This window comes from Agelaius tricolor, unplaced genomic scaffold (assembly GCF_023055355.1).
Source record: "Agelaius tricolor isolate 1412-34295 unplaced genomic scaffold, bAgeTri1.0.p SCAF_59, whole genome shotgun sequence".
In the NCBI taxonomy this organism is placed as follows: domain Eukaryota; kingdom Metazoa; phylum Chordata; class Aves; order Passeriformes; family Icteridae; genus Agelaius; species Agelaius tricolor.
The window spans coordinates 1,789,390-2,054,452 of record NW_027269319.1 but is presented as its reverse complement, the minus strand read 5'-3'; the positions used below and the strand labels follow the sequence as shown (position 1 = coordinate 2,054,452).

The 265,063-nt window shown below is 46.0% G+C and overlaps 3 protein-coding genes and 1 pseudogene across 3 annotated transcripts; 2 read left to right on the top strand and 2 right to left on the bottom strand.

Annotated features, from left to right (window-relative positions):
- Positions 1–21,875: 21,875 nt before the first annotated feature.
- LOC139605103 (TOG array regulator of axonemal microtubules protein 2-like) lies at positions 21,876–36,093 on the top strand. The gene is made up of 12 exons (XM_071456485.1): positions 21,876–22,063; positions 23,757–23,862; positions 24,584–24,819; positions 26,338–26,490; positions 27,599–27,716; positions 28,612–28,715; positions 30,093–30,297; positions 31,485–31,701; positions 32,769–32,855; positions 35,035–35,266; positions 35,408–35,484; positions 35,942–36,093. The coding sequence occupies exons 1-12, from the start codon at positions 21,876–21,878 to the stop codon at positions 36,091–36,093; spliced, it is 1,875 nt and encodes a 624-aa protein (XP_071312586.1).
- A 3,377-nt stretch (positions 36,094–39,470) lies between these two features.
- On the bottom strand, positions 39,471–242,353 carry LOC139605102 (coiled-coil domain-containing protein 171-like; annotated as a pseudogene).
- LOC139605078 (serine/threonine-protein kinase PAK 3-like) lies at positions 86,753–103,956 on the bottom strand. The gene is made up of 11 exons (XM_071456461.1): positions 103,810–103,956; positions 101,211–101,336; positions 99,442–99,579; positions 96,609–96,743; positions 96,009–96,335; positions 91,843–91,955; positions 91,072–91,189; positions 90,288–90,387; positions 89,690–89,886; positions 88,194–88,331; positions 86,753–86,839 (listed from the first exon to the last, which is right to left on the bottom strand). The coding sequence occupies exons 1-11, from the start codon at positions 103,954–103,956 to the stop codon at positions 86,753–86,755; spliced, it is 1,626 nt and encodes a 541-aa protein (XP_071312562.1).
- Positions 126,225–136,031, top strand: LOC139605105 (serine/threonine-protein kinase RIO2-like). Its single transcript, XM_071456487.1, has 9 exons — positions 126,225–126,382; positions 127,060–127,176; positions 128,003–128,178; positions 129,719–129,807; positions 130,941–131,132; positions 131,528–131,621; positions 132,579–133,111; positions 134,026–134,122; positions 135,718–136,031. The coding sequence occupies exons 1-9, from the start codon at positions 126,250–126,252 to the stop codon at positions 135,877–135,879; spliced, it is 1,593 nt and encodes a 530-aa protein (XP_071312588.1). The 5' UTR covers positions 126,225–126,249; the 3' UTR covers positions 135,880–136,031.
- Positions 242,354–265,063: the final 22,710 nt, after the last annotated feature.

Sequence of the window (265,063 nt, the reverse complement as noted above, 5' to 3'; positions counted from 1 at the left end):
GAATTAAGTGAAATTTTTTAAGGAATGGGTTTTAACCAAGCTTTCCAAATGTCACCTCTGAGTCAAGAATACAATATTCATTCCAGGAAAGACATGCCCTCTACCTACCTGCATCTTCAGAATTCTCTTGGCTTCTGCTGCTGGGTCTTGGCCTTGAGAAAATGGAGGACAAAAGAACATGTGAGGAGGTAGAAAGAGAAGGGCGGGAATGGCCATACCATGAAAGGAGGCATGACTTTTTAGCATGGTCACTGTGATGAAGGAGGAAATGTAACACATAAACCCAACAAGATGAAAAGCTGATTAATTGTCCTTAAGCTTTCTGGTGCAGGAGTCACACAGAGCTGGCCAAGCTCTGGCTGAAACACAGCAGTCATTCTTCAGTTTGCATCATAACTCCCAATTCTGCTGCCTCTCCTTTTTGGAGCCAAGTGGCTCCTACAGCCTCTCTGGAGCAGCAAGAGCTGCTGAGCCGAGACAGGAGTCTGTAAGGAGGGCAGCTACTTCTGTGCTGCTGCCGAAGCTTGACTTTGCCTGCTCGTGCCTTACCCTGGTGACAGCCTTGTGCTACACGTGGTCAGAGCACTGCTGTCTCCTGAGAACGATATGGCTCTTTCCAGAACAAAATGGCTTTTTCTGACTCAGCTGCCAGGGAAGGATATTCACATGGCACTTTAAAAGCCCTACCAAAAATTTTCAATTGGAGTGATACTTCTGGGACTCCTGCTTTATTATTATCACTTGGATAAGCTTGATAGCCACATTTTCTCATGCATCTCCAAGCCAATATCTTTCCTCAGATACAGTCCTAGAACTCTTCTCTAGCACCATGCCCTCTTTGATCTTAAGCCCAGATCAAAATATTAAACATCAATCGGGTTATACATGTATACTCCAAAATTTTTCTGGCATCTCATTTCATCATGGAGGCCGTGGCACAGTGAAGTTACACCTGCTGATTACAGAAGCAGCTCCTGAACTTGCAGACACTTCTCCTGTAGCCAATATTTGCCCATGCATATTCTCATGGCAGCAGAAGTTGACAGTCAAGGATAAGAGCATTCAAAGACCTGCAGGACCCTATCCCATGCAGTACAGTTCCCAAATGACACAACAACAATTACAGAGGGAATCAATAGCCAAGTCCAGCAAGGGACCCATCTTAAAGGTGCTTTGCATCCCTGCCTCCTCTTCCCCACCACCACCTTGGCTCTTGGGTTATATGATGCTGGGTTTGACATTGTGCTGGATCACGATGGATGGGTAAAATGGTGAATACACACAGGTTTGCCTAAATACAGGGGACAGTTCACTGTGCAAAATCACCTCAGGGGACGGGAAGAGTGAGGTGAGCAGCACACTGGAGCAGCAGACACTTTGGCTTACCTCATCTCCCGGGACTCCTGGAAATCCAGATGGGGAGAGCTTGGCAGGGACCCTGCAGCACTGCCCACAGGGGGACTGCCTGCCTTGCGTATTGGGGGGATCAGAGGCAGTCCCAGTGACCTCTTCTTCATTTCCCCACCAGTGGAATACAGCAAGGCAGCCTGGAAAGAGTAGAACACAGTGCTCAGATCAAGCATCCAGCCTTGCCCCCATTCCTGCCTCAAGACATTTAGACATGTGTTTGACTGGAACCTGACAGGAAAAGTCAAACTTACAGAGCAGATTGGCCTAGGACAGGGAAAGTTGACCTAGAAAAGGGAATTTGTGAGGGAGAGACCATGTCACATCTTTGACACTTCTCCCCTCACGCTCACTTCTCTGCAAGTGTGGCTGCATTCCCGGCTGGTATCCACATGTTTGATATCAAGATGTTCTGGGGTGCCACTGCCTCCACTGGCACTTTTGGATGGCTTGGGAGTGGGTTTACATCACTGTTCTCTTGCTCTGCCTTAGGCACCCAACAGCCACTGCTGATCTCCGGCCATGGCCCCACAAAGCCATTCTGCCGGATGCCAAAACCTGCTTTTCCCAAGGCCCTCCTTTCTTCTGCTGCTGCCCTTCCCTCCTACAGTTCCCCAGCAGCCTTTGAGCCCAGATGCTGCTGAGCTCTCGGCATGCTCGCTGCTCTCCAGCTCCCACACATCCATCATCTCAGGCTCCCTGGCATTTGGGAAGCTCAGCAGAGCTCCCTGCCCTGCTGCTCTCTGCAAGCTCTCTGCCTGCCCAAGTCCCTCCAGGGCCCCCATGCCACGGCCATGAATGGGGCTGGAGGCACTGGGGGTAGATGCACACCCACCCTTAGTATCCCATCATTTCTGGCCCAGCTAAAGAGTCAAATCAGGACCTGTCTCAACTTCACTGTGAAAGGGTCAGTTCCTTTCAGGGAAAAGGTCTCCCAGCTCTGCCTAAATCACATAATGTGAAAGTTTGGCACACAGGACTTAGTGTGGTCTCCTTACCTTATGGCCTTCTCCCTCGGAACTCACCTCCTGTATTTTTACCCTGTACTCATCAGAGCTGGTGCCATTTTTCCCAATCTCCTGCTCTCCGCTGCGTATCTGACTTGGTGGGGTGCAAGGAGAGCTCTTCTGGATGGGAAGCAATGGTTTGGAGGGAAGGAGCATAGAAGGATTTTCCAGGGAAAACCTCTTGGCAAGTGGGTAGGCAGTCAGGCCTGCAAAGTGGAAACACAGAATGTATCACAGCCTGCAATGCAAACCTAAAGCATCTGAAGTTCTGTATTTTGTGGGACAGATTTCCTGGCAACTTCTAAACAGCTGCACATGGAAACATGCTCCTGCTGGCAGGAACTTGAGGCAAGCCAGGCAAAAACCCTGACCCATTTCCCACGACCTACCACAAGAACAGCCCGGCCTCTGGGCTGCCCTGGGACAGCAGGGAGCCCAGAGCCCTGTGCTCTCCAGGAAAGGCTCAGCTGCACATGCAGCCTCCTGCTCCTCTCCCTGCCCCACAGCTCAGCAGCCCTGCAGCTCCACGGGGCACTGGCAGCAGCACAGCTCCTTGCAGGGGGCACGTGCAGGGCACAGCTGTTCCCTGGCAATGCGCACAGCCTCTCTGGGCTGCCACAAGACCCTTCCTCCCACCAGAGAGCGGCCCAGCTCCCACCTCACCTCTGTGGGAGGCTGAGCCATGCTCACAAGGGAAGAATTGAGTTACGTGAACTCCCACATTTATCATCAACACCTCTAATAAGTGTGTCAGTTGAGGGTAGCAATTTTTATTTATTGGGAAAATTTCTCTGGTTTTATTTTTCATGGAAGTAGCATGTTTTTAGTTCCTCTCAACAATATTGAGTTAGCATGTCTGAAGAGAAAGGTGGAAGTCTCCATTGGTAAGAGGGGAAAAAAATATTCCTTCTTGAAACTGGCCTACTGGGAATCCCCAGGAAAGACCCACACAGCTGTGACTGCTAGTTCTGCAAACCACAAAGGCCTCTCAGAGAGCAGGCAGGCCTTTCTGGGGTTTCTATAGCACCATAATACCATCTTCAGGGTTGGACCCTATCAGCAAGCAGAGGAGGAAGGGGAAATTTATCTGTAGTGAAACCCAACATTAATGGCAGAGAAAGCAACAGGATTTGCATCTCATGACCATGTCCGACTTGGGGTCAGCTGTGGCCACAGTCCCTGTCCTGGTTGACAGTATGAGTGATTTGGCTACTGTCAAAAAGGAGAAAGCAGCGTAAATAACTGAGACATGTTGTGATGCTATGGGTGTCCTTGCATGATCATCTGTAGCTGCCAGCCACCTACTCTGACACAGAGCCAGCACTGACCACCATGGACCAGTTTTCCCTGAAATCTGGGGGGATTGTTTTTCCATTCGACTTCAGCCTTTCAGCTCCTTTTTATCCTCACCTTTTCCTTCCTGGGTCTTTCCTTTTCTAGTAAAATCCATCTTCGAAGCCGTGCTTCTGCCTGGCAGAAGTATCAGGGTTTGAATCTGGGAACACGCTCAGTGTAGACAGCGACGGGAGCTTGGTCCCAGCCTTAGAACAAGGCCGGGCGACTCCAAGCGCCAGCGCTCGGCACAGAGAGGCAGAGCCAGATGCGTCTGCTGCCGCTGGGGCCGTGTCAAGCACAACCTGCACCAGCCCAGCCTGGGGCTGCCCCTTTGTGACACGCTCCCCATGGTTCTCTCGTTTCCATGGCTGCAAAACCCCACCCCAACTCCATCCCCTTCCAATCCCTTCCCAAGGGCAGCCAGCCCTAAGCCCAGCCAGGCCGGGCCTGAGGGTTTTACACTCTCTGAGAAGTAGACCATCTCTAAGGCTGCTTTTCAAGGCCTTTATTTCTGTAATTCCCACTCAGTTCTGTGTTGCAACTTGTTGATGTGGGATTTGCTTTCTTTCTCTTCCCATCAAAGAAAGTTCTTGAACACAAACAATGGCACCAGGCAGTAGAAGAAAAAGCAACTTTGCACTCTCTAGTAGATGACTCCTAAATTCAGCTGGCTGAGAGCTGTAGGGAACAAATTCAACATCCAAACATTCTACTTTTGCTCTGCTTCATTGTTCCAGGCGTTTGTTTCCTGCTTTCTTTATTGCAGAGACAGACAAACCCAACATAAACATGATCCGCCTCAAAACATTTCTGATCCTGGCAGTTCCTGACAATTTCAAATTTTCTAAATGGAAATAGCACAGGGCAGGTCATTCTAAAATACCCCCCAACAGAGGAGATAAAACTAATCCTGCTTGATTTGGCAGAACTAAGCCTGAGCCACGGGACACGTGGGTCTGATCCCTTTTTCTGCATCTGCAAAATTATTTGTTCTAGTTGGAGCTCTCCTATCTATTCAAAGAACCTTTACACTCTGCATCAGATGCCCCCAGTGTTCAGTGGGCCAACATAATCAGTGTATCTGTAGGGTGCAAACTGGCCATGCAAAGTTCTCCTTCCTTGTGGCAGGGGTTTGTTCCTGCTTTCTTTCCTGCAGACACACCCAAACCAACATTACAGTACCTGCCTCAAAACAATTCTCATTTTGACTGTCCCTGAGAATTCAAACCTATACTCAGAGCATTTCCCTGTGCCCAGGGACAGGCTCCAAGGCTGGACTCTCACCTGCACAGAATGAAGAAGAGCTGCTGCACCTGCCAGCGGCTCCGGGGTCTCGCAATCAGGGCTTTGAATGCAGCTTTTGTACACACTCTGCCCCCTGAGCCCAGCAGCATTCCTGGGCATCGGCACTGCTGCTGCAGGCCAACGTGCTCCAGGCACAGCTGCAGGAAGGAGACTGCAACGCGTCCTGGCCGAAGGCGTCTCCAGGCTGCTGCGGCCCTTCACCAGTGGTGGAATCATCTTGTGCTGTCCTGGGGGGAGTCAACGCCAGATGAGCCATGGAACTTTCACCTTCTGCTGGAACTACTCCATGATAGCTCCTGCTCTTCCTGAGGGAGAACCCAGCCCCTGTCTTGGAATGCGTGTCCTGGGGGGATTTTCCTCTGGCCTTTTGGGTCTTTGTTCCAGTGGGGGGATGGTGAGGTCTGACAGTTTGATATCTAGAAATCACTGGCCTTTTTTCTTCCTTTTCAGGCATTCTGCTTGTTAATAAACTGTTGGGTTTTTTCCATTGTTGTCTATTAGTATTCATTTCCTATTGCGGGAAATGGATTGTTGGTACACATTAAAGGAGACAACTTATTGCAGAGTGTCCTGTTTTAAGTTGTCTCAAACTGTGTGGGACAGATGGCTTCACACAGGAGCATCCCCGAGGCTGCTGAGGGGAAGGCACAGAGGGAGACAAAGCCAGTATTTCTGAGGGAAATTCCTTGACACCAAACCAACCTGAGTCATCAAACAGCTGACCTGTTTCGAGACATGGGCCAAAGGGGAAACCTTTCAGTGTGTTTGGTCCAGGCTGGTCTATGCTCAAGGCAAATGTGTGTCAGTGCACTTGGCTCCTTCTCTCCTCATTGTGTCCGGCATGCACAGGAGCCCATAGCTCCTGCAGAAACCATCACAGCACTCAGTGGGAGCAACTTGTGTCCTGTGCTCACATAGAGCTGTGGTGTCCAGCACAGCACCTCACTGGAAAGAGGAACTGTTCTAGCCCTCTTGGAAGGAGCTAAGGAGCTTTGGCCTTCAGATCAGCTCCTTCCCAGCTCTTGATTTGCTGCCCTGGGTGAGCTGCTGTTTGTGGCAACACTTGTTTCACAGCTGAAAGCCCCGCACTACTGGCCAGCAGCCATTGCAGGAGCTTGTGCTAGTGCCATTGAACCTTTCAGATCTTCCTAAGGAAAGCTCAGGGCAGAACTTGTCAAAAGAGCATTGCATGGGCAATGCTTTTAACATTAAATCTTTCCTCTGTGCTCTGTGCCACACACATTAAATCTTTGAGGAAACAAGTTTGCTGCTCCAGAAATTCCTCAAATCAGTCCATTAAACTGTAACAGAACACAATTTGGGATGTGTAATCTCACTTTAATCCATTGGGCAGAAAGCTACAGGAGCACTGCTTGTGAGCTCTGTGTCTAACCTAAGTGACCTTGCCACCAAGAACTTAGAAAAGAGAGGAGAGATGGAATCAGTAGCACAAGGATCTGCATTGTGATTCTCCCTGAGGACATGGCCCACTTCCACTGGGCCATGGCTTTTTACCCTACATCAAAACTTTGTTCTTCAGATTGTGGTGGTGAATGCCCCCGGCCTTGTCCGGCCACACGGTGATCTGGGAAATGCTTGTCAGGCCTTGGCCTTGCTGAACAGCCCCTGGGCTCAGCTCCTGCTGAGCTTATCAGAGACACAGAGTGCTCCCAGGAACTTGCCTTGTCTAAGGAGCTCCTGGGGTGTCCTGTGAACAGCCTTGGAAACCACTTTTGTTGCCTGAATGGCATGGCATCCTTCCTCTCCCACTTTCAAAGACAGGCTGCTGACCCACAGTCCAGCCATGATGAAGCATTTTATGGCTGAGGCCCACTCTCTTGTGACCCATAAAGAGCGCTCCAAAAGGAGGCCCTTGAAGCTCTCCTGGACCACAGTGGCTGCCAGCAGCAACCTCCCTCTGAGTGGGGCCTCTCTGAGGCAGTGAGCTCTCAAATTTGCTGCACTGGTGGGATGACTGATCAACAATGGATCCTGGGCCAATAGCCCCACTCCTGGAGATTCCAGTTTAACCACTGTTAAGCTTGAGTGCTGTTAAGCTTTTAGGTGGCATTCCTTTTGATTCACGTCTTTTCTGTCCCTTCCCGCCCCTTCTCTCCTTCCTCTAGTAGGAAGTCTCTGCAGAGAGATCTGGACAGGCTGGATCATGGGCTGAGGCCACTTGCATGAGGTTCAACAAGGTGAAGTGCCCCGTCCTGCCCTTGGGCCACAGCCACCCCATGCAAGGCTACAGGCTGGGGGCAGAGTGGGTGGAAAGCCACCCAGCAGAAGAGGACCTAGGTTGGCAATGGCTGAACATGAGCCAGGTGTGCCCAGGTGGCCAAGAAGGCCAATAGCATCCTGTCCTGGGATATGCTTTAGTGGTGGCCTTGGCAGTGTCAGGGGTCTCAGGTTATTGGGGGGGTCTCTAGAAAGGTCTTTTTCAATGGAAACAATTCTGCAATTTTAAACTTCCATTCCTGTTTTGAAGGATGCAATTTCAAATAGATCTACATTTGCGGTTTAAGGAATTTAGCATTGACCTCTCCTTGAAAGTAATAGGAATCAGGCTTTAAATGTTCTCAAAACACATTCATTCCTTGATCTTCAGCTGTGTGATAGAATTGAGGTGGTTTTGTGCAGGAAGGTTGGGTCATGGGCTAAATGCAAGCAATTTAGCTGCAAGGGCACTTGTTTCATCCACTTTTCTGGTTTCTTTCCCCAATAGTGGCAGATTTGGGAGTATTAGTCTTGTGCTTTGACTTCTGGCTCAGACTTGCTTATGAATGTGTCATAAAATCTTATCTGCTGAAAATCTTTCTAGTGAAAAATGCTTGCAGACTGGTGGGAATTGCTAGAGACAAGGCTTACAAACCAGTCCCCAGTATGATTAGCCCAGTGTCCCTGCTTAAATCCAGATACGCTTGTATTAAAAAGGAACTAACTATTCCAACTCCCCTGCCCCCTACCCTCCACCTTTTTTTCTTTATTTTGTAGCTCTTGGGTCAAGAGCTGTGTGCCATTCCAACTCTTTGTTATCAAATGTGTGAAGTGCTGTGGCTGCTGTAGCAGCAGGCTGGGTTCAGTGGGAACAAGCCCAAAGCACTGGGTCCCACAGCAGTGGCACGGTGGGAGACTTGCCTCTGCTGCCATGGCCATCCAGCCATCGGGAGAGCAGCTGCTGGGGCTTCCCCCATTGTACCAACAGCAGTCTGCCTCCAACATGTGGACTGCATGGCCACGATTCTGCCAGAATGTGGACAACACATCGTTTGAATGTATCTTGATGTTGTTTCACATCACCTGACTGGAGCAGTTTGGTGGGCAGGACACCCTATAGGCAGGGCCATGGCAGGGATGGGCAGCTGGCACTGGCAGTGTTATTTTCCCAGGCAGGCTCCTGATCCAGCTGTGGGGGAAGGCACCAACAGCTGTATCAGCCCAGCGAGCAGCAGCACATGGAGAACACCCTCAAATGCAAAGAGCCCGTCACCCCTATTGCTCCCCCCATGGCAGCAAGGGCAGATTCCACCACTGCTGAAGGGCCGCAGCAGCCTGGAGACGCCTTCGGCCAGGACGCGTTGCAGTCTCCTTCCTGCAGCTGTGCCTGGAGCACGTTGGCCTGCAGCAGCAGTGCCGATGCCCAGGAATGCTGCTGGGCTCAGGGGGCAGAGTGTGTACAAAAGCTGCATTCAAAGCCCTGATTGCGAGACCCCGGAGCCGCTGGCAGGTGCAGCAGCTCTTCTTCATTCTGTGCAGGTGAGAGTCCAGCCTTGGAGCCTGTCCCTGGGCACAGGGAAATGCTCTGAGTATAGGTTTGAATTCTCAGGGACAGTCAAAATGAGAATTGTTTTGAGGCAGGTACTGTAATGTTGGTTTGGGTGTGTCTGCAGGAAAGAAAGCAGGAACAAACCCCTGCCACAAGGAAGGAGAACTTTGCATGGCCAGTTTGCACCCTACAGATACACTGATTATGTTGGCCCACTGAACACTGGGGGCATCTGATGCAGAGTGTAAAGGTTCTTTGAATAGATAGGAGAGCTCCAACTAGAACAAATAATTTTGCAGATGCAGAAAAAGGGATCAGACCCACGTGTCCCGTGGCTCAGGCTTAGTTCTGCCAAATCAAGCAGGATTAGTTTTATCTCCTCTGTTGGGGGGTATTTTAGAATGACCTGCCCTGTGCTATTTCCATTTAGAAAATTTGAAATTGTCAGGAACTGCCAGGATCAGAAATGTTTTGAGGCGGATCATGTTTATGTTGGGTTTGTCTGTCTCTGCAATAAAGAAAGCAGGAAACAAACGCCTGGAACAATGAAGCAGAGCAAAAGTAGAATGTTTGGATGTTGAATTTGTTCCCTACAGCTCTCAGCCAGCTGAATTTAGGAGTCATCTACTAGAGAGTGCAAAGTTGCTTTTTCTTCTACTGCCTGGTGCCATTGTTTGTGTTCAAGAACTTTCTTTGATGGGAAGAGAAAGAAAGCAAATCCCACATCAACAAGTTGCAACACAGAACTGAGTGGGAATTACAGAAATAAAGGCCTTGAAAAGCAGCCTTAGAGATGGTCTACTTCTCAGAGAGTGTAAAACCCTCAGGCCCGGCCTGGCTGGGCTTAGGGCTGGCTGCCCTTGGGAAGGGATTGGAAGGGGATGGAGTTGGGGTGGGGTTTTGCAGCCATGGAAACGAGAGAACCATGGGGAGCGTGTCACAAAGGGGCAGCCCCAGGCTGGGCTGGTGCAGGTTGTGCTTGACACGGCCCCAGCGGCAGCAGACGCATCTGGCTCTGCCTCTCTGTGCCGAGCGCTGGCGCTTGGAGTCGCCCGGCCTTGTTCTAAGGCTGGGACCAAGCTCCCGTCGCTGTCTACACTGAGCGTGTTCCCAGATTCAAACCCTGATACTTCTGCCAGGCAGAAGCACGGCTTCGAAGATGGATTTTACTAGAAAAGGAAAGACCCAGGAAGGAAAAGGTGAGGATAAAAAGGAGCTGAAAGGCTGAAGTCGAATGGAAAAACAATCCCCCCAGATTTCAGGGAAAACTGGTCCATGGTGGTCAGTGCTGGCTCTGTGTCAGAGTAGGTGGCTGGCAGCTACAGATGATCATGCAAGGACACCCATAGCATCACAACATGTCTCAGTTATTTACGCTGCTTTCTCCTTTTTGACAGTAGCCAAATCACTCATACTGTCAACCAGGACAGGGACTGTGGCCACAGCTGACCCCAAGTCGGACATGGTCATGAGATGCAAATCCTGTTGCTTTCTCTGCCATTAATGTTGGGTTTCACTACAGATAAATTTCCCCTTCCTCCTCTGCTTGCTGATAGGGTCCAACCCTGAAGATGGTATTATGGTGCTATAGAAACCCCAGAAAGGCCTGCCTGCTCTCTGAGAGGCCTTTGTGGTTTGCAGAACTAGCAGTCACAGCTGTGTGGGTCTTTCCTGGGGATTCCCAGTAGGCCAGTTTCAAGAAGGAATATTTTTTTCCCCTCTTACCAATGGAGACTTCCACCTTTCTCTTCAGACATGCTAACTCAATATTGTTGAGAGGAACTAAAAACATGCTACTTCCATGAAAAATAAAACCAGAGAAATTTTCCCAATAAATAAAAATTGCTACCCTCAACTGACACACTTATTAGAGGTGTTGATGATAAATGTGGGAGTTCACGTAACTCAATTCTTCCCTTGTGAGCATGGCTCAGCCTCCCACAGAGGTGAGGTGGGAGCTGGGCCGCTCTCTGGTGGGAGGAAGGGTCTTGTGGCAGCCCAGAGAGGCTGTGCGCATTGCCAGGGAACAGCTGTGCCCTGCACGTGCCCCCTGCAAGGAGCTGTGCTGCTGCCAGTGCCCCGTGGAGCTGCAGGGCTGCTGAGCTGTGGGGCAGGGAGAGGAGCAGGAGGCTGCATGTGCAGCTGAGCCTTTCCTGGAGAGCACAGGGCTCTGGGCTCCCTGCTGTCCCAGGGCAGCCCAGAGGCCGGGCTGTTCTTGTGGTAGGTCGTGGGAAATGGGTCAGGGTTTTTGCCTGGCTTGCCTCAAGTTCCTGCCAGCAGGAGCATGTTTCCATGTGCAGCTGTTTAGAAGTTGCCAGGAAATCTGTCCCACAAAATACAGAACTTCAGATGCTTTAGGTTTGCATTGCAGGCTGTGATACATTCTGTGTTTCCACTTTGCAGGCCTGACTGCCTACCCACTTGCCAAGAGGTTTTCCCTGGAAAATCCTTCTATGCTCCTTCCCTCCAAACCATTGCTTCCCATCCAGAAGAGCTCTCCTTGCACCCCACCAAGTCAGATACGCAGCGGAGAGCAGGAGATTGGGAAAAATGGCACCAGCTCTGATGAGTACAGGGTAAAAATACAGGAGGTGAGTTCCGAGGGAGAAGGCCATAAGGTAAGGAGACCACACTAAGTCCTGTGTGCCAAACTTTCACATTATGTGATTTAGGCAGAGCTGGGAGACCTTTTCCCTGAAAGGAACTGACCCTTTCACAGTGAAGTTGAGACAGGTCCTGATTTGACTCTTTAGCTGGGCCAGAAATGATGGGATACTAAGGGTGGGTGTGCATCTACCCCCAGTGCCTCCAGCCCCATTCATGGCCGTGGCATGGGGGCCCTGGAGGGACTTGGGCAGGCAGAGAGCTTGCAGAGAGCAGCAGGGCAGGGAGCTCTGCTGAGCTTCCCAAATGCCAGGGAGCCTGAGATGATGGATGTGTGGGAGCTGGAGAGCAGCGAGCATGCCGAGAGCTCAGCAGCATCTGGGCTCAAAGGCTGCTGGGGAACTGTAGGAGGGAAGGGCAGCAGCAGAAGAAAGGAGGGCCTTGGGAAAAGCAGGTTTTGGCATCCGGCAGAATGGCTTTGTGGGGCCATGGCCGGAGATCAGCAGTGGCTGTTGGGTGCCTAAGGCAGAGCAAGAGAACAGTGATGTAAACCCACTCCCAAGCCATCCAAAAGTGCCAGTGGAGGCAGTGGCACCCCAGAACATCTTGATATCAAACATGTGGATACCAGCCGGGAATGCAGCCACACTTGCAGAGAAGTGAGCGTGAGGGGAGAAGTGTCAAAGATGTGACATGGTCTCTCCCTCACAAATTCCCTTTTCTAGGTCAACTTTCCCTGTCCTAGGCCAATCTGCTCTGTAAGTTTGACTTTTCCTGTCAGGTTCCAGTCAAACACATGTCTAAATGTCTTGAGGCAGGAATGGGGGCAAGGCTGGATGCTTGATCTGAGCACTGTGTTCTACTCTTTCCAGGCTGCCTTGCTGTATTCCACTGGTGGGGAAATGAAGAAGAGGTCACTGGGACTGCCTCTGATCCCCCCAATACGCAAGGCAGGCAGTCCCCCTGTGGGCAGTGCTGCAGGGTCCCTGCCAAGCTCTCCCCATCTGGATTTCCAGGAGTCCCGGGAGATGAGGTAAGCCAAAGTGTCTGCTGCTCCAGTGTGCTGCTCACCTCACTCTTCCCGTCCCCTGAGGTGATTTTGCACAGTGAACTGTCCCCTGTATTTAGGCAAACCTGTGTGTATTCACCATTTTACCCATCCATCGTGATCCAGCACAATGTCAAACCCAGCATCATATAACCCAAGAGCCAAGGTGGTGGTGGGGAAGAGGAGGCAGGGATGCAAAGCACCTTTAAGATGGGTCCCTTGCTGGACTTGGCTATTGATTCCCTCTGTAATTGTTGTTGTGTCATTTGGGAACTGTACTGCATGGGATAGGGTCCTGCAGGTCTTTGAATGCTCTTATCCTTGACTGTCAACTTCTGCTGCCATGAGAATATGCATGGGCAAATATTGGCTACAGGAGAAGTGTCTGCAAGTTCAGGAGCTGCTTCTGTAATCAGCAGGTGTAACTTCACTGTGCCACGGCCTCCATGATGAAATGAGATGCCAGAAAAATTTTGGAGTATACATGTATAACCCGATTGATGTTTAATATTTTGATCTGGGCTTAAGATCAAAGAGGGCATGGTGCTAGAGAAGAGTTCTAGGACTGTATCTGAGGAAAGATATTGGCTTGGAGATGCATGAGAAAATGTGGCTATCAAGCTTATCCAAGTGATAATAATAAAGCAGGAGTCCCAGAAGTATCACTCCAATTGAAAATTTTTGGTAGGGCTTTTAAAGTGCCATGTGAATATCCTTCCCTGGCAGCTGAGTCAGAAAAAGCCATTTTGTTCTGGAAAGAGCCATATCGTTCTCAGGAGACAGCAGTGCTCTGACCACGTGTAGCACAAGGCTGTCACCAGGGTAAGGCACGAGCAGGCAAAGTCAAGCTTCGGCAGCAGCACAGAAGTAGCTGCCCTCCTTACAGACTCCTGTCTCGGCTCAGCAGCTCTTGCTGCTCCAGAGAGGCTGTAGGAGCCACTTGGCTCCAAAAAGGAGAGGCAGCAGAATTGGGAGTTATGATGCAAACTGAAGAATGACTGCTGTGTTTCAGCCAGAGCTTGGCCAGCTCTGTGTGACTCCTGCACCAGAAAGCTTAAGGACAATTAATCAGCTTTTCATCTTGTTGGGTTTATGTGTTACATTTCCTCCTTCATCACAGTGACCATGCTAAAAAGTCATGCCTCCTTTCATGGTATGGCCATTCCCGCCCTTCTCTTTCTACCTCCTCACATGTTCTTTTGTCCTCCATTTTCTCAAGGCCAAGACCCAGCAGCAGAAGCCAAGAGAATTCTGAAGATGCAGGTAGGTAGAGGGCATGTCTTTCCTGGAATGAATATTGTATTCTTGACTCAGAGGTGACATTTGGAAAGCTTGGTTAAAACCCATTCCTTAAAAAATTTCACTTAATTCTTTTTAATTCCTTGATGTGCTCAGTGGACTCTCCGAGAGCAGTAGAAGTGGTGCAGTGAAATTCCTCCCGTGTGAAGTGTTGAGTAGCAAGAGCTGGAGTGGTACCTCGGGGCCCTGGAAATGCAGCAGAGGAAAAGGAAACCTTCCTCTTTACCCTGCACATGCCTTTTATCTCCCTGCAATCATTGTGGTGTCACAACTAGTAGGGAAAAAGAAGGCATTTAGCATGAAATGCAAAATGTTCCCACTCCTTCCTCCTGCTTTTGAAGGAGAAAACCTTTTCCTGGGGCTGTTTCTCAGCTGAACCCTTTGAGATATGCTGGAGATTCATGGATATTGCCTGGTTTTGCATTGGCAGAAATTAGGAAAACCTCCTATGATAGAAAGTCCTTTTGATTTTTTCCAGTGAAGGAGAGGGAGACTTCCAAATGGTGCAGCCTAGGCAGGGTGTGAGTTTGTCATCCTCTGACAGCACAAGCCCAAAGCCACCTGTGGCAGGTTCACAGTGACAAATCTCTTCCCTGGCTCTCTGCCTGTGTCAGTGTTGCAGGCTGAGGCTGAGGCTGGGGCAGGAGATGCCTTCTGCCTTGTCCCTGTCCCTGCCTTGCCTGATCCCTGACAAGTGGAATTGTGCCAGACAAAATGCTGTGTCTGGTGCATCTGGGTCAGACAGTGCTTTCAAGTTGAAAGCCTCATTGACACTGTTGTTGTTCCTTTGGCATCTCTGGGTGTGTAATGATAGGAGAGATGAGACTTGAAGAAATAATGCTGCTGATGCAGCAAAAGGGATCAGATCTCCTGGTCCCTTTAGGGATCAGGGTTATTTCTGCCAAATGCTGGGTATGGCCCCTTTGGAATGACTCCTTCATTGCTGATATGCATCTGAATGCTTAATGAAGCTAGGGACTAGTACTGCTCAGTAAATAAGGTGATATTTTTTCTGCATTAATTCTGGACTAGAAATGACTTATCTCTTTAACGCTTTCCTGTTTCACTCCTATTACTGACCCGAGCATTCTACATGGTGAAAGAATCCAGTCTTAAGACACTCATCCTGCTTGGCTGCCATATGATTTTATTCTCTGTGTATCCACGTAAAGAATTAGTTCTCCTAGTTTAACAGCTCTCTTGGGGAGTATTTCAGAATGACCGGCCATCAGCTATTTTCCATTAAGGACATTTTGAATTGTCACTATTAGCCAAGATCAGAACTGTTTTGAGATAGGTTGTGTTTATGTTGCGTTTGGGTGTCTCTGCTGAAAAGAAAGCAGAGAATAAACCCCTGGAACAAGTAAGTAGAGCAAAAGTAGAACTTTGGGATGAACACTTTGTTCCCTACAAATACAGGCTCGCAGAATACTGGGCACATCTAATAGAGAAAGCAAAGCTGCTTTTGCGTCAAACACATGGTGCCATAGTTTGTGTCCCAGAACTTCCTTTGTTGTAAAGAGTAATATAAAAAATCCCCAAAACTGCAAAACCCAACCCAGAACTGAGTGGGAGTTACAGAGACAAAGACCTTGAAAACCACTTTTGAAAACGATTACTTCCTAGACACTGTCAGATTCTAGAGAGCACTGTGAATTCCCAACTCTTTGTAAGGAAAGCAATCCTGTAGTAGTGGGGAGGCAACGGGCACCACATGAAGTAGTAGAGCTCTTCTCTCTTGGCTTGCCAGCTCCATATTGTTCAGAGAAATTAAACTGATGCTAGTTTCATGAAAAATAAAAAAACAAGCAATCATTTCAGTAACTAAAATACGCTTTGAATTCCTCACCCATTAGATGGGTTGATGGTAAAGGCATGAGTTCAATTAACTCACTTCTTCTCTTGTACCTGGTTGACAGCTTCTTCTGAATCTACAACAAAAACCCAGAGGAAGAAGGGAAAGAGCACTTGGTGCAAGATAGGACCTGGGATGCCTCTGTTCCCAAGGAAACTGGCTGACCTGTTTGGCTTGGAGGCTCATGTGCCAGACCCCGGCCTTGGGAATGGAGGTCTGGGCTCCCGGTCGGCTCAGGGGGCCTTGGCCCAGGAGCCCCAGGAGCATGAATCAGCCTCACACAGAGGTGAGGTGGGAGCTGGGCCGCTCTCTGGTGGGAGGCAGGGTCTTGTGGCAGCCCAGAGAGGCTGTGTGCATTGCCAGGGAACAGCTGTGCCCTGCACGTGCCCCCTGCAAGGAGCTGTGCTGCTGCCAGTGCCCCGTGGAGCTGCAGGGCTGCTGAGCTGTGGGGCAGGGAGAGGAGCAGGAGGCTGCATGTGCAGCTGAGCCTTTCCTGGAGAGCACAGGGCAGCCCAGAGGCCAGGCTGTTCCTGCTGTAGCTCTGGGGAAGTGGGGCAGGGTTTTCCCCCGGCCAGCTTCCAGTGTCTGCCAGCAGGAGCATGTTTCCCTGGGCAGCTGTTTAGAAGCTTACAGGAAATGTGTCCCATGCAATACAGAGCTTCAGATGCTTTAGATTGCATCATGGCCTCTGTTACATTTTGTGTGTCCATTTTGCAGGCCTGACTGACTGCCATGGTCCCAAGGAGGTTACCCTGGGATCTGTGCTTTCCCTGCCAACTTCCCAAACGCTTTTACCTTCCAAGGCCTTGCCTTCCATCTGGAATTGCCCTCCTTCCTCAAAGCCCATATCTAACTCTCTTTTTTTATTATTAAGCTGACCATTCTGCAGGGGTAAAAAAATCCTGATTTAAGACATTGGTATTTTCTACTCCGCTGCTACTTGATTGCGTCATCTCTGAAGCTGTTGTATAGAATGATTAGTTCTCAGAATTTTAAGAGCTCTGTTGGAGAGTATTTCAGAATAAGCCCCAATGTTCTACCTGCAATTAGAAAACCAGCCTGTAGTCAGCCTGGCCCAAAACCCACCCAATCTCACATAGTTTAGAAGGAAAATACTTGGGGAAAATGAATTATCTAGTATCAGGAACACAGTTCACATTTGGGTATCACTTCAGCAATGCAGTGATTTTCTTTGAATTTCCTCTAAAATATTCCAACAAAGAGAAGAAAACATTGATCTAAATGCTTACAGGTATTGGAACCTGGGACTTCTTTTAAGAACCAGAAAGAAGATGTTTACTAAAATCAGCATGAATAAGGGCAGATAAGAATCTCTGTCAAGAGCAGTCTCCATCTCTGCCCTTCTCTATCAGACACAGAGGCTCTCCAGCATGCAGGGCCTGAGGCCTTTGTCATGCAGCAGGTTTCAGGCTGTTGGCCAACAGAGTAATGTCATGTCTGCTGCCACTGGCCCATCCCTTGGGAGAGGGCCTAGGCACTGTACCTTGCTGCTCTCAATCCCAATCTCTGTGTTTTAGGAGAGCTCTACAATCTGGAACATGTCTTGCCTTTTGGCCAGCATGGCGTTTTTGGGGGCTTGAAGTCTGCCAGAGCTTTACAGGAACCTTTGCTTCCTTTCCCAGGCATCCCACTGAGCCAGGCCAAGGAGACGGATCACCCCAGCAGTGATGGTCTTACAAGGGACAAAGAGCTGAGGGACAGATTTGGAAAGGTAAGGGATAAGGACAGGGATGAGCAGACTTCCTTTCCAGTGGCTGTTTAGTGCTTGGCCCAAAATGTCACTGAAAATCATAATCTTCTCCTCCTGGAGGATAAGGAGGGGGATTCTCTTGGGAATATATTTCACAGCTACAGGGCAATTGCTTGGCTATTTCCAGTGGTGCCAAGGTCACTGGTTTGGAGATGGTGCTAAGGTGACGCCAGAAGCGTTCTTTAGGTGCGAAGGCTGTTTTAGAGAAGTTCTGAATGGCAGAGCAAGCTACACATCGGCGAACGTGGGCAAAGTGCATTCCTTGGAAGCAGAGAAGCAAAGATTCTAACGTTGAGTGTAAGCAAGGCTGCAAAATCAAATGGGAGAGTTTGATTTTTCCTGGTTACCTTTGTGGCTGTATCTCACAGCCCCCCTCATTATCAATTTTTCTGCTCATTAACATCAGTGTTTCTGCAACTTGTTTTCACCAAAAGGAGTCCTCCTTTTGGTCTGCTGGTCTCAGAGACCAAGTGCTTGAGAGCTGAGTCCTTCAGAAGCCAGGAAGTGAGAAACAGCTGCAATTGCTGGCCATGAGGGTTAAGCTACAGCTCATTAGCCCTCCTTGCTGGGTATTGCACATGGTTTTCATTCTCCTACCACGGCCTGTAGGAACTGAACTGCCTGCTCACTGTCATGGGAGCTCTTCATCTGTCTTGGAGCACTCCTATGAGTTTCATGCTCCAAGCAGGGCTTCCTGACATAGGTTGCAGTTACAGCAGTGGAAGGTTGTGGCACTACAGTGTTCCACCTCACTGTGTGTAACTGTAATCCAGGTGAGGACTGGAGACATTCCTCTGAAACTATTGGAATGTGTATGGAGCTGCATTGAAGCCTATGGCACTCTGTGCTCCTGATGAGATGCTGTGTCTGGTTTGTGTGTCTCTGCTTACAGTCTACTGTATTTCCATTGCACCTAGATCCGTGCTGCATTGTGGAAGTTGGCTCAAAAGAACTTAGAGCCAAAGGACATAGAGCATATTGTGGAAGAGATGAAGGAAAGAAGACAAAAGAAAAGATTCTTGCAACTTCCTCCAGAGATAGTTGAGCCTGGGGACGCAGCTGAAGCAAGTAAGTGGTGGCTACACTTGTGGTGATCCTTTTTGACCACTTGCTTGCCCTTTGTACCATGTTGCAATCAGACTGGGGGGGGGCTGTTCCACTTGCATCTGAGTGGAAGCTTGCGTTAGGATTTAATTCTGTTTCCCAAAGAAAAATACAGAGGCATGAAGTGTCTTGCCCATGGCCTCACTGAGTCAGTAACAGAATTGCAGCTTCCCACCTTCACCTCTAAAGTCTTTCAGAGTAGAAAACTCTATCTTGCAAAGTACACTGGGGCTTCAGACTCTCTCCTGGAGAGCAGCCTCCAGGAAGGTGAGTCCAAAAGAATGCTTTTCAACCAGGCTGCAACCTGAAAGAAACAAATTCAATTCCTTCTGATGAAAACACCAGCGATCCTTCTCCTGCCACTCCCTGCTGAGGAGCTGGCGCTGTAGAGCTGCGCTGAAGCCCCAGCCAGGGCTTCTGTTGTAGCCCCAGGAGCAAGCAGTGCTCCCGACTGAATCCCGGCTGAGGGGCTCTGCCTGCAGGGCTGTGAGCGCTGCCCCAGGGCGGCAGCGGGGCCCTGAGGAGGCAGCACTCAGCCCGAGGGCATCACGCAGGGCTATCTGCACTTTCTTTGGCAACTTGCCCTGCCTGCCTCTGGAACAGAACAAAAGCAAAGCAATACTGGCTTTTCCTGGTTTCCTGGGGGAAGAATTACCACAGTTTGCTTTCAAGCTAGAAGAGGGTAGATTTAGATTAGATATTAGGGAGAATTTTTTGTATAATGAAGGGGATGAAAAGATGGCAGGATTTGCCCAGAGAAGCTGTTGTTGGTCCCTCCTTGAAGGTGTTCAAGGCCAGTTTACATGGGGCTCTGAGGAACCTGATCTCGATGAAGATGTCCCTGCTCACAGGGGTTGGACTAGATGGTGGTTAAAGGTGCCTTCCAACCCAAATTCTTCTAGGATTCTGTGATCAATGTCCCATGTTAGCGTTATACTTGGTATAAAGTGGTATACCATTGTTATACTTGGAGTTGTTTGCAATAACAAAGAGACGTTGCCCAGCTCCAGCAAATTTTCTGGCCCTTTATATCATCACCCTGTCCAGCTGCCTCCACTTACAAGCTCCTCTTTGCTCCCTGCAGCCTTTAGCCTACCACCTATCAATGGCACAGCTCCTAGTGTGCAGATGAAACACCCTGGTAGTGCCTTGAAGAAGAAGGTCTTGAGAAAGCAGGACAACGTGCACTTACTGCCCAATAAGCACGTCATCCATGGGGATGGCAGCTTCCCAAGCAGCTCCTCAGGTAAGCTTGCTCCGTGGCAGCTTTTTCCCACTCGGGATTTTTCCGGTACAAGGAGCACAAGGAGCACAAACTGCTTCCTGCCTCAGCCATCACAGCTGGGAGCTTGAGCCCATAGCCTGTCCTTGGAATGAACAGCAAATCTACTTTTGAGTTACTCCAGTTTGGTAGTAGCAGAGGTTTGGTTCTCAGCGATCCATCAGAAAGTGGAGCTGAATAAAGTCATGGTAAAGGCCTAAGCTCTGGCTTTTGCCCATCCTGGCAGTCCAGACTACAGCACTGGTGCCTGGAGGCAGCTGTGACTGCAGGGATGAGCTGCGGGGCAGTCTGCCAGGGTGTGCTCCCTGTGCACCTACGAGTGCCACCACCATCAGCTGTCCACTCACCATCTGGGCCCTCCGCCTGTGCTGCTGTCCTGCTCTGCAGCCAGCTGTTCTGCTATCCCAGCAAGGGCCGTCTCTGCACGGCCGTCAGCGGCGTGGTGCAGCCGTGCCTCTGCTCCCAGAAGTGCCCGATGGCTCCTCGCTGCCGCCATCCCACGGCCTGCAATGCCAAGAGGGAACAAGCAGCGCCTCCTGTGTCACCCACCCAATACAGAGGCCGTGTGTAGCAGATGGCAGCCAGGAGGGGCTGCCTGCTGCTCCCAGGCTGTTTGCTGCCTGCAGCAAATACCCAGCAGATAGCCCTAGTGGCTCTTGTCTCTCCTTTGTGGCTACACAGCCAGCGATCACAGCCTGTGCTGTGATCCCAAGGAGGCTGAGGTTATAGGAAGGGAGCTAGGAATGATGCTTGGAATGCTCTTTCCAAGTGATGCTACTTCCATGTTCAGAATTGACCAGAACTAGCCTGACGTGGCTCTCCATTCACAGTGAATCTAGATGTGTGCGTCTACATACTTCTGCAGTGCCATCACTGGTGTCAGTGACTGGGGTACATCATTGACACCCAGATTAGCTCCTGTCTGAATATTTTTGATGTTATGGTTCCTCCATACTTTCTGAGAGCATGCAAGGTAGCACAAAACCCTCCAGAGTCTAGAAGAGTTCATCTAGGTTCTGTGCAATATTTATACTCCCTCATTTTAGACAGCTCAAATGCTGCCATCTACACATTAGAAAATGAGCTTTTGAGTACATGATGTGAAATTTTCGATTGACAGTGCTTTTCATGACAAATGGGTTTCATAAGAAATGCATTTATCATCTGATTTTTTTCATGCCTTGTAATTTTTTTTCTTTACCAAGAAATTCGTTTAAGGCAAATCCAGGTCAATTGATTAACAAGAGAGTCTGTCTGCAACAATGTGCATCTGTATTTGCCTATTTTTATCCTCCAAGTACATCTGGAAGGCTTTTTTTTTATCAACTGTCCCGTCTGGAAATTGCTTTTTCCACAAGAGAGCTTAGAAACTGCTGAGTTTGCAAACACATCCATTAGATGACAAATCAATTTCACCTTAGCATCTTTGAAATACAGCCAGTGTGGACCTCTAAAAGAGGAAAAATTCATGATGTTTGGAAAGAACAAAATGCATGAAAGACTCCCTTTTACTGGGAAGGGTAATTCCATGTTACCCTTCCCAATAGTAGGCTAACATGTATGTGCACTCAGCTGCCTCTGTCTAGAATATTTGAGGTCAATGGAAACAGAGGTCAGATGTGAAGGGTCAGGTATGGCTGTTTCCTGGTCGTTGCTCCGTGGGCATTGAGCCGGGCCCCGCAGGGCTGGGTTGTTCAGGCTTGGCTTGGCGCTGTCACAAGGCAGCTGCAGGTCTTTCCTCAGGGAGTTGCAGAGTGTCCCTGTCCTCAGGGTTGGGGGAAATGAGGACACCGAAAAAAGAGAGGCCCCTGAGGGGTTCCCTCCTGGGCTGGCCAGTGCTGCTGTGGGCGCTGTCTTGCAGGGAGCGGGAGCTCTGCAGCCTCAGGAAGCTGCGGCTGGCTGTGGCACCTGTGGCACTTGGGAGCTGGCGCTGTGGGGGCAATTGTCAGGTTCAGCCTGGAGCTGTGCCCAGCTGGGGGAGGCTGGGAGCAAGCAAGGAGCCCCAGGATCCAGGCAGCAGGGAAGCCTCTGACCCAGCGGCAGTGTGTGTCACACAGAGCCCTGGCTGGGAGATGGGGCTGCAGGCCGCGCCATGGCGGGTGCCTTGCCCGGGGCTGCAGCGCCCATGGCCGACCCTCTCCTTACAGTGACCCCGCAGACGGCCACTGGTGCCAAGCGCCGAGAGGAGCCGCTCCGTGGGCACGGGCAGAAGGACAGAGCCTCTTCAGACCCACAGCAGTCCTTGCAGGAGGCACTCTCCATGCTGGGCAGCGATGACTGGTAAGAAAGGCCCCGTTCCCTCTGTGTCCCTCTGAGCGTTAAGGTCGGTCAGAAGCGTGTCTTGCTCGTGCCTCGGAGCCCCGAGAGCCCCGAGGGCCAAAGGGCACAGGTGAAACCCCTGCAGAGCAGGGAGAGCATAAAGATTGGAGAGCAGCCTTTTCTTGGCCTTGCTCTGCAGCAGTGCTCCAGCTGCAGCAGGCCCGTGCTGTTTCCTTGCTTTGCCTGCTGCTCCATGGAGCTGCAAAGGAAATATTGAGGGAAGAGAGAAAGCTGTGGCATGAGACGATTTGCTGGCTGAAGGCAAGAAGCAGGATGGCAGCAGCTTTGAGTGTAGAGATTTGGGTGCCTTGGGCCACTGGCCCAGTGGACTGAGTAAGATTCCTCTGTGCTCCCACTGCTGACAGCAATGGCAGGGACTCCTGCATGTGAGTCCCAGAAGCAGCTCCAGGGAGTTCCTCTTTCTGAGAAATGGACTGAGTTGTGCTTTCAAGTCCATCAGCATGTCATTAGTGGTGAAGCGCTCATGGCAGAAGAGAAGGAAAAAGAAATAAAATCCTCTAGGAATCTTGCACTTTTGGAAGTCAACTATTTCCTTCTCACTGCTTCATCTGTTTTGTCAATACTGAGATGTTTTGTCAATACTCCCAATGTGTCCCAAAATTATACACAGGCCAGAAGGTGGCCCAGAGGTGATAACCCTACAAATATGAGATGATAATGGTTTTCTTTTTGATGGCTTTTTGATCACTCCCTGGTGGATGCTTCATTCACACAGGGGTAAGGCCTGCATTCACACTGGGATAAGCATGAAAAACTGGCCACAATGCATCTCCTTGTGCAGATCCCTTTGCTTTGCCCTTTCTCTTCTGCTTTCTCGTCCCCATTTCTCTTTGGTGCCCTGTGAGGTACAGAGAGCTTCTGCAGGTGTGGGGGGTCCTGATGACACTCAGGGGTGCCCATGGGATCGGTCAGCAGCCCTGTGCTGCAGCCCTGATGCCTCACATACCTTCCTGTGGCTGAGGGCCTGCACAAAGCAAGTGCTGAGAGATGGAGTTGTTTGCACCTTTTAAATAACATGTTGCTGTTGTGGGGGTTGTTTTAGGGAGGAGTGTTGTGGGAAAGCCAGAGTTTCAACAGTTCTTGTCCAGGGATGGAATCTTAATCTTCTGGGACATCCTGCTGCTTTTCTGGGGAATGTGTGAGGTGGAGTGGAGTGGGTGACAGACAGGCCTAGATTGTGGAGTGGGAACTCAGCTCCAGAGTGGCAGTGCTGACTCTCAGTGCTGAACTGCCTGCTGGGGCTGACAAAGAAGGAAAATGTCCCAGTAGCAGCCTGCTGGGACTGTGTCTCAGGGACAGGTACAGGGAGGTGACAAGAAACAGCAGCATGGCCCAGCCTCACAGCTTCTAGGAAGTCGTGAGAGAGGCACTTCACGTGCCAGAGCTTCCAGAAAGGCTGTCTTCTCAAACGGCCACAAATGAAGACTCTGAAAGCCCTCTCTTTGCCTCTTGGATTTGTGTACGCTTTTGACAGCCACAACATCCAGTGGCAGTGTGTTCCATAATTTCATTAAGTGCTCCTTGAAAAGCACTTCCCATTGTTTGACTGAGCTGCCAGCCTGGTCACTTCAGGGGGTGCTGCCTAGTTCTTGGGTAGAGAGGAATATCAATCTTTTTGTTACTTGCCTTTCAGGGAACTGAAGAAGAAGGGACTCTTCAACATCACACGCCTGGCTGAGTCCCATGCAGCAGTCCTGCTTTGTCGACTTCGTGAGATTTGCTTGGCAGTTACCAGCGAGGTGAGAACATTGTTTTGAATTCTTCCCCATACTTCATACACGGCTTGTAGAGTAGATATGTGCTTGTTCATCTCCATGTGTGCTCAGGGACTGCCTTCATTTCTGATTTTAGACCTTCTACTTCTAATGTCTGTAGGATCTGTGTGTACGTGCAGCTGTATTTACTGGCAGCTTGGGTATGTGGCACTTGTCAGTGAGGTGCCATTTGAATGCAATGTGCAAATGCAGAAACTGAGACACTAATGATGTTATTTGCCAGAGTCCTAATCTCTGCCCAAGCTGTAATTCAACACTGCAAATGAGTCTGTAGACCTGAGCCTGTGTTTTCTGTTTCCTGTCTGAGTGCTTCAACTGCTGGTGTTGCTTTCTGGAACAGGAGCATCTGACACTTTTATCTTTATGACTTGTGCCTTTATGATTTGAAAGCAGCCCTTGTTTTAATTTTCTAGTGAAAGAGCCTAAAATCAATGTAGTGCCCATTGTAGAAAGGTTAAATTTCACACGTAGCTGAAATTTTTTTTAGGCCTGCAGTAAGCAGGCGTGAGGTCAGAAATTGGTGCCAGAGTAAGTGCCTTTCTGTGCTTGTGCTCTCCTGCTCTTAATGTACTTTTACGATCCTCTGGACACAGTGGGAGGTGTTGTCATTTCCTGGGACTTGTGTTGAAGGCAAGTGGTTTTCTATTCAAGGTGATAATTATATTTCCCCTCACGATTTCCCCAGGTGACCAACCTCCGGTCCAAGGTGTCCTACTCTGCAATCGTCACACTGGGAGAGCTCTTTGCAATCTTGAAGAAGGACATGGATTCCCAGGTGGATGAGGTTGCTCCAGTCCTTCTCCAGATGGTCTGGAACTCACCAGAGTTTGTTCAGAAGGCAGCCTCTCAGAGCCTGGGGATCATGGTGGAGAACGTGACTCCTGCACGAGCAATGACTGCTCTCATGGACAAGGGAGTCAAGTAGGTTCTTCTTCATTTAGTGCTATTCTTCACCTTCTAGTGTGTGGGTGAGGGGAGGGATGAGGGAAAGAATGGGAATGCTGGGAGGGAAGGGTCCGGCATCCTGCATCTTCTCTGGACTCAGGTACTCGATTCTCCCAGCAACCTCATTTCTTTCCTCTTGCCACCTATTTCTGCCCTCCTGCAGCCCATTGGGTCACAGAATCACAGAACTATACAATATGGGGAGTTGGAAGCAGCCCTTCAGGATCATCAATTCCAGCTTCTGGCCTTGCACAGAACAGCCCAAGGGTCACCCTGTGTGCCTGAGATTGTTGTCCAAATGCTTCTTCAACTCTGTCAGCTTGGTGCTGTGACCAGTGCCCTGGGGAGCCTGTTGCAGGGCCCAAGCACCCTCTGGGTGAAAAACTTTTTCCTGATAGCCAAACTAAAGCTCCTCTGAGTCAGTTTCCTGCTGCTTCCTGGAGTTGTCCCAGTCTGTCAGAGTTTCCTAGATATGGTGAACAGTGGGGAAATGCAAGTGCTGCAAAGGCTAAGGATAGAGCCTTGTGCTTTTGTGGGAACAGGGACAATTGCAATTGCAGCTGTGAGCGCTCTTTGATATTTCACAGCACTAACCACAGAGGCCCTGGGGAAAACCACATTTTCCTCATGATGCCATTAACCTGAGAAATAAGGAGGGTCCTTGCTGGGGTGTGGAGCACATGGGGGAGAATGTGCTGGGTGGGGCACAGCCTGCACAGCAGGTGCAGCTCGTGCCAAAAGGAGCCTTGTGTGACTGTGCTGGCCTTAGAGCTCTGCTTTCTATTCAACATGAAGTTTCATGTTAGCCTTGAGATGATGAATCACTTCACAGGCCCCTTCACAGGCTGAGTGCCATGGGACAGCTGAAGCAAATGCTGCCCTAAGTGTTGGTGCCTGATAGTTCCCAAGAGACAATCTCTAGATCAGGACAACCTGGCTAAACTGACTGCCCCCCTTTCCTTAGCTTTGCAATAGCGTAAAGCACTCAGATGGATCTGTTGCCAAGCCTCACAGAAGAAAGAGGCTGTATTGCTGGATATTCCGCAACTTCACGCCCCGCAGCGTGTTTTCCCTGCATTTGTTTTATCCCAGAGGTCTGCAGATGTGGGAAGAAATGGGTGGAAAGAGCCTCATCCTGCTGCAGCTCTGTGTAGTGGGTGCCCTCTGATGGGTCTGCATGAATTTTCCTTAATTTCTAAATACTTCATATGTCATCTATTACTTTAATCTTTCTTTGAGTAAATTTTGGGAAAGAAATGGAATATCAGATAGTGCAGGGAGACGGAATTCCTCCCTCTTCCATGCAGGCAGTCCTTCTGTACAATGCTAACTTTGTGTTTATCTGAGGACAGAACCTTCTGCAGGTGCCTGAAGCTGCAGGGAGAGCCCAGGCTCCTTCCCCCAGCAAGGACAGGGAGCACGCTCTGGCCAAGGCCTGTGCTGCTGCTGCTGCTCCTTGTCCCTGTGCCCCAGGGTTTGTTCTCTCCTTCCCAGGAGCCGCTACGTCCAGGTGCGGAAGTGTGCGGCCAATCTCCTCCTGTCCTTGATGGAGAAAATGGGAGTCACCAAGCTCGCAGGCACCCCCAGGGCTGAGAGGCTGGCACACGTGGCAGGGACACTGGCTCAGGACCGTCACAAGGACACAAGGTAATGGTCTTCCTTTCACCTCCAAAACCAGGAAAGCTGTTTTGTCTTTGGCTTTAAAGGTAAAACTACAAAAGAGTGGAAACTCAGGGAAATAATACGTGACCTCACTGTGTGGATGAGGGTCACAGAATCGTGGAATATGCTGCGTTGGATTGGACTTATCGGGGTCATCCAGTCCAGCTCCTGGCCATGCGCAGGGCACTCCAAGGGTCACTCCATGTGCCTGAGAGCATTGTCCAAACGCTTCTTGAGCTCTGTCAGGCTTGGTGCTGTGACCGCTGCTCTGGGTTGCCTGGGGAAATGACTGTAGTGTGAAACCTGAGGTTGGCCAGCAAGAAGGAGCATTGCCAACTTCCTGTGACTTGAAGTATTCTTTACTGACTTCAAAAGAGCTCATATTAGCCAGTACAAGAGTTTATTATGGCCTTAGGTATACAACACAAAGCCAAAGTGTTTGCTAATGTTTATCACTGAAGGATCCCAAACCTCTGTTCCTGCAGATTTCTACAATGCTGTTACGTGGGGCACACTGTCCTCCAAATTTCTTCTTGAAGAAAACTGTGGTTTCCTAGTGGCAAAATCAACCCAAACCACCAAAATCCCCTTACTTTGACGATGAAGTTCCCATTAATAGTTGCCAAGAACACCAGAACAACTAGCTGACCCTGTGCATACATATAGTATAGAATAATCAACAGGATGCAGGAGGTGTTTTGTCCTGGCTTCTCTGCCAGTTAAAGAAAGGCAAATTATTGTGCAATGGCAGCAGGACACTGCTAATAGGCTCTGTCAACAAAGCAGATGTGTTTTGCTCGATCCCTGGGAACACCCACAGTTTCAGAGTGAATGGTGTTTTCCTGTGGCCCCACGTTCTCCTCTTGCTTCTTGTGTTCAGCTGACAACACTGTGCAGTGTCAAGTGGAGGTAAATCTCCCTCTTTGCTGAGTAGGTTGTGCCTTCTCATGCAAGGATTGCACCTGATGAGTTGAAGGTACCAGGCCCTTCTGTTAACACTCTTCCTTGGTTCACTGTTCTTTTGTTTCCTTCCTGCCTCCCTCTCTCCCTTCCTCCCTTCCTTTCTCCCATCCTTCCTTCCATCCTTCCTCAGGCATTATGGCCAGGAGATGGTGAAGATGTTGCTGAGTCATCAAAAATTTAAAATGCTCCTGGAACAATCTCTTTCCACGCATGACCTGGAAGATATCCTGACAAGAATTAAGAAGAAAGTAAGTGCTTGGCAGAAGAAATGCCTCCTTTGTCCAAGTATTACCACTGCTAATAGGAGACCAAACATACCAAATCTGTCTTTATCTCATTCCTCTTCTGCTGAATCACTTTGCTCCTGGGAATGAGCTGTTAATCCTCAGCCTGTTCATCTGCAGGCCACAAAGGAACTGCTATTATTAGGGGAAAAGTGGGGTTTTGAAGATTTTGAATATCAGTCACAAAGAGGAAAGGGAAAGAGGAGAACATGGGTTTACATTTAAGCGTAAGCCCCCACCACGCTCTCCCTACTGACTCTGCCCCCAGTCAAGCAATTAAGTGAGAACAGAAGATAACAAAGTCTGAAGATAACAGAGTCTTTGCAAAAGTGACTGCAAGTAACAGTGCCAAGAAAATTTCCAAATATACAAAAGATGTCCAAGTCAGTCCTAGTTACTACAATTTCTGTCTGTCTTTTGGGAATATTGCCCTGCTGTCAAGCCCTGTGGAGCTGGAAGAAGCTTGGGGAGTGTGCCTTTGTGCAGGAGCAGGGAGAGTGAGCATTGAACCAAATCAACTTCCAACACAATGGGCCAACCCCCAGAGTCCAGTTTTTTCTGCTGCTTCCTTTAAGACCACTCATTGCCTATCAGTTTGCATTATTCTCATTTATGCTCAAGACTAGTGAATTTGGGAATTTAGACGGCTGCTCGGTGTGCTAGCGCCCATAACCTGCCTTGGGCTATTGAAAACAGAGAGTTGGCACCAATGAATCTCTGGTCTGTTTATTTCTGTAAGTTAGGAAGTGTTTCCCTAAGCCTTGGTACTACATTGATCCAGGTTCTAACTTGTGTTTTAAAGAGGGAATTTCCTATTTTATATTCTGAAGATTCATAGGGTTTCTCTATGTCTTTGTAGGGGATGGAAAAGCAGAAGGGTGAACGCCCATCTGTCAAGGAGCCGGTGGAGAAGAGGAACGATGGCTCGAAGGAGCCCCAGGCCACAGTGCCTTCTAGCAAACGGTACTCAGCACTTTTGTCAGATGTGACAAAGCACATGACAAGCTCTGCACGCCTCTTCCACAGAAAAATCTTTCTGCTGGAGATGACCAGTGCAAGAGATTGTTTCCTTTTCCTACAAATGCTCTAGGATAAAAAACATCTCCTTCTGCATTGTGTTGAACACAACTTCTCTGGAGGGCTTTCCACAAAAATTGGGTGACAAAAAGACACCCATTGGTTGCAGCTCAGCCGATCCAGTGCAGTGGCAAGGGCAGTGCTGTGCAGGCTAGGAGAGGGCAGAGTTTCTGCTGCCTGCCTTGAGACAAGTAAATTCAACCAGGTTTTTTTTTTCATCCAAGTGGAATGATAAATAAAACACCCTTTTTAGATGGGTGTTTTAATGAGAAGTCCCAGTCTAGAAGCAACATGCCATTCCCCAAACAAGCAGTTCCCATCCATGTGGTTTGGCCTGGCTGAATCATGGCTTTCTTACCCTCAAACAGTGCCAAGTTTGAGTAGTAAGGAGCAAGGCAATTCCTGAGCCATTCTGGTCAACAGGTGTCTCAATGTGGACTTTTGTCTTGGTATTCCTTTCCTTCATAGAGTTTGCTTGATGGACAGCATGTTTGGTTTATTTCCCCCTGTGCTGCAATCAGCATTGAAGACAGGAATTTGGTCCTTGCTGTCTCTTCATGCCACTGGCAGAGCTACTTGCTCTTCTGATAAGAGAGGGAATTTCTTGAGCTCTGTCCTGCTCAGCGGTGGCAGGAAAGTGACCACATGCCTCAGTAGCATGGCTAGCATCTGCCCGTGCTCATGGAAGAGACAGGTTGACCCAAGGGGATTATTCCCAGAGAATTTGTTAAGTTGTGCATCTAGTCTCTAGGGAAGAAAAGGAAATGTGAGCGTAATTCTTGGAGGTCTGGCTTCTGTTTCTATCTCTGTTACTGATTTTCTGGATCCTTCAGATATGCCCCTGTTCACCTGTTCAGATGCATCTGAGCTACTTTTCCAGATTCTCATGCCTGGTTGTAGAGACACTTCTCCAGAGTGACGGGTTTCCTTACTATAAGACACACACGTGCCATATGAGGAGGCATTTAAACTTGGAAGTAGTGTCTCCCTTTCCCCACAAAGCAATGTGACCTGTGTGCCTTGGAAGGCATCTGAAGATAGATCAGGTGCATCTCATCCTTGGTTTTCCTGAGGGAGCAGTGATGAGAATGCCACTTGCAGATTGTCTCCCGTAATGATTGTCACGAGGTCCGCGTTGTTCTTCAGAGCTTCATGATTTTCTAGCTTGAAATCACATTGTTAGGAAAACTTGTCAGGATGTTTGGCTCACAATTAACTGAAGGTATTATCAGCAACAGGTCCTAATTTGGTTTTGTTTTCCAGGGTGAAATCTACCTCTGATGGACACCTCCTACACCGTGCAAAAGCCCGGGTCACATTACCAGCAGCTGTGGAAGGAAGGGAGTCACTCCAGAAGCTTTACCATCTCCTGGAAGCCAAGGGGTTTCAGACACGGATGGAAGGAGTGGCACTCCTCCTAGACCTGTCCAAAACCAGCCCCCAGCTCATCTCCACTAACATTGTCCAAGTATGTAGGGCATCTTCATTGCTCTTTTCCTTTTGCTCCTTTCCCAAGCCCGGAGAAGTAAACTTAATTCAGTGTGTCTTGGCACTACACCCTGGTTGTTTGGGACAGGCTGGTTCCCTCTTACCCAGACAAATTTAATTCTGGTCCAGGTTTCAGGACAAGTTATTTCAGTCTAGTTGTATAGGTCTGGCAGGTGCCTATTGCTGCTGTTCATCAGAGATGATGGCAGAATTTTCTGCTGGTGTAACTGCTGCTGTCTCCTACTGCTAGCTGGGTGAAGTGAAGGGAAAACCAGCCCTTGAAAGCATGGCAATTATTCTCCAGACCAAAGATGGGTTTTCCTGGGGAAGAGAAGTATCAGGCTGGGCTGGTTTAAACCCAGTTATTTTTAAAAGGATACTTCCGTACACTCCATTTTGTCTTGCACGAGCACAACTCTGGCTACTCATTTCCATCCTCATCCCTATTCCTCTTGGTAAAGATGGTGCTCACCCTTCTTGGGGAGACCTTTTTTCTCTTTGGAAAAGGAGGAAAACAGCTAAGAAGGGATCTCTGCCTTCTCCTCCCAGCAGCTGCTTTTTCCCTTTTTCCAGAAAATGGTGCCTGATGATGTGGCTGTCAAGGGACTGAACCTGCTCTAATGAGAGCTGTAGAGCACATTCCATTTCAGAAGTCCACCTGTTAGTTTGAGAAATGGTCTGGATTCTGGAAGAGTTGATCCGAGTCCTGCACTTCACCAGACACAGGTTCTGAGACAGACAAAATAAAACTTAGATCTCCTCCAGCCACAGTCTTGATAAAATCATAACTGCCCTCAGTACTTGAGGCAACTGTATAGAAAAATGGGCATGGTAAATATCTGCTTCCATACTTGTAAAACAAAGGTAGCCTTTTACAGTAATAAATGGAATCGATTTAATGATTTATAGATGGAGAGAAATACCATAGGAACTTTTCTGGCCCCAGCCAAACCCCTTAAAAACAGATGAAAATCTCTCCAGCAGCATCAGGTTGTGCAACCATTCCAGTGAGCGGCCCACAGGAAAACAGTGAAATTGTGCAAGCAAGGGCTGACCTGACAGAAAGGACCACTTTCATCTTTTATATTGCTGAGTGCTCATTTCTACATCCCCTCTTCAAACAAGGTCATTTTAATCCAGCTTTCATGTTGTTTGTTCTCTCCACAGATTTTTGATTATTTTGTCCTGAGAATAAATGACACCCACAAGAGAGTGAAGGAAAAGGCGCTGGACGTGCTGGCAGAAATCATTGGACTCCTGAAAGATGCCCTGAAGCCGGTGATGACCCCTTTGGTTGAAGGGATAACAAAGAACCTGAACTCAAAGGATCCTGGGGTTCATGCCGCAGCTGTGAAGGCACTGGACAAATCCGTTGCTCATTTAGGTAAGGCTGAGCCCTGGCATGGACTCTCCTCAGCCGTGTCTCTGTCTGTCCCACACGAGAGAGCGCTGAGTGCCTTGGGAGCTGTTGTTGTCTGTGGAACGCTCCAGCTGACACCCACCAGGAGCTGTGCAGGTGCAGTCCTTATGCACCATCCCCAACAGGCTGGAATGTGCAGCAGCATTTCCCAACAGTCCCAGGCTCCCTTGGCTCTGTGCTGCTTGTCTGAAGAGCAAGTCCTGGACTCCAGCTTTGCTACAATTCAGAGGCAAAGGAGTTTTGGAGTTTGCTTGGGCCCTGTCTGACTTCCCAAATGACCAGCTTTGCTGCTGGCATGAAGGGACACCGGCCCATCAGAGCTTCTGCAGAGCAGCCACCTGGAAGGCTCTACATTAGAGGCATTAGCTGCCTATTTCCCACCTTTCTTCTTTGTCTTCTTTTTCCAAAGAGGAACTGATGATTCACCAAGTTCATTTCTTTAGAACAAACAGGTCTAAATCCAGCTGTCAATGATGCCTTGTTCCACATGTTGTTTTGCATGGGGCAAGATGGCAACAGCATATACCTGCCTAGGCAAGGGCTGCTGTAAATTCCTTTGCCACAGAGATTTATGTCAGCTCTGAAAATGCCTGAAAAATGGAGTGTTGAAGAGGCAGGTCTTCAAGGGGAGTTTCCACTTTCTCCACTTCAGCTGTTCTGTGAACTCACAAACTGCCTGAATCAGTGCCTTTCTGTGTCCCAATATGGGCTTCTTCCCTTTTGCTCTGGGATGCAAAACTTTTTCACTGCTTCCATGTGACTGAACTGTTGAAGTCCCTGAGGTGAAATGTTTTAACATGGCTCCTGGTGCAGCAGACAACTTTGGATTCACAAATGTGAAAGGAGAGCTTTTCTTTTGGAATTTAAAACTCTGCCAAGTAGGCTGGAAGGAAAGACAAAAAGGAATCAAAAATCAGCAGAAGTTGATTTTATTGTATAAAATGGGGTTGCCCCTGCTCTTTCCCTCCTCCTCACTCTCCTTTCTGCTATGACCTCACACAAGTGAGCAGAAACGTGTGTTTCACTTGTAGATGAAGTGTCACTGATGAAAGAGCTCAGCAACCAATGGAGCAAACTGAGTGGCCAAGCCCTGCTGGATGTCGCAGAGCGTATCACAGGTATGGCCTCCCCTTCTAAGCCAACAAGTCTCTGGGGGAGTATTTATAGGGAATGCCTGGGAACAGACAGCAGAGTAGCTCCTCCAAATCAGGAGGTGCTGAGCTCGTCCCTCCTGCCCAATAGCCAAGGCAGGTGTAGTTGGCAGGCATTCCCTGGCTGCTGCAGAGCTGTGCAGCATCTGAGATGGGGGCAGAGCTCGGCCTGGGGGCTGAGCTCTCACTGGGGCATCTCAGAACCCACCTGCAGGAGAAGGAGGGCCTAAAAAATACCCCAGCTGGCTCCTCTCTTGGAAGCCCAGGGACATCTGTGATCCTTAAGGGAAAAGGGTGACAAAACCTGTTTCAGGGAATCTGTTTTGTTCTCACAGAATCCTTGTTTTTCTCCTGGAAAGTTTTGAGGCTGAACCGTGCAGAGCCTAGGGGTCACAGCTTAGGTCAAAACTCAACACAGCTCTTAGAGGCACAGATTTAGTGCAAGGCAGGCTTTGGGGGCACAGGGGCAGAAGCAGAGTGCTGGGGGCTCCCTGCCTCTGCTGTCCAAGTGGCACTGGACTGAGCAGTTCAGCGTGTGCAAACAGTGTCTTCCTGTGTCTGCACTGTCCAAAATGCTACAAATGCAGCTGATAATTGATTCCTCAGAGGAGCTTGCTATGTCAGCAGTAGCCAAGGGATGGAAAAATGATAATCTCAATAGATAGTACAGAAGACAACTGATAGCCTTGCCTGAACTGGGGCTAAATCCACTGCTAATTATGCCAACATCTTTAAATGCAAGGTGTAATACACTTGGTGTCTTCATTGGGAATCTCAAAAGGGCATGTTCAGTGATTAGGATGTCAAAGGCCCTTTAAAGAGCATTTAATAAAGTAGATCTCCAGCAATAGGGAATTTAGTTTTGCTGTCATTTTGATCTCTTTTTCAAAGAAAGGAATGAAGCATAAATTAGGACTACTTTAGAAAGAGCTGATGTTCTCTCTGAGATTTAGTAGGAACAGACAGCTGCTCCTCATGTTCAGTAGTCACCAATGTCTTTAATGACATTTCAACTCAAATGAGCTCCCAATATAAAATGGGTACCATAACCCTTTTTCTGCTTGGCAGAATTGGTTTTGGGTACTTTCAGGAGATGTTTCAGTGTTGAATTGTCGCATTAAGGTGCTGGTGGATTAACAGCATAGAGAAAATGAAGTCTCTTCCACCACAGAATAATAAATGGCTACTGCATAACATTTTGCATGATCAGAAAATAAGAATGGACTCCAGAGCGTATTTCAGCTTTTGATCTCTCAGCCAAATTTGCCATGCAAGAAGCCTGTTGGTAGTCATTTTTTGTCTGTGTTTGATATAGTTCAGAAAATGAGCAGAGAGCAGATTTCAGAGACAATGATGTTAGGAAGCAATTGTGTTTTGGTTAAATTTCAGTCCCCTGTGTATTATTCTTCTCTCTCTATTACCCCTATTTCAGTGGACATTATAAGGAAAAATGCTATTAACATTGAGAGGGGAAATGCCATACAAATGTGGAGATGCTCAAATGCCGGGGCAATGGGGTCTGGGTAATTCTCTAAGGCACCCTGAGGTTTGCAACAGCTCTTTGCTGGAAGCCACAAAAGCATTCTGCCAAAGACACCAGCTAGCCACTGATGTTTCTCATCCAGCTGTCAAGCAGCAGCCATCTCTGGTGGGCTGGAGTTTTGAAGTGTGTTCTAATACTGCCCTTTGCTGCGTGCCACAGAGCAAAGGGAAGAGCCAGATGAGACTTTTGGCCCTTGACATCAAAGTTACAAAGATGGAATCATCCCTTTTATTAGAAATCTCTCCATTGCCTCTCTAGGGTGCATTTCCAAATCTTCCGTGTGGGTTTCGACAACTTCTTAATGGAAAAAAAAAAGGAAGTTTGACATTTCAGTCATTGTTCATGCAGAAACAGATTGTGAAATGATTTAGTAAAGGTACAAAGTCTGCCACAGGTACAAAGCTCTGGCTGGAGAAATTGCTCCTGAGGGGTTGGTGGTTCTGTTTCAAGGATGATCAGCTGCAATGCCCATTTCTGGGCCATGGGGCTCTGTGTGCTATTTCACTGATCTTGGCCAGAGAGGCTTCCAAGAAGCAAACCCAGAGGTAGATCCTTGTTTGCATTGAGGCTGGTGGGTAAGGAGCTGTGTCTCTGTCCCGGCAGTGCTGGTGCAATGGGTCCATGCCAGGAGCCCTGAAGTGGTGCAGCGCTACGCCCTGCCCGTGCTCTGGTGCTGCCTGGAGAACAAGGCGCTGCCTGTGCGAAGCGCCAACGTCTGCGCCGTGGTCACCAAGCTCGCCTGTGCCCTCTGCCAGGTGATGGGCACCCAGATGATTAAGTGTGCTGAGAGCAAGCCTCCACACATGCAGGAAAACCTCTCCAGCCTTTTGGGCTGGTGAAGGTTTGATGTTCTCCAGAAAGCTGACCAAGTGCTGAGTTGGACACCTCCGGATGGGACTTTTTAGCTGTGCCAAAAATAACAAAACACTAAGGAAGGGCGTGCATCTGCCCCCGCTCTCTCCATCGCCCTTCCTAGTCATGGCATGGGGGGCCTGAAGCAACTCCAGGCTGAGGACAAAGTGAAGACCAAGCATGGATCAGCCTCACAAAGAGGTAAGGTGGGAGCTGGGCCGCTCTCTGGTGGGAGGCAGGGTCTTGTGGCAGCCCAGAGAGGCTGTGCACATTGCCAGGGAACAGCTGTGCCCTGCATGTGCCCCCTGCAAGGAGCTGTGCTGCTGCCAGTGCCCCGTGGAGCTGCAGGGCTGCTGAGCTGTGGGGCAGGGAGAGGAGCAGGAGGCTGCATGTGCAGCTGAGCCTTTCCTGGAGAGCACAGGGCTCTGGGCTCCCTGCTGTCCCAGGGCAGCCCAGAGGACGGGCTGTTCCTGTGCTAGCTCTGGGGAAGTGGGGCAGGGTATCGCCCTGGCCTGCCTCAAGTGTCTGCCAGCAGGGGCATGTTTCCCTGTTCAACTATTGAAAAGTTTCCAGGAAATGTATCCCATGAAACATGTACCTTTAGCTGCTTTAGGTTTGCATTGCAGCCTCTGTTACACTCTGCGTTTCCACTTTGCAGGCCTGACTGGCTACACTCTTACCAAGAAGTTTTCTCTGCACACTTCCCATTGTCTCTCCACCACGAAGTCCTTGCCTCCTGTCCAGAAGAGCCCTCATTCCTCCAAGCACAGGAAGAAGTTGGCACCTGCTAGAAGACTGTTGGAAGATTAGGATTTATATGTTAGGCTTTATAGTTGCAGATGTTACATATGTTCAGATCTTTAGATGTAGTTTTGAATAACTGTCTTTTCATTCTATCTTGAAATTTTGATTACTTATTTTTAATTGTATATATTTTTTTCGGATGATTTTAAAAAGTTAAATAAATGTGGCATTCACATTCTCTGAACGGAGAGAGAATTCTCTCTCAGAGGATTTTTCCTGGAGAAGTACAGAGAGAAGAAGAGGAAACATTTTTTAACTCTGCTTGCTGCTCTTGTTGTTTTGCACATGAGGAATGTGTTAGGAAGATTGTTTACTTGAAGGGACTTCCTAATTGGATTCTGGTTGTTCATATTAATTGGCCTGTTGGGTCAATGCTGTATCCTGGCTGTCACAAGACAGCCACAGGTTTTGCTTTAGTATTCTTTAGTATTCTTTAATATAGTATAGTATAATGGAATATAAAATACTTTTAATAAATTGTTCAGCCTTCTGAATCAATGGAGTCAGATGCCAATCATTCCCTGCTCAGGGACACCCTGCTTTTCAATAAATAAATAAATGAAATTGAAATGAACCAAAAGGAGAATGTGAGACCAGGACCTGCCAGCCTAGAGCTTCTGGGAGTGCAGCTCACTCGATGTGCCAGTGTCTCCCCACATGCTTTCCTCATTGGGCCGCTCCGCTTCCTCTTTTGCCATGGCTTCTCGGTGTCATTTGTGCTGCTCTTTGTTACGTGGTATTACAACGGGACCACCTGTTCACAAGTTTGGGGGACAATGGACCCAAAAGATCCTGTCTAGTCAAAAGTTTTCCATGTAGATGTATTCTCTGCTCACCAAAGGCCTGAGCAAAGAAACCTGGAGGAGTGTGCCCAAATGGCAAAACTTTGCTCCTTTGCAATCTCGCACTGGAAAAAGGCACATCTCTGCAAGTGTCAGTGTCTTCTGTCTGCCATCAATTGTTTTGCTGCAACTAGCACAACAGGCATCAGGCTGGAGAGAGGCTCAGCTGATGTTAGGAACAGGAGCTGCCCCACGGTGAAAAAAAGCAATGAACTTTTATCTCCCAAACCCATCACCCCAGAGGCTCAAGCAGGATTCCTCTGCTTCCCAGAAATACAAAGAAATAGGGCTGAGAAGACCCTCTGCAGCTATGTGTTCATGCCCAAGACTTTGCTGATGCCATTTGGGTTTTGCCTTTTTTTCTTTTCTATCTTTCCTGTATTGCTTGCACATCTATTTAGAGCTCTGTAGACTACTCTATTTGTGACTACTTTTCCCAGTCCTTTGCCACGGCCTTTGCCTAAGCAGAAAGACAAACTTGCAGAGCTCCAAGCGCCAGGGGGGGTAGAAGGCCCCAGTGTTATCTTGGTTCTTCCTGGGACAGACCCCTGCAGGGAGCTGGTGGACTCACCATCCCTGCAAGCCTTTAAAAGAAGACTGGATGTGGCACTCGGTGCCGTGCTTTAGTAGAGGTGTTAGGGCATGGGTTGGACTCGATCATTTTTGAAAGTGGCTGTCTTCCAAGGCAGTGATTCTGCGATTCTGTCACTGAGGGAGCTTTTCCGCCAGCCCTGGAAAGGGCTGCGGGGACCCTTGGCCGAGGACGGCCATCAGGGCTCATGGAAAAGAAGCAAAGGGCTCAAGGCGAAGGCCGAGAGGGCAGAGCTGCCCCAGCGCGGCCCAGAGCGAGCCTCACGTCCTCCTCCTCAAGCTGAGCCCTCTGCGCTGCCTTTGCAGCACCGGCGGCTCCTCTCGCTGCGGGGCTCCAGGGCATGCTGGGGGCCGGGCCCCTCGTCTTCGGCAAGCGCCGGAGCCTCGGAGGCGAGCGGCTGCTGCTGTGGCCGGCAGGGGAGAGCTGCGGCTGCGGCGCTGGGCACGGCCAGCTGCCGCTATGGCCGGCTCCTGCCGCGGCTCCTGCCTCTGCTCCGGCCCTGTGCGCACAGACACGGCCGAGGGCTGCCCGGCAGCTCCCTGCCGCTCCGCAGCGGGCCCGGCCGGGCTGCTGCTCTCTGCGGCCTCTGCCCGCCGCTGCCGGCCCCGCCGCGCTCCCGCCCGCCTCTGCCGCAGCCGGGCCCACACGGGAGGCAGCACATTGCGGCCGGCTCGGAAAAGCCCTGCCCGCAAACTGCCCGCCACGGCCTCGGCCTCAGGGCACGGGCTGCCGGCGTCCTCGCAGCTGCGAGCGGCCCGGGCCGCCTGCCGGCCTCGGCCACAGCTCCCGCCTGTGTCTCCATGGCCGCGGCTGCTCGGCCCAGCGGGCTGAGCACAGCGAGCGCCAGCAGCAGCAGCTCCTGACGGGCCCAGCCTCCGCGCGCTCCGAGCCCGCCCTCCCCCGAATTCCAGCCCTGAGGGCCTTGGCGTCCCAATGCATCCCCTGCGGGCAGCAGAGTCAGCCCATGGTGACACCACCAAGTGACCAATGGAAAATTCACCAAATCCTCAGCAGAGACAAGACAAAACTCCCATGCTGTCTGACAGCCTGAAGCAACTGCCAATTCCACATCATTTCATCCACATGGGAAAAGAGACTTTTGTATTAAAGCAGAAAAGAGTTACCTAAAAGGAGGCCAGGAACAAACAACAAAGTTCTTTGGACTCATGTTTCTTGTGGCTGTTCAAAAGACCAAGAAAATGCAATCTTTGCTCTTCTGACACAGCTCTCTCTTCATCATGTGGGACAGTGAGTGCTGATGTGCAGGAGAGTTCCAGCTGATGGAAGGCACAGGGATGAGAATGCAGCAGGCACAGAGCCAAGCTTACACAGGGATGATCTCTGGCAGTGGCACTGAAGGAGAGGAGTTTCCAGGCAGGACAGAAAATGGCTCTTGCTTTCACCTCTTCTTTCAGTGCTGCTAAGAATGTAGCCTGCAGCAAGCTGCAACACCAGAGCATGGAGCCCTTTCCAGGCAGGGCTGCGTCTGCTGCAGGGGCAGAGGGAGCCCAGCAGGGATCAGACACAAAGCAGCAGGAGACTGAGGAGCCCCTGCGGTGGCAGTGAGCAGCCTCGGGCTCTGCTCACTGCTGGTGCCATTTTCCATTGAACCATCTCCCAGGACTTCTGTTGAGCTCTGTATTTCTTAGTGTTTTCCCTCCTGAGATTTTTTGCTTGTGTCCTGCACCTTTCTTTCTCTACGTTTTCCTACTCTGTCAACAGCAGCCTTTGTCCAGAACTGGCTCTAAAAATATGAGCAAAGCAGCTGGCAACAGCAGTGTGTGGAATCCTGTGGCTCAGGAATTCTTAAGCCAGAGCCTGCCTGCGCCTTATGCTTGTCAGTACCTCCTCTTCTGTGCAAAAACTAGTCATCAGTGGAGTTTTTTTGCCTAAGAGCTCCTGAGATGTCGGGTTCGGCTGTCTGTCTCTTCCCCGACACGGGTAGAGTGGTTCTTGGGTGGCACGCGATTCAAAGGACGAGTCTGGACTCTTCAGCTTTTCGGTCTTCGGATTGTTTATTATTTCTTACCTACAAAATTTTCTGTCTGCCCAACAGAGGTCTGATCTGCAAGCAGTCACAGGCACTCTCTGACCACCCACGGGGCGGTCATGTCTTTTTATACTAAAATCTACATACACAATATTTACCTTTATTTCCCAATGCTTTTCACCCATGTTAGCAAGTGCACCTTCACCAGAAACCAATCCCCAAGTGCCAACATCATCACAGGAGATGGAGGACAAGAAGAAGAAAGAAGAAGGACGAGACACGCCCTGATCCCTCCATCTTGTCTCCATAACCCCCCTGTACCAAAAACCTTAAAGTTTATATTTCACCCTCTAAATGTGTCTCTTTTACACCTTTTACTCTAAAGTGATTCTCTTGTCCTCAAACTCTTGTTACTTCTGTGGATGGATCAAAGTCAAGCCACCAAACACTCTTGGCAACATTCCAGGATTTTCGAGACCCCCAAGGGTTCTCCTGGCATCTCTGGACATCGGGAACGATGTGCTGAGATCCCACATCTCCCCCTTCTGTTTGCACCAAGAAGACTTCTTTGGCAACTTGACTCATGACACGTCTCACACACAAAAAGATGCATGGGACGATGAGCATGAGGACTAAGAGTATTATTAAAATATAAAATCCCATTTTTAAAAACCCTCTCCATAAGGGAGAAAGATCAAAAAATCCCGCCACATCATCAATCCATGACCCAGTGATTTCGCCTAGTTTCTTTATACTGTCTTTTATATTTTGAATGCTTTCATGAATTGATTTTGAATGATCTGAGAGATTCATGCAGCACATTCCCTCAAACTCTTCACATCCATGTGCATGAGCAAGCAATAGATAATCGATTGCTGCCCTATTTTGAAGAGTTGCCTCTCTCACACTGCTTATATCTTTCAACATGTCACTCAAAGCGAGAGAGACTGATTGAGCATGCTTGCTCAACCAACAACCCATATGGTCCAGTTGAGTCAAGGCCACCCCCGACGCTGTCTGAGGTGAGAAAATTGCTGCCGCAATTCTCCTTGCCTTGTCCCAGGTGTATACTTCATCATCACAATCTGCACTGTAATGTTGCAAGGACTTTTTTTCTTTGTGTTTTTGCTCTCTCAATACTTTCAAATCTGGTGACAACATTGAAATCCTTCCAATGCTGCATGGACCTCCCTTGGCATTTGCAGGAATGCCGTGCCAAATTCTGTCCCCACAAATTAAAAACAACCCACGTGGCAATTGCACTGGGACCTGGACTGATCCTTTGGCTGTCGTCACAGTGTGATTGCACCAAGCTGATGCGTTTCTATAATATTTGTGATTTGGTGTGACATCAGTGCTTTTGTTCGTCCTTGACACATTCGAATTTTCAAATTTCATGCATAGCTCCATTGTTGTGGACCCAAAAATCTCCAATTCCTGCGGTTCGGTAGAAGCCACAGGTAAAAGATGTGTCCAGGCACACCATTCATTCACAGGATCTTTGATGACCTGCGAAATCTCCATTGAAGGATGCCCTGGAATTGGCCATTCGCCCACTGGCAACCCAACCATGCATGCCGTGAATGGTTTCCCTGGTTTCGAATGTGTCAGGCAGATACTTTCTAAATTTGCTGCCTGGGCTAACGTTTCCCAAACATTTTGTTTTGGCTGACTGACAGGTAGATTTGCTCCATTGCTTAAAGCAACAGATGAAAGCATGAGCATTATGAAACTCATGACTTCACCCTTATAAAAAACCATTTTCATGCTCCCACTCAAAGCCACAAAGAAAAAAAAACCCCAAAGTTTTTACTCTTTTTGTTCTCTATCTGAGTTGTTGTTCACAACTTGAGTTTCTTCCTCTGTCTGTGTGCTCGTTTCTCAGCTTCCGGGATCTGTGCTCTCCTGCTCTCTTGTCCGAAATGGCTTCACGTGCCGCGCTGACACCCACTTCAGACCTCGCTCTGTGGAAACACAAGCGAAACCCTTGCCCCAAGTGATTAGTTTGAAAGGACCCTCTATTTGTCCTGTCTCTGGGTTTCTGATCAAAACCAAAGGATTCTCCCTTAGTTTTGCCTGAGAGCTGTTTGAAAAATGCCTCACGATTGGTGGATTGGGTTCAGAAGATGAACTGTTAAGAAAATTCAACACATACAATGCTTTGTTTAACTTCATATGTGGTGTCGCCTCTGGCTCCCCCCTTTTCTGCCTGTCCAAAAGGGATTTCAGGGTGTGATGTGTTCTTTCAATGATTGCCTGACCTGTGGGTGAATGTGGAATGCCAAATGTGTGTCTGACACCCCATCTTTTCAGGAATCTGTCAAGCACCCTGCCTGTATATGTTGGACCATTATCTGTTTTTATTTCTTGAGGCACACCTAATGATGCAAATGCTTGTAAAAAATGTCGACAAGCATGTTCTGCTGTTTCCCCTGCATGTGCTGAAGCAAAGACTGCCCCTGAAAATGTATCTACGGATACATGAACATTTTTTAGTCTCCCAAATGATGGATATTTTGTGACATCTGTTTGCCACAACTGAAGACTTTGCAGTCCTCGTGGATTGACTGCTCCTGTCGAAGCAGGTGGTTGCACGAGCTGACAATCTGGACAAGCACTAATGATTTCCCTCGCCTGAGTTTTTGTGAGACGAAAGGATTCCATCAGCGCCTGTGCATTCTGATGAAAAAATGCATGACTCAGTCATGCTTGCTCAAAAATGTCCGGAAGTGTTTGTGAAATGGGCATTGTCAACCTGTCTGCCTGAGCATTTCCTTCCGCTAGAAATCCTGGTAGTGTTGTGTGCGCTCTGATGTGAGTGATGAAGTATTCTTCTTCCCTGCTTTCTAGCACTGCTTTCATGTTCACTAGATAGGAATATAAAACTTCGTTGCTGACTTCTTTCAAGAGCGAACCTTCCAATCGTTTGACCACCCCTGCAACATATGCAGAGTCCGTGACCAAATTGAGCGGTTGTTGGAACAACTGAAATGCTCGGACAACAGCTGCCAACTCCACAATTTGTGGAGAGCCTTGAACCGTCTTCACGTTTGATTCCCATTCCCCTGTCGTTGAGTTCATCCACGTGATCACTGACTTGTGTGTCTTTCCTGATCCATCAGTGAACACTGTGATCCCGTCCAGAGGTTCTTCACTTATTCTTGGCTTTGCTCTGTAGCATATTTGTGACTGCAACATTCTATGTTGTGGAAAATTGATTGTGCAAGCTCCTGGAAAAGCTAACAATGCAATTAACAAATCTTTTGATTTCTGCATCGCCCAATCAAAATAATCTTTCTTCAAAGGCAGATATATCTTTGAAAATTCTCGTCCCGCCATTGTCAGCAATCTTGTTCTCCCCTTTATGATGATCTGTGCTGCCATCTCCAAATCTGTCAGAATTGTCTTTGAAGGCCTATACGGTAAGAAAATCCACTCTATGATTATTAAAGGATCTCTCTGAGATGCGTCCCATTGAAAGATTAAAGCATGGAATTGTGCTTTCTTTCCCAACACTGCTAACTGGAAAGGCAACGATTCAACGAATCGATGTGCCTGTCTCTTCTGAATGGAATCTGTAACTTTTTCCAACTCCTTCTTTGCTTCTTTTGTGAGCGTCCTGGGAGATCGAATGTCTGCATCTCCTCTCAAGAGATCAAGCAACGCTGGAATGTCACTGTTTGTGATTCCCAAAATCGACCTCATCCAGTTGATTTCTCCTAGAAGTTGTTGTAAATCATGTAGATTGTTGATTCTTGTGCTGATTTCCATCTTTTGAGGCCTTATTGTTTTCTCTGAGATCTTCCACCCTAGATATTTCCAAGGTGCGACCTCCTGAATCTTTGAAACACTGATTTCCAGACCTGCCTTTTGCACTTCTGCAATCACACAGTCACAAGCCTTTTGCAGCTCTTGTTGTGTTGATGCCGCAATGAGCAAATCATCCATATAATGAATGATTCTCACCTTCGGGAATTTCTTCCGCGCTGGTGACAAAGCTCGTGCCACGTACCATTGGCAGATTGTCGGCGAGTTTTTCAGGCCCTGAGGAAGAACGACCCAATGGTACCGCTGCAGAGGTGTTTCCTTGTTGATACTTGGAACTGAAAAGGCAAGCCTCGGAGCATCATCCGGATGAAGTGGAATGCTGAAGAAACAGTCCTTGAGGTCAATGACCACAAGCGGCCAATCTCTGGGAATCATCGAAACAGATGGAAGACCCAGCTGAAGCGGTCCCATGTCTTCGAGGACTTCATTGATCTTCCTGAGATCGTGCAACAACCTCCATTTGCCTGACAGCTTCTTTTTGAAGACAAACACTGGAGAATTCCAAGGGCTGTTTGTTGGCTTGATGTGTCCCTTCTGCAACTGTTCTTGGACCAGGGTTTTCAATGCACTCAATTTTTTTCGCTCCAGGGGCCACTGATCCACCCAGACTGGATCATCCATTCTCCAAGTCAACTTCAATGTGGAGAGTGCCGCAGTGACCCCTACTAAAAATCCACCTCGATCTTCGTACCCCATTGTGCCAAGAGATCTCGTCCTCAAACTGTGATTGGCTTCTGCACAACGAAAGGACGAATGATCGCCGTCTTGTTTCCTGGTCCCGTGACAACGATGGCATTCTCACTCTGCAGACACAGAGAAACTCCCCCTATGCCTGAGAGAGATCCCAAGGGCGCAATCAAGCTCCAGTTGCGAGGCCAAAAGATGTAGGATATTACTGTGACATCTGCCCTTGTATCGAGCATGCCTCTGACTTCTATTGTTCTGTCTCCACAAGTTAATTGGCATGTGAGCGTGGGTCGATCTCGACCTATGTGCTTTACCCATGTGGTATGTATTTCGACATGTTCCCTCAAAGGAAGCCCTTCTTCATCGAAGATTGACATGACTTCAATGGCGTGTGGTGGCAGAGCAAAAGCTCTCACGATCTGAGTGTTTTCCGCCACGGTCAATGGTGGACGAAGTGCTTTTGCCAGAACTGTCAGTTCCGTACTTTTGTCTGCGGAAACAACTGATGGATAAACAATAAGTCCTAGGATTCTGCTCCTATCCTGTCCTATTATTAAGAAATCTTGTTTTTTGTGTGAATCTCCGCAGATTCCTGTTGGAACCTCCGCATGACTTTCATCCAGAAAGCAAATTAATTTGGAAGTTGCCAGTGTGCACTGTGCCCCTGGTGGAAGGAGGTCTGGGTCGCTTGAGAATCGGCTGAGGAGTTTGCTGAGGGTGTCTGCTTGACGATCCCCGATGATTGTCCTGTTGGTTGTTGTGTCACCGCCATCACTTGTGTCGACGCGCGCTGACGGTTTGTGGGCACGCTCCTTCTCCCGTTTCCCGGAAGTGGTAAAGGATTCCCTTCCACGTCTGTCTGGGAAAAACATTCTTTCACAGAGTGTCTTCCTCTTCCACACCGCACACAAAGTGGCTTTGCAGGCTTTTGTGTCTGCACTTGTGCGTGTGCATGTGGACAATTCTTTTTCAAGTGTCCAAACGCTCCACATTTGTAGCATTGTCCTCCTGATGGATTGCTCTTCTTCTGGATGGTCACAAGAACTTTATTTATGTTTTCACTCTGTTGTTGGAGTACCTTTTCCAGCATCTTTTCAACTTTGTCCTGATCTTCTGACTGCCTCTCTGGGTTTCTTCTTATCTGCTCTCCCCATTCTCCTCTCAGCTCATCCCTCACGATTGACGCAACGTGCTGAGGTGTTCCCACTCTGCCGCATGCCTCCACCATCTCTGCCAAGGATGGCCGTCCTGGCATTGCGCTGATGACCCGTTGACAATCCGGGTTGGCATTGCCGAAAGCTAAACTTTCCATGAGAGGTTGCTTCGCCTCGTCAATCGTCACCTGTCGATCCACAGCTTGCGAGAGCCGATCTATGAAAGATGAGAATGGTTCTGTGGGACCTTGCCTGACGCATGAGAATGGGACGTCCGGAACTCCCGCCGGAGCAATCTGCAAGATTGCTTTGCGTGCTGCTTCTTTGATGTCATTCAACACCCGTCGTGGAAGCCGTGCTGCTTGCTCCACTGGATTGTCATCTGGAGGATCTCCTGCTAACTGTGCTTCTGTGAGGTTTGCGTTTGGCCCACCTTGATAGCTGACTCTCAACTCTGTGAGATATCTTCTCCATCTTCTGTCCCAGATAAGACTTTGTGTGTCAGTGAGAATCATCGACACAAGACATCGAATGTCGAATGGCGTGAAATCATATGTATTGAATGTCCCCTTCAGGAGCTGTTTGAAGTACTGCGAATTCAGACCATTGTTTTGAATGGCCTTTGATAAGTCCTTGATCACCTCGTGACCCAGCCTTTCCCACCTTGGATTTTGGCCTTGTGCATCATATGTCACTGGCATTATTATGTCTCCTGATCCTCTGATCAAACCCTTTTCTTTTGATAATTCATTTCTAATTTCCTTCCAGTCTATTGGTTCTATTGGTTGTTCTTCTTCATCCTCTTCTGGAAACTCCATTGGCCATTGCCTGCACAATGGAATCGTGGAGGCTCTTGGTGATCCTTCGCTCCATGTCCTTTGACTTGAGGTCCTCAGTCTCGCTCCTAAATCCGGAAAAGAAACTTGAGGCTCTCTTGAACGTGTTCTTTTTGCTGCATCAAAAGACTGCAGAAGATTCCTTGCTGCTTCCGCTGCTGAAAGCATCCATGCTGGAATTCCCTCTCTTGCTGTAATGTGTATCATCTCTTCTTCTTGAGACTGTGCTTCATCTGAACTGTCTTCAACTTCATATGATCCTGAAGTTGATGGAATATTATCCTTTTGTTGTGTTGCTGTTGTTGGTTTTATCTTCTTTAATGTGGCTTTCTTTTTATAAATTGTTGGAAAAAATTGCTGCATTGTTGCAGTTTGGCCAGCAGGTGATGTGGTGGCGCTGTCGAGCAGGTCCGACGTGTCCTGCAATGTGGTCACCCCTCCACGAGGTGGCGCTGTCGCCTGCCTGGACAACCTTGATGACGACACGAACTCCATCGGTCCTCGCTCAGCAGACTGCAACGCTCGCAACCTTGTTTGAGACCGAGTTTGCATGGCTGTTGACTGAGCTGGCATTGAGGGCTGAGTACTTGAGCGTTTCTTTTGAGTGGAAAGGGTTTGAACCATAGGGTTTGAGGCTAAAGGCATCGGGCTCAGAGAGGGTGTGGAGCCCCGGGATGTCGAACCCCGAGCGTGGCTCCTCCTTTTCGCCCCAGACATCACAGAGGATCGGACCCGCCCCCGACCTCGCTCCGCCGGCACTTCCCGCGCATGCATGCCTTCGGGGACGCCCTCTGCCTCCCCTGTACTGACATCACTGTCTCCGTCCCGCTCCACCTCCGAAGTCTCCTCCCTATTGTCTGTTCCTGCCCCTCTCTCCTCCTCCTCTGACGCTGTATCCACACCCCCCGCCGAAGCGCGCAGCCCCCCCTCTGCGGGTGTCCCCTTTCTCGCTGCGATTCGAGCCGATCTCCGCGTCCAGACTTCCGGGTCTGACGTCACCACCGCGCATCTCCTGCGTCCCCCCATGGCAGCTCGCCGGAGCTCTGCAGCTGCTCCGCTCTTGCCGCCCGTGTCTGACGCTGCCGCGCCGGTTTGAGAGTTCTCCCCGGCCATTCCCTGAGCTTTGCTCGACCCACGCGCTTTTGGCACCGCTCCAGAGGTGGCTGTCACTGCTCTCGGCGTTGCGCTCGCAAAAGCCACACCAAAACCCGTGTCTCCCATCACCTCCACGCCCCCCCCGCCGGCCGCCGCCGCTTCCGCGCCGCTGCGCCTGCCGCGAGAGAGCGCATCCCCCCTCCCTGCTTGTTCCCTTTGAACCCCCCTCCCCGACTCCGCCACGTTTTCCACCTCCTCCCCCCCTGATTCCTGCGAATCGGGACGGTACACTCCTGAAGGGTGACCTGTCTCTTCGATGTCGCTAGGAGAAAACTTTATTTCATCAGGGAGTGGAATAGTATCATCAGTGTCTGAGTCGGAGTCTGAAGCCCCTGCACTCTCTGGAGTCTCAGGGTGCTTTAGGGTTCCCTTGGGTTTTCGGGATGGTGGGATTGAAGGCAATGACATTTCTCCTTGTACCCTTTTCTCGGGCACCTTTTCCCCCGGGCCAATTGAGATCAGAGCCAATTTCTGCTTGGAACCTTGCTCTGCTCCCTCTGCCCTTGTGGGACTCGCAACAACTTGTTGCCTGGCTGACCCCCTAAATTGAGTCGAGGTTGCCTCTAACATAATTCTTGCTGAGGACAGCAATTTTAAGGCTGTCTTATCCTCATTGATGGCTAGAAAATATAGATGTCTGTTAACTTCTTGCCAAAAGCCTACTTCAAATAACAACCTTGTTTCGGAGTACGGGTAATTACACGCACCCACAGCAATAATTCTCTGAGCTTTTTCTTTGGGATCCCCTTAGTGTGTGTGTCTGCCACGCCTTGTAGGTCGGTGTGGTAGGCCAGGGACAGGTGTTCGGAAGATTTCGGGCTGTAACGGAAAATTACAGGAATCCTTCTACCCCCCTCCCCATAGATAAGGATCACCCTTGGAATGTAGCCAGACGTGTAGCCCCCCTAACCTATGCATGCCAGTAACTTTCCACTCCATACTAACCCTAGAAAGTATAGCCAAACCCCTGTCTGACGTAGAGAGACCCCTTAGTCCATAAATACCCTTAAGACCCCTCAATAAAGGCCTTTAACCGTCCACCACATTGGTGTCAGCGTCCGTTATTGGGCACAAGGGATCCCACGAAGGAGATCGAAGTGCCGGACTCTGAAACCAGGTCATCGCAGCCTTCACAAGAAGGCAACATAGTGGTGCCAAAACCCGGGATCGGGACGAGTCCGGGCGACGGGAGTACTCCTGGCCAGGGGACAGCACTCAACGCCGGAACGGCCATAGCGAAGAAGGAGGACGCCCCAGGACCCGCGATTCGTATGGAAGCGATAGCGAAGGTCGTAAGTTTGATACATATGCAATGGGGAATCAAATGTGAACTCAGGAATTTTAATCTCGCATTGACGAGACTCCTAGAGATTGGGGTAATTTCTCGACCCATAGATATATTGCACTCTGAGGTGTGGCAGAAATGTACTGTCGCGCTAGCAGAGGACACGAAAGCCACAGGCAGCAGCAAAAGCCTGAAAGCGTGGGGGAAGGCAGAAGCTGCCCTACGCAAAGCATTAGAAGAACAGGAGACGTGGAATGCGGCGCGCTCCTGTTTGTTAATCGCGCCACAGCTGGGGGAGGGGGCGATAACACGAAACCCCCCTGGTAGCGACCCGATTGAAAGTGGGGAGACGGGGGGGCTGGGCGCGTCCCATCCCTCCTCCAGCCCAAAGCCCCCGGAGCCCTCGGAGCCCCCGGGGGACCCCCTGACCCCTTCAGGGGACCCGCCGGGGCCCAGACCACCTCCGGAGCCCCCCGGGGTGCCCGCGGACCCCTCGCCCAACCCTTCCCCACCGATAGCCGACTTAGCGCAAGAAGTGGAGGGACTCGCACGGTCCTTTTGGGAGGGGCTGGCGGCAGAAGCCCGAAATATCGAGAGGGCTGGCGCGCGGGCGAGCGGCGGAGGGGATCCGCCCCCCTACCCGTTTGAACACGGCGCGGGTGGCCGGGAAGAGGGGTGGAGCCCGCCGGCTCGCGGCGGGAAGAACCCAGAACCGCGGCCAGCCGCGAACACACATGCGCGGGAAACCAGGGCTGAGCCCATGCCCGGCCGAGAGCCGCGGATCCCAGCAGACGCGCATGCGCGGGGGTGCGACAGAGGGCGGGCACTCGCTCGGGAGCCACGCCCACTGATGCCACCATATATGGGAGAGATCGCTCCCTGCGGGAGGCAGGGCGAGCCCAGGGGGCGGCACCGCCAGCGGCATCAGCACCGCCCCCGAGGGGAGGAGCGGGGCCATAGCCGGACAAAACGGCAGCAGAGACCGGAAGTATATTGGCAGTCGACTTCCGACTCTGAAGGGAGCCACAGCTCCCCAGATCGCTCTGCGGAGCCCACCGAGTCCAGCAGCGACTCGGAAGCAGAGAAAACAGAATCAATGCGGTTTCGGACGAAACCAATTAAAACTTTTAACACAACCGGGAACCAGCCCCAATACGGACTCACCGACTGGGGTAAAATCAAAATCGAATGCGCGGAATGGGCATCCGCAGCATCGGTGCATGCCTTCCCGGTGAGAATTACGGGACCCCAGGGGAACCAGCAAAGAACGTATACTCCCGTTAATTCCAAAGACGTTCAAACAATAGTAAAAGCCATTTCAGAAAAAGGAATTAACTCAGGGGTGGTTTCCATTCTCGTGGATGGTCTTTTTAGCAATGATTATTTACTCCCTTTCGATATAGTGCAAATAAGCCGTATGCTTTTTGATGGGGCGGGCTTGATAATATTTAAACAGGAATGGACGGACCAATGTGCAACCATGCTCGCTCAGACAGCGGGGGAAGGGCAGCCACTCCACGGGTCAAGTTTATCTAGGTTGTTGGGGAAACATGACGAAGTAGCCACACCCCAGCAACAAGCTGCCCAGCTCCGGATCGAGGAAGTCAGGGCGACTTCCCAGGCGGCCAGAGAAGCTATACGTGCCACATCCAGGGTAGTGGCCAGACCGACACCATGGTCGACCATCAAACAGGGGGAGAGTGAAGGCTTTACACAATTTGTTGACCGCCTTCAGGCTGCGGTGGACTCTTCTAATTTACCCGCTGTCGCAAAAGGCCCGGTGGTAACTGACTGCCTTCGACAACAATGTAACACCGTAACCAAAGATATATTGCGTTCCCTACCAGCCGGGGCCAGCCTGGCTGACATGATTAAGCATGTTGTGAGGGAAGAGCAGCTGGCCCCACTTCAGGCAACCGTGCACACCCTAACCAGTGTGATGGCCTGCTTCAAATGTGGTCAATCAGGTCATGTTGCGGCTAACTGCCCCCAGCTGGCACAGCGTCCCCAGGCAACACCCTCGCCCCAACAGCGCCCCAGAGGGATCTGCTGGAGCTGTGGGAAGAGAGGTCACCTCGCTAGGGACTCTAGATCCCGGCCCCGGGGAAACGGGAGAGGGGGGGGGGGCGTGCGGGCCATATTCAGCCCCCTCCCGCTATGGATGCGAGACGGCCCATCTATGCCAACCCACAGTGGGGCAGGGGACCTTCATACCCTATGCTCCCACAGGAGGCAGTCAGGATCGCACCCTCGCCAGCGATACAATGGCAGAGCTATGCAGTACCACCAACCGCACCCTCACACCCCCCATCATCACAAGCCACGCAAGCGCTACAGGACCATCAGGGGACGCCCCAAACCGGGACCCCTGGGTGGCCCTGGCCATGAGAATAGGGAAGGAACCCCCGAGGGTGAGGGGGACATGCCGCCTCTATGGCAGTCAGGACCCCCACATTGTAGGACTTCAGTTTTGGGTAGACACGGGATCAGACTGCACGATTCTCCCTCAGCGGCATTGGCCCAGACATTGGCGGTTTAAGGAAGTCCCCCCAGTGAACGGGGTGGGGGGACAAACCCGGGCGTGGAAAAGCACCCAGCTGGTGGCTATCACACTTCACACAAACAAGGGACCAGAGCAGACAGTAGCAATTTACCCCTACATTTTGCAAAACTCTCCACCACTAATAGGAAGGGACGTCCTTGCTAGGCTAAAAGTCAAGATTACAAATTTATCATAAGGGCTACTGCTGTACACCCTCAGCTGCCGATCAAATCGACTTGGAAATCATCAGATCCTATTTGGAGGGAGCAGTGGCCTTTGTCAGAGCCTCGAGTGGCAGCTTTGCTGGAACTGGTTAACCGTGAACTGCAAAAGGGTCACATAGAACCCTCCACCAGTCCATGGAACACCCCTGTGTTTGTAATCCCCAAAAGGTCCGGAGAGGGTTATCGTCTCGCCCACGACCTGAGAGAAGTGAACAAGACGATTCGACCCATGGATCCAGTCCAGGCACTGCTATGAGAATTGTGAGTTTCTATTTACAGGACATGCTTATTGGCCGTCCCCGGGATGCGTACGTTCCCCTCCCGGAGGAAAGTGACAGTCCACCGAGCCACCGGACAGCACCTGAGAGACCCACACAGGCGGGACCCAAGCAAACACGGTGTTTCTGCGTGATTATGCTATTGGGGCTTGTCGCCGGAGGACAAGCCAGCCCAGACTACTACCCTCATCAGCCATTCAGGTGGGTCATGCAACATGTTGCTGGTGACAAGGTGCTCAGAGTCATCACTACGCCGAATGCCCCATCCTTCGTGCTTCACATCACCGACCTGTTTCCAGAACAACAAAAGGTAGACCCCTACTCTTCACACGCCACGCACATGTACCTATCTTACTGGTGCCCAGCCTCAAACCCAGGAAAAAGTTATTGCAATCACCCAGGGTGGGGATACTGTGGACACTGGGGCTGCAAAACAATAGTTACAGACGCCAGGCCGTCAGGACCTGGGTGGGACCCACAAGAGCCCGACAGATTCCTACAGTTCACCTGGGCACCCACAGGTTGCAAAACACCCGTCTTCCTCCAGGGAAGTTTCTATCGAAACCAACATAAAGTCCCCAAATTCCGGAAATGCACTCACTATAACATGACAGTTTTACAGCCGAATCACCCTAGCTGGGCCGTGGGCAAAGCATGGACAGTAGTCCTTCAAGGGTCAGGAAAGTGGGTGAATGTGCGAATTACCAGACTCCCACCGTCAGCACCCAGAGCAGTTGGGCCCAACAAAGTGATCAAAAGCACACAGAAAGGGAGAAACATGACCTACCCCAAACCCTTACCCACAAGGGTCACCGACGTCCCGACTGGCGATGAGGAAGCCTTCCAGATAGGCCAATCAGCCAGGTCAGGCTCGAACCCAATCCTTCGCATGTTAGAAGCTACCTTTCTATCCCTGAATGAATCTAACCCTAACTTAACCGATTCCTGCTGGCTTTGTTACGATGTTAAACCCCCCTTTTACGAAGGAGTCGCTTTAGATACCCCCTTCAGCTATTCCACAGCCGATGCCCCTCGCCAGTGCAGATGGGACACACCCCGCAAAGGAATTACCCTGAGTCAAGTCACAGGTCAGGGCAGATGCTTCGGCAATGCAACCCTAGCTAAGCGGAAAGGCGACATCTGCACCGAAGTAGTTGAGCCCGACAGGAAAAATAATAAGTGGGTAGTCCCATCCACATCTGGGATGTGGGTTTGCCAGAGATCTGGAGTGAGTCCCTGTGTGTCTCTTGCCAAATTCGATAACTCTAACGACTTTTGTGTTCAAGTTCTGATCATCCCTAGGATCCTGTACCACTCAGACGAAGAGGTGTACCACCTTCTCGAAAATAACAACCGGCTCCACAAGAGAGAAATATTAACAGGTATAACTATCGCAATGCTGCTCGGCCTAGGAGCAGCTGGAACGGCAACAGGTGTCTCAGCCCTAGCAACTCAACACCAAGGACTGTCCCAGCTGCAGATGACCATCGATGAGGACCTGCAGAGGATCGAGAAATCCATTTCCTTTCTAGAAAAGTCAGTCTCTTCGCTCTCAGAAGTAGTCCTGCAGAACAGGCGAGGACTGGATCTCCTGTTCATGCAGCAAGGGGGCCTGTGTGCTGCCTTGAAAGAGGAATGCTGTTTCTACGCTGACCACACGGGAGTCGTCAGAGACTCCATGGCAGAACTCCGAAACAGACTGGCTCAGAGACAGAAAGACAGGGAAGCCCAACAGAACTGGTTTGAATCCTGGTTCAACCAATCACCATGGCTAACTACCTTAATTTCTACCCTAATAGGTCCATTGGCAATGCTGCTTTTAGCTATTACCTTCGGGCCATGCCTGCTGAACAAGCTAGTCTCATTTGTTCAGGCCCGCCTAGAACGGGCTAACATCCTGTTCATGGGACAGCCACAATTCCTGTGAATTCAACAGGGAACGCTGCCAGTCACGAGAGACTTGCTTGGCAGAAACTTACTCAGGTTTCCCAAGACCCTTTTCCCTAGTCAAATCTCAACTTCCAACCTCATTTTGGTGCCTATGTATAAGACTACCTCGTTCATTTGTGAAAGGGGGGGGGGGAAGTGTGGTAGGCCAGGGACAGGCGTTCGGAAGATTTCGGGCTGTAACGGAAAATTACAGGAATCCTTCTACCCCCCTCCCCATAGATAAGGATCACCCTTGGAATGTAGCCAGACGTGTAGCCCCCCTAACCTATGCATGCCAGTAACTTTCCACTCCATACTAACCCTAGAAAGTATAGCCAAACCCCTGTCTGACGTAGAGAGACCCCTTAGTCCATAAATACCCTTAAGACCCCTCAATAAAGGCCTTTAACCGTCCACCACATTGGTGTCAGCGTCCGTTATTGGCCACAAGGGATCCCACGAAGGAGATCGAAGTGCCGGACTCTGAAACCAGGTCATCGCGGCCTTCACAAGAAGGCAACAGGTCGGACAGAATTTCTATTTGTTCCTGGGAAAGTGTTTCCCCCATGTTCTTAATTCTTGACCTTCTCACCGAATTCCTGTCGTCAGAGCAGTCCGAAAGCTCCTGGTCTCTGGCCTGCAGGTCACAGGAGATGGATCCGGAGGCGCCTTTCCGATTCCGATCCGGGCTGTTCTGCTACGAACTTTCTTCGGCTGAGGTGGAGTGCGATGTTTTCTGTGGCTGCTGCGTCTTCAGATTCTCCTGGCTGCTTTCTGGCTGTTTTCCCAAGGAGTTATCAGTGCTCTCCTGGGAATGAGTCCAACTCGGGAGCTGCCCACTCGGTGCTTCAAGGCTGACCCTGTGCAAGAGGTGCACAGCAGAGCTCACCGTGGCTCAGTGAAGGCTGCCGGATGTTGCTGGATCGCTGGTCGCTGCCGAGCTGCTCCTCAGGTCGCCCGCCGAGTGCCCACCGGGTGCCCACCCAGGGACGCCAAATGTCGGGTTCGGCTGTCTGTCTCTGCCCCGACACGGGTAGAGTGGTTCTTGGGTGGCACGCGATTCAAAGGACGAGTCTGGACTCTTCAGCTTTTCGGTCTTCGGATTGTTTATTATTTCTTACCTACAAAATTTTCTGTCTGCCCAACAGAGGTCTGATCTGCAAGCAGTCACAGGCACTCTCTGACCACCCACGGGGCGGTCATGTCTTTTTATACTAAAATCTACATACACAATATTTACCTTTATTTCCAATGCTTTTCACCCATGTTAGCAAGTGCACCTTCACCAGAAACCAATCCCCAAGTGCCAACATCATCACAGGAGATGGAGGACAAGAAGAAGAAAGAAGAAGGACGAGACACGCCCTGATCCCTCCATCTTGTCTCCATAACCCCCCTGTACCAAAAACCTTAAAGTTTATATTTCACCCTCTAAATGTGTCTCTTTTACACCTTTTACTCTAAAGTGATTCTCTTGTCCTCAAACTCTTGTTACTTCTGTGGATGGATCAAAATCAAGCCACCAAACACTCTTGGAAACATTCCAGGATTTTCGAGACCCCCAAGGGTTCTCCTGGCATCTCTGGACATCGGGAACAATGTGCTGAGATCCCACACTGAGAAGCCAATGTTGTGCTACAATTCTCATGAGTGTATCCGTTAGGTTCATTGCTGGGAAACAGAAAGTAAGGCCAGGGTAGCAGAGCAGCTGGGAGCTGGTCACTCCCTGCAAAGGGCTGCTCTGTGATGTGGGAACACCACACATGCCAGGATGGGCAAAAAGGGTAAATGTGCTCAAGGTGCAGCAGGTGAGGTTTGGGTGCACCTAGAGGGCAGGTAGGGGTGGTGAGCACTGCAAGATCCAGCTGCAGTCCCCATCCATGTCCCTTTCAGTGCTGCCTTTAGGGTGTCTGCAGCCTGGATCCAGAGCGCCCTGGGGGGCTCCTGTGGCTGCCTTTGCACTCAGGGTGAGGATGCCCAGGAGCCCCCGAGGCCGGCAGTGGGGACCAGGGCTGGGGCTTGTGGCCTGGCAGGTGCGGCTCTGGGGGCTGTGGCATGCCAGGGCATGGGTGACTGTCACTGGCCTCCGGAGCCCTGGCTAGCTCTGTGATGTTCCAGAGGCAATGGCAAGAGTGAGGAACTGGCTAGGTTAGGGTTTTGCCTGAGCCAGAATCTCTAGGCCAATTGCCTAACAGTACAGAGCCCTGGAGGATCGACGAGGACCGACTGAAGGAGGCAGAAGAGGCTCTTCTGCAGTGTAAAATACAGCAAATTTATCAGGAGAGGTGGGGGAAAGATAGAAGTGAACAGCCCAAAACCAAGCAGAAGTAAAAAGCGCTCCCTGTGCATGGGTTTTTAAAATCTTTCAAAGTGGAGGGTGGACACCATATAGTAACCAAGAAGCGACTCTCAGGGTGTGGTTTTGAGGGTTACAACAAATCAGAACAAGGGGAGGAGAGAGGGTTGGGATAGGGATTGGATCTTAGGGTGAGGGACAGGGAACTTTCTGGAACAAAGGGTAGGGTTTGGGCTGATGGATGGGGCAAAGGGGCCGGGTTGTCTTGACAGACAGGGAAAAATCTGGTGAGGAGGGAGGGGATTCCTTGAGGGACGCCTGGGTAGGAGGGCATAACACAGGGGAGAAACTAACTGTAGGAACTCGGGGAGCACTTGAACGTACCACAAGATAACAGAAGATTTGACTCAGAAACTAACACACTGCAACACAGACATTCAGGCTTTCAGCAGCCGAGAGGTGGCACTAGTAGAACCCGCAGCAGCTGGTGAAAGCCATCTCTCCCCTTCAGGTTCTTGCTGTGTGGGAAGGGGCTGCGAGTTGGGGTGGCTGCACTCCCCCTTTGCTGGGAGGGTGATCTGTACCAGGGGAGAGCAGAAAGCTGCCATGGTGAGCAGAAGATGCTCAGAGCATTACAGTTGAGAGAATGGCACTGCCCCTGAAGTGCAAAAAGCTTGAAAGCATATAGTTCTGTGCAGAATCACTGTACAAATTTTCTCTTTTAGAACGTGCCCATTTTTGTATTCTGTAGATGAATACTCTGGTTTTTATAGAATAAATGGGGTTTTTTTCTAAAGCTTTTTGGGAGAACTCTCAAGTTTATTTTTATTTGCGTTTTACATCCAGCAAGTGTGCAGATTTTTTTTTTTCTTTTGTAAATACTTAGGGAAAAAATACCCAAGCATTTTAAATCCTTTGGGATAGCGTGATTAATATTTTTTGAAAGAAAACCTTGTTGAACAAGTGTGAAAACAGAGAGAGAGGGAAAATATTTTAAAAGTCTTCTAGAACAGGGCATGTAATAAGGACTGCAGAACTGAGTAATTCCTCCAAGGGCAGAATGAGCAAGATATATTACCAAGAATACCTGCCAAGATACTTCCTTAAATCAAGGGAAATGTGACCTGCAGCCATATGAAGTACTGCCAAAGCAAATGAAAACCTTTGGAAAAGAGGGAATTTTGCCAGTGACATCAGTCTGTCTGGATAACTGAGGGATGCCCATCAACCTTGCACTGCAAGCATTCCTCAACATTTGCAATGTCTTTTCTCCCAGTTTCTGTGAAGTGAATAAGCTGCAGTTGTTTACCATTAACTTAAGCTCTTAGGGGAATTACCCAGCACCATGTATGGTTTTTTGTAGCTGAGCAGGACTTGAGTTTCTCAAATCTTCTACAAGGTAGAAGTGAACCACACAGTTACTTGTGCTAATGTTAATGAAGGGTTTCATGAAAGCAGGTGAATGAGAGCATTGCATTGTAAAACTTCCACATTCAAGAAAACAGGAGTCCACTTAGAATAAAACATATGAGGCTAGCATAACATCAGAACAGGATAAAATGAAATTGCTGACAGGAAGTGATGCATCAGAAATTAAGTGTATAATTTCTCATACATCTGCATGCATTTGCAAGCTAAAACAGAAAAAGAAGGGCAGAGATAGAAAGGAATAAAGATTTTAAAATTGCACTGTGCAGAAGAGACACATAAGCCACCAGGATAAAAACAGCTGAGAGATTCAGCTTGGAGATGTACTTGAGTGGAATCCATTCCCTGAAGGTTTCTGGTGCACACGAGTGCAAAGACTGAGGAAAAAAGGAGAAAAGTTTAATTTCTGAAAGCCATTTAGAGTCCTGGAAGCATTGCCTAGAGATCCAAAAAGCTAAAGCCTCAGAGAAGCTGAACCTAAAACATCCCCAAATGGATTGATAAGGTTTGATGTGCACATCTCTGCTGTTTTCAGAGTCAGTGAAACTGACAATGAGTGTCTGGAAATTAGGAATGCCAACCCAGATTTTATCTCCATTACATGAAGAACACCTTAATAAGGCACTTTAGGAAGGGAACATGAACATTCTCACCCTGCTCTATTTACTTTAGTGACTATTTATTTAGTCTATTTACTGCTCTATTTACTTTACATTTGAATACAGGCTGATAGAAGGAGAGATCTGGCTTTAATTTCTCCCCAAGTTACCTGTTGCACTTTCAGGTAAGGAGTAGATGTAAAGTTCAGCTAATCACTCTCTCTATCCATGAATAATCCACTAGTAAACTGACATGTAGAAACATCCTTTTCTCTTGGTATCTTCCTAAGTGGTACCCAATGAACAGGAGACTTGCATAAATCCCACAGAAAATCACCTAAATTGCTGAAATTAACACTCAATTCCGTGATAAAAGCTTCTGAGAAAAGGCTTGACAGGATCACTGAACAAAGTGAAACTTAGGAGAGAAACATGCATTTTAGCACTGATCAAGGGGAAAGGAAAAGAAATGCTGTAAAAATTCCAAGTGGAAGATAAGGAGAAAGACAGGCAGCACAGGAAGAACAAGGCCCTGTCAGATGACCTGTGGAAGGTAACTTTGTGCCCCAGCACTGTTAGAGGACATTCCCCGTCATTGGTGCAAGCAGCTGGAGACATAAATAGTGATTGATTTGGGGGCCGCCATCTTGGTAAGTGCAGAGGTGGTTCAATAACATGACATGAGGGAGTTCCCTCAGAGCAACTGGGATGCCTGAAGGAAGTGAACAGCTCACCACGGCCTGGTCCACTCGGCTGCTTTTCCTTCTGACCCCCCTGGGGAGGCTCTGAGATTTCCTCTTCCCTGATGGAAGTGCAGCTGCTGCCAAGGGAAACGTCCCCAGACTGACTCAGTGTTCCCTTCGCTTGCCAGATGTCCCATCTGCTGTCGCTGTCCAGGAGAGCTGCTCTGCACGGGAGGAGGAGACCGAGGGAGAGCCTGGGAACATCAGCAGCTGCAATCCCTCCTGATCTAGTGCTGTTTATGGATGTGTAGAGTTAGACTTGGACAGTTACAAGTATAGGGATATTTACATACACTGACTGATATTTGTATAGGGATATTATGAATGCGTATCTAGTTACATTTTTGGATGTATGTGTACATATATATATGTGTGTAAATATATATAAAAACATAGATACGTATGCAGTTATTTATATGTGTACCTTGTATCTAGTTATATTTATATGTCTGTGTCCACTTTACATCCCTGCTTTCTTATATTCACCATATGTGTACAGTTGTACAGCTGTTTAGTTCTACTATTAAAGTTAAATGGATTTTTATATTGGTACAATGATATTTGTATTTATAGATAGGATTCTTATGTGTATTCTTATATATGTCTGTTATATGTAATATGTAACGTAACACTTAATACATATTTATACTGTACGTTGTTGTGGTTGTGTGTTTACTTCTATTATATTGAAATGTGTATGGATTTGTATAGTTCTGAAATTGTATTCCTTTAATTCTAGGCCTGTGGTTATTTAGAGAGGGATATTGATATTTCTGTGTTTGTATATGGGCTGTACAGTTGTAGTAGTATGTAACAAATCGGTTAAACTTCAATTGAGATTTGCTTATAGTGAGTGTTTGTAGATGGTTTCAGTACATTAGTTTTTTACCTGCATTTGATATTTGTAAATATTTACATTGCATGGTAGTAACAATAAATTTCTTTTGTAACCTTAAATTGATATTTGTATGTTGGCAGCGCAGGTGTAGCAATTTATAAAAAATTTCATTTTTTAAACTTCCGTTGATTTTTGTGTATTTGTTCACTGTTGCAGCATTGCAGGGTGGTAGAAATGCTGCAGCCTTCTTTGAGGCATTTCCTTCAGGAGCTGTTAAGAGGAAGGCCACAAGAACAGCCATTTCCAGTCCATGTGTGCATGGACTCATGGACTCACAGATAGCTCAGCAGAGGAAAGACAGGAAGGGTTTTTGCATGAGATATTCCAGCGAGGGTTTTATTGCATCCCTCATGCCAGAGGGACAAGACAAAAGGGCAAACCACGTCCTCTGCACAGCTTAAGTGTGGGGTCAGTGACCAATGACCTGAGGGCACAGGGGCGGGCAAAGGGCAGGGCCAAGGGCAACAACAACCTGTAGGGGGGATGAGGGATAAATAATTGGGGTGGGCAGTGTCAACTGGCCAGTGGGGGAGGCAATCTGATGTAGATTGGCAGTAGTGCTGCAGAGCGTCATGGGTTAAGTCTTCTCCATCAGCCTAGGTGGGGAAAACTCTATGATACAGAGTTTGAGGGGGGGGGGAGTCAGAGGATTCCACAACTCCCCTGTTTTTCCTTACTATGAAGACTTCCCCAGTGGACCTCTGCAGACACTTAACTAAACAGGGAAACAGGAGTAAAAACAATGATTACAACCCAAAGTGTTCCTCTATGAAACAATGAAACCTATACTGTCAACCGCCATTGTCCAAAAAGTTCATTGATGTCATCTGAGTTCTTCTCAACTTTTAAGTTCTTTACTTGCTCCTTCAGCTCTGGATGTTTACATGGATAGATGTTGAGTGCGAAGAAAAGTTGAAGCAGAACATCCTTTGAAAGTTGTGGCAGCTGTGTCCACGGGCAAGCAGTGAAAAATCTATTGCTGCTGGTTTTATAGTGTTACATGCTTGGTGCTATTAGCATTTGTTAGCAGCTCACTCGGTGCTTATGACCAATGATAGCATTGGTTTGCTTACTGAGCTAGCACTTTCAATTCTCTTAGCATTTTTTTTTTTAAGTTTTTTGCAGCAGTAACCCCAGGGACCAATACTGAGGCTGCTATTTTCTTTTTCTACCTCAAAAATCAATTTTGTTTCTGCAGCCAGACTTAAACTGATGAACAAATCTGTTGAGCTTAATGTTTTTGGTCATGAATTATGGTAATGTTAGGTGCTAGCAGAGCAGGCTTCCCCAAGTCACGTGGGTTACTTCAGCCATGGGACCATTTATTTGCTGGTGGGGAGTAAGGTTTCCAAGAGGCTGCATGGGCGAGCAGGGCTCCCTCGGAGATAATTTCTCGGAAAACAACCTGTAAATAGAATACATCTGCAAGAAAAAATTAAATTGTAATAGGCTGCAAGATTTAATAAAGACTGAGTATTTGCAAATTTCAGTTCATGGATTTTTTGCATCTAGAATACATAGAGAGACAAAATTCTATTTAGTTACACATCCTTTTCGTAAGGCTGTTAGAGGGTTTTAGCTCTCTGCTTCTCAATGGCTTTAAAGACTCCTTATTCTTAAGACAAATTCACTTGGATCTTCTAACTACCATTATAAAAAGGAGACAGTTGTGCAGTTAGAATATAACAGAATTTTGGAAACAGAAAGCATTCTTAAAAGCTCACAAGAAATAGCTATAAAAGAAGCTATGCCTTTTTTAAATTTTTTTTTTTTATTTTATCAGATGACTTGCATGTGTTTGAGCAATTGAACATTGGTATATGACTTTGCAGGACATTCACACATATGGAACAAAGAGTTTTCAACACTTCTGAAGTTGCTGCAAATGAGGTTTGGGTGCACCTAGAGGGTGGACAGGGGTGGTGAGCACTGCAAGATCCAGCTGCAGTCCCCATCCATGTTCCTTTCAGTGGTGGCTTTATGGTGTCTGCAGCCTGGATCCACAGAACCCTGGGGGTCTCCTGTGGCTCTCAGGGTGAGGATGCCCAGGAGCTGCAGTGGGGTCAGCAGTGGGGACCAGGGCTGGGGCTTGTGGCCTGGCAGGTGTGGCTCTAGGGGCTGTGACATGCCAGGGCACGGGTCACAGTGGGAGCTGTGAGCAGGGGTGTTGAGAGTTTTTGCAGGACAATGGACATATGCAACATATGCACAATCCAGCCTTCATAGAAACTGGGTAACGTCACAATGCCCTTGAAAGGCATGAAAGGGGAAGAACACACTCAGGAGCAGACAGTTCGGGATGCAAAGGCAGACAAGAAAACCGCAGCGAGACGCACGAAGAAGAAAGAGTAACCAAAATTACCTGAAATATTAAAATGCATGCGTAAAAAGGATTTAACCAATCATGTATTAGCTTGAGGTGTGAACAACAGAGAACAGTATAAATATAGTTTGCTTTTTGTAATAAATCAGCTTCAACTGATCATATTGATCATGGCATGATGTCCTGTTACTGATCCTCCGCACAGGGGCATGACCAGCTTGGCAGCTGAGTGACATGGTTCTGCTGGCTGTGACATCACAGAGGACAGGTCACGCTGGCACCTGTGTCCAGGGGCAGCACCGGGCAGTTGCATTCTGGCAGCCAGTGAATGCACACACAGGGGGACAGCTGAGCTGGATGGGGGCTGGGAAAGGTGCCCTGGGGGTTTAAAGCCAGAGGGAGAGTGGGGACCCTCAGGGCAGGCCACTGTCCCCAGGGCTGGGAGAAGTGGGGCTTGAGGCTCTCAGCATGGCAGGTGCCCAGAGAGGCTCTGGGGATATTCCAGGTGTCACCAGCCCCCTGCTCCCTCCCAGCCAGACGTGCAGAGCTCCCTTTCTCCCACCAGGCCATGTCTCCAACACTGGCCTTCATCCTGGCCCTGTTATGCACCCCCAGTGGGTTGAAAGCGGACATGAAAATTGATAAGGATGTGGTCAGGCGGATGCAGGAGCGGGAGGAATTTCTGCATCAGGAGATGACTCGGCTCCTGCAGGAGGTGGATGACAACAACTCCATCATGGAAAGCCTGTTCCTTTCTGCAAGGCAGCTGCTGTGGCTGCCTTGGGTCACCAACGCTGGGCAAAAGGTGCATCCAGAAACTGAAAAGAGTGAAGCTGAACGGATGCAGGAGCGCGAGGAGTATCTGCTTCAGGAAATGAGTCGGCTCCTGCAGGAGATTGATGGCAACAATTCCATCATGGAAAGCCTGTTCCTTTCTGCACAGCAGCTGCTGTGGCTGCCTTTGCTCACCGAGGCTGTTTTGCTCTCTCTGGCCTTCTGGCTGGTCAGGAGATGGAAGCGCAGCTCTGCTAGACACAGCGCGCAGGAGGGATCCAGCAGCAAGTGGAATATTGTCAGGGGGAAGTTCAGCGGCAAGGAGAAGGTCAGTGAGCATGAGAAGATCAAAGGTGCAGACTGGGGTGGCAGCACTTTGGCTGTGCCCAGCCCATCACCAATGGGCACATCCAGGATAGGGCTGGAGCGGGCTGTCAGCAACCTGATCTCGTTGGGAATGTCCCTGCTCATTGCTGTGGGGTTACACTGGATGGTCCATAAAGGTCACCCCTGAGCCCAGCTGTTCTGTGATTCTGCAGCAGCGCCTGCCCAGCACGAAGGTGCTGCAGGAGCTGGTGGACGAGCTCCTCGGTGTCTGCCGAGTGCTCTCCCGGAGGAGCTTCATGCTGGAGCTGCACCCAGCTGCTGGGACGGACACCAGCCCTGCAGCCTGCAGTGTCCAGGAGAACAGCAGCACCTACCGCCCGCTGGTCATCCTGCGGCCACCCCCCGGCCACTCCTTCAGCCTGGAGAGCACGAAGTGGCCGCCAGCCAGGCGCATCCGTGTGGCGCTGGAGTGCCTGTGCTCCGGGGAGCAGCTGCTGGGGCACACGTGCTTCCTGCACGCCTCTGGTGGCCAGCTGCCCAGGGATCAGGAGTGGTACCTGATGGACACCCTCTGCACGGGCTCCTACTTGGATGCCAAGAAAGTCACCCGCTGGGTGCAAACGTTGGTGCTGTCGGCCTGGCTGCTCCTGCCGCAGTCGCGCCACTGCCAGCTCACGGCGCTGCCCTGCGGCAAGTCCTGCAGCTTCCGGCTGAGCGGCGCCTCTGGCCTGCACTGCAGCATCGAGATGGCTCTGGCCATGCAGCGAGGCAGCTCAGGTGCCTGCCTGAGTCTGGAGTAGGCAGCAGCCAGCTCTGCCAGCAGCACCGTGTGCGCCAGAGAGCTGCCACCTCTCAGACTCACTGCCACGATGGCACTGCTGCTGAGGTGACAGCATTGCCACCGAAAATGACTTGAGGAAGGTGAAGAGAACCATTCCTCATGGGACATTTTTTGTTTTCTCTTAGGATTCTTTAGTTCCTTATTAGGAAGTCTGAAAAATGTAGCCAGACCGTAATAATTGTAAAACCTCCCAAGGCAGAGCTGGGAAGGTTAACATGATTTCAAATACATAGAAGTTTATGTTGAGAAAAATTACACATCCATAGGAGTTTTCCTACACCACTTTTTTTTCATTAAAAAAATAAAATGAAGTTCTTTTAACTCATATTTGGTCTCCCAACATGCCACTTGTGATGAGAATACAGTCATAAATTAGTAAATTGTCAATAGAAGCAACTATGGTGGCAATTCAAAATTTCATTGGCTCAGCCACAGCTCCATCTCAACTCTAGGAAGGTTTCTTTAAAAAAGAAAAGAGAAAATTTGGCCCACTACATACCCATTATTAAAAGGAAGGAAAAGCCCCTTGTATCTATGCCAAAGATGACAGGGCCTAAGTGAAAAATGATCATCACATTTCAATTTAAAACTGCTGGCAGCTGCCCTGCACCCAGACTGGGTCTTCTGATCTTTAGCAGGGAGCTGGGGCCGTTCCTAGGAAAAGAAAACAATACAAACTTCCTGGGCAAAACCAAGCTGTGTAACTGCATCAACTTGGGATCATTTGGGCTGGGTTCTAACTTGTATTGCATGAAGTGCTCACTGCACTGCTCTTGTTGCTTCCCCCAACTTAATAACTACTATGACACTACTTGCAAGCATAACTTAGCACCAACACCAAACCTCCTCTTTGTCTTCCTTCTGGATTAGAACAAAATAAATTTGAAGAGTAATAGTGCCTAAAAATTTGTTCCTCTACAGCTCCAAGTTGATCCATAACATTTCTAACTATGAGACAGCAAGAGACTATCAACTCTTCCAGAAGCTCTTGCGTGGTCATGGCTGAGGGAGCTTTTCCTGCAATGGCTGGAAATGGCTCCAGGGGCCCTTGGCCAAGGACGGGGATCAGGGCTCAGGGAAAAGAACCAATGGGCTCAAGGCAATGGCTGAGAGGGCAGAGCTGCCACAGTGTGGCACAGAAAGAGCCTCATCATTTTTTTCCTTTTATTTTTTGATGTGAGGGAATGAAACCAAAGAAATTGGTCTCAGCATGCCTTCTGGGACTGCAGAGATCCCCACACATCAAACCCCAGGTGAACCTTTACCCTTACTAATTAGACCAATCTTACATTTCTCCCTCACTTACAAACTGTATGCAAACTCTGAGGCAAAGGCTTAGGGATGCCAGATGTGAGTAACGGCCTCCTTCTAGTGACTGCATCTCTGTGCACTTTGCAAACTTGTGGAATTTTTCTCAATAAGAGAACTTAAAGAATGAAACAGATTTTGTCTCTCCTATCTGCTCCCGCAAAATCCCTGGTGTTTCTGGTCATTCAATGTCTTTTCTTTATGGTAAGTATTGCTGGCCAAGGGTCTATATACAAATCACAAACAGGATGGGACCTGCTGTGGAACATGCCTTGAGCTGTTTTGTTTTTTAGCATCAGTCTCATTACATGGTTATGACAGTGGGCAGATGCCATCAGCTCACATCCCAGGCAGCAGACCAAGAACTTAATGTTATAACTTACTTTATAAGTTTTTTGACCAATCACACAAAGCAAAAGTACTTTGACAGTAGTTCTATCCAACCACTACAAGCACATGTACCTTTGGTGAAAACAATGCTTGCTTATTCCGAATACAATACCTGCTTGTAAGCCTTAAAACACAATGCACAGAGCTACAGTATAAAGCTTCAAACTTCCTAATGTCTTGCTAGATAACTTTTCTGTAGCTTAGGGAGTAATTCTAGACAAGCATTAATATACAGACCATTGTTCTATTTGTCCTTACCTTTTTACTTGTTAAATAACTTTCCTGCTGACCTATGTCATGGCTGCTGCTTAGCTCTAATCACAGTTCTGCTGTCTCTGAGGCCTGCCTTTTGCAGCTTTCCCAAAACCATCTGATTTTGTGGATTCCCACAATTTCCCCTCTCGGTTCATCTAAAAAGAAACCTTCATAACTGTGTCGTTTATTACTACCTTGCGTTCCATAGCCTTACTATAATATTTCTGCTTATTACCTACCTAAAGCATCTTGTTGCTTGCCCTAAGCATTGCTATATCACAATACAGCAATTTAATGCTGTGAAAGTCCAGTCAGTTCAAAGGGCATAAATCATGCTAGACAATAATTACAAGTCATTGTTCGAAAAAGTCTTGCATGTTCCAAGGTCTTAATTCAAAACCTTCCTCTATGTCTATACCATCATCCACCATCTCTGTGAGATTTTGAGAACTCTGCGTGAATCCATTTCCTACCTCTCTCTCTTGTATGATAAAAACTTTAATAGTTTTGCCCATCATTTGTCACACACACCAACGTATGCAAGGTATTACTACTAGTATCACTACCAAAACACCCAACATACAGAGACCTATTCTACAAAGTTCCCTTAGCCAAGGTGCAAAGCTCCATCCTTGGAACAAATCATCTAACCAGGACCCACCATCTTCTTTAATTGGAGCTGTCAAACCTTTCAGCTTTTGTATGCTTTTGTGGATGGATTCAGAATGATCAGACAGGTTCATGCAGCACAATCCTTCAAATTCCTCACAATCATGTCCTTGTGCCAGTAAAACAAAATCAATTGCTGCTCTGTTTTGAAGGGTAGCATGTCTAACACTATTAACATTGGTCAACATCTCACTGATTGCGGTGGATGTGGCATTAGTTTGTTTACTCAGCCAACACCCAACCCAATCTAATTGTTTCAATGCCATTGCTGAAGCCAGTTGGGGTAAAAACAAACCTGCTGAAACGCTTTGGGCAGCATTCCAAGGCATGAAATCACTCTTACAGTTTTCATCATAGTGATGAGCAGATCTTGTTCCCCTTTGTTTCTTCTTAATGACTGCTTTAGCAGTAGGTGCTACCACAGTGAGCATCCCAATGCTACATGGGCCACCTTCAAGGCGTGATGGGATGCCCTGCCAAGCCCTATCTCCACAAATGAACCAACATCCTTTTGGCAATTGTTGCGGACATTGGTCAGCCTTAGAAAGCACATCCCAACTGTTTGAATAAGTACACCAAAAACTTAAATTTCTGTATTCAAAATAATGGGAAGAAACATTGTACTTTGGAGAATCACCTTCTCACCAATCACTACTGTAAATTTAAGGCAGAAATTCATTGTTAAAGAAGCAAGGATTTCTAATTCTTGGGGTTCAGATACTGCTCTGGGAAGTTCTTTGGCCCAAATGTTCCAATTTAATACCAGATTGCTCTCATTGTCAATTTCACCAGGCTCACCATTAGATTGTTTTTTGACCAAAGGCAAATCCTATACTGGTACACCGACCAGACAGGTTGAGAAAGGCTTTTCTGGTTCTGAATTAGACAAAAATATGGTATCTGACCCTGCTGCCAGGACTAAGGTCACCGAAACATTTGGTTTTGGTTGTTCCACAGGCAAATCTGCACTACAAGAAGCAATTAAAACCCACCAACAAACACCAGCGTATTAATGTCTGATGTGCCCTCTCAATAATTGCTTGGCTTGTGGGAGAGTGAGGAATACCAAAGATGTGATGAACACCCTATGCTTTTAAAAATGTGGCCAATTTTTGAGATATATATGCGGGACCATTGTGAGTTTTTACTTCTTGGGGCACACCCAATGAAGCAAAAGCCTGCAAAAAACGATGACAGGCATGATTACCTGTTTCACCTGTGTGAAGAGAAGCAAAAATTGCACCAGAGAACGCGTCCACTGAAAAATGAGTATTTTTGAATTTACCAAAGGAAGGGTATTTAGTGATATCCATTTGCCATAGCTGCAGGCTTTGCAAACCTCGTGGGTTGACTGCTCCTGTAGAAACAGGAGGCTGCACAAGCTGACAGTCAGGGCCAGTCCTGATGATAGCCTTAGCTTGACTTTTAGAAATTTGAAACATTCCCACAAGTGCTTGCGCGTTTTGGTGAAAAAAGGCATGACTCAGTTTTGCTTGTTCCAAAATGTTTGGCAAAGTGTTTGAAATAACCATTGTCAGTTTGTCCACTCTTGTGTTTCCTACCACTAAAAATCAAGGAAGCAAAGAATTGAGCCCTAATGTGAGAAACAAAATATGGATTAGTTCTATATTGCCAAGTTGCATGAAAGCCAACATATAAAGACATGAAAGCCAACAATATAAAGTGTCATTACTAACATCCTTTAAAATTGATCCTTCTTATATTTTAACTACATTAGCAACATAAGCAGAATCTGTAATTAAATTAAAAGGTTGTGGAAAGAGCTGGAAAGCCAGAACTACAACAGCAAGTGCAGCAATCTGAGGAGATCCTTCTACTATTTGAATATCTGACTCCCAAGCATTAGTGTTTTGGTTCAACCAAGTTACGACTGATTTGTGACTTTGCCAGAGCCATCAGTGAAGAGAGTTATTGCATTTAAAGGTTCTTCACTTAGGTTTCTCCCTAAAGCTCAATTTGGCTTGCAATAATTTTTGAGCTGGGTAATGAACAGAACAAACACCTAGGAAATTCAGCAATGCATACTGCAAATCATCAGAATTTTGCATTGCCCAATTAAGATAATATTTTTTGAATGGTAAATAGATAACTGCAAATTCTTGACCTGCTAAACTTAACAATCTGGTCCTGGCCTTAATTACAATTTGTGCTATCATCCCTAAAACTGTAAAAATAGTCTTTGGAAACCAGTAGGGAAGAAAAATCCATGCTATTATCAACAAAGGATCTCTCTCAGAAGGGTCCCACTGAAAAATGAGACCACAAAGTTGCATTATTTCTCCTGAAATTGCAAAAAAGAAAGGCTTTTCTGGAATACAGCCATGAGCTTGTCATCTTTGGAGAGCCTCCATGACCTTGTCACAGACTGCACGAGCTTCAGGTATTAGAGTTCTAGGAGAGTTGATGTTGCAGCTTCCTCTCAGTCAATTGAAAAATGGGCCCAGTTCATTGTTGGCAATTCCCAGAACAGGTCTGACCCAATTGATTTCTCCTAGAAGCTGCTGTGAATCTTGCAGGGTGTTGACACTGGTCTGGAGCTGTATCTTCTGCGGTGTTACTGTTTTTTCAGTCATCTTCCATCCCACATACTTCCAGGGTGGAACTTCTTGAATTTTTGATGTAGAAATTTCAAGTCCAGCATTTTGACTTTCAGTAACAACACTAGCACGAGTTTGCTCCATCTCTGGCTGTGTTGGAGCTGCGATGAGCAAGTCATCCATGGAGTATAGAATCATGGATCTTGGATACTTCTGTTGAACTGGAGACAAAACTTGGGCAACAAAATACTGACAAATTATAGGCGAATTCTTCATTCTTTGGGGCAATGATTTCCAGTGCTATCTCTGCATGGGCTCTCTTTGATTGATGACTGGAACTGAAAAGGCAAATCTTGGAGCATCATCGGGATGAAGTGGGATGTGGAAAAAACAATCCTTTAAATCAATGACAACGAGAGGCCGGTGTTTTGGGGTCATTGATAAAGAAGGAAGTCCAGGTTGAAGAGGTCCCATGTCTTCAATCACTTCATTGATCTTCTTCAGGTCATGAAACAATCTCCAGGATTTCGATGTCTTCTTGTGGATGATGAATACTGGTGAATTCCAGGGACTATTTGTGGGTGTGATGTGACCTTGCTGTAATTGTTCCTTTACCAATCTTTCAAGGCTATTTAATTGTTGCAGTGCGATTTCCTATTTTACCTATCCCAATCTCCTCAGGTGTGCCAACCTTTCCCCCTCCCCCTTTTGCCCTCCTGCCTAAGAGCTGCCCATCAATCTTAACATTCCAGCAAGGGCATCGTGTGGTTGGCAGAATTTCAAAAGATGCCCCCAGGTCCGGGCTTATTGGCCTCTCCAAGCGTCTGTATCCCTTGAGCCTTCCCCTGCTCACACCTGGTTGGCCCTCACCTGTCCCTCCCCTCGCCCTGTCCCCACGGCTTAAAAGGACACGATACCATGTGGCCAGAGTGTCTATCTGGGAGCTGTTACCACATTCAGAGGTCTACCATGCTGAAATAAAACTCCAGATTAAAGACTCTATGACAGAACCTGCTCCTTTTCTCTTCACTGCTGCTTGAATCTTTTCCACCAAAGGTAAACTGAGTTCCTACTTTGCCTGGATTTGTTCTGAGTGCCCAGCTGCAGCATCCAGCTGGCCAAAGGTATCTCTGCGGTGAAAACACCACAGCTGCAGCCTTTGGTCCAGCAGTGAGGCCAGACGAAGCCAGGCACGACACACCCGAAACATTCGGGGTCGAATATTTAATATTTAATTTTTTCTCTGTTAAAGGCCATGGATCAATCCATATAGGATGATCAGTTTTCCAGTTCAGCTTTCAAGTGGCAGGTTTCGACGTGGTTCCTATCACAGGCCCACTTCCAACCTCCAGTTTTGCTCCCCATTGGGACAGGACACCTCTCCCCCGGATGGTGAGAGGCTTCTGAAGAACAAAAGGATGCACCGTTGCTGTCTTTCCTTCAGGACCTGTAATGGTAATCATGGATGCTCTTTGCAAACATAGAGTAGCACCTCCAACCCCTGTGAGGGAACCTGCAGGAGCTACCAAATCCCAATCGCTGGGCCAAAACATGTGAGAAATTACAGTGACATCTGCACCAGTATCCGGCATGCCTGTAACATAAATTGTTTTACCACAGTGAATCAGGCTACAAGTCAGTTGCGGTCAGTCACGGTTCAAACATTGCACTCAAAAGACTTCTGGACCTGAGGTACTAGATAGCACAGAAACAATTGAATTCTTTGGAAAGTTGTTTTGCTTGGGGTGTATTCATGGGTAACAGAAATGCAATAGCAATAGGTGTTTTTGGTGGAATTACTATAGGAACATCAAGTGCAAGAGCTAAAATCACTAGCTCTTCATTAGAATTTACTGAAACAACAGAAGGAAGGATTGAGAGCCCAAGAATTTTGTTGTTGGCTTTGCTTAGAATCAAAAAATCATGTTTTTGTTGAAAAAGATTGACAATTTCAGTAAGAATGCTCACACAACACAAATTATTTAATAGATGAATCAGTTTTGAGGAGGCTAATTTGAATCTTGATACTTGAGGGTACTGAGCTGGAACCATTTGAGGATTGGTTGATTGAGGGATAAATGCTGAGGTACCAACACCACTTGACTGGGTAATTGGTTGCCAGGGGGTACCACTACTTGTGTCTGAGCACGGTGGTAATCCGCGCTGCTTTTTAAGTTTAACAACAAAGGTCTGCCATTGATGTCAAACTGAGAGTGACAGTACTTAGCAAGACGCTTCCCTTTTCAACATCGAGGGCAAATAGAAAGTTGTTTTGGTTGGAATGTTTTCATATGACAATCCTTTTTAACGTGACTTGGTTTACAAGCAAAGCAACAAGTCTTTTTATCAGAGTCTAACTGTACAGTGCTAACAGAGTTTCCCCACATTTTTTCTTGTTTTTTTTAGGAGCTTTTAAAATTCATCTATTCATTATGTCAGATTATCTTCCAATGTTTTTCCTAAAGCACTGACCTGTATATTAGCAAGATGTGGAGCAGTAAGCTTACTGCAAACTGTCAGCATCTGTTTAACAGTTGGAGGCTGATCAGGCAAAGTTAAAATAATTTTTCTACATTCCTCATTAGCATTTACAAAAGCAAGGTTTTGAACAATACAGGAGTGAGCTTGTTCATCTGGACATTGTTTTTCAACTGCCTGGGTTAATCTATCTAAAAAAGAACCATAGGATTCTGTTTTGTTTGTCTGATAGTAGTAAAAGCATTTACATGGGTACTAGCTGGCTCAACTGAAAACAAAGCTTTTCTAGCAGCATCTTTAATATCTGTTAATACAGGCCGAGGCAATTCTACTGCTTGATTTTCCGGTCTGTGGTAAGGTGGGTCACTTGCTAATTGGCTAACATCTATATCTTCATAAGCAGTATTTGCATATCTTTCAACCAATTTATTAAGAAGGTTTTTCTATTGTAATTCTCATAAAAGATATTGTGAATTGGTTAAAATCAGGGAAGCTACACTTTGACAATCAGCAGGGACTAAGTCATAAGAATTAAAAATACTTTTCAATATATTATTAAAATAAGGAGAACTCACTTTCTTTTAAAGCCTGACACAGTTCTTTTATATCATGGTGAGAAAGACTTTCAAATCGTGGATTTACATCATTACAACCATCTCTTACAGGTAATGTAAGGAGCTGTTTCTTTGAATCTAAATCTTTTTTAAAATTTTGATTCTATTATATATAAAATTTTGATTATAATCGCAATGGAGGGTCAACCTCTAATTTAGATTGGTTTTTATCTTTCTCACTGCTCTTTTGTCTGATCAGGGGAGCAGGTAGCATGGTCACTGACATCAGCTGTTCTGGGAACTCTGCTAAGCTCGAAGTTCTTGGCAGGGGTGTTGCCACAGCAACAAACTTTTCTGGGAGCGTTGCCTGTATGGGCGGGGGAAGAGAACTCTGAAACCTTGGCAACAGTGCCACCTGAACAACACGCTTCTTTGGGATGGCTGCTAGGAAGGGCAGAGGAGGAGACTTTCATGTTCTCAGCAAACTTCATAATGGAGTTATCGGCTAAGGACTGGTTGTATTAGTGCCAGGAAAAAAGCCAGAGCTTGGTTTTTGCTCTTGAACTGCAGATGCTGAATTAGTATTTGTGACACTTTCTAATGCACTGTTACAGGTTCTACACCGCAGCTCTGCCTGCCGGGAATCAGCTGGAAAATTGCCAGCATCAAGCTGCAACCTTAACACGCTATTTTTCCCCTCAGCAGCGAATGAAACAGATTTCAAGGCTTCTAAGCGATCTGTGTTTCTACAGAAACTTTTCTGAGTTCTCTTGCTTCTGCCCCAGGCATCTCTCTGGGCAGAGCTATCTTGTTCTGGCTCGGCCTCTGGCTGCTGCCTGCTGCTTCTGTCTTCTTTCCTGCCCGGCCTTCTGAAGGCAAAGCTAAATCTAAAGCTCCCTTACTGCCTGTAGCTGGAGGCTGGGGAACTAAAGAAAACTCTGGGAGAGACTTGGGGGAGGAATTTACACAAAAAGAATTCTCAGAATTGCAAAGCAATCTGCCTGCTTGAACCAGATCTGAGGGGGTGTCTTCTCGAGAAGGGGAAGCAGTGGCAGGAGTGACTCTCACAGCCTTTCGGCTAGGCAGAGCAGACTCAGAGCCCTCCCCGGCAGTCTCTGCCTGCACAATTTCAGAACAAGCAGCTACTGTATTGCAAAGCCTCTTCAAATTCTCGTCTCTTGGGTCTGCGTGACTTCTACCTGCTCTTGAACACAATCTCTGAACTCCTACATTCCTGGAACACAACAAAAATCCTGAATGCTTTTCTGGGCATGGCAGGAGTGGCTGCTTTTGCGGAAGGATGGGAGGACGGCTCGTCGCAGCAGCAGGGATGCAGGGAATCTTGGAAGGAACGGAGGGCACGACTGAAGCTGAAAGCTGATCCGATTCCTATTTCCTGGGGATCGGGGTGCTGCCCACACTGCCTGGAGAAATCCCGGACACGCCAGAAGGGAAGGAACTCTGAACAGAACTAGAAATCTTCACAGAAGAGGATGACGGCTCAGCATCACTTGGAATTAAAGTCTCAGAACGAGATGTTCTGTTTTGGCGTTCGAGAAAGTCTCTGTTATGATCATTTTGTTTAAAGCTCTCTATTAAAGCTCAGGAGACAGGCATTAGTCTACTTACAGTCTCTTCCTTTTTGAGAGAGAATAGATGATAAATTTTCTAGTTTATCTGATCTCAAAAATCAAAGGTAAAAGCAGACTGCAAGTCTATATATTGAGTATACGCATTTCCCCAGATTAATAAATCTTTCAGTTCATTTTTTGAGATATCTGAACGTCTTTTATCTTGTAAAATTTTCTCAAGCTGGTAAAAAATGTCCCATTCTGTTTTAGATAAATGATTTCCCATGGCATAGCTCAAGAGCCCCTTAATAAAGTTACTTACACGGACATCAGGTGCAGTTGGTGAAGGGGATGGTTTATTCCTCCTTTTTAACAACTTGGGCTTCTGGCGACTGAATTTGCTACGATTTTCTGTATCCTAGTCTAATGTAACTCCTCACAGAGGAAGCACCATTTGACGCTGGCCAGGGGCTATTTACAGACACAAACGAGACGGGGCTGCTGCTGAAAGCGCCTCGAGCTGTTTTATTTTTCAGCATCAGTCTCACTACATGATTATGACAATGGGAAGATGCTAGCAGCTCACATTCCAGGCAGCAGGCCTGAAAACTTAATGTTACAACTTACTTTATAAGCTTCTTGACCAATCACACAAAGCAAAAGCATATTGAATGTAGTTCTATCCAATCACCATAAGCACACGTACCTTTGGTTAAAACAATGCTTCCTTATTTGGAATACAATACCTACTTGTAAGCCTTAAAACACAACGCACAGAGCTCCATTATTAAGCTTTAACCTTCCTAATATCTTGCTAGATAAACTTTCTGCAGCTTAGAGAGCTATTCAGACAAGCGTTAATACACAAGCCATTGTTGTATTTGCCCTTGCTTTTCTACAGTTTAAATAATTTTTCTGCTGACCTAACTCATGACTGCTGCATAGCTCTATTCACAGTTCTGCTGTATCTGAAGCCTGCATCTTGCAGCTTTCCCAAAACCCTCTGATTTTGTAAATCCCCACAGGAAGAGGGCAACATGCAGCCAGAAGTTTAGGATAAAAGGAGGCTACATCCTCCAAAACTTCAAGAGAGACCCCATGGGGTAATGTCTAGTGAACTCTCTCCCTTTACTTGAAAAAAGTTGCAGGACTGCTCTCTCTTTCATGGACACTGGCTTTTCAGAGTGTGGTCTTCCACACACTTTCAACACAGGAAAGAGCTTCCGACTGCTCCTCGTTGTAGAGTGGCAAGAGCTAACTGCTATTTTACTTGAATGAAGTGGTCTGGTTGTTCCCTTGATGATACAGGGTGTGTGGAGGCAGTACAAGTTGCTTTAAGTCCTGCAAAAAAGCAGAATTTTGACCCTTGTGATAAGCAGATGTTGCATCCCAGGACACAGAGGGAGATGTGAAGGCAGGGATGCCTTGGAAGGAGACACCCCTTTAGGTCAGAGTGAGACCAAAAGATGCTCTCTCACAGTTCACTGCCATTATATGTTGATGACCCAAGTCACATCATCTCTCTTCTCCTCCCCAGTTCTAGAATGTTCCACGCTCCTGCTTTTCCTATTGGTCCCCATTCCTTACAGCTCCTCCCCTGAATTCCAGTTTGTTGTCCCTTTGCAAGCCCACCTTTGTACCGCCTCTCTTCCCTCTACCCATTGGCCCACAGATCTGACGCTCTGCCTCCCTTGTCCCATATAAAACCCTAAACCCTCCTTTGTTCTTGGTTCTTTTGTCCCTGAACCTCTTCAGAGTGTTGGCCAATAAACCACCACTGGAACTCCAAAGAAAGAGCCCCTCCCACCTGTTTCTTAGCCATTGACCTTCAAGATACAACATGTAGTGCGAGTGTCTGGTGTCTATCCCTTTCCTAGAGGAGATGCTCTTGGCAAGGCGGTGGTCTTGGCAGCTTCTGCCGCACGGCCACAAGCAGATCTTTAAAAAGCCAGAGAACACCAGCTGTGTGGGGTTGAAAAAGTCCTTCAGAGCTTTGTACTTGGAAGAAGCTGCATATGGTAATAATAAGGCTCACACGACCTTCTCCACAGTTGGCAGTCGCTGGTTTTAGACACAGAGCATGGCTGTAATACCAATAGTCACAGAATATTCAATACAACTTGTAAGAACAGCTTTGCTGAGAGTGCTTCATTTCCAGAAGTACATTTGCCAACATGGCTCACCCCCATCAAAGCTTCAGGTCTGCCTGTCTTAGATGCTCCACAAAGGTAGAGGTGGAGCATTTGCCTTGCAATTTTTGCATATCAGACATTCCTTCTTCCTGTGGATCTTCTTTGTGATGCCCACTGGCAAATAAAGGGTAGCCCCTGCTTCATTCTTTTTTAGAGGTGTCCATACTTTTGCTTTGGCTATTGGCACCAGTAGGCTTAGAGTTCTTGTCCCATTGTATAAAAAAATACCATTATGTAGAACATAACTGTGTAAACAGAAATGGTCGGTTTGATTTTGAGAGCATGGAGGAGATCTCCCTGATCAAGGAATGCCCCAAGGAGGGCAATATTCACCCAGTAGGGCTAATAGAGGGATGCTGAGTGATGAGGGCACATAAGCACCAATTTGCGACACAGTACAGATTTTGGGAGGATCTGAATTATCCTCGCTCTTTTCTCAGAAACCAGTGGCTCCCTACCTAAGACAACAAATGCTTAAATCAATTTGGTGTCCAACCTGTTCTGGGCAGATCTGTTGTTATCTCAACCCCTAGTGCTGCATACTGGGTGTCAATTAAGACTGTGGAGTTTACAAATGGTGCTCTCCAATTCAGTACTCCCACTAAAAACACCGCCACGTCACCTCCACATCCCCTGCCCCCTCCAGCTGAATGCACAAAAGGTAAAGATCACAGGTCAAGATAAGGAGAGTTTATAAGGAAGCAGCAATGAGGTAAGAAAATTACCAGTTGTGACTGTGGTCACAAGGGTTTTCAGGATGAAGAAGAGACGAGAATGTTGACTCCATGATCAGAAGGCTTGATTTATTATTTTATGATATATGTTACATTAGACTATACTCAAAAGAAATAGAAAGGAAAGGTTTCTTCAGAAGCTAGCTAAGCTAAGAATAGACAAGAATGAATAACAAAGATCTGTGTCTCAGACAGAGCAAGAGCCAGCTCTGCCATGAGTGGTCAAGAAATCCAAACACCCACAGGAGACCAATCACGGGTCTACCTGTTGCATTCCACAGCAGCAGATAACCATTGTTTACTTTGGTTGCTGAAACTGCAGCTTCTCACAAGGAAAAATCCTAAGAAAGGATTTTTCATGAAAGATGTCTGCGACAACCAGTAATAGCACTGATATTATAATAAAAAGTATAAGAAAAGAACTTAATTACATAGGCATGCCCTGACAATAAACACATGCCAGACTGCTCTGTGCACCACATTTTCTCAACCAGAAGGGACTCCCTTCCCCCAGAAGAGAGAGAGTCATGTCCCCCACCTCTGGCAAAGACATGAGGTGGTCCTGAAAGTGAGGTGTTACTGACTAACATCTGAGATCCAAGCAAGCCCCCTCCTGGATGCTGCAAAAATTAACCCTCTCCTGGCTGAAACCAGGACCTGTCCTTCAGCCACACAAGTGTCTTCAATAACATCCTCTAGAGTGCCTCTGTCCACATTTTGCATCACCAGACAGAGATCTTCATCAACAAGAGAGGTGAAAGAAGAAAAGAGTGGCCTAGAGAAGAATGTGCACAGCTGAATTACCTTATGGAAAAAACTACAGTTGAATTTTGCTTCCAGGTCACTTGCAATTGAAGACAATATAACGGAGAGACATTCCTTTTCAGCTAAATACTACTTGGAATCTGCATGGTTGTTGTGGTTTGTGTTGTGTCTGTTGTGTTCCCTCATTGTTCATGTTAAAGGTCCTGCCCTGTTCCCAGTTATCTGTCAATCCCTAAACCCCTCCCCAGTTACTATGGTTGTCGAATGTATCATTTTTGTTCTCAACCCCTGGCTGCCTGCCTGTCACTCGGTACCCCTGCCTCCTTTTCCAGAAGCTTCTGGCCAAGGTGTCGGGTGATTGGCTCAGGGGCCGGGGCCCCTCCCTCAGTTGTACAAGATTGGTTCTGTTGCTGTGTCAATCCCCAATGTATCCTTTCCTTCCCTCTTCTGATTTGTCATCCTTCACCCCTCCCATCCCCTTTAAAACCCGGGGTTTTTCGCCACCTCGGGGCTCTCAGCTCTCTTCTCCTTCGCTCCCAGTTCCCCCTGATCCAATAAACCCTTTTACCCTGAAGAAACTGAGAGACGCCTCTTCAATCCTGCGGCTCGGAGTATCATAGCGGCCAACGTCCGTAAGGCTGATTAAAGCCTTAGGCACATTACTCGATTTCGTGTTGGGGAAGTGCCCCCTTGGCTGGAGACGGGCTGGTCATTCCTAGCCTGGGCGTATCTTTCCACCGGCCACATCGCTCCACATGGTCTAAGTGAGAAAGGAGATTAACATGATCTCTCCATAATTAGGTCACTTACAAGCAGGGCAAACAACCAGGGCTGCAAAATTTGTCACAGTGACTCAAAGTGAAGTAGAAAAAGACCCTCCAAAACTCTCAGTTGGGGCACTGCTATTGTTCAGGTCTGTAGCTCACAAAGAAGCCCCTCAGCACTTGCCCAAGTTCATTAGCTCATACGCTATTTTAAGTTATTCTACCATGGTCTGCATAGCTGTATCATGAAAAAGTATATCATGAAAGTAGTGATGTGGAACACACTCTAGTGCTGCCTGTTCCATGTGCAGCTGCAGTGCCAAAGAATAAAGACTTTCTTTTTCTTTCAGAGACCTGAAGCAAAACCCTCCGGAGATCTGTCAGACCTGGCAGCACATTCTTCCAGCAAGTGGCTAACAACCCCATATCAGTTGGAAGAATGATGAAAATCAGATTATTGGACAGCCAGAGGAAAGGTGAGAGTTCAGAAGTCTGTTTGCACTGACATATACAACTTTTATCACACCCCAAACCCACCTTTTAAGTGTCTTCACTTTTTCTATGGAATTCCAGCTTTCAGCCTTCATTTGGTTACCTTCTTGCTAAGGACAGATTTCAGCATTAAATGCCAGCTTTGCATTTAATGGGAAATGAGTATTTATTTATTTATTTATAAATACTCATTTAAGGGAAATGAGTATTTGCCTTTGAATCAGCTCCAACCAAGCTCCACAAGTCAAATGGGCAGGTACATTTCACAAAAAAAAATCTCAAAAAAGCAATGGCAATCCACTTTTCTTCATCTAGATTAGGATATACATCAGATATGAATGTTAAATTCTTAAGAGGAATTCAGCTACCAGACAGGAACTTAATCAACACTGCCACCACCACCAAAAATAACTTCATTCAGAAGGAAAATGTTGGTTTAGAAGCACACACTGCAAAGGCAGAACATCATACATTCACATTCCTATGCATTTCACACTCAGTATTACAGTGTTGGCTTCTTGGCTTTAACCTTGTGAAAAATGCTAATCACTTGTTTTTAAAATGTTAAAAGTTTAATAGTAATAAAATGGTTATAAAAATAGCAATAAAATTAGAGTAATAAAAATTTGGACAATTAGGATTAGGGCAATATGAGACAATAAAAACAAAGGGTTATGGACAACCTGGGCACCTTTTTCTGGGCAAAATAAGCTTGAAAAAGGACACACATTAACAGAGGATTAATTCTTAAAAGTAATAGTTTGCTGTATATTCATATATTTTATATATGAAGCATAACTTTTATTTAAACAAAGGATTCTGTCTGGTTAGTGTTAACTTCTTAATCTTGATGGTGTCTCAGGGCTGAGTGAGGTAGGAAGAAGTTAGTTTCTTTTGATAAGGGAGTAATAATTTTTTTTCTCTGAACGATTTAGGTGTCTTGTGGCTGCTATCTCAGTGTGAGTACTTCATTCCTCTCTTTAAAAAACTATCTTACATAGCATAGTCTCTATTTTAACATTACATTATAACATAAAACTATATTTAACACACTACTTAAGAAAATTAATACAGCATAACTTTCTAACGTAACACATATAATATTAATTTTAATATTTGTGAAAAGCCAATCATAAAATACACATTTTTCACAACCTGTAATCCCATGAATGACTATATACCTTAGAAGAGGCAGAAATACAATGTTCAAATATATATATGAACTGAGAACTGCAATGGTTTTCTTCTTGTTCCTGACTTTACTGACATTCGGGCAAAATATTCAGGGTTTACAGCGACAATGCAGATCCTACTGCACAAGGGGCAGTGAGATGGAAAAGGAATTGCTTACAGCCAGACTGGTTAGAGGCTGCTTCTTAAAAACTTTGTTTCAAGTGCCACAGAACCAAGTTTTGACTTGGAACAGAAAGTGAAACACTGCAAAGATTTTGAGCCAAATCCCCATCTCCCTCAACCTTAATGTAGGACCTTGTCCATGGGGATATTTTAATGTGACACAGGGAAAAGTGCTACAAAATGCCAGTAATTAAATGACCAATGAATCTGAGGCAGATGTTGATCCAGCAAGCTCACACCACACTGATGGTCTGTACAGGATGCCTGTGATTCACCAGCAGAACACCATTTACCCACTTCCCAAAAAACTATTGTCCATAGATCTTGTCAAAGTACAGACTACAAATGTCTTGTTTAGGAGCACCTCTTGAAAGAGATGTCAAATTCATTTTTCACAGGATTCAGCTGTAAGCCAGCACTATATTATACCGGGATTGTTAGGAGATGGCACTTGCACAGAATCACATCAACTATTGAAGAATGGGACTTAGAACAGCAAACAATGCAGCTCTTTGTGTCAGAGACTGCCCTTAAACATTTTCACACCACCATTCACAACACCAATTCAATCCTGATGGCAGTGACTCAGATCTGCTACAGCCTAAAACACAAAGATCACTGCATACAGATTTTACTCAAATGCTGAGATTCAACAACAGTAATAGCACTGTTACAATAAAAAAGAAACCCCAAATTGGAAACAGTAATCATTGGAAGCAAGCAATGGAGATCCTTGATGCACCAGCACCAGGACACAGAAAATCTTTTTAAGAATAGTTTGCCTGTACACCTACAAGATTTCATTCTTAATGCTTTAGTTATTGAATATTTATACACAGAAGTGATCAACTATATCACTAAATACATTTTTACACTACTACAAGAAAAACTCCAGCTTCCATTATTTCCTGGAATCTTTCCTATTTTGAAGTACCACAATGGGAGCCTCCTATTCAAAACTATGCTAGCTATTCATAAACCATTGGGAAAGAAAAGTCCCAAAACAAAACAAAATGAAATCCCAAAGCATAGAATTGATCAACCCAAACAACACTTTGGAAAGCCACTACTACCTGGCAACAAAAAACGCTCGACATCTCAGTGTTATAGATACGTAATGTGATGGATTTACTTTCATAATTAAGGGATGAAAATTGTATATATGTTAAAATAAGTTTATTGATGTGTAGTTATGTTATCGTAATCTTGTTTAGACATCCTTTGTTCTACCCATAGTCCCCTTCCCCCCTTGCTATTGTCACCACCAGACAGCCGTGGCTGCGAAAGACTTGTGAAGGTGATGTACACACCGTATCCTCCGCACACCAGCAGGGCCTTGTCTGTCTCCGCAGGAGGCAAGCTGAGATGAGCAGAGCTCCTCCGGGAAAATCCCGGGGCGCGCCTTGGAGGTCCGTCTTTCCCCTCTGCCCCTGCGGGGACAGAGACGGTCCCATCTGGGTCTCCAAAATGTTTTGCGGAGATACTCAAAACTCCACAACTTTTGTGAAAGTTGTAAAGCCGGTATGTTTATTACAGCACTGGACGCATGTGGGAATCGCTCCCCTCAAACTGACATGCATACTTCTGGGAACTTCAGGTCCTTTTCTATCCCCCTGTCAGATACATATCTCAGATACATATGCATACAATTTCACAATAGGTTCATTTCATATTCATTTTTCATTAAAATCATTCATTCATTAAAAATGAATATTCACATATTCATTTTTAAGAATTTCGCATGACATTTGCCGCTAGCTTTTCTTTATCAGGAAGAATTCCTAGGTCAGGTTGACCGGCTCTCACAGCAGTCTCTCTGTCTCTCGCTATCACGCTCTGTCTCCCCCTCCACCCCTTATCTCTGTCCTTCATTGAAGCAGTTTCTCTGAGCCTAGGTTTTGCAGTCAGGCTAAATAGCAATAGCTATGTTTTCTAACCACAGACTCAACTCAAAAATGTACATTTCACCTAAATCAAAATGGATTTCTACCCTGGAAAATTTCTACTTTGCTTCAAAGGGAGGATGAGTACACTGCGCCCCTTGCAGGAGATGGGAAAAGCTTGTTGCTAGCAGGCGCGGCTGTGACACCACCTGACCTCCAATCAAGGCGCAAGAAAGTAGCCTCCACCAATGGATGGTAAAAAAGAGTTGACAGAGCGACTTTGGGAAGGGCCAGGGTTAGTGATGTAACCACAGGGGTAGAAAAGGCGGAGCAGCCACTGTGTAAACAAGCACATGGCACTTTGATTCCATACTTTCACTGGTGCAATTTTTCTTTATTCAGTCTTGTTGTATTTTATAATAAACCTCTGAAATTTTAAAAGTGAGCATCCTTTTTTGTGAGGTAGTGTTTTCTTCTAGTTACTCAAAATTATTCATATTCAGTAACTACTCCAGCAGCAAATAAACCCACAAGCTCCTCCAAGACAAATCAAAATAGGACAGAACCTCCATGGAAAATATACCCGTTTTCTAGGAACTGCACAGAAAAATGTCTCCATGTTCACTTAAAAGCCTGGGTAAATCCAGGCTCATAATCATGATACCCAAGAATTTACCGCCAGAGTGAACACATCAAACTCCAACACACAGGGACTCAAGGACACAAACTGCACACACATCCCTCACACCCATGCTTGGAATCATCTTCCTGCTGTAATATATGTTAGAAATAATTGATGCTATAAAAGGATGTATTTTATAAAGATTGCAAAATCCAAACGAGTCTCAGACCACAAGCAGCCAGAGAGGCGGACGTCTATTCAAATTCTGAAGTTCCTGAAGGTGGCAGGAGAACAATCGGCAGTTAGCTCATGAATAGACGCACCCAGCGTGATGATCACTGTTATCCCGAGCCATCGGAAGACGCCTAAGAGCGATCATCGATCATTGCCCTGTTGATAACATCGATCAAGATAGCCAAAGTCGCCAGAAAGATGCATGTGAATACGCAACTTCTTGGATTTGATCAACGCTGGCTGTCGACCAGGAAACGGTGATTGTCCAGCTCTGCACAGTGAAAGAACCAACTATGAAAAGTTACAAAAGAAACTTGGACTCCTTTGCCTCAGGCATAATAAACTGTATAAAATATCCCCGCAAGAAGTGGCTCTCATGAACGAGGGGGGTCCGATGCGATAGAGGTCAGATCCAGGTTCACCGAGCGCCGATCCGAGGCTTGATGCTGTCTCTTTGGCTGTGGTGGTTTTGAGGATCATATTTTGGTGACAGAAAAAGATAAATCTTTTTGCATTTTTGATAATTTGGCTTTCGATTGATCATTTATAACACTGCTGAGCTGAGGACAAGAAGCGACCAGAATAGCCCGGGCACTCCAGCTTCACTGCAAGGCATCCAGCAGCCTTGAAGGTACAAAGCGAGCACAGGTCGGAGCTCCTTGTGTCCGGAGCGAGGCCGGAGGAGCCCCCACCGCGGAGCTGACACGGCCCCGGCCCGGCCCCGCTGCGCTCCGAGCGCGGCCCCGGAGCGGCCCGGCCGAGGCGGTGAGGGACGGGCGGTGAGGGGCCGGGGGATGGGGCACTCCGGGAATGGGCGGAGATCCCGGCAGAGGGGAGAGAGACCTGGCAGAGGGAGGAGTGAGCGGGAGAGCAGAGAGATGCTGGGAGGAGGGGGAAAATCCCAAGAGAGGGGGATGAGCCTGGGAGTAGGGGAGATCACAGGAGAGGGGGGATGAGATCCCTGGGAAAGGGTGGGTTGCCTTCCAAGAGGGTAGAGCCGGAGAAAGAGGAGAGAGCCTTGGGAGAAGGGGTAGATCCTGGAAGAGGGAGGAGTAATTGGGAGAAGGGCAGATCCAGGGAGACGAATAAAACACTGGCTACAGCCTGGGAGAGGGAGGAGCTTGGGACAAGGGGTAGCTCGGGACTGGGGAAAACCCGAGAGAGGAGGGAGAAACCAGGAGACGGGGGAGAACCTGAGAACAGGGGGGAGATCTGGAGTAGAGTGGAGAGGGACAGGGAAAGGGGGGAAAGATGTGGGAGAAGAGAGCCCAGCGGCGGGAGTTCAGGAGAGGAGGCTCCTGCAGGCAGACCGGGAAGCCGGAGAGCCCGGAATCAGGGAGTCCTGCAGCCGGGCCGAGAATGGGCGCGGGTCAGTGCGGTTCAGGAGAGCGCGGCTGCGGGGCTGGCTCCGGAGCCGCAGGCGCGTGGAAAGCGCTGCTCGGCAGCCCCGGCGGCGCTGAGAGCACAGCCCTGCCCGGGGAGGCAGCGCCACGGGCGCCGCTCGGCTTCCCAGCGAGGCCTCGGCACCTCTCGCCTTCGCCGCCGTATCCGCGGCAGCTCGGAGCATCGGTCCCTGCCCGGGCCCGAGGCTCACCTGCGCCAGGTGCACCAGAGCATCGCCTCTGCCTTGACAAGCCACAAGGAGCAGTGCCGGGCAGGGACTGCAGATCCCCATTGGTGGCAGAGAAAAAAGAGCAAGGAATCTTCTGTGGGAGAATATAGGCAATAGGATGAGGTGTCACTGTCAAATGTGTTCAGGTACACTCACAAGGATACTATTGCTCTTGGCTCAGAACATGGAAAAGAAGTGGGCAGACACAAATCACAAGCTGGTTGCAATATCCAGGGATCAGTTATCAGAATAAAATGCTATGCAACTGCTGGAATGCTTAATGGATGACTAATTACCCCTTGCTAAGTCATCTGGGCTTGTTAGGGGCAGCATACTTATCTCTCAAAAATTACTCTAGAGCTATGATTAAGAAAATTTTGAAGAAAGGCTCATAGACCCACATTTTAATGCAGTTGCTGTGGGTTTGATAAATGAAATCTGCTTTAATGTCTTGATTTTCCTAAAGGTTTGTGGGGTTTTTTTCACACACGCATGCATGCTAAATTTGAGAATCTAAGGTAAGGTCTTTTCATAGGGGATATGGAAGAGACAGGTCTTCAGTCAGCAATATGTCAGTGAGAGACAGCTGAGCGATGATTACTGAGAAGAAGAACAGCCCTGCAATAGAGGTGTGAGCCCTGGCTGATACTCAGTAGAACCACCTTAGGCAGGATCAGTAACAAGCTTTTGAAGAGTGAAGGGCCTAATCCTTTGGTGTGGTACTGTATGGACTTTGGGATCACTACACCATTGCAAATAGGTTCCCTTTCCAGCAGAAGAGACTTCCATCTGCTGCCTCTGCCGAGACACTGGCAGGGACAGAGTGAGCAAGGCTCAGTCAGCTCGCAGGGTTATTTGCACAGAGGGGCTGCAACAACACGAGAAGCCAAAAGCAAACAAACTCATAGCCTGATTCCAGAACTGCTCAAGTATCTGTGTCCTTGCTGGCAAGGCAAGAAGGTGCTTCAGACCTTAAAGGCAGCTTCATCCTTTGCAGGACCAGCCCAAAATGTCAAGATCTACAATAGAAAGATGGGGGGAGGGGGGTTTGGGTTTTTTTTTGCTCACTGGGTGGGAAATGCTTCAGTTGCGGTTTTGAAGGGCTTGCCTGGGTTGTCATACTAAAATGCAGGAGAAAAAAAAAAAAGCTGTGCTTTTGCTTAATGAAGCCACATTGTATCTGTCTTTCAGAAAGGAATAAAGAAAACACAGATCGCCTACTGAAATTATTCTCCTCCCTTCCAAATCAGTTCACTCCTCAAACACAAGCCTGAGGCACATCCCCGACTGCCTCTCTCCCAGCAGCTCAGAGCTGCATTGCACAGCGCTTGCTGTGTGCCAGAGAGCACAAAGCAGGCTGGCCTGGTGGGCCTGAATATTTCTGCCAAACACTCTGCATCTCACACCTTTGCTCTGGCTGAGTGCAGAGCTGCAGGATTGCAGGTGCTTCCTGCCAGAGCTGTGTGAGGCGCTGGCTCCTGCAGACGTGCCCTGCCAAGCTGTCCCTGCCTCACGCTGGCCTCGCTTCCCCTGGCAGAAGTGCCGGGCCTGAAGGAGGCTGCCCTGTGCTCCAGCCTGCCGAGCAGCCTGGCTCCCTGCCCGGGTGCCCAAAGTGCTGCACACACTGCTGACCTTGGCCAGGAGTTGCAGGGCAGCCGGCGGAAGAGGAGGAATCCTGAGCCAGCCCAGCGGCCCTCGGCTGCCCTTGGCCTTTCTCTGCTCCTGGGCACACTCCAGACGGCCAATGCCTCCAGGCCGGGCTGTGCCCAGCACGGCTGCGCTTCCCCTCGGCAGCAGCCAGCTGCCACCTGGGCTCTGAGAGCGCAGGATTCGCCCGCTCCCAGGAACAGGCACCCAGGGCCCGGCTGCTGCCTCTTGCAGCTCCAAGGGCCTCCTTCCAGCCTGCCTCTGCCGGGGCTCAGCCTGCTCCAGCCTCTGCCGGGGCTCTGCTGGGGCTCCAGCCCAGGCAAGGCCGGGCCCGCTCTCACCTCACAGGCGCTCACAGCTCTGCACCTCAGGAGACCTTGCTGAGCACCCTCTCTGATCTTTCTGCTTTCTCACTTGAGCAAGGCTCTCCTCCAGACAAAGACATTGCACCTAGGGATCCAAATCCAAGTGGCAGGAGCCCAAATGCTCTCCAGTCACTGCTGAACGCCTGCATCTGCACAAGATGTTTGGCCTGCCTCATTCCTCCTTTGCTTTTGCCTTCAAATGCCATTGCCCTTTCTGCCTCAAATAGAAGTACCAAAGCTGGCCAAAAACAGACCAGCGCGCCATATTCCAAAGGCAGTGTGGTCTGGAGAGGATGAATGGAGAAGATCCTTCCCCACTCTCACACCATGCCAAAGACACTGTGTCACTTTCCACCTTTAAGAAACAACAGACAATTCAGATGGAATTCTCGAGTTTATTTGCAGAGTGAGAAGGAAGGGAATCTTCAAGGCACGTTGTGGTTTCAGAAACTTTATTAATTTCCAATCCTACTCTGCAGTCCTATTACACAATCCTACTCTAACCCTAACCTTAATCCTAATCCTAATCCTAATCCCAGTCCTAGTCCTAATCCTAATCCTAATCCTAATCCTAATCCTAATCCTATTCCTAACCTACAGTCCTACTCTAAGAAGGTTGAGGAATAAATGATCCTGATGTGATTGTCACATTCTTGTCTCCTTCCTCTTCTTCACTGAAACAATCAGTGGCACCAGGCTGGACGCAGGCTCAGCAAATCTTACAAATGGATGCTGCCCAAAGGGAAAGAAACCAAATCAACAAAAACCAAGGAACCATGACTTTCCAAGCTCAGTGCTTCACAGGATTCCTCTGGCTTCTAGAAGGATGCGGGAAGAGGACCAATGGGACCATCTACAGCTCCATCTTTATGTGCAGGACTTTGCCATCACAGGCAAACCTGGCCCAGAATCCCACTCATCCATTTATCCAGGTGTCTTCATCTTGCTGAGATTTTTGCCCTGCCAGTGCTGTAGAAATGGTGCTTTCTGTCCTTGGAGTTTCTTCTTTTCAGGAAACTCCAATGACTCATATAGGTCCCTGTCTTTGCAAGACAGGCACTGTGCTGATTCCCACAGGGAGACAGAGCAGTGTCTGCCTTTCCATGCCCTGCCCCTTGTGTGCTGGATGGCACCCTCCTTCCCAGCAGGGCCAGCCCAGTGGCACTGGGCCCTGCAGTTCCCTCTCTGCCACACAACCTGGCAGTAACCCTGGCACAGTTCCCATCTGCTTGAGCGTGCCAGGCAGCAGATGGGGCTGGGACAAGTCCCTCCCAGCTGTCCCTGTTTGTGTGCCAGAAACCTCTAAGGGTGGGCTGGGGGGTACAAACCAGGGCCCCTCCGAGGCTCCCAGTGAGCCCCCCAAAGCCCCTCCTGCCCACAGCCAAATCTCTGACTGCTCAGCTGGGACTGGCTTCGTTGGGTTCCTCCACCACCATTTCATGTCTCTGTACCCTGCATTGCTCTACTTCAATTCTTTTGCTGTTAGATAAAATTGAACACCCCACCAAATTACAAAAGAGGGCGACAGAAACAGAAAACAGAGCAGCTCTCCTCTCAGGAAATGAGGAGAGAGGTGGAGTTATTCAGTTTTGTCAAGAACAGGCCCGAAGGAGATTTTACTGTTGCTTTTCAAGACTTCAGAGTGGTTTTGAAGAAAGTGGGGGACATCTTTTTTAACAGGGCCAGTTACAATAGGATGTGGGTGAATATTTTTAAAGAAAATGGGGATCAAGTCAGAGTAGGTCTAAGAACTTGTTTACTCGGAGCATGGTGCAACCCTGGCACAGCTTGCCCCAAGAGCTTGTAGGTGCCCCATCCCTGGAGCCATTCCAGGTCAAGTGGCAAAGGGCTCTGAGCAACCTGATTTCTTTAAAGATGTCCCTGCTCATTGCAGCACACTTGCACCACAGGACCTTTTACAGGGCCCTGCCAGCCCAGCCCAGTCTAGGATTCCTCACCATTTTCATTTGAAGAGCACCAAGAGTGGAGGTGAGGAGGAAGGGGGCTCATCTGATGCCTTGAACTTGAGTGGAGGAGGAGCCCATCCCTCAGAGCCTGTTTCACCTGCAGCCCCTTCACATTTTACCTGCAGGAGCTCCTTGGCAGACCAGCGCCGCTCCTCATCTGTCTGCAGGCAGCAGCTCAGGAAGTCACGCAGCAAAGCTGAGAGGAGCTTGGGCTGCCGCAGTTTTGGGGTCCCTACTGTGGCTATCAGGCGTCGAGCCTGGAGAAAAAAAAAAACCACGAGGCTCCACCTGCTGCTTTCACATCTCTGAGGCTCTCCCAGATCCCTTTGTTTAACCTCTGTTCTTCAGTGGCAGTTTCTGCCCTTGCAAAGACCCAGAGATGACTTTCCTTTACCAACCAAAAACCCAAACCCCGATGCAGCCACAGCTTTTCCACCATCCCGCAGATCTTGCCTTGGCTGCTGATTTGATTGACTGACCTAGTTAGTGGGAACTACATCAACAAATGCACATTTGCTTCTCTGAGGATTCACACCAGCTTGAGAGGCTTTTTGGAAGCTGTGCTATACAAACTAATTTCAAGGGTTAGTACATGAAAGGCATCTCTGCAGTGCTTGTTGGTCCTTTAAGCACAGATGCCATAGAACAAAACTCATCAAGCTTTTTGTGCTGTTCTTGAAAACAATGGGAATTGGAAGGAAAGAAAGGAAATCCATCAGTTAATCCCCAGAGAAGGAAACAAACATTTACAATCTCATCTTCAACACAGACACATTAAGATGCCTGCACAAATGTATTGGGATGAAAATGCCTGCTTGGCCACACAGGAGCCACCTGCAGCTCTGTCTCTCAGCAGTCTGAAAATTTCAGCTTCCCTCCCATTTTGCAGCAAAAGAAAAACTGTCAGGGTCAGAGGAGGAGAGGTGCCATCCCTGTGGTCACCCTCTGCTCATTTGGCTACTCAAGTCAATACATTAATGGTAGGCCCATCCCAGAAAGTGCCAGGAAACAAACAGGAGCTTTTGGCTGGCTCTCCACATCACCAGGCTCTGGCTTGGTGATGCAGAGAACGGGCCTTGGGCTAGGAGAGAAACACGGTCACTAAATGCAGTGCAGCAGCACTGCACAAGAAGCAGAAGAGACTCTGTGGCCTTTACACCCTCATGCCCAGGTTTCAGGCATGTTTCCCAGTGAGAAGAAACTGCAGAGGGGGTTAGGTTCCTCTCTAAAGACCACAGTTTTAGAAACTTTGTTGGGTTTGGGTTTCCTTCCTTCATTTATGGAAAGATAACAGCAGTTCTAAGGTGCTTGTTTCCTGTTACTGGGGCCATCTCCACAGACAAAAGAACTGGAACCACTTATAACCCAAGGGAAAGTGTTTCCTGAGAATGGAGTTTGTTTGCATATGGTAAGGCTTGAGTTCGACCACTGATGTATCCAAATCTACAGCAGATGCTGATGTGTTGCAGGGACATTTTTAGGAGGGAAAGTAGTGGAATAGAGGGAAACTTGATGGAAATAGTTCCAGCAGATGGCGATGGGATTTTGTCCAATGGCACACAGGACATGGGACAGGCGAGAAAGACAGTGGGATGAGTGAGTATTTGCTCCTTACCGAGGCATGACTTTGGTCCCAGTAAGGAGGTTCTTTTTCTAACATTTCAATCCCCACAATTCCAAAAGACCATATGTCCACTTTGGGGCCATATGGTTGACCTGTCACCACTTCAGGTGCCATCCACCAAGGAGTCCCGGCTACCAAGCACGGTCTGCTCTGCTCAGGGGTGAGCTGAGTAGAGAGGCCAAAATCAGCTGAGGAGAAAGCAAAATACTGGTTTTATTTCAATTCTGTGCAATTAGGAAAACGTACAAAAGAATTCCCCAGTAGAAGTTTGAAAATGTGCTGTTGAATCTCCTGGCATTGGCGACTTAAAAAATTCCCCCATTTTTTACACTGCCTCCAGCAGTGGCTTTTGTTCTTTGGAAACTTTAGACTTGTAGCTCCCTCCCTCTGCAAGGGACACACAAAGAACAAGGCCACTCTTGACTGCTTGTTCCTTGTCCTACCTCTGTGCACGTTGCAACTGTGCCCTCAGCTCACAGCGGGTGTCCCTGCGCTGCCACCAGCACCATTTTTGGGGAGCTGGCAGTCACTCAAAGCAGCCCCACACCCACATCCCTGGAATGCTGCACATAACCAAGAATATACTGACTCAGCTTGACAGAACCGTCAGTTCTGAGAAGGATGTTGTCGCTCTTCACATCTCGATGGATCACATCGTTTGAATGAAGAAAATCCAGTCCTTGCAGGCACTGAGAGAGAATACAGAAAGAGAAGGGAAAAATGAGTGATGGGATTTCCTCACACAAGAAAGGAAACAAAGAATCTAAAAGATTCCCTCTCCAGGGGAATGGGGAGTAATGGCAGAACAGTAATGGCCACTGAGAGGAAGAGCTTGCTGCTCCAACACTTGCAGAGCAGGTCCTTTCTGAGGAAAGGCACGTCAGCTTTTGAAAGAGCAACAGCACCTGCTGTTGTAGGCTGTCCCCTGCAAACCAGCCAGAATGACTGCTGCTGCAGTGCATGTGCTCAGAAGCAAAGAGCATTTGGGCTGCACTCCTATCCTTTTTAGCTGAGGACTGAGAGAAATGAGTCTCTCTTTTTCCTTTGCTGTTTGTTTCAAATCCTGCCACCAGCACCTTTGCTTTTACAGGCAAGGAATGCAGTGAAGACAGGCAAAAGTTTAGCGAGGCAAGATGGAGAACAGCAAATACAAGAGACAGAGCGAGAGTACAACAGCAGGAGATAAGAGTACTGGCACTGAGTACAGGGAGTGCAGGGGCACTGGCAGGCCTTTCACTTGAGGTGCTTTTACTTGCCCATAGCATACCAGCCACACAGAAACAAAGCTTGGAACAGGAAATCACTCCTGTTCTGAGCCCCTGTTCCCAGACAATCCTGCCCAAGCCCTCAGAAGCACAGATGGGATTGCTGACCTCCCGACTGATGGCTGCAATGTGGTCTTCAGACAGGCAGGTCTTGTGGATGACATCACTGAGGGCGCCTCCATCCATGTACTCCATAACCAGCCAGAGTTCCTCACCCAGAAGGTAGCTGAAAGAAGGAAACAAGGGCATGGAGATAAACAAGCATGGCTAGCTTGACTTTTTGCCTCCAGGTTTCTTGTTTCCAGGTGCCTTTGTGACTAAGACAGAATCAAAGGAATAGACAATCTGCAGTCTGTGCAGTTCTGGAGGAGAAAGACACAGCTGTGAAAAAGAAATCTTAGATGGCCAGCAAGTGAAAAATACAGTTTAGTAACAGCCCAGGTAAAAACCTGTCAGGCATGGTGTTTCTGGAAATAAGCACCTCGTCTTCCTGGCATGCACAGCAATGGCACAGCAATGGCAAAGAGGGGCAACAATCTAAGGGAAATCCACTTTAGGATGGTCCATCAGCATTTAAGAAACTTGAAAAAATCAATCCTGAAAAAATGTGGAGGCAGTGTACTTTGAGGCTATTGACTTAGGAAGATACAGTTGATCCAGGTTTTGAATAAGTTTGGAATAATTTTCAAACGATGAGTGGCAGGGAAGACTCATGCAGACAAGATGCACTCTCTTCTCATCCATTGGAGATGAGTAGAGAAATATGAATAAATAAAAATTAACAGCTCTACTTTCTGCCACTAATCAAAGTGGGGTTTTAACCTCTCATGTTTGCTGTATGTAAATGCCCATTGATGGGATAAGACCATGACCTCTCACCTGTCTAAATAATTCACAACACTGGAACTCCTATACCTCTTCATGATCATGATTTCATTAACAGTTAGTTCCTTCCTCCCCAGTCCTTGGAGATTTATTTTCTTTATGGCCACCTAAAATGACATTGAAAATCAGTAACTCGAGAAGTTGGTGGCACGAGACCACAATGCACATGGAGCAAGTGATTTTGCAATGACACAGCTGAGCTGTGCCAAACTGCCTTGTGATGAGGCACTGCAGTCATGAGGAACTGACATTCCAACAGCCCATTTCTCTGCTCCCTTGGGGGCCAGTTACAGCACACGTGGGGCCACTGACATTTTGCCTTGACCACTTGGTAACAGTGGTGTCTCAGCTATCACCGGCAAACCTCTGACCACACTCTCTGCTGCTTTGGATGGGATTCAGAAGAAGTAATCCATGCCTTAATAATCTGTGGATACATCTTGGCCTATGGGCAGGGCTTTTAGGGCACCTTACAGATCTCTCCCTATGTGCAGTTCCCAAGTGCTGCACTGCAGGTGGCTAAGGAACTACCAGGAACTTTCAGATGTATTTGCTGGCAGCCAGAAATGAGAATTCAGGACTCTGAAGCTGTAGCCCCAAAGAGCAGTGAGGTGCTTGAAGGCACCACCTTTGTTTTAGCAATGGAGAGCGAGTGAGCGCGTCCTTCTCTGAAAGGAACCGCTGCCCTCTGTGCCTTCCTTCCGAGGAAGGCTGAGGAGGACAAAGTCCCAAATGTATTTTGCAGGCTGGCAGCAGTCTGTGCTTCTTGTGCCTTTTCAGCACAGCTCTACCCAAAGCTCCAGCCACAGCTCACACCAGAGGGGAAGCCCCTCAAGAGCAGCAGAGTTTGCAGGGCCTGTTGACATTTACCTCTCCTCCTGTGGCATTGTTGAGTGCTCTGACCACATGTCCAAAACCCCTAGAAACAAAACAGAAGCAGAGAAAGGAGAAGCTGTTTAGCTCCTAGAGTGAAAGCCAGCCCACACAGGAGATCTCTGCTGGAAGTGTCAAAACCTGCAGAGGATGCAGGAGGCTCTGCCAGAAGGCAGATGATGCATTTTCCTCTCAAGTGCATGGGCACTGAGCCTGTTCCTGAAGCACTGGGGTTCAACTTCTAAAGGGAGTTTAGTCTTTCCTCTTGGGTTTCACTTTCTAAACTGTGTGGTTCCTATCCTGACCACAGAGACTTTCCTTCTGCAAACCAGGGGAAAGAAATGTTCCTGGCAACTGTTATCTTAAAGCTTTGATGGGGGTAGGTTGCTCTTTCAGGCAAGCAAGTTTCTTCTTTTATCATTAGTGTGCCAGTATGATTTTGAGACATCCAAAAATGCTAAAGAAATTAACACAGAGCATTCCCACACTTGAGAGACAAGGAGATCTTCCAGGTCCTGTTCCTTGATGCAGGCAAGACCTTGGCAACATGGAGATGTCGCTAACAATGCCTTCTGAGCACACTCACAAATTCTGAGCAGCACTGAGAGATGGGACAATCTATCCCCAGTGTGTGAACATCTTTGCAGCTTGCCTGACTTCACGCTGGATAGACATTCCACCAGAAAAACACCTGGCCCATGGTTGTGCAGGAGTAACTGCGGTTGGACTCACCCGCTGCCAATATGTTCCAGTTCAGTGTATTTCATCATGGGATTTTCCTGGTTCACCATTCTCCCTGAGGGAAATAAAATGCAGGATGCTAACTTGAAAGCAGAGATCGCAGCTTTCAGGAGATATAAAAGGCAGCCCCACTCTCTGGGGCTCTGAGCCCTTTGTGCTCAGCTGGGTAACAACAACCACAACAGCAACAGCAACAGGATAGGCAGCCCTGCAGTACAGATGGCTGGCGCAGAGACTGGTTTTGTACAGTCCTTTGAAGAGTTCTCTTGACAGGAAAGAAAGCACAGGGAGATGCATTTCCAGGAGAGAAGGAAATCTTCTCCACCTTTCAGCAATTTGCCAAAAGAATTCCTTCCCATTTGTAAACCAGAGCAGCTCATGCTATAATCAATTCCGACAGGACTTTCAGCATCAGGACCCTCACCTCTTTATGAGCAGGCTGAGCTCAAAGATGCCCCTCTCCCAGCTAAGGAAGGCTCCAGCCTCTGCAGTCCCTCCAGCCCTCAGGGACAGGGTAGCTAGCACAACAAGGCTGGCAAAGCCCAAGCATGAGCACTGACAGGCACTGATGGGAAGAAGCCAGAGTGAGCCTGAGCCCCTTACAAGCTGTTGCCCCCATTCAGGACACAACAGGATGGGCTTTGAGATCAGCCCCACCGAGGCACAGATCAGTGCCCTTTTGGTCCCAACAGGTGATGGTAGACACAGAATCCACCGGGCTCTGGTCTCAGCCCCACCAGGTCTTATCTGAGAGCACAGCACTGGCAGCTGTTCCGGGCAAGAAGCAGATTCATTGGGTTGTGCTGCAGAATCACAAAGGACTTGATATGTTTTCCTAGGGACTGATCTGAGTAGGGCTTGGGCCAATGGCTAGGATTCTAACAGTCATGGGAAAGAGTGGGAATCAGGTATGGAAAAATACCCATGGATCTAAAGAATATACCATGGCTGGGCTGGAGGCTCTCTCTTGAGAAATGCCTGCAGTACAGTTTTATCTGATCATGCCACTTGGATGTGTCTCTTGGACACATCTTGATAAGCGTAAAACTAGAAGATTAAATAAAAGTTGTTCTAAAAGTATTGCTTTTTTCTTTGGGGGCACATGGAAAACACCTCGTGCTCTCTATTTGTCCTGTAACCTGATGTTCTTTCAAAGTAGTTCTCTTTGACAAAAAGATAGCATTCTCATGAAAATATAATGCAGATGCAGTAGTGGTAACAGTAACAGTCATAACAGTCATAAAAATGCCATCAGTAAGATGTGGGGCAGAAGGGCTCTTTCAGGATGGAGAAAAACCAACTCCACCAAAAAAACCCCACAAACCATCAACCAAAAAAACCCAAAACAAAACAAAAAACCCCACAGAAACAAAAAACCAAAAGGCCCCTACAAAAAATAAACACAAAAACACCCCCCCCCCCCCCAAAAAAAAAAAATCCCCAACCAAAAAGACAAAACTCCAAAAGCAGTCCATTTCTGTGAAGTTTTTTTGCTCTGATGACTGGTTGGAAGTCAGGAGTCTAAGGAGAATTTAGGAAGCTAAAAATTCTGTTCAGTGTGGCCACTAGCACACAGGATTTGCCTAGATCATTTGCTAGGTCACAGCCTTCTGCTGATCCAAGAACAATCCTTGCTTCAGCCTTTAGCGAAGAGGGAAGCTCAGGCAAACCCAAGCCAGTCCAAGGTGCCCTCAGAGGCAGCAGGAACACCCAGAGCGCTCTCTCGCTGCCTCGGAGCACAGCACTTCCTCTGGGGAGTCCTAAATGGCCCTGTGACACCAAACTCAGGAGGAGCATTTGGTACAGCTCGGCTGACACCTGCACACAACACACTGACCCTCAGACAAGAAATCCCCCAGACATACCCAGCATCTCCAGGTACTTCTCCTCAGTCTCCTGTTCCAGGGAGATGAAGGAACTGCCCCAGCTTGAGCTTCCAGGTTTGACAGAAAGGCTTCCTCGAGATGATGCTGCTGCGGCAGCAGGTTCAGAGCCCAGGATGTGCTGCACTTGGAGCATTTCTGGTGGGCACTGTTCCTGTGCCTCACTCCAAACTTGGGGCTCTTCATTGCCAGACATTCGCTGGAAGTCTTCGCAGGCTGCCCGGTGAGACGTCAACACTTGCACCTCAAGTCAAACACAACAAAGCAGTCAGACACTACAGCTTGTCCCTGTCAGCCAGGAGTCATCAACTGTGAGGAAAGGCAAAGAACAGACTGACAAGGGATATAGACAGCTTGTTCCAATCCTCCAGCTGGGTCACCACATTCCACTGTAAAAACACCTCAAGAAACAAGGAGAGCAGGAACAGGCCAGCAGGAATCAACTTGGATGACTGCTGGCCAAAAGGCCAAAGGACAAGTTTCACTGTCCAGGGCAGCAGTTGAGATTCAGCACACCAGGAAATGTCCTTCAGAGTGACTGTGATACACACTACAGCAGGATCAGAGGCATCACCCCACTCCCTGCTGCTCTGAGTGGAAAGGCAAGAAGGGCAGAAACCACCAGCTTGGTGACTGCAGTGACTGCATCCCTCTTTCACTCACTTCTAGAGCCTGAGGGAGGCAATTAAGTTTCTCTCTGATGATTTTCATTTCTTCCTCCAGCCTCTTCTCCCTTACCTTGTTGCTAGCCTCAGAGTCCTGCAGCTCTGCCTGCACGTGTCCCTTGATAGACTGTAAAGGAGAAGGGAGAGGATATTTCATGAGTGGAGTGCCTGCCACTCTTTCACTCACCTGGTTTTGTTGATCGCTCCTCTGCTGATGGAGATTATCCTCTTGAATTCTACTCATGTCTTCCTTGTTCCTCCTCTTCACTGCCATGATGGCACTCTGAGCTTCGGGCAGCTCTGCTTGTGGCTCTGCTTTGATGTTCTGTACACACAAATGCAGAGCAAGTGACTGGGAGCTGCCATCAGACTCAGCTTTTTTCGTCTTGCAGCCTCAAAATCACATTTATTCAGCCCCTTCTTTCTGCTTCCCTCCCCTGCTTCCATTGCAAACCTCCTGTCCCAGGGCTGATCTCTGCAGATTCCAAGGCTCTGTGCTTCCAGTGCCTGTGGGACTCCTGGCCTCCTCAGTCCCAAGAGCTCTGGTTTATGCCCCTCTTCCTGCCCTTCCCTCTGTCCCCTGGCCAGTCAGGCTTACCTGGCCATTCTCCTGTGGCTCTTCCACCTGCTGCCTGAGCTGCTCTTCCTGCTCTCGCGCTGGGAACAGCTCTCCCTGAGTCTGCCATGGCATCTCTGATGAAGCAATCTGCTCCTGCTCTTTCTCTAGAAGGACCTGCACAGAAAGCAAGAGAAGATGGGTTTCAACTTCCCACACGACCTTTGTGGGCCAAGACTCAAAGACTGCTGGGCTCACACGTTCCCAAAGCACTGTGCTGCTGCTCTGCTGGGTCATTCTCTGTTCGAGGGGAGGCACAGATTCCAAAGTGACCCTGGCCCTACAATCAGGGGCCATTTGGGACTGAAGCTCCAACAGCCTCTCAGGCAGCTGACAGGGAAGATGTGGCATTTCTCAAGGGTCTGCTGAGGGCCTCCCTCTGCTTCTGCCATGTCCTGTTTGTCTTTCAGTAGTGACTGACACCCCACCCTCTCCCACAGCTCCATCCTGGCTCTGCAGGTGGCTTCCTGGGTGAGCTCAGCCCTTGTGAGAGACACTTCTGCAGTTCAAGTTCATTTCAGGCCTGCACCAGCATTCCTGCATACCTGACATCTATACTCTTGTAAGAAATCCTGGTCATTCAGGAGATAAGAATGTGTGCAAAGATCTTTGATGGAGGTCACAGAGCCTCTATGGCCACCTCAGTATGTGGAAGAGGACCAAGGTGTTTCTTCTCCCTCTTTTGTCAGCTGAGAATTCTGACCAGCAGAAACAGAGACTCTCCTAAGGCCCCATTAACGAATGCACTTACACAGCCCTGGGGATGCCAGTGAAGGAAACCATGTGTCACGTATGGCATGGCATGTATGACCAGAGTCACCAAACACCACCTAAACATGGAATTGTTCCACCTCTTTAGGACAGGCAGAAATCTACAAATTAACTGAGGACTTGAGGGCACAAGAGGCTGGAGGAGGAAAACAACTCTAAAGGGAAAAACCAACATATCTGGAGGGGGAAACATCTCTGCCTGCTCAGAATCGGTCAAGGGAACATGTCTCTAATCCTCTCCTGATAGGGATGAATTAGGTGACCTTTACACCTCCAACTGCTTTGGACCAGAGCCAGGAAAATTCAATTATGGAAATGTTACATAGATAGATAGGTAGGAATACAGGCAGATAGATCTCACTACTATAACCTCCCTTTACTGTCCTCTCTGTTGCTGCACACATCAAAACTTGGTAGCCAGTGCCCTGAACACTCCCGCTCTCCTGAGATTGCTCCCTGTTGCTTCAGAAAAGCACACTCTTGGGGAATTTGGAGTGTGTAGGTCCTTATGGAAAGAGATCAGACCCAGAGAATTGCACTGGGAACTGCACTCTTTATGCGTCTGTGCTTGGGTAAGTTCTCTTGGACTCAAGCACACTGATGGTGCTAAAGTGGCTGGAAACAGAAATAAAGCCCAGCAACTCCCCACAAGTGCTATGATCTCTGAGGAGCAGCTGGAATGCAAGGGCATTGACCTCCTGCTAAATTCCCTAACACAACACACACTGATTCCCTGGACTGTAGAAAGTCACAGGCACTGTGAAACTCAAAGTAATCTTTAAGGCCATGCATGAAGGCCTGGAAACACAAAAGCTCCACCTGGATCAAGGTGCAAACAGGGTGCAGAATCCCTTCAAGAGTTTGATAAGAGCAGGAAAGATGGTGCAGAAGCATCCCTGCTTGCTGGAAAAAGAGAAAATGAATAGGCCTTCACCTCCGAGGAAACCAACAAACCACAAGTTGGGAAGTGTAAGCTACTCCAGTGTCTAAAGCCCTTGGATGCGGGGGGGATGAATTTTGGTGTGAACCAGCCCTTGTGCTGAGCACTGTCATGCAGGGAATGATGGAAGTTTGCCTGAAGGTCCCTCAAGAGCCTCCCATTGTCCAGGCTAAAGCTCCCTCAGCACCTCCTCACTGGCCTTGTGCTGCACCCCCTTGCCCAGCTCCCCTGTCCTTCTGTGCACACGCTGCAGCCCCTCAAGGACTTTCTGCTGCCCAGGGGCCCACAAGTGCACCCAGCACTGCAGCTGTGGCCCCAGCGCTGCCCAGCACAGGGCCACGCTCACTGCCCTGCTCCTGCTGCCCCACTGCTGCTGACACAGGCCACCAGGCCCTGGGCCTTCTTGGCCATCTGGCCACACGCTGCCTCATCCTCAGTGGCTCAAGGCCAGCAGCAACCCTGGCTCCTTTTGGCCCACGCAGCTCCCCAGCCACAAAGGTGCTCATTTCACTTCAGATACAGCAGGCACCGTTGTACGATGGCCTTCCTGTTCTGAGCAACACAAGACAGCAGTCAAGGACTTGCAGCTTCACCCCCACTCTGGGCTCCAATGCACTTGCCAAAACTGCATACTTCATCACTACACAGATCAGTAGAAACTTAGCCCTTCTGCTCTTTGCACCTTCTCAAAAGCCAAAAGGCAGTTGGGCCAGCAGTGATTTTACAAGTGAAGAACGACTCAAGAAAACTGCAGAACACTTCCACAAGCCAAACACAACTTTCCAAAAAGGGAAAAGCAAGCAACAAAGCCTTTTGACCTCCAGCACTACCACGTGAGCCCTTGGCCATAACACCGCAGAAGCCCAGAGATGGAGCTTCCCTGAGCCAAGCAGCCACAAGCTCCGCCGGAGCTGCGAGTTTAACACTGGCCCAACAGGACAGGTCAAAGGCCAATTTCTAGCTCTCACTGCCTGCAGGAAATGACTACGTCCTGCAGGACTCCAGCACCCAGCATCCTCAGCCAGACACAGCAAGTGCTGGCAGCTCAGAAAGTTGCACCTCTGCCTTGCACTAAAGATGGCGCCTCCCACAACGGGCACTTACTCTCTTGGAATGATGAGGACGTTCTGGTGTGACCACGGCTGGACAAAGGCGGTGGTCATCTTTCTCATTTTCCGCCTCTCTGGCTTCTTCTGCAATAGGAGAGAGAGCCAGGGGAAAGATGGCTCTTGCTCTTCTCACCTGTGGCAAAGAGAGAATCATAGGGACAGGCCGTTACCTAATGCTTATAACCCCATTTCTCTTCGTATCAACAGCCACATCTTCTTAGGAGAAATCATCAACTTTGTTAGCAATGGCATTCAAAGTGACTCCAACCAGACTGAAATGGGCATATTCAATAGAAGAGTATAAGGCTATGAATTCGATATTCCTCCCTGGCTGCCATTTGCAAGCAAGGTTGTCTCTGCAAAAGGCAGCTTTTGGTTCTTGAAAGCTCGGAAATGGAAAAGTAGGAAAGAGCCAGCAAGGCCTTTGCTACTGCTGCAGTAGACAAGGAAAACCAGAAAGGGTTCAGAATCCCTCCCAGTGCCTATAAGCACAGGAAAGTTTGCGCAGAAGCATCCTTGCTTGCTGGAAAAAGAGAAAATGAACAGGCCTTCACCTCCTAGGAAACCCACAAGCCACAAGTTGGGAAGTGTCAGCGACTCCAGTGTCTAAAGCCCTTGGATGCAGTGATGGCATGTTTGGCAGGGAAACAGCCCTTGTGCTGAGCACTGTCATGCAGGGAATGATGGAAGTTTGCCTGAAGGTCCCTCAAGAGCCTCCCACTGTCCAGGCTAAGGCTCCCTCAGGACCTCCTCACTGGCCTTGTGCTGCACCCCCTTGCCCAGCTCCCCTGTCCATCTGTGCACACACTGCAGCCCCTCAAGGACTTTCTGCTGCCCAGGGGCCCACAAGTGCACCCAGCACTGCAGCTGTGGCCCCAGCGCTGCCCAGCACAGGGCCACGCTCACTGCCCTGCTCCTGCTGCCCCACTGCTGCTGACACAGGCCACCATGCCCTGGGCCTTCTTGGCCACCTGGCCACACGCTGCCTCATCCTCAGTGGCTCAAGGCCAGCAGCAACCCTGGCTCCTTTTGGCCCACGCAGCTCCCCAGCCACAAATTTGCCCATTTCACTTCAGATACAGCAGGCACCATTGTACGATGGCCTTCCTGTTCTGAGCAACACAAGACAGCAGTCAAGGACTTGCAGCTTCACCCCCACTGCAGGCTCAGAGGCACTTGCCAAAGCTGCAGACTGCACCAAACTATGCATCAAGAGAAACTGGCCGCTTCTGCTTTTGGCCTCGCCAGAAAGCTTCGCGACTCCGCACTTTGTTTCTTTGGCCACGCGGGACAAGAATGGGTCCCCACAGCTGCATGGACCACACAATCCTCCCCTTGCAGCTTATCAAAAGCCAAAAGACAGCTGGCCCAAAAGAGACTGTACAAGTGAAGAACTACTCATGGAAAGTGCCGACCGCTTTCACAAGCCAAACACGCCTTTCCAGAGAGGGAAAACAAACAAACCAAGGCCTGGCACCTCCAGCACTCCCTCCTTTGCCCTTGGCCATAGCACTGCAGAAGCCAAGCGATAGAGCTTCCCTGAGCCAAGCAGCCAGATGCTCTCCCAGAGGCACCAGCCCTTTGCTGCCTCAACATGACAGCTCAAAGGCCAAGTTCTGCGGTCTCTGCCTGGAGGAAATCCCCAGCTCCTGGCAGGACTCCAGCACCCAGCATCCTCAGCCAGCAACAGCAAAGTGCTGGCTGCTCCAAACCTTGCAGCTCTGCCTTGCACTAAAGACAGCACCACACACAACTGGCACTTACACGTTGAGAATATGGTGGTCTGACCACTGATGGAGGCTGGCGCTCATCCACCTCAGTTTGCTCCTCTTTGGCTTCTTCTCCAGGAGCAGCAGGGGCCAGGGGAGAGGCGGCTCTTGCTTCTGTCACCTGTGGCAAGAGAGGAGCATGAGGCACAGGCCATTTCCTATCATGTAGAACCTCATTTCTTTTCAGATCTACCACAACATCTTCTAAGGAAAAAATCATAACATTTCAGAGTGACAGAGGGGTTCTAAATCACAGCCACCAAATTATCATGGGACAATTCAACACCACTCTAGATGGATATGAAGTTGATTTTCCTCCATGGCTTCCATCAGCAAGCAAGGTTTCCTCAGACAAATGGAGCTTTTAGAGCTTGAAAGGACTGAAATGGAAAACTAGGAAAGTGACAGCAACACCTTTGCTACTGCTGCTGCAGATGTAGAAAACTCAAACTGGACCACAATCCCATCCAGGGCTGCAAAAGGGCAGGGAACATTGTACAGAAGCATCATTGCTTACTGGAAAAAGAGGAAAATGAACAGGCCTTCTTGTGCTAGCAAAACAACGAGCCAACAAACCACAAGATGGAAGTGTCACCCACTCCAGTGTCTAAAGCACTTGGATGCAATGAGGGATGAATTTTTGGTGTGAAACAGCCCTTGTGCTGAGCACTGTCATGCAGGGAATGATGGAAGTTTGCCTGAAGGTCCCTCAAGAACCTCCCATTTTCCAGGCTAAAGCTCCCTCAGCACCTCCTCACTGGCCTTGTGCTGCACCCCCTTGCCCAGCTCCCCTGTCCTTCTGTGCACGTGCTGCAACCCCTCAAGGTCTTTCTGCTGCCCGGGGGCCCACAAGTGCACCCAGCACTGCAGCTGTGGCCGCAGCGCTGCCCAGCACAGGGCCACGCTCACTGCCCTGCTCCTGCTGCCCCACTGCTGCTGACACAGGCCACCATGCCCTGGGCTTTCTTGGCCACCTGGCCACACGCTGCCTCATCTTCAGCTGATCAAGGCCGCCAGCAACCCTGGCTCCTTTTGGCCCACGCAGCTCCCCTGCCACAAATTTTCCTAAAATACTTCAAGTACAGCAGACACCATTGCTCGATGTCCTTGTTTTTTTACAGCTGCATCTCCTAAGGAGATAGCATTAAATTTATCAGTGTAGAATTCTCAGTCTCTCTGACTAATTTGAAATCGGGGAATTCTACTCTATAGGAAAGTGCTCTTAGTTCAGTATTCCCCTCTAGGTGCTGTCTGGAAGCGACATTCTACCTGTCAAACTGATTTTATATTTCTTCAGGGCTCTGAGATGGAAAGTAGGAACTATCCACTTATGCCATATGTTTTTTTTCTTGAAGGCATGAAAATGGATTTTCTTTTGGCCTCCCTCTACACTCTACTGCTACTGGCCAAGCTGACAGCTGGGTCCATAATTTCTTAACACCAGGAACATGAAATCTCACTCACCTCAGGATCAGCACCTCTGAATACACGCTTCAGGTGACCTGTAGTGTGCAATGGAAAATGAACCAGATGCTTTGAGAAAACTGCTTGGGCTTGTGAAACCCACAGAACAAGTCAACCCAAACACAGATGATTTCCCATTTCACAACATCCCTCCAGGAGACGCTTTTCATTCACACAGCAAACAATATATCAGGATAGTATTCTTGCTTGTGCCTACACTTGTGCCTGTTTTGTCAGTAAATGACTACAAACATGATGAAGAAAATTCAAATTGTTCTTGAACACTTGGTGTTTCTCTTCTGCCAAATACATAAAGCAGCTTTTTTTATCTCTCCCACGGGTACTTTTTTTTTTTAAAAAGTCAGTTGCATGCACCAATTCTCGTTAACTTGCTGAAAACTGTTGCCCAGAAAAGCTTCCCCAAAATCCCCCTGAGCTGCAGCAGTTCTGTTGTGAAACAGCACAACAGTAACTCCAGGGTTCTGGAGCAGACACTCAGTGCTTTGGAGTTTGCATTTCATTGCAAAGGGAATCTCTATTTTAGCACTCACTAAAGGATCAAGTTAGACAGCCAAATCCCTTCATGACAAAATTTAGAAAGAAAGAAGCTTTCCCTGATTTCTGGGAACAACTGCAGAGTTTTTAGAAGGCATTCCGTGAAGGTCTGCCAGTCTACATTTTCCAAGGTGTCTTGCTTGTCCCAGCAAACTGAGGAAATGACAGACTCTGCTGCCACAACTCTCCCGTGGAGGGAACAGAAGCCCTGCAGGTTGCCTTGCAAATGCTGCCCCTGTGGCTACAGACACCTCCTTTTTAGCTGAACACCTTGACAGGAGCTTGACCAAAGCAGTGGCATCCTAATGCTCTTTCTGTTTCAAAATCAGAAGCTCAGTCACTAAGAAAGAGCAGGAAGACATACAAAAGCCAGAGTTACACCCTAACCTAAGCAGAAGAGGAAACATCTACTTACGTGCGAAGTGGGTAATGAAATAGGCACCATAAGTAACGCCATATGCGGCGAAAAGGACAGGTGCCAGTCGCTCAATCATTGTGATAGTGCCCTGCAAGTCTGCAGGCTGCGCTCTCACAGTAGAAAAAACGAGGCTCCTAGTGTGCAATAGGCCACTAACAAAAGCCTTGCCCAGGAGGATTCTCCTGAACTGAGCAAGCGCTAGGGCTGCTCTGACACTCAGGCCTTCCGTGCACCAAGGCACCCTTCTGATGTCACCACGACAATGTGGCAACCATGCCCTGACATCACAAAGCAAACGCTCCATGTTGCTCTGTGAGTTTATGCCAAGCACTAACCAACCTTCTCTACAGCAAACACAAAAGAGCCTGGGAAGTTCTCCTCTGTCACAAAGCAGCACAAATTCCCCTTGTGGGCCAAAGCCTGTTGTTCAAGGGATCCAAGAGGAACTCCAAGAGTGCCCCAAGCACCTACAGCCTGTACCCCAACTGAGCACTCAGATGGGACACAAGCAAAGGAAACCAGAGCAAGAAAATGGCCCAAAGCATTGCCCATCTGAGAAATGACCCTTCTTTTAACTTTTTAAAGGTTTATTAAACCTTAACAAAGGACTGAATAAGGAAAGATTGCAGCACTGGGAGTCTCCATGATTAGCAGCCACATGCTCATCTACAAAAGGAATGCTCTGCCTTTCATACCCTTAGCCCCTCCAAAAGTTTTGTCAGTCAACTCTTTCTCTGCTGTCCATTGGTGGAGATTACTCTCTTACATCTTGATTGGAGGTCAGGTGTTGTTCCACCCCTCCTGCTGGTCACAAGCCAGCCCTCCCCAAATGCCCTGACTACCAAGGTTATTACAAGGGGGATAAGAAAGAGGACTGTGGGAGGACATATTACAATAACAGCACTTTCCATTTGAACATAATATCTGTCCACATAATAGCTATCTCTTCATTGTGAGAGCCAACTATTACATTACTCACCTATAATGCACAGAACCAGGAGAGAAGGCACTGTTGGCATCACAGCTGAAATCGTTCCTAACATATCCCCCCACATATTTGCACATTTATTGGACATGGCCAGGAGTCCTGTGGATGTACATCTCTGCCTTTCTTCCCCTTTGGAAGCAGTCAAACTGGCAACTTGTGGGCAAACCAAGGCATTTGTGGGGGCTGCATTGCTGTGCACACACCCAGGCCACATGTGGCACAGAGCTTTGGTGCCTAAAAAGATCAACCAGAGGAAAACAGCTGGAAAAGCTTTCATTTTGACCTTTCTCACCTGCTAACAGAAGTTGCCAAAATGAAAGTTTCCAAGCGGGGCCTGATCCCTGCTGCCAGCTGAGCGTTAGAAAGGAGGCATCACTTTATTTCAGTGCTGGGTGCATAGGCAACCTCTTCCCTAAGGCCTGCACAGCCAGCAATCTCACCTACCAGTTTGTATGCATGGAACTAAGACATGTTCAATACTTTGCTGAAACTCACAGGCTAAACATTACCCCAGATTTATTGACATATTTCAATCACTTCTCAGAATTTATTGGCATCAGGGTAGGAGTGTCCTGTAGGTCCCTGGTGATCACTGCCACAGGTTCAGGAGGAGACCCATGCACAAAAGAACCTAAGACACAACTGGGCTTGCAAAGCAAATTTATTCCATTAGTTGCAGTAGCAAATAATACATACCAACCCCTGGATTCCCAAAAATCCACTGAGCAGAAGAAGGAGCTACGGAGCGTGGTGCTCGGCAGCAGGGGCAGGTAGGCAGTGCACTTCCAGGACATCCCCTGGATCAAAACAGTGTGCATCTCATCCTTCTCACCCTTCCAGCTCAGAACCAGGCCTTGTATCTCCTGCTCAGGAGTGCCATTTTCCCAGTTACAGCATCAGCTCACACATGGCTGACTGTGAGATGATGGCTCAGGATGACTCCATGACTCCCTGCCACCAAGGGCTCCATTATGCACTGTTCCCCTTTCAAAGCTTGACTGCTCACCGATTGACCAATAGATTGTTTCTCTTTCAAGGGTCACTTGTTAAACAAGACATTTTTCTTCATTGTCTTGTCAACCTGCTCAAACATGGATCAAACATGGCAGGGCCTGGGACACGACTCCGGTTCCTGACACAGTCATTTCGGAAATAATCCCATTGCTCAAACTCTCGTTTGGTGGCCAAGAGCCTCCTAAAATACTTTCTTCCCTTTGAACGCATTCCAGCTACCTTCTTAGCAGGACCACTCTCCTTATTCTCAAGGCCAAGATAGCCACTTGCACACAGTAAGCACTGCAGTGAGGGAATACAGGGTTCAGCACTCCTGTTAAAGCTATAGGAATTCACAAGACTAAGCCCTGTTTGTTACGCTTAACGCCTCTCCTTCCTATTCTGGGAATCAAACACAAGCGTTTCATCAATACACCCTGCAAGTGCTCTTGCTGAGTGAAGCCACATTGCTGTGTCAATAAAGCAGCCGGGACTCAGTTTCTTCATGCAGGGAAAGCCAATTCTTTATTCACATAACTCATTTATATACTGTTTTCACAGACCTCATGTTCAACTCCAACTGGCTGGTAGTTTCCTTGCCACACAATTTATTGTTTAGAAGGTGTATTAGTGTGTACATGCTAAGACTCTCTCTTTTTAAGACACGCTCTTACTCAGGTGATTACATTTTTCTTTCGTGGACACTCATGGGACTTGTTTATTCCAGATGCAAACAGTTTTCTTAGCACAATAACTTGTTGTGCTAACTGCACTCATGACTATTCCCATGGGAAGTTAGCTGGCTGCACGTAGAAGACCTAACAGGCAAGCTGGGAATTTACCATAGCAAGGCCTGATTTTATAAGGACTTTCTTTTCTAATAACCCTACCTGTGTGCAACACATTATGTCTTTCTTTCAGAAATTAATGAAGAAAACACAAATTGCCTACTGAAAGTCTTCTGCCCCCTTCCAAATCAGTTCACTCCTCAAGCACAAGCCTGAGGCACATCCCTGACTCCCTCTCTCCCAGCAGCTCAGAGCAGCATTGCACAGCGCTCGCTGTGTGCCAGAGAACACAAAGCAGGCTGGCCTGGTGGGCCTGAATATTTCTGCCAAACACTCTGCATCTCACACCTTTGCTCTGGCTGAGTGCAGAACTGCAGGATTGCAGGCGCTTCCTGCCAGAGCTGCGTGAGGCGCTGGCTCCTGCAGACGTGCCCTGCCAAGCTGTCCCTGCCTCATGCTGGCCTCGCTTCCCCTGGCAGAAGTGCCGGGCCTGAAGGAGGCTGCCCTGTGCTCCAGCCTGCCGAGCAGCCCAGCTCCCTGCCCCGGTGCCCAGAGTGCTGCACACACTGCTGACCTTGGCCAGGAGTTGCAGGGCAGCCGGCAGAAGAGGAGGAATCCTGAGCCAGCCCAGCGGCCCTCGGCTGCCCTTGGCCTTTCTCTGCTCCTGGGCACACTCCAGACGGCCAATGCCTCCAGGCCGGGCTGTGCACAGTGTTATAAATAAAAAATCTGCCAATTTTTTTTGGGAAAAATAGAAGAGTTGCAAAACCAGTTGGACCAGTTGCCAGACAAGGTGAAGTTTGTTTGTTTGTTTGTTTTTATTACAATAACCTGTTTGTTATTGTAATCACGGGTCCTTTTAGTTGATTGCTCCTTTTGTATCGGAAAGACCCTGCCTGAGGCTAATTTGATAGTTCTATTTCCCAGACAGTGAGGGGAGGAGACATGGGGGGGAGGCATCAGAGAGAATGCAAAATTACCCACCAGGACCAACATGCCATGGGAGGCTACCCCAGCAAACTTACGGAAAAGACCCCAAAAACAATGAGCCAATACAGAATTAAGAGATTAGAGTGATGTCTGGACGTAAGGAACAGAGTACTGAGCCTGCAGAGATGCTGAAAACCGTTAGTGCCCCTTGCCCTAAGCAGAAGACTTCAACTGAGATCAAGGCCCTGGATGGCAAATCTAAAAGTGGGGAAAGATGGGGTATGCCCATTGCTCTCATGAGGGTGGGACGCCCAGCTCTGCCTTTAAGGGACAAAGCTGCACATTCCTCCTCCTCCGAGGTACCCTGGGAGTGGCGACAGCAAACCACGGACCCGTCGAGCTTCCCAACCTTGAGCTGATCACTTTTAATAAAAGCATTAAAAGGAGAAAAAGTCTCCTGCCCTGTTTATTTCAGCTGGGGACCCGTCCGGGATAGCCATGCCCAAAGAGGACACCAGGACTGGCCATCTTGGACCTCCAGGACAGCTGGCTATCAGGAGCAGAGAGACCGGCTCAGGACCAGTGACGCAGAGGAGCACCGGACCGGTGAGAAATCCGGCGGCGGGAGTAGGAGGCGAGTGAGTGGAGCGTGAGTGAGACGAGAGCGGGCAGCTCGGACCCTCGCCCTCAGTGTGGAGCCCTCAGTACCGCGGTTCCGAACCCCCGCGAGGGGGCTGGCCGGGAACAGAGGGAAGCGAGTGGAATAAGCGTGAGTGAGTCGCCTCCTAAGGGGCAGAGAGGGCCCCCCCTCCGGGCGTGAGGAGGAAATAGTGTATGAGTGGCACGCACCCCAAAAGTCCTGGCAGAGGGAAGTCAGGCAGATTGCAAGTCCGAGACGGATTCGGGCAAGCTCACAAGCCCTGCAGGCAAATCAAGTCCTGACAAAGGGGTCAGGCACAAATCCCAGTGAAGGAAGCTGGGGTTGGTTTTTAAGTCCTGATATGGTCAGGGCTAACATTTGGAAGGTTAGGCAAACTAGAAATCAGGCAGCTGTTTTTCCTGACAGAGGGGAGTCAGGCACGACTTGGGCTCTTACGCCAGGGTTTCGTGTTTTTAAGTCCTGATAGATATAAGACCTGACATGGGTAAAGTTGGGCAATCAAGAGATCAGACAGTTCTTTCAGTGTAAAGTCCTGAGCGTCAGGCAAATATATTTTTATTGAGACTACCTGTCAGTAGAGGCACCTTTGGGATTTTTTCTGTTGAGACCCGAAAAATGGGAGAGTGTAATAGTAAGAAGACAGGCAAGAGATTGAGGAATATACCTTCCAATAGTCTCTTAGGGGAACTGTTAGACAAATGGGATTCTGTAGAGGCCACAGAGGGATTAGATAAGGTGAAGATGATCCACTACTCTGTACAAGTCTGGCCAGAATTAGAGGTACTGGGAGGATGGCCTTGGTGTGGGACAAGGGACAAGTGGATGTGTCAACAACTGAGTCATTATCTGACAGCTCGGGAGGATACCAATCCTGAGCAATTATTGTATGTAGCTTGCTGGTTAAAGAGTGCTACTGGGGATGAAGGTGTGCGAATTTGTAAGGTGCAGAAGAAGAAAGAGGGGAATGAAGCAGGGGATGCTAGAATTGGAAAAAAATGGGACCCCCTGGATTATTTGCCTCCTGCTGCCCCTCCACCTTTTAATCCTCTTCCTCGGGCACCTCAAATGGCAGATCCGGTTCTTCCCCCGGCTGCCATCTCATTAACGTCTTCTCAAATTCCTTCTTCTACCTCTTTGGCTTCCCCTATGGTATCTCCCAGTATCTCCCCTAGTAACCACTCTCTCACCACCCCCTTCGGCTCCTCCAGTTCCTTCTGCACCGCTACAAGTGCCTACTCCACCTGCTGCATTCTCCACCCCTTCTCCAGCTCCACTTAATATGTACTCAAGCTCTTCTCCCCCTCCCGTTGCTGTCCCTTTACCTCCTCCTAGTTGGGACACAAATGCCTCCTTGCCTGGTAAACAGTTACCACCAAATACACCTGCTGATCTGCAGAAAGTTTAGGGTAATCCTCATATCTCTCAAATTAGTACTTTGGCGTCTGGGCCATACTGTAGTACCAGATCCAGGACCTCCAAGGCAGAGAGACTTTTTCCCCTCAGAGAAGTTCCTATGGGAGGAGTAGTGGGAGGTGTTGGCTTTGTGAATGCTCCTCTAATGGCTTCTGAGGTGAAAGGATTCAAGAAAGAGTTTGGGCATTTAGTTGAGGACCCAGCGGGCATAGTCAACCAAGTGGATCAATACTTAGGTCCAAATATCTAGACCTGGGGAGAGATAAATTCCATTCTAAATATTTTATTTTCCCCAGAAGAGGTCCAGATGATTAGGGTGGCTGGCATAAGAATTTGGGAGAAAGACAACCCTCTGGGACCCCAGGTGCCATCAGGTGAACAAAAATTGCCACTAATAGATCCCAGCTGGAACCCTAATCAAGAGGAAGGGAGGAAGGCCATGATGGAATATAGATCTTTGATAATACGGAGGATCAAAGAGTCAGTTCCCAAAGGAACTAATACCAAATTGGCATTTGAGGGTGCACAAGGGAAGGATGAAGCTCCTGCTGCTTGGCTTAATCTCCTAAAGCAGAACTTCCAACTGTACTCTAAAATAGACCCAGACACCAGAGAAGGTCAAGTGCTACTAAAGGTCCAGTTTGTTACCAAATCTTGGCCTGATATACGGAGAAAACTGGAAAAGACTGAAGATTGGCAAGAGAAGGACATTAATGAGCTATTAAGAGAAGCATTGAGGGTGTATTTAAGGAAGGAAGACGAAAAAGCAAAGGCCAAGGTTAGGATCATGGTTGCAGTAGCCAGAGAAAGTGTGGGGTGGGCAGGTCCCCCACCAGGAGGAGGCAAGGATAGGCCTCTTGTAGTGTCAGGCACAAGAGGGATGGAGAGACCTCAAGTCCCTTTGAGTGAACAACACTGCTATTATTGTGGAGAAACGGCTGAGTGGAAGGATATCCAATAGCACCAGGACTGGCCAGTAACATCTCAACTTGTAATAAGTGATGTGAAAGTAAAAAGTACCTTACTGTTATCTTATTGTGTGTGTAAGAGTGAGTCACAAACAAAACCAGGCTAGTGTTCCCTGGGCAGGTGGGGCTTCAGCTGAAGGGTGTGTGTGACCTGCACACCAGGCTACTGTTCCACAGGCAGGTGGGGCTTCAGCTGAAGGGTGTGTGTGACCTCAAACCAGGCTACTGTTCCACAGGCAGGTGGGGCTTTAGCTGAAGGGTGTGTGTGACCTCAAACCAGGCTACTGTTCCACAGGCAGGTGGGGCTTCAGCTGAAGGGTGTGTGTGACCTCAAACCAGGCTACTGTTCCACAGGCAGGTGGGGCTTTAGCTGAAGGGTGTGTGTGACCTGCACACCGGGCCAGTGTTCCCCAGACATGTGAGGGGGCCATAGCTGAAGAGTGTGAGTGACACACAGACAGCCTCACAGGGGAACGAGCACCGGAGCCAACCCCATGTCAGAGCCCTTTTCCAAGAGGCCCAGAGATCCTGAGACCTAGAGGCCAATGCCAAGGTGAGGGGGAGGCCACAGAGATTTACTAGCAATAAGGATCCACTTTGTGTCTTGAGGGTGTGAAGGAATGTGTGAAAGTGAATGAGAAATAAAAGAGAGTGAATGTAGACAAATTAAAGTATAGATAATGTAGTTTGTACATTATAAGTTTTACCACATCTCCTTGGAGGGAGGTGTATCGTGTTGAAAAATAGTGTGAGAAAAAATTTGTTTTAAGTGTAAGGGGTTGAAAGAAAAGTAGTATTTAAGCTGTTAGTGAAAGTAAGAAACAGAGGCAAGAGATGAATAGATAAGATCTTGAAAATAGAACAGAAAACCAGTAAGTTAAATACACAGAAAAACAGGAGAATAAAAGCACTTTTGGAGTTAAGTTAGCTAACAGAAATACAACTCCCTGCAAAATACAGAGTATGCAGAAGTTGAGGAGAGAAACATGCAAGCTATAGAAAAAGAGAAATTATTCAATTATACATAACATTAACTGAAGAAACTGAGTTTTGATAGAATCATAAAATAGCAGACCATTAATGCCTATATTTGAAAGCATGTTTCAGATACTCCTCACTGCTAATTCAACTGTGCAAACCAAAGGAAAAAAGTTGAACCCACCCAAATCACCAGATTCCACATCACTCTCACTCCCTGGCGTTGGAGCAGGATTCAACATCAGTTTGTCCCTCTGGCATTGGACCAGACTCCACCCCACTGTCCCTCTGGCATTGGGCCAGACTCAACATCAGTTTTTCCCTCTGGCATTGGGCCAGAGTCCACACCACTCTCACCTCTGGGACTGGACAAGAGTCAACCACATCACAAGTTAATTCACATGAGTACACCATTATAAAAGGACCAAAAGACTTAAAGTTGACTCTCAGAAGGAAGAGTCAAAAGACTGAACTGTACAGGAAAAGGGTTTGGTATCAGAACCATAACATAGCTTAAAATGTTTCAAGACAGTTCTGTGTGTAAAATAAGTTTGTAAAAAGTTTAAGACTTTAAATAAGTAATTCTGGTTAAGTACCCCAATTTGGTTCAAAATTAATCCAAGTTAATCCTCTGAAGAGCACTCCCCTAAGAGAAACCAAAATTAGTAGAGAACAGACCAAGAGAAGCAGGTAGAAGGGACTCTAAGGAGCTTGGAAGCTTCTTCTCAGTAAAATTCCCCAAGAGGCCAGGCCGGGTGGGCAGGCTGTGCAAGATGACCCATACTGAACTCTTGGGAAGGGTAGTAATGATGGCTCTAATTGCTGGTGGTGCTCTGGGGAGCCCAGGAGAGCCGTGCAGGAAGTGCTACCAACCCCTCTATGAGGAGGAAAAAGGGAGCTCCTTGTCTAGAGTCCACCTCAATTCTAACCCTAATTGTGTTACCCTCTCCCAATTGGTCCTTTATCAAGAAGATAAGAGAATGTATGGGATAGCCCAAATACTGCCACTTTTAGGCAGCCACTCCTGGGAGAGTGCCCTATAGGAGAAGCCTGGTTGTGCTTTGAATGTGATGCTGCTGAAGCAAGCTCAGTAGATCTAGTCAAAAGAAAAGAAATGGTAAAAACAGTAAGAAAGGTGGTTTGTAACAAGTATTTAGCAGTAAAGAATTTGGCTACCCGGTGGATCCCAAGAGATCCAAATAAATTAGAGTCTGTAGAGAAAAGAAAAGAAAGAGACAAGTGTACCCACCATGAAGTATATGAATGTTATGAGTGTACTGAAAAAGGGATAAACCCCTTTTGGAAAATGGAAGAACTGTGTAGATATTGAGAAGGCCCAACAGAAACTACTAACACATTTCAAGAGAGCCTTAAACACCTGGTTTTGATCTCTAGTACTACAGCATACACTAAATTGTCAAGAGACTGGTCTGGCAGCTGCACTGCTAGAATGATAAAACCAAGAAACTGGGTCAAGTTTAGGAGTTGCTATATACAATGATTTAAGAGAAACTAAACAGAAGAAGCAAAGTGCAATAGAAATTGACAGAATCCAAAATTGTAAGTTCAGACCCCAATATCTATGTTAAACAGAATCATCAGACTCCAAGCAGTATTAAAGATAAAGAATGCAATCATTAAAAACATCTCAAATGAAATAAAAAAAAAACTAGCATATGTAAATAACCAAGAACAAACTCCTACACTTGATTCCAGTTGGTAAGATAACCTATAGATTTTCAAAAAAAAAAAAGTATGGGAAAAAGTAGTTTTCCTCACTGTGTGTATACTTGGAAGATTGTTCTTTTTACTATGCTTATTTCCCTGTTTCATTAAAATAATAGTATTGGCCCTACAGACCAAGCTAAAAATCTCAAAAAATTCTAACCTGAAAAAAAAACCCAAGAAAAGTAACCAAGTTGAATAATCATGATTACCAGAGTGCTCAAGAAATTTATTTAAAAAAATAAAGAAATAAGAAGCTCATGAGTCAAGAATTGCAAGTTGATGTGAGCTTAAGTTTAAGCTCGATCAAAGAAAAAGAGGGGGGACTGTTATGAACAAAAATCTGCCAATTTCTTTTGGGAAGAAAAAGAGTTACAAAACCAGTCAGACTAGTTGTTGCCAAGGTGGAATTGTACCTCTTTTGTTATTGTAATCACGGGCTGTTGTAACTAATTGCTCCTTTTGTACTGGTAAAGCCCTGCCTGGGGCTAAACTGTACTTCTCCCCAGGCAGTGAGGGGATGAGAGGTGGCGGGGGGGGGGGGGGGGGGGGGGGGGGGGGGGGCATCAGAGAAAATGCAAAATAGCCTGGAGACCAGCATGCCATGGGAACCTCATCAAACTTACCAAGAAGACCCCAAAAACAATGAGCCAATACAGAATTAGGAAATTAGAGTGGTGTCTAGACGTGAGGAACAGAGTGCTGAGCCTGCAGAGATGCTGAGAACCTTTGTTGCCCCTCACCCTGAGCAGACCTCATCTGAAACCAAGACCCCGAGTGGGACTCACTGGAGAGTTGCTAAATTGGGGTTACGCCCTATGGCTCTTGTGAGGATGGGACCCCCAGCTCTGTCCCCAGTGGACAAAGCTGCACATTCCTTCTCCTTCAAGGCACCCTGGGAGAGACCTGTGAAGCTTCCCAATTTTTAGCTGATCACCTTTATAAAGGCATTAAAAGGAGAAAAAGTCTCCCGCCCTGTTTATTTCAGCTTCCTTTCTTGGCCCTGTCCCTTGGGTCTTGCCCTCAGTTTTTATGTGTTCTTTGTTCCTGAGAGGAAATTTCCCATCCCTGGGAAATTTCCCATCCCAGTGTTCCCACACTGCCAAGGTGGGACCATGCTGCTGAAGTGCTGCCTTGGTGGGATGGAAGCTGAGCTGCAGCAGAGATTTGTGAGAGCTTCATTTGAGGGCTCTGCTAATTAAATCCCATCAAGGAATGGCACTGCTCCTGGGAGGGAAGAGTTTCCCAATTACCAGGCCCAATAGAGGCCAAGGAAATGAATCTGTAGTCTCAGTGGAGCAACTCCTTAGGCACCTGGGATCTTCCTGAGCCAGGCCAAGAACCCCTGAGGGCTGGTGCACTAGGAAACCCTAGCCCCAAACAAACACATCTAAATATCCAGAAGAGGAGAAAGGAGAGCTCATGGAGACCCTTAGGAAATAGCATTCCACTGAGGAGCCCTGGTTGATGTGCTCACCTTCCCCTAGGCTGAGGCATTGCTGTCATTGCCCTTCTCAGAAAAGGACTTTCATCTCCCTTTGCTGCAGCTTTACCACAAAGAATCTTGTTATGCCCAAATTCTTACTAAAGCTGTTGTTTGGTTGATTTTTCTGGTTCTCCTGCCTCTGGTACTGTCTGTCTGTTCTCCCATTCTTTGTCCAGTTCTTGGAAACATTTCTCACAAGCTTTAAACTTCAACAGTAGAGACGCCCAATTTCTTCCTTCTTCTCCTTTCAAAATGTGCTCAGCTAGAGCAACTTTTGTCCCTCTGGCTGTATCCCCAGTGGCTTATTCCTGACACATCAGGAGGGCCAGGACACTGCATTATTTCTGCAGTCATTTTGTCATGGCTGCTGGGAATTTTGGCAGAGATGTCGTGTGGCTTAGAGTCTCAGTGCTCCCTGTGCTTGGAGGCTGCATTTGAAGTCTGCTCCTGAAATCAAAATGGGAAGTTGTTGATTTGTGACATTTCTTCCTAGGGTCTAGTGTTTTCCCTGTAAACCTAATTTGCATGGAAGGTGCACCTGTCAGAGGTTTGTCTCATGGGTGTCCCTTCTGTGAAGCAGGGAATCTCCTGCCTTCCTCCATCCCCTCCCTGCAGGAAATACCAGATACAAAGTGAAAGGAGTTCATCACAGGCTCTTATATGATTCATAATCTTGCTGAAAACATTCAGAATGTATGAGTAAAGCTTGTAAATGATGAGGAATCCTGAAAAGTGAGAAGGAACACGGCATCCTGCCTTTCCAAGGGGAACCTGGGCTGCTGAGAGTCCCTGCCATGGTGTAAGAGCTGTTAGAAGGAATGAGAGTAGAACCCACTCCCCTTTCCCTGGAAGTTGCTCCTGGGATTACAGGTTCTGGCAGCAAGCTGGCTAAAGTATGGTGTGGTAATGCTGCTGGTAGATTTTGGGGAACAAATGCTTTTTCAACCAGGACCTGGCTCATGAACAAACTGTCTGCATCTTCAAACAGCTTTGCTACAGCAGCAAGAGTTCCTTTTACAGCTGTGAACAGCAACCTGAACTGAACAGCCCCAGCAGAGCTGCAAATCCCCTCTGTCCATCCCCAGTGTATCACCTTTCTATTGAAATGAGCTTTGTGTGCACTCTGCCCAGGTTGGCGTCCCTCTGCTCCTGGCAGGAAAAGGATACTTCAAACAATCTGCATTAGTTTCACAGAGGAGTTTTGGAAACTCTTTTTCTCACTTAGCAAGAAAAATTCTTGGTTTTGTTTTAAAATAGTAGCTTATTTCAAGCTCATTTTGGAAGTGACTGGGTTTCTCTTGGTGGATAGAATTTACACACTGATAAACAGTGAAAATTTTAGATGGTCTGTTTGCCAGAATGTACAGGAAGAATTCAAATTTATCACGACTAGAAGTATTGGGCTAAAAGAAGTAAATGGATGACAATCTTTATCAAAAGGTTTTCTAAATTCAGTGTCTGATGTGCTGAAGCCTGAGCAGCAAGTCTGAGCCAGAGCTGACTTACAAGATGAATCCTGGGGTCATCAAGCCCATCAGTATTTAGCTAAAAATAGACTACAAAGACACTTATGCTAGCTCTGCATAACCTCATGAAGTTATCTGCAAGAAACGTATCACTTTAGGAAACTTTCCCAACTGACATGAACACGGGCTTCTGTAGGGTATTTTAGGGGAAACTCCTCCCAGCCCAGGCCTGAGCTCTGGCCGAGGCTGGCCCTGGCTGGTGGGGAAGTGTGCCATCAGACCCAGCAGTAGCTGTGCTAAGGATGCAATCAGGTCACTTTGCCCTTCTCGCAGCTGTTGCAGCACGGGCACCTCAGGCAGGCCTGCAACACACACACAGAGCTGAGAGGGGCCCTGCAGCTGCTGTGCTTTGGCAGGGCAGTCATTCATCCCCTCAACACAAGGGCAGTGGATTTCAGCTGCAAAGCCTCTCTTTGCAATGGGATTGCTTTTGCCCGGCAGCCTCCATGGGCAAGGGCTTTGTGGGAGAAGGGGCCATCTCAGCCTGTGTCCTGGAAACAGAGCCAGGAAAATGAGCAGATCCTGCTGCCTTCTGCTACTGCTGATCCTAGCAGCAACTCCCTGTCACTTCCTCCAGGGAACTTCACTCAAAGGGCTTCCATCATTTCAGCACTTGTGAGATCTTTTTGATTCCCAGTTCTCCAGCCTCCTTCTGGATTTTGGGGCATCTCAGCCCTTGTGTCCATGGCCCTTCCTTCATGCCCAGCCTGCAGCAGTCACAGTCACTGCTGCCTCCCCCTTGCTGCAGCTCATTTGCCAAAGTGCTGCCAAAGGCAGTGGAGCCGGCTCAGGATCCCTGCTGGCTTTTGGTCAGGGATGAGCTCCAGAGGGACACTTGGAGCGCTTCCTAAAGAGCTGCCCATGGGATGGGGGGCGGATTTGTCCTCCCCGGGTGGCTCCTGCTTGGATGCTGTGCTCAGTGGAGTCCGGGAGTTTTCTCAGCAGGCCTCTGCAGCGAGTTCTGAGCCAACGGGGGGCTCTGCTGCCAGCCCAAATCTGCGCTTCCCTTGCCCAGCCTGAGTGCAGGTGGGGCATGTGCTGGGCATGGCTGGAGATTTGCATGGCCAAAATCCTCCAGCATTTACATCTGCTCATGGCTTTGGGGAGCACAAATACAGAACACCCATCGCAGCTGACAAATGGCATTTCTTGCAGATTGCCACAGCCGCACTGCTGATCAACAAATACACGAGAATCAATTTCAGTTGAAAAATGTCATTTATTACAAATAGCTACACCCACATTGACAGTACAGAACAATACAAATCTCAGCTTAGGTTAAAACCAGGAATTCATTAGATTATTACAGCCAGTCTAGTTAAAAATATAAAAATACAACTTCAGTTAAAAAAAACCAAACTTATAGCCAACCTCTACAACAACTCCCTAGATACAGATGCAAATATAGATTAAATATTATAGATAACATACAACATGTATATAAACAGATATATAAGACAAACCTATCTATAAATACAAAAAAAATGTGCCAAGCTAAATATCCATACAAATGCATCAATACAAATATACAGCTGTACATCTCAATATATATGTAAATATAATTACATATATAAATATAAAAATAGACATATATACCAACACAAATAGCAATATCCCTCTTTAAAAAGACATATACCAAAAACTCCATCAATACAATTAGATACCTACACAACTGTATACATATGGAAATCTAAACACAGATATTACAACATACATAAGAAGCTAGATACACCTACACACAAATATGTAACTGCAAACGTGTATGTAAGTATTTGTACATATATACATAGTACATGTATAAATATAATAAGTATTGTATTTCTAGAAATATAGTAAGTATCATATGTATAGAAATATACCAATACAAATAGCAAGATATGTACAGATTGATGTAATTATCACTGCCTGTGTGCAAGTCCAAAGAACTCCAAGCAGAGGGATCCCAGCTCCCCCATCTTCAAAGCCTCTCCCTCGGTCTCCTCCTCCCGTGCAGAGCAGCTCTCCTGGACAGGTACAGCAGATGGGACATCTGGCAAGCAAGTGAGTATGGGCACGTTTCCCTTGGCAGCAGCTGCACTTCCATCAGGGAAGAGGAAATGTCAGAGCCTCCCCAGGAGGGTCAGAAAGAGAAAGCAGCCGAGCGGGCCAGGCTGTGGTGAGCGCAGCCGCGGCGGGACTGTCCTGCAGCCCCGGCAGCCGGGCAGAGCCGGCACAGCTCCCGGGCCCTGCTGGCACAGCTGCCTGGCCCAAGGACAGCCCCTGTGCCAGCCGGGGCAGCTGCGCTGAGCAGCCCCAGCACGGGCAGGGCCCGCTCCTGCCCCGCCGGGCACTGCCCACGGCCACAGCCCACGCCAGCCTCAGCCCCAGCCTGCCTCCCCGGGCCTGTGGCCTCAGCCGGGCTCTCTCCAGGCTGGCAGCAGCAGGTCCCCGTTCACTGCTCTTGCTGCCGGCCTTCAGCTCCTCCCTGCTGGCTCCCGTCAGTCTCCGGCTGTCCTCAAGGTCTTCCTTGCAGCTGTGGCCAAAGTGGATGCTCTGGAATTGCTTGCAAGGCCTGGCACAGCTGCAGTCCCGGAGCCCTCTGTGCTCCCTGCTGGCCCCCTCCATCCCCTCAGCCCCGCCATGCTCTCGCTGAAGCCCCAGCCCCCTTCAGTTTCTTCAGCCCCTCACAGTCCCTCTCACCCCCCTCAGTCCCTTCTGAGCCATCCCGTCCCCTGAGACCCGCCAGCCCCTCAGCCTGTGCCACTTCCCTGTCACCTCAGTGCCACCATGGCCCTCGGCTGCCCCACAGCCCTCAGCCCCAGCAGCAGCTCAGGGTCACCGTCCCTTCGGCGCCACCGCCCCCTCAGCCCCCTCAGCCCCCTCTGTCTCACCGTCCTCCAGCAGCTCCTCAGGGGACAGTGCCTGGGGCCAGCGGCAGCTCCCACCGCTCCAGGGACAGCCGGGGCTGGAAGTGCTGCTCCACCCGGCCCGGCCGCCAGCTGGGACCCAGCACAGGGACAGGGGACACAGGGGGCACCGGGGGAAAAGCAAGAGGTGAAAAAGGCAGCCGAGGGGGGAAAGAGCTAAAAATGCAGCCTAGGCCTACACAGCTCAATCTTTGCATCTAAAATTCCACATGCCTCTAACTAAATAACTACACACATTTCTAAATCTATATCTAAGCATCTAAATGTAAACATCTAAATGTAAGGGTCTAAATGTAGGTGTCTAAATGTAACTATAAATATACAAATGTAAATCTCAAAATCTAGAAATGTAACTAATTCTATCCCATCTATAACAATACAGATCTTTTTAACTGTATAGATGTATATATATGCACATATAAACACACCTCTATAAATCTATAAATTTAACTATATGGATATAGAAATAGAATTGTAAAATCTATAAATCTATGTATACATGAAGGGATTCCACCTGCCTGATGGTCACAGGCTCCCCCTCTAATCCTTCTTCCCACGCAGGACAGCCCTCCTGGCAAGGCAGATCAGGTGGAAATCTGGGAAGCAAAGGGAACACTGGGTCAATATTGGCCTCTGAGCATCTTTCCCTTGGGAGGTAACTGTCCTTCTATCAAAGTCTGTAAAAGATGGCCAGAAAGGCAGACTCTCACTTGGCAGTTTAAAGCCTGCTCTTCAAAGAGCCAGACTCCTTCCAAGTAAAGTTTTAAAGTTTTGAAGTATCCCAATACACTGAAAGCTCTCACAGTGCAAAGGGCCCCCACAAGAGCTTGAAACACAGACAGTGCCAGCTGCCACAAAGAAGCCCAGCCTGATTCTTTCTCTGTGCTGACAGAGACCTCAGTCCTCACTGAAATGGCTGAAGCTGAAGGTGCTGGGAGCTGAGTTATGAACTAGCACCGTTCCCTGCCATCTACAGCCTGCCCTCTGCAGTGAGCAACAGCTCCTCCAAAACAACCAGCAGCTCTGGGTCATCCCAGAGGGAAAGAGCTCCCTACCAGGCCTGCAGGCTGCACCAGCTTTGCTCAAGAATGCAGATCCAAAGTTCTCTCTCTCTCCTTTAGTTCTCGCTAATTTAAAGGGGTAATTTCAGTTTTTCCTTGAGCTACTGGATTTGCGACTGATGATTTCCTTGGCCTCAGAGCTTCTGCTCCTTGTATTTTTAATGTATCTCACTACAGCTATCAGCAGACTGTGGTACTACATTGATTTAATGCTTGGAGACAAAAAGCTCAGACTTCTACACTGACTTTTTGCTGGGCTTTTCCTCTCTTGCTTCAAGAGTCACTCAGTGTTGCCTCCAGAGCACTGACACCCTGCAGCAAACTTCTCCATGGACATCAGCACAAAACTGGGACACCCAGCTTGGTGACACAACTCCCACAAGGTCAGGTTTATTCCCTGCTCTCTTGCCACAGCAGAGGACTCAGTGTCAGAGCCTCTGGAGAAGCGTGGAGGGCAGGGCTCAGGCAGGTTGTGCCCGTGCAGGATTTGAACTCAAGGCACCAGGAAGCACCAAGCCTGCAGACAGGAACTCAACTCTTCTCATCTCCCTTGCTGCCAGAGGCAGGCTCAGAGCAGCCATCTCACACCTCTCTAAACCAAAGGGGGCTCTGTCCTTACCAAGCTCCTCGGGCTCCTGGGAATTGTTCTGCAGCTCTCGGTGCCAGGCAAAGCTCCCTCTGCTGCAGCTCTGTCCACAGGCTCTCCTCCTGAAGACTCAGGGGCAACATTAATATTCCCCTTGAAAGAGAAACAGAAAGGAAGAAACCCTTCTCACCACTTACACAAAACACCTGGTCCAATGGCTCACACACTTAATCCCTTGTTCCTAACAAGAACTCCGGGCCCCAAAGGCCTTCAACAGTCAAAAAGATTTGACTTCTCAAACACAGTCCAAAAGCTGTCAAAGCTGACAGGGTTGAACATGGGGGTGACACTGAACACGTGGAATGGCTGCTAAGGAAGGAGTCCTGCCAGCTCCTGGCACAGGGATGTGCTCCTCCCTCCACAGCCCTGAGCACAGCAGTCTCATCCAGGCTGCAGCTTGGCAGGGACAGCATGGGAACACACATCTCTTCCCACAGAGATGCCCAAGAGCAAGGGGACTGAGCTCTGCAACATGGGCAGCAAGACTGGCCAGTTTGCCCAGCTGAGGATTTCCCAGATGGAAACTGGACTGCAGGCAGCAGCTTCCTGAGAGGACAAGAAAGCTGCAGCTCCAGCCCAGCCCCAGCCACGGCTCTGGGAGCGCCTACACGCACGGCAGGGCTCACACAGCAGCAGCAGCAGCTGCAGCCCAGCCCTTGCTTTGCCTTGGCCTTCCCACCCAAAAGAGGCACAGCCCACATCTGCTGCTGCAACAGAGGCACCTCTGGCATGCCCCTTCCTGCAAGGGACATTTGGCCTTCAGTGCCCCTTCTCCAAACACTCTTCTCTTCTTTCCCATCAAACAAAGCCTCTTAGAACCTACAAGGCTTCCACTTCCTCACCACAAATGCCCCTGCACCAGGGATTCTTCCCAGGAAAACAAGCACCCAAACGTGGCCAACACAGGCTCACACCTTTTCATCCTTACTCAGGGATGACATTTTCATTCCCTCCTCTTTAGGAAGTCTTGCTTTACCAAGCAAAGCCTTCCCTGTCCATTCACAGCTGAACTCAAGAAGCTTTTCCTTCTCAGCCATGCAACAACATTCACAAGCTCTCAGTCCAGCCCCTTTCTTCCCTGCCCAATGCAGTTACCTGAGCCCAGGGAGAAAACATCTCCTCCAGCATCTCAAGTACCATGTCCAGATCCAGGGGTGGCAATTCCTTTTCCCCAGGAGTATATCCACAGCTGGGGGCTGTCCATGCTGCAGAACCTGCACTGCCAGCTGGAGTGCTGGGGGCTGAAGTGCCTGGCCTGGCTGCAGGAGTGCAAACACATTGGTCAGGCTCCACGATGTGTCTTTGGGACACAGAGCTCTGGTGCTGCCTTGCATCAAACATCACAGGAAGCACACAGCAACCTCTGTTCCAGAAATGCATTCAGACTTCCCAGGGGATTGGAGGAGTGAGTTCTTCCTCTTAAAAATATTTATCCTAATTGACATGTACATAGATTAAAGCATGGATTTTAAATCTGATATAGACACACACACACACACAGAAACACCTTATAATCACAGCCTTTTCCATTTTCCCAGCACCTTTGGGATTTGGCTACATTTGGTTTCTCATCACAAAAGACCACAGAAAATGGATTCATGCAGGAACAGCCAAGACCTGCAGACATGTGTGCTAAATTTGTACTGTGAGTTTTTTCTAAAAACAACCTTGAGGGTGAGGCCATATTCTGCAGCTGCAGCTGTTGTGGGGCACACAGAGCTCATTTCAATGGCACGCCTTGATTTGCAGGGCAGGCAGTCTTAAACATCTGCAATATTCTATCAGAGTCCTAGTTTGGCTTCATTCAAAGAAAGAGGAGAGTGCACCTAACACTGACCACTTGTTAGGCAATATCTTTCACCTTGCCCTTCTATCCCTTCACAGAGCCTGTCTGGAAATAAAACACCCAAAACATCCTCCAAATCTGCAGCAAGGACAGGAAAAGCAGGCAGAGAATCTTTCTCCTTTCAAGGTCCCCCTTCCTAGGCAACTTGACACTTTCTACCTGATTCTCACTTGAGATCTACCCATGATAGAGCACTGCAGGAAAACACTTTAAAGGGTCATTAACCAGGACCTGCTTGGAAAGCAAGGGTAGAAGCTCTTTCCCTCCCTGATGGGCTGCGGGCTGGCAACTGCTGCTCTGAAGATGTGCAGCTGCTCCTCTCTGGAGAGACCATGGAAGGGTTGTGATGGTCTATGGGAACCAGTAGGAATGATGAGCTCAGGCTGCATTTAAGCTTCATGGGAATCAGCAGAATGAAGAGCTCACAGTGGAGATGAAATTTGCCTGTGCCTGGCTTCTCCGATGAAACCCCAAGAAGTCCAGAGGAAGCAAACACCTCCTCCCAAGAAGCTAGGAAAACCTCAGAGTCCTGAGCCCTTGCACTTAGCCTGGAAGGGTCTGGAGGCAGCTCTGAATCCTCAGGTGAGGCAGCACTGAGGTCCTGGTATGAGAGCGCTGTGTAGCAGTGAGGGAAGGAAAAGGGAAGCAAAGGGAAGGCTGGGTCACTCTTGGTCTTTGGGTATGTTTCCCTTGGCAGCAACTGTACTTCTGTCAGGGAAAACAAAAGCTCCCTGAATTGGTAAAACTGAAAATCACGGACAAAGACTCTCTAACTAGTCAAAGTTTGAAAGTGGTATGTTCATTACACCGGCGGGTGGCACAGGGGAGGGACATTCCCAAAATGCGTGACCGCTGGCTGTGCTCAGCACAGCATGGCACGGCACAGAAGGTTCCAGCAGGACAGGGAAGGGCAAGGCAGGCAGGGATGGGCAGGGCAGGGCACTGGGAGCAGTGACAGGCTCTGTCCCCACGCTGCATCCCGTGCCTGGGTAACCATCGGGGACAGAGAGGAAGGACATTGCTCTGGCTTGGCTGCAGAAAGGATGAAAAGGGGGGGTTAGAAAACATTCATTTGGACTCCTTTTCAGCACACTAGCTGGTGTTATCTCAGCATGTCTGCCTGTCTTTCGCAGAGGTGGCACATTTCTCGTGATTTGGAGTCAGCTACATTAGCAGGAAGGGGCAGCAATTTTGTCAGCATTGATATCAAAGCCAAAGTGCTGCCCCATGGATGGATGTTGCTTTCTTCCAGGGATTTCTGGCCTAGAGTTGTAGTGAACCCACGCTGGTGTCTTCCCAAACAGCATTGCCTTTTTTTTTCCTCAGGAATCACCTCTTCTTTTTCTTTCCCCCATCTGGGGAGAGCTCCAATGCAAATGCCTCCTGCAGCCAACTCTTGTCACTGCAGACTGACAAAGGAGATCTTGCAGTGGAGAGAGACTCCCTAGAGCTGCTGTGGAGAGCTGAAGGGGGAAGCTTTGTCCCTTAGTCTTGAAGTCTTGTTGGGGAGCTGCTTGTGCTCTGGGGGTTGACACCAATGATGTTTATCCAAGCCTTGCAGGTTTATTCCTGAGCTCCCTGACACACCACAGAGACTTTGGGGTCATCATATCGGCAAACAAATTTCAGTCTGGGCACTTCTTGAAATGCTTCAATTATTCTTTTTTTTTGCTTTTCTGTAGAAATGTTGTCATCATCTATTCCTTCCAGAGAATATTTTCCTACTTCTTGGGGAATTCCTTTTGCTGCCCTCCCAGATCAGGCCATTTCCCCGGGCTCCTTCCCAAAGTGAGGTGTAGCCCATGGCCTCCACTCTCCAGCTGGAACAGAAGGAAGCACAGAGTTTGCTTTTGTGGGAGAGGAGCTTCCCTTTCCTGCCTGCTTTCCCTTTGGGACAGGTTGGTGTGTGCTCATGTGATAAAGGCAGCTTTAAACTCTGAAGCAGTTGTGTTTCAAACTGCTCCCTTCTCAAGCTCTTCTGTGGGTATCCTTGGACAAACGCCTCTTGGTGGGAGCTCCCTGTGGCAGGTTAAGGTAGGAGGTTGATATTTCAGGGTTGTGACTGCTGAAAGCAGCTGGTTTCTGGAGGTGTCCAGAGCTGGCAGTGGCTCCTTTTGTCACCTGCCTGCAGAAAAGGAAGTTGCAAAGTGGGAATTTCATTGGTGGAGATGGCCACCAGGGGTGTTTGCCAAGAGATGGGCTGGCAGAGAGGCAGGTCTCATGCTAAATTGGCTGTGTGTTTGTTTTGATGGTGGAGAGGGTCAGAGATGCAGACGCAGACACCAGCTGAAGGAACGGTGTAATTTTGCACTTTTGCATTTTTGTAATGCAAAAGTGCAAGAAAGAGTCAGGAAAGGATAAGCTAAGCAATGCACCTCAGCATTATTCCAAAAGGGTGCCTCTGGTGATTAAGGAAGGTACATCACCAGGTACCCCAATGCTTTCCCCTTCATCCAGAGCTGCACATCAGCTGGGGGAAGCTGTCCCAGCCAAGCCCTGCAGAGCCATGGCTGGGAACTGGGAAATCCTGCGGTGCCTCCACCTTTGCTGGCCACGAGGCTTCCGAGTGCGCTGTGAGAGTAGCCCGGCTCTGATAGTGCTGGATGAGCAATGTGCCAGAGCTTCTGCTGGGGGGACAGCTGGTTTCATTCTCCTCTCGGCTTTCTCCCCGAGCCTGCCCAGGGCTCAAGGAGGAAGCAAGGCCAGGTATGGCCTTGTCCATTTTCCTCATGCAGAAAGGTGAAGACATGTTTCACCGGTGAATGGATGCAACAATCCTTTTGATAGTAATACTTGAGGCAGATACATAGACCATTGGGTTGGGAAGGGCATCCAGAGGGCAGCTTTGGCTCAGGTCCTGTTGTTGAGTGTCCTGGTTTAGGGCAAATTTGGTGGAGAATTTCCAAATTAGGGCCCCTCCAGTAAGCAAACCCACATGTCCCCTCCCCCCAGCCGGTTCAGAAAGGATTCCTCGGAGAGGAGTGGAAAGAACCTGTTTATTTAATAGGCACAGCACCCCCCAGCACACAAAATGAACAATACCGGATGGCAACACTCTGAAAAGAGATGACAAATTCAGAAAGTCTCTCTTGGGGGTGGTCACTCTGTTCTCAGTCCCTCCGGCGTTGGGGCAGCTGCTGCAGGCCACAAGGTGCAAACTCTCGGTGTTTCCCAGGTCCCAGTCTGGACCAGGTTTGAAATGGTCGGAAAAGGAAAGGAGAAACAGTCCAGGAAGAAATTGGACAGTTTAGCTAAACTAGCTAATGAGCAAAAGCAAGCAGAAGCGAAGCAAGCAAGAGCGAGAGAGAGCAAAGCAAAAAGCAAAAGCAGAAAAAGCAAAAGCTGCAGTCTCTGTGTCCTGCCAGGCTGATCAGAAAACCAAAACAAAACTTTCCCTCTTCAGAGCCAGTCTTAAAGGTACAGAACATAATATCCAACATTAACAGAACACATGAATGGGGATACAAGCATCATAACGTCACCCTAGGACAGCTGCCAAGGAGCAGTGAAGCAAGTGGAAAGGTTTGTTAAGGCTTAAAACATAGAAAGTTAAGTCTTAAAATCTGTAGTCTTTAAAAATTGCCTATTTGAAAAGAGATTTTACTCTTGAGCAGGATCTGTATTTCATTGTACTTCAACACAGTGCGGAGAGATCTCTTTTTAATTACTCTTTTAGGTGGAAATGGGCATGAAGAACCATGAAATAGTTCCTGCTAGCTTAATTGCTTCCCTTGCCAGCCTTAAACATGGTGGCTGTAATAAAATTTTTAGAGAGCTGGCGAAGCACAAACTTCTGGCTTACGAACGAACTAAAAGTAAGTTTGAATTTTTGTTGGACTCCCCTTCTTATCTTGTCCCCAGTGCCTCACAGTGGCACCTGCCCAGCAGGTTGGGATGTAGGAGTGCCCAGAGTGTTTGCTTTGCCTTCTCTTGCACTCAGCCTGGAAGTGTGGGTTTGTGCAGCACCAGATGCTGTGTCTGCTTGTATCTTTAGAAGTAAGAGACAGAAAAAAGATGAAGAGTTAACTTTCTTTTTTGCTCAGAATAAGGTAAAAAGAATCATCACTTGAAGCAGTGTTCAAGTGTGTGTAGGAGTCAATCCAAGTGAGTGATATCCTCACAGTTCTGGAACAGACTGCACAATCCTTGGACATTTCACTGCCTCAGGAATAGCTGCTAAAGCAGTATTTGTTATCTAACATCTGATAAGGTGGTCCAGGCCTTTCCCTATTCCCTTCAGCCTTTTAGTTGGATCTGGCCCTGCAAACACAGTGGGGATGTCTGTGTTCTCCCTCCCAGTTCTTCCGAGGATTGAGGGTTGCTCCAATCCAATTTAAACGTTTTCACCATTCAGTCAAATGGGGCTGGTAAGAGCCAAGGGGTGAAATATTACTTGGGTGCTGTGTACTGCAAGAAACAAGACTAAATTGAGATTTATTTTAAATAGTATGTGTGCATAACAAGGAGTGAAATGTGTTTTATTTTTACCCAGCTGTCCAGGGTTATCGGTTAACTAATGCAGGATATGATTACCTGGCTCTGAAAACTCTCTCTTCCCGACAAGTCATCAGTTCTGTGGGGAACCAGATGGGTGTTGGCAAAGAATCAGGTAAAGTCAAATAACATTTTTTTTTTATTTTTTAAAGCAAACATATCTGTAATACTGCAAATATTTTGCTAGAAACTAGGGGAGTTTTCCTCTGGATAGGCAGATCAGTTAATCTGTCAAACACCGAGATGTATTTGAACAGAGCTTGTTCAAGTGCTCTGTGAGGCTTCTGGCTGCATTTGAATATTTTTTTACAGCAGTGTAATTGCATTTTGCCCAATTTGTTCATTTCTTAGTTCATTATTTAAAAAGGTACTTTGCAGGCAGGTGCTGCTTGTGTTGTGCTTTGTGAAAAGTTTCAAACCATTTAACAAAAAGATAATTTCAGCTTTTTCATCCCACTTAAAGATAAGGTAGTAAAGTAAAATAGGCTCAAAACTATTGGAACACTGTCTTGGTTCCTGCATGTTCATGTAGTTTGACACAGAATGTGACTTTTGTAATTGGAGAAGGGGATTATTTGGGACAAATACTAGAAATGAAGTTTAGGGTATTTGTTAACACTAAATTAGGAGTCTGGTCCCTTGGGTTGTCTGTCCGTTGCTCAGGAAGGAAAAGCTCTTCCAGGATGTAGTTAAAAGCACCAGAGCACTGAAAGATACTTCAGATCCCATCAGCATTTCTTCTACTGGAGTACCATGAACTCTTTTAACAGTAATTTCTTTGTGTTCAAACTTTTGATACACATTGTGTAATTAGCTGCCTTTGCTAAAACTTATGGGTCAGAAAGGGTGAGGAGTGAGGTAACAATCTTTCACTGCACTTTTTCATCTGGCTTGTTAGATATGAGTAATTTCTTAGATCTGTGCTGTGACATATTTTCTAGATATTTATATTGTTGCCAATGAAGAGGAGCAACAGTTTGCACTGAAATTGCACCGTCTGGGGAGAACCTCCTTTCGCAACCTGAAAAACAAACGTGACTACCACAAGCACAGGCACAAAATGTCCTGGCTGTACTTGTCCCGGATAGCAGCAATGAAGGAGTTTGCCTACATGAAGGTAAGTGGCCATTCACACAGAGCCAGCAATGGTAGGACAGGCTACAAGATGCTTCTCAGGCTGTCTTTTGATCACTTTGTGTTCACAGTACTGGCAGGATTTATGCTTCATTTTTATCTCTCCCCTAATGGACCTAAAGTATACATTTCAGAAAGTTTCAATGCAACATGCTTTGTACACTTCCCAGTGCCAAAATTAAGCTTTGCCATTGAAATCACATGGAACAGATTCAGGTATCATGAGAGAATTTCAAATTAATGATGTTATTTATGGATAGATAATCTATATATCACCAGTTCTGCAGTTTTTCCTTCAAAATTTATTGCATAAACTAGGAAGCAGTTGTCGTTTCTTAAAATTAACCTGGTTTTTATTTTACCAAGCTTTCACGTGTTGCTGTGCTGTTGAGGGAAATCTTTCAGATCAAAACTAGTGTTTTGATCTAAAAAGGCACACTTAGTTCTGTGCTGTGAGAAAAGATTTAATTTTACTGCTAATCCTGATTTCTGTGTTTTTTTACCTGCTTCAAAAAACCACAGGTATTGTATAGTGATGAAAGATGATAGCCGAAAACTAATTACTCATAAAAACCTAATTTTCGTTTCTCCTTTTGTGTTATTCAAGAGTAATACTTACATGAAATTATTTTCTTGTTCTTGTAAATAAAGAACCGTGATTAATTGTCTCAGTGGCCTCCACAGAGAGAGAAAGAACTAACACCATCATTTAGATGCTCTGTCCAGGTGGTCCGGCTGGTAAAACCTTATGTGGTCAGAACTTGTAGGAACGTTATTGTGGGGTCAGGTTCCCTGAGCAGAGGACTGGGGGAGGTTTAATTGAGTGCTGAAAAGAAGAAGTACTTAAGTAACAAAAACTGCATTTATGTTGCTTTAACTTAGGACCCTCTAGAAAAGTTCACTGGTAACAGAATGAGTAAAAACAGAATGAACCTGTAAAAAAGTTGAGTGGATCCAATGAATGACTAAATTTGTGCTAGAAAATGCAAACAGGAGAGCTTGAAAATATTATGACTTATCTTTGGTTAATCTTAGTGTGGTATAAAGCCGATTATTACTGTTTAGGAATGAACTTGTGTTCACATACACAAACAAACACATGCTTGTGTTTACAGCAACTGAGTATAGATTGGCTAATCAGGCAGCAGTGTATTGGCAGCAGCTTAGTGCGGAATTCTTTTCTAATGCCAAGAACCCCATTTCCTATTTCTATTACTGATTCCACAGGCTAATGTACCAGGTGAGGTTGTGTCATTTCTCCAGTTTGTTGTGATTTTCTTCTAGATGCATGATAATTAAACTGTAGGCAGTGCACTCAGTGTCTAAACTTCTGAATTTTATTGTCTTTGCAGTGGGAAGTCCAATGGCTGTGAGGCTGTTTTCCTTCCTAGGCACGTGATTTGGGCAATATATACTGCTATCACAGTGATATGTACAGCTTACCTTAGGTGTGGGTTTGTCAATATGTGTAATGTTTCCCTAACAATTTAATTTTAATTTTTCACTGTGTTGTCTCTTTCCAGGCTTTGCACGACAGAGAATTTCCTGTTCCAAAGCCCATAGACTACAACAGGCATGCAGTTGTTATGGAACTTGTTGATGGATATCCTTTGTAAGTAGTGAAAGCTTGAATTCTCTGTGTTACAGAGACCCTGGCAACCTTAGAAAAAGTAACAGGGTTAGGGTTTTTTCTTGTTTTCTACAGAGAAATTGCACATTCTATACGTTACTTTGTATATAGAGTATTAATATCCCTCATGTTCTGAGCTCCACTTTGTGATCCTTGCTCTGTTAATACAGGTGAGTTTGTAACTCAGTTCTGCACTGTTTATAACAGACTACCATGTATAATCTGGTTTTGCATCTTTGAGAAGGATTATTTTGCTTGAGCTTTTCAACCTCTAGAAATATTAAATATTATTGAGGTTTTTAGGTTAAGGGTTGGTTTGGATTTGAATGCAAAAGCATTCAAAACCAAAACCTGTCTCTTTCATACAATAACCCAGGTCTAATCCAGAGATTTAAAGTTTCTAGTTACAGAACAAACCAGTCCATTGTGTTGTATAGGATTCAAGATCTTAAGTTTAATCAAAAGGGAAATAATTCCAAAGTAAAGCAGTTGAAAAATAATGTGGAAAAGACTTCCCACCCTCATTTGTTAAATAATTCCACATCCATTGTGTAAACAGAACACTTAAAGTTCCTTGTGGCAGTCTGCAGTGGAAATATAATTTTTGTTCTTTTCCTAACATAATCTAGAAAATCTGATTTTGTATAAGAAAATGCCACGAGCCATTTGAATTTCAGCGTAAAAAGATTTAGCTCCTACTGACATGATAAGATTACCTAAAACAGGAAAAACATAAAAGTTTGCTGGTCCATTATTTACATAATGCATTATGACAGCAGTGCTCAGTGGGAGACAGTGAGTGAGTTCAGGTGAGGTTTAGCCTGGATATATTGGGGTATTTTCTCCTCTTAAAGACAGAGAGGCAGTGGCACAAGTTGCTTGGGAAGGTTTCACTGTCTATCTCCATTCCCAGAAGTTTTCTATCCCAACTAGACAGAGACCTGAGCAGTCTGGTCTGGTCTCTCTCTTTCAGGAGAATGCTGGACCAGAAACTTGAGGGCCCTTTTAATTTGAATTACTCTGGCATTCTGTCAAATGTATTTCATATACTTTATCTGTATTTTTAAATGAAGTCTTTCAAGGTTGAGATTATTTAATTTTACTTAACTTTTCAGGTGCCAGGTGCGCCAAATTGAAGATCCAGCTGCCGTCTACAGTGAATTAATGGACCTGATTGTAAAACTTGCCAATCATGGTCTGATCCATGGGGATTTCAATGAGTTTAATCTCATCTTGGATAATAACGATCATGCCACTTTGACTGATTTCCCTCAGATGATGTCAACATCACATGCAAATGCTGAATGGTAAGTTTAGATCCAAAGGTGTTTTCCAGGTGAATCTGGCAAATGCTGATGAAAGCAAACAGTCAACCATGACTTGTTTCCATAAGTCTTCTCCTGAATCTTTTTCTGTGAGTGCTGTGATGCAGCACAAGTAATGTTCCAAACAAAGAATGAGTAGAAATGTCTCTGTGTCTCTGCAGAATAAATATGTGATTAATTGCTTCTCAGAGATAATAGTGTTTGGTTAAGTGACACTCTGGATACAGAAATGAACTGTATCCAGTTTCTCTTCCTAGCCTTTTGACTTGAGATTACTAATGGAAATAATTTTCAAATAAAACCATGTAGGGTAAATGCTTCTTATTGCAACAGACTTCACTGATTTTTTGTTTGTACAATTCTGTATTTTTTTACAGGTATTTTAACAGAGATGTTAACTGTATTAAGGAGTTCTTCAAGAAACGCTTCAACTGTGAGAGTGAGCTCTTCCCAACCTTCAAAGACATCAGGTAGAAATGACCAGATGAATTTGAGTTCTACTTATGGCACTAGTGTTGGTATTCTGAGAAAAGTGAATTCCTGTGAGAGATGCCTGTGGGAGAAATAAAAAAAATAGGCCAGACTATATAATTGTAAGTTACATTTTTCTCATTACTATTGTGTTTTTCTCAAAGTTACTGTGAGTGGTTTCCAAGTGTGCTTTAAAATCCTGTGCTGCCTTGTCTTCCTGCAACCAAGAAAGAGAGGTCAACCTGAAAGCTTGATCCAAATGGTGAATGTCCAGGAAATTTTAACAGTGATGCAGAATCAGCCTGTTTGATTTTAATTAACAGTTAAATAATCTAATATATTGAAGATTAATCTGGGTTTCTGTTTCAAAATTATTTTAAACGCTTGTAAATAGAGTGGCTGCCTCCTTAGGATTATTACATTTAAACTTCTAGAGTCTTTTGATCCTTCTGAAAAGTAAAATTACTTTTCACTCATTTTAAGACCAAAACTTACACTGAAACTGTGTAAAGAGACCTAAACTGTTACAATGAAAACGGGTTTATTTCATTCTGAGCACTTTACCCAAGGAGTTCCACACTTTAATCAGCCTTTGTATGTCAGACCCTTTAGTATTCTGTTTGCTTAAGCATGATTTGAACTTAAGCCAAAAAGTTATTCCTGCTAAAGTAGAACAATTTCCTGAAAAAAAAAAAACCAAACCACTATAAATGCAGGTTATGGAGATGCTATTATCTTCTGGAGGAGTTTTCTTCTCTTGGATTACATTCTAAGTTAGTATTTCACCTAAAGCTCAGCACCATCATGTATTTTGTGTGATTCAACAGTGTATCTTTTTTGTTAATAGTGGGTAATTTTAGTCTAGCTTGGTTAGCATTTTAAACCCAAAATGTAGTATATTGGTAACTTGGCTTATTAAATTTAGCATATTAAAAGAAAACATTTTTTTTCCACGGGAGAGAATGTTCTCTTGATAAAGAGATTGCTGCCAGTGGCTATGCAAAGGAGATGCAGGAAGATGGTGAACTGCTTTACCCTACAGGTTCTGATGAGGATGACAATACAGAGGTGTTAGAACTTCCAGAGGATGCTGAGAAAGAGCTCAACTTCTTCAGCAGAAATGAACAGAACAGTGAAGACTTCACATGTGAAGCGGGTGATTTCTCTGAAAGCAGAGCCTCTGACAGCGCTGCAAGCAGCAGTGAGGAGGAGGCTGATACAGCTAAAAGCAGGGAAAATACACAAAGACTAAATATGGCAGAGTTGAGTTCAGCCTTGGAAGAAGATGAAGGGCCAGCTGTGCCTTGGAAGTCCAGTGAAGATGCAGAGAGTTCTGCAGTTACTTCTTTTAAGGGCAAAAGACTAACTGAAAATGCTGCTGAACTGGAAGATCAGGCAGGTCAAGGAGGGTGCCGTGAGGCTAAGGAGAATGAAGAGGAGTGCCCTGAGCTGGTCAATTCAGCTTTAAATGAGGAATTCAGTCATTACAGGTAAAGATTCACATTTACTGTCTAGAAGTCTGGCCCTTTCCTTGGCCCCAAAAATGGATATGTGTCAAGTAGCTCTAGAAGGAGTGCTCTTCAGCTGCCCTTGTTTAAACTGAAGACTAAAAATTAAATTTATTTTGAAAATATACCAGTAAATACCCCTCCTGTTGGTGGTGTGGTTGTCCACCTCTGTTGTATTTATCTAATGAGAAAACAGGTTTTGAACTTCAAAGACCAACCTATTTTCTGTGGTGGATTTTTTCCCCTTTTTCTTCATTTCAGCTAATATTGACAATGAAGGAGTTCTTGATGTTAAAATCCTGCTTCTAAATAACTTCCCTGAGGAAGTTTAAAATTCAAATACTTTGTGTCAAAGGCAAATGTTCTGCTACTCACTCAGCTGAAGTTATCAAGAACAAGCCTGCTTGGAGTGTTTAATTCAAATATATTGTACTGTATGTTGTTCCAGCTTTTAATTCCTTTCCTGACATACTTAGAAATTCCTGCCTGCCTTTGCACTAACCCCTTGTGTGTGAAGTTATATTTCTTGAGGTTGCCAGCCCACCATGTATGTGGATGCAGAGATCATACTCCTCCTCATTTGTTTTTGCTTTTCAGTTAAATACTGTCAAAACGTGCAGGATCTGAAGTGTTTTAGTGCCCTGAGGTTTCTCTTCTTGTGCTCGATACTTACATGGCTGTTGTGCAACAAATTCTTCTTTCACAAAATGCCTGTCTTGAACAACCAGTGTTAATGTTTAAGCTGGTTGTTTAAACATGTAGTGTTTAAAACTTGCATGTTTTGTTGCAAGTTTTCAAGTTGTAGCCCAGAAAGTGAAAACTCAAAGAGGGTGCTCATAAAAGCAAAGGTGTGTTTATCTTGCTCATGAGATAATACATTGATTTTTGTGTTTCAGTAATGAAGAGTGTATTGTTCCCATTGCTGGGCCCAGGACAAGGACTAAGAGCATCACATCAGTCAGAAGTGTTGGGAGCTGTTCAACCATTCCTCCAGTAAATATTATTTTGTTATGTTGTCATCTACTTTACCCTCAGACCATCCTAAATTGCACATAACTGTTAGCCCCTGTTTCTGAAATTCTTCTCTGGCATGAATCATCTTTAAAAACAGTTACCATCTACCTCTCCAGTGTGTATCTCCATTCCCACATTAAATTAGGACTGATACTGCTGTAACTGCTTACAGGGAGTGCTTTCCAGCACTCTCCTTCATATTTTGCTTTTTGGTCTCTCACTGAAGCTCCATATCAACACTAACAACTCTCATTTACCCAATAACTAATTCATATTAATATCTGGTAATGCACTAACAGCATCAGTTCATCCATTTCTGTTGCTAGCCACAATTAATATTTTTATTTTGAATGTGGATACTTGAGTCTAGATTTAATTTTGCCTCTCTCACCTCTCTTCTTAGAGATTTCTCACATTCTTTTCTGGAAGATTTCTGGGAACTCACCTTCAACAGAGATCTCTTTGGCAATTTGAATTTGACCTTCTGAATTACATAAATCAGGACATTTTCAGCAGAATTTAATGTGCTTTTCTTCAACCCCAGAGCAGGCAGCAGGTGATACGTCTACTTGGTATCAGGAATTTAGGAACACATATAGGATGTGATGGTGGAAAGACTGATGGGTCTTTCTACACCAAGTGCTGCAGTTCAGCAATAGAATTTGGTGAACTTACATTAGATTACATGTCGTAATGGTATCTGCCTTGCAGAATTTATTCTAGCAGGTGTCTAGCAAGATTCAACTCCACCATAGTTAAATAGATGAAAACAATTTGATTTCTCTTTTTTGTCCAAGAAAAAATACACAAGTGTGCAATTGGCATCAGTGTGGCAACTTGAGCTGGGACCATGCCACAATCTGCAAAATCATGGCTTTGTTTTTGTTGTGGGCAGATACTGCCATCACAATGGAGAGCAGAGTTCAGAATGAGCCACAGTGCAAGTAACAGATGAGATTTCATAGAACTACTCCAGCTTGTTGGAATGGGAAAACCTGGAGGAGGAATTATAAATCACTAATTCCCCTTCTCTCTTAGCCACATTTGTGTTGCAGAGTTGTTGTTTTCTGTTAGAATCAGTCATATTTTTGTAATCTAAACTTCAGAATAACCAGGGTGCTAAAGAAACAAGCACAAGCCTAACAATTACTGCTGGGCGTGGAATATTCTGCGGTATAATCAGCTTCCACATTTTTGTGTAAGGCCTGTTTCTGCACTGAGAGGTGTGGGTCCTTTAGCATCTCAGTGGGGAACACATTTGAAGATTAACTTCAAAATTATAAAAATATTTAAAATTCTATTTATTGTAATGAAGATTATCAGAGCACACACACAGCACTCCGTGCAGACCTTGTCCATAGCAGAAAATCTCCTTTTTCAGTCAGTTGAATTGTTTTATGATTTTCTTACAAGGATAGAACTCTGTTCATTTCTAGAGTCAAGGTGAACGTCATGAGTCATGAATGTTCATGCTGAAAAAAAAATTCTGAAAAAATTCTGACATCATGTCATGTCATGTTGTACTGCTAAATGATTTAAAGAAGTTTCGATGACAAATGCGTGTTTGTTTGTAGGAGCTGGTGAAACAGAAGATAAAGTGTCAGCTGACCAAGCAGCAGAAATCTGCTCTGAAGCAACGGCTGCAAAAAGGGGAGGCAAATATTTACACCAAGCAACGTCGAGAAAATATGCACAACATTAAGTCAAGCTTGGATGCAGCCAATTTCTGGGGATAATTCATTAAAGCTCCTGTGGAACATGAGGAATGTATACAGCTAAAAGGATCATGCTAATTTACCAATAATCCTTTTATGTAAAGGAGCAATCTCTTCTATGCAAACTAGATGTTTTACTGTCAGTTAATAAATCTTATTCTCATTCCTGTAAATTTGACTGGGAGGTTGTGTTTTGTGTTTCTAGTCAAAACTGTTGACTGTAATTTACATTCTATCAGTAGTATTGATTAAGATTATGACAGGAATTTCCTGCAGTGTTTTGTCATAACTGAGTTGTGGTGTCTTTGTTGTGCAGAGGCACAAAAAGCCTTTTTCTTCAATTGTAGATGCACAATTATTTCCATAAATGTAAAATGGAAATAGTTTCTGCTAAGTTAGCGAGAGGTGACGTTACTTTCTTTTAACTTTTCTTCCAAAACTTGGGGACTTAGTTGGATGTAACAAAACCTGATTTCATTGGCTGAAATAATCATTTAGTGCACGATGTGTCTTGTCTGCTGGAGCTTAGAAACATAAATAGTAGAAATCATTAAAATATTTATTGGCACAAGCACATTTTGAAGTGCTGTTCTACAAAACAATACTAAAGCACAAAAAACCCTACTGCCATCCAACTACTTTATTCTGAAGATAAAAGTAGCTTACAGTAGATGCAAAAAGTTAATCTTAAAATAATAATGAAATACAACTGACAGAGATCTCTAAAAGCAGTATTCAGCAGTCATTTAGAATTTTTTCAATATTTTGCTTGGCAGAGTGTTTATCCCTCATATGTCACTGCCATTTGCACAGAGTGCTATCTCAACACGATTCCATTAATATTTCTGTTTTAATCATCAGTACTGGCAGAGCTGACCAACAGGAATTTAGTCTCATTTGTGTATCCATTCTGATTAGTTTTGGAGTTGTTTGGTTGATGGTTTGTTGGTTTGTTTTGTTTTTTTAATATTCAGTGTCTTCACATGACCTGGACAGTACTCAGTAGGCAAGAAACCCCAAAACATTAACAAACCCTAGAATACAATCCCTACAGACACAGTGCTCATTCTTAGCGCCAGGAGCCCTTCACAAACACCAGTACATTTATCTTTCTAGTCACCATAAGCAGATGACACCGGCAGTTTATATACAGACACAAATGGGACGGGGCCACTGGGATCAGCGTCCTGAGCTATTTATTTTCAGCATCAGTCTCATTACAGGGTTATGGCAATGAAGAGATGCTAACAGCTCGCTGGTCAGGCAGCAGGGCAAAGAAACTTAATGTTACAACATACCATAAATGTGTCTCAGCCAATTACATAGAGCAAAAGCATACTGACAGTAGTTCTATCCAATCACCTTAAGCACACGTAGCTTTGGTTAAAACAATAGTGGCCTATTCTCAAACGGCTTGTTTATAAGAGACAACGAATAAAGCTCTATTCATAAGCATAACCTTCTAGATATATACTAAATAAACTTGTTGCAACTTAGAAAGGCAAACTACACAGCTCTATTATTCTATTTCTCACGTCTTCTCTACCGCTTAGATATCTTTTTTCTGCTGTTTTAGCACTTCACAATTCCTGCTGCATCTGAGGCCTATCTTTTGTACCACCTTCCCAAAACCCTCTGGTTTTTATGGATTCCCACAGCAGACACTGCTGCTGTTCTACAAGTAACAGGAAGTGATGTAACTGGCAGTTTAGGGTGTTAAATGTGAAAATTCCAAATTCTCATTTTTACTGGCACTCACTGGCACTGGATATTCTCACCTGCGGCCCCCAGCTTCCTCCACTCTACCACTCTGCCAGGATGCAGCAGCGGCTGAAGCCTTTCCCCGCCAGGAGCCGAGCGGTGCCCGGGGATGGCCGCGGGATGGGGAGGTGGCGGTGGCTCTGGGCTGCCTGGCGGGGCCGCAGCAGCCTCACCCGCTGGCAGCGGGACGTGCTCCAGGGGCAGGGACGAGCCGCGCTCGCAGCCTGAAACTCCTCCCCCGCCTCCTTTTCGGCCCACCCAGAGCCCCTTCCCCGCTGCCGCCCGCACCGGGATCTTCGTGCGTGCCGCCAGTACATCTTCCCTTCCCCTGCTCCTTTGTATGGCTAAGGAGGGATGTTTGACAAGACATAACTTTGGCAGTGAATCCTCTATTTTCTTCCTTGCTCAGAAGTTCTATCCTTAGGCTTGTTTGCTCCGTAATTCCTCTCAAAGAGGCAGAGTTCTAGCGATCTCTATTTTCTGGAGGTTCTAAATGCAAGGAAGGAAGAGTGAGAAGTTTGTAAATGATAGATAGCAATAGATGACAGATATTTGTCTTTCCATACAGTGGAAAGCGAAGTGCTAGTAGAACTCTAAAATAGGTTTATTTCTTACCATATGATTTAATTGTAATAGATATTTAGATTATTAGATCAATATTAAATACATTCCTAGTACAGTTATGACTTTTCATGTTCTATTGAAGATAAAAAGAAAACCATGCTGTTTTTAAGGAAATACCTCCTTCACAACACTGATTTCAAAAGCCAGTTGCTGTCCTTTTTTTAGATGTCTCTTCATAGGGAAGATTTTTTTAATTTAACCACTACCTTAAATTAGCCACTATCTTATGAAGGAATCCTCCAGGTGTCTTTTTCTATGGCCATAAATCTCTGGCTTCAGAGAAGCAATTCCTTTCTAAAAACATCCATCTCTCTGCTGTCACAACATGGAGCCCTGTAGCCTGCATTTTCCTCTCTGTGCTGCACTCCCTCCCAAGTAATCACTCACGTTGGGATGAGATACAGAGGAACCTGCTTCTGTTATCCTCACTCTACCTTCAGTGCAGGTGTGTATTTCCAGAGGGCATCATCCCCCAAGCTTTGACTCTCTGTTACTCTGAATCTGAAGTTTTCTTCATAGGACTGACAGTAAGTGACCTTTTTGAGTGAGCAAGAATTTTGCCTTTCATCTGCTTCAAGACTTTGAGTTGTGCCTCCTCTTTGCATCTGAAACATAAAAACTCATATATTTTGAGTTTGTTTCACCCTTCATGCCTTGTAACATAAATGATAGAAAGAATATAAAAGAATAATCCTGGTTATTTTTTGACCTCATTTTAATTAAACTGATGGATCATATTTTAATGTGACTTCTTAGATATCATGCTACCAGAGCTATCATGTACCAAACTTAGCAATCTGAAGCCCATAAATTTTCCTGGCTTCTGAATATTTATTGGATGCAATATCCACAGTAAATTGAAAGTTTAAGGGAGGCCTCCCAGCTAGACCAAGGAGACATGAAAACAACAAAAGGAAACAATAGAAGAGACAGATACTTTCTAGTATTGAAATTGTATCATCATATCAGAAACTGTAGCATGTTTTTTCTTTCTTGAAAAACTTTTTTTTTTTAATCCTGGCTGATTGAAAGCTGGAGATCATGATCATAAAATTAGTTCTCAGATGGTGCAATTTAGAATTTAATCTTGGCTTCACAAAATGGAGAATTCCTTTCATTATTTGACTGCTGTGAGCACGTATGACGGGCAAACTTAGGCATGTGTGTGAAAAGATGTTCCCTCTCCATGCTGGAGTTGAGTTTAATGCATCATAATCAGAGTAAAGCTTTTTATCTCCTTTTAAAAAAAAAGTGTGAGTGTGGCACTAAGAATAAGCGGATTTCGTTGTTCTTTCTGTTGTTCTTTCTGCCCGAGAATAATTTCACTTAATCTATATTAACATATCTTAGCTAGTGAAAACTTTTGTAATGTTATTATCTTACAATATAAAGCATTACAAGTGTTTTTTAAACTACAGATTGTCCCCACTAGTTAAACAGAAATAACTTTATTCTGTTTAATTTTCTGAAATAGTAAGTTTTAAAGGAGTAGTTTTCCTCTGCTGTAATTGTCTGTAATTTTTTTTTTTTTTAATATTAATGGTGTTTCACCCCAAAGGTATAATGTTATTCCTCAATAGTGTTATGCTTTTGCAATACTCTTCTGGCTGCATTGCCAGTCCTTACCTGAAGTTACTTTGCTTATTGTCTAACTCAGACCTATAACTGATGCAAAGCCATAGTGACTTGTGATACGAGCCTATTTCTAAAATACAACACAATAATAACAAGCAATATTTTTTCAGTACTTTCTGTTAAGATTTTGTTGGCATTTTAAAAATGCAACTCTGTGATGTCTTTCATTCTGTCTCTTCTCACACTTTACACTTCCAGAATTTAAAAAAAGAAAAATATAGGAAGATGTATAGAATGTATTGGGAGAGAAAGGGGTGGGAGTTGCCTCTAAAAGAAGCAAAAGAAACCTAACATGGACACTTGTAACAAACCCAGTTTTATTGATATCTCATGGAACAATTTCTATTTATTTCAGCTGGATTAACTAAGGTCTCCCATGGAGGAAAGGAAAAGCTCCTGAATGTATGGGACATACTTTTTCCTTCAATATTTTATTTTTAGTAATAAATGCAGGGTTTTGCAATAGCTTGGTAAAATCTTGGTGCAAAATTCTAGAAAAAAAGCAATACAACACTGTCATATAGGGTCAAGAACTCTGCAATAATCAGTTAAAATAAAAAGTTGAGGAGAGAGTTATGCTTAACAGACAAATTGGGACTGAGGTACTCACTACTAATCTGCAAGGAAATATAAAATCTTATATTAATAAAAATCTAATATTTCTGTGTCAAATTCATCCTGGTTGAGAAAAGTTGGGTGGAGAGTTTAATTCCAATAGAAGGGGAAAAGGATGGTTGAGTTCTGTGAGTTGTACATGGACAGAGCTGCAACAATGCTAGAAAGCACGACTGCACAAAGGGAAACCATGCAAGACAAAATAAAGGGTTTGTGATGGATCTCAGGCAGGGGCAGGCGGGGATGCTAAAAAAACAAATTGACAAGTGAGGACTATTAGGAATTCAATAAATAGTTGTTCTTTTGTCACATTCAATACCTAATGACAAGCTAATTCTATACCACTTCCTGCCTGCTTTTACTTCTGTTAAAACAGCCTCACAGAACTTTACCTCACCAGATCTATTTTGGAACAGCACTGAAAAGTACATGGAAAACCAGTTCTATAGTGCAATATTTGTATCTGCAGGCAATTTTTGCAGGTGGCAGCAGTCCTTGGCAATGAAAAGAGAAATGACACTGAAATGCTGGGCATGCAGGAACCATAAGCAATTCAACAGGAAGAGAGGTTCTTGCAGAGAGGCATCTGCACAAAAATGACAGTAAAGCCCAGAGGGTTGTGGAGATTCCATTCTTGGAGGGTTACAAGACCAGGCAAAGACCTGAGTGACCTGGCCTGCCCTTGTCGCTCATCCTGCTCTAGGGAGAAGATTCTAATAAGTGACCTTCTGAAGTCTATCCCAACCCAATTTTTTCTAAGATTCTTCCCATTGAGTTCCAATTTCCATGTTTCCTTTCCCCTGACTTCTCTCCGAGGCAGAAATCAATGTTACTCAAATTATACATAATCATATCCCAATTCACCATATAATTCCCTATAAAGGAATTCCCTAATAAAGGAATTAATTTCAAAATTTAGTTTAAATTATACATGTGGTGTGATACATCAAGATACATCTTGGAACTATTATTTAGAGGACATTATAACTGCTTACAACATAAACTACAAATACACTGTATATTCCAGAAAAACCCAGTGATTTGTTTGTTTGGGTTTTTACCCTTTTTCCTTATCCAAACAAAAATAGAAAGTCAGTAAAATTATGGACAGACAACCAGGACATACAGAATGAGAGCACGGATATAAGGAAATGTGCTCATCAGACTAAGAACTAGCAGAGGGAGCCAAACCAGAGGAATAGATGAAAAGCAGGACACAATCTTCAAAATGTGAGAGAAAAAGGTGAATACTAACAAAGGCATTCCTAGAACACTTAAGGGAACAAATAATCTCAGGAGAAAGAATTCTAAGAGCGTTGCAGAACTACACAAAATGTATTTAAAAAAACCCAATTAACTTGTAGACTTGCACTATCTTTTGAGGAACCACCAGCACTCTGCCTTCAGGAGAGATTTCATTCTCTTCTCCAGCCCCAGATTCAGCTGCTGCCTAGAAGTGCTCAAAGAGAAGGGATCCACAGAAAATGAGAGCTTGCTGTTACATCCCATTTGTCTGCCTCTTTATGCCCCTTCCAATTTTAATGACAGCACAAAACAGCTTTGAAAAAATTAACACAATATCCCTTACATTAACACTGTAAATACAATTGTTTACATTTGTATAACTTAGAAATAACACTATTTTTCTTCAATGACAAAAATACTTTGATTCAGTTCTATTAGGAAAAGGTCACCTCTGAAGACTTACTGTTTGTATCAGTGAGTTTATTTCACATCTAAGACTGTAAGAAAATCCACTTTTGTATTTATTTTGCCCTGCTAATAATAAAAAGTATTTGGTATTTTAGAAAAATCAACATCCTTGTGGAAGATTTGTAAAGAGAATGACCTTGTTAAGTAACTTGTAAGTTTATTATGGAGGAAGATGGATCAGTTAAGAGATCTAACCGGGCTGACTGCTGGCTAAAGCTCCACAGCATTTTCTCAACCAACTGGACTAAGTTTGGGTGAATGGAGCAAGGAAAAAGGCACAACCAGAATATTTTATCATCAGCATCCACACACTGGTAAAATACATAAAAAATTGAAGGCAGAGTAGGTCCTGAAATTGCACTGTAATGAACAGCACATACATTTTCTTCAGTGACACATTGCTCCAGACCAATCCATGACCATGCATATTCCCATAAACACCTCTGATGATCATAACCCTCTCACATAGTAGCAACTTTTAGCAGGTTGGAGCAAGCAGCTCCCCAAGAATAAACACAAGATGTAAGGCTTTATTTTAAGAAACAGAGACAACCATAATCAACTGGAAAACTTATTTAAGCAACAAGGTAAAATGAAAACCTATTTTACCAAGCAGATTTTCTGCAGGAAGACTCAAACAGCCAGTGACACAAATAGCAGAATCAAGGAGCAAAAACTGTAGGAAGTGACAGCCTTCTCCAAACTTGCTTCTAACTTTGTGTAAGTAACTGCAAAATCAGCACCCAAAAAACCCCTCAGTAATATGCCAATGTCCATTGCAAAGCCATTTTTGTTAATAAAAGTAATTCCCCAACACTCAAAGTGCACGTTAGATATCATGCATCTCTCTCACCTACCTGGTATGCTTGCACAGAAGCACTGCTACTAGCCTACATCAAGAAGAGAACAATTTCACTACTAACACCTTGGACATGTTATTACCTTGGAGTTATTAACACCTTGGAGCCATAGTCTGTGGAACTGCCATCATGGGCTTCTGACACTGGTGAGGTGTTGTCTGAATTACTTATTTATCTTCTTTGGTTTCACGTCTCTTACCACAAGAGCTACAGCACATGCACTCAGCGGGGACTGTGATGTAAAAATGTACGAAAGGAAGACCTCCTTGCTTTCCAGGTTATCCAAAGATGTTCTGGGCCCAGAGATGTCTACATCTTCCCCTCCTTAGTCTGTCTGAGTCCCTGGGAGACCTTCACAGATAATATTTTACAGTGAACAGTGCAGCACTCTATGTCCGCCTTAGGACTCTCATGAACACAGATGCACACAGAAGGTGCACAATCAAGAGTGGGCACATTCCCAGTTTCAGAGGCATAAACAGTGTGATTTACTGATCATTGTGACAGAATAAGGGTCATAAACTATCCTTGATAAATACACTGATATGAGAAAGCACAAGCAGTAGAATCCCTTGGAATAAAAGTTACCTGACAGGCACCCTATTGTATTTGCTGAGACTCTTGTGGCAGGAAGGAATGATTAATCTGACTCCATGTTCTCAGAAGGCTAATTTATTATTTTATGATACTATACTATACTAAAGAATGCTATACTATACTAAAGAATACAGAAAGGATACTTACAAAAGGCTAAAAAGATAATAATGAAAACTTGTGAGTCTTTCCAGAGTCCCGACACAGCTTGGCACTCATTGGCCACTGAGTCAAAACACTCACAGCAGAAACCAAACAAGCAACCACCTGTGGTAAACAATCTCCAAACACATTCCACATGAGCAAAACAGAGGAGAAGCAAATGTGATAAGAATTTGTTTTCCTTTTTCTCTGAGGCTTCTCAGCTTCCCAGGAGAAAAATCCTGGGTGAAGGGATTTTTCAGAAAATTCTGCTCAAAGGAGGCAAAAATAACTGTTTTACCTGTGTAAGCTTTTCATATCCAAATGTTCCATCACCTGCACAGTATCGTCCCCAGGCAGTTCTACAACCTTGATGGGTTTAGGCACTCTTACTGTCTGTGTTTTCAGGATGGCTTCCAAACTTGCCATTTCTCCCAGAAACATTTGTCTGGCCTGCCAGATATTAAAGAAAAGCATTGGTCTCTATAAGCATCAGTCACAGTTAAAATAAAATAAAATATAAAATAAATAAAAAATTTGGAACAAATATTTATTGATGCACAAGATACAGACAGAATTGTACTATCAGGCTTGATGATAATTTTACAGTTGCAGAAATTTTAGTTTGTAAAACAAAGTGAAAATCAAGTTAGGTTCTAGCATTCTCTATAACTTAGAAACTCTGTTTACAGTTGAAGGAGTGCAAACTGCGTACACACAAAATGTGTGCAATATTCTATTAATACAGCAAATGTCTAGGAAGTCATGGACAATATACACCATCAGTTGGCAAGCTAGAAGAATGGTGCTGACATTCACAGACACCATGACTGTCCAGACCGAGAAATAGAGTCAAGCTTCAAAAACAGCTCTATTTGCAGCCACAGAATCCCAGAACCATGCAATCCTTAAGGCTGAAAAAGCCCTCTAAGATCCCTCAGTCTAACCACTAACCCAGCACTGCCCTGGGCACTCCATCAGTGCCTGACAACCCTGCAGGTGAAGAAATTTCCTCCAACATCCAATCTAAACCTCCCCTGACACAACTTGAAGTTGCTTCTTCTCACTTGTTCCCTGGGAGCAGAGCCTGACCCTGCACCCTCCTATCAGGGGTTGTGCAGAGCCACAATTCCCTCCTGAGCCTCCTTCTCTCCAGGCTGAGCTGAGCCCCTTTCTCAGCTCCCTCAGCCGTTCCTGGTGCTCCAGCCGCTTCCCCACTCCACTCCCTTCTCTTGTCATCCTCCAGCCCCTCAATGTCTTTCTCGTCATGAGACGCCCAAAACTGCCCGCAGGGTTCGAGGTGTGGCCGCATCAGTGCCCAGCACAGGGGACAGTCCCCGCCCTGGTCCCGCTGCCACACCCGGACTGGCACAACCCAGGGATGCCGCTCCCCACGGCGGCGCCCGCCCAGCCCCGGCAGCCCCGATCCCCACCCTGCCGCGGCTCCCCCTCGCAGCTGCTCCTCACGACCCCCCGGCCGCGGCCCGTGTCGCAGCTCCGGCCCGGGCTGATGCAAACGCCGCCCGAGGGCCCGGTCGGCCGCAGCACCGCGGTGCTCCCAGCTCGCTTCAGCGCGTCCCCCATGGCGGCCGCTGTGAGGGGAGCCACGGGCGGGAAAGGAATTAAAGGCACGGGAAAAGGCAGGGAGAGAAGGAGCGGGCAAGGGGCAGCTGGGGCCGAGAAAGGGCATTTGAGGGGGGAAAGGGAGTCGGAAGGGAGTCAAAGGGCGGCTTAAGTCAGCAAAAAGGGCGGCAGAAGCGGCTGGGGCAGGTAAAGGAACCGGGCTGATGAACCCGGCCGCTGCTGTCAAAGGGCTCTCTTGCTCCTCATATGTCAGTTTCAGTTCGCATGTTCAGTTTTGTTCTTGTGCTCATGACAGAATCAATTACAGAATCGCAGAACATTCTGCGTTGGAAGGGACCCACAGGGTTCATTGAGTCCGACTCCTGCCCCTACACAGGACACTCCAACAATCACATCGTGTGCCTGAGAGTATTGTCCAAGTGTGCACCTTGAGCTCTGTCAGGTTGGTGCTGTGACCACGTCCCTCTTCCAGTGCACAAACACCTTCTGGGGGAAGAAGCTTTTCCAAATATCCAGCCTAAACCTCCCCGATACAATTTCAGGTCCCCTTGGGTCCTGTCACTGGGCACCACCTGTGGGAATCCATAAAATCAGAGGGTTTTAGGAAAACTGCAGAAGGCAGGCCTCAGATGCAGCAAAATTTTCAGCAGAGCTAAAAGCAACAGTCATGAGATAAGTCAGCAGAAAAATTATTTAAGCTGTAGAAAAGACATGGGCAAATAGAACAATAAAGCTGTGTATTAGTGCTTGTCTAGCTTTCTAAGTTGCAGAAAGTTTATCTAGCAAGATATTAGGAAAATTAAGCTTATGAATGGAGCTCTGTGCGTTGTCTCTTATAAACGGATATTGTATTTGAAATAAGCAAGCATTATTTTAACCAAAGCTACGTGTGCTTATGGTGATTGGATAGAACTACTGTCAATATGCTTTTGCTTCATGTGATTGGTCTAGAAGGTTATAAAGTATGCTGTAACATTAAGTTTTCTGGCCTGCTGCCTGGATTGTGAGCTGTTAGCATCTTTCCATTATCATAATCATGTAATGAGACTGATGCTGAAAAAATAAATAGCTCGAGACATTTTCCATAGCAGCTCCGTCCTGTTCGCGTCTGTAAATAAATTGCTGGCGTCACCACCAAGCAGAGATCAATGTCTGTCCCTTCGCTTCCTGCACAAAGTTGAATACAGCAATGAGGTCTCTCCTCTGACTAGTTGGGAAAGAGCTCTGAGATCATCAAGTGCAGCCTGTGACCAACACCACTTTGTCAGCCAGATCATGGCATTGGTGTGCCCCGTTCCTTACACACTTCCAGGGACACCGACTCTGGCACCTCCCTGGGCAGCCCCTTCCAGTGTTTAATCACTCCTTCTGGAAAGAAATACCTCCTAATGTCTAACCTAAACCTCTGCTGATGCAGCTTAAGACTATATCCTCTCATCTTGTCCCTTGTTCCGTGGGAGCAGAGCCTGACCCCCACCTGGCTGCATCCTCCTGTCAGGAGTTGTGCAGAGCCAGAAAGTCCCCCTGAGCCTCCTTTTCTCCAGGCTAAGCCCCCCAGCTCCCTCAGCTCCTCCTCATCAAACTTGTGCTCCAGCCCTTCACCCATCTGTTGAGTTAGTGGGTTTCTTGGGTTGGTGGCCATGAATTGGTGATCACAATTTCCCCTGCCACAATTACACTTTACCCAGTTTGATGAGTTGCCCTTATTTTGTTCCTCATAATCTGGTCTTGTCTTGGCTGTTTGGCCATGTGTCCTTGATTTGAAGATGTCAGCATTGTGTTATGTTTGGTTTTAGTTTACCTCAATTTACTTGCTTTTATTATTTTTCTGTATCTTCTGCCACTGCTGAGACATGTTAAACATAATTTATCTATCTGGAATCCTGATGGTTCATCACAATCAAGTATTTGATTTCTGCCATAAGATTTAGTTTAGTTAGTCTGATCCCAAGGATGGAGCTCCTCTGCTATGGAGATAGGTGGTGAGAGCTGGGGGACTCAAACTGGAGAAGGCTTCAGGGAGACCTTTGAGCCCCTTTCAGAGCCTACAGGGACTCCAAGAGAGCTGGAGAGAGACTTCAGACAAAGTCTGGAGTGACTGGACAAGGGGTAATGTCTTCAGGCTGGAAGAGGGCAGGGTTAAATTGGATATTGGGAAGAAATTCTTCCCTGTCAGGGTGGTGAGGCCCTGAAATAGGTTGCCCAGAGAAGCTGTGGCTGCTTCGTCCCTGGAAGCGTCCGAGGCCAAACTGGACAGGGCTTGAAGCAATTTGGGGTAGTGGAAGCTGTCCCTGCCATGGCAAGGGGATGGAATGACGTGATATTTAATCCCCTTTCAACCCAAACTATTAATGGATTCAATGAAAGCAAAGATCCACAGAGAGCTCTGCCTGGCACTGCCATTCCTTGTGTCCCCCCTTTGAAAGCTTTCAGGTATTGCAAGTCTTTTCATTTTTTGTTTTGAGGACATTTCCCACTCTATCCTTCCGTGGTGTTAGTGAGGATGGAGGAACAAGAGTGGGAAGAAGTGATGGGAGCAGAAATTGGCAATAATGATATGTACTTGATAAAAGAAACTGTCAATAAAAGTTTTTTAAAAGATTTTTAAAAGATTCATGCTTTATGCAGATGAGATATATACCTTCTGTAAATGAGGTATAACCTTCTGTTTATACTCATTTACCTCCCATTATATTTTCCACAGTATTGCTGAAACTGGCAGAAGTTTTAGATTCTCAAAGTTTATGCTTTCAAAACACAAGATGTTCAAAGCCTATTTTGATTTTTCAGACAAGTGATGCAGTTAAGATGTATCCCCTCATTGAACAGAACTGCATGCCAGAAATACCAAAGCCAGGTTTCCTGTTGATCATGTGGAATGTCTTGAGCTGGAGTCAGTTCTGTGCACTGGCTTGATGGTGGAGAAAAAAGAGCAGAGAGATGCTGTTTGATCACTGCTAGATACTAGCATGAGGATTTACAGCAGCCAGGATCAAGGATTAGTGAGATCCCGTGTGGACCTCACCTGTCTACAGCACCTGCAGCATTGGAGTGGTGATGGAGTGGAATCCTGAAGGAATAGCACTGGATTTCCAGCACCTTCTGAAGCAGCACACTTACCCAAATGGGCCAGAACAAATCCCCTCTTCTTCACCAGCACATCTTTCCCATTTCTCTGCATACACATGATAGCAGCACTCTTGCACACTTTATCAGCCACCCCAGCCAGCATGTCACCACAGGCAGTGTTTGTGTGTCTGTGTGAGCAGGTCAGGTCTACAGGGCAGGCACTAACACCATCACGAGCCCTGCTCCAGTGGGCTCCCAGCATTTGCTGAACAGCAGTATCCATGCCAGGTACACAAGAGAGATGCAGATTCACTGTTTTGCAGCACACAGGCTGTTGTGGACACTCACAAGGCTTCAGAAATCCTCAGTGCAGGTGGAGCAAAACCTCCCATTAAAGCCCTGTCAGGTCAAACGATGAACTGCAGTGCTGGACCTCTGCAGCAGCACTGACTTCCAGCTGCAGTGTAGGCACAGCCTGTAACCCAGAGGTGCAGGCAAGTACAGGTCAGTGCTGTTATGAGTAGAAAAGTTGCCCATTTTTTTGAAAGGTTGCAGAGTTCACAGGTTGGGCCAGTTGCTGCCAGGGTGGAGTTCTAACTGTTTGTTGTTGTAATCACCTGTTGTGAATAGTTTTTTGTTAACTACCTGTTGTTGATGGTTGGGAATTGCCCTTTTTTGTCGAGTAACACCCTGCTGCTTCCTGGAAGATGATACCCCAACGGTGAAGAGGAGGGGACATCGGGGTTGGCATGCAAATGAAGAAGCCCCTCACCGAACCTAACAAAAACCCCTAAAAACAACGAGCCAACATGGAATTGAGAGATTGAAGTGATGTCTAGACGTGAGGAACAGAATCCAATGTCCACTAAGACCCTTTTTACCCCTCACCCTAACCTAAAACATGTCGGCTAGAAAGAAGATCGCGAATGTCTAACTGAATATCTGGGAATCTCTTGGTGTTTTCATGAGGACGGAAGCTCCAGCTCTGCGTGCATACCAGCAGACAGAGCTGACTTCTTCTCCTCCTCTGTGATGCTTCTGGAAGCAGTGGTGGCGAGAGCGCAACCTGCCAGTTCTTCCCACCCAAGCTGATTTTAAATAAAGGCTTTAAAAAAGGTGAAAGATCTCCAGCCCTATTTATTTCAAGTGCTATGAAAGAGCGGTGAAGAAAATAATCCAACAGCTGTGCTGGGTCTCAGTGACACAGGGACAGGGCTATGAATGGGCACATGCACAGAAGCGCTGTGTCCCACGTGGCCGCTCATGTCAGACCCAGGGCGTGTGGCTTAGATACAGGACACAGAACTGCCAGAATGGATCCCAGTGTGGAGAACTGCCTGTTTTCTGGAAGAGAAACATTTTCTGGCTCACAATGACACACAACAGGGTAATTTGGTGCTGGAGATGAAGTCAGCTAGTCATACCACCAAAATCTGTGTCAAAAGCACCAAAAAAAAGATTTGAAAACAATGCTTCCCTTTTCACTTGGCAGCATTTTGAAATGACAAATGCAGTGAAACACTCAAAGATTTGACTCAGTTTTGACCAAACAATCTGTGCTTTCACAGGATAAAGCAAGCAGCAATTTACATTAAAATAAACCAAAAAGCTGCATGAAATAAAAGTTTCTGCTATTTGGTAATCATGGTAGTTTATCGTTATAGATGTGTCATCTTTGTTATATTTACGGCACCCAGGACAAAAGTCTTTCAATAAATATTTCATGTAAACAATACCTTATTTTCCTCTCTCTTTTCAAAAAATACTTGATAATAGCATATAAATAGATACTAACATGTTTCAATTATAATCTTGCCCAAAACCTAGATATGTTTCATTTTTGTAAAACATTCATTTTCCCAATATTATTAAAGCTGAGGAACCACTAGATTGTTGAATGCTCTTATCTTCCACAATGGAAGTAGCAATTTTATAGGAAAAACCTACAGCTACAAGCAAGTACATTTAGCCATCACTACAATGGGGGCTGAAGTTGCAGGGGTGAGTTTCTGCCTCTTTAACCCTCCAAAACAAGGTAATTTCTTGTTCTTTTCTCCAAATTTCTAGTCCCTCTATCACTCCAGGCAAATAGTTATAACAAGAGAGAAGAGAAAACAGACTTAGACTTATCCTAAAGTATTTCAATTTCCGACAATATTTTTCTTAAAATGTGCACAACTTCACAGGAGAATTACTGTTCCTCCAGTATCTACTGGTAAATTAATTTCAATGCACAAAAACTAAGCCTTGAAAAAGACCAGAAAAAAGCAGCTTGAAATATGGTATAAGCAATAACAACAAAAGTAGTTACTGAAACGTCTTTAATACCAAATTTGGACACTAATTAGCATAATCTTAAATAATTAAGTTACAATTCAATAATGGCATACATAATCTTACAGGTATTAATCCTGAATTTTAAGTAAATAAGCTACCCTTGATAGACTGGCTGGCTGAAGCAGACAACTGGCACCAGGACTCCACTTCCTGATTGTCCAGTTCCTGTAATAATCTCTTCATGTTAACAGCTTGTTGTGGAGATACTGGCATCTGTTCTTCACCTCAGAGTATCTGTGGCCAAACTATAAAGGAGAGATAAAATTAGGGCATGCAAACATTTCTGCAGAGTTTAGAATTTCATGTTCTTTGCTTTAAATTAGCCTTGAGTGAGACTCAGAGTTTACTGCCTCCCAGAGACTGTTTTGTCTTCTGATACTCTTAAGACTTTTCTAAGAAGCATCTCAGGACAAAAACCCCCTATGAAGTCAATACAGAGAACATTTCCACACTACCAGAAAATGTAAACTTATGTAAAACACTAAAAATACACTAAATTTGACACAAGGCATTTTCTTCTCTGTGAGCCAACATTCTCCTGCTTTGCAAAAACAAATCTCAACCCCCTATGTCACCCAAGATCTGCAATGAAACCTGTCAATAGGCATTAAAAACAGCTCATGATTGAAGACTCTCTTTGGGATGTATCTCATGCTGCTGCACATCCACAGACAGCTCAATCAGGTGGAATCTGAGGGCTGAACAACTTTTTTGGCTGGGTTTTGCAAAAACCTGAGACAGCCCATGCAGCGTCTGCATGCCAATTCCACAAGGTTTCCCTTTGTCTGCTGGAGCCAAGCCAGGGACTCTGCCTTGCACAGCTGCAGACCTAAGAGTGTAGCTGTGGCACAGGGCTGGCAATGCAAATAAGGCAAAAAAAGAGTATTGTATGGAGATCCAGTTCTAAACTTGGGAAGAATGGTGTGATGGCATATTCCAGGTGGAACTGGTACTCAGGAACACCCACCACTTCAGAGTGCTCAGAGACTGTAAGAGCAGCAGAGTTCTTTGCAGAATTTTCTCTCTTCTGCTTTGAAGTTACTGGTCTTAAAACTAATGGTTATGTTAAAAATAGAGCCCCCAGAATCCTGTGGATCCTCAGGTGATCAAAGGCTCCAGACCTCTGTATCTCTTCTTTTGTCTGCTGCTGGTGTTACATGTGTGGCACATTTACCTACAGGGTGCTCCCTAAGGAGCTGACATTGCTATGTGCCAATTGTTAGTTATGTCCTTGCTGTGAACCAAAAGGTATGGCTAATTATATTACTGGGGTTTTTACAGACTAGTCTAAAAGAAGGAAAAAGTGTTCTATTTAAACTTTTTAAAAATTCTCTTTTGGAGGATTAAGGATTATTAATATCCAGAAACTTTTTTTTTTCATTTTTTACAGTCTGCACTGTGTTTCAAACTTGTGTTTAGGACACCAATAATCACATTTCAATATTTGTTCATCATCTTTTATGAGGTGACCAAATTCCATCCGTGCATTTTGGCATGAAGAGGAGTCACATCACCAGAGACAGGCAAGAAGTAACTTTTACTTCTAGTTCTGCTGAAGAAAGACCAGACCATGACTGAGCATTTTGAGAGAGGATAATAAAGAAGGTTCTGATGGCTAAACCTGCAAGTGCTCAGCTAGCCTTGGTGCCACTGGAGTCCCTGGACAATGCAGTTCTATAACCACAAAAATTAAGGACAAGCCCAGCTTGCTGAGGTTGCTCTCTGTCCCAGCTTCCAGGTCATTCACCAGGATATTAAATGATGTTTTGGCCCCAGTATTGATCAACTGGATGCTCTATAAGTATTGGTGAATAGAAAAACTTTGTGCATATTTTATTTTATTTTATTTTATTTTAGGATTAGTAGATGGTTTCATTTTTTCCCCCTGGAGGAACAGTGGAAATTATTTATAAATAAATCATGCTAAAAAGCACAAGGAAAACCACTGCAAAACAGTGAAGAACAGAAGCAAGAGTTTCTGAGATGGAACCACTGGCAATACTTACAAAACTTGTCATGAGAATTTTCTTTATTATATTTCAGAACAGATTGTGATATTTTATATTGGACACCTCTGAATTGCCTCAAGTCAATAAGGAATCTTCAAACTTGTCTAATGAAACTGATTGATTCTCATTACCTTTTTAAAAAGCCTGACCTAATTGTAGCTTTTAGGTGTCTGGGAAAAAACTGGGAAGGAGTTTACAATTCCTTAAAGAGAAAAGAGAGAACATCTATGTTTGAGCATCTGGGGATTTTCCCAAACTCAACTCCCAAAGCTTTTTAATGGTTAAGCAAAGCAGAACAGTCACACAGTCCCAGAAAGCAGCAAAAAGTGTCCTTGTGCCATCACCATTGATCCAGCAGTGTTCTAGAGATGACAGACTCCGACTTCAAAAAATCCCAGGAAAATCTGGTGTGGGCCTGAAAAACCTGGATTTGATGGCCTGTCCTGGGGGGCAGAGGAGAAGCCCCGTGAACAGAGACAAAGGGCTGTCACTCGAGCAGGTGTTACTTGAGGCTGTCACTTGAGCAGAGCCAGTGCCTGTGCTGCCCCCCCAGCAGTCCCAACTTGCACCACCCAGCCCTCAGGCTCAGGAAGTGTGCTCTTCTAAATGTGAAAAGGAGTGGTGGAGTGCTAATGACTCAAATGTGCTGACAATAGCTCGAGGTAAGAAGGGATGATGGGACAGTGAGACCAACAATGGTGATGGTTCCTGGGCACTCTGGAGTCATGGGCAAAGGGCCCTTCTACCCTATTCAGGAAGGCAGCAACTCCAGCTCCTTCCTGCGGCTGTGAGACCAGGTTCCACTGCTGGTGAGTTTGAGGAGGACCAACACACTGGCTTCCAGAAACACGGAGACTTGGGAAATGGAGAGGGACCTGGCACTGTGGGCAAGTGCCAGTGGGAGTGGATAGGGCTGGAGTAAAACATTCCTTTCTGCTTCTCCCCGAAGCAGGAAATCAACCCAAGGGGTGGAAGACTCTCACCCAGGGCTGACCACAGACCACCCAAATCCTCCTAATCCCATCATTGAACACAGAAAGGCAGTTAGGGCCAGCTGCAGACACTCTATGCATCAGAAACAGGGTCAAGACACACAGCCATGGATGTGTGACACAGGTGATCAAGGGAGAGCAACATGGAAATATGAAAGTTCAAAACAAGAAACTCCTACTTCCTTTTTCCTCCTGGCACTGTGCACCTGCAGGGGAGAGCATCTTGTCTCACATCCTGATGACATCACAAGTGACAGATTGTAACCTCACCAGAGGATGGATTCTGACATCATGTATCTCACTGCTGATATTTGGGCACCAGCAGAGCCTGGGCCAGTCTGGTTCAAACCTTGACTCCTGCCAAGCATTTCTACAAGTGGGAGCAGCTCATGGTCCTCACCTCTCCCCAGCCCTCTGCAGAGCACAGAAATGGCCACAGGGACAGAGTGGAGCTGCCCCATCTGCCAGGACACTCAAAATGATGTGGCTTCTGCTTTGCCCTGTGACCACCAATTCTGTTTGGAGTGCATCCTGCAGTGGACAAGGAGAAGTCCAGTGTGCCCACTCTGCAGCAGGCCAGTAGAGACTGTCAGGTTTCCTGGCCATGAAGAAGATGACTATATAGACATGGTCATCAGAGCCTCTGAAGGGTCACCACAGACCAACAGCCAGGCAGAGGCAGCTCCCTTCCTCCTGGATGAAAACAGCCCCAGTCATGCAGCCGTGCCACCTCTGTCTTCTCCACAGGAAACACTGTCCCCAGCTGAGCAGGGGGCTGCAGGGCCAGAGCCTGTGGGTGGCCTCTTGCCCGAGGTGTGGGCAGGACTGTTCCGACAACAGCAGCATCTCCTGGACCCCGTGCAGCCGTGCCTGCGTCAGAGGCTGGAGGGAATATACTGGGACCGGTGGTGGCTGGTTGAGGACATAGAGAGCTGCATCCTGTACAGCCTTTGCATCTACGGTCCAGATGTGGAGATGCTGGTCCAGGTGCTGCAGCCTCTCCTCAGCGAGCACACAGTGCCACTGATCCACAACATCAGCAGTGTCATCGTGGGCCAGTGCAGCCAGGAGGCCCAGAGGCTGCTGTGCTCTGGTCCTGTCAGGGATGAGAACATCAGCCCTATGGCCAGCTCCAGGTCCAGCTCCAGATCCAGGTCCAACTCCAGCTCCAGCTCCAGGAGCTCCAGCTCCAGCTCCAGGAGCTCCAGCAATTGTAGAAGATCCAGATCCAGATCCAGCAACTCTCGGCCCAGTAGCTCCTGGGAGGGGACCCCTACCAGCAGCCCTGCAGCCTCCAAGGTGGAGAAAAAGCCTGGTATATCAGCATCCACCTCCACTGGGAGCCCCAGCTGCTCCTCATCTGCACCCAACCCCTCAGAGTGGGACCAGAGCCAGGAGAGACGGCAGCAGCCGGTGGTGGCAGGTCCCTCTGCCCAGGGCTGCAGCCACAGCCCCTCAGCTCTCAGCCAGGGCAGGAAGCTCTTGCGCAAGGGGTCCCAGGGCCCCCCAAAGAAGAGGGTCCCTAGCTCCCAGGATTCTCCTCCTCCCAGCAGGAGCCCACCCTGACAGCAATGCTAGCAGGACTCCTGCAACCCTTTAGTCAGGAAATATTAAAAGCAAATAAATAGTTGTTTCACTCACACAGTCTCTGTGATTCTCTTCCTACTAATGCCCTTACCCTTCTCCCTGTGCCCCACTATTGGTGGCACCTGCATGCCGACAGGTACAGCCATGAGCCCTGGAGCCTCAGGGCCATATCAGTGGTGCCTCCTCCCACAGAAAACCCTGCTGCAGCCACGCACCCACGGTGCAGCAGATGACAAAGGTGGAGTGCGCAGGAAGGGCAAATTATCTTGCCACAAGTACATTGAGGATCCAACTGGGCATCACTCCTGGCTTCTGCTGGCAGCTCCCTGATGCCCCACTTGGTCCCAGTGCCTGGAGGTCATCCTGAGCTCTTCCCACCCAAAAGGAGTATCCCTGGAAACCTGGGCACCACCCTAGGGTGTCAGCATGGGGAATCACAAGGAGATATTCCCCCACACCAGATGTGCCTGAGGGGCCTGGCAGGGGCTTCTTCTCGCAGCTGGGCACAGTGGCCTACATGCCTACAGCTGGAGGGGATCCTTCCTCTCACCCAGGGCTGGCCACCCCCACCCAAATACTCCAAATTCTGGCATTGCACAGGGAAAGGCAGTGAGGGAAGGAGGCATCATCCAGCCACAGGCAGTCCATGCTGATTGCTCCCGCTGCATTCTTATTCATTGGGACACCTTGGCAATGTGTCAGGAGCAGGGACAAGACACACAGCCATGGATGCATGACACAGATGACCAAGGGAGAGCAACATGAAAATGTAGAAGTTCAAAACAAGAAACTATTTTTATTTTCTTTCCTGTCACTGTGCACCTGTAGTGGGGAACATCCCATTGTGACATCACCAGGCTCTGGAAGGTGACATCCCAAGTAGCAGATTGTGACAACATACCTACTGCTAATTTTATTTGGGTACCAGCAGTAACTGGGCCAATCTGGCCCAGGCCTTTACTTGTGCTGAGGAAGACTCTGGGGTCTGCAGAGTCAAACCAGGCTTTTCCTAGCACTGGGGGTGTGTTGGGGGCTGCCATCAACATCTCTCCTAGAGTGCCCATCCTAGAGCCATCACTCCTATTTCCCTGCCCTGCCTGGTTGGGGCAGCTGGGCACTGCAGGTGCAGCACTGAGGGTGAGCAGTGCACAAAAATGTGCCACTGGGGTGGCCATGGGGTGAGTGATGGGACTAAAGGAGGCGGGAGAGTGCTCTTCTTCAGGGGCCTGGCCATTCCTTCTTCCCCTCCCTGGGACAGTCAGTGACTACAGCTTCTCCTGCAGTGCGTGACGCCAATGAAGGGGAGCAGCTCCTGATCCTCAGCTCTCCCCAAAATGCTGCCAAGCACAAAAATGGCCAGAGAAAATTACAGTAACTGCCTCATCTGCCAGGACACTCCAAAGGATGTGGCTTCTGCTCTGCCCTGTCACCACCAGTTCTGCCTGGGCTGCATCATACGGTGGACACAAGCAAATCCGTCATGCCCACTCTGCAGGACACTGGTAGAGACTGTCAGGTTTTCTGAGCGGGGTGAACAGGACTATTTGCTGTTTGCTGTCATCTCCCCTGAAGGAGAGACACCAGAGTCACCAGAAACCAGCAGCCACATGGGGGCAGCTCCCATCCTCCTGGATGAAAACAGCCCCCATGGGCCTCTGGTGTCTCCTGCACCTTCTCCACAGGGAACGCTGTCCCCAGCTGAGCAGGGGGCTGCTGGACCAGAGCCTGTGGGTGGCCTCCTGCCTGAGGTGTGGGCAAGACTGTTCCAACAACGACAGGACCTCCTGGATTCTGTGCGGCCCTGGCTGTGTGAGAGGCTGGAGGGAATATTCCAGGACCAGTGGTGGCTGGTACAAGTTGCACAGAGCAACATCCTGCATGGTCTCTGCCTCCATGGTCTGAATGTGGAGAACTTGGTCCGGACACTGCAGAACTGCCTTGGGGAACACACAGCACTGCTGGTCCATGACCTCATCACTGTCATTGTGGCCAAGTGCAATGATGAAGCCCAGAGGGTGCTGCTTTTCAGCATTGGCAGGGAGGAGACTGACAGCCCTGTGGCCAGGGCCAGCTCCAGCTCCATGTCCAGCAGCTCCAGTTCCAGCAGCTCCTGGGAGAGGATTTCTGCCAGTGTCCCAGCAGGATCAAACGTGGAGGAGGAAGCAGGAGAAGCAGAGGCCGCCCTCCAAGGGGGTCCCAGGCACTGCCCACCTGCACCCATTCCCACAGAGAGGGACAAGTCCCAGGAGGAACCAGAGCAGGCAGTGGTGGCAGGTCCATCTGCCCAGGGCAGCATCTGCAGCCAGGGGCAGGGCTGGGACCAGTCTCACAGGGAGCCTCGGTGTGCCCGAAAGAGGAGAGCTCCCAGCCCCCAGGATTCTCCCCCACCCAGAAAGAGGCCAAGGCAGGCACCTGTGCAACCCTGCAGTCCTGAGGGGCTCTCATCAGAGGAAGAGATGAAACCTGGACCAAGCAAGCCTACAGCAACTTTGGGAAACAACTGCATCTTCCCAGGTCTTGCTTCCATGCAGTGCTTGGTGAAGTCCCTGCTGGGGCATTTCTCTGGTGCTGGGGGGTCCAAGATCCCTCAGTAAGTGACAGAACATGACACACTGAAATGTGAGCACATTTGAAAATGTAGTCCCAGATACAGCAGTGGTGCTGGAATGAAGAAGTTAACTTGAATAAATGAACCTTTTATACTCTTATACGGTAGCTGATAATTTTGTTATATTACACTGTAATTATTGAACTGCAAGGAGTTCACTCAGGGGGGATAATGCACAAGGAGTATGTGGAAAACTTACTTTCCTAAATGAATGCTTTCTTCGTCTAGCTTGCTGAAAAGCAATTGCTGTAATTGAACTGCTTGGTAAAATTTATTACAAAGCATAGATTTAATAATGGTATATATAAAGCAAAATACAAATGTTGACAAAGAGTCTAATACTGTTCTATATACATTCTATGGTTGGGAAAAATTCTTCTGGTCATTTTTTCAGTCCCACAATTACAAAGCATGCTACAAAGCAAATTACATCTGAATATTTCAGATAATGAAAAAAAAAAAGGCAAAATAGCAGAAACAGTTACATTTTAGCTGCATTTTAGAAGCAGGTAGTTTGCTTTATTGCTTAAGTTAGAGAAGAGAAATGAGAGGATCTGCATGTTGAAAAAAACCATACTAGAACTGTGTAAATACATTCTGTTCCTCTCCCAAATGAATATTCTCATATTCAAAATATCATTGAAGACTGAAGCAAAAATTTCAAGTAACTTTATTTCTATCAACTGTATTAAAACATTAATAATTGGTCTGGATTAACAAGGGTCTCAATGAATTGTAAATTTTGCACATTCTGATACAACAGGTGTCACAAAATGTTACTTCCTTCAATAAGTCAGATTTTTTTAAAGAGTTCAACACAGGTTGAATTAAGTTTGAGTCTGGGTTTTTTTTTTTCCTCTCTAAAAAAAGAGGCTGAAAAAGCTCACATCTTTGTGTACTCAGTTCAAGGCAAACAGGCTCTGAGGGATCACTCAGCTACTACCAAAGCAAAGTCAGAGACTTTGGATTCTGAGCACTTCCAAAAAGATGTCCTTGATTTTCAGACTTTTAGGACAGAAAAAAATGTAACCAAAGCAAAAATGAAATCAGTTGAATTTGGACACTGCTTTGCTCTCCATTAAACCACAAACCTAAATGCTATCCTTCTCATTAATACAAACACAGAAACACTGAAAGCCTTGGTTTGCAGAAAAAAGGAAAGGAAAACTGTCAGTACCAGTCACCTCATCATGATGAGAGCAGTCAGTGCTGGCAGTGCTGTGCTGCATTTAAATCTCCACCATTGCCTTGACTGGCTGCACTCAGATTCTACATCTCTGCCACCCAGGCAAGGCACTCCTCTCCCTCTCTCTGAGCTGCGAGAGTTATTTTAACACATGGGCCTGAGCTTCACAACTTCCTTGGAGGATGTAACAGTTATGGGCAAAATGCAACTCTGTTAATGTTCTTTCTGACTCCTTGCATTGCCCTCATCTTCCCCATTCTCAGTGAACAAAGCTCAGACCTCTCTAAGGCTGAATGTGGGGAAGCAGAGTAATTTCTGCCAAGTCTGATCCCAACAAGAAAATTATCTACTGGGGTATATGAGGAAATTTCTTCTGCTGTTGTTCTTCAGGTAGTGAGAAACAGCTACTGCTTTCAACAAGAGGTTTATCACGAACAAACGCTTCTTATAAAATGTCTTAAAGGCTGTTGTGAGTTATGTATGTGTGTGTGTGCACATGTGTGTGCTGTGGAGGGACTGAGAACTGTACAAGGAAAACTTCTGTACATTTTCCATACAAATAAACTTTTATAAAGGCACAAGCTTACACAAATACAGTACTGGCAAAATTGCCACAAGATGATTAGGTGGTTTAGTTCATCTGCTCGGAGTCAAGTTATTGCCACAAATCGGTTATATAAAAGTCCTTAACACCAATTAATCAATAAGAAGCAGGCAGCCTTTATTTAGCCAGGTGCACAAGGGGATATCTCCTCTGAAATACCATGCATGCTAATATAGAAAAACTTCTGTTAATATATTATATTTTATGTACGTAATCATTGATTTTCCTGGAATAAACATACATCTCATAATCATTTTCTCCAAATCATTAAAGTGATTGTTCCACTCTGTCCACGTGATCTTCTGTCTCAAGGGTCTCTTTGTTGGTCCCTGGTGGTCAGTGACCCCCAAGTCATAACTGACCACCCAAAAATTGGGTACTTCTTTCCAAATTAGCGGAAAAGTTGGCATAACTGGGCTGTTTACTCTCCTATTCTTCTTGGTTAATGTTCAACATGGTCCTAGAATGAGCATTGTGCAGTTCCATAGGCCGGTCATTTTTGATGAATAAACATTGTATCAGCCCACCAGCTGCGCAAACAGCTCTTCATCTGGTAGAAAGGTTGATCATGTTGTGATAACTCTTGATAGAAAATACTAGTCTAATTTTTTTTGTAATGCCACAATTCAATGAGAACATTGGTTTGGTTTGGAGGTTGGCTGGGGTTCTGTTGGTTTTGGTTTGTTTTTTTATTTTAAGATGGGAGACTAGTGTTCTGCAGGCCAGACATTTTCGGCAACTAACCAGATTCTGGGAGTTCCTGTGTAGACCTAGAGAGGCTGTGCACTCTCCTTGCTTTGAGTTTTCAAGAGAAACTGGACAAAGCCCTGCGCAATCTGCCGTGGCTTATGCAGTGTTGAGGAGGAGGCTGGGATAAAGGCTTCCTGAGGTCCTTTCCCACCTCATTATGTGATTCCAGTGCACGACTTCAGTTTGAGTGTTCCTACCACAGTGGCAGACTCTGTTAAGTCTGGTCTAGCAGCAGCGAGTTCCATTCTCCTAGACTGCCCTTCGGAGTCTTTCACTACCCACGAGAGTAAAGGAGCTCGATGTAGGGAGTCAGGCTTGCAGGAGGATGCTCCTTGGCAATCAGGGACCCACTGCATGACTCAGAGTGATATCAGCCCATTGTGAGATGCTCTGCCCAGGGGAGAGGAGCTAAGCATCCTCACCTGGCTATAATCTGGGGTTTGGGACACAACAAGCTGCCCTTACCCACTGGTTTCCAGAACCACAAGAGCTACCAGATATTTTCTACGGGATCTCCACTTCCACAAGACCATTTCATTGGGACTGCTACCACCACCATAACTAGCAGGGTGTCAGGTTGTATTTTGACTCTGTCAGTAGTTTTTCTTTTGTATTATTGAATGTATTTTTTTCCCCTTTTCCTAATAAATTGTATTTTTGAGGTGGAGTCTTTCACTGGTTTTGCTTTCAAACCAGAATTAAATGACATGAGCTTTTTAGCATTTTACAGTAACAGAGTTATCTTCTGGTCCATCAACATGTAGCTCACATTTATTTACTTAACTGAATCTTGGGGGTTAGAGTTAGCAGTTGGTCACAAGTACTGCACTGAGAACTAGAGTTTTTCCTTTCAGTGTCTGAATACCTGTAGTAATGATAACAATGTTCTGCAGGTACCTAGAGTTTTGCTTGCTTAACAAATAAAGTATTAAAAAGAAAGCAGGAAGAATGGTGGACCTTCAGTGTAGTGAATATGAAGACAGGTTTCAAATATGTGATCGTTTTACAAAGTGAATTTGATGTTAATTGATTTGGGTTAGGGGAGTAGAAAAATACAACAGGAAAAACAGTCTTTATGAACCAAAATAAAAATGTGTGAGAAGTAATGAGAGTGGTCACTATTAATCAAGTTCAAAGTATGACATAGTGCTGCTGAAATGGTGAGTGTAGAGCTGTAATGAAATTCCAGTGGAAAAGCAGTGTGGAGTCTCATTTGGAAAGTCCTTCAAGCAAAGACAAAGAAAACCACAGAGAAAGAAAAAAAACTTTAAAAGAGAAAGGTTGCTAATCTTACAGTGACAGGACAGAGGGCAAAAATTATCTCCAGTCACATTCACTTGCCAATTTAAAATATACTGGAATTAAATCCTTAGGATTTAAAAATGGCAAAATCAGAGATGTTAGAACTGGTTGCAATATAATAATAGATTTCTTTGTTATGAGTATATGTAACATTTGGAAACTATTCACCAGGGACTGTGTCACCAACTGTTTTCCAATAAAAAAAACAACCTGCTCTCTCCAGCAGTAGTTGAGAGATTATATCTTTTTAAGTGAACATTTAGACATTTAATTAGAAGATAAAAATGACTGTTTTGAAGAAAATATTCATGAAAATTTCACACATCCAAAGCAGAATGTCAGTAATTAACAAATCCTAATGAAAACAAAAATCATCTGGAATAAGCCAGTCCAGACATAACTAAATGACCAAATAACCAGCTAACCAATCAAAGAACCCACAGACAGACAAACTGAAGACACTGAGCTATCTGAAGCTGTTTTCAGGGCATTGCCAGCTGTCCCTGCCTAGTTGATGACTTCTGGTGACCTTTCCAGGCCTGTCTCCATGGCTACGGCTGCTCCTTGGGCTGGTCCTGCTTTTCAGAATGAATTTTGATTCCTTATTTTAAGCAGGATTTCTGCTTATAGATCTATTTACTCAGTTTGATTTCTGCTTTGTCCTAATCCATTTCTCTCTCATTGAGGGGAGGCATCTTGGGGGGGGAATTGTGTCAAAAGCCTTACAGAAGTCCAGGTAAGTCAGCAGACAGCTCTGACACATCTTCCAAGATAAGCAAGTGGTGCACAGCACCCACTTTCTCAGAAGCTCTTCCACCATCACAGCAAGATTTCCTGTGTGAGGAGGTGTTGCCAAAATGGTCCAGGGGCTCCAGAGGCTCTCAGCTGATGGTGGGGTGTGGGGGTCAGGCAAGGACATTAGAAGGAGGGGGAAGTAGGAACTTTGTCAGAGAAATAGATTTTATTTACTTTTTCTTGGTTAAAGGGTTCCTGGGATCTCTCTAGCGCCACCATCAGAGCGGCCTCTTGCTGGGCTAAAGAGAATCCTGGGATCTGGGGGCTCTCCTCTTTCGGACACGCTGGGGATCCCTGAGAGAGTGGTTCCTGCCCTGGCCAGGAGCAGAGGGGCTGCAGATGCTGCCCTGGGCAGATGGACCTGCCACTGCTGGTTGCTCTGGGTCCTCCTGGGGCTGGTCCACCTCTGCAGGGTCAGGCATGGGTTGGGGACAGCTGTGACTCCCTTGGAGGCTGGCCTGTAACATTCCAGGTTCCTCCTCCATGTTGAAGCTTGCAGAGCCAGTGGCAGGAGTCCTCTCCTGCAAGCTAGTGCAGTTGGAGCTGCTGGAGCTGGTGCTGGCCACAGGCCTGTTGTCCTCTCTGGTGTGATGGAAGCGCAGCAGCCTCTGGGCCTCCTCGCTGCACTGGCCCACAATGGTGCTGATGATGCCATGGACCAGTGGTGCTGTGTGCCCGCTGAGGAGAGGCTGCAGCACCTCCACCAAGGCCTCTGCATTTGGACCATGGGCACAAAGGCTGTGCAGGATGGAGGCCTCTGCAGCCTCTGCCCTCCACCACTGGTCCCCATAGATTTCTGCCAGCCTCTCACACAGCCAGGGCTGCACAGGATCCAGGAGGTGCTGCTGTTGTTGGAACAGTCTTGCCCACACCTGGGGCAGAAGGCTACCTACAGGCTCTGGCTCTGCAGCTCCCTGCTCAGCTTGGGACAGTGTTCCCTGTGGGGAAGACGGAGGAGACATGAAAGGGCCATGAGGGCTATGGAGGAGACATGAAAAGGCCATGGAGGCTATTTTCAGCAAGGTGGAGGAGAGCTCTCCCTGCCTGTCTGTTGGTCTCTGGTGACTCTTCAGGACAGCTGATAGCAAATTGTATGTAGTCCTGTCCACCCCGCTCAGAAAACCTGACAGTCTCTAGTGGACTGCTGCAGAGAGGGCACGCTGGATTTCTTTTCGCCCACCGCAGGATACAGCCCAGGCAGAACTGGTGGTGACAGGGCAGAGCAGAAGCCACATCATTCTGAGTGTCCTGGCAGATGGGGCAACTCCACTCTGTCTCCGTGGCCATGTCTGCCTGTGGCAGCAGGAGGGGAGAGATGATGACCAGGCATGCTTGGCAGGAGCCAAGGATCAAGCCAGTCTGAACCCAAGCTCGGCTGGCACCAAAATTCAAGTAGTGAAGGATGAGACCTCATATCCATCCCCCAGTGATGTCACAATCCACCACTCAATGGTGGATGCCACAGAGGGACATCTAGCCCCTGAATATAAACAGAAAGGAGTGCAAAGTCACAAACCACTCCCACATGACATCATGATCCACCACCCAGCAATGTTATCCTCTATGATAACAGAGGATAATCCAGTGACATCACAATGGGACGTCATGGCACACCTTCATTCCCTCACACCTCGGCACACAGGTCTGGGACTACTGGCAGACATTGCCATGGAGAGAGACATGGGAGGCCAGCAGCCAGGCTGGGTAAGTGCCCTGAAAATAGCCCCCCTTGCCCAGTGCTCCTGGGTGGCCTCATGCCCAGGGGCTGGGCAGGACCAATCAGTTGAAAACGGCATCTTCCAGACTCTGTGTGGCCCTGGCTGAGACAAAGGCAGGATGGAATACACTGGGGCAGCTAGTGGCTGGCAGGGGATGTGGAGAATAGCAACCTCACAGTACAGTGGCAGAGATGCAGGAAGAAGCCGGCACACTGGAAGCCACCCCCACCAAGGCTCCTAGCAAACCCCCTTCTGTGCCTGTCGCTGCAGAGCAGGACCAGCCCCAGGGGGAGAGGATTTTCTCCAGTTTCAAGATAATCTAGATTCTCTTGCCTGTTGACCACAGGGAAACTGATATAAAAACAAATAAAAGGAAAGCAAGGTATAAAACAAGTTGGCTTGTCACAGACATCTTTTATGAAAAATCCTTTCCTTAGGTCCCCACAGCCCCTCCCATGGTCGCCCCTCCAGAAGAGCCCATGAGGGCTCCAGCGGCAGTGGCCCTGCCTTCACCTGCTGGACAGGTGGAGGAGATTGAAGCTGAGAACCATGATCAGCAAGCGGCACTGCCCCCACCAGCCCCCCTGGCTGTTCTGCCACCTTCCGCCGGCCCGGTCCCAGTTCAAGAGGATGCTGTAAATGGCGCTGAGACCGCAGGACCATCTTCGGAGCTGCCCGCGGTCCCGCTACCCCCAGCGGCGGCTCCACGGCGCCTGCGATCAGCCTGGCTTCCCCCCCAAGTTTTTCGGGCTGTCCCGAGGCTGCCCCTGCGGGGGGAGCAGCGACAGGGGAAGGGGATGCCAGCCTGCCCTCTGGGGGAGGCATGGCTTGACAGCTGATTGCAGGCGCAGCCCGGCTGCTGCTTTCAAACTCAGCGTTTTTTGCGGGCCGGTTTGCGTTTGGTCGGGGTTCCCCGTTGGGGGTTGGAATGCCTGACTCCCCCTGTGCCCTCCAGCGGCAAGCGGGGGTGGCTCCCGGGACTTCTGCCTCTGGTCTCCAGCCCAGAGGGGGTCGGGGTGGTGCCAAGGGGCAGGAAGTGGGAACACTGGCATTTGCATTGCAGAGGTGAGAGAAACAGTGGACGGCAACCATCGCTCGCTTGCTGTGGGGACGAAACACCCCCTGAACGGGGGTGGTAGTCCCTGGGAAAGCTTCTCTTTCCCAAGTGCCAGTCTGTACCGGTAGTCCAGGGAGGAGGAAGCGTTCGGTCACTCATGCTGCCCAGGCATTGGCAGCAGGGTGCCGGGTTGTGAGACCACAGAGCCCACCTCATGGGCTGGGTCTGGGCCGTTTGGCTCAGCTCCCTGGGCCAGGGCCACCACCCAGTCGGCCCCCACTGGGTTTGGGGGCTTTGCTTCCCCTGGCAGGACCTGGGCCACCATTCTGTGGGCTGGGTCTGGGATTCCTGATCCTTCCATGAGGGCCTGGCCTCCTGCAAGGCCTCAGAGGCTCCTCTCTGCTGCTGCTCTTTCAGGGGAAAAAAAAAAAAAATTAAATAAAAAGAGTTGAAAAAGCTAGTAGAGCTAGTAGCAGCTCAAAAGCATTGAAGAGCCAAAAATTAGCCTCAGCTCAAGTGGTTCAATAAAGGGCTGTGGCCGAGACATTCTAGAAATTTTCTCAAAATTGTTTGATAACTGTCAGTGGATTTTTGATAATCATTGATGATTTTCTTTAGCAGTTCTTTGTTTCAGGATTCTGCAAGCCTGTTTCAGGACCAAAAGGGAATTTCAGAGATGTCAAAGAGGAGCATCTTCAGTCCATGGACTTTTCCCTGAAACTCAGCTGTTTGGACTTGAAGCAATGAACTTTCTTTGCATTGTTTTTTGCATTTTCCTCTATTGCAAGATTGTTTTAGTGATATGATGGAATTGGATGTTCTACAAGTGAATTATTTCCCTGCTCATTCCACATCAGCACTTGATTGGGGTTTTGATTGGCAACAGATAACCTGTCAAGTGTTTGTTCTTTCCTCTGCATGGGCACAGCAGACAAAATTACAAACACTTTTCTTTTTAATTTAATTAAAATAAAAAGGGTGATATGTCACAGACATCTTTTATGAAGAATCATTTCCTTAGGATTTTTCCTCCTGAGAAGCTGAGAGGCCTCAGGGACAAAATGTAAACAATGATTATCTGCTGCTGTGGAATGCAACAGGTGGATCTGTGATTGGTCTCATGTGGTTGTTTCTAATTAATGACCAATCACAGTCAGCTGGCTCAGACAGAGAGTCCGAGCCACAAGTCTTTGTTATCATTCTTTCTTTGTTATCATTCTATCTTTTTCTATTCTTAGCTAGCCTGTCACTAAAGGACACAAAAGAACACAAGTTCACACCGCTGTTCTCAAGGTGAAGAAAAAAGGGAAGTTTATTTTCTGACTCCAACATTTATAGTTTTCCAAAAGTGACAGCGGATTGGAGGGTGACAGTGACACCTCTCCAATGACACTGGTCAACCCAACAGTTAATCAACTTTCTCCTCCTCCATAAAGGAATGCAAAACAATGAGTTATTTACAGAAAGTGTGTGAGAAAGTTCACTACAAGAATGTCAACATCACAAGGCTTAGAAAATCTTAAAAAACCAGGGTGACATCAGCCTTCTGATGAAATCCTTTCTTCTATTCTTTTAGTATAGTTTTAATAAAATATATATCATAAAATAATAAATCAAGCCTTCTGAAACATGGAGTCAGATCCTTGTCTCTTCCCTCATCCTCGGAGCCCTGTGAACACGGTCACATTGGTTTCTACTAATGAGGCTTTGATTACACTCATCCAGTCTCCGACTTCCAGTGTCTTTAAAAAAATACTCCTTTAATGCTGTCAAATAAATTATTTCCATATCTAACTAGCTCAATAACCAGCTAACCACTTACCTACTTAACAGCTCTCAGAAAAAATCACATTCAATTAAGTTATGATATAAAAGTTAATCATAGTCAAAGGCTTCAGCTACTTTTCACATTACACAGGAAACCATGTGTCTTAGTCCTGTTAAAATCTGCTCGAAGCTGCAACTTTGGACTTAGTATCTGCCCAATTTATCTGATGCATACTGGATAAATTCAATAGCCAATAAAAAGAAAACATATGTATGAAATAAACCTGGCTAAAAGATGCATTGCATCAGATATATATCACTAATACTTTCTGAAAGACTAAATTTGGTGTGCAATAATTCTGAAGTTCATCAGCTGCCTACATTTTTCTGTTCTTAAAATGTAAGATTGTACTGCTCTCAAAAGTAAGAACCTTCCTCAGGCTTTTAAGTAAAAGGTTGTTTGCAACATATTACTTCAAACAAGAAGTGTTTCTCAAATATTTTACAAAACTTAGGGAAAATGTTCTCTTCTTGCAAAATTCACATTCCTGTACAGAGCCAAGCCAATTTTGCCTAAGCAATTATAATCATTCAAACTATTACTATAACTTTCTACACTACAAAGTACTCCCAGTCAGCTGAATGTCAGCACAAGGGTACCAGCCCTGGGCAGGAGCCAGTGCAGGGCCCTTCCTGCAGGAGGAGGGATCAGGCCCTGCTTGGTAACTTTCATTTTGGCGACTTCTGTTGAACAGGTAAGAAGGTCAAAATGAAACATTTTCCAGCTGTTTTCCTCTGCTTTATCTTTTTAGGCACCAAAGCTCTGTGCTGCAGGTGTCCTGGGTGTGTGCAGAGCAGTGCAGCCCCAGAAACCCCTTGGTTTGCCCACAAGTTGTCATGCCTTGTTCCCAGGTGTGCCCAGCTGTGGCAGGAGAAGGAGCCCGCAGCGCAGTGGGCACCGTGCCCTGCCCAGCCGGGGCTCTCTGGCACAGAGCAGCAGCAGCGCCAGCACCGTTCAACTGCTCCTGCCTTGGCTTCCCCTGGGACACAGGAGCCTCTGGAAATCAGCACCGCCAGTCGCGTTCCCAGCTTGGAGCAGCTGCTGCTGCTGGGCAGATGCTGCCAGTTCGACTGCTTCCAAAGCAGTAGAGGTGCAGACTAACATGAACAGGTGTGGAGAGCTCTGTGGACAGTTGGCTAGCTGAGAAAGGTCACGTCTACATAATACCACTGGTTAAGCAAGAAGGAGACAAGTCTAGGAGTCAGCAGTCAGTGTCCAGTAGGGAAGAGGATCTTTGATCTCTTGCCAAAAATATGAAGAATAGTTTCAGCAGAATAACCACAAGAATGCAGAAGTAGTAACAGAATAACCACATGAATGCAGAAGTAAGCGTAGTTAGCTGATAAGTAACTAACCAATAATGAGCTCTTCTTTGCAATATGTATGAGCTTCATTAACACCAATATAAATATGTGTGACTATCAATAAAGTTCGAGACTTGCTGATCACTCATATTGTGTGCCGCATTTCTCCTGCCGATCCAACAAACAGGAGTCCTGGGAACGTCACCTGGGAACGCCCAATAAATATGCAAAAATGTGGGAGGATTTTTTAGGAATTATTTCAGCTGTTATGCCAACAGTGGTTTCTCTCCTAGTTCTGTGCAACACCTCGGGTCCTTTTCTGAAACCAGCAGTCACTGCTGGCTGCATTCCCTGGTTGCTGTCAGTTGCACCTCAAAGCAGGGTTTTGTGGGCTCCAAGTTCCAACTTTCAGGATGGAGCACCAAGCTGTGTTGTTCCTCTTGACTGACTGTTCTCTCTCCTTGTCACTGTGCTTGGAGCATCCACTTTTGCTATGAAGTAGGACATAGAAAACAGAGAATAAAAATGGCTTGGAAACTTTGCTGGGAACTGGATGCTAGAGCTTTCAGTTCTGTTCTTTTGAAGAAATAGCATAATTTTCTGAATGGAGGATGAAGTGTGTTTAGCAGGGCTTTGGGGGGTGGTTTTTATGTTTGAAACTGATTCCTGATCCATGATCTCGAAGAAAACATGGTCACCCTCTGAAAAGTTAAATTTTGGAGATGATAATATTAATAAGCAGGAAAAATAAAGCCTGTATTTTCAAAGAAATTGATCGTTCCAGGCATCTAGTCAAGCATTCTTGTGAACTGTCCTACCTTTCAGTCTGACGACCACAGAGGATTTGCATTAGGACAATGTGCAGTCTCCCAGATTCCACAGCCTGAGTTTGGCCAGCTGCTCCCTCCACTGCACTTTGTGGGCTCATGCACTGGCACTGGGGGTTAATGCTGGCCAAACGTCAGTGCACCCACAACACAAATCATTCACTCCTGGCTTTGGCCGCAGCTGCTCGCGGCGCTGGGATGACCCCCGGCAGCAGGGCCATGTGGTGCAGAGCTGTGAGCGCCTGTGAGGTGAGAGCGGGCCCGGCCTTGCCCGGGCTGGAGCCCCAGCAGAGCCCCGGCAGAGGCGGGAGCAGGCTGAGCCCCGGCAGAGGCAGGCTGGAAGGAGGCCCTTGGAGCTGCAAGAGGCAGCAGCCGGGCCCTGGGTGCCTGTTCCTGGGAGCGGGCGAATCCTGCGCTCTCAGAGCCCAGGTGGCAGCTGGCTGCTGCCGAGGGGAAGCGCAGCCGTGCTGGGCACAGCCCGGCCTGGAGGCATTGGCCGTCTGGAGTGTGCCCAGGAGCAGAGAAAGGCCAAGGGCAGCCGAGGGCCGCTGCGCTGGCTGAGGATTCCTCCTCTTCTGCCGGCTGCCCTGCAACTCCTGGCCAAGGTCAGCAGTGTGTGCAGCACTCTGGGCACCGGGGCAGGGAGCCGGGCTGCTCGGCAGGCTGGAGCACAGGGCAGCCTCCTTCAGGCCCGGCACTTCTGCCAGGGGAAGCGAGGCCAGCGTGAGGCAGGGACAGCTTGGCAGGGCATGTCTGCAGGAGCCAGCGCCTCACGCAGCTCTGGCAGGAAGCGCCTGCAATCCTGCAGTTCTGCACTGAGCCAGAGCAAAGGTGTGAGATGCAGAGTGTTTGGCAGAAATATTCAGGCCCACCAGGCCAGCCTGCTTTGTGCTCTCTGGCACACAGCAAGCGCTGTGCAATGCAGCTCTGAGCTGCTGGGAGAGAGGCAGTCGGGGATGTGCCTGAGGTGAGTCAAGGGCTTAGCTGAAAATGTAATTAGGATAATTGAAAACTGCAGATGAGTCGAGGGGCCAGCTGGGAATAGAATTGGGATAGTTGAAGATTTAATGTTTTAGTTAAGATATTAAAATTAGGTAAGAAGCTAAGTTAGTAATATAGCGAGCAGAAATCACGTACCTTAGTTAAAGAGTACCAAATTTATTAGGAACATAAAGCTAGGAGTGACAGGGATAGAGGAAGCAATTGTGAAGAAGCAGAGACCATAGAAATACCTTGCCTTAAGGATAATTGAACAGTTAGGAGAGGCTTGGACCATGACCAGCAGGTCAAAAGGTCTTGCCAACTGGCCATGGGAGAAGAGTTCACCATGAGGAATGATGCTGGCTGGGGGCTATTTACAGATGTGAATGAGACAAGGCTGCTATAGAAAGTGTCTCAAGCTGTTTATTTTTTCAGCATCAGTCTCATTACATGATTATGACAATGAGAAGATTCTAACAGCTCACAATCTAGGCAGCAGGCCAGAAAACTTAATGTTACAACTTACTTTATAAGCTTCTTGACCAATCAGACAAAGCAAAAGCATACTGACAGTAGTTCTATCCAATCACCATAAGCACACATACCTTTGGTTAAAACAATGCTTGCTTATTTTGAATACCATACCCGTTTGTAAGAAACAATGCACAGAGCTCCATTATAGCTTCAACCTTCCTAATATCTTGCTAGATAAACTTTCTGCAACTTAGAAAGCTATTCAGACAAGCACTAATACATAAGCTTATTGTTCTATTTGCCCTTGCCTTTTCTACAGTTTCAATAATTTTTCTGCTGACCTATCTCATGAATTTGCTTTAGCACTGTTCACAATTCTGCTGTATCTGAAGCCTACCTTTTGCAGCTTTCCTAAAACCCTCTAATTTTTATGAATTCCCAGAAGGAAGACGGCTTTCTTCCTCTCATACAACCACTCCCTCATTTCAAAATCCCACCAACCCAGTTAAGGGAGTACAATTGTGCAGCTGCAATAGATACTCAGCTGATAAAAATACGAAGCAGGCAGGTAATAATTCTGTATTATGGGTCCTTAGGAACCTAATGTAAAACCTTTTCTGTAGAAATAGAGAGCAGGAGTCTGCAACTCCTTGTACGTGTCTTTGGAAACTAGCTCACATGTATCCAGCACTGCAATAAATACCCCTCTTTTCTACTATAATTAGTTGAAGAGTCGTGTGTCCGTGCTTCAAGGGTTATGCTGGAGTAGTGAACTGATTTGGAAGGGAGCAGAAGAGTTTCAGCAGGCAATTTTTGGAAGAGATGGAAGGCTCTTGTGACTGAAGGGAAAGCCATTTGGAATGGAGTAATGATCCCAAAATCGATACAATTGTAACTTTGTGTCTGAATTAAAATCAGAATTATTATAGATAGCTTCATGCAATTTGTCTAAATTTATCAAAGTCTTCATTCTTCTTTGGCGAATCTGTGTAAAAGATATAGTGTGTAACTTATCTGGAAGTGCAAGGGTAGCATTATGTGCTAGTTGTTGGCTCATCTGTAAGACTTGATCAATGCTCTTAGCCTGGGCAGTGGCAGTAGCCCAGGGCCCCTTGCCAAGTAACTGTTGTGCTGTTAAACTATACAGAGGATCACCCTGCACTCTGGGTCTTGCTGCTTCTTGAGCACACTTTTCCTCCCAGCTTTTATGAAACATCACCTGCTGATGATGTGGCATTCTAAGTCTTATTAGGGTATGCATATCAGCTGGAATTAATGTGTTAGATGGAAAAATATACTGCAGAAGTGACTGTGCAGAAGTTGGGATTTTCCACCAAATTGTGAAATTGCAGCTCTCAACTTTTCTAAAATCTTCCAAATGAAAGGTTCTCAAAGTCTACTTGCAGCATTAGTTACTGCAGGAAAAGCTTCTACATCATTTGAGAGAAAAGTCCCTTCTACAATAGCTTCTGGAAGAACTTTTTTCTACTTTCGTTTCCAAGCTGCTTCTATTTCAGGGTCACATTCCAACTCTAATTCCACATTCTTTACAGTGTGAGAGGGAGGATTTTGTTAAACCGGCTCAAATGCTGGCTCAGAGACAGAATGGAGGAGTTTTGGCAAGACAATGGCCATATTCAGCCAATGCACAATCCAGCCTGCTTGTAATAATGGACAATGAACACGTTCACAAAGAATGAATTATGGACATATTCAGAAATGGGCTTGGTATATCCTTGAAAAAGATACAAGAAGAAGAGTCATCAGGACTCAGCAAGTTTGTCAGCAAGCTTGGGAAAGTGAGCCATGGGTGGGCCAGACAACCACAGTAAGACGTGTGAAAAATTAGATGATCCAATCAGCATTCTATTTTAGACACATGAACAGCTAGGATTAACCAATCATGTATTAGCTAGAGACACGTGGACAGTAGAGGTTTATTATAAATATAGTCTTTTAAAGGATAATAAATTTGGCTTTGCTGGATCATATTGGTTATGGTGTGATGTCCCTGAACCTCTGCTTCCTGCATTTCTGGTGGAGAACGCAGGCAGACCCAATGTCGTAGCCTAGTGGGAATCAGGGGACATAGCAATACTATATGGAGTCTGCATCCAGTTTCTTTTAAAGGACCTGAAGATCATGCGGCAACTGCAAAACCATTTGTCATCAACAAAAGCCAAATACTTGTTTGGGGGAGAGACATTTTATCCCAATGGGGTTTAAAATTAGAAACAAATTTTTAACAAGGGCCACCGATGAGCGTGGTGCAGTTAGATTGACCTGGACATCAGACAAGCCTGTCTGGGTAGATCAGTGGCCCCTTCCAACTGATAAATTGACTGCACTAGAAACCTTAGTAAATGAACAGTTACTCAAAGGATGTACTGTCCCCACAAACAGCCTGTGGAATACCCTCATATTTGTTATTTAGAAACCTTGCAATGATAAATGGAGACTACTCCAAGATCTAAGGAAAATAAATGAAGTAATTGAGGAGATGGGACCATTACAGCCTGGCTTACCATCACCAAATATGATTCCTAAGGATTGGGCGCTAATAGTCGTTGATTTGCAAGACTGTTTTTTCAGCGTCCCTTTACAACCAGAGGATGTGCCAGGGTTTGCTTTTTCAGTGCCCTCAATTAACAGACAATTGCCATTGAAGAGATTTCATTGGACCGTATTACCACAAGGCATGCGTAACTCACCAACCATTTGTCAGTGGTATGTGCCTAAAATCCTTTCACCTATTCGAGAGAAATTTCCTCAGTCTGTGATATTTCATTACATGGACAACATACTGGTTGCTGCACAGGATGATGTTGCCCTAAAAACTGTTACCACAGAAGTAATTGCTAAAATGCGTGAGGCTGGATTACAAATAGCTCAAGATAAAATACAGCAACTTCCTGCTTGGCAGTACTTAGGCTACAGAATTACAGTGTACAGTTGTGCCGCAAACTGTACATCTAGAAGACAGCCCTGCGACGCTACGTGATCTCCAGAGACTCATTGGATCCATTAACTGGATTCGAACTCTCCTAGGGATTACCAATCAAGATTTAGCCCCTTTATTCGAGTTACTAAAGGGAGACAGAGATTTAAACTCCCTGAGAGAACTAACAGGAGAAGCAAAAACTGCTTTGGCCAAAGTGTCTGCAGCTTTACAAAGCCGCCAAGCCTATCGATACCATCCAGAACTACCCTTTCTATTTGCAATCTTAGGGGAAAGTCCACATCTGTATGGTCTAACTTTTCATTGGAACAAAAGTTTGTTTGACCCCTTATTGATTTTAGAGTGGGTTTTTGTGCCTTACCAAATGTCTAAGACCATAACTACAATCCCTGAAATCCTAACACAGTTAATAATGAAAGCTAGATCTCGGATTTTATGCCTTTCAGGAAAGGACTTTACTGTTATGTTTATACCTGTTACTTTTTTGTACTTAAAATGGCTCATTCAGCAGTCTGATATTTTTCAAATTACATTGACGGGTGTTTCAGGACAAATCTCAGTTCACTTTCCGAAACATAAGTTGTTATACTTTTCTTTTAATCTAATTCCTAAACCTTTGAGAAGCCATACCCCTCTTAACACTCTCACCATTTTTACAGATGGTTCCAGGAAATCAGGAAAATCAGTAATTACATGGAAAAATCCCCTCAACAACAATTGGGAGTTGGATAAAGAAATCATAGAAGGATTGTGACAAATTATGGAACTCGCTGCAGCTGTTCGTGCTTTTTCTAAGTTCCTCATTCCTTTTAATTTAGTTACTGACTCCTTTTATGTTGCAGGTGTGATGGAAAGAGCAGAAGGTTCCCTCCTCAAGTTTGGTTCTAATGAAAGGTTGTGTAAGTTACTTAAAACATTAATCTTCTTTCTTTCCCTAAGAAAACAGCCTTATTTTGTGACACACATCTGCTCTCGTACCACCTTACCTGGGTTCATGGCCGAAGGTCATGCCCATGCTGACCACCTCACGATGCCCATTCAAATCACCCTCCCAAACTTTTTTGAGCAAGCTCGTTTGAATAATTCATTTTCTCATCAAAATGCTGGCAGTCGGATGTAACACAGTATCCCTCTTTTGGCCAGTTCAAATATATACATGTTTCAGTCAATAGTTTTTCAGGAGCTCTGTTTGCTACTTCACACAGGAGAAAAAGCTCGAGACATTATCAAGCACTTTTGACAAGCTTTCTCATCGTTAGAAATGCCTCAAAAAATAAAAACAGATAATGGGCGCAGATATATTTCACAAAAAGTACAACAATTTTTTAGTTTATGGGGCTAAATCATGTTACCAGTATTCCCCATTCCTCCACAGGAAAGTCAATTATTGAGAGAACACATAGATCTTTAAAAATCCCTTTAGAAAAACAAAAAGGGGAAATAGAGGCCTTATCAGCAGTAGAGAGGCTATCTAAGGCCATATCTGTTTTTAATTTTCTTAATAATTCATTTATGGAACCATTACTGCCGATTTTTCTGCATTTTAGCAACTCCACCCAAGCCAGGCTGAAGGAGACACCCCCAGTTCTAATAAAGGACCCAGAGACTTCACAAATCTCTGGGCCTTTTCCACTAATCACATGAGGTAGGGGATACACTTGTGTATCCACAGGTGCAGGACCCAGGTGGATCCCTGCTAAGAACATTAAACTGCATCTATAGCCACTGCCGGAAACAGCAACAAAACCAGAAGATCAACACAAAGAAAAAGGAGACAATAGAAAGGGGAACTCCAACATCACAATGAAGACTTGGATCTCCCTGTTTATCTGTTACAGCCTCCTTCTCTATGGTGACACTTGGATAGTTTTACAACCAAAACAAAATGTTTGGATAACACTTGCTAAATCACAAAGCAAGACACCCTTTGCCTTTCAGTTGCTAGCCCTAGTAACCCCTTCTCCACCTGTTTAGTTGGATTACCTACGGATGTGTGGCCGATACCGGTGGATACCATCCGTACCTTAAAAACCCAAGGACATAGGACAAAGGTAGTAAAACCTAATCCAGTAGATGACCGGGATCATTGGATCAAAAGGCTGCCATATACACCAAATGAACCTCAAGAACTAGAGCTATTGGGGTCGGTAAAAATGGATTACTGCATCAAATTTTGGTTTATGAGTAATTGGAGAGATGTCTCATCAAACAACAAATGATATTGAAATGGAACTCTATGGTGCAATTATACTGCTTAGGCTTGGTCCAAAACATACCCAATTTAATTGCCACCAGGTGTCGGGTCCGGCTGTCTGTCTCTGCCCCGACACGGGTAGAGTGGTTCTTGGGTGGCACGCGATGCAAAGGACGAGTCTGGACTCTTCAGCTTTTCGATCTTCAGGTTGTTTATTATTTCTTATCTACAAGATTTTCTGTCTGCCCAACAGAGGTCTGATCTGCAAGCAGTCACAGGCACTCTCTGACCACCCACGGGGTGGTCATGTCTTTTTATACTAAAATCTACGTACACAGTATTTACCTCTATTTCCCAATGCTTTTCACCCATGTTAGCAAGTGCGCCTTCACCATAAACCAATCCCCAAGTGCCAACATCATCACAGGAGATGGAGGACAAGAAGAAGAAAGAAGAAGGACAAGACACACCCTGATCCCTCCATCTTGTCTCCATAACCCCCCTGTACCAAAAACCTTAAAGTCTATATCTCACCCTCTAAATGTGTCTCTTTTACATCTTGTACTCTAAAGTGATTCTCTTGTCCTCAGACTCTTGTTACTTCTGTGGATGGATCAAAATCAAGCCACCAAACACTCTTGGCAACATTCCAGGATTTTCGAGACCCCCAAGGGTTCTCCTGGCATCTCTGGACATCGGGAACGATGTGCTGAGATCCCACAACCAGGCATGGTTTTTATTTGTGGAGATATGGCTTGGTGAGCCATACCATCTAGAATAGGAGGTGGCCCTTGTAGTTTAGGACGTCTTACTATGTTACCACCCAATATCACCATGGCGCACAAATTGATTCAGGCTAAAAGATCTACTCACCATTTTTAAAAGGATCACAATGATAAGATTACCTATTGGACAAAAACGACAGAAATTGTGATGTCTTCTTTGCTGCCATGGATGGCTGCCACAAAAGCTTTAAAGCAATTAGATGGGATTGGATGCTGGCTAAGTAAACAGACTAATGCTACATCGATTGCCCTCAGTGAACTGCTAACTGATGTCAACACTGTGCGACATGCCACTTTGCAAAACAGGGCAGCAGCTGATTTTCTTCTTTTGGCACATGGACATGGTTGTCAAGACTTTGAGGGTTTATGCTGTATGAATTTATCTGACCATAGTGGATTGGTTTATCATAGCATAAGCCTTTTGAAGGAAGGAGTGGATAAACTTAATTGAACAAGGAAGTGATGGGATTAATAGCCTTTTTAAAGGGTGGAACCTATCGTCCTATGTAATCTCTGTTATAAAGACAGGACTGCTCGTCTTGCTGGTGTTGATGCATACAGGATTCTAAGTTTACTGTTTTCCACTTTTCTTTCACCTTCCATGCCCACACCCTATGTTCTGAAGGGTAGAGCACCGTTTTTTCATTATTTAATCCTAGTGCAATGACAGGGTGGATAATGTAAACAGTGGCATTACGTATGGTGAGCACAAAGGCAGTGGCCACATTAGAAGCAGGATCAGAGGTGAAATTTACCATAGTCCACCAGGACTGAAACTTCCTTTCAAAATTAATCACATTATCCCAGACAACTTTCCGAATTTCAGCTGGAAAATTACCTTCACCCCCTTCCCATATGATCAGAGCTGCTGTTGCCTGCATCCATAACTGTGCTTGTATACTACTGAAAGCTAAAGACACATTATCTTGAACTGTACTAAGCACTTCTACTATTAACTTGTGGTCTTGGTCCCTGGCCTTTTCCCACTTTGGCAGTATACTTTTGAAATCTGCCACTGGCTAGTTCCTAATGCCAACAGAGATGACTGTAAAGGCTGCTTCAATTTTGCTAGGCCACCTGCTGCAGTGGCCAGTTTATTCATCACTATTTCTCAACCGATTCCATTTAAAACTCTCAATCCTGTCCTTAATGTCTCAGTTAGATCCTTTCTGCTCCTGAGGTATACCTGTCTTTGTAACCATGTTGTCCAGCCCTCAAAGGATGTCCTTAGGAAAGAGGAGCAGGCTGGTTGGATTTTGAGATGTTAATTTGCATTAGCAATTCAACACACTTGAGAGACCATTCTGGATTGAACAATGGTTGTTGTTCACCCACATTCCTCACTACGTATGGGCCTATTTCATACACTTCAGGTTCAAGTTTGGGTTGGGTCTGAACCTAGTGTGAGTTGTATAAGGTCTTGCCGTTGTAAAAAGTGCAGTATCTATTTTAAATTTAAATGAGAGCCTGATAGCATCACGAGCCCAAAGGCAAATCACTTCTACAGGCTGTATTAAGGTGAAATTACACCAACAGTCTGATTTGCTTGGGCTATCACAAACTTCCTGGTGCCTGTATACAGGAGAGGTTGGGACACTAATTGCATCTGGTCTCTCATGAGCCATCTCGTTGACCATCTGGCCCCTATCTTGATTTCTTCTCCTCTGACCCCTTGAAGTGTCCACAGTTCCCATTCCTGCCATTGCTGCTCCTCATATACCTGACCCTCATGGATTACTACAGTGGATAGGTTTAATTCTTTCATCTCAGAAAGTTCTCCCATGGGTCCAGTATACTGATTAAAAGCCTGGGACCAAGGCCAATCAGCATCACTTTGGATAGAGGTACTCTCTAATTCTAAGACTCCAGTTATAATTATATGCAAAACAATTCTGTAAATGAAATTACAAACTACACCCGGCCGCAATATACTCGTTTTGCCTGAGTAAGTTTTAGTCTCAGTTCCTTGTCTCCTGGTGTCACTCTCCAAGGGGCTTCTGGAGCCTTCTTCACTCAAGAGTGGTGGATCCAGGCATTCTGCTCCTTGATCTTGATTGCAGTGAAGGTAGTGAGAAGGGTCCCTGGAATGGTCCCTTCCACTGTGGTTCCAAAGTCTTTTCTGTAAGAGACTTAACATATACATAATCCCCAGGCTGTATGCTATGTACTGCTCCCTCTAGCTCCCTGCTCCGAGTTCCAGACACATGTTTCTCAATTTCTCTGAGCTGTTTGTTAAAGCCACCATGTTGGTGGCCAATGTTAGCTCCCAAGTGTGGGTGGACATTCCCTTTTGTATTCCATATGGTCTTCCATAAAGCATTTCAAAGAAACTCAGTTTTTCTTTAGCCCAAGGTTTAGTTTGAATTTGCAATAGTGCCAGTGGAAGAGCTTGGGGCCAGGGTGGATTAACTTCCTGCCCCAGCCCCTTTTCTTGGGAGTTCTAAAAAGTCAATTTGCCACTGCTGTCCAGGCCCATGGCCTCTCCCAGTCTGACCGAGTTTTGGCCTGGGGGTATTTTTGGGGTTAGTCTGGAGGCAAAGATCACACTGTTGGGTCACTTGAGTAATAGTGGCATATAAATTCCTGGCAACAACTCTCTCAATCAAGTAGGTGTTTAGGGCATCTATTCCCTAGTGTGCTTTCTGGTGTTCTTCCCTTACTAGTGACCACAATAAATGGGAAGGGATTACCAGCTTTCCTTCAATGGTAGCCCACCCTTCTTGGTTATATGACCCTTTTTGATCTTCAATTAGTTTTCTATCTTTCTTATTATATTCTGGCTTACCTTCAAGGGAAATTTGTCCATCTGGAATTAGGGCTCCTTCAATAGTTACCTCACTTTTTGCTGCTTCCTTTGCCTCTCTATCCACCAGCTCATTTCCTTCTTCCAATTCTGAGCTCTATCTCTAGTGTGCCTTAATATGCATAATTGCTACCTTTTCAGGCAGCTGAACTGCTTCCTGAACAGCTTCCTGAACTGATTATCTCTTGTCCGTGTTTAATATTCTTTCCTTGTGAGGTAAGCAGTCCCCTCTCTTTCCAGATGACTTCATGTGCATGCACGACTCTGAATGCATACCCCGAGTCTGTATAGATGTTTATTCTCTTTCCTTTTGCCATTTCCAAGGCACAGGTCAGGGCAATTATCTCGGCCTTCTGCACAGAGGTGCCTGTTGGTAAGGGTCCAGGTTCTATTACCTCTCTGCAGGTGGTCACTGCGTACCCAGCATGTCACTTTCCATTGGCAACGTAGCCACTCCCATCAGTGAACCAGGTCTCTGCGTCATCCCAAGGAGCGTCCTTTAAGTCTGGGTGGCTGGAGTAGGTAGTTTCAATGGTCTCCAGGCAATCATGGTGTACTGCTTCTCCTTGATTTCCACTGAGAAAAGAAGCTGGGTTGACAATATTAGTTACCACTATCTCTACATCATCTTGCTCTACCATGATGGCCTGGTATTTCAGGAACTTCTGTGGTGAAAGTCAGTGGCTGCCCTTTACTGCCAGTACTGTGGACACTGTGTGGGACACTAGCACAGTCATTTTCTGTCCCAGGGTAAACTTGCGTGCCTCTTGAACATTCAGCACGACTGCTGCTACAGCTCTGAGGCAACCTGGCCATCCTTTGGCTGTTGCATCTAGTTGCTTAGGGAAGTAAGAAACTGCCCTCTGATATGGACCCAAGTCCTGAGCCAATATTCCCAGGGCAATTCCTTGTCTTTCATGGGAAAATAGAAAGAATGGTTTACTTACATCTGGAAGTCCCAAAGCTGGAGCTGACATGAGGGCACTCTTTAGCTGGTGAAAGGCCCGTGTGGCTTCCTTTGTCCACTGGAGATCTGTGTTTCCATTGGCAATAAGAGCATAGAGGGGTCTGACGAGCAATCCATCATTATAAACCCACAGCCAGCACCACCCTGCCATGCCTAAGAAGGTTCAGAGTTCCTTCATTGTCTGGGGTTTCGGGGTTTGGCATATGGCTTCTTTGCGAGCCTGCCCTAAAGTCCGTTGCCCAGTGCTCACCTCGTACCCCGGGTAGATTATTTTCTGTTTCACTGCCTGTCCCTTTTTCTTTGATACTCTGTTTCCTTGGAGTCCTAGGAAATTCAAAAGGCTTACCGTCCAGGCCACACATGCTTACCTCCAAGTGGCTACTAGATCATCCACATACTGCAAAAGCCTTCTTTCTTCCTGTGCATCTTCCCAGGACTCTGGATCTTTGCAAGTTGCTCCCCAAACAGAGTGGGGGAATTTTTGAAGCCTTGAGGAAGCACAGACCATGTGAGCTGGGTTTTGCACCTGCTTTTAGGGCTTGCCCATTTGAATGCAAAAATTTTCTGGCTGGCTTTTTGGATAGGGAGGCAAAAGAAGGCATCTTTCAGGTCTAAAATGGTAAACCAGGTTAGCTCAGGTGTTAGACAAGTTAGTAAAGTATATGGATTTGCTACCACAGGATATAAATCTTCTGTTACTTTATTGACAGCCCTCAAATCCTGTACTCTCTGGTATGACCCATCAGATTTCCGAAAGGGTAAAATGGGAGTATTGAAATCAGATTGGTGTAATTGGCATATTCTTTCAATAACCCTAACCATAGAAAATTTTCAATTATTGGGCTGATTCCTTCCCTGTCTTCCTTTTTTAAGGTGTACTGCCTAATTCTCACTGGTTGTGTCCCTTCCTTAAGCTTAATTACTACGGGGGAGGCATTTTTAACCCTCTCTGGTACATCAGAGGCCCATACCCAAGGAAATACTTGACTTAATATCTCTTCATCAATTTCCTCCTTCATTTCAATAGCTGTTAAGGTTAAACTTAATAACTCTGTGTACTTCTGATCATTCACTTTCAGAATAACCTCTCAATTTTTGAATGTAATGGTTGCTTGTAACTCCAATAAATCTCTCCCTAAAAGTGCTTTTGGCAAATTGGGCATATACAAAAACTTATTAATACCCCATTGTTTTCCCAATTTGTACCTTTAAGGTTTGCAAAAATATGCCTTTTCAGACTGGCCAGTTGCTCCCCGCACTACAACATAATCATTCTCCACAGGTACTAAAGCTTTATTTAAAACTGAATATGTGGCCCCTGTATCCAAAAATTCCACCCTTTTCCCTTCTTTCCCCAGCCTCATTGTTATAACCAGTGGGTCCACTGGGGTAGAATTCCCCGGTCCTCCTCAGTTGTTTTGTACATGTGCAGCCACTTGTTGGTCACCTCGTCTCCGTTCTTGGCATTGATTTTTCCAGTGACCAGTTCTTTTACAAATTGCCCACTGGTTTCTGCCCAGCCAAGGTGGTCCTTGTTTGGGTGGTCCCTGATTGTGTTTTCCTTGCCTTTCCTCCTGTACCACTGCTACTAACTTTTTCATTCCTTGTTTATATCCTTCTTCCCGGTTACTAAATACCTTCTGTGCCTCTTCTTTGAGGTTTCTCCCTTCCAGCCTCTAGATATTCTGAAGTTTATGTCTAATATCTCCAGCAGACTGCCCCAAAAATGAATTAACTGGCTGATTCATCCCTATCTCCGACCCCAGATCCAATGATGTATGACAACGCATAGCATCCCTTAAAAGCTCTAGAAACTCGGATGGCGTCTCGGAAGGCCCCTGCTTAAGGGAATATATGGCAGACCAATTTATGGTTTTTGAAATAGCTCTTTCCACTCCTGTTGCTATCCACTCTTGATAATCTGCTAATTTCTTTACTTCTGCTGATACATTGGGGTCCCATTATGGGTCTTAGTGGGGGAAATATTCTTTACATCTGGCTGCTTGCTCTGGCAGTAATCCTCTGCCAAAGTCCCTGCTGTCTTTAAGGTCAGCTGTTTTTCTGTTTCCATGAAATCATCCAGTAGTAACTGGATGTCAGACCAATCTGGATTGTGTTGTTTGATAACATATTGTAGACATTTGGCAGTAAGTATCAGATTGATGCGATAATTCCTAGCAATCCTTTCCCATGCCTCTAAATCCAGAGTGGTAAATGGCACTTTAATCATTAACTTCCCTTCTTCTGGTCCCAATGCCTCTCACAGAGGGGTCTGTAACACTCTTGCCCCCTAGTTCTAGATGCAACTGGGATGTCAGGAGGGCGGTGGGTTCTAGTGGGTGTGCTTTCCCAGCCTGAGTCCTTCTCCTTTTTGGGGAAGTCCTCTTCCTCTTCATCCTCATCCTCAACCTCCCTTCCCCTAGGAGGAGCTTTTATCAAATCAAATGTATCTCATTCTTGCCCCACGGAATGATAAACCTTGTCTGATCTCATACACCATTGTCCTATACTGCATGCTGAACAACAATGCTTGATTTGCCTCCTCTTTGCTTTGTTTTCCTTTCCAAGAGCTAACACCAGTGGGTCAGAGGGAGCTCTGAGCCCACAGTCTCTTTGCCATTCCTGGTGATTTCTTGAGACAAAAAACATATCAGCATACGAAACCTCATTCCATTTACCTTCCAGTCTTAAAAACTACATTAACTGCAATAAGGTATTATAATCTAAAGTTCCAGTGGGTGGCCACTTTGCTCCATCCTCTAACCTGTATAATGGCCAGCGTGTGCACTGTTGAATTAGATATTTTTAATTCTCAGCGCCCCCCCTGCTGGTGACTTCCTTCCAGTGGGCCAAGATGCACCCCAAGGGGCTAGCCCGAGGAACTTCTTTGCTCTGGTTAGTTCCCATTATCTCCTTCTCCTTGTCCTTTCTCGTTTCCATCCAAACCTCTCTTCACAGAGCTTCACAGTCGTTTCCCAGTTTTCTTCCCACACACACCCCCAGGTGGCAGGTATCAGATGTGATCTTCCACACACAAGCTTTAAGATCTTAGGGTCTGAATCAGCTTGATCAGGAAACCTCAATTTACTCTCGGGGCATGTGCCCTGACGCTTATTAGAACAGCAATACCAGCATCTCTCACAAACTCCGCACTGCAATAATGCCCACACAGCGTGCCAGCCTCTCGATGCACCAAAGGCTCTCAGGAATTGCCTGCAGAGGAAGGCTATTCCGTTTATCACTCCAGGGAATTCTAAATCTTCTATGGCAAGTTGTTTCCAGTCCAGACTTACTATAGTACCAGCTGAAGTCCAATAAAGCCCCTCTAAATGAACTCGTTCATCTCCTCTATCTATCCAATAATTCACAGGATTCACAAACTCCCAGGTGTCAAGTCCAAACCACTGGGGCAGAGGAACCCCTTGAGTTCATGTAGCCATGGTTAAAGTGTGCACAATCTACACAAATCCCCACCTTTGAACACAATAAATGTCCTCACCCACGCTTCTCCACTTGCTCCACTTCTCTGCCCGGCGCTCCCTGCTCCCCAGCCTGTCCCAGCTGGCGCCTCAGGTCTCACTCAGCTGCTTCAGTGGCGGGTGGAAACCCCCCTGAACTGTAGGTATATTCACTTACTCGCTCTCTTTCATACACCACACACTCGCACAATTACAAAGACACTAACATTAACCACACAATGCATTTACCATACAATGTCCGGACACCACAAACACACACACAGGTTCACTTGACTCACCCCCAGAGTGGCCAGTGGTCGCTCTATTGAACAGTGAACCCCCGTTTCTAGTCCAGCTGCCCCATCGACTGGTCTGCCTGCTGGCACAGGAATGAGGCTGAGCACTCAGACGTCTTTGAGTGACTCATTCAGCCGTCCTATCTCTCTCTCCCCCAGGGCTCCTCAAGACATACCGTGTTTATCTCTGCACACCAGCAGGTTCTTGTCTGTCTCCGCAGGAGGCAAGCTGAGACAGGCGGAAGTCGTCCAGGAAAATCCTGGGGCACGCCTCAGGAGGTCTGTCTTCCCTCTGCCCCTGCGAGAACAGAGACAGTCTCCTGCCTGGCTCGCCAAAAAGATTTGTGGAAGCAAACAAACTTCACAACTTTTATGAAAGTTGTAAAGCCGGTGTGTTTATTACAGCACTGGACGCATGTGGGGACCACTCCCCTCAAAATACATGCTGTACCTCTGGGAACTCCAGATCCTTTTTTATCCCCCTCTCAAATACATATGCATGCAATTTCACAAGAGGTTCATACATATTCATTCTACTGTTTTCACATGGCATTTGATGCTAATTCTTCTTTATCAGAAAGAACTCCTGGGTCAGGCTGCCCTCTCTTGCAACAGTCTCTCTGTCTGCCCCCCTTATCTCTGTCCTTCGGCTGCAGCAGTTCCTCTGAGCATAGGTTTTTTACGAGAACAGGCAGTCAGACTAAGCAGCTACGTTTTCAAGCTACAGACTTAACTCAAAGATGTACATTTCACCTAAATCAAAATGGATTTCTACTCTGGGAAATTTCCACTCTGTCTCACAGGGGAGAACAAAGCACTGAAGGGAGAACCATCCAAATTCAGTGGATGCACAAACTTAGACTCAGTGGATGTGACCTTGGCTGTTGCTGGAACAAGTTGTTGGAGGAAGCAAGAATGGAAATGGAAAAGGGGTAATAAAAAATTAAATAAAAATATAAATAATAAAATAATAAAAGAAAATTGAAATGAAAAAGAGAGAGGAAGAAAATTATCCCTAATGATCCTTTTCTCCCAAGAGTTTCTGACAGTGGAGCACTGTTACAGCTGGCACCAGAGAAACAGGAGCAATTATTTCTTCAGTGAGGACTTTATCTATTGTGTCCACTCTGTCCTCCACTGCTCAGGCTCCATTCAGGCTCAGCAGCTTGTTTGTAAATCATCCAGTTTTCCTTCTTTCCAAAAGAGACTGATGACACAGTGTTTGGTTATCAGTTTCCCTTGGACAAAACAGAAGCTTCTTCCTGACTGACCTGCGTGGGAAGGGACCTGCTCTATAAATGCACAGTGCCAGAGGACCTCCACCACTTTCTGTACCTGTATCACTGTCCTAGGGTGACGTTATGATGCTTGTGTCCCCAGCTGTCTGTTCTGTTTATGCTGGATATTACATTCTGTGCCTTCAAGACTGGCTCTGGGAGCAAAGTGGGAGAAGAAACACAGAGTTTTGTTATCAGCCTCACTCACTCCTCCACAGTCTGCTGGAACACAGAACTCCACTGTTGTTGTCTGAACATGGACGGGGCAGAACACCGTGCTCCTTTTGCTTTTTCATACGTTAGTTAGTTAGTTAGTTAGTTAGTTAGTTAGTTAGTTAGTTAGTTAGTTACTTTAGCTGGCTGAGGCAGTCCGAGTTTTCCCTGGACTGTTTTTCTTTCCCTTTTCTTGGAACCGTTTGAACCTGCTCCAGACCGGGACCCTGGGAAACACCGAGGAAACATCGTACTCTGCAGCTTGCCGGGGCTACTCTGCAGCCTTTCCAGCGCCAGAGGGACTGATAACAGAGCGACCAGCCACCGGGGAGACTTTCTGAATTTGTCATCTCTTCAGAGCAGCAAATCAGTTTTGTCATCCGGTATTGTTCATTTTGTGTGCTGGGGAGTGCTTTGCCTGTTAAATAAACAGGTTCTTTCCACTTCTCTCCGAGGAAATCCTTCCCAAACCAGTTGGGGAGAGGGGCTGTGTGGGTTGTCTTTTTAGGGGGGCCACTTCTGAAGGTTTTCTCCCAAATTTGCCCTAAAACCAGGACAAGATGGAACAGTGTAAGTTGCAGTTCTGCTGCAAAGTTTGGACAATTGCTCACAAACGAATGATCTCTCTTCATCACTGCTTCAATCTGAACATGATTTATGCTAGTCTTATAGAAACAATTTAAAGAGAAAATCAGTTTAAACTGCTTCTGTACTCTCAATTTAATTGTTTTCTAACCAAGATATCAGAGACTTGGCCCTTTTTTAAAATAAAGGCAAACACAGAAAGGGTTATGCAGATTAATAGTTTTCCTTAGAAAAGGTGTGGTTATGCAAACTGTTTCTTAAAACTCACTATTTTCATTAGCATGCACGAGGCACAGGCGCAGTGCACTGCTGCGGACCCTCTGAGGAAGGCTCCCCATCTTCCTCGGTGGTCTCCTGATGAAGGCTGGAGGTCTTCATCGCCGTGCCCTTTTCACATTTCTCCTCTAGGCATGTGCAGTCTCTTGTTTGCTGTTTCAGTGATTTCCTCACTGTTTTTAGCAAGCTCTGTCCTTCATTTTTGCAAGTTCTGTTCTGTATTTCTTGCCACATTTCATCCTGTGTCTTTAGCTTCTGGCTAATTATTGCTAGCTTCTGTGTTGCTTACAATGTATCTGATTCTTGCCTGAGTATGCGCCTCACATTAACCTTTTAATCTTTTCAAATAGTCACAGTATAAAAAATCTAGGCCTGATTTTGTTGCTTAGCATTCTAAATTTAATACATTTTGATTTAAAAAAAAAATTAATAAAACTGAAATTACTGTAGCACAAATTGAATATCATTAAATACTGCTTATTACAATTTAACTTTAAACAAATACGACTTTTGCTTGGGAAAGTGAACACAGTAAGAGGGCTGAGGTAGTTAGGTCTGAGCAGCAGGCCTCAGCCAAAGTTGACTTATAAGATGAACCCTGGGCGTTATGGGACTAACACCATCATTATTGTTTATGCTAGCCGTTTAACACCAAACAAGTGCTTCAGAAACTTACACATAACCTTGTGTAAATATCTGCAAGAAATGTATAATTTTAAGAAATCTTCCCAACTGATATGAATAGAGGCTTGTTCATAGGGTATTTAAGGGAAACCTCCAGACAAGGCCTGGGCTCTGGCCAAGCCCCTGCCTCTGCTGGTCAGGAAGTGTGCCATCAGATCCACGTATTTCTATGCTAAAGATGTAATCAAGTCACTTTGGCTTGGTGATTTGGGCCTATAAAAGCTGGACCCACTTTTAGGGTGAATTTGGATACCTCAGCTACAGGTGAGGATTTTCCCAGCTGCTGGGAAGATTTCTCCAGCTCCTCTCTATGAAATGGGGCTCCACAGCAACTGGACTCTGGACATTGGTAAAGCGTTCAGGCCATTGGTGATGGATCTTTCTCAATCACTGTCCTGTCTCTCATATAGTAATGAGATTACCTTGCTTGTTTTTGCTTGTCACTAAAGTCAAGCACACAGTTTTATTGAATGTATTGTTTCACTTTTCTGTTGCCTTAATATTCCTAGTAAAATATGATCTTTCTTTCCATTGGTGTCTGTGTCCTTTAAAATACCCCTGTCAATTGACAGAACAAGGGCCTAAGACCTACTGGGATCAACGTTAGATTTGTTGAAGTTGCCTAAGCAATGGTTTGTGCCACTCATTTTTTTCAACAATAGCCCACATCTGTAGAAAAGGGGAACTTAAGCAAGTATCTTGAGTTTCCTGAAAAGAACAAAATTCTTGGACAGCAAGCAGCATTCCCAAAGAGCTAGCAGCAAACTGAAGATACCTTGATGAACGGATTAGTGAGATTATGAGCCACGTTTGCCTGTGATGGCAATGTTGCCTTTTTCCCAACCTGGAAATGAAAGTAGAGATAATTTTAGTAAGGAGATAATATAAAAATGGATCTTTATTTGGAAGTTTTCAGGGGCAGTTATGGAAGATGTCCACAAAAGCCCACTCCCTCCAGAAATGAGTACATATTTGTAGGTTTTAGGAAATTAGCGTAATTGATAAAAAGCACTAATTAGGACAACAAGTGGTGACGCAATTCCCCCCCAGGTCAAGTTCCTTCTCTGGAGTCTCCCCTCTTGGCACTGGCTGTACTTTGTCCATTAAAATGCATCTCAAAGAGTTGTTCTTGTGTGCCAGGAAGAACCAAGATGGCACTGGGGCCTTGGACCCCCCAGCGCTTGGAGCTCTGGAATTTGTTTTGTCTTTCTGCTTAGGGAAAGGACTTGGAAAAGTATTAGGAAAACTGGTGACTAATACAGTAGGATACAGAGCTACAAACATATATGCAAAGAATATAGAAAACACAGAAAAACAGGCAAAACCCAAATGGCATCAGCAAGGTCTTGGGCATGAACACGTATGTCCAGATGGCCTTCTCAGCCCTATTTCTGTGTATTTCTGGGAACCAGAGGAATCCTGCTTGAGCCTGTGCGGAGATGGATTTGGGAAGTAAAAATTTGTTTATTTTTTTCTCCTTGGGGCAGCTCCTGTTCCTAACATCAGCTAAGCCTCTCTCCACCATGATGCCTCTGTTGCAGCAAAACAATTCATGGCAGACAGAAGACACTGACAATTCCAGGGACATGGCTTTCTCCAGTGCCAGCTGTGAGTGGGAGTCAGAATAAAAACTCTGTAAACCACAACTCCATTGGAAGATTCCTTTCCTTTTCATTCCGTAAATAAGCTCTACATTCCTTTCTGAATTGTCAGTTGTTTGTTAAGGATGGGAACTTCTCTTTTATGATTTTTTTTCATGTGGTTTGGAATTGGATAAAGGTATCCTTGATTTACAAACTCCAAACCAAACTGCCTTTGAAATATGGCCCATGGGCAGTTTTTGCCCAGCCATGGTACTTCTAGATCAGAAAGCAAAGGCAATGGTATTTGCAGCCAAAACCCAACAAAGCCTGGGACAACCAAAACATTCTGGGGAGACACAGGCCTCCAGCTGTTCCTAGAAATCAATGGAGTTCCTGCCAAATGGTTCTGTAGCACTAAGTGCAATCTCTTTGCTTGGATCAGAGCCTTGCTCAATGGAAAAAACAGAAAGATCAGCCAGGGTGCTCCCAAAGGCCCATCACATCGTTTTTATTCTGTTCATCTGGCTTAAGTTTGCAACTCAATGTGTGGCTGCAGTTAAACTGATGAGGAGGAAAGAAAAACAAAACAAACAAACAAACAAAAAACACCAATAAAAAAAGAGCCTCATGGCAGGGCTATGACGTTCCACAAGAGGAATCACTGCTGTGCATTTCATGGACCTCTCTCAATCCTATTAAAGTACTGTAGTCCTGGTTTAAAATAGAGAGGTATGAAACAACTTTGGGAGACAGAGACTAAAATGGCTTATGGATTTTTTTTTTAAGAATGAGGAAAACTACCCAAAAGGTGTTTATTTATAACATTTTAAAATATACTACATAAAAATTAACCACTGCAATAAGTAAGAATTAAAAAAATAAGTGCTTTGGTATACAAATAATTGGAAACACAGAAATGTGAAGATATGAATGCATATTTTCATAAAAATATGAAATTACAGACAAAAGTCGCTGATGGTAGAGACAGGAATGTGACATACACACACACTGAGTCCATGCAGCAACAGCCAATGCTTATTGAATGGCTGTGGGAAATGGATTTGTGAAGAATTCTCACAGCCTGACAGAAAGCTCACAGTCTTGTACACCTGTATGCAAACACTGAGGTAAGGTGTGCTGACTTAGGAAGGCCATGGAATAGAGATGACATTGTGGAGAGAGAGAGAGACTGAACTAGAAACACGTTTCAACAAGTTTCAAAATATGGCCCTGCAAAAAGACTAGATATTTTAGAGAATTAGAACTGTGAAAGATGCATTGTAGCAGGACCATGTGGGGAAAAATCGAGGTGATTTGTGTTAGAGTTAATAGCAGCATTGTGTGGCAAAAGCTAATAGGTTGAAAAACATTTATAAGGTATTGTAACCAGGAAATAGGTTGGCTTCTGCTGGAATGGCATTGAGTTTTACATCTCTTGTGTCTCACTATTCATCGAGACTGATAATGGAATCAAATCTTTTTAAATGCCTTCCAGTTGCCCATCTCTGTAAAAGCTGGGAAAACCAACAAAAGGCACCCTCTTTTATAGGGGCTTCAAATTTCCCACTCTTACCTAGCTGATTGGACAAGGGTCTTAGCTCCACCAGCTCACTGGCCAATGATATGGGTGCATTCATGGTTCAAACGGGTTGGCTGAAGTCCCCTGTTTGAACTTGAATCCAGCCTCTCAGTAACACACCCGGGGACTTGTTTGCTTCTACTATCCAATGGATTAGGCTGGTTGAGTTGCTGTCTTGTTATGCCACATCATCTGTGCAGCTTTAGGCCACCTATAGCTGTCACAACCAAAAACTACATACACTTAACTATAATACAAAGGTTGGTACTTTAATTACTCCTTTTTAAATTGTACTTTAATTAGGTCTTTTTACATTGCTGGATTTTTTTTTCTTCTGAAGAGAAGCTAGGATACTGCTCAAGAAAACTATCACATCCAATAATTAAATTCCCTGATTTCTTCTGGTGCTGGGTAAGACCTTCAGGCTGAAAGACTTGACTGAAGGCAAAGAACTAGTTCTGTGTGGTTTTGTTGACTGAAGACCCAGTACCAGTTCTGCTCCCTGTCATATGGGAGGATGCACCCATTGATGACCCAGTACTGTTTCTGGTTGGTGTCAGGTTGGTGAATGTGTCCCTTGATGACCCAATGCTTGCTCTGCTTGGTGTCCCACTGGAGGGTATGTTGCTTGCAGACAAACTGTCACTTCTGTCAGATATCGCATGGGAGGATATGTCCATTGATGATCCAAAACTTGTACTTAGGTTTTGGGTCATCAGTGGACATATTGGACAGTCTGATGTCACACTGGAGGGTATGCTGCTTGCAGACAAACTGTCACTTCTGTCGGATATCTCATGGGAGGATATGTCCATTGATGATCCAAAACCTGTTCTGTCTGGTGTCACACTGGAGAGTGTGTTGGTTGCAGACCCAGGGTACGTTCTGTCAGATATCTCATGGGAGGATATGCCCACTGATGATCCAAAACCTGTTCTGCTTGGTGTCACACTGGAGAATGTGTCGATTGGAGACAGAGTGTACATTCTGTTGGATATCCCATGGGGGGCACACGTCCATTGATGATCCAAAACCTTTTTTCTCTGGTGTCACAATGGAGAATGTGTCGGTTGGAGACAGAATGTACATTTTGTCACATACCCCATGGGGGGACATGTCCATTGATGATTCAAAACCTGTTCTGTCTGGTGTCACAATGGAGGGTATGTTGCTTGCAGACAAACTGTAACTTCTGTTGGATATCCTGTGGGAGGGTATGTCCACTGATGATCCAACACCTGATCTGTCTGGTGCCACACTGGATGATGTGTCGGTGGTATACAGAGTGCGCGTTCTGCGTGGTACCACACTGGAGGGTACAGGCACAGTTCTGTCTGGTGCCACAGTGGATGTTGTGTCGGTTCCAGAAACAGTATAGGTTCTGAGTCTAAGCTCTCCCCTGTGTGCTGGAATAAAAAAAATAGAAAAACAAATCAAGAGCAAATCTACGTTTCCTGTTAAATACCTCTCACAAGGGTATGTATGTGAAGTACTTATAACTGTTTGCTTCTTAAGTGCTTATTTGAAACACATGGCACCTGATTATAGACACTAATCTTTAATAGACAAAGGACATTAGCACAAGTATCCTGCCCTCAGAAGGGTTGGAAAACAATGGCACTTTATTTGAAGTGCTACACAATACTTACAGAGATCTTTTATCCCTCATCATTATAATTCCAAGGCTGTGTTTTTTAATCAAGTAAACAAACTTATTCTACAGTCTCCCTGTCACTGTTATTGGGGAACACTTGCCCTGTTGGCCACAGAAGGGATTTATTTGTTTTTGGATATATTTCACTATTAATTGAAATCAACACTTAATGCTCTTCAAATATTAGTCAAGCATATTGTTGCAGGCAACATTTTAATTAAATTACTCTAATATTCAAGTATGTTACAACAGTCTGACAAGTTAAAAGTTCACATAACTAGAATACTGAGTATCAAACAATTTTTGCATAGAAAAGGCACTTTCTTTACCAAATAGCATGTGTGGGGTTGAACTAACGTGTTTTTGTAAACTTTGTCCTAAGTTACATAATGTGATTTATAATATAAGTTTCATATTGTTATTATTTTAAACTGCATGATTTGTAATATTTAGTTACAACTATTACTTGTGTAAGCAAAGACACATGACAAGGAGAGCATTTGTACTGGGATATGTGCATTCCTTGGCTATGTAGTAATGTTGGCAAGTGATGCTCAGTTGATTAAAATCAGGTAAGAATTGCTACTACTCCTGTAAAAAATTAGTTTCTGGGAGACATCACTGCTTGGTGTATTATAGACACTTCCAGATAAGTAAACACTGTCAGTATGCTTTTCTGTTTTGCCTGTACTGATATCTCCATTCTTTCATGTCTGCCATCATCTCAGTAGCTGGAAAATTCTCTTTTGTGGCATATGTTGGTTTTGCATGGGTTTATTTTTGGTCAGGAGGGAAGAAGCCAGCCATAAAAGTGGTATTTCTGTGAGGAGGTGCTAAAAGCTTCCTCCATGCCAAGCAAAACCAATTGCTGTCTCCCTCTGAGAACAGGCACACTGCTAAGTCAATTACAAAAGCTTGTAATGCCTCTATGGTAATTTATTTATGAAAGACAAAACCTTGGGAACTCTCTTTTTCTTCCTCGGAGAGGTGGGTAGGTGCCAGGGTCTTCCTGCTCCAGGGCTGGCCATGTGGCCAGGACGGCGCAGCCAAGATGGGCACAGCCAGGCTGGCGCCATGTGGTGCGGCTGTCTCGGTGTGGCTCACAATGAGCTTTATTTGCTTTGCTTAGCCGCTTTTAGCCAGCCATGCTGCCAACAAAGAGCCAGAAGTAGTGGCAGTGGATTTTTTTTCCCCTTTTTGGTGCGCCACATGAGGAGAGGCACTGAGTGGAGCTGGCAGCTGGCGCGTCCTGCATGGCGCCGGCGGGAGCCGTGTGATCAGTGTGAGGGGCATGGCGAGCAATTGCCCAGGGTGAAGCCTGCATGGGATCAACCTTTCAACGCTGCAGAGGTCTATAAAACTTTTCAATTGATAGAACTTGAGAACAAATGAACTTACGAACACTAATTCTCTCCTGAGTCAGAGAAAAAGAAAAGGGGAAGACATGCGAGGAGAACAACATGGCGACACTAAGGTTGGTGCAGAAGAGGGAGGGGGAGGAGGAGGTGCTCTGGGCCTCAAAGCTGAAATTCTCCTGCAAGCTGTGGTGAGGACTATAACACAACAATCTATTTCCTTGCAATTCATTAAGTGCGTGGGGGAATACAGAAATCACCTGCAGCCTGTGAGAAAAAGGTGGTCATCCTGGAACGTGTGGATGCTGAGAAGCTGTGATCAAGTGAAAGACTTGAAAGAGAGAGAGAAGCCTTGCTTCCAGAGATAGAAGAAAAACACCTTTGCTTTCATACTAGAACAGCTTATCCTTGAAACAAAACCCCATGAACCAAATGGCCCATGAAAAAACAGTTGTGGGAAGACTTCTTTGCCCTTGGGAGTGACTCATGTTGCAGCAAACTTGGGTGGGGCTGCTACTCGTGAAAATTAGAACCACATTGGAAAAGTTCACAGAGAACTGTCTCCTGTGGAAGAGACTCCATGGCATAGCAAAAAAACACCTCTCCCTAAGCAGACTGAAGAAAGACTTTTAGAAGTGACAAACTGACTAAAAGCCCCATGTTTTGTCTCCCTCTGTTGTTGGTCGGAAGGAAAGAAGGGCTATGGAAGGGTTTTAAATCTCATGATTCTTTTTAAATTTCATTAATAAATTTTTCTTTATCTATTTTAAAGTTTTGAGCCTGTTTTGCCTTTAAAGTCTTTTACTTCTAATCCTTAACTCAGCCCATGAGCTTTTTAATTGTTCTTTCCCCTTCCTCTACTCAACTGTGGCAGAGGAGAATAAGTAAAGGATTTTTTGTAGGTGCACTGGCTTTTAATGCACTGTAGGTGCATTGGCTTTTAGCCAATGTCAAACCCATGACACTATCAGATTTTACTTTACTTACTATCACTGTGAGAACATTCACATGTTTCAAAGCAAATAAACCATTCACTACTAACAGTACTAAGAAAAAGTTACAATTATTTGAGGTCCACATTTACTGAATTCTGTCCTACACTATTTCCAAGAAAAAAAATGCAAGACAGAGGGTGACAAGAAAAAAGCCCAGTCTGACAAATTTCTACAACTTAGAGAAAGCAAAGTTTAAAAAGCAAGGAAATGCAAAGAACTGCAATGGTTGTGGTTGCAAGGAAAGGCTATTACAAAAACATTAATGGTTTAAAACAGAAAGAAAGGAAAAAGCCTTTAAAAATTTAAAATAGTAATGAAAGAAAAAAATGAAAAACCAAATACCCATCCACCTGCCACCAACACTCCCCCAAACCAAAAAAATCCAAACAACCAAGCAACCAAACACAAACAAAAATAAAAATAACCAAGCAAATGGGGACCACTAGGAAAAAAAAAAAAAACTACTAAAAATTACAAAAAATTTAATCCCTGTCTTAGCTATCACCATCCCCTTCCTCTTCTGAAAAACGTCTCTGAACATTTCTGTTTGTGCTAGTTTTAATGCTACATTATGGAATGCTACATTTACAATTCAGTGTTTTGTGCATTTACAATTAAGTGTTGTTGCGTTTGCCTACAGCAGCTGTGCAGCATGAAGGGAGATGCTGGCTGGGAACCCACATCCTGTCATTGCTTGCAAAGCACACTTACCAGCAGGAGCAGGAATAGGAGCAGCAGCTCTACCAGATGCTTGGGGTGAAATGTGAGGCTGAAGAAGATCTGTTTAGTAAAAGTAAGTTTTAATAAGCAAGGAAATGCACAGAATGGAAATAGTTATGGTTACAAGGAAAGGTGATTACAAAATGTTAATGGTTTAAAACAGAAAGACAGGGAAAAGCCTTTGGTTAAAAAGAAAGCAAGCAAGCAATTAAAAGAAGTAAAAAAAGAAAAAAATCAAAAATCAAATACCCACCCACACACCTCAACCCCTCCCCAAAACCAAAAAATTCCAATCAACCAAGCATCCAAACCCAAACTAAAACCAAAAAACCCCACAAGGAAATAGGAGCCAATAATAAAAACCACTAATCCATGTGTTAGCTTCCACCATCTCCTTTCTCTTCTGAAAACAGTCTCAGAACATTTCTCTTAGCACTAGTTTTAATACTCCCTTATGTTTATATTTAAGTATTGTTTGCCCAGAGAAGCTGTGCAGCATGAAGGGAGATGCTGTCTGGGAACCCACATTCAAGTGACTTTAATTGCTTGAAAGGCACAAAGCACACTTACCCACAGGAACAGGAGCAGCAGCAGGAACAGCAACAGAAGGAGGAGGTGGAGGAGGAGGTGGAGGAGCAGAAGCAGGAGCAGGAGGAGGCAGAGGAGGTGGAGGAGGAGGTGGAGGTGGTGAACTGCTTCAGAGTCAATGTGGCAGTGTGAAGATTCTGTTTGGAGAAAGTAAATTGTAATAAGCAAGGAAATGCACAATACTGGGATGGTTGTGTTTGCAAGGAAAGGCTGTTACAAAATGTTAATGGCTTCTAACAAAAAGAAAGGGAAAAGTCTATGAAGGAAAGGAAAGGAAATTGCAAGGAAAGGAAAGGAAAGGGAAAGGAAATTTCAAGGAAGGGAAAGGGAATTTCAAGGAAAAGAAATTTCAAGGAAAGGAAATTTCAAGGAAAGGAAATGAAATGTCAAGGAAAGGAAATGAAATGTCAAGGAAAGGAAATGTCAAGGAAATTTCAAGGGAAGGATATTTCAAGGAAAGGAAAGGAAATTTTAAGAAAGGAAATTTCAGGGAAAGGAAATTTCAAGGACAGGAAAGGAAATTTCAAGGAAATGTCAAGGAAAGGAAAGGAAATTTCAAGGAAATTTTAGGGAAAGGAAATTGAAGGAAAGGATATTTCAAGGAAATTTCAAGGAAGTTTCAAGGAAAAGAAATTTCAAGACAAGGAAATTGCAAGCAGATTTCAAGGCAAGGAAAGGAAATTTCAAGGCAAGGAAATGAAAGGATATTTTAAAAAAAGGAAAGGAAATTAAATTTCAAGGAAAGGAAAGGAAATTTCAGAGAAATTTTAGGGAAAGGAAAGGAAATTTCAAGGAAGTTTCAAGGAAAAGAAATTTCAAGACAAGGAAATTGCAAGCAGATTTCAAGGCAAGGAAAGGAAATTTCAAGGCAAGGAAATGAAAGGATATTTTAAAAAAAGGAAAGGAAATAAATTTCAAGGAAAGGAAAGGAAATTTCAGAGAAATTTTAGGGAAAGGAAAGGAAATTTCAAGGAAGTTTCAAGGAAAGGAAATCTCAAGAAAAGGAAAGGAAATTTCAAGGAAAGGCTATTTCAAGGAAATTTTAGGGAAAGGAAAGGAAATTTCAAGGAAAGGAAAGGAAATTTCAAGGCAAGGAAATGAAAGGATATTTCAAAGAAAGGAAAGGAATGGAATTGCAAGGAAATTTCAAGGCAAGGCAAGGAAATTTCAAGGAAAAGACAGAAAATTTCAGGGAAAGGAAAAGATATTTCAAGGAAGTTTCAAGGAAAGGAAATTTCAAGGCAAGGAAAGGAAAAGGAAGGCAAGCAAAGTTCCAGGAAAGGAAAGTCCCAGGAAAGGAGGAAGGATAATAATATTAAAAAAAAAAACAAAAAACAACTCAAAAACCAAACACATACCCACCCACCACCACCACTCCCCAAAACCAAAAGAAATCCAACCAACCAAGCAACATTCAAACTACAACAAAAAAAACCCTAATCAAATAATGACCAATAGAAAAAAATACAGCACTAATTTTAAGTTCTGTGTTAACTTTCATCACCTTCTTTCTCTTCTGATATATGTCTCTGAACATTTCTGTTTGCACTAATTTTATTGCTTCAATATGTTTACAATTAAGTGGTGTTGTATTTGCCTACAGAAGCTGTGCAGCATGAAGGGAGATGCTGGCTGGGAACCCACATCCAAGTGACTGTAATTGCTTGCAAAGCACACTTACCATCAGTAGCAGGAGTAAGAGGCACCAAAGCTGCTTCGGATTCAAAGTGAGCCTGTGAAGATTGTCTTCCTGTTCTTAATGCTTCAATTCTGGCAGCTGCCAGTGAGTAGAGATCCCTAAGATGTCCAAACATGTTCTTTAAATAAAAGGAATCATTAGTGCCAGGCAAGCTACACTTAAATGCCAAATAGCACACATCCACATTTGTTACAAAAGACAGAATTTTTTTTTAGCAGAGAAATCAAATACAGTTTGGAAGCCAGGCAGATTCTTAGTCCCAGGACTTGAACATCAAAAAGTTCTAACAATGGATTTTGTATTTCTTCTAGAATGTTGAATAATGTAATTGAGGAGCAGGGAATGAGTCCACACCCTAGTTAGAAGATGCTGTGATGTTTTCAAGTATGCAATACAGCATTGAGCTCTTGATACAATTTTTTCATTTTATTTCAATACAAGACTCATTGCAGGTTCAATTTTTGTTCACAAAAAATTACCACATAGTTTCAAGCTAATGTTCACACTTCCAAGATAAGTCAAGTTACTAATCCTTCCACTCCACAGCAAAAAAATTAACTTGCAGTAACAAAAGAAACATTGTAAACCTACAGACCTCTGAAAACAAATAATCCAATTGCACTAGAACTGGAAAGATGTAGCTGTTTCCATGTATGTAGTGGAATAATGTCCCAATTTTGTTATATTGGTTTAGATTGATGATAAAGTTAGCAGGACAAGAGAGCACAGATGATTTGGCAGTACTGGTAACTTTATATCTACCCCAAGTAGTCTCAACTAACCGTTGAAATTATTGGTCTTCTTTACAACGCATAATCATATTTTATTTCTTATAATTTTTCCCTTCAGATAGTATGAAATTGGACTTTTGAATGTAAACCTGTGATACAGACAAAAATTAACCTTGTATCACAAACAGGGATTTACAAAGGTTTTTCAGTTTTCCTTTTCAGTTTTCACATTGCTGATCTTCAGAATAGATGTTAACCCAGGTAAAATCAACCGGGTTGTTTTGTTGTGGTGTCTAGGAAACAGCAGTGGCAAATTAACCCATATCACATCTTTTTTAATGAGAAAAAAATCTCCAAAATGTCTTGGTTCTGTGGTTCTAGTCCTAAAAGAGGATCCTTGAAGATTATAAGGCCTTTAATTTAAATATGCACATCGCAGACTAACTAAGGCAGTTCTAGAGGATGTGCCTGCAAACAACTCCACTGCTTTCAATGACAAGTGTCCCTAAAATGATTCCTACATGCTTACCTCACTCAAGATTACAGGATTGCCCTTAATACAGTTTGGCATGGAGTAAAATTAAAATCCATTAGGTGACCTCTGTCTATAAAAAGGCAAACTTTGTAATAAAACCTCAGTAATGAGCTTGGAAAGGAATCAAACAGGAACTAGAGATGAGGGCTGAGGAGAGAGAGAGGGAAAAGGGTGAAAGAGAGATGAGGAAAGGGAGAAAGAGAAAAAGGGATGGAGAAAAGGAAGTTCACAGTGACACAGACTGTGAGCCATTGCTGCTGTTTGTATATGTATTGAGTTACCAAGTGCACCTGAGGCTGCAGGTGAACAAGAACTTCACAGTTCTGCCCCACCAGCGAGCTCCCCAGCACATACTGTACTATGTTATTTATACCACAAGCACTCTGTGCAAATATGAAATGCAACTTTTTGTGTTTATGATTCTCTTCTGGAGAGAAAGAGGGAACAGGCTGCAGGTGCTTCTGCAATCATTGTGAGGTCAAAAAAGAATGGGAGTTGGGATGGGACTTAAAAAAAAAAAAAGCAGCATCCACTACCAAATTAGAAAATAAGGATTTTAAAGCTGGTTATTGCCACAAATGCCTCCTGTGGAAAGATGCCACCCATGGGACCTTTTGTGCAGCTCTAAAATGGATCATCACTGTACTGGGGAAATATTTGTAATTCTGCCTTTTGACAGAAAAGTTCATCTGTGCTAATTAAGCTTTATGGGAATCTCAAGGCATTATATATTTCATATTTCCATATTTTAGTGTGGAAACACAATAATGCACACATAATTTATGTCTTTGTCATATTGAAATGTATGTATACATGCAAGAGGGCAACAGTGAGAAATTATAATCTGCCTTTCTTGAATTTGTTTGATTTTGTGACCCCGATCCTGCAATTATATTCTGCATTAGAACAGAAAATCTACAATCAATTGGGAGGAATTACTGCAGAAGCTTACACACTGTATGCAATACTTACCCTGTCTAAGTTCCTTGCACTTTACTTGATTACCTACTCTCTCTCTAATTCAGACAGAGAAGTACAATGAAAGAAATATGTACTCACTCTGCCTTTTCTTCTCTCATTAGGAAAAAAATTCTGCTTTAGCACTAATGTATTCTGCACAACTACAAAGACTAAGGGATAGTTTCTGTAGAAGACCAAACTTAAAAACAATAAGGATGCATTGCACTGAATCTGCATTCAGAGCTGAAAATATGGCACATTATTGGTAAATTTCTCTTTTTTTTTCACTCATTGTTTTGTCCTAAAAAAATCAGTATTTTGAAATGTGCAAGTCTTTAAACCTACAGAAGCAAAATAGCTTCTATATTTAAACATTCTAAATAGCAATCTCTTTTAAATGAGGAATGCTCTAAACACCACAGTTAATTCTAGAACCGTGGGTTGAAAAAATCTGATACTGACCAAGAAGGAGCCTGAAAATCTCATCTTTTTTGTTTGTTTGGTTTTGCTTTTTTGTGGGGATCTTAGTTTTGGTTTTGTTTGTGGGTTTTTTTTTAATTAGTCTTGTGTATATTAATGGGAAAAAAAGTGAAGGGGATAGAGGGATATTAATTTCCAAATATATATACTTCTGTCCATGTTTGTTTTCCCATCCGTTATTTAATACTGTAACTGCAAAACTGAAAGTTGACATCACCTCTGAAATACCATGTGCAAGAGTACACATGGAAATTCTTTCAACTGTTGACTGCAATACTTTTGAAGCTTTTTGCTCTCCACATGCTCAGAGCATAATCTGTCTGCCTGTTGCAGCTCAGATGCAAAAAGGAAAGAAAATTAAAAAAAAAAAAAAACCAGGATTGGTTTTAGACTCTAACCTGGAATGATGCAGCCTCTGGCCTGTCTCTCATTGCTTCCTCTGAAAGGGTCTTCAGGCAGGGGAGTGGCATGGCTGATGCCACAGCCTCGTCTCTGACCTAAAGGGAAAATAGCCCAGCATCAGTGGTAATTCTCCTTCAGACACACCAGCGGGGGTGAACGGTGTCCCCTTGAGCCCATTGAGTGGACTTGCTTTGATCACTGGACCTAACATCCATGGATAAAGTACAACTGATTGAATTTTCATTGCAAATAAATCTCTCATTCACAGTGCTGGGAGAGGATGCTACCAAAAAAAAAAAAAAAAAAAAAAAGTACCCTGCCCTGAAAAGAGAAAGGCCACGGACATGGCACAACGTATCTATTACTGTAAGAACACAGCAGTTGCTGCATGACATTCACTTCCAAAGTTTGAAAGAAGCCAGTATGAAGATGGTGGTGGCACAAAGGAAATTTTTTATCAGCACAGTTTGCTGTAGGTGAACCACGCAGTTTAGGTTCTGTCACTTTCCATGAGCATTAAAGGAAAGAAACTTGAAAAAGATATCTGAAAATAAAGTTAAGAACAGTTTTGGTGAATACAGAAACTAAAATAAAGAAGAGATTCCCATTTTGCTAGGAATTAAAGATGTAGTAAGGGAAATGGACACTCCAAGGTAATGAAAACATCTCTGGCTCTGTGCTGCTGTAGATTAAAAGCAGTTATAAAACCACCTACCATTAGAGCTATAGTATAATATGAAAATATTCCTTTCTCCTAAATAATTAATATGTATAGCTTTGTTGGACCTTCAAATAGTCTTATACCAGGCCACACTTGTACAAGTCAGAGAGAAAACTTGAGATTATTATTAAATTTAAAATGAGCTTTAAAAAAATACCATGGAAGGTTCTGACCACAGATTATGACTTCCTGCATTTTCTTTTCCTATTAATAATTTTCAGAGGTTAAAGTACCAGACACAAAGCCAAATGTTTTATGGCCACCAAGTATGTGATCTCTCATTATTCAGTAGAGGGTTAACCACCACAATTGCTAATTTTTTGTATGTTGCATTAGTCTTGACAACCAGAAATAGTGCTCAGCGAGGGAAGGCAAGGGAATTTTGTCATAACTTCTACATTTAGAACAAGGTGTATGTATACTGCAAACTTGCATTTTATTCCACTATAGTTTTTTAAGATGGTAGAAGTTGAGGGAGGAAACTTCAACTCTAAGGAAAGGAAGTTGCTTTGCAACAACTTTTCTCCTCCCCTGAGAATAAACAGTTCTAAGAGTTTGGCATGTTTGGAACACAAATCAGAGGGAGCACTTCAAATTCCTACCTCATTCAGGGCAGCCTCCACAGCTTTTATATGATTAATGATCAACTCTTCGTCTCTATTATAAAAGAAAAAAAACCAAACCAAAACAAAACAACAATGGAGTAACTTTATAAAACTGAAGCTCTTCCAATGTACAAATTAATCTTCAGCTAATTTATGGTTTTGATGTCTTGTAAAATAATTGTTGATAAACTGTTGAAATTGTTGATAAATTGTTGATAAACTCCAATGCAAACCCTGAAAATAGTTCATATTGGTGCATTTGGTGCATTTCCAAATGAAAGATGCTTCTGTTGAGGATAAGCAATTAAAACTGATCTAATTATATGCCTATCAAAACTATCATGGCTTGGATACAGAGGTCATTAAAAGTCTCTAGCAGGATGGTATTATATTCTTGTATTGGAAAACACTGACAGATTCTGTTTATTTCATCTGCTTTGCTTATATGCTCCAAAGGGAGAAAAAAACCCCTATTTGTTGTGAAGAGCTGCTAGAACAATGAAGGGAAAGTTGTCTTTGTTGATTTTCAGTTGCTATATACAGAAAAAAAATGCCATTTTTAAAGTCTCTTCACATGAAAATAATCTTTTCTGGATATATGTGTGGCCACAAAGAAGAATGTCCAAAATAGATTGGGGTGATTACAATGGAAAGGGCAAGCGTTCCAGAACAAATCCTTCTGCAGGTGACAGCTGCTTTGATCAAATCCTACCAAATAACATTTGTCATTTTAATTAGCTTGTTAAACATTTCATTGAGGATTATACAAATTGCATTATTTCCCTGGTGCATAAAGCCCTTACAGTTTCTCAGATGTTCGTCTTCAGAGGTCAAATGAACCCATGTATGACTAAAATTTTTTTAGATCCTAGCCATAAAACAATATTCATAATACATGCTTCATGCTATGCTAAGTATTAGAAACAAAGTCTGCAAAGTTGTTGTTTTATTTTAATCTCACCATATGGCGTAAGAATAGGTTAGTAATAAGCTCCTTCAAGTCATGGGGGCTCCTTTTGACCACCAGTCTTTTCAAAACCAGTGCCTGAGCCTTTCCTGCCACTCTAGGTTGTGGTGCAAGTGGTGTGGGGATTAGGTCTAAATCCAAAACTCCCTGAAATCAGCTGGAAGATCTGTCTTGTACGACAGGAAAGGCAAGATCCAAAATGGGTTTCAGTCCCTTTGGCAGTGAAGACCTGTCCCCTAGCTGATGCTTCTGTATTTACTATAAATAAATTGTATCTGCCTATAACAAGATGGCGTGGAAACACAGAGAACAAACAATCATTTCTTAAATAAACAAAACTTTAAGGATGTGCCAAAGAGATCTTGTCAGATCAGTAAGATCACACAGGTCTTTTGTTTGCCAGATATTTCAGCACCCAGAATTTGGAGCACTATTATGGGATAACTGCATAAAATGTATGACCTCATATTTTGAACTAACACTTTTGTTTTTAGAAGACTATGTCTGAATTTCAAAAAAAAAGGAGACAGATGTACTTTTCTCTTCTAACCTTACACTTTTCAGGGCTAAAACCTGCCCATGGAAGTAGGAATTTAAATTTTTATACATTTTAAGTGACATCCCCCAGGCCCCAGGGCTCACATTGCTCCCTGTTGGATGGCACGTTCTGCCTCCTGGAGAGTCTCCTGCAGCTGCTGCTGGTCCTGCTCTGCATCTTTCAGGAGTCTATTCTGGTGATCCAGAACTTGGTCTCTTCTCCTCAGCTCTTCTGTTGCATTAGAGAGGCTCTGCCAGCAGAGAGCAGAGTTACTCTGTCGCCCAAAGAAACTTCACTTTATGCCACTGGCTACTGACCAACATGGAAGACAAACTGATTGTGAAGTACATTTGGACCACTGCATCCTACGGTTTTATGAATTTCCTAGCAAAAGCATTACTGACTCAGAGCCATCCCCCCCCCCCCAGTTTTTAGTATATTTGCTATGTATAAATAAGTTTTAGAAAACAAAATTAGCGTAGGTAAAAAGCCCAAATCAAACCCCCACTGAAGACTTTTTCCTTAATTGTTGAAAATAAAACATCCATAGCTTAAGGAAAAAAATGGAGTCTTTGAAGTGTTTTCTCAGTAGCCTAAAATTCTCAGCAGACTGAGTAGTGTGTGTATTTACTCCTCTTATTTCATTTATACAAGGATTGCACTATTTGGCTTGTTTAACAGAAGGTGAAACTCTGGTGACTGTTCCAGAAGAATAACATTACCATCAGAGGTACATTGGAGAGCTGGCTTCTATCTTTGTTGGTACGTGAGTGCAATTCCAGTGTATTACTCAGCTCCTGAATTCGTCGCTGGTGTTCTTGTAAAAGCAATTGTGCCTCATGCTCACGCTGCAAAGCATTATCTAACTCCTCGTGTATATTGTCTTGGTTGATTCTCTGGAAAGAGAAAGAAGTTGTGCCTGATTCTGTAATTATATTCAGTGCTTTCCCTACCACTAAGTGAGTTCCACTTGCAAACCTACCAAATTCCAAAACAATTGCATGCTTAGGATTAGTATTGAGGTTTTTTTAACATGAAGACAGATCACTGGACAGTAAAATGGCAGACCAGTTAATTACTGTGTTTTTTATAAAGAACATTCATGTAAAGTCTTGGCATTCATAATTCTTGTCAAAGTAGCACCCTAGGATGCAAAACTTCAATATTTAGAAGGAAAAATAAGCAGATCAATGTTCAAAAACTTAGTGGATAGCTTATTAATCCTTGTAAACACCTTTGTGGACTGTTCTTCTCCTCCAAAAACTGTTCCAGATAGAGGAAATAATTCTTCAAGGAAAGTCGTCATCTACGTTTCAACTACAATCTAAAATGCGACAAGTTTCGTCCAACTGTCCCAAAACACTAAGGGAATAAAACCTGTTAAGAACAAAACTGAAGATGATTAGAGATTTTTGAGTTAAAAAAAAAATCCATTTTACTAGCTAGGAACAGGAAGGACAATGGGTGAGACATCATCTAGCAGATATTCTCTGCTTGGAAGTGTTTGGATTGGGACACCCTGACAGGTTCTACCAACTAGGCTTCAGGTTAGGGAACCCACAGTGTCTCAGTAAGTCAATCAGCAACAGCAAAAGACTCAGGGGAATTTTGGGCATTTGTGCTACTGACAATGTCGGAGAAGGCTTTTTCTCCCCCTGCCAAAAAGTAACTTCTTCAGGGAAACAGACCCAGGAAAATTTGTATTGTTTTTATTATAACAACATCCATTATTATGTTTTTCATCAACATCCATTTGGAGTTAAAACTGCTACATTTATATTTCATGAACTTCTCATGAACGTACTCTTATTGAATATGTTCATTCCAGCTGACTTTACTCTGTGGAAGTGAAATCTTCTTTTAGGATACATAAATCACATCAACATTTCCAACAAATGGGAGAACCTGCATTGCTGAAGACCAAACTGTCATTTATACAGGATACCTCCTTCTACAAATCAAAAGGAAACTCCAGTGGAAAAAGGGTATTTCTAAATACATCTGTCTTCTAGTTTAGTGACATTTACTGGACAAGTTTTCTGGAAAATTCTATTGAAAGTAAATCAATTTTATGCTTGTTTTCCAAAATAAAACAAATCAAAAAATGTGTAGAAAGAGAATCTCTTTTAAGCAAGAGAGTCTCCAAGTCAAATGTACTTACATGCTGAAGTTCATTTAATTGCTTTTGCAGTCTGCAGGCTTTTTCAGCTTCTTTTTGCATCTCGTTGAAAGCCCATCTGCATTCTGCAAGCTGCAGGTGCAGTGAGTGGGACTCTACCTCTGCTGCATGAAGCCTTCATAAAAATCCAAATATTTCTTGCTGCAAGATTGCTATGTTTCTCTGTCAGCAAACAAAACAAGTTGATGGGCTATAAAATCTGCTATTTTAGCAATAAAATGAATAATATTTAAGACCAAAGAAAGTGAAGACAAAACTATATTTTTTTTTCTTCTATCTCTAAAAGACATACACAAAAGTCTGAACCTGTCACCTACCAAGGGTTACTGCAAATTCTGTTTTCAAAGAACTACTATTTTCACCTAAAATCTACTATAAAATATTATGAGAGAAAGTGTTTGTCTTTTCATTTTCGTTAAAGGGAAGAAGGTTATCTTTACTGAAAGAAAGGGTGGTAAACATGAGAAAATAGAAAACAATAATAAAAAGCAACCTTAACACTTACATCAAGCCAAAAGCAAATTTGTTCTTATAAGCTAATACAGATCTGATAGAACTTGAAAAAAAAATCTTTTACTTGGATACACTAAACCTCCTCCAAAAATTCTCTGTCAATAAAGAAAAGAGTTATTCACATCCTAATGTGTGACAAATCAACTTCTGGAGTGTCCATATAGTAGCACTTGACTGTCCTGGACTCATCACCAGCCTGAAACCAAAGAAATGCTGCTATCAAGGGAGCTTCACCGTTGCTGTAAACCTTCTGTTTCCATGAAGGAGGACTGTCAATCTGCTTACTGTGCTGGGCAGTCTGTCATGGAATCCAGCTTCCAGGGCCTGGCATTTACTCTCTGGAGCCCACAAGCCAGCCTCTCTATCAGCGAGTCCCTCTCCAGGTAGGCTCTGCACCCACGAGCGTTCCCTTGAACTGTCTCCATCAGAACGCTCAGGTTGTCCATCAGTTGTGCAAAGCAGTTCCTGGCTGTGCCAATCAGCAAGTTACTAGAAAGCCAGAGCTCTGAATCTTGAAGAAAAAAACAACACAAAGGAAACATCGAGCAGGTTATTAGTTCCCGTTTCTTGTAAGATCACGTTCTTTTTCACTTCTACAGGATGGAAGCTGTAAATATTCTGAAACACAGAATGCTGAATCTGAACCAGTGTTCCAACTTTGCTTTTAAAGGATATGAATTCAATTTCTTGACAACAGCATGATCAAAGAAGAAAGTGCCTGAAACTGAATCCAAACCCATTTGATTCAATGGCAACTTTTATACAAATTTAGGGTTTAGCCTTTTGGAAAATGCATCACCTTGTCTTTGTCCTGCTATTTCCCTTTATTCACATAAATTATCCCTCTTCTAATATCCTTTCTTCTGGGACAAAAATGTGGGGATTCTAAAACTAGAGGTTAATAAAGAACCAGGGATGGCAGAAATGCAGATGAACCAAGGGAACGTGTATCAGTTCTCACTGTAAATAAAGTCCAGAAACACTCTCCAGCCTTCAGCTTCCATGACTCTATATACTGAAAGGATAAAATATCCTATCAGCTGCTTAAGAAAATGAATCTGTTCCAACAGTACAGAAATGTGATCATTCAGAGAATGTAGAAAAGAGTTATTATTTTATCCTGCAATGAAATTACTCCTTCAGGGAAACAGTCCCACTAAACTAAAATTTGTATTGACTAGCTCAGGATATAACCTCTAGTCAAAGATGTCTATCATAAATATCAGAAATATCTCTTCAGAGCTGTGATCCAGAATAGTTTGGATAAAATCATAAAAATGGAAATTATATAACCACCCTGTTGCCTTCTTGGGAAGGCAGCGGCGACCTGGTTTCGAAGTCCAGCACGGCGATCCCCTCCTGGGATCCCTTGTGGCCAATAACGGACGCTAACACCAATGTGGTGGACGGTTAAAGGCATTTATTGAGGGGTCTCAAGGGTATTTATGGACTAAGGGGTTTCTCTACGTCAGACAGGGGTTTGGCTATACTTTCTAGGGTTAGTATGGAGTGGAAAGTTACTGGCATCCATAGGTTAGGGGGGCTACCTGTTTGGCTACATTCCAAGGGTGATCCTTATCTCTGGGGAGAGGGGCAGAAGGAGTCCTGTAATTTTCCGTCACAGCCCGAAATCTTCCGAACGCCTGTCCCTTACCTACCACACTTCCCCCCCCCTCTTTCACAAATGAACGAGGTAATCCTATACATAGGCACTGAAATGAGGTAGGAGGTTGAGATCTGACTAGGGAAAAGGGTCTTGGGAAACCTGAGTAAGTTTCTGCCAGGCAAGTCTCTCGTGACTGGCAGCGTTCCCTGTTGAATTCACAGGAATTGTGGCTGTCCCATGAACAGGATGTTAGCCCGTTCTAGGCGGGCCTGAACAAATGAGACTAGCTTGTTCAGCAGGCATGGCCCGAAGGTAATAGCTAAAAGCAGCATTGCCAATGGACCTATTAGGGTAGAAATTAGGTGGTTAGCCATGGTGATCAATTGAACCAGGATTCGAACCAGCCCTGTTGGGCTTCCCTGTCTTTCTGTCTCTGAGCCAGTCTGTTTCGGAGTTCTGCCATGGAGTCTCTGACGACTCCTGTGTGGTCAGCGTAGAAACAACATTCCTCTTTCAAGGCAGCACACAGGCCCCCTTGCTGCATGAACAGGAGATCCAGTCCTCGCCTGTTCTGCAGGACCACTTCTGAGAGCGAGGAGACTGACTTTTCTAGAAAGGAAATGGATTTCTCGATCCTCTGCAGGTCCTCATCGATGGTCATCTGCAGCTGGGACAGTCCTTGGTGTTGAGTTGCTAGGGCTGAGACACCTGTTGCCGTTCCAGCTGCTCCTAGGCCGAGCAGCATTGCGATAATTATACCTGTTAATATTTCTCTCTTGTGGAGCCGGCTGTTTTCTTCGAAAAGGTGGTACACCTCTTCGTCTGAGTGGTACAGGACCCTAGGGACGATCAGAACTTGAACACAAAAGTCATTAGAGTTATCGAGTTTGGCAAGAGATACACAGGGACTCACTCCAGATCTCTGGCAAACCCACATCCCAGATGTGGATGGGACTACCCACTTATTATTCTTCCTGTCGGGCTCAACTACTTTGGTGCAGATGTCGCCTTTCCGCTTAGCTAGGGTTGCATTGCCGAAGCATCTGCCCTGACCTGTGACTTGACTCAGGGTAATTCCTTTGCGGGGTGTGTCCCATCTGCACTGGCGAGGGGCATCGGCTGTGGAATAGCTGAAGGGGGTATCTAAAGCGACTCCTTCGTAAAAGGGGGGTTTAACATCGTAACAAAGCCAGCAGGAATCGGTTAAGTTAGGGTTAGATTCATTCAGGGATAGAAAGGTAGCTTCTAACATGCGAAGGATTGGGTTCGAGCCTGACCTGGCTGATTGGCCTATCTGGAAGGCTTCCTCATCGCCAGTCGGGACGTCGGTGACCCTTGTGGGCAAGGCTTTGGGGTAGGTCATGTTTCTCCCTTTCTGTGTGCTTTTGATCACTTTGTTGGGCCCAACTGCTCTGGGTGCTGACGGTTGGAGTCTGGTAATTTGCACATTCACCCACTTTCCTGACCCTTGAAGGACTACTGTCCATGCTTTGCCCACGGCCCAGCTAGGGTGATTCGGCTGTAAAACTGTCATGTTATAGTGAGTGCATTTCCGGAATTTGGGGACTTTATGTTGGTTTCGATAGAAACTTCCCTGAAGGAAGACGGGTATTTTGCAGCCTGCAGGTGCCCAGGTGAACTGTAGGAATCTGTCGGGCTCTTGTGGGTCCCACCCAGGTCCTGACGGCCTGGCGTCTGTAACTATTGTTTCACAGCCCCAGTGCCCACAGTATCCCCACCCTGGGTGATTGCAATAACTTTTTCCTGGGTTTGAGGCTGGGCACCAGTAGGATAGGTACATGTGTGTGGCGTGTGAGGAATAGGGGTCTACCTTTGGTTGTCCCGGAAACAGGTCGGTGACGCGAAGCACGAAGGACGGGGCGTTTGGCGTGGTGATGTCTCTGCCTTTTTGACAAGTGGACACCACCTAATTTTGCCGTTCTCTGGCCGCCCGGGAAGTCGCCCTGACTTCCTCAATCTGAAGCTGCGCAGCTTGTTGCTGGGGTGTGGCTACTTCGTCATGCTTCCCCAACAACCTAGATAAACTCGACCCGTGGAGTGGCTGCCCTTCCCCCGCTGTCTGAGCGAGCATGGTTGCACATTGGTCCGTCCATTCCTGTTTAAATATTGTCAAACCCGCCCCATCAAAAAGCATACGGCTTATTTGCACTATATCAAAAGGGAGTAAATCATCATTGCTAAAAAGACCATCCACGAGAGTGGAAACCACCCCTGAGTTAATTCCTTTTTCTGAAATAGCTTTTACTATTGTCTGGATGTCTTTGGAATTAACGGGAGTATACGTTCTTTGCTGGTTCCCCTGGGGTCCTGTAATTCTCACCGGGAAGGCATGCACCGATGCTGCGGGCGCCCATCCCGCGCATTCAATTTTTATTTTACCCCAATCGGTGAGTTCGTATCGGGGCTGGTTCTCGACTGTGTTAAAAGTTTTATTTGGTTTCATCCGAAACCGCATTGATTCTGTTTTCTCTGCTTCCGAGTCGCTGCTGGACTCGGTCAGCTCCGCAGGGCGGTCTGGGGAGTTGTGGCTCCCTTCAGAGTCGGAAGTTGACTGCCAATAAAATTCCAGTTTCCCCTGCTGTTTTGTTCAGCTTCGGCCCCGCTCCTCCCCTCGGAGGCGGTGCCGCTCCCGCCCCCTGGGCTCGCCCTGCCTCCCGCAGGGAGGGATCTCTCCCATATATGGTGGCAGCAGTGGGCGCGGCTCCTGAGCGAGTGCCCACCCTCTGTCGCACCCCCATGCATGCGTGTCTGCTGGGCTCCACAGCTCCCGGCCAGGCATGGGCTCAGCGCTGGTTTCCCGCGCATGCGTGTGCGCGGCTGGCCGCGTTTTCGGGTTCTTCCCGCCACGGGCCAGTGGGCTCCACCCCTCTTCCCGGCCACCCGCGCCGTGTTCAAATGGGTAAGGCGGCGGATCCCCTCCGCCACCCGCCCGCGTGTTTGCCTTCTCGATATTTCGGGCTTCTGCCGCCAATCCCTCCCAAAAGGACCGTGCGAGTCCCTCCGCTTCTTGCGCTAAGTCGGCTATCGGCAGGGAAGGGATAGGCGAGGGGCCCGCGGGCATTCCGGGGGGTTCCGGAGGGGGTTTGGGCCTCAGTGAGTCTCCCGAAAGGTTCAGGGGGTCCCCCGGGGGCTCCGAGGGCTCCGGGGGCTCTGGGCTCGGGGAGGGATGGGATGCGCCCGGCCCCCCCGTCTCCCCGCTTTCAATCGGGTCGCCACCAGGGGGGTTTCGCGTTATCGCCCCCTCCCCCAGCTGTGGCATGATTAACAAACAGGAGCGCGCGGCGTTCCATGTCTCCTGTTCTTCTAATGCTTTGCGTAGGGCAGCTTCTGCCTTCCCCCACACTTTCAGGCTTTTGCTGCTGCCCGTGGCTTTTGTGTCCTCTGCTAACGCGACAGTGCATTTCTGCCACACCTCAGAGTGCAATATATCTATGGGTCGGTCAATGACCCCGAGCTCGAGGAGTCTTGTTAAAGTGAGATTAAAATTCCTGAGTTCACATTTGATTCCCCATTGCATATGTATTGAACTTACAACCTTCGCTATCGCTTCCATACGAATTGCGGGTCTCTGGGGCGTCCCCCTGCTTCGCCACAGTCGTTCCCACTGCTGTGGACACTGTCCCCTGGCCAGGAGTACCCCCGTCGCCCGGACTTGTCATTCCCGGGTTTCGGCACCACTATGTTGCCTTCTTGGGAAGGCAGCAGCGACCTGGTTTCGAAGTCCAGCACGGTGATCCCCTCCTGGGATCCCTTGTGGCCAATAACGGACGCTAACACCAATGTGGTGGACGGTTAAAGGCATTTATTGAGGGGTCTCAAGGGTATTTATGGACTAAGGGGTTTCTCTACGTCAGACAGGGGTTTGGCTATACTTTCTAGGGTTAGTATGGAGTGGAAAGTTACTGGCATCCATAGGTTAGGGGGGCTACCTGTTTGGCTACATTCCAAGGGTGATCCTTATCTCTGGGGAGAGGGGCAGAAGGAGTCCTGTAATTTTCCGTCACAGCCCGAAATCTTCCGAACGCCTGTCCCTTACCTACCACACCACCCTGACTTATTTATTTTTAAATATATTTTGGCTACAACAATATACAGTTAAAATTACCTTGTTTGCTGAGAACACCCTCCAGTTCTGAGATGGAACTGATTATTGCAGTATAGAGTTTAGAGCTAGACAACCAGTGAAGTACTTCAATACAGTCAACTCCTTCCTCTCCAAAACCTGTGAAACAGAATTGCAGCTAGCAGGATAAGTAAATCACTAAGATATGGCACGCTGCTATCTCCAGCTCTTTCAGAAATTAATCAAAAATAAGCATATAAACAACAAATTAGACAGAACAATTTAGACTGTTTTAAGCATGCTTCCAGAATGACTCAAAAAAAAAAAAAAAGTAGATGAATCTTCTAATTTGCAAAACATTTTTGATACTATATATCCTTTTAGAGGGAAATATAAACTGGTCTGGCAACAGAAAGGGGCAAGTAGACATAATCTCAAATGAAAATTTCAAAATCCTAGGCTAATATTTTACCTGAATCAGAAAGCAAGTTTTGTGGAAAATTCTAGAAATTTTAGTAGGAAATAGGTATTAAAAATTATTAGAAAAAGAAGAGGAAATACTTCTTCCAAAAAAAAAAAGGTGACAGTTAATCATTTAGGAACATTGCAAGATATTTACCACAGAGAAGATGCTGCAGCGCCTAGTTCTGAAATCCGTAACACAAATATCAAGGATATCAGATACTGTTGAGTTCATGTGCATAATTGCAATTGTACTTGCAATGCTTAACATAAGAGTAGGCATTTGCTCTTAGAGTGAAATACTCTCATGAAGAAACACAAAAAACATAAATCCATAAATAATAATTGTCAGAATGTCATTAAATATGTCTTTATGCCCTAGCAATAATAATAATATTGCTCTTTGTTATTCCCTAAGCATGTAATTTGACATAACATTTTAAGAACATTTCACTTACGTGGCACAGGATGCCTGCCTCTGGATTCTCCCAGACAAACTTGAATTCCAGAGCTTCCTCTGCATCCATCTGTCCAGATGAAAAAGGTACAAGAATATCGGGCCAGAGCCCTCAGCCTGTCAGCAGCCAGAACTGCGATCACGGCTCTTCGAACACATAAACCAGGTTCTTGGCTCTTCTCTGCCTCAGCCTGCTTTCGTCCTGGTTTCTTTCCATGACAGCAGGGAGAGCATAAAGGAGGCTGACGATCTTGTGGTTCAGGAGTTGGTGCTGGTTCACCTGTTCCTGGAGAATGTCTCTTTGGCAAGATGTGGTGCACAGTCGGCCCTAGAGAGAGCACAGGGCCCCTGACAGCAGCACACAGGCTGCCAGCAGGGATGAGCGTGCCTTGAAAGCATCTAATAATGAATTTTTCAAGGAATTGTTTTCCTGGGTCAGTTGTGCACACATTTGTTCAAGGCCACACAGTTTTTGCCTGTTTTTCTGCTCCCTTTCTTCACATTCCTGCAACAGAAACAAACCAAACAAAAATGGAAGAAATATTAACTATTTTAATATAAATGGAAGAAATATTAACTATTTTAAGATGGTTTTTACCTAGACAAGAGCAAAAAGAAAATTCTTAGTTTTGCCATTCAAATGATTCATTAAAGGAATAAAAATTGTTAGTAATGATAGTGATAAAAGTATCTCTTCTAGTAAACAATTACAGAATCAGATATATGAAACCAAAGCAATGGTAGGAGGGAAATTTCCATGATAATCAATTGCAAATGGACTCCTGATTTCTGACAACAATTCACCAACACCATGACAGCTCACAGAAGGTCCAACACCACTTGACTGCCCACAGTACAGTTTTAGGGGTTGACTTAACAATAGTAATAACATCCTCCAATTTCAGAGAGAACACTGCTGAACCAAGAAGAAAACCCCAGTGTAAGTGAAAGGAAAAATGTAAGGAAGGTTGGAATATGAAACCAGACAAATTCAAGTTTTCACCATGCAGACTTCCAGTCCTGAAATCTGCATCAAATACAGCATTATTCTGTGAAGTAAGTTGCAGTAACTCACAAATGAAAAGGGACATCTGTTTCCTTTATTCACAATGCTTTTAATTGAAACAGGTGTGAAGGAATGTGATGGCAAAGACAGTAAATAATTTTTGTGGAATAACATTTTGGATTGCAAATAACTCATCTAACAAGCAGTGACAGTTTTACATTTTAAAACCACTTCTCACTGTAGCATCAGTAAAGCAGAGACGCTTAATGATGTTGAAATCTACCACTGTTCGTAGGGTCAGTACATAAGTAATTGAATTGATCCACAGGTAACACCACATTATTGTTACTCCATACAATCTCTGCAAATGATGATGCTGAAAAAGTATCAGCTGCCCTCAGTAATTCTTAAAAAAAGGAAATTTGATCTTACAGCTTCAACATTTTCAGAAAAAAAAAACTACCATCTGTAGACGAAATCAGGCTTCTCAGCTGGGGCTGTAGACCAAATTCTCTTCAATAAACGCTTCAACAAAGTGAGTTATTTCTTATTTTAAGTGATGTTAATATTATCCCGCAATGGGCTGGTTTGTTGTTTGTGGGGTTTTTTTAGTTGAAAAATACAGTTTAATTCCCAAATGACCTTAAACTGCTAAGGGGCTTAAACTACTGAAATAATCCATTAAATGTTACAAGAAAAAAAAATTAGAAGTTCACAGCACCATACCTGTGCTCTGGCTTGAATTTCTGCAAGGCAATTTGAGTACTGCTCTTCAAGATATTGCTTTTCTTTCTGCCATAAATGTTCCTGTGCTTTAAAGTGTTCAGACATTTTCTCAAAAGCATCCTCCTGGTTCTGCAGAAGGTTGTTCATAGTGTCAGTCTTTTGCTTGCAAGTATGTTCTAGGTGAGATATTTGTGTGACAAGAATTAAGGAAGAAATTATTATTTACCTTTCCACTTTAAGTTAAGCACAGACCATTTCAGCATAAAATCTAAACTGTGATTTCTTTAATATTTTCATTAAAACTATGTAAAACCCTATCATAGCAGATTAATTACTTGGTTCTCAAAACAAAACTGAAACATATTTTGAAACAAGTATTTATTTGGTTTTGGTTTTGCCATCCTTATACCACCTTGCAGATATTTGTCACCTTCTTTGTAGGAAACCTGAACCAGACACTTAAAACACTTTTTTTAAAAAATTGTATTAAATTTCAGTAAATTAGTAAATTTAGCAAGTTTTAGTAAATCAGTAATCCAAGTATATCCTTTAGAAGTTTGTGATGGTTGCAAACAATAATTAAAAACGGCATTTAATTTTTCATTTTGTTTGGGTTTTTTTGGGTTTTGGTGGGGTTTTTTTTGGTTTTGGTTTGGTTTTTTTTGGGTTTTTTTTTTTTTTGAAAAGCCAAGACATTCCAGATTATTATTAAGTTTTAAAACAATTTCAGGGAGTTCTAACATAGAGAATGTTTTCTTTATAAATAGCTCCTAAGTTTATTATGTGTTTTCAACAAGCATGAAAGGATTCACTCTTGTGGTTTAACACCACACATCCCATGCAAACTAAATGGAGGAATGAACCGAGCCAACAATGATCTCCAAATGCACACACTTGCACTTTGTTGCTAGAAAATATTAGCAAGACACTTCCAGATAGATCCCACTGAACTGTAGGAAAACTGAACTGTAGAAAAAAACCAACACAGTCTAAAATCCCAGAACAGATGCTAAGTACATGAGAAGAGCCCTACAGACCTCATGATCAGTCTCAATAAAAATGCTTAATTAAAAAGCAGCCACAAAAAGATACAAGCCCCACAAACACTGCCAACAATATTCACCCCTTCCCTTCTCTTTCCTTCCCTTTCCTCTTCTACTTCAAAAGAGAAATAAACCAGAAAACAAAGTGAAACCCTAAAGAGTGGCTTAGCCACTCTTAGCTTAGTCTCTGGAGCCAGCTGACTTACCTAAAAAGTGGCTTTTTTTTCCTAAAAACACAAGGTTTTCTGGGAGGAGAGGTCATGTAAGCTCACTTGCATTATTATCATGCAGAAAAGTACAGCTCCTCCTTCACACAAATGCTGACATGTTTTATAATAGGTATTTCAAAAAATGTCATAATCCAAAAGTTACAATTAAACAAAAAAACCCACACTGGCATTCTTTCAAACAGTAGATCTGAACCATAAACACATAATTTAAAAATGGTATTCCTGGAGAAAGCCTATTTTGCCTATGGATTATGGTAAAATAAAGACTTGCTTTATGACTGTAAATGACTACATTCTGTGAATTCTTCATCAGTAAGATGAATTTATTATCTTTTAATTAGGTCCCTGTGGCTAGTATCAGATATTCCTTTCAGAATGTCCTGCACAGAAGGTGGAGCTGAGAGACTTGATGCACACTCCAGTCACATCTAAAGGCCCACAGCAACAGCATCAAACTGAGCAGTGGAAAAGCCAAAATAAATGGTGTTTATTTGTTAGTGTCCAGATCCTTTTGGGGGGGATGAATATCAGTCCTTTTTAACGAGACTGCAGTGTGAGCAAATGTCACTGAGCTCAGCAGAGGCAGCTGATGCCTGGGGACACTCACCCTCTGGTTAGCCTTGCTGAAGTTCGAGACCAGGGCTCCAATATTCTCATGCAAGAGGGCACAAAGCTCTGCCCAAGGTAACTCTTCCAGGGGGACGTTTGTCTGTCTGGAAAGCACCTGGGCATTTGCCAGGGTCTGGTATGTGTTCAGGAGGATGGACATCTCCCTCTGGAACACAAAGAAAAAAATTAATTGCTGTAGCTGGGCAATGTTCAAATCAAAAGAGATGCATCCTATGTCTGGTAGCAGAGCTGCCTGCAGCTGAAAATGAGCCCTCAAGGCTCATTCTCACAGCTTTACAAAATTCCTCAGTTCATTTCTAATAATTGCAGCCATAATAGTGCATAATATTACAGCAGAGTAAGAAAAGAGATTTCCCAAAATTTATCTAATTAGACACAGTATGTAAATAAAGTATGTGAGTAAATCCCAGTCCTATGGGGGCCACAACCATGACCTGGCACAGATAAAAATTTCCATGCTCTTAGTGGATGCAATTCATTCACTCATGTTAATACCTTGAGGTGCCTCCAAATTGTGCCCCAACACTTGCACAGCACACAGAAAACTGTCCAGTTGGCCTGGCAGCACAACACACTCTAAATTCCTTTAAAAACTTGTTTTGCATGGATTAGATATGATTAAACAGCTGGCCAAAATGGGCCTACAGCTCCATCAGTCAAACTCCACAAGCTGTGCCTCATTTATTTACAGTGATTTTAATCAGTGGTATATGAAATTGATTCAGATTATAAATAAATTTCAGCAACAACAGCATGCAGTAGAAATTCAATTCTTCATACTTTTAGTACATACAAGTGCCTTAGAAACTTTGATTAAGATAACAGAATTGTTATCTTAATGTTCCTCAAATGCCATGAAGACTGTATCAGTACAGTCAGAGATCAAGATAAGATTATCAGACTAGAGTGGAAAGAACATAGGGAGCATAGAAATGGTATAAAATATGAAAAAATACTGTACAGGTCAGGAAAGCAGGAAGGGAAAATGAAGGGAAGAGAACACACTGACATTTTTAGTCAATTTAAGTATGGGTATAGCAAAGACCAACAATATATTAAATGTTACCTATACTTAGTTTCTGCTACAGTCTTCTGCTTTTTCATTTTGGGCAGCAAAATCAGAGCTATCTCAATGGAGTAAACAGGATCACATACAGGCACTTCTGCTTCCCAAACAAATAGAAACAGCTTTGGGAAAAATGCAAAGCCATCCAAGGCAATAAATACCTGATCTCATAAGGCAACCACTAATACAACTCTTCCAAAAATGAATATTTTATCACCTGCTCAGGACAGTCTTGTGGTTTGAAATCCTTTGAGTAAAACAATTAAAATAACCAGCTCTATGAATATGACAGCGAGACAATCTTTTTTTTTAACCTTTCAGTAACATAACATTAATTTTGAGTCTACCATTAAGTACTGTTTCCATTACCAGAAATCTTGATCATGAATGGAATCTTGTCCATAGTTCTTGTCATGTCATATGTTTTACTAAGGAATACAAATAAAAAGGAAAACTCCTACCACAGCAACAGCTAGCAAGCACTTCAGGTTTGGAAGCAAGCACTTCAGTAGAATATTTTCAGCTTGCAATTGTGTTTTGTAGTTAGAAATAGCAATCATTAATGCCTGTAGTTAGGGCAGACAGTTGCTTTTCTCTGTATGTATTCCTTTTGTGCCTGATGAAATGACTTTTTCAGGCTAAGTAGGCCAGCAAATGTCTTTTAATACATTAATGCTTGCATGGAAGAAGCTGTTATTCTCCCAGAAAGAAAAAAGAGGATCCTGATTTTATTTGCCTCCAGTTTATGAATGACAGATCTGCCTGGGCAGTGGACAGCACTAAGACAAAGTGTGGAATAACTCCATCAAGTGAACAAAAGACACCCACAAATCTGAAGACTCTCTGATGCAGGTCTCTGCTCCTGTCCACAGGGAACAGACCTCATGCACCTTCCATGCTCAGAGCTCTGACAGAGAAAGAGGAGAAGTTTCCAAGCCACCAGCAAAAAAGTTTTATATTGCTAAGAGTAGAAAGAGAGCAAATGTAACCACACAATGAAAGGAGAGATTTTCTAAACATGCTAAGAACTTTCCTTTGTCCATGCTGCTATGCAAAAAGATGGGAAAATTGTTATTCAAGGTGTAGCTGGGTAAAGAGAGTAGAAAAGCCCAAAGTGATCATATAAAAGGAGAAAGTGTTCAGAAAATAATCCAGCAAAATACATCCAATGTGCCAAATCCACAGCAAAACAAGTAAAAAACAAAACAGCAACAAAATATCCCCTCTGCTTTTCCATCTGAAAGCCTGAAATAATTTTCAAGCAATTTTTACACTCAAATACTTGCACTAAAACTAAAAGGGTGTATGAAATAGAAATAAACATTTCTACAATGATAGCTAATGAAACTTGACAAAAAAGTTAGGTAGAAAGGACATTCTTCACATGAAATGATCATCAATATCTACAAAATGCCTTAATTAGGAATGCCAGTACATCCTACCCATACTTAAAAAATATTTTCAAATTAGCTTCTCCAAGGCATTACATTTATTCATGTATTAAATTTTTTTAAAGGTAGCATAATAACAAAAAGGGTAAGAGCATAGCAGAGTTCTTCCACAGCTCAGCACAGCAAATGCAGCAAATCTTCAGCACAGTGCATATTTTGACAGTATGTTTTAAAAAACACCTAAACTAAACAATGTGTGCCACATTTTTTTCCTTACTATTGAGCCTTCGTGCAGGCTGAAGCTGCCAGGAGGAGTCACTAATGTCCCAGGGGATTCTTCAACCTGGTCTTTCCATTGCACACTGGAGGATAAATGCTGTCTTTGTAAACTGGAAAATTTCCACACAAAGATACTTTACCCAAAATTACTTTTGGCAAATGCACTGTGTTCTTTTAAAGGATAATCAATGGATTTGGCAGATACTACTTTAGCACATCACATGGATTCTGAAACTGCTTGCCTTTCTTAATTGAATGAAGAAATTTATATTTCTTCTAAGAAAGATTTTTCAAGAGGTTATATTTTCAGCTACCAAGCCTCGTGAAATGCAATTCATAAGATTATTTGGATATGACCTCAAACTTACATATAACAAACAGAATTCTTCATATTTTAATTAACACAACATCTGTCTTCAGAGAGACCGTGTATTAATACATAAAGTTCAAAACAGAGAGAAATAGATATGTTGACCAAAAGCACATTCTGTTGTCCTTTCATGGAGCTTGGATTTTCCTGTTTTCAATTATTTGTATTACTAAAGTTTTCCAGGGGAATTCTATTTTTTTAAGTAGACTCATAAAAAGGTGAGATTAACAGTAAACACTACACTTGCACTCAGAGCAAAGTGCATGTGGAGCTTGTTCATGTACATAAACAAGGAAGGAAACCTTACCAGTTCTTCACCTATAAAAGATAAATCTCTAACTTCAAGGAATGCTACCCTCCAGTTCCTTTGTATGTTGTAGAAGTGAGAAGGAATCAAGAAAACTGAATTATCTCTACTTATTTAATCATCACTTCAGAAATCTAAGGGACTGTACTTAGAGAAGTTCATAAGAAAATAACTGAGAAAGTGTCAATGCTTATTGGTGTTACTCAGAAAACAAGAAAAAAAAAAGTGTATATTCCTTCTTGTTTTCTCATATGGTTTTTCAAAAGTCCAATATGAAGGCTTTGTTAGTCAGTATGAGATCACTGAGCAATTATCTTACAGGTTTTTCATACTTGTTTTTTAAAATAAACCCTAATTGCTTTAATGGATCAAACCCTGTGTGATACAGTTTAATAACACAAGAATTTGATATTCAAGTATACATATTACATTTTTTCATGTATTCAAACTTCTCTGGTAACTGCAGATATGATAGCTTTGAAGCCAAAATGTACTCAGCTGAAATTTGAAACTGCAGTCTCAGGATGCATTAATATCTCACACCTAGAGAAGTTGGATGTATGCACTGTATCTCCAAAATTATCTAAGTACCCATTCCAAAGATATAGGACAGAACATTTTAACAGTTTAACTATTGTGAAACATTTCCTTTCCCCTCAATGTTTCAATGCTACTTTGAATTCTCAAACATAAGAATGTGACATTTTATTTTAATATTGATTCTATTAACTTGATAGTCCCCTGAGAAAAGGAGATATTTTTCTATTACCTTTTACAATATTGACACTCATTGCAGAAAATCTACTCAGTGTTCTCACTGGAGCAAGGAAGTCCTGGCATTTTTCAAAGATCGTACCTTTACAAGGTACATCTTCTTTCATCTTCTGTTTCATTGTAAACTTCTACCACATATTTAACTAGAAGTTTACCTGCATGATTTCTGTAGCAGATTTACATTGTATATGTGCTAATCTTGCTGCTGCAGCATCTTCTTCCAGTTTCTTTATTTTCACTGTCTCTGCCTAAAAGTACATTTTGAAAAGTCCAGAAAGATGATAACATCATGCAAAGACAACTTAATTTCTTCAGTTTATTGGGTGTCCATAAACCAATCTGTGGCATCTGAACTACTTGCACTTTGGAACTGTGAAAACTCATATCAATAAATAAGTAAAAGAAAACAATTACATATCTAGAATATTAAAATAAAAGTTTTTGTTTAGTTAAAGAAATTGATGTAGGATTATGTTCTTGCTGCATTTTTTATACTCACAGATACTTATCTCCATGTAAAGGCCTGGACATGGAATTTCAATTGAAAAAATGCTTCTAGCAATAGCAGTAACTACAGAGCTGCTATAATAGAAATTCACATGCAATTTTAACTACACTGTTTCCTATCAAAAAAATATTTTCACTTAGACTGATGACTGATTTGAAAAGAACAATACACTCCAAAAGGACTCCTGCCTTCAAGTGATGCAACAAAGATCAAGAAAAAGAAATTAATATTAAAAGTCATTTAAGACACCTAAAGTTACACAGATACAAGTCAAGTCATTCATTTTGGACAGGTAAAGCAAAGTAGCAAGTATGTGAGACTGAAGCTGACTCTAAGCACTTCAGTTAGGGAAACGTTAACTGAAAAATAAATACATAAACAAATAAATAGATAAATAAATAAATAAATTTAAATACAAGCTGATGGCAATAAATTTAAACTCTGTATAATCTCACATATTCACAAAAGGAAATAACTGAGAAACAGAGATCTGTGGAAGGCCTATTAAAGAGAAAGTCACGGCACAGACCTTACCAAACCTACTCTTCAACAGCATCAGCCAAAAGGCTTAAGCTTTGCCTCCTCCCACAAAACCTATCTGCTTAAGATGCTTAAATAATTTTTTATAAAATTCAAAAATCCTGCACAAATACTCCCTTTATACCTCTATATTGCTAAGAGTACTTTCCTAGTGACATAAACCCCTTTCCATCTGCAGTTCAAACACCACTCTCAGGTCAGGCTCGTAGCATTCACCTGTGAATCCACCTTTCCTGCCAAGTGATGCTCTGCATTTTGTTAATCAAACACAGGGCACTCATAGCCTAACTCAGAGGTTTCACCCCTCAGAAATGAAACTGCTCAGTTTTGCCAATGCTTGCTGAGGCTCCCAGCAGCAGGGAGAAAGCTTTATCTCCAGTTCTTTGATGAGATACTCCTGTTGTGTATTCTTGAAATCCAGACGCTTGGCCTGAAGCCTCAGGATCTTGCTGCAGCCATCGTGCTCTGCCCCCATATCCTTCAACTTTCCTGGCAATGCTGTTCAGGGCAGCGTTTGTCTCCCAAAGATAAATAGGTACATGAATAAATAAATACATCAAGAGGTACTTTTTCTAAGATAAAGTATTGCAGTAGAGAGTTCAATAGAGGAGGAGAGACCACATCAGATGATGATGTTAGAATTTTAAAATCTCAGATGCCAGCACGTGTTAACAGAAGTGTTTACCCAATGCAGGCATGCTTTTAATTGACCACCAAGAAATCTCTGTTGGCCCAAAAATCACTGTGAACATGACCTTCTGTGGTAACACTAAAATCAGATCCAGATCTCCACAGGAAATCTTTCCCTGAAAGAGTGCAGCTTTTCCAATCTCTTCTGTGTCCCAGCTCAGTGGCAATGTTAGAAACATGGTGCATTTGGGAAAATGATGGGGATAGGGACATGGGGACAAAAGTTCATTTTTGTCATGATTTTAATTGCTAAAACTTCAGATGTTTTGAGAGACAATTACTCCCATAGACCAATGTCATGGTTTGACACTGGCACAATGCCAGTGCCCCCATGAAGATACCCTCTCCCTGGTAGCTGCTGTGAGATGTGACCAGGAATAAGCAAAGCAGGCTCCTACTTAGGAAAGAAAAGAAAACAGAACTTTATTAACTACTCTACAACTACAAATAAAAAGGAACACACACACAGGGAAAATGAAAACCTCACAAATGCATTTCCTCCTCCCCCCACCAAATTTCCAACACAATACATTTATTCCTCAAATCACCAACTCTTAGTCCATCACCACTCTTCAAACAATCAATCCTGAGTTCATCAAGAGGAGAGGAGTCCTTCTTGTACCATGGGCTTCCCCTGGAAACACAGCTGAAGCCTTGTGTGTTTCCATGTCACTCATGGCACTGCCCGGAGTACATCTGCCATCGTGACCTCTTCCTTTCATGTCCAGTGCTCTCACCACTGAACACGGACCCGAGCTGCTTCTAGGGCTGTCTTTTAAGGATGCTCTGTCCCGATCCAAAAAAGGCACAGTCTCACCTTTGGGACACCTGTCCCCCCCATATTTTTCACCCCCTGGGGCCGAGGGGCACCAACACTGAACCCTCTTGGTTCTGTGGCCATTGCCTCCCCCTAGAATGCAGTCTCTGTGTCACAAGGAACATGGGTCTGTCCATGGCTATACAAAAAGAGTCCAGCAAAAGCCACTCCATCATCTCTTCCCACTAGGATTCTTCTCTATTCTTCCACTATCTCTCACTCGCCCAGACCTCTCTCACACTTGCACATTTCCTGCCTCATCTTCCACTCTATCTTCTAGGAAAAGTCAATGATCTGTAAAGTTCTCATTCTCCAAAAAGGGGTTAAAAGCTCCTACAAGCGGCCGGCTGAACCCCCCCCCCTTCTCCTTCTCAGCCGTGCTGCCGGCACAGGCCCATGTTTATCAAGCTTCAAGGTTACAGTCTCAGGCAGCAGCTCTTTCTCTCTCTCTCTCTGTGTCTCTCAGGGGGGGCTGCCCGGTGGCTCCCGGTCTCTCTCTTTCTCTCTTCCACCCTTCCACCCCCAGGCTCAGGCCTACCTCTCCCGGCCACATGGCTTTTCCCCTTCCCCTGCCCAGCCAGCAGCTGGGCTGGGGGAGAGACCCAAACTCTTTCCCGCCAGAAACCCAAAAAGGACCTGCCCAGGGGAGAGCTCTGCTTTTAAACCTGTGTTCTCAGAGGCGTGTCCATGTCCTAAATGGCCAGGTTAAATGCCAATATTAAAGCCTGAATATCCATTGGCCCAAAACACCGCATCCCAAAAAACACATTTCCTGTCAAACCACCATAACCAAATAATTTAATTTTCCGCTATTCTGAAAAGGATTTTCTTCTTTGTAGAAACTGAATTACTTTAAAAACTTAAGAAATATGAAGCCCTCAGTAGAATAAAATAAGATGGTCCCCACTTCAATTTCTGCATACAGAAACTGAACTAAGCTACAGGTTGGGAGAATTACTGACATTACTAGACTCTGCAGCTCTGTGAAGTCACTGCTACAAAATCCCCATAGTCCATATGAATTTGGACCAAATTTAAGCTAATCCTCTAGCTTTGCATGTCCAGCAAGACAGGTTTCTTCCCTTCAGAATGAAAAATAAATAAATAAGTCAATCAATAATCCAAAATTAACAATTTCTACGGATATATATACCTGGAAAGATATAGAAATATTTATTTTTTCAATTTTATCTTCCAGATATTAACAAAAGTGAACTGGGAAATATTAAATAATTAATACATAGTTTGCTGTAAAATACTACAAAAAATTTAAAAACATTTTGTACTGGAAATGTAATTAACATCAGCAAACTAAAATTGTCATGCATATATGAAGCTTGTTAAACAAGTCAGTATGAGCTGCAAGATTTCAGAGTTTTGAAGAATTTCTGAACTTTTTGGAGGCAGTATGACTGTTTAATACTATCCCCGTAGCCACCTGCAAATATTTGCTCATGAAAGACATGGCTGGATTTTGTTTTGTTTTGTTTGGTTGGTTTTCTACCGTGTGTAAACGACACAATCTCCCAAGTATTCTAAGGAAAAAAACGTGCAGGGATATGATCTCCTCCCTAACCACGAGGTGATGCTATTGCCCTTCCTATCGAAGCCAACCCTTCCTATCCCGGGCCAGGATGTGCCCAACAGAGCTCATCACGATCACAAAGCAGAGGACTACTTTTCCGGCGTGTTCCAGACACACATTTCAAATATTCTATGACTGCACTCCCATGCCTACCTCAGCATTTTCACAGCCAATTTCAGAATTACAGTTTGTGAAGTGCAGTTTTTCCAGCCAGGATTTGCCTACATGCTCAGAATCCCACTTTTCTGCACATATTAAGACCACAATTAAATCTCCTTAGCTTTCATTTTATAACTCAGAATAACTAAAGGAGATTTAAACCAGGCCTGTAAATACACAACACAAAAGACTGCAATGCATTCAAACTCATAATTTATAAACCCAGATATTTCTGATGTTTATCTGACAAGTTTTAATGAACTAAGCTTTCAAGCAACAATTAATGCAGTCAAGTCCAGATGTAAATTTTTTTAATTTCCCAGAATTTTATAATTATACATAACATGACTCTGGGGTGGTGGGCAGGGGAACAGTTACAAAAGCAAAGGAGAAAAATTGAACATTTTTACTACTGAAGGCAGGTTAGGGTTTGGCACCTAGCAGTGAATCACATTTTCCTTTCAGAGAGTTTTGAAAGTTCTGAAAGACTTCTGAATTCAGCAACGTCAAGATTCTGAAACCCTACAGCTCACACTGACCTGTTTCACGTCACGAGCTACATATATTCATGGCAATCTTAGTCTACTCATGTTGATTACATTTCAATTTTGTCGCTTGAATACATTAACCAACAAAGCCCCTACAACCACTGGCAGAGAACACTGCCAGGGAACTGACAGAGAACACAATGTCCTGAGCCATTTGCTGCTTCTTTTGTCCTTTTTCAAGTACAAACATCACTTGACAGAGCATGGCATACTTTTTTAACTTTGATCTTTTGATGCAGCATTAAACTCTCTGAAGGTAGCTTCTACCTTCAGAGGTAAACACTGCAAAACAGAAGGCAATACCCTTCCAGAGCCTCCTCAAACTAACTCAGCCATTTACTGTTAGCCAGAACTCAGAGCTTACCCTGCTGCACCTAGAAACTTAAAAAAAGAAAGCTCTATCTAAAAGTAGGCTTGTTCACAGCCTATATCCTGCCCTACCTGTGTAAGAATCAGCTTTGAATGAAAAGTGACTTGTGTTTCTGCTTGTTTTGAGAAGGACCTTAGGTCCTGTCCACAAGCTCCTCTGTTTTCACTCCCACTGTGTACTGATAACTTGGGTTAGGTGTTTCCCATGACAAACAGGCACAACACCTTCCATCAAAGCTCCAAACCAGCATTACACACCAAGTGTAACTTCAGAATTCTGTAACTTCATGACTTCTGTAATCTTCAGAACTATTCTGCAGTATTTAGCTATTTGGGGTTTTTTTCCCCTTAAACCAGAAAAACCCCAACCTACCCCACACTTTGCACCAAAAAACTTTCAGCCAGCATCTAATGGAACTTTCCTTCTATTAATACACCATACCTTACAAGCCCTTTCTCTTTCAGCTTTTTCTTTAATAAGGAATTCCATTCTAGCGAGGTATTCTCTGAGGATGTTATCTCTATCCACTGCAAATCTTTGCTGTTCCTCTTCCCACTGCCACTGAGAACTCTGAATCATTTCCTCAGTCTCTGCTTCTTTCTGCTGGTATTTGTCATTGAGTACTGTTGTTTACAAAAAAAAAAAAAAGGGAAAGAGAAAAAGACAAATAGTACTGCAAATAAGCATGTTGAGAAAAAAAAAGAAAAAAGGTATAGTGAATACAAATTCACAACACAAAATCTCTGTATTGTGATATCCTGTGAAACACTGGAACATTAACACTTCCAGTTTCACTACAGAGAAACAATCACATTTTGTGTTCCTGTAGCATCTTTCACATAAGGACATGGAAATGCTTTGGAAATTTTTACAAATTAAAGCTCTTCTCCCTTTGGAAAGGAATAAAAATTCAACTTTTTCAAGGGAGGCCTCTATAGCATGGGGAACTTAATTGCATTTTTCTGCAACACTTGGCTAATTTATTTCCAAATGTCTATGTGAATCTTTAGTCCGTATCAATTAATTTCAAGCTCAGTTTAAGTAACAGCAAATACAGATACCTGCCACATGAAAAAGACTGTAGGAAAACCTAAGGGAGGTTGGGCTAATGAGCAAAGGCTTGGCTTTCCTGAGGAAATTTACTCCTGCTCAAGAGATTTGAATCTTCAGCCCAGAAACTGCCCCAAGATAGGCAAACACTGCATATATTTCTCTGTGAAAGCTTAAATGCCAAGGAAAAGTTCTTTTCCTATAAGCAGTTTTACTAGGGACTTTGCTTCATTTCACAAACTGGCTTTTGGGTCAAAACATTTTCTATTAGCCTTTTATATTACTAAGTACAACTACCTATGTTGGTGTTGATGTGATCACCATTTTCTAATAGATTTTAACTTCAAATTCATTCCATTCTTCTGAAATTTCTTCCTAGCTGGAGAAGGATAAAACAACAAGAAGAGACATGCTGGGAAAACACAGAGAATTAGTGGACACAATGATGGGGAAGACCTGTCACATGTCAGGAAGTCAAGCCTCAAGAACAGCAGAAAAACAGTTTGGAGAAAATACTAAAGACAGGGCACAGGTGAGGTGCTCTGTCCAAGAGTTAAGGTGGGATTGTATCAAAAGCACCACATGAGGTGAACAAGGCTCCAAGAGGCCAGGAATGAAGAAGTGCTAAGTTAAAAAATGAAAAAGAAATGAGAAGCAACACCAGAACTAGTTTGTTTGACACTAAGCTTCTTTGACATTTGTCACAATAAAAACAAAATCAGGAAAAAAACCCCAACAAAAAACCAAACAAAACCAAACAAAAATGAAAACAAAAACCCAAACAAACAAAAAACCTCAACCAAACAAAAACAGTTTGAGAAATTTAAACCAACCATAAGATTTGTATAATTTGTGTGTTCTCCAAATGAGTGAAAGTGCATATTTCTTATTATCTTTTTAAAAAATCAGGCCGTATAAGTGCACTGGCAAGTTTGAAAGTCTCCTTCCGTCCTTCTAAGGTCACAAACTCCAGGAATGCTCCAGTCTTTTCACTGAACACCTAAGTTTCACAAGTACATCTCCTGTACCAAATTTAAAGAGTATTATACTTACTTAGACAACAAAAAATGCATCTCCCCGGCTTTTAAGTGTGATAAATATCACTCTGAGAAGGATTAAGAAAATTTGAGTTTCTGAATGCAGAACAAGTAGGTGAAAAATGTCTAGGTAAAACCCTTCCTTTCTGCAGACTACTGTCATAACACATGTTATTTGTATAAAAACAAAACCAAAGATGACAGAAAGAGACCAGGTATGAGCAACAAAAAGCTAGAAATATTTGAAAATATGAAAGAACAAAGCAGCACTATGAGAATTCCTGAGGGAAAAGAAGAAGTAAGAGTTAAATAAATTTAAAGAAAAGAAAAGAAAAGGAAAGAGTGTAAATAAATTTAAACAGGACTACATGTTTTTTCCCCCCTGAAATGGAAAAGGAAGAACTGCTGGACATAGTGATAAGCAGGATGTGGAGAGGGACACCTAAATTACAATTCTGTACGCACTGAAGGAAGGAATAACAGAAGGTAAAGAGCCAGAGGGAAAAAAGGTATTGATAGGTTTAGCAGCATGTATTTAATTCCTATGAGACAGCAAGGGTTTTGTAAACTCTTATGAGCTTACAGAAGCAGAGGAGTAAGACATGGGAAAATAAGACACTTCCAAAAAATGCGGTAACCATAAAACCTTGTGCAATCTCTGCTTGTTTTAATGACTTGGGACTGATGTAGCCTCTGGTCTACAATTTCTCTTTTTTCTTTGAAAATTACCTTGCAGTTCCAAAAGTTTTCTTTTTGCATCAGATAGCTTGTCCTCTGCAGAATACAGCTGTATTTCAGACATCTTTCTAGCTAACGACATTGCACTCTGCAGACAAAGAAACTCTCCTTTCTTGAGTTCCAACCTTAAATTCATTACTTCTTTTTCACAGTGAGAGACCTAGAAAATAAATATTTTGGAAATTGCATTCAGAGCTGCCATCATATCTGTCTGAATGTGAAATACAGTCTTGAAACTACACATTGTAAATACTTTTTTTTTTTTAAATGCAAACTGATCCTGTTCCTAGATCATTTTCATGTACCTTGAATACACCCCTCTGTTTTTCCAAACATACTCTGCCTTAAAAAAATAAAAGTTATAATTATATTCGACAGGAAATTTTCTGGTAACTGTATTTAACAACTAGAAAACCATTGTGTTGGGATACTAGATTATCAGACACCTCGTAACTCATTACGAAAACACAAACTCCAGTTCAATGATGTTCAGCAGTCATCATAGCAGTTAATAGCAGAATGCTATTAAACACAACAAACAGAACAAAGAAAAGGCTTCAAAAAGAGTTCTTATACAGCTTCTGAACTCACAAGGCAATTGGTGGAAACTCAAACATATGTATCAGAAACCCTAAATTTTTTGTCTCAGTATAGAACCAAAAAACCCTAAACCAACCAAACCAAACCAAAAAAACTCCCAAAAAAACCCAAAAAACCACCAAAACAAAAACAACAACAACAACAACAACAAAAAAAAACAAAAAAAACCAAAACAAAAACAAAACAAAAAACCCCCCAGCCATCCAGTGACAGAACTGCTGAATTCTTACTATGTTAGCCACTTCATTTTGGTTGTCTACTTAAACATTTTCAAATAAAATAGAAACTAGCCTTTTTTGTTCTGAAACAAAACCAGCCTGTTTTGTTTTCAAACTAGAATTTTTGTTTCTGTCAAAATTTTGTTTCTGTTACTTTCTTTAATTGTCACAGCATGGCCAGCAAATGCAGTACTTTATGAAAGCTTCCTACTACCACTTGCAGGAGATTTTTCTGTCCATTTTCATGTAACAACTAGAAGTGCTACAACCACAAAGCTCTCAGAAGATACAAAGACAAAACCATACAAACTCCCTGGAAAGTTTCAAAGCATGCACAATTTGCAGTCTAACAAAATTCAGAGTGTGTTTTCTACTTCCATTTTCATATATTACTAGCTCATCAACCCTTAGTTTTGAACTGAAATACATTTTCTACGAGCTACAGCTTTTATCTAAGATACCATTTTTAGCAGGAGTCTATGAATCTTCAAGAAAGCATTTGAGAAGATGAAATAGCTCCTGAGTTCTGTATTGCAGAAGGTATTTTGGAGCTCAGAAGCTAAATTTTCAGTATTCACTTCACAAGTCTGCTGGATACAGCCAACCTTGACCATTGCAGAAAAGCAACTTTTCACTAGCTTCAATTCCACAGCTGGCAGAAAATGCAGAGTAGTTTTGCAACAGAGAGAAATGTTCCTTCGCTTACTAGCTAGAGTATCATTTTGCTAAACTTCTGCACCTGAAGGAGCTGTCTGCAGTCTGATTTTCTAACCAAAGTATGTATTTGTGGAATTTTGTTGTTCCCATATAACTGGTAGTTTTGTACAGACTAAAGAGAGACAAATAGTTTATGCCAAAGAGGACAGTGGAGAAATAAGAACACAGTTAACCATATATACTTTTACTTGATGAGCTTCAAAGATTGGTCTCCTATATCATAACACCATTAAGGCCTCTAGCAGAGATGTGCTTTACTTTACTTGTCAATCTACTAAAATATTAATTTTTTTAGCCACTCACAGTACCATGTCATGTGAACAATTACCACAGCTGCAATTTGACGCTGGCTTTAGAAAATGGAATTGTACTGCTAGTCCTCTAAGCCTGAACATTGTAGAGAAATAAATATATATATATATACAGTAGAATATCAACTGTCAGAGTTATCAGAACATCAATAAAAAAATGTTATGTTTGTGTAGATTGAGATACATTCTCCTAAGCCTCCTAAGCAGATTGCAAAATCTGCTTCTCTGCAAAACAATTCTAAGGGCGATAAATGAAGGTACTATGATTTTTTAAATAGATCAAATATCCAAGGTTGCCAGTCTAATAGAACACTTGCTATGTTAAAGGCTGATAAGTCTTTCACAAATTGCACAAAATGTTTGCATTAAGAAGTAGCCCTGAGAACTAAGAAATTAGTTTTACACAACACCATTCTTTGCAACTTACACCAAAATCTCATCATGAACAGCAAATAAAAATAAAATTTAAAAAAAATTTGTAGTTTCATAAGAGAATGAAAATGTTTTCTGTCACATCCACATCACTTTGAAGTTTTAAAATTCTTTAAATTACTCTGAAGTCATATAGAGGAAAAGAAAAAAACTAAATCTGAAGACTGTCACCTGGGAATGCTAAAGATTTTGAACATGCAATATTCCTCTGTTAAAATCTGCATCAATAGCTTACTAGCACATAGAGTGATAAATGCAAAAAACATGCTATTTCTTAGGAAAAAAAAAATCCAGTGCTATGGACTGGTTTGTGGGAGCACCATAGTTAAACAAAACAGCAGAAGAAGTTTTTCCTCGGGGAATTATGTTTGATGTATCATTAAAAACTTGTGTCAGCTTCTTCTTGCAAACTTCTGAATATATGCTGAATACTTCACAATAGGCCACTGATTTAGATGTGAGGAAGAAAATCTCCTCAGTGAGTGGTGAGACCCTGGCACAGGGTGCCCAGAGCAGCTGCGGCTGCCCCATCCCTGAGGTGTCCAAAATCAGACTGGACAGGGCTTGGAGCAACCTGGGTTAGTGAAGGTGTCCCTGCCCATGGCAGAGGGTGGAACAAGACGACATTTGAACGTCCCAGGACGTTTGAGGGTGATAGAGACCACTCAAGAATAAACTCAACCGTGATCTTAAGGGGCACTAACTTAAAACAGGCAAAGCCAGGAGCAAGTAACAAATCCGCGGTGAAGCTACAGAAACCCACCGGACAGTCTGCAGCGCATTTCTGGAGCTGTCCCGATGCTGCTCGTCCTCTGGAATGGCGAGCTGGGACAATCGGAGGGCAGCGGCTCCCGGCGCCGCAGGAATTCCAGCGCTGGGACGGGCTGGGAGCCCTGGACGGGAATTCCGCGGCTGCCTGGATACGCGGGGTGATGTCTCAGCTCCGAACGCAGCGCGGGGCTCCGCCGGGCTCCCGCCGCTCTCTGCCGCCTCCCAGACACGTTTAAAGGCTGAAGGGCTCCCCAAGGTAAAATATAACTGCAGGAAATTAAAAGGACTGACTGACACGAAAGCCAGACTGAGATGTGCGTGTCCTCAGGGCAGCGCCCAGGTCAGGGAGAGGAACAAACAGCCAGAAAGTTTTGAATGTCCGTGCACAGAATTCAAATCAGAGGGCTCTCTGGACCACAGGAGCACATCTCCCTCCATGAGGAGGGACTTAGGGTTAGGGAAAGGTTCTTGTGAAACCTCCCAAGCTGAGAGATTTTGAGCCCCAGGTGTGAGCATGTGTGTCAAACAACAACTGAATAAAACCCACCCTACAGTATTCTGGAAAAGCACTTTCTACTTCTCCAAGCACTGCTGTACTTTCTGTAGGTCCATTTTTTAAGTTCCTGTTAAATTCTCTCTGCACACTTAGTGTGAAGATGATTTAGCTCTTTGTTGGCACCAGCCACACTATCCTGAGCTTCTTTCAGCTTTTGTCTTACAGTACACATCCATCAGGATACCCAGGATATATCATTCAAGACTGAAGGTTTTAATCGCAAGAGATAAAAACTCCACAACATTCCATCCTCTGGGATAGGTCTCAAAACTTCATTTCTCATTTGTGACCTGATCTCTGTAAATGGCTTTCAGCCATGGTTCTGCTAATTCTGTGTCATGTAGTCATTTTAAATATGTGCCAAATGAAACAAGGGGGATGGAGAATGTGTTGTGTGTTGTTTCATTTTTTCATAATAATTTCCAAGAGACTTTAGTGTACAAGTCTGTGATTTTAAAACAAATAAAATAATAAAGTAGAGAGTAAGACAACAAACTAACTCCATAGACAAGTCAAGGTCACAGAAAAGTGAGGTTTAAATTTGGATATCTGAAATAAAGACTGAATTATAAAAGGCAGATGTTTTCACAGTTGTCTTCTCTTTCCTTTTGTGAAGAGAGGTTGTCAGGTCCAGTCTATGGCCATGGTCTCTGTGTGTCGTTTTTTAGAATTTCATGTAAGACTTTGCTTTTATTTGCTTCTTCACTGGGGTGCAATTCTAGTTTTTTGTTTGACTCCTGTAGCTGTTGCTCCTGTTCATTCAAAAGTGATTGTGCCTGATGTTTCCAGTGTAATGCATTGCTTAATTCTCCTACACTGTCAAACCTCTCACAATGTGATGAATCTTTGCTGAAGCATATTTAACTGCTCTTGCAGGCTCTGGGCTTTGTCACCTTCTTTTTTTCATCTTACTGAAATTCCATTTGAATTCTGCAAGTTGTAGGTGCAGTGAGTGGTGTTCCATCTGCTCTGCATGAAGCCTTCCTGCAAATTCAAATATTGCCTTCTGCAAGGATGCTTTGTTTTTCATGCTGGACAGTCTGTGACACAACCCACATTCCAGACAAGGACTCTTTCTCCAGATCAGTGGTGCACTTGTTGTGGGCTAGTGGAACTGTCTCCATTATTACATTCAGCTTGTCCATAATTTCTGAAAAGGAGTTTCTGGCTGCACCTACTTTTAAGTGTCCACAAAGCCTGGACTTTGGTTTGTTAAAAACATTCAATCATGGAACTGATTATTGCAGCATGGAAATTAACTAGGAAATCAGCTGAGTACTTCAAAGCTCTCAATTTCTTCCTTTTCACAAACTGGCAGATTATGCCTGTGTTTGGAGTCTCCTACATACACTGGAAATCCAGTGCCTCCTTTTAAGCCCTTTTGTCCAGGTAAAAAGGGAACAAGAAGACTGGGCTAAAGCTTTAAGCCTTTTAGTTGCTGAAACGGCAATCACAGCTCCTCAGAACACATAAGCCAGGCCTTTGGTTCCCCTTTTCCTCATCTTTGTTTTGTCTTCTTTTCCTCATCAGCAGGGAGAGCATTCATTAGGCTCCTGATTTTCTGTTCCACTGATTTGTGGATGTTGGTCCCGGAGACAGTCTCTTTGGGAAGACATAAGCACACAGCTGCCCACAGAGAGGACACAGCAATACCATGCTCCTTTTTGCCTGCTAATGTCCTGGAGATTGTCCCAGGTTCGTAAGTAAGAAGACTTAGAAGCTTATGGAAGTTTTCTATACATGGAGAGAATTAAAAAAAAAGCTGCTATTAAGCACAGGTGCAAATATGGAAGAATAAAATAAAGAGTAATTGCACAGCCACTGTTGCATACAAAATATGTGAGATTTTGTTTCCACAGCAAGACCCAGCTACTGAGGATTTGGAAATCAGCAAATCTGTTTGTGGCAGCTCACCATTACTCTGGAGACCAGCAATCATATGCCCTGACCATCACACTGAGGATATCCTTCAGGAAGAAAACATGCCAGAAAAAAATCATCTTCTTCCAGAGGCCACTCTGAATTCTTCAGGAATAATGATGGTTTATTTTGTTCTGAGCCAGTTAGCTGGTGGGAAGAGAAACCTTCATGAAAGCCTGGTAGTTATAAATTGGACAATTAGGAGTAATCCTAAGAAGCTGGGTTTTGAAGCATTCAGCAGTTTACTCTCCATCCATCAGCTCCTGAGGCACGGACAGTGCAAAATTAGAGACAGGATGAGAACTGGGACAGAGAAGCTGGAGATTTTGGGGCTGTTACACCAAGCAGAAAATGCTGGAGAGGTTTTAGCATTAAACTCTGGTGCTGAGAGCAAAACCTCTTACTTAATAACCCTGTTATTCTCTGTTGCTTTTGGGGATTAAACCTCTGTTGCAGCCAAGGATTTTAGAGACATTTAACCCTGACTTCAATCTCCGTGGCATGTGGAGAAAGGAGCTGTTTTCCTTGCTAAGACACATGCCCTGCCTGCTAGCCTGCTGTCATCACTGTCACAGGGGCTGGTATGGGAGAAGATACCTTTGGGTTTGATCTCATCAGCCAGATTTTCAGCTGCAAAAAGGCAGCTTAAACATCACTGACAGCTGCTGAAATTTGAGAGGCAGTTTTTTTAAGATGTAAGAAAATGGTATAAGTTTTTTGTTAGAAAATAATTAATTTCTCTCTGACTTGAGATATGTATCTCCTGAGGGATAAAAGCATAGCTCTAAAGAACATGAGTGATTCCAATACATGATCTTCTTTCTTGCCTTCCTTGTCCACGGTCCCATGCAGCTGATTTTACTTTGGGTTTAACCATGTGCTTTTTCATCCCTTTCCTTAGTCTTGTAGTTATGCTTTGAGCATCTCTGGGGAATAAGAGGTTCCAATTTGTTCCCCAAAATGTTTCACCTGGTCCTGCACATCTACAGGTGAGCCTGCTTTGGGGTGATGCCTGAACTCCTTCCACCAAGACTATCCAGGTCCATCAGGAGCTTGGTGCACCAAAAGCCAGTCTCCAGCAGTGCCTGAATCAGGTCCCTGAGGATCAGCTCTACTGATTCCAAAGGGCTGGGATGAGGGGCTCAAAGCCTACCCACAGGGCCTGGGGCCACTGGAGAATCCCTCAGAGCAAATCTGCTTGGAGCTGCCAGGACTGAGCCTCGCAGCTGACGCAGGGACTCAGAGCACCTGGAGTACAGCCCAGGGAAATGCTGCAACTGCAATCTTCCTCTGCACTAAGGACAACTTCTGCCTCTCCTCAGCTGCCATCAGCACTGCTGCCCTCTACCTGAGCAGAAAAATAATGAAACAAAAGATCCCTTGCAAAGGTGGGCAAGATCATTCTGATGACTCATTTGGTCTCCAGGCCTCTAAATATACTGGGAGCTGTCTGTGCCAGGGCTGCAGGAAGGACACTGACCTCCTGCCACAGTTACAGGAACTTCTGAATGGCAGAATTACCTCAACATCTTCTGCAAACTCCTGTAAATTCTTGACCATGGTTCTGCCTGGGTCAATCCTTATTCAATGTCACCACCAATAATCCCTGACCCCCACAGCTTTCAGCAGGGCGATAGAGGTAAGCTGACCCAATGTCTTTGTTCACAACTGGGCCACACTCTCTGGTAAGACTCATGAGTTGGTATTTCTTACCCAGCAGGGCCTGAGGTGGACAAGAGAACAAACCAGAAAAGTCAGAGATACAGACAGGGAAAGAAAGACCTCAAACTGACATTTTCAATATGCACTCATTCAACAAGAAAATTGATTATACAACCACAGCTCTATTCTGCAGGAAGGAAGAATGAAAAAAATGAGTGCAAAGAGCAGGAGGGATTATGCTCACCAAGCTCATCATCAGGCTCTGAGCTCCATCTCATGGGTGCTGGCCACCAGCAGTGGCCACTGGCCAAGGGGGCTCTTGCTGCTGGCCTTCAGCTTCTCCCTGCTGGCTCCCGTCAGTCTCTGGCTGTCCTCAAGGTCTTCCTTGCAGCTTTGGCAAAAGTGGAGGCTCTGGAATTGCTTCCAAGGCCTGGCACAGCTGCAGTCCCGGAGCCCTCTGTGCTCCCTGCTGGCCCCTCCATCCCCTCAGCTCCACCATGCTCTCGCTGAAGCCCCAGCCCCCTTCAGTTTCTTCAGCCCCTCACAGTCCCTCTCACCCCCCTCAGTCCCTTCTGAGCCATCCCGTCCCCTGAGACCCGCCAGCCCCTCAGCCTGTGCCACTTCCCTGTCACCTCAGTGCCACCATGGCCCTCGGCTGCCCCACAGCCCTCAGCCCCAGCAGCAGCTCAGGGTCACCGTCCCTTCGGCGCCACCGCCCCCTCAGCCCCCTCAGCCCCCTCTGTCTCACCATCCTCCAGCAGCTCCTCAGGGGACAGTGCCTGGGGCCAGCGGCAGCTCCCACCGCTCCAGGGACAGCCGGGGCTGGAAGTGCTGCTCCGCCCGGCCCGGCCGCCAGCTGGGACCCAGCACAGGGACAGGGGACACAGGGGGCACCGGGGGAAAAGCAAGAGGTGAAAAAGGCAGCCGAGGGGGGAAAGAGCTAAAAATGCAGTCTAGGCCTACACAGCTCAATCTATGCATCTAAACTTCCATATTCATCTTACTAGATAACTATGCACATCTATAAATGTAACTGCACATATATAAATATATCTATCATGCCTATAACTATATATATACATTTAACTGTACAGATTTCAAAATACACCTACACCTATACATGAATAACTATATGGCTACATAAATAGAACTACAGACATCTCTAAAAGTATCAATAAACAGAGGGATTTCACCTGCCTGATAGTCACAGCCTCTCCTTCGGTCTCTTCTTCCCACGCAGGACAGCCCTCCTGGCGAGGTAGATCAGGTGGATATCCGGGAAGCAAAGGGAATACTGGGTCCATATTGGCCTCTATGCATCTCTCTATTTTGAAGTAATTGTCAACCTACCAAAGACTGTAAAAGATAGCCTGAAAGGTAGACTCTTACTTGGCAATATGAAGCCTACTGTTAAAAGAACAGGGATCATTCTAAGTTTCCAAAATTGTGCAAAGCATTGAAATACCTCAGTAAAATCTCAGCACTCACAGAGTAAATGGCACCCAGGAGAGCTTGAAACACAGACAGTCCCAGCTGCCACAGAGAAGCCCAGCCTTGTTCTTTCTCTGTGCTGACAGAGAGACCTCAGTCCTCACTGAAATCGCTGAAGCTGAAGGTGCAGAGAGCTGTCATGAACCAATTTGGGACACCTGAGTTGGTGACACAAGTCCCACAAGGTCAGGTTTATTCCCTGCTCTCTTGCCACAGCAGAGGACTCAGTGCCTCTGGAGAAGCGTGGAGGGCAGGGCTTAGGCAGGTTGTGCCCGTGCAGGATTTGAACTCAAGGCACCAGGAAGCACCAAGCCTGCAGACAGGAACTCAACTCTTCTCATCTCCCTTGCTGCCAGAGGCAGGCTCAGAGCAGCCATCTCACACCTCTCTAAACCACTGGGGGCTCTGTCCTTACCAAGCTCCTCGGGCTCCTGGGAATTGTTCCTGCAGCTCTCGGTGCCAGGCAAAGCTCCCTCTGCTGCAGCTCTGTCCACAGGCTCCCCTCCTGAAGACTCAGGGGCAACAGTAATATTCCCCTTGAAAGAGAAACAGAAAGGAAGAAACCCTTCTCACCACTTACACAAAACACCTGGTCCAACACCTCCATGGCTCACACACTTAATCCCATGTTCCTAACAAGAACTCTGGGCCCCAAAGCCCTTCAACAGTCAAAAAGATTTGACTTCTCAAACACAGTCCAAAAGCTGTCAAAGCTGACAGTGTTGAACATGGGGGTGACACTGAACACGTGGAATGGCTGCTAAGGAAGGAGTCCTGCCAGCTCCTGGCACAGGGATGTGCTCCTCCCTCCACAGCCCTGAGCACAGCAGTCTCATCCAGGCTGCAGCTTGGCAGGGACAGCATGGGAACACACATCTCTTCCCACAGAGATGCCCAAGAGCAAGGGGACTGAGCTCTGCAACATGGACAGCAAGACTGGCCAGTTTGCCCAGCTGAGGATTTCCCAGATGGAAACTGGGCTGCAGGCAGCAGCTTCCTGAGAGGCCAAGAAAGCTGCAGCTCCAGCCCAGCCCCAGCCACGGCTCTGGGAGCGCCTACACGCACGGCAGGGCTCACACAGCAGCAGCAGCTGCAGCCCAGCCCTTGCTTTGCCTTGGCCTTCCCACCCAAAAGAGGCACAGCCCACATCTGCTGCTGCAACAGAGGCACCTCTGGCATGCCCCTCCCTGCACGGGACACTTGGCCTTCAGTGCCACTTCTCCAAACACTCTTCTCTTCTTTCCCATCAAACAAAGCCTCTTAGAACCTACCAAGCTTCCACCTCCTCACCACAAATGCTCCTGCACCAGGGATTCTTCCCAGGAAAACAAGCACCCAAACGTGGCCATCACCTTTCATCCTCATTTAAGGGCTATCCCCCTTTTTCATTCCCTCTTCTTCTGGAAATCTTTCACCAAGCAAAGCCTTCCCTGTCCATTCTCAGCTGAACTCAAGAAGCTTTTCCTTGTCAGCCATGCAACAACATGCACAAACTCTCAGTCCAGCCCCTTTCTTCCCTGCCAATGCAGTTACCTGAGCAGAGGGAGGCTTTTCAGTCAGGGATCTCCTCTCCTGAATCATTTTCTTAACAGCAAGGCCCAGATCCACTGGTGGTGATTCCTCTTCCCCAGGTGCGTTCTGTGCTGAGCTGGGGGCTGTCTATGCTGCAGAACCTGCACTGCCGGTAGAGAACTGGGGGCTGAAGTGTCTGATGTGGCTGCAAGAATCCAAACACATTGGTCAGGCTCCAGAATGGGGCTTTGGGATGCAGAGCTCTAGTGCTGCCTTGGATCAAACACCACAGGAAACACATAGAAAACTATTCCAGAAATGTATTCAACTTCTTCTTCTTAAAAAGTATTTCCTCTAATTGATGTGTACATATATTAAAGTATGGGTTGTAAAATTGATCTACACACACTACTGCCTCCCCTGATCTCCAGCTGCACATCTCTTGCTCATGATCATTTTTTCCCAGTGTTTGCCCTGGTGTCCCCTCTCAAAAGGACTCTGTTGCTCCCAGTCTCTACAGTTTTTAACTGCTTTTTCTAGGAATCCTGAATGTGCTCAACAATCTTTCAGGCTGTTTCCACAATGGATCCTAAGGAGCTCAGCAAAAGCCCAGCCCTTTGGCAGCTGCTTTGGATACTGAAGGCATTTTCTGCTTGACATGCTGATGACTCCTCATTTCAGTTTATGATGGCTCATGACTCTCCAGCCCGGGCTCTCAGCCCTCAAGGCCTGCTAAGCTTTAGATTGAACAGAGGGCTGTAATCACTTTGTTAAAGATTTTATTCAGGAGTCTCTCAGGAAGTAAAGAAGGAACAAGGTGGAGCTGAAGAAGGCAGCTGTGTGTGTTGGATTTGACACAGCTTGGTTTTTGGTAGGGGGAGGGAGAGGGCCATGGGGGCAGCTTCTGTGGAAGGCTGCTAGAAGCTTCCATCATGTCCAACAGAGCCGGTCTCTGATGGCTCTGTAGAGGGACACACTACTGGGCAAATTAGAGAGGTTGTAATGCCTCTGTGATGACATTTTTAAGAAGAAAATCAAGACGGCCCACGTGCAGTTTTTTCCAGGGGTGGCAAGGCACTGCTGCCAGGGGCCATCCAGGTGCAGCATGTGGTGATGCACTGCCACGGCTGCTGCCATCCCGGCACGACCTGCGGCAAGCCTTGTCTGCCTGGCTGCTCCTAGCCAGCCACACTGTGGACACTTCCCAGCATCCACATAAAGAGAGGCGTTAAATAGTGCCAGCATCGCAGAGGCTGCTGCTACCTGCCCAATGGTGGTGGGGGCGCCTGGCCAGTAATGGAAACATGATGAGCGACTCCCCAGAGCAGAACCTAGATGAGATCAGCGTTTTGGCACTGTGAGATCCTGAAGGAATCTTTCAATTAGTGGGACTTTTTGGCAATGGGACCTACGAGGAGCAGTTTTTTTCTAGTCAGAGAAGAGGAAGAAGTGAGGAGATGTGAAGGAAAACAACATGGCAATGCCAAAGTCAGTAGAACAATAAGGATATGAATAAAGGGACAGAATCCAGTGGGCCATAACCTTCTGGGGTGTCTCTTGAGTTTTTGGAGGTCACAGTCTCTCTTTTATCCTGAACTGCCAACTGCATCTTGACCTCTTCCTTTGGCTGAGGTAGTAAGAAGGTACGAACTTCCCAATCCGTCTACTCCATTTAATGCATTTTCCCCCTCATCAAGCATTGTATGACCATTAAAATGATCTTTAAGCCCACCCTGGGCTGAGGGTATGGTCCTGTGTTGAGACCAGCTGTCCGTTCTGCCTTTGGCTTCTCCTGTGTGGTGGTGTGTTTCTATTCTATAAGTTTATCATGGTTGGTTCTGTTACCCCTATGCAGATGGTTTCTCCCTGAATCCTATCCTCCCACGTCCCTTGTCCATCTCACCAAAGAACTGCCCTTTGTTCCAGGCCCTTCCATGTCCATCACTGTAACCCTGCCCTCCTCCCTTGTCTGTCAGTGTAACCCCACCTTTACTTCCAGATCCTTCCCTGTCAATCTTGTATCCCCTGAGACCCAATTGGTTCATTCAAACTGTTCTCCTCCCCTATTATTCTCTATTGGTTTGAGCATTGTATTCCCCACTTTATGCTCCTCCCCATGTTCCTTGCAATTGGACAAAGTTTGTAACCTCCCCTTCTACCCCCCTCCCCCCCAGATACCAGTTGGTGCACAGCTTTGTTCTGGAACAAATCTCATTGAGGAACCATATGTAAGACCCCTCGCTGTTCCTCGTCCTGATTTTGGGCACAGATACAGCAAGTGCTTTGGGGAGCAGCCCTCGCTGCTGCAGCTTTACAGCAGCCCTGCTGTACCACCACCTAGGCCAATCCAGGCAAGGGGCAGCCGCTCTCGGCGCGGCCCAGGAAGGGGCTGGCTACAAGCTGACCCAGTACTTGTGTCATTCCTGCCCTGCAGGGAGAAAGCATTGCCCAGAGACTGTGTGAGAGAAAGAACAATTTATTTCCTTTTCCTTCAATGAAGATTTGTGAGAGCCCTGCTAGAGTTGCCAGTGGGTTGACCTCTTGCAGGGCTGGGAGGAGTCCTGGGGGCTGGGACCCTTCTCTTAACGGGGTGCAAGGGTCCCCATGGCAATTGGTCCCAGCCCAGGACAGGGGTGGAGGGGCTGAAGCTGCTGCCCTGGGCAGAGGGATCTGCCACTGCCACCACCTCCTGCCATGGCTCCTTCAGGGGCCGGTCCCACTCCATGGGGACAGGCACAGGTTGGGGGTGGCTGGGACCCCCAGGGAAGGCAGCCTCCGATGTGCCAGCTTCCTCCTCCACATCACAGACTTTGGGGCCATGGGCAGGAGCCCTCATCCATGAGCTGCTGGTCTGGGAGCTGCTGGAGCTGCTGGAGCTGGAGCTGGCACTGGCCACAGGGCCGTTGTTCTTGTCCCTGATGGCACCAGAGCACAGCAGCCTCTGGGCCTCCTCGCTGCACTGGTCCACAATGATGCTGATGATGCCATGCACCAGTGGAGCCGTGTGCTGCTCGAGGACAGGCTGCAGCCCCTGGACCAACGCCTCGGCGTTCAGCCCCTTGACGCACAGGTCGTGCAGGACGGAGCTCTCTGCGGCCTCAACCAGCCACCACCAGCGCCGGAATATCCCCTCCAGCCTCCGGCGCAGCCAGGGCCGCACGGGCTCCAGCAGCTGCGGCTGTCCACGGAAAAGTCCGGCCCACACCTCGGGCAGGAGGCCACCCGGGAACTCCGGCCCTGAGGGGCCCTGCTCAGCTGGGGACAGTGTCCCCTGTGGAGCAGCTGGACAGGACGCCACAGGGCCGTGGGGGCTGTTCTCGTCCAGGCGGCCGGGAGCTCTCCCTGCCTGGCCGGTGGCTGCTGGCAGCTGCTCGGGGGCGGTGCTGGCCGTGTCCAGATGCTCATCTGTGTGCTCAGAAAGCCTGATGGTGTCCTGCAGAGTGGGCACGAGGGATTTCTGTGTGCCCACTGCAGGATGCAGCCCAGGCAGAAGCGGTGGTGACAGGGCAGAGCAGAAGTCACATCCTTCCGAGAGTCCTGGCAGATGGGGCAGTCGCCGTCCATCTCTGTGGCCATTCTAGGAGTGATGGCTCCGGGACTGGCACCGAGATCTGCCAGGAACAGGGCCCTGCCCAGCACCAGAGAGGCCTGGCTTGATCCTCTCGGCCTTGCCCGCTCACTCAGTAGAGTTCAGGCTGGAGCCAGAGTGGCCCTGCCAGTGTCTGAATGGAAGAACTGAGGGGCACAATGTCACAATCCATTCCCCTGTGATGTCACAGCCCACTGCTCTCTGTCTCCAGCCTCCAGTCCCTGTGACAGCACAAAAGGCATTCCAAGTCCTTGGAGCCCCAAGATCAGCAGTGAGGAAATGTGAGGTCACAATGCAGTGCTCAGTGGTGTCACCATCTGCACTTCAGACTTCATCCTGTGATGACACATCAGGCCTTCTATCCTTGCAGGCACATGTTAGGAGAAAAAAGGAAATACTGTTTTCTAATTTCAATTTCTACATCTCCATGATGCTGTCCCTCAGCCACCTGCACCACACGTCCTTGGCCCTGTCTCTAATCCCTGCTCCTGACACCTTGCCATGGTTTCCAGGGAACACTCCTGGTGTCTGTTCACAGGGCCTCTCATCTCTCCCTGGGAGAGGCCATCACATCCAGGCCTTTCACGCCAGGTCCTGTACAAGGTTTTGTCCCTTTTGGTTTAAGGTCAGAGTTTGTCCTCTCTGCAGCCCTGCTGGATCAAGGGTGATGGGCACAAGGACACTTAGCACCTGTGTTTAGGGCTGTGGGACTGTTCAGCTTTGCTTGCTCAGCAGAATGGGTCCTGTCTAGGGGGGCTCCAAAGCCAGGAAGGAATTCTCTCTGCCTTTTCTTTCAGCAGCAGTTCTTTCATCTGCTCAATGACAAGGCCAGGCCTCCATCCTGGGAGCACTCCTGACGTAACAAGGACACACTCCAAATGACAGCATGTGGGCCTCTTAAGAAAGGAAAATCTGCAAATACATAAATGGTGCCCCAGGGGTGCAGCTTGACTTTTCTCCTTCCTGCCTTTGCTGAGTTGTCCTCCCCACCTGAAACCTGAAGAATGGGAAGGGCACTGTGCCAGCAAGGGGCAGTCTGACACTTCACTGCCGACCAACCAAAAGCCCCTTCATACCATTCAAGCTACAGAACTGTGGGAGTAAATAAAAATGTGTCTGAATCGGTCCAACCAGGCCCCAAGCAGAGCGTCAGGGGCCTCTCTCCATTATTGTGGGACAGTTCATGGAAATTGATCAAGTGAGCAACAGGTGGAAGCCTAGCTGAGGACAAGGTTGGGTTTTTCCAAGATTGGATGTTGCAGTTGAATGCCCAGTTCCAACACTGCTGCTGATCCCAAAATGGGAAGTGCTACTGGGGGATTAGAGGTCATGCACAGAGGTCCAGAGTGGAGCATTTGTAGATCCATTCTGTGTCGAGACCAGCTCTCCCTGCTGCCCACTCTGCCTTTGGCACCTGCTGCCCTGCAGGTGTTCAGCTGCAGCAGATTTCCTGTGGAAGAAGGTGCTGCCCACATGGCCCTGGGCTGTGCCCCTCAGGACATGGCTGCCAGCCATGGTGGGGCACAAGGGCAAGGGCAAGGGCACCAGAAGGCTGAGGAAGCACTGCCCAGAGACTGTGTGAGGGAAATAACAATTTATTTCATTTTTCTTAAATAATTGCAAGGGCCCTTTAGTTCTGCTGGTGGGGGGATCTCTTGCAGGTGGGGGCAGAGTCCTAGGGATCAGGGGCCCTTCTCTTTGGGGGATGCCAAGGACCAGGGGATCCGGGCCTGTTGCTCTGGGCAGAGGGACCTGCCGACATCACCACCTCCTGCTCTGGCTCCTCACCACTCCTGCTCGTCCCCCTCCTGGGGCTGGTCCTGTCCTGTGCGCATGGTGACACTTGCGGGGGGTCTGTGACCCCTGGGCTGGGCAGTCTCTCCTGTGATGGCTTCCTCCTCCTCCATGGAGACTGCAGGGCTGCTGCTGGCTGGAATCCCCACCTGAGAGCAGGAGGAGCTGGAGCTGGAGGAGCTGGAGCTGGAACTGGAGCTGGAGGAACTGGAGGTGCTGCTGGCTGTTGGGCTGTCATCCTCATCTGTGGCAGTGTGAGAGCGCAGCAGCCTCCTGGCCCCTGAGATGCAGTGTCTCACAATGATGTTGATGATGTCCTGGATCAGTGGCACTGTGTGTTCCTCCAGGTCTCTCTGCAAGCTCTGGATTATCATCTCTTGGCGTGGCCCATACACACAGAGCACGAGCCAGAGGTATCTCAATCTCAGCCACCATGGCTCCCTGGTCTCCTGGTACATGGTCTCTGTCCTTTGGCTCAGCCAAGTCTGCACATGGCCGAGAAGTTCCTGTCGCTGACAGAAAAACTGTGCCCAGACCTTGGGCAGGACACCACCGACAGCTCTGGATGCTGTCCCCTGAGGAGAAGAGGTGTTGTGGTTTGTTATGTTAGTATGTTCTGTTCCCCCACTGTTGAGCTGTAATGGTTCTGCCCAAGTTCTCCTCCCCTCTTCAGTTATATGTCAATCACCCAGCTCCTCCCTTGTTACCCCAGTTACCATTGTATCCCCTCCAAACCCCACCCTTGGCTGCCTGTCAGTCACCTGGCACTCCTGCCTCCTTCTCTAGAACCTTCCAACGAGGGTGTCGGGTGATTGGCTAACGGGCTGGGGCCCCTTCCTTGATTCCCCGCTGTTGGTTCTCCCCTCGTGCCAATCTTTTGTGTATTACCCCTCCCTGGACTCCCATTTGTTCCCAAACTGTCGCCACCCCTACCGCCCACTTCCTTTATAACATGATGTATCCCCACCCTCGGGGCTCTTCTGTTCTTGGCCTCCTTGGGGCTCTAATAAACCCGAACTTGCCACCAACTGAAGAGTCCCCTCTTCTTTTCTCACTGATCGAAGCTCGTCTACAGCCACATCTCATCTGAAGGACGTGCTTTCACTGCAGCGTGAAGCACTAGCCTTAGGTGCTGTGCCCGACACGTGAGTTGGGAGAGTGCCCCCACGGCTGCAAGCGGGCTGGCCAGCTAGCCGGGACGTTCTCCATCGGCCAACCAGCTTCAAAGAGGGATGGGCTGGCACAGGGCCATGGGGCTGTTCTCGTCCTGGCCACCGGGAGCTCTCCCTGCTGAGCTCGTGGCCACTGCTCAGGGGCTGTGATGGAAATCTCCAGAGACTCGCCCGCATTGTCAGAAAACCTGACAGTCTCTATTGCTCTTCTGCAGAGTGGGTGCACAGGGCACACAGGATTTATCTGTGCCCACTGCAAGATGCAGCCCCGGCAGAAGTGGTGGCCACAGGGCTGAGCAGAAGCCACATCATGCCAGGTGTCCTGGCAGATGGCACAGTTGCCACCCATCTCTGTGGCCATACTTGGCCTCTGCAGCACATGGGGAGCACTGAGGATCAGGAGCTGTTCTCTGTTGCTGGTGTCACACCCTGCAGGAGAGGGGAGGAAGGAATGGCCAGACTGCTGGAGGAGGACACCCCCCAGCCCCCTGAGCCCCATGGCCACCCTGAAGGGATGTTTCCTTGGGGGAATGTTTCCCTGCACAGCTCACGCTCTGCTGCAAGCACTCGCAATGCCTGGCTGCCCCAACTAGGCAGGACTGGGGAGACCCTGCTGGTTGCTCTGGGACTGGCACTGGGACCTGCCAAGAACAGGCACCACTCAGCACCAGAGAAACTGGATTGATCCTCCACACCTCACAGTCACACTCCATAGGAGGTCAGGCCAGAGCTTGACTGGCCCCGTCTCTGCCCGTGTCTGAATATAAGCAGGGAGGGACGAGATGTCACAATCTGCCTCTTGCTGATGTCACACTCCATCAGCAGGCGATGTCCCCACCAGTGCATGTTGTCAAGAGAAAGATGAAAATATTTTTCTTGTGTTCAGCTTGTCCATGTTGTTCTGCCTTGGCCACCTGCATCATGTGTCCATGGCCCGGTGTCTCATCCCCGCTCCTGACAGCTCGCCAAGGTTTTCTGTGAGGAGCGGAGTGCTGGGACCAGTCAGCATGGACTGCCGGTGGCTGGATGATGCCTCCTCCTGTCACTGCCTTTCCCTGGGCAATGCTGGGATTTGGAGAACCTGGGTGCTGGTGCCAGCCCTAGGTGAGAGTCTCCCACCCCAGTGGGTTGTGTCCCTGCTTCAGGGAGAAGCAGGAAGGAATGTTTTGCTCCAGCCCCATCCGCTCCCACTAGCACTTGCCCACAGTGCCAGATCCCTCGCCACTTCCCAAGTGTCAGTGTTTCTCGAGTCCAGTGCCTTTGTGCTCCTCCCTGTGATGGTGATCGCAGGGGTCTTAGGATGAGGGAAGAGACGAGAATGTTGACTCCATGTTTCAGAAGGCTTGATTTATTATTTTATGATATATATTATATTAAAACTATACTAAAAGAATAGAAGAAAGGATTTCATTAGAAGTCTAGCTAAGAATAGAAAAGAAATGGAATGAATAACAAAAGCTTGTGCTCAGACAGTCTGAGCCAGCTGACTGATTGACCATTAATTAGAAACAACCACGTGAGACCAATCCCAGATGCACCTGTTGCATTCCACAGCAGCAGATAAATACTGTTTACATTTTGTTCTAAGCCCTCTTAGCTTCTCAGGAGAAAAAAACGTAAGGAAAGGATTTTTTAGGAAATACCATGGCTACATCTCCCCAGCAGGAAGAAGGAGCTTCAGGAAGGAGCTGGAGTTGCTGTCCCTCCAGAGTGGGGTACAAGGACCAGAGGAACCCTGTCATGATTCTGGAGAGCCCAGGACCCATCACCATGTGGGCCATGCTGTGCCATCATCCCCTCTTGCCTCCACAACTTCTCTAGAAGGAGGGCTGAGATATCTAAAACAGCTCATGAGACCCCTGACCCAGAAATAAACCCAAGCATGGAAAATTTGGAGTAGTGTAAAGAATGAGAAGATATAAACCAAACTCTGAAAAAATTTTCTGACCGTATTTCCATGTAGGCAAATACAAAACTCAACTGAAGTAGAGAAATACCTAAAAAAGAAGTACCATAATGACTCTAAAGAAAAAATCCTTGCAATAAGCTAGGCCCTGGCATATGCTTATCACACACTACTAGATACTGTAAAGCAACAAATAGAGGCGATAGGCAAGAAAATGAATCAGCAGCTACTCCAGTCACTCAGGCTACAGCCAACACCCCAGCTACTCAAACTGTAGCTAAAGCAAGCAGTGGACCTAAGCCTATAGCTAAACCAGATGAGAAGCCTAAGCCTGCAGCTAAAGAGTAAACCTCAGCCAATAGCTGTTACTCCTACCACAACAGACAAAACCACATTTTTAACCAATTACCAATAAGCAATGATGATGATCCATGAGAAAGATCCTCAAAACCAAAAACTAAATCAAGAGTCAAAAATCAAGAGTTGCTAATTTTTTGCTAGAAGACTTTTGTAACCTAAGAAAAATCTATAGTTAATTAATTAGTCCATCTTTAAGATACTACAAGCGAAACTGCAATTCTAAATGATACTAATGCAAAGCATTTAAGATCACTGCCACATAATCCAGTTACCAACCAAAAAATGATGAGGGGGCTGACCGTCACAATCTCTGGGCACGGGTCCTGGGAAGTGTGGCACAAAGATACCTGAATACAGATGATCTCTATATGCAACAAACCCATTGGAAGACCACAGAACAAAAATTAAACTCTTAAGAAAAATTACAATAACAAAAATTGTCTTTTCAGATGACATAAACACTATAAATCCAAACTTAGCACCATATACATCCCTGATGTGACAAAAACTTGTACGACTTGGGCCACAAGAATGCATTTCTACTTTAGCAATAATAAAGCAAGATAACAGTAAAGAAACCCTACTTAATATGGCAAAGAAGCTCCAAACATATGCAGGTAATACATACTGTACTATATGTAACCCAGCACGTACAAAAACCACATCTACAAAAATTAGAAGACAAAGTAAAAGAAAATCACAAAAATCTCAGAAAGGATATGAAAGAAAGCTTTCTCCAAATCTCAACAATACAAATCAGAAGTTCTAATACCAAACACAAACATCCCCCAGACAGGGAGAGAAAGTACACCCCATGAACTAAACTATAATTCTTCTTATGTAACAATAGAGAAAACATAAAGAAATAAGATTTAAAAAAATCTACTACTGCTCTGGCACAATGGGTACTTAAATTAAAAGACAACAAGATTCAAAGAAAAAATTCCACCAAAAAAGAAACTCCAATAACCCATAAGCGAACTACCAAGTACAATAATGATAACAAAACATCCAATCCCCTTTAAAAAACCTCCCAAACATATGCAAAAAAAAAAAAAAAAGAATAACCAGGCTTAGAGGGGCCCTGCCTAGAGGCAGGTAATGGCTAAGAAAAAAATGTGGTTTTTAGACCACTGTGAATTTACACACCACTGTGTAAATTCATTAGCCTAACATATCAGAACCACAAAAATATAAATCCTTAGTTAACACTAGTGCACAGTAAACCTCAATCCCACCAAAACATGTAAAGACAAAATCTATTTCTATTACTGGCATGACAAGGTGTGGGATCTCAGCACATCGTTCCCGATGTCCAGAGATGCCAGGAGAACCCTTGGGGGTCTCGAAAACCCTGGAATGTTGCCAAGAGTGTTTGGTGGCTTGATTTTGATCCATCCACAGAAGTAACAAGAGTCTGAGGACAAGAGAATCACTTTAGAGTAAAAGGTGTAAAAGAGACACATTTAGAGGGTGAGATATAGACTTTAAGGTTTTTGGTACAGGGGGGTTATGGAGACAAGATGGAGGGATCAGGGCGTGTCTTGTCCTTCTTTCTTCTTCTTGTCCTCCATCTCCTGTGATGATGTTGGCACTTAGAGATTGGTTTATGGTGAAGGTGCACTTGCTAACATGGGCGAAAAGCATTGGGAAATAAAGGTAAATATTGTGTACGTAGATTTTAGTATAAAAAGACATGACCGCCCCGTGGGTGGTCAGAGAGTGCCTGTGACTGCTTGCAGATCAGACCTCTGTTGGGCAGACAGAAAATTTTTGTAGATAAGAAATAATAAACAACCTGAAGACCGAAAGCTGAAGAGTCCAGACTCGTCCTTTGCATCGCGTGCCACCCAAGAACCACTCTACCCGTGTCGGGGCAGAGACAGACAGCTGGACCCGACATTTGGCGTCCCTGGGTGGGCACCCGGCGGCGACCCGGGGGCAGCTCGGCAGCGACCGGCGATCCAGCAGCATCCAGCAGCCTTTGCTGAGCCACGGTGAGCTCTGCTGTGCACCTCTTGCACAGGGGCAGCCTTGAAGCACCGAGTGGGCAGCTCCCGAGTTGGACTCATTCCCAGGAGAGCCTGATAACTCCTTGGGAAAACAGCCAGAAAGCAGCCAGGAGAATCTGAAAACGCAGCAGCCACAGAGGACATCGCACTCCACCTCAGCCGAAGAAAGTTCGTAGCAGAACAGCCCGGATCGGAATCGGAAAGGCGCCTCCGGATCCATCTCCTGTGACCTGCAGGCCAGAGACCAGGAGCTTCCGGACTGCTCTGATGACAGGAATTCGGTGAGAAGGTCAAGAATTAAGAACATGGGGGGTACACTTTCCCAGGAACAAATAGAAATTCTGTCCGACCTACAAGGCGTGGCAGACACACACACTAAAGGGATCCCAAAGAAAAAGCTTAGAGAATTATTGCTGTGGGTGTGGTGTAATTACCCGTACTCCGAAACAAGGTTGTTATTTGAAGTAGGCTTTTGGCAAGAAGTTAACAGACACCTATATTTTCTAGCCATCAATGAGGATAAAACAGCCTTAAAATTGCTGTCCTCAGCAAGAATTATGTTAGAGGCGACCTCGACTCAATTTAGGGGGTCAGCCAGGCAACAAGTTGTTGCAGGTCCCAAAGGGGCGGAGGGAGCAGAGCAAGGTTCCAAGCAGAAATTGGCTCTGATCTCAATTAGCCCGGGGGAAAAGGTGCCCGAGAAAAGGGTACAAGGGGAAATGTCATTGCCCTCAGTCCCACCATCCCGAAAACCCAAGGGAACCCTAAAGCACCCTGAAACCACAGAGAGTGCAGGGGCTTCAGACTCCGACTCAGACACTGATGATACCATTCCTCTTCCTGATGAAATAAAGTTTTCTCCCAGCGACATCGAGGAGACAGGCCCCCCTTCCGGAGTGTACTGTCCCGATTCACAGGAATCAGGGGGGGAGGAGGTGGAAAACGTGGCGGAGTCGCGGAGGGGGGTTCAAAGGGAACAAGCGGGGAGGGGGGATGCGCTCTCTCGCGGCAGGCGCGGCGGCGCGGAAGCGGCGGCGGCTGGCGGGGGGGGCGGGGAGGCAATGGGAGACACGGGTTTCGGTGTGGCTCTTTCAAGCGCAACGCCGAGAGCGACAGTCGCCTCTGGAGCGGTGCCAAAGACGCGCGGGTCGAGCAAGGCTCAGGAGACAGCCGGGGAGAGCTCTCAAACCAGCGCGGGAGCGTCAGACACGGGTGGCAAGAGCGGAGCAGCTGCAGAGCTCCGGAGAGCTGCTGTGGAGGGACGCAGGAGACGCGCGGTGGTGACGTCAGACCCGGAAGTCTGGACGCGGAGATCGGCTCGAATCGCAGCGAGAAAGGGGACACCCGCGGAGGGGGGGCTGCGCGCTTCGGCGGGGGGTGTGGATACAGCGTCAGAGGAGGAGGAGAGAGGGGCAGGAACAGACAATAGGGAGGAGACTTCGGAGGTGGAGCGGGACGGAGACAGTGACGTCAGTACAGGGGAGGCAGAGGGCGTCCCCGAAGGCACGCATGCGCGGGAAGTGCCGGCGGAGCGAGGTCGGGGGCGGGTCCGATCCTCTGTGACGTCCGGGGAGAAAAGGAGGGGCCGCGCTCGGGGTTCGGCATCCCGTGGCCCCACCCCCTCTCCAGTCCCGATCCTAGCCTCAATCCCTATGGTTCAAACCCCTTCCACTCAAAAGAAACGCTCAAATATTCAGCCCTCAATGCCAGCTCAGTCAACAGCCATGCAAACTCGGTCTCAAACAAAGTTGCGAGCGTTGCAGTCTGCTGAGCGAGGACCGATGGAGTTCGTGTCGTCATCAGCGCGGCACGTGAAGCCATTTCGAACGAGAGAGCAGGAGAACGCAGATCCCGGAAGCAGAGAAACGAGCACACAGACGGAGGAAGAAACTCAAGCTGTGAACAACAACTCAGAAGGAGAACAAAAAGAATAAAAACTTTGGGGGGTTTTTTCCTTTGTGGCTTTGAGTGGGAGCATGAAAATGGTTTTTTATAAAGGTGAAGTCGTAAGTTTCATAATGCTCATGCTTGCATCTGTTGCTTTAAGCAATGGAGCAAATCTACCTGTCAGTCAGCCAAAACAAAATGTTTGGGAAACGGTAGCCCAGGCAGCAAATTTAGAAAGTATCTGCCTGACACATTCGAAACCAGGGAAACCATTCACAGCATGCATGGTTGGGTTGCCAGTGGGCGAATGGCCAATTCCAGGGCATCCTCCAATGGAGATTTCGCAGGTCATCAAAGATCCTGTGAATGAATGGTGTGCGTGGACACATCTTTTACCTGTGGCTTCTACTGAACCGCAGGAATTGGAAATTTTTGGGTCCACAACAATGGAGCTATGCATGAAATTTGAAAATTCGAATGTGTCAAGGACAAACAATAGCATTGATGTCACACCAAATCACGAATATTATAGAAATGCATCAGCTTGGTGCAATCACACTGTGACGACAGCCAAAGGATCAATCCAGGTCCCAGTGCAATTGCCACGTGGGTTGTTTTTAATTTGTGGGGACAGAATTTGGCACGGCATTCCTGCGAATGCCAAGGGAGGTCCATGCAGCATTGGGAGGATTTCAATGTTGTCACCAGATTTAAAAGTGTTGAGAGAACAAAAACACAAAGAGAAAAGGTCCTTGCAACATTACAGTGCAGACTGTGATGATGAAGTGTACACCTGGGACAAGGCAAGGAGAATTGCAGCAGCAATTTTCTCACCTCAGACAGCGTCGGGGGTGGCCTTGACTCAACTGGACCACATGGGTTGTTGGTTGAGCAAGCATGCTCAATCAGTCTCTCTTGCTTTGAGTGACATGTTAAAAGATGTAAGCAGTGTGAGAGAGGCAACTCTTCAAAATAGGGCAGCAATCGATTATCTGTTGCTCGCTCATGGACATGGATGTGAAGAGTTTGAGGGAATGTGCTGCATGAATCTCTCAGATCATTCGAGATCAATTCATGAAAGCATTCAAAATATAAAAGACAGTATAAAGAAACTAGGCGAGATCACTGGGTCATGGATTGATGATGTGGCGGGATTTTTTGATCTTTCTCCCTTATGGAGAGGGTTTTTAAAAATGGGATTTTATATTTTAATAATACTCTTAGTCCTCATGCTCATCGTCCCATGCATCTTTATGTGTGTGAGACGTGCCATGAGTCAAGTTGCCAAAGAAGTCTTCTTGGTGCAAACAGAAGGGGGAGATGTGGGATCTCAGCACATCGTTCCCGATGTCCAGAGATGCCAGGAGAACCCTTGGGGGTCTCGAAAACCCTGGAATGTTGCCAAGAGTGTTTGGTGGCTTGATTTTGATCCATCCACAGAAGTAACAAGAGTCTGAGGACAAGAGAATCACTTTAGAGTAAAAGGTGTAAAAGAGACACATTTAGAGGGTGAGATATAGACTTTAAGGTTTTTGGTACAGGGGGGTTATGGAGACAAGATGGAGGGATCAGGGTGTGTCTTGTCCTTCTTCTTTCTTCTTCTTGTCCTCCATCTCCTGTGATGATGTTGGCACTTAGAGATTGGTTTATGGTGAAGGTGCACTTGCTAACATGGGCGAAAAGCATTGGGAAATAAAGGTAAATATTGTGTACGTAGATTTTAGTATAAAAAGACATGACCGCCCCGTGGGTGGTCAGAGAGTGCCTGTGACTGCTTGCAGATCAGACCTCTGTTGGGCAGACAGAAAATTTTTGTAGATAAGAAATAATAAACAACCTGAAGACCGAAAGCTGAAGAGTCCAGACTCGTCCTTTGCATCGCGTGCCACCCAAGAACCACTCTACCCATGTCGGGGCAGAGACAGACAGCCAGACCCGACAACAAGGGGATGACAAAATTTGACTTTAGTAGAAACTGAGGTAAGCCCAACTAGAAATGAATAAAAACCCCACTCTACTGTGACTAGCTCAATAGCCCCAAACATTTTAGACATAAACTTCCTTCAAAGTGGGTATTTGAAAGACCCAAAGAGACTCAAATAAGCATTTGAGATAACAACTGTAAAATCAAAGTGCAAGAAACAATTAAACACCTTACCTGAACTATCAAAGAACCCATCTACAATAAAACTCCTGAAAGTAGAAAAGCATTTTTTAAATAGTTTATTAATATTCCAAAACATCTGCAGTACATCGATAACATCATTGTGTAAAAAAACACAACAATAAAAGTATTTAAGAAATTTACCCTAAACCAAGACAGCAGAAGGAAGGGGCAGCAGCCACTGCTCTGGCAGCACAGAGGGAGCTAGGGCTTGTGCAGCATCTCTGTCCTACCCCCACCACGGGCCTTTGTCCTGCCCTCGTGTCCCTGGCCATGGGGCAGGCCTGTGTGGGCAAACGTGTCTGCCCAGAGGCTGGGGGGCAGCAGGGCCTGACGCTGCTTCTGCTCTCTCCACAGCACTGAAGGAGCTGTGTGTGGGCACACTGCAGGGGTAAGCTGCTGCTGCTGCTGCTGCTGCTGCTGCTGCTGCTGCTGCTGCTGCTGCTGCTGCTGCTGCTGGGGGATGGAGGCTCCCACAGCAGCTACACAGGCAGCACAGCTCCTCAGCCAGGAAGAAGAGTCCAGCAGGGCAGAGGCTCCCAGCTCAGCCACGCTCAGGCTACTGGAGCTGGGTGGTTGCTGGCTGTTGGCCCTTTGTGCTGTGGGGCTGCTCTGTGAGTGCAGCTGGCTTCCTGCAGGCTGAAACCAAGCAAGGGCCTGCCACGGCCCTGTCCAGCGATGGAGGCACCTTTGCTTCCCAAAGTCACCTGATGAGAGGACACGCTCATCAGGTGACTTTGGGAAGCAAAGGTGACCTCTTCTTCTGGCCAAGCTGTGCTCACTTGTTCCCCCAAGTGTGGCCATGGAGCTGTGGCACCCTGAGGGAGGGCATCCCCTGGGCAGGCAAGGGCACCCAGTGGACCGTGGGCACTGCAGGTGGTTGGGCAGAGACGGAGTCTGCGCTGCTGCCGCAGCTTGGAGAGGGCAGGACCAGGGCTGGGGCAGCTTCTCCCAGTTACATGCCAGCTCTCAGGAGCCCCACAGGCACACGCCAGCTGCTGCTCCTTGCCCAGGATGCCACATGGCTCCGCAGGGCGCTGAAGGCAGGGCAGCACAGGCCAGGCTGCGGCAGCGCTGCCCTGGTGTTCTCCACTGATGGCCTTTGGTTCTCTTTCCCTCAGCAGCAGCAGCAGGGAGCGGTGGCAGGGTCAGGACAAGGAGGAGGTGGCTGCCCTGGCCCTTTTGCTCCTGGGCTCCAGGCCAGGAGGGCTCTGGCTGCAGCAGGGCACTCTCTGGGCAGCCCCTGGCAGCCTCTGCATGGAGCACGGCTCGCTGCCCCGTCCTGCTCGTGTCACTTTCCTTCAGCAATACCCTAGAGCTCCTCTTCACAAGGAAAAAACTCCAGCTATGTAAAAAGAGATCATTCAAGTCCAGTTCTACCTGCCTTTGTATTGTACTTCAGTATATGTATGTTTTGTCTGTAATTTCAGTAATTTCATGTTTTTATGAAAATGTGCATTCATATCTTCACATTTTTGTGCCTCTAGTTACTTCTACATCAAAGTACTTATTTTTTTATTATTTATTGCAGTTGTTAATTCTTATGTAGTATGTTTTCTGTAGTATGTGTTATTTAAAAAAAACACCTTTTGGGTAGTTTTCCTCATTCTTAAAAAAAATATCCACAAGCCATTTTAGTCTCTGTCTCTCAAAGTTTTTCATACCTGTCTATTTTAAACCAGGACTACAGCACTTTAATAGGATCGGGAGAGGTCCATGAAATGCACACCAGGGATTCCTCTTGTCATGGCCCTGTCATGAGCCAGTTTTTAGGGTTTTTTTGTTGTTTTTTTTTTTTTTTTGGTTTTTCGCTCTCTCATCAGTTTAACTGCAGCCACACATTGAGTTGCAAACTTAAGCCAGATGAGCAGAATAAAAACAATGTGATGGGCCTTTGGGAGTACCCTTGCTGATCTTTCTGCTTTTTCAGTTGAGCAAGGCTCTGATCCAGGCAAAGAGATTGCACTTAATGCTACACAACCATTTGGCAAGAACTCTGCTGACTTCTAGGAACAGCTGGAGGCCTGTGTCTCCCCAGGATGTTTTGGCTGTCCCAGGCTTTGTTGGGTTTTGGCTGCAAATACCATTGCCTTTGCTTTCTGATCTAGAAGTACCGTGGCTGGGCAAAAACTGCCCATGAGCCATATTCCAAAGGCAGTTTGGTTTGGAGTTTGTGAATGAAGGAGAGCCTTATTGGAGCGGTGTGGCCGATGGAAAACACGCCCAGGCTAGAATGACCAGCCCGCCTCTAGCCGAAGGGGCGCTTCCCCAACACGAAGCTGGGTATTGCGCCTAAGGCAATAACCTGCCTTCCGGACGTTGGCCGCTGAAAACTCCGAGCCGCAGGAAGAAGAGGCGTCTCTCAGTCTCTTAGTATGATCAGGTTTATTGGGTCCTGAGGGACCAAACACTCCCAATAAGTCCAGGGGATGAGAGCAGAGAACTGAGAGCCCCGAGGTGTGGAAAACCTCGGGTTTTAAAGAAGGTGGGAGGGGTGAGGGGGAACAAATCAGGAGAGGGAAGGGAAGGATACATTGGGGATTGACATAACGATAAAACCAATCTACAAGGGTACAACTAAGGGAGGGGCCCCGGTCCCTGAGCCAATCACCCGACACCCTGGCCAGAAGCTTCTGGAAAAGGAGGCAGGGGTGCTGAGTGACAGGCAGGCAACCGGGGGTGGAGAACAAAAAGATACATGTGATAACCATAGAAACTGGGGAGGGGTTTGGGGATTGACAGTTAACTGGGAAAGGGGCAGGACCTTTTAACATGAACAAAGGGGGGTGAACAGAACAAATGTGAAATGAACCACAACACCTTATCCACTTCCAAACCACATTTAAAAAATCATGAAAAAGAACTAACCATCCTTAACAAGCAACTGACAATTCAGAAGGGAATGTAGAGCTTATTTGCAGAGTGAAAAGGAAGGGAATCTTCCAATGGAGTTGTGGTTTACAGAGTTTTTACTCTGACTCCCACTCACAGCTGGCACTGGAGAAAGCCATGTCCCTGGAAGTGTCAGTGTCTTCTGTCTGCCATGAATTGTTTTGCTGCAACAATCAGAGGCACCATGGTGGAAAGAAGCTCAGCTGATGTTAGGAATAGGAGCTGCCCCAAGGAGAAAAAAAGAAATGAACTTTTACTTCCCAAACCCATCTCCACACAGGCTCAAGCAGGATTCTTCTGGTTCCCAGAAATACACAGAAATAGGGCTGAGAAGGCCATCTGGAATACGAGAGGTATCTTGGTTCATGCCCAAGACCTTGCTGATGCCATTTGGGTTTTGCCTGTTTTTCTGTGTTTTCTATATTCTTTGCATATATGTTTGTAGCTCTGTATCCTACTGTATTAGTGACCAGTTTTCCTAATACTTTTCCAAGTCCTTTCCCTAAGCAGAAAGACAAAACAAATTCCAGAGCTCCAAGCGCTGGGGGGTCCAAGGCCCTGGTGCCATTTTGGTCCTTCCTGGGACAGAACCCTCTGGGGAGGTGGTGGAGTCATCATTCCTAGATGTGTTTAAAAGAAGACTGGATGTGGCACTCGGTGCCGTGCTTTAGTTGAGGTATTAGGGCACGGGTTGGACTCGATGATCTTGAAGGTCTCTTCCAACCTAGGGATTCTGTGATTCTGTGACTGAGGCAGCTTTTCCTGCAGCCCGGGAAGAGCTGCAGGGGCCCTTGGCCGAGGACGTCCATCAGGGCTCATGGAAAAGCAGCAAAGGGCTCAAGGCGAAGGCCGAGAGGGCAGAGCTGCCCCAGCGCGGCCCAGAGCGAGCCTCATGTCCTCCTCCTCAAGCTGCGCCCTCTGCGCTGCCTTTGCGGCACCGGCGGCTCCTCTCGCTGCCGGGCTCCAGGGCGTGCTGGGGGCCGGGCCCCTCGTCTTCGGCAAGCGCCGGAGCCTCGGAGGCGAGCGGCTGCTGCTGTGGCCGGCAGGGGAGAGCTGCGGCTGCGGCCCTGGACACGGCCAGCTGCCGCTATGGCCGGCTCCCGCCGCGGCTCCTGCCTCTGCTCCGGCCTCTGCTCCTGCCCTGTGCGCACAGACACGGCCGAGGGCTGCCCGGCAGCTCCCTGCCGCTCCGCGGCGGGCCCGGCCGGGCTGCTGCTCTCTGCGGCCTCTGCCCGCCGCTGCCGGCCCCGCCGCGTTCCCGCCCGCCTCTGCCGCAGCCGGGCCCACAGGGGAGGCAGCACATTGCGGCCGGCTCGGAAAAGCCCTGCCCGCAAAATGCCCGCCACGGCCTCGGCCTCAGGGCACGGGCTGCCGGCGTCCTCGCAGCTGCGAGCCGGCCCGGGCCGCCTGCCGGCCTCGGGCACAGGAGCAGCTCTCCGCAAGCTTTTTATAAACGACCCAGACTCCAAGTGGGAAAGAGTTATAGATGTTTTATTGAGAACAATAAAAAAAATCAGCAAAGCAAAAGGGACAGTGCTGGGTGCATGGCAAAATGCCAGAGGCTCGTGCACAAAATGGCCTTTTATACCCTTGATACTGCCTCAGCTTTATGCATTGTGAGAAACGATGTCTCACTTCTTAAAATTTTAAAAGGTTTCTTGAACCACAACAAGGGACTGAATAAAGAAAAAGGGACAGCACTGGCTGTCCAGTGGGCCTGTTCACAAGGCCTGCACCTGCAACAATCCTTGTATATGCTTATTGCCACACCAAGCCCCTGGTAAGCTGACCCTCCCCACACTCGTGCACATGGCACTCTTCTGACCCAGCTCCTCCTTCCTCTTCCTGACTTGATGGTAGACCGAATGTTTGTAAAATAATTGAATTTTAATTTTTTTAAAGAGTAAAAAACTGTAGGAAATCCTCCTATGGATGTATAAGTTTTCTTAACAAAAAAAAAAGTCATGTTAACCTTCCCAGGTCTGCCTTGAAAGGCTTTAGAAGTCTTATCACCTGGCTAAATTTCTCAGAGTTCATAATAAAGGAACTAAAGAATCCTAACAGAACACAAAAAAAAGTCCCATGAGGAATGGTTGACTTCACCTTCCTCATCTCCTTTTCGGTGGCAATGCTGTCACCTCAGCAGCAGTGGCATCGCGGCAGTGAGTCCGAGAGGTGGCAGCTCTCTGCCAGAGCCTCTGCTGCCTACTCCAGGCCCAGGCAGGCACCTGAGCTGCCTCGCTGCACGGCCAGAGCCATCTCGATGCTGCAGTGCAGGCCAGAGGCGCCGCTCAGCCGGAAGCTGCAGGACTTGCCGCAGGGCAGCGCCGTGAGCTGGCAGTGGCGCGACTGCGGCAGGAGCAGCCAGGCCGACAGCACCAACGTTTGCACCCAGCGGGTGACTTTCTTGGCATCCAAGTAGGAGCCCGTGCAGAGGGTGTCCATCAGGTACCACTCCTGATCCCTGGGCAGCTGGCCACCAGAGGCGTGCAGGAAGCACGTGTGCCCCAGCAGCTGCTCCCCGGAGCACAGGCACTCCAGCGCCACACGGATGCGCCTGGCTGGCGGCCACTTTGTGCTCTCCAGGCTGAAGGAGTGGCCGGGGGGTGGCCGCAGGATGACCAGCGGGCGGTAGGTGCTGCTGTTCTCCTGGACACTGCAGGCTGCAGGGCTGGTGTCCGTCCCAGCAGCTGGGTGCAGCTCCGGCATGAAGCTCCTCCGGGAGAGCACTCGGCAGACACCGAGGAGCTCGTCCACCAGCTCCTGCAGCACCTTCGTGCTGGGCAGGCCCTGCTGCAGAATCACAGAACAGCTGGGCTTGGGAGTGACCTTTATGGACCATCCAGTGTGAGCCCACAGCAGTGAGCAGGGACATTCCCAATGAGATCAGGTTGCTGACAGCCCACTCCAGCCCTATCCTGGATGTGCCCATTGGTGATGGGCTGGGCACAGCCAAAGTGTTGTACCCCAGTCTGCACCCTTGTCCTTCTCATGCTCACTGACCTTCTCCTTGCTGCTGAACTTCCCCCTGACAACGTTCCACTTGCTGCTGGATCCCTCCTGCATCCTGCCGCTGGTAGAACCACACTTCCATCTCCTGACCAGCCAGAAGGCCAGAGAGAGCACAAGAGCCTTGGTGAGCAAAAGCAGCCACAGCAGCCGCCATGCAGAAAGGAACAGGCTTTCCACAATGGAATTGTTGCCATCAATCTCCTGCAGGAGCCGAGTCATTTCTTGAAGCAGATACTCCTCGCGCTCCTGCATCCGTTCAGCTTCACTCTTTTCAGTTTCTGAATTTTCCTTCTGCCCAGCATTGGTGAACCAAGGCAGCCACAGAAGCTGCCATGCAAAAAGGAGCAGGCTTTCCATGATGGAATTGTTGTCATCCACCTCCTGCAGGAGCCGAGTCATTTCCTGATGCAGAAACTCCTCACGCTCCCGCATCCGCCTGACCACATCCTTATCAATTTTCATGTCTGCTTTCAACCCACTGGGGGTGCATAACAGGGCCAGGATGAAGGCCAGTGTTGGAGACATGGCCTGGTGGGAGAAAGGGAGCTCTGCATGTCTGGCTGGGAGGGAGCAGGGGGCTGGTGACACCTGGAATATCCCCAGAGCCTCTCTGGGCACCAGCCATGCTGAGAGCCCCTCTTCCCCCAGCCCTGGGGACAGTGCCCTGCCCTGAGGGTCCCAGCTCTGCCTCTGGCTTTAAACTCCCAGGGCACCTTTCCCAGCCCCCATTCAGCTCAGCTGTCCCCCTGTGTGTGCACTCACTGGCTGCCAGAATGCAACTGCCCGGTGCTGCCCCTGGACACAGGTGCCAGCGTGACCTGTCCTCTGTGATGTCACAGCCAGCAGAACCATGTCACTCAGCTGCCAAGCTGGCCGTGCTCCTGCTCACAGCTCCCACTGTGACCCGTGCCCTGGCGTGTCACAGCCCCCAGAGCCGCACCTGCCAGGCCACAAGCCCCAGCCCTGGTCCCCACTGCCGGCCTCGGGGGCTCCTGGGCATCCTCACCCTGAGTGCAAAGGCAGCCACAGGAGCCCCCCAGGGCGCTCTGGATCCAGGCTGCAGACACCCTAAAGGCAGCACTGAAAGGGACATGGATGGGAACTGCAGCTGGATCTTCCAGTGCTCACCACCCCTGACTGCCCTCTAGGTGAACCCAAACCTCACCTGCAGCACCTTGAGCACATTTACCCTTCTCGCCCATCCTGGCACGTGGTGTTCCCACATCATACACCAGCCCTTTGCAGGCAGTGACCAGATCCTGGCTGCTCTGCTACCCTGGCCTTACTTTCTGTTTCCCAGCAATGAACTTAACAGATACACTCATGAGAATCCCAGCAGAATGTTTCCTTCTCAAGAGTTCTTAGGCAAAAAAACCCTTCACCAATCCGTATTTTGTGCACAGAGAAGGAGGTGCTGACAAGCATAAGGCACATGCATTGCTCTGACATAAGGGCTCCTGAGCCATAGGATTCCATACATTGCTGTTCCCAGCTGCTTTGCTCATATTTTATAGCCAGTTCTGGATGAGGGCTGCTGCTGACAGGGTAGGAGGGATGTCTCAGGCTCAGCCACAGCAGCTCAGTATCAGCAGTGGGAGCAAAAAGCAAACAAAACAAAACCGGACAAGGGGGCGTCTCCTGCACGGTGCCAAGTCAAGGCTCTGCTGCCAAAGCACCCATGAGCACATTGCACTGACCCAGCATCAGCTACAGGTGTTCCTCCTGTTCCAAGGGAACTGGTGCTGGTGCTGTTCACAGCATTTTTCCCCAGCTCTGGGTAGTTTGTTCAGCTGTCCAGCAGAGCTGGACACATGATGGACCTCAGGCACTCCTCAAGAGAGCAGAGATCATGAGGGAGTTCATGAGGGATGTGTTGGATGTGCCATTGCCCTGAGGGTGCTCGTGCTGTGTGTGCCGTTGCTACCATCTCTCCTAAAGCCAGACACCCTTAAATAAACAAGTGCCCAGCATGGCACAGTGTCTGCAAAGTGTCGGGAGTCTTTGCTGTCATTGCTGTCCTTTGCTGTCCTTGCTGCTCCTACGAGGCCTGTCCTGCCCCACCTTGCTGCTCTGGCTGCCTGGGGTCACACCTGACTGAGAAACCAGGGCTGGACCCATGGTGGTAGCAACCCCTTTAGTGTGCTTCTCATATTTTTTCTTGGCATTTCCCCAATTTTCAATTTCTTTTTCTTTCATCTTTCATCTTTCATGAAAAAAAAGTTGTATTATCACTTTGGATTCCCAACATGTAACCTCGTTTGTGTTTTAATCTCACTTTCAGATATATTTAGAACTGAATTTCTTTGCAATTGTGGATCAAGGCTCCTTAAGCCTGTCAGAACATCCTGCCTAGCTACTTCCCACATTAAAGTCATTGCTCCATGAATTCTAGAAAATTCATTATAAAGATCATTCTTGCCTAAGAGGCACACGTCTGTGGATATGGAGTTTACAAGACACCTTCATGTTTATGTCTACAGGGCTGTGTTGTAGTGCTTCCACATCCTGCTCCAAAATCTGTAATTCCTTAACTTGGGTTTGAATTTTGGATTGCCTTCCATCTGTGTTTGTGCATCTGCAGGAGAGGAGGTGGTAGAAGTGTCAGAGTAACACAGTGGCTGTGTGTTTGTTTTGGTGGTGGGGAGAGTCAGAGATGCAGACACAGACACCAGCTGAAGGAACGGTGTAATTTACTGTAATGTAAAAATGTAAAAAAGAGTCAGGAAAGGATGAGCTAAGCAATGCATCTCAGCATTATTCCAAAAGGGTGCCTCTGGTGATTAAGGAAGGTACATCACCAGGTACCCCAATGCTTTCCCCTTCATCCAGAGCTGCACATCAGCTGGGGGAAGCTGTCCCAGCCAAGCCCTGCAGAGCCATGGCCGGGAACCGGGAAATCCTGCGGTGCCTCCACCTTTGCTGGCCACAAGGCTTCCGAGTGCGCTGTGAGAGTAGCCCGGCTCTGATAGTGCTGGATGAGCAATGTGCCAGAGCTTCTGCTGGGGGGACAGCTGGTTTCATTCTCCTCTTGGCTTTCTCCCTGAGCCTGCCTAGGAACCAAGGGAGCTGGCTTGGAGCCAGCACCCCCAGGCAGGGCCAGATGTGGCCTTGTCCAGATTCTAAATGCTGAAAGGTTTCCCCAGGGAGCAGATACCTTGATCCTACTGCTAACAACGCTTTGTTAATGGGTGGATACATAGATCCAATTGCTGTCTGTGTCCTTACAAAGTGCACCAGTAGGGTTGAGTTGCTGAGCACATGCACAGTTCCATGCAATGCCTTGTGTTCCTGGAAGCTGTACATCCCAGTCTCCTCTGCAGAAGACACAGGCTATGAAAACAAGGCCCAGTTGTTACCTACTTTTTTCCCCTCAGGACTTGTTAGACACAATATTTTTTCAAAGGATTGCATTTGCCTCTCCTCAGCTTTCTTATTTAAAGAAGAGGGAGCTGAAGGAGTTTCAGGCATGCGAGTGCCTGATCTCTCTTTCCCTCTAAAGGCTCTGCCTCTCAGAGCCCCGGTTACGTGCCGGTGCGTTGGCATGGGAGTCATTCATTCCCTAAACTCCATTGCCTAAACACAAGTGGACTTCAACTGCAAAGCCTCTCTTTGCAGTGGGATTGCTTTTGCACTACAGCCTCCATGGGCAAGGGCTTTGTGGGAGCACGGGTCATCAGAGCCTGTGTCCTGAAACAGAGCCAGGAAAAGGAGCAGATCCTGCTGCCTTCTGCTACTGCTGATCCCAGCAGCAAGTCCCCTGGCAGTTCCTTCAGGGAGCTTCACACAAAAGGCTTCCATCATATTAGTGCTTGTGAGACCTTCTTGATTCCCAGTTGTCCTGGATTTTGGCGCATCTCAGCACTTGTGTCCATGGCCCTTCCTTCATGCCCAGCCTGCAGCAGTCACAGTCACTGCTGCCTCCCCCTTGCTGCAGCTCATTTGCCAAAGTGCTGCCAAAGGCAGCAGAGCTGGCTCAGGATCCCTGCTGGCTTCTGGTCTCTGGGATGAGCTTCAGAGGGACACTTGGAGCGCTTCCTAAAGAGCTGCCCGTGGGATGGGGGGCGGATTTGTCCTCCCCGCTGTCAGAGGCTGAAATACAATAGTTTATGGTTTAAACATTTTCATGAAAGACTTTTGCCTACTACAGCAGAGCTGTGTTACAAAAGCTGCAGAGATGACCACCACACCCTGAATGGGGCTCTGGGAGGCCTACAGGGTTCTCTGATGAAGAGGAGATAAAGTAACAGCTCAGAGGCATTCAGGAAGCACAAGCCAATGCCTTCAGGGTGGAGATGACGGCCCCAGGGCTATCAGCTGCCAGGTTCACACAGAGTTTGGCACCAAAGCTGGGGGCAGAGGGGCTTTGGGTGAGTGTTGGAAAGCCTCTGGTGAGAGGCAGTGGCCGCCCATCCTCTGCTGGGCAGGGCAGCCCAGCTGTGGGGCCCTTCACCAGGGGAAAGCTTGTCCACAACAGAGGGGGTGATGTGCCCCATCAAAGGGCCCCCAAAGGGGTGCCCAGACCCTGCACCAGAGCACTGCAGCACAATGCCACAGACGCTCAGTGCAGCAAGGGACAGTGTCCAACTGGCCCCCTGCAAGGGAGGCACCTGGGCATTCCCACCTCCCAAAGCGGGTATTAATCCAGGGAATCCCTCACTTGTCAGGACGTGTGGCAGTGTGGTGTGGGACCCTCACCACCAAGGAGACCAGATGGAGGAGAGCAGCGAGACATGGTGGGACCCTTGGATGGGTGATAAAGCTGTCACACATAACCCCTGCCACCCTCTCCCTGTCCCCCCACCGCCCATGCACACTTCTTTCTCCTCCTTTCTTTTCTCTTTATTTCTCTTTGCCTCTTTTACTATTCAATAAAATACACTAATTTAGCACAAATCACAGAACACCCATCACAGCTGACAAATGGCATTTCTTGCACATCGCTGCACCAGCACTGCTGATCCACAAATACACGAGAATCAATTTCAGCTGAAAAATGTCATTTATTACAAATTGCTACACCCACGCTGACAAGACAGAACTATACAAATCTCAATTTAGGTTAAAATCAGGAATTTATTAGATTATTACAACCAGTCTGTGTAAAAAGACACAAATACTAACTTCAGTTAACAAAACTAAATTTATTGCCAACCTCTAAAACAACTCACTATACACAAAGATCAATTAGGCGGTTAACAACTTAATTTATTACATATAACTACAAACATACAGCCCATCTAGAAATACAAAAATATTAATTCCCTCTCTAAATAGCCCTGTACCAAGAATTCATAGAATTATACACAGAACCAATAGAATTTTACAACTATACCACTCCATACATGTTGAAATATAACTAAATACATATATATACACAAATATATAGAAATACATGTATAAAAACATACAGATGTAATTATAGATTAAATATTACATATTATATACAATATATATAAACAGATATATAACACAAACCTATCTATAAATACAAAAATATC

Excerpts from the sequence above, each read along its gene's own strand:
- LOC139605103 (XM_071456485.1), top strand. The coding sequence starts at position 21,876 with ATGGCGGGTGCCTTGCCCGGGGCTGCAGCGCCCATGGCCGACCCTCTC. Across the intron at positions 28,716-30,092 it reads ACAGTGCCTTCTAGCAAACG|GGTGAAATCTACCTCTGATG; the intron begins GTACTCAGCACT and ends TTTGTTTTCCAG. Across the intron at positions 30,298-31,484 it reads TCTCCACTAACATTGTCCAA|ATTTTTGATTATTTTGTCCT; the intron begins GTATGTAGGGCA and ends TTCTCTCCACAG.
- LOC139605105 (XM_071456487.1), top strand. The coding sequence starts at position 126,250 with ATGGGCATGAAGAACCATGAAATAGTTCCTGCTAGCTTAATTGCTTCC. Across the intron at positions 127,177-128,002 it reads GGGTGTTGGCAAAGAATCAG|ATATTTATATTGTTGCCAAT; the intron begins GTAAAGTCAAAT and ends CATATTTTCTAG. Across the intron at positions 131,622-132,578 it reads CAACCTTCAAAGACATCAGG|AGAGAATGTTCTCTTGATAA; the intron begins TAGAAATGACCA and ends TTTTTCCACGGG.
- LOC139605078 (XM_071456461.1), bottom strand. The coding sequence starts at position 103,956 with ATGGAGCGTTTGCTTTGTGATGTCAGGGCATGGTTGCCACATTGTCGT. Across the intron at positions 96,336-96,608 it reads AGCCACAGGAGAATGGCCAG|AACATCAAAGCAGAGCCACA; the intron begins GTAAGCCTGACT and ends TTGTGTGTACAG. Across the intron at positions 89,887-90,287 it reads TGACGGTTCTGTCAAGCTGA|CTGATTTTGGCCTCTCTACT; the intron begins GTCAGTATATTC and ends CTTTCTCCTCAG.